The 237,448-nt window shown below is 39.6% G+C and overlaps 5 protein-coding genes across 21 annotated transcripts; 4 read left to right on the top strand and 1 right to left on the bottom strand.

Annotated features, from left to right (window-relative positions):
- Positions 1-13,378: 13,378 nt before the first annotated feature.
- On the top strand, positions 13,379-83,734 carry LOC133663517 (trichohyalin-like). 10 transcript variants are annotated; one of them, XM_062068035.1, is made up of 20 exons: positions 13,501-13,727; positions 22,612-22,723; positions 31,597-31,813; positions 31,906-32,001; positions 34,004-34,101; positions 34,232-34,314; positions 38,801-38,912; positions 46,486-46,675; positions 47,993-48,091; positions 48,217-48,296; positions 48,425-48,507; positions 48,771-48,882; positions 50,026-50,248; positions 55,344-55,430; positions 55,526-55,614; positions 55,736-61,789; positions 61,874-61,993; positions 64,625-64,754; positions 70,127-70,180; positions 70,258-71,282. In XM_062068035.1, the coding sequence occupies exons 1-19, from the start codon at positions 13,667-13,669 to the stop codon at positions 70,163-70,165; spliced, it is 8,085 nt and encodes a 2,694-aa protein (XP_061924019.1). In that variant the 5' UTR covers positions 13,501-13,666; the 3' UTR covers positions 70,166-70,180; positions 70,258-71,282. The 10 variants fall into 10 exon arrangements, with proteins under 10 accessions (XP_061924016.1, XP_061924019.1, XP_061924017.1 ...); XM_062068037.1 differs by having other exon boundaries at positions 13,502-13,727; positions 70,130-70,180; XM_062068034.1 differs by having other exon boundaries at positions 13,502-13,727; positions 70,127-70,197.
- sidt2 (SID1 transmembrane family, member 2) lies at positions 76,492-110,281 on the bottom strand. 5 transcript variants are annotated; one of them, XM_062068046.1, is made up of 27 exons: positions 109,524-110,281; positions 109,324-109,445; positions 105,980-106,144; positions 105,857-105,902; positions 105,479-105,580; positions 97,520-97,603; positions 97,277-97,442; positions 97,109-97,202; positions 94,622-94,677; positions 94,270-94,296; positions 92,509-92,547; positions 92,348-92,434; positions 92,148-92,210; positions 91,809-91,924; positions 90,001-90,074; positions 89,817-89,883; positions 89,663-89,736; positions 89,454-89,577; positions 87,773-87,890; positions 87,435-87,571; positions 87,210-87,318; positions 80,225-80,301; positions 80,110-80,156; positions 79,940-80,045; positions 79,750-79,860; positions 76,870-76,983; positions 76,492-76,807 (listed from the first exon to the last, which is right to left on the bottom strand). In XM_062068046.1, exons 1-27 carry the CDS (start codon positions 109,776-109,778, stop codon positions 76,745-76,747), a joined length of 2,643 nt encoding a protein of 880 aa, XP_061924030.1. In that variant the 5' UTR covers positions 109,779-110,281; the 3' UTR covers positions 76,492-76,744. The 5 variants fall into 5 exon arrangements, with proteins under 5 accessions (XP_061924030.1, XP_061924026.1, XP_061924027.1 ...); XM_062068042.1 differs by lacking the exon at positions 92,148-92,210 and having other exon boundaries at positions 109,524-109,796; positions 109,879-110,280; XM_062068043.1 differs by lacking the exon at positions 92,148-92,210 and having other exon boundaries at positions 92,348-92,431; positions 109,524-110,280.
- Positions 110,282-118,723: 8,442 nt separating this feature from the next.
- On the top strand, positions 118,724-185,978 carry sik3 (SIK family kinase 3). Of its 4 annotated transcripts, none has more exons than XM_062068027.1 (26): positions 118,724-119,060; positions 144,230-144,346; positions 144,544-144,607; positions 148,316-148,477; positions 148,633-148,757; positions 150,789-150,912; positions 154,621-154,739; positions 155,802-155,912; positions 156,296-156,430; positions 158,414-158,491; positions 160,242-160,351; positions 160,573-160,729; positions 160,839-160,988; positions 162,185-162,258; positions 162,899-163,033; positions 163,763-163,901; positions 167,121-167,240; positions 167,413-167,471; positions 167,604-167,713; positions 168,822-168,985; positions 169,649-169,776; positions 172,145-172,905; positions 176,082-176,236; positions 178,797-178,926; positions 179,019-179,148; positions 184,492-185,978. In XM_062068027.1, the coding sequence occupies exons 1-25, from the start codon at positions 118,770-118,772 to the stop codon at positions 179,141-179,143; spliced, it is 3,843 nt and encodes a 1,280-aa protein (XP_061924011.1). In that variant the 5' UTR covers positions 118,724-118,769; the 3' UTR covers positions 179,144-179,148; positions 184,492-185,978. The 4 variants fall into 4 exon arrangements, with proteins under 4 accessions (XP_061924011.1, XP_061924013.1, XP_061924012.1 ...); XM_062068028.1 differs by having other exon boundaries at positions 118,725-119,060; positions 179,022-179,148; XM_062068029.1 differs by lacking the exon at positions 162,899-163,033.
- Positions 185,979-189,893: 3,915 nt separating this feature from the next.
- LOC133663913 (transmembrane protein 25) lies at positions 189,894-206,534 on the top strand. The gene is made up of 10 exons (XM_062068643.1): positions 189,894-189,997; positions 190,730-190,945; positions 192,894-193,000; positions 194,295-194,642; positions 199,021-199,311; positions 199,395-199,526; positions 199,592-199,625; positions 202,205-202,305; positions 205,900-205,986; positions 206,069-206,534. Exons 3-10 carry the CDS (start codon positions 192,919-192,921, stop codon positions 206,140-206,142), a joined length of 1,149 nt encoding a protein of 382 aa, XP_061924627.1. The 5' UTR covers positions 189,894-189,997; positions 190,730-190,945; positions 192,894-192,918; the 3' UTR covers positions 206,143-206,534.
- Positions 206,535-215,316: 8,782 nt separating this feature from the next.
- LOC133663912 (T-cell surface glycoprotein CD3 delta chain-like) lies at positions 215,317-220,446 on the top strand. Its single transcript, XM_062068642.1, has 6 exons — positions 215,317-215,416; positions 215,513-215,533; positions 215,659-215,850; positions 219,929-220,072; positions 220,157-220,224; positions 220,306-220,446. The coding sequence occupies exons 1-6, from the start codon at positions 215,365-215,367 to the stop codon at positions 220,351-220,353; spliced, it is 525 nt and encodes a 174-aa protein (XP_061924626.1). The 5' UTR covers positions 215,317-215,364; the 3' UTR covers positions 220,354-220,446.
- The last annotated feature ends 17,002 nt before the right edge of the window (positions 220,447-237,448 follow it).

Raw genomic sequence — 237,448 nt, 5'->3', positions numbered from 1 at the left:
ATTGAATAATACTTCAACAAAATATGAATGTAAGTTCATAAACTGAACATCAAATCAAGTAGGCTATTCCATTCATTACCAGAAACACAGAGTTTCCCCCATGCCATGATGGTTTGACCCTCACTAAAATGTCTGTCAAAAAGAACTGTGAAAAGAAATGCAACAATGCAATATTCAGTGTTGACAGCTAGATTTTTTGTGGACATGTTCCATAAATATTGATGTTAAAGATTTCTTTTTTTGTGAAGAAATGTTTAGAATTAAGTTCATGAATCCAGATGGATCTCTATTACAATCTCCAAAGAGGGCACTTTAAGTTGATGATTACTTCTATGTGTAGAAATATTTATTTATAATTGAATCACTTGTTTATTTTTCAACAAGTTTTTAGTTATTTTTATATCTTTTTTTCCAAATAGTTCAAGAAAGACCACTACAAATGAGCAATATTTTGCACTGTTATACAATTTAATAAATCAGAAACTGATGACATAGTGCTGTATTTTACTTCTTTATCTCTTTTTTTCAACCAAAAATACTTTGCTCTGATTAGGGGGTACTTGAATTAAAAAAATGTCCGCAGGGGGTACATCACTGAAAAAAGGTTGAGAACCACTGACCTAGCTCATAACATCACAATATATATATCTGCCTTAGGCCATCTTTAAGGCCTTACTGACAACAACTCGTGATCTGATTGGCTATCGCAACTGTTTGTCAAATGTATGTGCCTGTTCACTAACAGTGCACAGACATTGTTGATTCTGAAGGCTTCGGGCAGATTTCGTACAGCATGGCAACATAAGCAAGCTGAATTCTGATTGGATAAAAACTCTAACCTAAAAACAGCAGAACTGCAAGGAGGATAATATGACATGAAGAGAATATGAATACTTTTAGATATTTAGGGAAAGTGAATAAAAAAATACTTTTATCTTTAATTATGATCATGATTTCTGGTTATTCTGGTCGCACTGATACTGGAGTTGATTTTAATCTCATTGTACCTGTGTATAATGACAATAAAAGGCTTTCTATTCTATTCTATGTTAGGCCAGCAGAAAAGGCCTTGCTGGCCCTGATGGCACACCACTGATTTATGGTGAATGCTATTGTCAGTTAAACAGTATCAACACAATATTTAAATTATAGTTCCTTATTATATTTTATTAGTACTATGAACTTCAGTAATGCGGACGCTGTATCGATCCGTTGTGGTGAAGAAGGAGCTGAGCCGGAAGGCAAAGCTCTCAATTTACCGGTCGATCTACGTTCCCATCCTCACCTATGGTCATGAGCTTTGGGTTATGACCGAAAGGACAAGATCACGGGTACAAGCGGCCGAAATGAGTTTCCTCCGCCGGGTGTCGGGGCTCTCCCTTAGAGATACGGTGAGAAGCTATGTCATCAGCTCAAAGTAAAGCCGCTGCTCCTCCACATCGAGAGGAGCCAGATGAGGTGGTTTGGGCATCTGGTCAGGATGCCACCCGAACGCCTCCCGAGAGAGGTGTTTCGGGCACGTCCGACCGGTAGGAGGCCACGGGGAACACTCAGGACACGTTGGGAAGACTATGTCTCCCGGCTGGCCTGGGAATGCCTTGGGATCCCCCGGGAGGAGCTGGACGAAGTGGCTGGGGAGAGGGAAGTCTGGGCTTCCCTGCTTAGGTTGCTGCCCCCACAACCCCGACCTCGGATAAGCGGAAGAAGATGGATGGATTGATGGATAGTACTATGAAGTCAATAGTACACAATAACTAAACAAAAGCAAAACAAATGTTCCATTATTTATTTATTTGAATTAGGACAATGCATATTCATCAACATAGAGCAACAATGTAAATATGCCAGAGTTGGCACAATAGCTAATTTTCATACATTGTCCTAAGGCAGGTTAATACAGTAAACATTTGTGGAGGGGGGCATGGCCTGCGGGCCTGCCGCGGAACAGGGTGTGTCAGGACCGGCCTCGAAGACAGCGACAGGTGCGTAGATGGCACAGGTGGGCCTTGTTAGCTAATCACCTGTCGCCTTTATTAGGAGCAGCCGTGATGAAACGAGTAGTTGTAGCTGCTGCTGAAAGACACTGTGCTGAAAAGCAAAAGACTTTGCACCATTGGATACAAATAAAACAGTGTTATATCCTCAATTCCTGGCAGTCTGTGGTGGTCTGAAGAACCCACTAGAGGGCAACCTCTACAACATTCAACAGGTCATGATACAAAAAAATACATAAATCACAAGACATTACACATTACAAGCATACCATAAGCACAAGACCATGGACAAAAAAATTAAATAAACAAAAAGCAAGTGAATAATCTGATTGTGCGTGCATGCATGTCTGATTAGTTTTCAACCACTGTTTCAGTGCGGTTTTAAATGTTAAATAGGTGTCACAGTTTCTGACATTATTTAAATGCTTTGGTTTTTGCCCTTACATTCTGTCCAGGGACTTTTACCCTGAGTTTGTAAACACTAACAAAAACAACACAAAAAGAAAGATTTTTAACAAAATACAAATATTGATGTAACGGGTGGTCTATATGGCTGAAAACTGTATTACGATATAAGTGTCAGCTATATCGGTCGATATAGGTGATTATTGATCATTTTTATGACCCGTCAAAAATAAGGACCAGGAGTAACCTTTCTCGGATTGTAATCCCCTCAGCTATCAAGGCAGAAAGGAAAGGAAATGTAACCACAATTCTAAAACCACATTGAACACTTAACAAGAACCTCTTAAAATGAAGGTGCAAAAATAAGGAACGTGTAAGAAATGCTAAATAAAGTGTAACAAAATAGTGTGAAAATGTAATGTAACATAGAGAAACCTGACAATAACTATTTTTTGCAGGTTTATTTGCAGCTGTGTAAAATTTAATTTGGTCAGTTATTCCTATTTAAGTATAGAAATACATGTATGTTATGCAGTAATTAATTTTTAAATATTATTGAACCATCCATCCATCTTCTTCCGCTTATCCGAGGGCAGGTCGCGGGGGCAGCAGCCTAAGCAGGGAATCTCAGACTCTCCTCTCCCCAGCCACTTCGTCCAGCTCTTCCCGGGGGATCCCGAGGCGTTCCCAGGCCAGCCGGGAGACATAGTCTACCCAACGAGTCCTGAGTCTTCCCCGTGGCCTCCTACCGGTCGGACGTGCCTTAAACATCTCCCTAGATAGGCGTTCGGGTGGCATCCTGACCAAATGCCCGAACCACCTCATCTGGCTCCTCTGGATGTGGAGGAGCAGCGGCTTTACTTTGAGCTCCCCCCGGATGGCAGATCTTCTCACCCTATCTCTAAGGGAGAGCCCCGCCACCCGGCGGAGGAAACTCATTTCGGCCGCTTGTACCCGTGATCTTGTCCTTTCGGTCATAACCCAAAGCTCATGACCATAGATGAGGATGGGAACGTAAATCGACCGGTAAATTGAGAGCTTTGCCTTCCGGCTCAGCTCCTTCTTCACCACAACGGATCGATACAGCGTCCGCATTACTGAAGATGCCGCACCAATCCGCCTGTCGATCTCACGATCCACTCTTCCCCCACTCCTGAACAAGACCCTGAGGTACTTGAACTCCTCCACTTGGAGCAGGGTCTCCTCCCTGACCCCGGAGATGGCACTCCACCCTTTTCCGGGCGAGAACCATGGACTCAGACTTGGAGGTGCTGATTCTCATCCCAGTCGTTTCACACTCGGCTGTGAACCGATCCAGTGAGTGCTGAAGATCCTGGCCAGATGAAGCCATCAGGACCACATCATCTGCAAAAGGCAGATTTTTTTTTTTTTTTCATAAAGAAATACAATAATGTGTGCTTACGGACTGTATCCCTGCAGACTGTATTGATCTATATTGATATATAATGTATATATTTAGTTTTTTATGTTGATTTAATAAAAAAAAATTTAAAAAACTTTTTTTTTTTTTTTGTGCGGCCCGGTACCAATCGGTCCGCGGATTGGTTGGGGACCACTGGTTTTACATAACATGTAACAGTGGTTCTTTGGTCAAAATGTTGCATAGGTTTTGTTTTACAGACCATCTCTTCAGGATGCGCCATTTTGTAGGTGGTCTTCTTTACGTGGCTCCACTTTGACAGCGTATTCTCCCCGTCATCCATGTTGTAGTTTTAGTGCTTCGATATCGAGTCTACTGACACATATACGTTAGAACTATAAGCTACTTTGTATTCCAAATGGCTTCAAGGGAAGATGCAGAGACATCATGCACTAGCAAGTCTGCCCCACAACAAGTTGATAGAGAAATTGAAAGAACTTATTTACTACGATGTCGAACTACAGTGGCGGACTCGCGCAATGCTCCTCAAGTAAACCTCTACCGTATATGGAGATATCCGCTGACGTCACATGTTATTAAAACGTCACAAGTTCCACAAATTCCAAACGGCTTATTTGGAGCAAGTATGAAGGAAGGCAAGATTGTTTTATGAATATCTCCTTAGAGGCCTACTGAAACCCACTACTACCGACCATGCAGTCTGATAGTTTATATATCAATGATGAAATCTTAACATTGCAACACGTGCCAATATGGCCGGGTTAACTTATAAAGTGCAATTTTAAATTTCCCGCTAAACTTCCGGTTGAAAACGTCTTTGTATGATGACGTATGCGAGTGACGTCACTAGTTAAACTGAAGTATTGGTACACCTTTGAATCCAATACAAAAAAAGCTCTGTTTTCATCTCAAAATTCCACAGTATTCTGGACATCTGTGTTGGTGAATCTTTTGCAATTTGTTTAATGAACAATGAAGACTGCAAAGAAGAAAGTTGTAGGTGGGATCGGTGTATTAGCGGCTGGCTGTAGCAACACAACTAGGAGGACTGAGTTGGATAGCAGCCGCGCTAGCCGACGCTAGCCGCCGACCGCACGGATAATCGGGTGAAGTCCTTCGTCCTTCCGTCGATCGCTGGAACGCAGGTGAGCACGGGTGTTGATGAGCAGATGAGGGCTGGCTGGCGTAGATGGAGCGCTAATGTTTTTATCATAGCTCTGTGAGGTCCGGTTGCTAAGTTAGCTTCAATGGCGTTGTTAGCAACAGCAATGTTAATCTTCGCCAAGCTGGAAAGCATTAACCGTGTATTTACATGTCCAGGGTTTAATAGTATTGTTGATTTTCTGTCTATCCTTCCAGTCAGGGGTTTATTTCTTTTGTTTCTATCTGCATGAGCCCGATGCTATCCCGTTAGCTCCATAGCTAAAGTGTTTCGCCGATGTATTGTCGTGGAGATAAAAGTGACTGTGAATGTCCATTTCGCGTTCTCGACTCTCATTTTCAAGAGGATGTAGTATCCGAGGTGGTTTAAAATACAAATCTGTGATCCACAACAGAAAAAGGAGAAAGTGTGGAATCCAATGAACTCTTGTACTTAAGTTACGGTCAGAGCGAAAAAAAGATACGCCCTACACTGCACTCTAGTCCTTCACTCTCACTTTCCTCATCCATGAACCTTTCATCCTCGCTCAAATTAATGGGGTAATCGTCGCTTTCTCTGTCCGAATCTCTCTCGCTGCTGGTGTAAACAATAGGGAAATGTGAGCAGCACTCCAGCTTGTGACGTCACGCTACTTCCTGTACAGGCAAGGCTTTTTTTTATCAGCGACCAAAAGTTGTGAACTTTATCGTCGTTGTTCTCTACTAAATCCTTTCAGCAAAAATATGGCAATATCGCGAAATGATCAAGTATGACACATAGAATGGATCTACTATCCCCGTTTAAATAAAAACATTTCGTTTCAGTAGGCCTTTAATGCTGCCATGGTTGGATTTCACATTTTCGGGGTATATTCAGTAATCTGACTCTCGCCAGATCCTTGTAGTTCGCTGAGCTCCACACAAGGATCTGGGCTCGAAGGCAATGCAAAGTCTTTCAAGATATCAAAAAATAATGAACCAATCAGGATCGCCGGGCGGGATTGCACAGATGTGACGTAGCGTCGAAGCGACTGTTTCATTCAAACAACAATGGCAGCACGCAGCGAGGAGTCGTGTGCTGACATTGATTCTGCTATTGCAACTGTTTTGTCGAATCTATCGAATATTAATTATTTAAAAGATGAACAGAGAACGGTTTTGAAGGCATTTATTGGTGGCAAGGATGTTTTGGCTCTTCTTCCGACCGGGTTTGGCAAGAGCTTGATTTACTAAATCGCTCCACTGGTGGTAAAGGAAATTAACCTGACTGTCGCCAGATCCTTGTAGTTCGCTGAGCTCCACACAACTTTTACTGCGTTGTTTCAGTAAAAGTTCTCTAAGTTTTCGCTCTGTCGTTATCCAATATGTCGACTGTTGTGTTTTCGATTTCCTAGCGTCGCTCTCATCAGTGTCATGGATTGATTTCGATGTGAGTGGTTGATGTAGCACGTCATTCAAGATAACAGACAAGTGGTTTATCTAATCACATACAATTTTTTTTTTTTACAAGGCCCCGCCTTCTGAAATACATCTCCTATTAGTCAGGTTAGCTAGTCAGGTTACTTTTAGACCTCCACCCCAGATCACACCTCACTCCTACCCACTTCTCCAAAGTGGACTGGTTCAGGGTGGAGGACAGAGTAAAACAACTTCCATAACGTAAATGACCGCCATAACCACAACACCAGGGGGAGCTCCACGAACCACGTTAAACCCAGATTCCGATCTAACAAAGGTCTTAACTCATTCTCCTTCTATGCCACATCAATATGGAATGCACTCCCAACAGGTGTAAAAGAAAGTGCATCTCTATCCTCTTTCAAAACCGCACTAAAAGAACACCTCCAGGCAACTTCAACCCTTGACAAACACCCTCCCCCCTCCACATCCCACCTCCCCGGATTGTAATTAATCAAATGTAAATAATCAAATGTATATACTTGTTCTTATGCTTTCTGAACTCACTACCGGTATGTTCACTGCATCACCATTTATCTGATGATGCTATTGTTGATGACTGAAGTGCTGATATCAACTAAACCTAATTAGCTGCTAGCCGTTTGTCAGCCAGACATTATTGCCGTTTGTGATCGGCATTAAAAGGCATAAATCGTCAATCATATACTTTTTTGCGAAAATCGGCCAATTGGTCGACAAAGTGGAAATCTGGCTCCTCTGCTGGTTTATCTTGATGAGATTGTAAAGTATTGCCACTCGCAAATACATCACACCCTCAAGTCAGGGCAGTATTGTGTGACACAGTGCGTGTGTGCGACTTTAAAACTAAACATGTACCACTATAATAATGATATATTAGTTCGCATGCAGAAATATTTATTTATTTTAAGTATGTGTGTATGCTAGCAATATGTGTAGTTAGCATTAAAAAAAAACAATACATACATTCAATAAACACCAAACACGTTTATTTTTTTAAATAATTTTACATGGCTTGCTTAAAGGGAAACTGCACTTTTTTTTTTTCTATTTGCCAATAATTCACAGTCTTTATGTAACACCAGAACACACGATTTTCATTTTGAATTAATTCTAACTGGTAAATAAATGTAAATAAAATCCCACTTACAACGGGAGGTCCTCTGTTCTGCCCATTCTGCCCTCTAAATAACCAAAAGCTCTATTTACATTTTGTGACAGGAACATTAACAAAGTATTAGCGATATTATTTTAAGCGCTAACGTTAAGGACCTATTTTTAGCGGTGCATTGTCACAGAGAGCTAACTTCCTTATGCTGCTATATTGACAACATCAGCTGGCAAGCTGCTTCCTCGCCTCAGAGCTAGTAAAAGTTTATTCTAGATTATAAATCATCCCTCTCACTTGGATAGTGGAAGGATGAGGAAATAATCCAAGAAATTGGTCAACTTTGACAGCCAATTTAGACCTGGAAATGGCAAAAAAGACCTAAAAAGACGCTTGGTTCTACCAGTGGGGTGCGGTGAGGTTAATGTCTGGTGAGGAACTGCATCATCACAGTTACATTTATAAACATATGAACCCTAAATAGTATCTTATTCACCATGTGATTGGCAGCAGTTAACGTGTTATGTTTAAAAGCTCATACCAGCATTCTTCCCTGCTTGGCACTCAGCATCAAGGGTTGGAATTGGGGGTTAAATCACCAAAAATTATTCCCGGGCGCGGCGCCGCTGCTGCCCACTGCTCCCCTCACCTTCCAGGGGGTGAACAAGGGGATGGGTCAAATGCAGAGGACAAATTTCACCACACCTAGTGTGTGTGTGACAATCATTGGTACTTTAACTTAACTTTAACTTTACACTTACAAACTGTAGCACACAAAAAAGCACATTTAGTAAAAAAAAAACGTTATTATGGTCTTACCTTTACTTATAAGTGCGGGAACAGTGGTGTTCGTGTTGGAAGAGTTGTGAATGAATGAAATATGAAATCCGTGCTGCAGTCTGCAGGTGTACCTAATGTTGTGTCCCTGCGGTCGTTCGCGGCTCCTCCACCGCGAGCATTGATGTTTTTGCACTTTTTGGCTTCTTGTTAAGTGACTTTTTTTGGGTGGATTCGGTCTTGCACGTGGAGGGTTTGGGTGTGGGCTTTGGTTGGTGTGGCCGCGGCGCTCCCGTCGGGCGGTGCATTCTGCGGCGGTGCATTCTGCGGCGGTGCATTCTGCGGCGGTGCATTCTGCGGCGGAGATGCTTGGCACCAGGAGGCGGGGTTATGAGACGAGCCTCACACAGTGTGTCTTCGCAGCAGATTTATGATCGCTCAGCACAAGAAATACGTTACACACATACAGTTGTTGACAAAATACACTGTACATTATATACCTCAGCTAACTAAACTATGGAAATGTATAATATAATTCATATAGCAATACAGTCTCACTGCACAGCAGCTCAGCAGTTAGCCGAGTCATTGCGCACAATCCATGTTGAGGCACAACGCAGTGACGTGCCTCAACTGGCTGCTGATCACCGCATCGTCTCTTCTCAGTATTTGAACGGCAAATGTGAAAATAAAAATAATGTAAAACTGGTGAAGTTAAATGGAAAATAACTTTAGTATAATCACTGGATACATATAACAATTTAATTATTTATTTCTTTATTTTTACTTTTTTTTTTCTTTCCATGATGGCAGGGGAGGCCATGCCTCCCCTGCCTCTAGTGACTGCACGCCACTGGGTTCTACCCACTTTTTTTGTAAGGATTATGAGTCAATGACAACACACATTGTACAGTATTGATGTTTTATTATGTTTATTGGCTCTCATGAAGTCTGCAGTGATTTTTAATCAGTGATGTTGTTGGAAGGAAAAAGCGAACGTCATGATGCGTTTGTGAAATTAATGCACCAACATATGCTTGAAATGAGCAAAATACGTAAATACTACATGTTATTATGAATGTGCCTGTTACTACATTATACAGTATACTCACAACGGGGATATAAAACCTTGATTGAAGTCTTTGGATTTTTTTTAAGCGACTCCCATAGGCTCTATTGCAAGCAGACGTTTGCTGGCATTTATTTACTAGTTAGAATGCATAAAAATAGAAAAACATGTGTTCTCGTCTTGCATAAGGATTGTGAATGATAGGCAAAATTTTCCCATCATCCACAATCCCTCCGTGAGACAAACAACACACGTATTTCCCTTGTATATGCATTCTAAATATAAACAAACTGATATTATGAGGTGGCTAACAATGCAGGCAGTTGTTTCTCACTGTTAATTGGTGTTCAGCCTGATCGTGGTCAATGAATTTCTGCAAAATGAAATATTTTCATACCTACAGCAAAAAAAAAACTGTTTATGTAATTTTCTTTTGGATATTATGAAAGCTTTGTAGACATTAAATAACACACACTCATAGTCACCTTTACATCTATTTAATCCAATATAGTAATGTTCCCTGGGGCTGTGCCAATTAAGTATTAATACTATTATCATATACTGTTATCAACTTGATTACCTGTACTTTCCAGATGACCTGGTTCTCCTGTCACACAATCACAACCAGATGTTGGACAACACAGCCAACGTAATGACGATCAACACCTGTACCTACAACACAGTCACAGTATGTGGTGAATCCACACAGGATGTCAACTCCTTCACTCGCTTAGGCAGCATCTTGGATAAGCATAGACAAGGATATTAAGGCCAGAGTAGTGTTCATAAATAAATGATAAATGGGTTATACTTATAAAGCGCTTTTCTACCTTCAAGGTACTCAAAGCGCTTTGACAGTATTTCCACATTCACCCATTCACACCCTGATGGCGGGAGCTGCCATGCAAGGCGCTAACCAGAACCCATCAGGAGCAAGGGTGAAGTGTCTTGCCCAAGGACACAACGGACGTGACTAGGATGGTAGAGGGTGGGGATTGAACCCCAGTAACCAGCAACCCTCCGATTGCTGGCACGGCCACTCTACCAACTTCGCCACGCCGTCCACCATGCTTCAGAAAATCTGGTCTTCCAAAGACATAGTCATCAAATAAACCTCTATAATAATAATAATGACAACAAAAATGCATCTTATCAATTCCAATGTAAAAACTGTCCTTCATCTATGGTTCAGAGACATGGGGAATGTCGACGAGGACATTACAGAAGCTACAGACTTTTTTAAACAGCTGTCTGAAAAGCATCATTGGGATTAGGTGGACAAAGTGAATTAAGAATGAGGAACTATGGCTGGCAGGAAGTCAGGAGCCAGTGGAGAAGTCAATGGAAACCAGATCAACAAAGTTGACAGAAAAGTCGAACAGCAATGAGTTTGATAGACGAGCAACCAGACACACTGGTAAATTAAAAGATTTTTACTTGTCCAATCAAATATATTTAACCATAGAAGTCAAGAATTCTGATTTTGAATTCAGGAAGACATATTATGAGGCCCTTTTAACTTGACGTTTATATAATTAGTTTTTTTTTATTTAAAGTCAAACTCATGATCCTTCTAAAGTCAAATAAATATTTTTTGTCACGCAAAAAGCTACTTATTATTCAACATGAAATATTTCATAATAAGGTCAATCATTTACCGCAGATCCCATCCCCACCAAAAACAATAATTATCGTGGATGTTTTGTGAGAGCCAGCAATGATTACTTTGGGCAAAATTATGATCCAGAACATTATATTGTTAATCCTGAATATAAGGAGGATGAGCTACAAGTTTTAGAAGCTCTGCTAAACAAATTCAGCTTTAGTGAAACACCATACCATCATGTAGCAGTATTGCTAAGTGCTAAACAAGAAATACAAACTACAAACATAATAAAACGATCTCTTACTGTACAATGTCTTATTTTACTTCGATGACGACTGATAGGATGTCCATATCTTCCCGTTTAGATGAACAATTATCATGATGCACATGGAGGGTTAACAAAGACGTTTCCCTGCAGACACTAATTTCGGTTGTGTTTGTCTCCATTTCCGAGTATGAATTGAATGTCACAGATGAACAACTTCTAGATTCAAGGCTAAATCCTCCTAATATCCAGATGAGTGGCATGATACATAATCTAAGATAACTTTGACGAGCCGAGACACGATGATGCGGGAGCAGCAGGACATCGCTGCCAGCTCACAGTAAAGGTAGCCGAGTGCTACTTAGTTGTCTGTATCATTGTGCCGCTAAGAAATATTTTGTTTGCGTAAGCGCTTATAGTAACAACATTGCTAATATTTTGGTTAATATTCAGGTCACGATATGTATAAAGAGTATTGTTGGCGGGTTTTGGATGGTTGTTTAGAGAGTTTTGTGGGCGAAATAGAGAGCCCCCATTGACTACATTGTTAGTGAACTTTTTATGTATTTATGACTTAAAATGCATAAAAAATAGAAAAACATGTGTTAAATGATAAATGGGTTATACTTGTATAGCGCTTTTCTACCTTCAAGGTACTCAAAGCGCTTTGACAGTATTTCCACATTCACCCATTCACACACTGATGGCAGGACCTGCCATGCAAGGCGCTAACCAGCAGCCATCAGGAGCAAGGGTGAAGTGTCTTGCCCAAGGACACAACGGACGTGACTAGGATGGTAGAAGGTGGGGATTGAACCCCAGTAACCAGCAACCCTCCGATTGCTGGCACGGCCACTCTACCAACTTCGCCACGCCGCCCAGAGTGCAGAAGCGTTCCCTTTGTGACGTCAATCTCCGGAAATAGCCGAAGGTATTCGGAGCGGAATATTCAAAATGGCTGACTGAATTTGTGGCATTTTGTGATGTTTAAACTGTCTTTTACATACGGATTGTAAATACGATTGGATGTGGTTTTATGGTTACAATGAAAGACAATTAAGCATATAAAGTCCATCCATCCATCCATTTTCTACCGCTTATGCCCTTCGGGGTCGCGGGGGGCGCTGGAGCCTATCTCAGCTACAATCGGGCGGAAGGCGGGGTACACCCTGGACAAGTCGCCACCTCATCGCAGGGCCAACACAGTCTACTTGTTTTTTTCCACTCTATTGGTACTTTAAAAGCGAGGATGGTGTAATGCACGCTTGAGCCTCAGGAGGGCAGGAGTAAGCTTTCCTCTTTGCACAGCAACCATCACAGGGTTTCATTCAAGTCTTGGGTTAGGGCAGGGGTCAGGAACCTTTTTGGCTGAGAGAGCCATGAAAGCCAAATATTTTAAAATTTATTTCCGTGAGAACCATATAATATTTTTTTAACACTGAATACAACTAAATGCGTGAATTTTTAAGTAAGACCAACATTAGAGTATAACACGTCTGTTATTCGTTTTAATAACATTTTTATTCTGAAGCTAACTAATAATGAATAAAATACTTCTTACCAATAATGCGACTTCTTGAACAGGTGCGGTAGAAAACGGATGGATGGATTAAAATGCATGAGAATGTTTTATATTTTGAACGTTATTTTTAACACTGATTACCAGTGGAATTATTCATTACTTATTGCGTTAAGCAATGTCAGCTAAGATTAATCGGAGAGCCAGATGCAGTCACCAAAAGAGCCACATCTGGCTCTAGAGCCATAGGTTCCCTACCCCTGGGTTAGGGGCTCAGGATACAGTTGTATAGATGTTGATGAACTCCACATTAAATCTTTTTTTAATTAAATGGAAATGTTTGTGAAAGTTCTAGGGTTTTGCACATTTCACAAAAGTCATTTAGTCTTATTGTCGTCATAAAATAAAAAATAATAGTCGTCATAAAATAAAAAATAATTGACTTTTGGGGGGAGGGGGGAATTATTATTTTGGAATGGTATAGGTTGTATGCACCCGACGTCACGTCCGGCTCATTGAAATACGTGAGACCGGAAGTGGTAGGCCAGAGAGCGTCTGCTGTCTTTGCGGCCAGTATTTACTCCAAAGCGTCACGACGCGGGGGACAGACGCGAAGCCTAAAATCCTTTTTAAAAGTTTCTAATTAATTTCAAATGTATCTATTCTTTTTCATGTTTGAACATAATGACGAATTTGGACAAGGTGGGCGTCTGCTTTGCGTTCCAAATGACATCACACAACTTCAAAGAGTTGAAGTTGAAAACGCAATATAGAGTCGAATCTGCTTTTGACATCAGGATGTCATTTTTCCCCCACAAACTGCTCCGACTGTGGTCGCAATGTTGTATCTGGATTCCATAGGTCGGAGTATACATTATATGTCCTTTAAAAAATCATTTCGTTATAAAATGTGAGGCTTTTTTTTCACTCACCTCGCATCAGTCATGAGTGGGCCAGAGATCCTTGCCGAACTGAACGATAAACATCTTGACTTCTCTGAAAAAGGTACACAGTTAGTGTTGTCTATGTCAATTTCCAATTATTTGAACATATTATTAACTCGAACATTAACGTGTTTTTCATAGCACCGTTGCAATATTCAGACTTGCGTTGTTTTTATCCAAGTTCCTCCATTTTGTCCAACGTGAATTATTTATTTTATTTTTCATTTTATTTTTATTTAATTTTTTTATTGAACAACAAACATACATTTACAGTTCACACAAAAGTCAAGGCACTTTCAACATCAACGAAAGAAAACAAAAGCAAATACAGAGAGTAATAATACTAAAACAAATTAAATGAAATAAATAAAAGACAAAAAGGGCTACCTAAATCACTTTAAATGTTTTTAACAAGCATATCAAATTAAGGGCTTTTGTACTCTTTATCATTCTCCAAGATTTGATTACTTTCATAAATCGACATTTATGTAGATATTTTTTTGCCTGGAGCATAATAATGTTGACAAACATTTCTATGTTACATTCGTTTACAAAAATACCAAATTTGAGCTCTTCTATATAGCAGTGTTTTTCAACCACTGTGCCGCAGCACACTAGTGTGCCGTGGGATACAGTCTGGTGTGCCGTGGGAGATTATCTAATTTCACCTATTTGAGTTAAAAATATTTTTTGCAAACCAGTAGTTATAGTCCGCAAATGATGTGTTGTTGTTGAGTGTCGGTGCTATTTAGAGCTCGGCAGAGGAACCGTGTAATACTCTTCCATATCAGTAGGTGGCAGCCGCTAGCTAACTGCTTTGTAGATGTCGGAAACAGCGGGTGGCGGTGTAAAGGTAAAAAGGTGTCTAATGCTAAAACCAAAAGTAAACAAAAGGTGAGTGCCCCTAAGAAAAGGCATTGAAGCTTAGAGGCCTACTGAAACCCACTACTACCGACCACGCAGTCTGATAGTTTATATATCAATGATGAAATCTTAACATTATAACACATGCCAATACGGCCGGGTTAACTTATAAAGTGACATTTTAAATTTGCCGCTAAACTTCCGGTTCGAAACGCCTCTGAGGATGACGTATGCGCGTGACGTAGCCCGACGAACACGGGTATGCCTTCCACATTGAAGCCGGTACGAAAAAGCTCTGTTTTCATTTCATAATTCCACAGTATTCTGGACATCTGTGTTCGTGAATCTGTTTCAATCATGTTCATTGCATTATGGAGAAGGAAGCCAAGCAAGCAAAGAAGAAAGTTGTCGGTGCGAAATGGACGTATTTTTCGAACGTAGTCAGCCACAACAGTACACAGCCGGCGCTTCTTTGTTTACATTCCCGAAAGATGCAGTCAAGATGGAAGAACTCGGATAACAGAGACTCTAACCAGGAGGACTTTTGATTTGGATACACAGACGCCTGTAGAGAACTGGGACAACACAGACTCTTACCAGGATTACTTTGATTTGGATGACAAAGACGCAGACGTGCTACTGTGAGTATGCAGCTTTGGCTTTTTTTTGCGTATGTACGTAACTTTTTTAAAATATATAAGCTTTATGAACCTTGGGTTAGGTGAACGGTCTTTTGGGCTGAGTGATTGTGTGTGTTGATCATGTGTTTGAATTGTATTGGCGTGTTCTATGGAGCTAGGAGCTAGCAGAGGAGCTAGGAGCTAGCATAACACGTACCGTACCGTAAGTGCGCGTCACGTACGTAACTTTTTAAAAATATATAAGCTTTATGAACCTTGGGTTAGGTGAACGGTCTTTTGGGCTGAGTGATTGTGTGTGTTGATCGGGTGTTTGAATTGTATTGGCGTGTTCTATGGAGCTAGGAGCTAGCAGAGGAGCTAGGAGCTAGCATAACAAACACGCAGGTGTTATTATGCAGGATTAATTTGTGGCATATTAAATATAAGCCTGGTTGTGTTGTGGCTAATAGAGTATATATATGTCTTGTGTTTATTTACTGTTGTAGTCATTCCCAGCTGAATATCAGGTACCGTGAGTATGCAGCCTTGGCTGCTAAACATTCGATAACTTGACCGTATGTGCGCGTCACGTACGTAACTTTTTAAAAATATATAAGCTTTATGAACCTTGGGTTAGGTAAACGGTCTTTTGGGCTGAGTGATTGTGTGTGTTGATCAGGTGTTTGAATTGTATTGGCGTGTTCTATGGAGCTAGGAGCTAGCAGAGGAGCTAGGAGCTAGCATAACAAACACGCAGGTGTTTTTATGCAGGATTAATTTGTGGCATATTAAATATAAGCCTGGTTGTGTTGTGGCTAATAGAGTATATATATGTCTTGTGTTTATTTACTGTTGTAGTCATTCCCAGCTGAATATCAGGTCACCCCCGGCTCTCACAGCATCTTCCCTATCTGAATAGCTTCAACTCCCCACTAGTCCTTCACTTGCACTTTACTCATCCACAAATCTTTCATCCTCGCTCAAATTAATGGGGAAATTGTCGCTTTCTCGGTCCGAATCTCTCTCACTTCATGCGGCCATCATTGTAAACAATAGGGAACTTTGCGTATATGTTCAACTGACTACGTCACGCTACTTCCGGTAGGTGCAAGCCTTTTTTTTATCAGATACCAAAAGTTGCAATCTTTATCGTCGTTGTTCTATACTAAATCCTTTCAGCAAAAATATGGCAATATCGCGAAATGATCAAGTATGACACATAGAATAGATCTGCTATCCCCGTTTAAATAAAAAAAATTCATTTCAGTAGGCCTTTAGGGAAGGCTATGCAGAACCAAACTAAAACTGAACTGGCTACAAAGTCAACAAAAACAGAATGCTGGACGACAGCAAAGACTTACTGTGGAGCAAAGACCATGTACATCCGCACATGACATGACAATCAACAATGTTCCCACAAAGAAGGATGAAAACAACTGAAATATTCTTAATTGCTAAAACAAAGTAGATGCGGGAAATATCGCTCAAAGGAAGACATGAAACTGCTACAGGAAAATACCAAAAAAAGAGAGAAAGCCACCAAAATAGGAGTGCAAGACAAAAACTAAAACACTACACACAGGAAAACAGCAAAAAACTCAAAATAAATCAGGGAGTGTGGTGACAGTACACCTACTTCTAGACAAGAGCTATATTGATGCATGCTTGGTTATGCTTTAAAGTCATATCCAACATTGCGACAGCAACTTTTTACTGTCAACTGTTTTTTGTTTTTTAATGATTTCTGCTGGTGGTTTTTCAACGCAAAAAATGTGCCTTGGCTGAAAAAAGGTTGAAAAACACTGCTATAGAGAATAGGGACATCTTCACACCCTTGTTTCTCAGCCAATCTCTGATCTCCTCCCAAAACACAACTACAGTCTCACATTCCACAAACAGATGATTAACATCCTCTACAGCTCCACAGATATAACAGCCATCAACCTCCATGTTACATTTAACGTGAATTAAACTAATTATTAGTAAACACAGTCTTGCCATCAATCTAAGATGAAATTCCTCCAAGTGTCATAAATTGTGTTTCCGGGTGCTCTTACACCCGTGAAGAGCTACTGAACATCAGATCCACCATCCCTATGGACTTGTTACCGGTCATCTTAGCGTCAGCTGCGGATTTGGTCCATTCTGTGCTCAAAAGAGGGAAACCGCACCAAAGAGGAAAGCGAGCGGGCGCACTTGTCCGTCTTCGCGGACGGGGATTACGCACGCCTCTACCAGGCATCTTCCTCTCCAACGTCCGCTCACTTGCCAACAAGATGGACGAGCTAGCGTTGCTGATGAGAAGGAACAAGGACTTCTCCTCATCATGTGTGTTGTGTTTCACGGAGACTTGGCTGAGCGCAAGTGTCCCGGACAGCGCGCTTCAACTGGAGGGCTTTCATCTCCTCCGCGCGGACCGAGACGCGGCGCTCTCTGGCAAAAAAAGAGGCGGGGGACTATGCTTCTTTATCAACAATAGCTGGTGCACAGACGTGACAGTGATTTCCAGACACTGTTCTTCTTCTCTGGAATATTATTTCATCCACTGTAAGCCCTTTTACTCACCGCGTGAGATTGTTTCATTCATTCTCGTGGCTGTTTACATCGTGCGTGACGCTCAGCGCGCGCTCGCAGGACAGATCTTACATGTGGAACGGTCTTCTCCTGACTCTCTTGTTATCGTGCTTGGTGACTTTAACAAGGGAAATTTGAGCCAGGAATTACCAAAGTATAGACAGTTTATTAAATGCCCAACCAGAGAGGAGAACACGCTGGATCACTGCTACACTACATTGAGCAAGGCTTTTCATGCAGTCCCGCGCGCTGCTCTTGGACTATCAGATCACGTGATGGTGCACTTAATCCCTTCATACAGACAGAGACTGAAACTGGCTAAACCTGTTATGAGGAACATTAAGTGTTTCACCGCCGAGTCTGTGGACGAGTTGCGTGCTTGTTGGGAAACGACAGACTGGGAGGCAATTGGAGCGGCCACGAACAATCTGGACGAGTATACGGACATTGTGACCTCATACATACAGTTCAATGAGGCGCGCATCATTCCAACGCGCACCAGGGTTTGTTATAACAACAACAAGCCCTGGTTCACACCCAAGCTCCGACAGCTGCGCAAGAAGAAGGAGGCTCCGTGGAGAAGCGGGGACCGAAGTACATACAGAGAAGCGAAGTACCACTTCACCAGGGAAGTGGAGAAAGCTAAATCTGTGTACTCTAACCGTCTACAGGAACAGTTCCGCTCCAATGATTCTGCGGCAGTTTGGAGAGGTCTAAGGGCCCTTACGAACTATAAGCCCAAAACCCCCCAGGCCCTGAATGACCGGACTCTCGCTCAGGGCCTCAACACACATTACTGTCGTCATGAACGGCCTTCAGCTCACCAAAGCCATGCTCCCCCCACCATCACCCTCCCCACCAATGCCAGCACATCATTAAAGGAGTTAAAGGACTCCAATGACATCACAGGACTCCAAAAACACAATAAGACTGTAAAGACCCTCTCCATTAAAGAAGAGGATGTACGCCGGCAGTTCTTGAAGCTGAATACGCGGAAGGCCCCCGGGCCGGATGGTGTCTCCCCCTCCACTCTCAGACACTGTGCGGACCAGCTGGCTCCTGTCTTCACTGACATTTTTAACACCTCTCTGGAGCTATGCCGCGTGCCGTCCTGCTTTAAGACCTCTACCATTGTCCCTGTCCCCAAGAAAGCACGGATCACAGGACTAAATGACTACAGGCCGGTCGCGCTGACGTCTGTGGTCATGAAGTCCTTTGAGCGCTTGGTCCTGCCCCACCTCAAGGACATCACCGCCCCCCTCCTGGACCCACTGCAGTTCGCCTACAGAGCCAACATGTCTGTGGATGATGCAGTGAACCTGGCCCTCCACTTCATCCTGGAGCATCTGGACTCCCCAGGAACCTATGCTAGGATCCTGTTTGTGGACTTCAGCTCTGCCTTCAACACCATCCTCCCTGGACTGCTACGAGACAAGTTCTACCAGACTCCCTCTGCAGTTGGATTAATGACTTCCTGACAGACCGAAGACAGCACGTAAGGCTGGGGAAGATTGTCTCGGACAGTCGAACCACAAACACTGGTACTCCTCAGGGCTGTGTACTCTCCCCCTGGCTCTTCTCCCTGTATACAAACTGCTGCACCTCCAGTCACCAATCCGTAAAACTGCTCAAGTTTGCGGATGACACCACCCTCATCGGGCTCATCTCGAATGGCGATGAGTCCGCCTACAGGGGAGAGGTAGACCGGCTGACGTCCTGGTGCAGCCTCAATAACCTGGAGCTGAACGCCCAGAAAACAGTGGAGATGATCATGGACTTCAGGAAAGTCACAGCCCCACCATCCCCCCTCACCCTGATTGACTCTCCCACCCCCGTCCCCATTGTGGACTCCTTCCGTTTCTTGGACACCACCATCACCCAGGACCTCAAGTGGGAGCTGACCATCAGCTCCCTCATCAAGAAGGCCCAGCAGAGGATGTACTTCCTGCGGCAGCTGAGGAAACTTAAGGTGCCGACCGAGATGCTGGTGCAGTTTTACTCAGCCATCATAGAGTCCATCCTGACCTCCTCCATCACAGTGTGGTTCCCCGGCGCCACAGTCCAGGATAAGAATAGACTGCAACGCATCGTACGTGCTGCGGAGAAGGTGATTGGCTGCAAGCTCCCATCCCTCCAGGACTCGTTCTCCTCCAGGACCAGGAAGCGTGTGGGTCGGATCACAGCTGACTCTTCTCACCCTGGACACACACTATTCTCCCCTCTCCCCTCAGGCAGGAGACTACGCTCCATCCAGACCCACACCTCCCGCCACCTGAACAGTTTTTTCCCCTCGGCCATCAGGCAAATGAACAAGAACTCCTAACAGCAGCTCCTTGAATTCCTTGAATCCCTTCTAAGTCTGTCTGATAGCTCAGTCACAGCTCTTTTTATTACCAAATATGTGTTATATGTGTTTTATGTTGCACGATTGCACCAAGAAAAATTCCTAGTTTGTGAACCCGTTCTCAAACAATGGCAATAAAACTATTCTGATTCTGATTCTGATTCTGATTCTGATTTGTTCTTTATTAGTACAGAAACTAATCACCTTTTTTGAGTGCACGTAGGGCTTACCTTAAAAAACACAACTTACCAAATGTCCTGCCGAATATTGTTTACGTTTATTATCATAACGCAATGAAAAATGCATAACATGTGCACCTTAATACTGTAGTATTGAGATAGGTGAGACTTTATTCCACAATGGGGAAATGCATTTTTTTCATACAGTAACAAAAGTAAAACGTAATAAAAACAATGAAAAATCAAAAGTGAGTAATAACAACACACCAGTGCACCGATGTACATATAGCACACTAAATGATTACAAACAGTATCTTGACTCTCATATTGCACACTGAGCATAAATTGTGGACATTATAGTAGTATTCAGTACTATTAATTAGAGGTGTAACACTCGATATTAAGATTTACAGTTCTTAGATCAGTGGTTTTCAAACTTTTTTTTTTTTTTTTACCAAGTACTTCCTCAGAAAACACTTGGTTCTCCAAGTACCACAGTAATGACCAACAATTAAATACAGTAGCGTAGTAGGCCTAAGTATTCATTAAAAACATGGCAGAGGTTTTATTTAGCAACTATATTTAATATTTTTGGCCACTGTAACATTACACACGGTTTGAACAGTAACATTGTGTTTGAAAATAGGAAAATAAAACTACTTTAATCAAGTGATTATTGGGCGTACCACTAGATGGAGCCTGCGCACCAGTAGTGGTACACTTACTACACTGCCTTATATTCAACTACATCGATCTGTCCTCGGCAAGTTTGCCTTCCGGAAGATGGGTATCGATCCAACGTTGTTTTAAAAATCAATCAATCAATTTTATCGATACTAAAAAAAAACGGCACACTTTTTATGAAGTTTAACATGATAAGGATGTTACGTTATTCAAGTTTGTCTGCCAGTTTGTGGCGTTAGCCATCAGTCAACAAAACAAGAATGGCGGATAGCTACGGTGGCTAAGAAAGGTCACAACAAACGCAACAAGACAATATCATAAATTACAACACAACAACTTAGAACTACAGCATTATTGCAAAAGCTACAACAAATACAAACGCCACAAGACAATAATATAATGTTGCAAAATACAACTTTACGCCACAAAGGACGCGACGGATGTGATAGCGGCATGAGTTACGACAATGGACTGACTTCCTGAACATAGTATATTAGTATTATTGAAAAAGAAAAAAAAGTTATTTATGGCTAAAAGTGGTCACACACTACTTTTGCAACTTCGTTCATTACACCGTTTTCAACTTTACGTTACAGGAAATTAGTCAGTCGCCAAAACTTGTCTGAAACTTGTCACTTCCGTCATGTCTTTATATTCTTGTGTTTATGGCTTTATGTTGTTGGGTATTTGTTGCTTTTGCTATTGGTGTAAAGCTGAAAGTTGTTGTGTTGTGGCGTTTGCATTTGTTATGACTTTTTTAAAATGAGAGAAGTAGCAGGTCAAACACTGCTCATGTAATCTGAAAAAAATTGGTTGCAGTTAATTTTCTATATTAATATATTTGGATTTTTATTGTTTCTATGTCAAAAACAGTAAAAGTAGCAACCTAAAGAGATGTTGTACTTTATTTTTGATAATTAGTATTGTATTCAATCAATCAAAATTGATTTATATAGCCCTAAATCACAAGTGTCTCAAAGGGCTGCACAAGCCACAACGACATCCCCGGTGCAATGGATGTCGAGTGTATCTAGTTAATAGTGTATAATTATAATTGTCAATAGTGTAGTATTATTTTATGTTGAAAAACAAAAACATAAGTAGCAGGTACATCTACTGTACTGTTAAAATGTTGGTTACTGTAGTTTTATTGAAATGTTCTTGAATATTGAAAATGAGAGCAGAAAGTGTTTCCTCTTGTAAATTCAACCTAAAGTATTGGTTGCATTTTATTCAAATAAGATGTGAATACAGTGGCCATTGATTGTTTAGTTGCTTGTTTGTATCCATAATTCATTTATATCTAATTCCCTTACAAGAAATAACAGTAGTATATGACACTTCACCGGTACCAGTATCCAGTGTTTATTTCACAGTCACATTGGTTGATTATTTTTGCTAAAAAGTTACTTAATCGATATCGATTTCAACTTAGTGAATCGTATTGGATCGTAATGTTCTAAAAAAAATCACATCGTCCCTGAATTGTATCGGCAACCACAAATTCTGAATCAAATCATTGTTAAAAACAATCCTTACACCCCTACTTAATAATTCAGTATCAAATGTTAATTATTTTTAATAGGTTCAATGAACTACTACTACTACTACAATTAAATTCACAATGAAGCATGGTGATATGGAACACTAGTGGTGAAACTGTTATTTTCCCCATATCAGAAATCAGGGATTATGCAGAGGACATTGGCATTAATCCAGAGACGGAGCCGCATTTCATGTGGTTAGCCAAGGAAGCCATTGTTGCCCCGCTGCCTGCAGGATGGTTGAAGCGGTAAGTCAATGGAAGTTACACAGTTTTCTTTTAGAAAATACTGGCCAATAGGTATTTTTTTACATCCGGGCTATTCAACTACATAATGAAGAGGGCCGCAGTTTCAAGAGCCAGAGGGCTCAGGGGCCGGACATCGGAATTTCACTGTTTCGTTAGAAAGTACCTCCACAGTTTATATTCCTTTGAGACTGTGTTTACTTAATTACAAAGTAAACGCATGGGCTTTCACACTGTACTTTCTACAAATGCATTATTCCTAATTTGCTAATCCTTTCCAGCGTGTGCAGCTAGAGAGATAGTTAACAGCATGAAGAAATAGAAGGTCCAGAAGTTTTGTTAATTATTCTTTTGAATTAGTTTCTTTCCCCAGTTTTACTTCTTTAAACTTCTTCTTTCATTTAGGTTTGTTAGACTGAAAATATAAACATAAAATAAACATTACAAAATACTGAAAATAAAAACATAAAACAAACATTACAAAATACTGAAAATATAAACATAAAATAAACATTACAAAAGTATAATGTATCTTCTTTATTCTACTTAATAAAGTCTGTTATGTATTTTACATAAATAAAATAGATTTTAATAGGTTTAGTGTTAATACATCAACACAATCAACTACAGATGACTATAGAAATTAAACCTTGCACACAATGACTGGCTCTACACAACCTAAGGTGTAGAGTTATCTTCCTCTACTGGTAAAATTTAGCGCTACATGTATTAATTAAACAAGCTTTGCTCAGACAAATAACAACACTACCACAAATACAAAAGACATCACAAAGTCAGCAATTTCAATTCAAACCAAACTCAATATCTTTATGCACAATATATACTTACAAATATTTGACCAAGTTTAGTGATGAAGCTTACACGTGTGGATTTCTATTGTTATTGCTGGTCTGGAACAGTGTCCACTGCTTAAAATGTCCAAAACAAAAAACAATGACTCGAGCACTGGCTTAGGGCAGAACATTCCTACTTTTTTTACAGTCGCTGTCAAAAGTCACATTTTTGCAATTTATGTAGATTTTTTTTTCCAGGGTGAATTGTAATATTTTTTTAGTAGTCTTCTTCCAGTCACCCCACTGCTGTGTCATTGTGCCACAATGTTGCCCCCTGCAGGGTGGTGTGAGTACTGCATTCATGAGCAAACTTAGTTTGAAAGGTTTCATCAAGCCTATTTGGGTGATGTTATTTGGCCCGTCGGCCGCTAGTTTTCTAAACCTGCTTTACATACTGGATATGTTGAATATTGAATGGACAGGAAAGTTCCCTTATCTATTCCTATTGTTTAAAGCAGGTTTCCTCAAACTTGTTGACATTGGGGCCACATTGGGTTAAAATAATTTGGCTGGGTGCCGGACTATCTGTGTGTGTGTGTGCGTGTATATATATATATATATATATATATATATATATATATATATATATATATATATATATATATATATATATATATATATATATATATATACACATGCATATATATATACATACATACATACATACATACATATATACATATATATATATATATATATATATATATACATACATACACACACACAAAATCAGTGAAGTTGGCACGTTGTGTAATTCGTAAATAAAAACAGAATACAATGATTTGCAAATCCTTTTCGACTTATATTCAATTGAATAGACTGCAAAGACAAGATATTTAATGTTCGAACTGAGAAACGTAATTTTTTTTTTGCAAATAATCATTAATTTAGAATTTAATGGCAGCAACACATTCCAAAAAAGTGGGCACAGGGGCATTTTTACCACCTTTCCTTTAAACAACGCTCTGTAAACGTTTGGGAACTGGGGAGACCAAATTTTGAAGCTTTTCAGGTGGAATTCTTTCCCATTCTTGCTTGATGTACAGCTTAAGTTATTCAACAGTCCGGGGTCTCCGTTGTGGTATTTTAGGCTTCATATTGTGCCACACATTTTCAATGGGAGATATGTCTGGACTACAGGCAGGCCAGTCTAATACCTACACTCTTTTACTATGAAGCCACGCTGTTGTAACACATGGCTTGGTATTGTCTTGCTGAAATAAGCAGGGGCGTCCATGATAATGTTGCTTGGATGGCAACATATGTTGCTCCAAAACCTGTATGTACCTTGCAGCATTAATGGTGCCTTCACAGATGTGTAAATTACTAATACACCCCCATACCATCACAGATGCTGGCTTTTGAACCTTGCGCCTATAACAATCTGAATGGTTCATTTCCTCTTTGGTCCGGAGGACACGACGTCCACAGTTTTGAAAAACAATTTGAATGTGGACTCGTCGGACCACAGAACACCTTTCCACTTTGCATCAGTCCATCTTAGATGAGCTCGGGCCCAGCGAAGCCAGTGGCGTTTCTGGGTGTTGTTGATAAATGGCTTTCGCTTTGCATAGTAGAGTTTTAACTTGCACTTACAGATGTAGCAACAAACCGTAGTTACTGACAGTGGTTTTTTGAAGTCTTCCTGAGCCCATGGGGTGATATCCTTTACACACTGATGTCGCTTTTTGATGCAGTACCGCCTGATGGATCGAAGGTCCGTAATATCATTGCTTACGTGCAGTGATTTCTCCAGATTCTCTGAACCTTTTGATGATATTACGGACCGTAGATGGTACAATCCCTAAATTCCTTGCAATAGCTCGTTGAGAAATGTTGTTTTTAAACTGTCGGACAATTTGCTCATGCATTTGTTCACAAAGTGATGACCCTCGCCCCATCCTTGTTTGTAAATGACTGAGCATTTCATGGAAGCTGCTTTTATACGCAATCATGGCACCCACCTGTTCTCAATTAACCTGTTCACCTGTGGGATGTTCCAAATAAGTGTTTGATGAGCATTCCTTAACTTTCTCAGTTTTTTTGGAGCTTGTGCCAGCCTTTTTGAAACTACTGCAGGCATCAAATTCCAGTTTTCCAGTTTGAACGTTAAGTATCTTGTCTTTGCAGTCTATTCAATTGAATATAGGTTGAAAAGGATTTGCAAATCATTATATTTTGTTTTTATTTACGATTTACACAACGTGCCTACTTCACTGGTTTTGGGGTTTGTATATATATACGTGTGTGTGTGTGTGTGTGTGTGTGTGTGTGTGTGTGTGTGTGTGTGTGTGTGTGTGTGTGTGTGTGTGTGTGTGTGTGTGTGTGTGTGTGTGTGTGTGTGTGTGTGTGTGTGTGTGTGTGTGTGTGTATATACATACTGTACATATATATACATAATGTGTGTGTGTGTGTGTGTGTGTGTGTATATATATATATATACGCGGTATGGCGTAGTGGGTAGAGCAACCGTGCCAGAAACCTGAGGGTTGCAGGTTCGCTCCCCGCCTCTTACCATCCAAAATCGCTGCCGTTGTGTCCTTGGGCAGGACACTTCACCCTTGCCCCCGGTGCCGCTCACACCGGAGAATGAATGATGAATGAATGAGTTGTAAAAAGGAATGATGGGTTCTCACTTCTCTGTGAAGCGCTTTGAGTGTCTAGAAAAGCGCTATATAAATCTAATCCATTATTATTATTATTATATGTGTGTGTGACTTGTGTAAATATATGTTTACATATACATATGTATTTGTTTGTGTGTATATATATATATTTATATATGTATACATATATGCATATACAGTCGTGGTCAAAAGTTTACATACACTTGTGAAGGACATAATATCATGGCTGTCTTGAGTTTCCAATCATTTCTACAACTCTTATTTTTTTGTGATAGTGATTGGAGCACATACTTGTTCGTCACAAAAAACATTTGTGAAGTTTGGTTCTTTTATGAATTTATTATGGGTCTACTGAAAATTGAACCAAATCCGCTGGGTCAAAAGTATACATACAGCAACATACGTGATCAATTTTGGTGAAAAAGTTACAATCAAATCAAATTAGCTTCATGGCATGGCCTCTTAACTTCATGTGAATGATTATGATTGACGACACCTGTTGACTTCTCTGAGACCATTTAAATAGGGCTCATGTGATGCAGTCATTAGACTCGGTAACAAACGCGACAGTGGGAAAGTCAAAGGAACTCAGCACAGATCTGAAAAAATGAATCATTGACTTGAACAAGTCAGGAAAGTCACTTGGACCCATTTCAAAGCAGCTTAAGGTCCCAAGAGCAACTGTGCAGACAATTGTTCGTAAGTATCAGAATCAGAATCAGAATCAGAATAGTTGTATTGCCATTGTTTGAGAACGGGTTCACAAACTAGGAATTTTTCTTGGTGCAAACGTGCGACATAAAACACATATAACACATATTTGGTAATAAAAAGAGCTGTGACTGAGCTATCAGATAGACTTAGAAGGAATTCAAGGAATTCAAGGAGCTGCTGTTAGGAGTTATTGTTCATTTGCCTGATGGCCGAGGGGAAAAACTGTTCAGGTGGCAGGAGGTGTGGGTCGGGATGGAGCGTAGTCTCCTGCCTGACGGGAGAGGGGAGAATAGTGTGTGTCCAGGGTGAGAAGTCAGCTGTGATCCGACCCACACGCCTCCTGGTCCTGGAGGAGAACAAGTCCTGGAGGGATGGGAGCTTGCAGCCAATCACCTTCTCAGCAGCACGTACGATGCGTTGCAGTCTATTCTTATCCTGGACTGTAGCGCCGGGGAACCACACTGTGATGGAGGAGGTCAGGATGGACTCTATGATGGCTGAGTAAAACTGCACCAGCATCTCGGTCGGCACCTTAAGTTTCCTCAGCTGCCGCAGGAAGTACATCCTCTGCTGGGCCTTCTTGATGAGGGAGCTGATGGTCAGCTCCCACTTGAGGTCCTGGGTGATGGTGGTGCCCAAGAAACGGAAGGAGTCCACAATGGGGACGGGGGTGGGAGAGTCAATCAGGGTGAGGGGGGATGGTGGGGCTGTGACTTTCCTAAAGTCCATGATAATCTCCACTGTTTTCTGGGCGTTCAGCTCCAGGTTGTTGAGGCTGCACCAGCCCTGAGGAGTACCAGTGTTTGTGGTTCGACTGTCCGAGACAATCTTCCCCAGCCGTACGTGCTGTCTTCAGTCTGTCAGGAAGTCATTAATCCAACTGCAGAGGGAGTCGGGCACGCTGAGCTGGTAGAGCTTGTCTCGTAGCAGTCCAGGGAGGATGGTGTTGAAGGCAGAGCTAAAGTCCACAAACAGGATCCTAGCGTAGGTTCCTGGGGAGTCCAGATGCTCCAGGATGAAGTGGAGGGCCAGGTTCACTGCATCATCCACAGACCTGTTGGCTCTGTAGGCGAACTGCAGTGGGTCCAGGAGGGGGCGGTGATGTCCTTGAGGTGGGGCAGGACCAAGCGCTCAAAGGACTTCATGACCACAGACGTCAGCGCGACCGGCCTGTAGTCATTTAGTCCTGTGATCCATGCTTTCTTGGGGACAGGGACAATGGTAGAGGTCTTAAAGCAGGACGGCACGCGGCATAGCTCCAGAGAGGTGTTAAAAATGTCAGTGAAGACAGGAGCCGCACAGTGTCTGAGAGTGGAGGGGGAGACACCATCCGGCCCGGGAGCCTTCCGCGTATTCAGCTTCAAGAACTGCCGGCGTACATCCTCTTCTTTGATGGAGAGGGTCTTTACAGTCTTATGATGTTTTTGGAGTCCTTTGAGTCCTTTAACTCCTTTAATGAAGTGCTGGCATTGGTGGGGAGGGTGATGGTGGGGGGAGCATGGCTTTGATGAGCTGAAGGCCGTTCATGACGACAGTAATGTGTGTTGAGGCCCTGAGCGAGAGTCCGGTCATTCAGGACCTGGGGGGTTTTGGGCTTATAGTTCGTAAGGGCCCTTAGACCTCTCCAAACTGCCGCAGAATCATTGGAGCGGAACTGTTCCTGTAGACAGTTAGAGTACACAGATTTAGCTTTCTCCACTTCCCTGGTGAAGTGGTACTTCGCTTCTCTGTATGTACTTCGGTCCCCGCTTCTCCACGCAGCCTCCTTCTTCTTGCGCAGCTGTCGGAGCTTGGGTGTGAACCAGGGCTTGTTGTTGTTATAACAAACCCTGGTGCGCGTTGGAATGATGCGCGCCTCATTGAACTGTATGTATGAGGTCACAGTGTCCGTATACTCGTCCAGATTGTTCGTGGCCGCTCCAAATGCCTCCCAGTCTGTCGTTTCCCAACAAGCACGCAACTCGTCCACAGACTCGGCGGTGAAACACTTAATGTTCCTCATAACAGGTTTAGCCAGTTTCAGTCTCTGTCTGTATGAAGGGATTAAGTGCACCATCACGTGATCTGATAGTCCAAGAGCAGCGCGCGGGACTGCATGAAAAGCCTTGCTCAATGTAGTGTAGCAGTGATCCAGTGTGTTCTCCTCTCTGGTCGGGCATTTAATAAACTGTCTATACTTTGGTAATTCCTGGCTCAAATTTCCCTTGTTAAAGTCACCAAGCACGATAACAAGAGTCAGGAAAAGACCGTTCCACATGTAAGACCTGTCCTGCGAGCGCGCGCTGAGCGTCACGCACGTCCGCGCCGGGCGGGATGTAAACAGCCACAATAATAAATGAAACAATCTCACGCGGTGAGTAAAAGGGCTTACAGTGGATGAAGAAATATTCCAGAGAAGAAGAACAGTGTCTGGAAATCACTGTCACGTCTGTACACCAGCTATTGTTGATAAAGAAGCAGAGTCCACCGCCTCTTTTTTTGCCAGAGAGCGCCGCGTCTCGGTCCGCGCGGAGAAGATGAAAGCCCTCCAGTTGAAGCGCGCTGTCCGGGACACTTGCGCTCAGCCAAGTCTCCGTGAAACACAACACACAGGATGAGGAGAAGTCCTTGTTCCTTCTCATCAGCAACGCTAGCTCGTCCATCTTGTTGGCAAGTGAGCGGACGTTGGAGAGGAAGATGCCTGGTATAGGCGTGCGTAATCCCCGTCCGCGAAGACGGACAAGTCCGCCCGCTCTCTTTCCTCTTCGATGCGGTTTCCCTCTTTTGATCACAGAATAGACCAAATCCGCAGCTGACGCTAAGATGACTGGTAACAAGTCCATAGGGATGATGGATCTGATGTTCAGTAGCTCTTCACGGGTGTAAGAGCACCCGGAAACACAATTTATGTACAAAAACAAACAAAACAGAGCGCACGAGAGCACCGAGGCAGCCTTCATCGGCGCCATGATGATTCTTATTGATGATTATTCTTAGTATAAAGTGCATGGCACAGTTTTGTAAATGCCAGGATCAGGAAGAAAACGCAAGCTATCACCTGCTGCTGAGAGAACATTGGTCAGGATGCTCAAGAGTGAACCGAGAACCACCAAAAAGCAGGTCTGCAACGAATTGGAAGCTGCTGGAACACAGGTGTCAGTGTCCACAGTCAAGCGTGTTTTGCATCGCCATGGACTAAAAGGCCACCATGTCAGAAGGAAGCCGTTGCTTCAGATGCAACACCTTAAGGCTTGTCTAAAGTTTGCTGCTGATCACATGGACAAAGGTAAGACCTTCTGGAGGAAAGTTCTGTGGTCGGATGAAACAAAAATTTTGCTGTTTGGCCGCAATACCCAGCAATATGTTTGGAGGACAAAAGGCGAGGCCTTTAATCCCAGGAACACCATGCCTACCGTCAAGCATGGTGGTGGTAGTATTATGCTCTGGGCCTGTTTTGCTGCCAATGGAACTGGTGCTTCACAGAGACTAAATGGGACAATGAAAAAGGAGGATTACCTCCAAATTCTTCAGGACAACCTAAAATCATCAGCCCGGAGGTTGGGTCTTGGGCGCAGTTGAATGTTCCAACAGGACAATGACCCCAAACACATGTCAAAAGTGGTAAAGGAATGGCTAAATCGGGCAAGAATTAAGGTTATAGAATGGCCTTCCCAAAGTCCTAACATAAACCCCATTGAGAACATGTGAACAATGCTGAAGAAACAAATCCATGTCAGAAAAGCAACAAATTTAGCTGAACTGCACCAATTTTGTCAAGAGGAATGGTCAAAAATTCAACCAGAAGCTTGCCAGAAGCTTGTGGATGGCTACCAAAAGCGCCTTATTGCAGTGAAACTTGCCAAGGGAAATGTAACCAAATATTAACATTGCTGTATGTATACTTTTGACCCAGCAGATTTGGTCACATTTTCAGTGGAGCCATAATAAATTCATAAAAGAACCAAAGTTCATGAATGTTTTTTGTGACAAACAAGTATGAGCACTCTATCACACAAAAAACAAGAGTTGTAGAAATTCTTTACAAGTGTATGTAAACTTTTGACCACGACTGTATATATACCGTACATATATGTATAGCAAACGCAACATGAGAAATATCCCACATTTCTCTTTTGAAAAAAAAACAAAAAAACATCTGTACAGCAGATATGGGCATCTACATCAACAATATGATTTGCCTGAGCAGATACACAGGACAGATTTCAAGAAAAAAAATTAGTTTGGGGCGTCCCGTGAGCCAGATTGTGGATGCTTGAGTGCTGGATCCGGCCCATGGGCCGTAGTTAGGGGACTCTTGGTTTAAAGGTTGTATGTAATAACAGTCCACAATAGATGCACTTTTTTATTTATATGAATGCTTAAAATCCGTCCAGGTTTTCAGCAATTTTGTATTTTGGTTACCTTATTTCGTTATACAGGTCAAAATATTAGTTTTCAATGCACTCTGTGATGAATACACAACCTTGAAGGTGTGGAATTGTTTTTTTGTTTAAATGTAATGTATTACACATAAAGGAGTTCAATCACTTTCAGGATTATATAATGCATTGGTTCTGATTTCTTGAAGATACTAAAGCAAGGAAGCCATTTTAAGTGAACGCGTATCAAAAATGTTCATAGACAAGTCAATGTTGTCATTTTTGTTTAACCAAAAAATGTTTCTTTGACTTGATCCCTACAGTGAAGATGAAGGCGGGAAAATTTACTATCACAACTGCCAGTTGAACACATCCATTTGGCAACATCCCAGCAAAGTGCACTACTCCAAGTTGGTGGTTCAGGAGCGTGATCGTATCCAGCCCAAGGCTATTGATGGGACCTCAATGGTGACGAACAAGCAGAAATATAAGAAACAGGAGGAAAGAAAAAGGGTGAAGGACATATTGAAAACACAAGGAGTGAGTAGTTTTCTCCTTGTGTGTTTCGTATAATTCACTTTGATCTTTACACGATCTCTGTAATTACGTGTGTGGGGTGTGGCACACTTTAGGACTCCAAAAACAGTGATCCAGATCCAGTAGAAGATTACCAAGACAATACAAAAACAAGTTTTGGAGACCATGGTTCTGAATCCTCTCAACAACAGGTACAACATGTACTGTTAACTTGGCTTTGGCTATAGTGTTTGCCTTTGTCTATTAAAAGAAGTACTCTAAATCATCATATCAAACTATTTATAAAGCGCTTTTCATACATAAAATAAATGCAATGCAAAGTGATTTACATACTTAAAAGCAATACCCCAATGACCCAGTTCCCCCATTATCGGCACGCACACAAATACCAAACACAAACACACACATACACACAATTATGAACAAATTAATGCATGGCTGAGTACAAAGGAGACATGTGAGTAAACACTATCACAAATAACATCTGCACCAGGATGTCATCAGACCATGGCCACCAGGACGCTGACACAAAGTGCCTCCACAACACGGCCAATAACCCCTGATACAGATGGCTCCTTCTGAGGAACGCTGGAAAATAATAAAACTTGTAAAATAGTAAGAAACACGAGCAAAGATAAAGGATAAAATACAAGTAAAACATATGAAGAAAAAAATTAAATAAAAATAAATATTTTAAAATATATATATATATATATATATATATATATATATATATATATATATATATACAGTACATTTATAAGATATATAAAATATTGCATAACTAATAAAATAAAAAGTAAAGTACTAATGACTTAAATAATAAATATTAGGTAAAAGCCAAATCAAAAAGGTGGTTCTTCAGCCTTCTTTTAGGCTTTAGGCTTTGAGTAGGCCCAAAACAGTGGCCAGATTTTGGTCTTTAATATTATTTATTATTTTTAGACTCCTTAAGTCCCACCTAAACCTAAAGTCACCACCCCACATACACACACTATAGTATACACACTACAGTGTGTATATTAATTAATTTATTAATATGGTTGGAACTGGCTATTGAGGATTTTGCATGCAGCTTTTAATGTCTCCAATATTTTGTATGGAAAAAAACTTTAATAAAGGTTTTAACATTTTAAGGATTCAATTTACATATCTAGATTATAAACCATTACTCTTGCATGTATCTCTTCCATTGATCGGTCATCGTATATGCCGTTTTACGCACGCGTCAGTCTTTCCAACATGATAACCCAGAAGTACAGTAGATGGCACACACTGTCTTTGTTCATCAATAATGTTTTTCCTTCATATTTGAATGTCATTAGGCCTCTTTAGAGGGGCTAAAGGGTCCCTATAATATTCTAATCCCCTTAAATAATTTGGTGTTTTATTTTTTTAAAGTTCTGTTTAGCTGGGGATTTTTTTTTTAAACAGTGCCGACAAATTTAATATAAAGTAGCCATAATATGAGTTTTAATAATCATACAACCGGTCATTATTCATTTGAATAGAATTATAAATCCATCAAGTTTCTCTTTACTTCGTAGTGTAAGGTAGAGATTAGCTGATTCACATTTGATTATCATTAGTGGATGATAAAATGAATACTTAAAATGATATATCAGCATTCTAAATATTACTTTTATTTCCTCCCCTGTCTTTAAAAATTAATGACTCCTCTGTTTTAAACTTTAATCAGGGTTCCTTGAACGCACCACACTTATTTGCTATGAGAGGCAAAATTAAACTTTTGTCAAATGCAACCACAAATATTATTTGTATTTTTTATCTTTCTGTCACTTCCTCTTAGTTCCCAAATGTTGGCGCTGTGTAAGAATGCATAAATGTGAGCTTTGATGGAGTTATGATGTTTGTGTAACAGTTATGCAAATGGGTGTGGGTAGTGTTACCTTCTTAATTTGATTCAAACATTATAATTTAGCTTTAACAACAAAAAAGATTGTATCCAAACTTTGATTACTTTTGTTTTACATACATTTAAATGAAAAAAAATATTAAAATCTTTAAAAAATCTCAGGCCATGAGCTCCCTTATTGGTAGTGGCCCTGAAAAAAGGTAAAGTGTTTATGCAACGGGCCAGCCCTGTCCTCTGTAGTTAACCGTCCTTGGATGGTGCCCCTGAGTTGAAGTGAACCTGAATATATGTATTTCTTCCTTTCATGTGGTGTAAAGCTGTCAGGAGAGTTTTTCTATTCCAGTGATGTTTTAGAGACTGTAGTTGAAGAAGAGCATGGGTATATGAAGTACAAGAAGATCAAAGCAGCTAAAAGGTTAGCGGTTCCCTTTGCTTTTAATGGAAAACAACTTACACAATCACATTTGTCGTCATTGAGAAAGTTGACTCCAGATGAAAGCTATCGTGTCTGACTCACAAAGAGCATTATATTTGTTTTTTGTCAGTTCCCTTCTGTCTACAGCAGCTAATAATAGTCCACAAATCCTTGAGGAGCACCCTGATGAAGAATTTAAGATATCCCAAGAAGGTAGTGTGTGAGTGTGTATACAAATATATACTAATAATCAGTGGCGGGCCGTGCTTTTCCCACCTAGGCCTTCAGTGATGTCCGACTTCAATAAATACCTCTCAAAATACCACAATTGATGTCACCACATGACCATTGCTTGAGAAATACTATACAGATCTTATGAGGTACTGTCAACATTTTAATTGCAAATAACATATTAAACGTGAAAAAATAAAGAAATAAAATATCTGAACTTACATTTCATCGCCGGGACAGCTGAGCCAGCTTCCAGGGTTGGCCGACATCGTCTCACAAGATGTAGTTTTTCTTTAAATATCTTTCTTGAAAATGGCTTTACAAATATATGGGTTGTCTTGTCTAATCATAAAAGATGCAGACGAGGCGTATTGGCTGAGTTCTCAAAGTTTACTCCACAGCGTGCTCATCAAAAACATCCCGCTGCATGTCTACATTCAACAACCTGAACGGGAATACTGCGCATGCTCTTCACTACTGTGGCATGCTGCGTAATGGAGTTCTTATGTTATCTAGCTCATAACATCACTATATATCAGCCTTAGGCCATCTAGAAGGCCTTACTGACAACAACTCGTGATCTGATTGGCTATCGCAACTGTCTGTCAAATGTTTGTGTCTGTTCACTTACAGCGCATAGACGCCTGCATTATTGATTCTGAAGGCTCGAGGCAGATTTCGTACAGCATGGCAACATAAGCTAGCTGAATTCTGATTGGATAAAAACTCTATAACCTAAAAACAACAGCACTGGAAGGAGCATAATATGACATGAAGAGAATATGAATATGAATTCTGATTGGATAAAAACTCTATAACCTAAAAACAACAGCACTGGAAGGAACATAATATGACATGAAGAGAATATGAATACATTTAGATATTTAGGGAAAGTAAATAAAAAAATAATTTAATCTTTAATTATGATAATGATTTCTGGTTATGTTTGGCCCGCAGAGAAGGCCTTGCTAGCCCTGACTGCACACCACTGCTAATAATATATATTCCAATATTCAATCCTCAAACTTACCAACTTTACATCAATACTACTAATTGTCTATGTCTTATACCTCCAATTATTTTTCACTCACAGTATCACAGTTAAGCAAAGTTTGTAGCCATTGTTGTGCGCGACCAGTCTTCCTCTCAGGAAATAGAACACACTGGTCAATCCCAAGTTCTTTTGGATGACATACAGTATATGTTGAGTAAGAAGGACCACTGAGACAGAATAGTACTTGGCCAATTTTTGCTAAAGCTTTAGGAGACCAGTCCTTACAATGCGACAATAGCAGCAGCAAGAAGAGGTCTAAATTCCAACAAAAAGAGTCAGCTTATGTAGAGCGAAAACAGCCCCACCCGCCCAGAAAGAAATACAACTGTTGTTCCAAACAGATAAGGCATTCTCCTCAGAAAGGGAGTATGTTATACCTCTACGAGGACAGTACGGCGCCTTCAAGGTGAAACAAAGAGTTTACTAGCGGACATAAGATAAAAAACCCAAAGTGTTCACATGGGAAAATATTAACTGCTTTAAACAAGACTATGGCTTAAGAAAGACCACTTAAAAAATATATGCATTCTCCACATTCCCCCTTCAGATCTTCCCCAGAAGATCTCTCCTAAAAGAGCAACACTTCTAAAGCCCGCCCTACATTAAAGTAGGTGCTGTTTCGGTTTTCGAGCAAGCAAGCAATAAACAAACCATAGTTACATGGAAGGTGTAGAGGGATGGATGGAGTCAACGTCAATGTTGTCATTGTCAGGGAAGGAAACTAACAGTCCTTGAATGTCACTACTGTGCTGGACCCCCTTCAGCGACACAACAAGCCCAGAAATAGGGTGGGGTTGGCCTTCAACAGCCCTAACAATGATGCGGGTGGAAAGAGTTTAGCACAAGGGGCAACAAAACATCCAGAGAAGACCATAATAGCAAGGAATACTCCAATTGAAATCAGGGTGGATTTGATGAAGTCAGACCATTTACCAAAGTCCTGTGTAACCAATCCTTAGAACACATGATTAGTACGCTCAACCTTCTTAGTGGGAGTGTCAGGGAAAATCACACCTATAAGTGGGAGGTTCTCAGCATCAAAGTACGGCACCTTCAAGGTGAAACAAAGAATCTACTAGTGTACATAAGATAGAAAACCCAAAGTGTTCACATGGGAAAATATTAGCTGCTTTAAACATGACTATAGAATAAGCTTTAAACATGACTATAGAATAAGAAATAACACTTAAAAATATATGCATTATCCACACCATCTTAATGTGTCTCAGCCAAAGGCTGGTATATTTTTAGCCACTACTTCAAGAATGATAGTTTTCAGATCTTTCCAGATGTGGTTGCACTGGAGTTTACTTTAAAGTACAGTAATACTCCCTCTGGATAAGTATCAGAGATCATGGTACAAGAGAGGAGCATGACTTTAACAATCATTGATCGGATCTTAATTTGTTAATGGCAACAAACCGAAAACAAGTAACAGATAGTGAAATGCGTGTTTTTGTATTTTTTAATACTCTTAATCAGTGATTCTCAAACTTGGGCGGGCTCTACCTAATGGTACGCTAAACTATGTATAATGTTACACTGGCTAAAATATTAAATATACTCGTTGAATAAAACCTCTCTTGTTTTTATTGAATACTTAGGCCTACTACGCTATTGTATTTCAATGTTGGTAGTTAGTAAAAAAAAAAGTTTGAGAACCACTTCTCTAAATTGTATGACTTTAGGGGTAGTTTGCCTTAGGGGACCTATTATAATTTAATATTTTCAGACTTATAAATGTTGGATACTCGTGTTAAACAATGCTAAAGCGTCAAATCATAAGGTTCCTGTATTTACACGTGAGGCTCCAAGCCGTTTTGGATGTCTCTGAATGCTGTGTTTTGCAACCGTGTTTCAACATATTGACGTCAATGGGTGCCGGACGTACTTTTATTGGTATTCTAGTACCGGAATACCTCAACTTGAGAGCTCAATTCGTTCCACAACTGTAACTCGTAACTCAAAATTCTGGTATCGCTAATCAGCTCCGCCCATTGAAATTACTCAATCAGTTTAATCCTTCTTTGGTCCCTCTCAAAACACCTCAATTTTAACATGTTACATGCCTTTTAAAACAAGAACAAACTTGGATCGTTGTTTCTGTTGCATACAGACGTCTTTGATTGTCAGACCAGAGAAGTCAGAGTTGACAGCAAGCTGTGTCTGTGTACCAGAGTCATGCTCAACTGTTTGTTGAGTCAGGGCTAGACAGAACAAACTGAAACACGGCAATGACAGCTTCTCAATATTTTCATGGATATATGTCCGTGTTTTGAACTGGTCTGGTGGCTGCATACTGCGCAGTCTGGCTGGGGCTTGTGTGTTGTGGAGTAAAAGTGTTGTTGCGAGGCTGACTCACCAGGGAGGCTGCTAACAAGTACGACAGGTTTTAATGGTTTGTTTCTCTGATTTGGTCGTCCGCTTCTTGTCCTTCTCAGTAAACGTTCTCAATTCTGGTGGTTGGGGGCAGGATTGGACAAATACTACAACTGGCGGTGAAGGGGTTCATAAGTAAAGTTATGCTCGCAACTTAAAGAATAACAAAAATCCAAGCAATAGCTCGTATCCCAAATTACTCGTGAATTGAGGTACCACCATGTTCCCGGCCAGCCCGTTCCTCCTGCTGCTTCAAACTGTGCCCAGACTGTTGTTAGAAGCCTTCCGTGTCATGTTCTCTTGTCCCATGCCTTCCCGCCTGTCCTGCTGTCTTTTGTATTAATTTGTCCACGACATGACTGGGAAATCTGGGCCAGTACAGAGTTGGATTAGTTGCTAAACTGCTGCTCAAAGACCGCACCTTTGCGATATTACTACTTGGTTGAAGAACCTCTAAAGAAAGCAGTAAATCACAATCTATCAGTGTCCTAATAGTTTTTATTTTGTGTAAGAGTGGTTGTCTGTGTAACATCAGTGTACAGACAGCGAGCTAATGTGAAGTTTTCAATCAAGCTGTGATAGGTTTACCGCAGAAATATTGTATAGATGGGAATAAAGCATTATTTTCATATAATCGTGGCATGCGCACAATGACACCGATGTGAAACATGTGGCGAGATATACAATGTTGTTTATTTTCAACCATGTCTCAAAAATAAAACCCATTAATACCCGTCTTTAAGATACTGTATACATTTCAACAATGGGTGGAGAATGTGATTTGCATCTAAAAAACCAGCCCCTTAAAACAAACCATTTTGCAGGCAAAAATGGGCTTCAAATATGACTGTGGAGCAATATTCACGCATAATTTACACCAAAGAATAACCAATAGATATCAAAATCATACGGAAGTGTGTTAAATGTAGATTATAACTGAAAAGTGCCCCTTTAAAATGATGTACTGTATTTACAATACTACCTAATTCACAATCATATTCATGCTAATTTGTATGTTTTTCTCTTCATTATCAGACATCAAGGAATATGCACAGGACATTGGTATTGATCCAGAGACGGAGCCGGAGCTTATGTGGCTTGCCAAGGAGGCAATGTTTGCCCGACTGCCTCCAGAGTGGGTTGCTTTGTAAGTGTATGAACAGCACTCTCCTGTATCTTACAGCAAATAAACATTGCCCAAAAAAAGCACTAAAAGCATACTTTCTTAAATTGTCTCAGGAAAAGCAAGATACTTACCACATTCTATCACACCATCATTCTATATGAACTACTATATACAGTAACCTTTTAGAGGTGTACTTAATTTGGCATTCTCTAAACTTTGAAATGCGCTTTTTGCTATTCTTTAACAAGGGGCTGAATGGCAAAAACCTGAATTTTTCTGTCGCCTTGCGTCTGTGTTACAACCTGACGATTACACTCTAAGCTTAACTGCTTCTTCTGGTGCCTCTGTTGTGCAAAAAGTACTCAAACATTGAACAGTTGGACATGTGCATCAGATTCCAAACCCACAGTTATCAATGAAATGATTTGCAAATGTCAAGAATATTAATTAACAAAAAATGTGTAAAATATTTTTTTTTTCCAAGATAATTGCTTAATCCGTGTGCTTCTACCTCAAGTTGAGGGTTGATGGATGAAGTCTCGCTGGGGTACGAGAAAAGCGAGAGGGATGCGTCGGCCAATAGGCCAACAACAGTTTACTGTATGGGGGCACTTCAGTGTAAGCTCATGAGTAAAATCTAAAATAAAGTGTTTTATTTAGTAGGGCTGCATTTTAGTCAAATCCAATTTGCTACATTTTGCCCCTAATCAAAGACTACGTTTACACTGCAGACTGAAGTGGCCCAAATCAGATTTTTTTTAAATCAGATTTTTTCCATCTGATTGTTGACACTGCAAGTAAAATATGATTTTTATCAGATTCCAGTGTAAACGCGCACAGGGCCCAATGTGGCCCAAATGTGGCCTCGACATCACTTACATGTGCAGTTTGCTAATGTGAAAACAACGAAGGGAGGAAGTTGCTACTACTACAAAAAAAAAAAAAAAAAGTCGCCACCACAGATAAAATTAGTGTTTTTTTATACGTGTAAATAAATTAAAGTAATATAATTTATGAATGGATCTATATAGTGTAATATATTTGGGAGGGTTGTAATCTTTTTATGGCTGTTAAGTAGAGGAAACACGGACATTATCGTGGATCTACGGGAGCTTTATTTTTCAACTCACATGTCCTTCAACAATCGCTATTCCTATAGAATCAGAATATATATTCATATATTAAATATAGCCTATTGTTCAAGCACTATTGACAAGTAATGCACCGAAAATTTGCTGGTGGGTCTGGGGCAGTTTTCCCGTCCAGTTGCGGGGAGTCTCTGGGCCCCTCTGGGCGGGGCTTTTCGCCTTTATGCCCGTGTTGGATGTGGTCTTTCGTTGGTTTGGGGGCTTGCTGTCCCCTGCTTCTCCCATGCCTTGTCCTCTGCCATGCGCGTCTGTCTATGGCCTGCTGCTGGCCCTGCTGGGCGGCTCTGGGGTTCCTGTCGCCGGCCTGGCTGTGAGGGGCCGATGGTCTCTTGTTCCTTGGGTGCCGCACATACTAGGAGACAAATATATTGTACATACAAATAAACTGTATATACTCACATACACACAATTATTCATACATGTATACATACATACATACATACTGTATGCCCACACATAGGTACCTACGATCCCACATACATACACAAATACAGTACATACCTACACACTCAAGGTACATACATCCACATGCATATTCACTGTAGAATCATACATATACACATACTGTATATATACAAGCGTATATATACATACAGTGACGCATATAATCACGTTTCTTTAAACTTATATTAACGTTGTTCCACTAGGGGAAACTGGGTAACACATGGCACACTGACAAAGCTTAATCTATTGTTACTATAACAATCTACAAGGATTAATACATTACACTCCTCTTTCTTCCCCTCCACTTATCTGCTTTCTTCTGTATTTCAAGTTATCATTACATATATGTATTGTTACATTTGAAACAATTGTATTGTTGATAATAGAAGTAATTATTATTATTCATTATTCATATTATTATATATATTGGTATTTGTACTGCTCCATTTGTAGTGTAATTTCTGTGTTAATATTTGCTTCACTAACTATCACATTTCGTATCGTATTTGCTGATGCTGTTCTGTTGTTGATGTTATTGTTATTGTTGTGTTTGTTGTTCTTGGCCCCGGAATTTCCCCCTCTCTTCCTTTTTCTCTCTTTCTATCCCCTCCTGCTCCGGTCAGCTGCGCCAAATAATAATATAAATCCATTTAATAAAGTCAAATACAAATAAGGCAACAAGAAAAGTATCCCACACACTTCTCTTTTGTAAAGTAAATCTGTACAGCTGATACATGCATCTACATCAACAATATGATGGTTTAGCAAGGTCCTTGGATCGGCCTTTCCCACTCTGGGGGAGTAACGTTCTTGTTTGTCCAATCAAGTCCAATTTTTTTTATCCACAATTAACTCCCTGAAAACGTTTTGTTTTGCTCAAACTGCTATTAAAGAGGAACTGCACTTTTTTGGAATTGTGCCTATTGTTCACAATCATTATGACAGAAAAGAAGACAAAAGTTGTTTTTTTTCTTTTGCAGTCTAACAAGTCTAAAAATAGTCTCGTTCTAGGTGGCTAGCAATGTAGCTAATGGTAGCAATCAATTCTACATCTATCTCACTTTAAAAATGCTTTCAGAGACCGTTAACAATACTTAATTTACGTTCCGTAACCTGTATGATAACCAAGCTGTAGTGACATTGATATTGTAAGAGAAAACACTGAATAACTCTTTTTGTAGAGTCGTAACACATCGGCGTGCTTTGATATTAGCCGTAAGAGCTAACTACGGCAAGAGATAAGCTAGCCTCTAAGCCAGCATGAAATGCCTTTGGGTTTGTAATGCACAAAACTGAGATAGAACACCAATCTGTATTGACTGAAAAATATGAACAATCATATTGCAGTATCTGGACAGTTTCAGTCCACATTTCATGTTTTGTTTGTACAAAGCTGAGCTAGCCAAGCGTATGTACTGTAGTTGTAATGATACGCATGACGTGCTGCGTGTATCATGATCGATGTTAAAGTATGACTCACTCGATGCACAGTTGTTCGTCTGGCCCGGGATGTTTCCTGTTGATTTTGGGTAAGCATACCATTAATGTCAAAATAGCCTGTCTCCAAATTCCACATTTGCAGCTTCGAGTCGCTTTCACCTCACTCTTATCGTTTCACCTTCTTCCTTGTGTTCGCTTCTATAAGTAGTAGTTCATCCTCAGTATATTTAGCTTAAACAATAAAAGGTTGTGAACCCTCATTTGTCCAAAAATAGTCATCTTTGTTGTCTGTTACCAAGCCTGCCATGATTACAACACACACGTGTTGGATTCCGGAAGTAGGAACAAACATTTGTTGCCAAAAGTAAGATGTGCGCTGCTATGGAAACAGAAATCAATGCGCGTAAGAAATCAGTCCCGGAAATGATTAAAATGATCAGAATACAGTAAATATTAAACATTCTATATATATATTGTTATGAATGTGTCTGTTATTACATTATATACAGCAGTGGTTCTCAAATGGGGGTACGCGTACCCCTGGGGGTACTTGAAGGTATGCCAAGGGGTACGTGAGATTTTTTTTAAATATTCTAAAAATAGCAACAATTCAAAAATCCTTTATAAATATATTTATAGAATAATACTTCAACAAAATAAATGTTTAGAATTAAGTTCATGAATCTAGATGGATCTCTATTACAATCCCCAAAGAGGGCACTTTAAGTTGATGATTACTTCTATGTGTAGATATCTTTATTTATAATTGAGTCACTTGTTTATTTTTCAACAAGTTTTTAGTTATTTTTATATCTTTTTTTCTAAATAGTTCAAGAAAGACCACTACAAATGAGCAATATTTTGCACTGTTATACAATTTAATGAATCAGAAACTGATGACATAGTGCTGTATTTTACTTTTTTTTTCTCTTTTTTTTCAACCAAAAATGCTTTGCTCTGATTAGGGGGTACTTGAATTAAAAAAATGTTCACAGGGGGTACATCACTGAAAAAAGGTTGAGAACCACTGATATACAGTATACACTTGCAGTGTTATAAAACGTTGCTGGAGGGCTTTGAAGGCTACAACGGTGACTCCCATTAGCCGCATCTTTCAAGCGTTTTTTTATCATTGTTAAAATACTTTAAAAAAAACACAAAAAAACGTGTATTCTTCTCTCTCATAATGACTGTGAATGATGGGCAACGTTCCCAAAAAAATGCAGTTTCTCTTTAAATAGTAATGAACCAGAGCTTTTGAACAATAATGCAGTCTAAATCGAATTTGTCAATATAAAAAGTATATAAATAATAATCATAGTTGCATATTACTTACATAAATGTATCCGCATTAAGGGTGTGCTTCTCTACCTTAAATGGCGATTTGATATGCATCTATCCAGATACATGGGTTACGATACAGTTCACTAATACAATACTTTTTGTACATTGGTTATAACACCACAGTAACACAAGTGCAAAATACGTAAGTGACACCACGTAAACTTTAATGTGGAACCTCAAATACTTTTCATAGTACCATTCTACTTGTTACTGTGCAGCTAAGTCTTTATCTTTAGCACAATGAACAGTGAAGTAGATGCTGCGATTGCCTCGCAGAGTTGTGGCTAAATTGAGGCTGGAAGTCTTTCAAATCAGTGTCCTTGTCTCGCCAGTTGGTAGAGCTGCTAGCATTACCATCCCTAGCTCCCTCATCGCCGGCTTGAGTGTCTTCATCCCGTCACAATAGGTGGGTGCTCAGACTAGTCGCGCAGTCGCCACTTAATCACTGTTTTCCAAACGTTACAAATGGCCATACTTTTATCCAACTGACCATTCTTCTAAAAAAAAATAAATAGAAGCGTTACCACACTGTAGATTTAATATTCGGGGGTGCATTGTTTGTACACTCTTTCGGTGCTGTTTGCCATGTTGCTTTGTTACTGTCTGTCGCAAACGAGAACGATACTCTCGTATTACGTTATCACAGAAGTCTCGCAAGATTAGAGTGACCATATTTGGTAGCAGAGCTCCAATCAACCGATTCATGACTTTCCAATCGGACATCGACCGATCCGTACTACATATAGATCGATTTAGGGGCTAGCCAAACAATGTATTTATATCTCTAAAGTTAAAATCGGTTTTCGATTTGTACCTATTAATTTTTACATACCTAATCTGAATCAATCAAATTTACTGCGTCATGAAATATACTTAATGAAATATTGTGGCCATTAAGTGTCGCCAAAAAAAAACAATTACCACTCCACTTCAACTTAAAGGGGAACCACACATTTTCTAAAATGTTGCCTATTATTCACTATCCTTGAATCCGATGGAGCCAATGGGAGTCGCTCTGTTATTATTTTTAACATGCGTCAAAACAGCAACTTGGAATTTGGGACATGCCCTGCATGAGCAGGTTAAAGTGGTGTTCTTTTGTGTTTATGTTGTGTTACGGTGCGGATGTTCTCTCAAAATGTGTTTGTCATTCTTGTTTGGTGTGGGTTTACAGTGTGGCGCATATTTGTGACCTGTGACCAGTGTGACCTGTATGACTGTTGATCAAGTATGCCTTGCATTTACTTGTGTGTGTGAAAAGCCGTAGATATTATGTGATTGGGCCGGCACGCAAAGGCAGTGCCTTTAAGGTTTATTGGCGCTCTGTACTTCTCCCTACGTCCGTGTTCCACTCCGTACAGCGGTGTTTTAAAAAGTCATACTTTTTACTTTTTGAAACCATCCATCCATCCATCCATTTTCTACCGCTTGTCCCTTTTGGGGTCGCGGGGAGTGCTGGAGCCTATCTCAGCTGCATTCGGGCGGAAGGCGGGGTAAACCCTGGACAAGTCGCCACCTCATCATAGGACCAACACTTATAGACAGACAACATTCACATTCACACACTAGGGCCAATTTTTAGTGTTGTCAATCAACCTATCCCCAGGTGCATGTCTTTGGAGGTGGGAGGAAGCCGGAGTACCCGGGGGGAACCCGCGCAGTCACAGGGAGAACATGCAAACTCCACAAAGAAAGATCCCGAGCCCGGCAGCCCGATATTATCGGACATCCTTAATCACAATACTCACTTTTCCCTTCAACAACAACTTCTACTACTACTAAGCATGCAGACTTCAGGAGAGACAACAAATATTACTTATATAAACTACAAACATAATAAAACAATCACTTAATCTGCAATGTCTGCTCTCACGGCGATCTAACCGTTCAGATGAAGAATTAATTATAATCCGCATGAAGGGTTAAAAAAAGCTGCCCCAAACGATAGTCTTCTCCTGTCCTTCTCTTGCCATCCCTGGGTTTCAGTTGGATGTCAAAGTTTACGAACTTCTCGGTTTATGGCCGCAACCTTCTACCATATAAGTGTAAGGCATGATTTGTAACCTAAAAATAACATTGACCGACTCAGAGGCGATGCAGCAGCTAACCGGCTCAGTATGTCAATATAGCAGAATAAGTTAGTTAGCGCTATCTGTAATCACGGTGCAGCTAAAAGTAGTTTGTCTGCGATAGAGCTCATAATAATACTTGGTTAATATTCAGGTCATGAGATGTAAATAGAGTATTGTTGGCGGTTTTTGGATGTGTTTTTAGAGGGCTTTACGGGCACTATAGTGTTACTCCCATTAGCTGCGTTGTTAGCCACCTCGTACTTGCCACATTTTACGACTAAGAATGCATAAAAAAAAACAACCATATGTGGTCTTGTCTTACTTAAGGATTGTGAATGACAGTCAAAGTTTTAAAAAGTGAATTTCCCCTTTAAAGACAGCATATGTCCATTCCAGACGGTTAATTATAAAAAGTTTAGTGTTTTTCATTCCTACCATAGTTTTCTTTTTGAGTAATTTCTCCAAGCCTTTTCTAACCTTCCACAGCACAAAGTATGTATGATTTGTGCCGATATTGTATTGGCTCAATATTTATCGGCCGATACTAAAAGGTTCAATATCAGTACCGTATTAAAAGGTGAAAAAGTTATGTGTTGGAAAATTTCTTATCAAGAAGTCAAACAAAATTGTCTCTCTTAGATTTATTGAAAAGCTTGAGCAGTTCAACATGGCACAGGTCAAACTCATGACAAGTATGGAAGGAGTGCGCCTGAGGAAGGAGCGCATTGCTCATTTACACTGAATACCAGATGGGTGGGGGGGAGTAGCATAGTTTGGTAGGGGGGAGAGAGCATATGACCCAACAGTAGTGGAAAGTACCGACCATTTCGATAATGGTGCACTGTTAACTGGCGAAATGAGCAACGGGAGGGGAGAAGAGATACTTTCACAGTGATTCATGTGGACAAGGTCATTTTCTGGTCAGAATGTGCTTTTCACAGTAATACTGCAGTTTATACATAGGCACATACATGTTTATCATCACAGTTGGACACCACTAGCCCTTGTATTTAGAAATAAGATCGCATAACGGTGGTAATCAAGATGTCAATTTAGTGTTGTAACAAATCTAATACAGTTCTTTCAAAAATTAGTCAAACATCACTGTTTGACTGAAACATTTTGTCTCTGACTTTCTCCCTACAGCCAAGATGAGAGTAAGAATATTTTCTATTACAACTACCAGTTATCGATATCCACATGGGAGCATCCTTGCGATGTGAAGTACCGCCAACTAGTGGCTCAAGAGCGTGAGCGCCTCAAGCGGAGTGCTCTCCTCTTGGACTCAGAAGGCAAACATGATATAGACGAAGAGGGGTCTGTTAAAACAACAAATGTAAGTCAGTACTCATTAAGTTCAAGCAACACCAAGCAGTAATTTAAGATTGTGTTTTTTAGCATATGGCAAAGTTTATACTATAAGGGTGCCGTACTGTTATCATTGCTGTCAGTCTAAGCCAGGGGTCGGCAACCTTTACCACTCGAAGAGCCATTTTGGCAAGTTTCACAAATTAAAGAAAGTAATGGGAGCCACAAAAAAAAATTTAAAATGAAAAACACTGCATACAAAGCTTAAATGCTTTGTGCTATGTTAACCAGGGGTCTCCGACACACGCACCGGCACGCACTTTAATGTGGAAATTTGATGTTAGTGCAGCCCGCGAGTTTTGAACTAATGGCGCTTGATAGCGTCATACTTGCCAACTCTCTCACTTTTCCCGGGAGACTCCCGAATATCAGAGCGTGATGACACTGCATTTGGCGCCCTCTACAGTCTGCCCTAACAGTGTACCTGCTCGACCACACGTAGAATGCAATTTCAGCTTGCTCACGTAAGTGACAGCAAGGCGTACTAACTCAGCAGCCACACATCTTACACTGACGGTACCAATACCCAGAATCCCATGCAGCCCTAACTCTTCCGCTCAACCAACGTACGGAGAGGGAGGGGGGGGGGTTGATGTGTGGGGGGGATTTGGTGGAAGCGGGGGTGTATAATGTAGACCGGAAGAGTTAGGGCTGCATGGGATTCTGGGTAATGGTTGTGTTGTGTTTATGTTGTGTTACGGTGGGATGTTCTCCAGAAATGTGTTTTTCATTCTTTTTTGGTGTGGGTTCACAGTGTGGCGCATATTTGTAACGTAACAATGTTAAAGTTGTTTGATACGGCTACCGTCAGTGTAAGCTGTGTGGCTGATGAGTAAGTATGCTTTGCTGTCTCCTGTGTGTGCAAGTAATAACAACATGCAACATGTGGCTGGACTGGCACGCTGTATGTAAATGCTATAGAGGACAATTACTGCAGTGCAATTAGGGCACGCCCTTTATTTAGTAATTAGAGTGTAAATAGGATTATTTTTTCCCTGGGAGTAATTTATGAGAGACACTGACATCCATCAATCTCCTGGGAAAATCGGGGGGGGGGGGTCGGCATGTATGTAGCTGAGCCGCATCAGAGTGGTCAAGGAGCCGCGGGTTGCCGACCCCTGGTCTAAGCGCTACCACAAACCCTTCATCTTTGATTGTTAAACCAGATGGTGATTATAATGCTTTAGTTCATTTCAAACATCTTTAACAAATTACATAAAGGAACACTATGTTAACACTTGCACGATTCAACATGCTCCAAATGTCTACAACGTGTGCAATTTAGGACTGCATAGACACTGATGCAGTGGAAAAGATGACCGAGCCAGGAGTGTACAAGAAAGCTCATTCTGAAAACCAAACTACTGAAGCATCACAGCAACAGGTACATGCATGCACTGTCTACGGGCTCTTATCTCTTATTGTTGTGTATTTTTGTCTACTGTCCTAGGCTTGTGTCATCGAGTTTAAGAAACTAATACTAAACTGTAAAGTTATTTTGTCCCGAAGCAATCAGCAGAGTGTCTGGCTTCTGACCACTCTTCTAACCATGACATCACTGAGAGGGGGGAAGAGCAGTATGTCGAGAGGTGTGTTGTTGTTCTTATTGTGTGTAATGTGATAAAAATCTTATTTGAAATCCATTTTGCTAAAGACTCAGACTAGACCCAACAAGTTTAAATATTTGTTAACGATTTGAGTATAACCCTCTTGTTAGCCACCTTGAGTCCACAGCAAGCACGAGTAGCCTACAGATCCCAGAGGAGCACCATGATGAAGAACCTACTCTTTCTGAAGAAGGTATCAATCAATCAATCAATTCCTTTATTGTCATTGTCATAATAACACTTAAGTCATACATGTCAACGAGATTTGATGGTATATAGTACAATACTTTTTTATTATTATTTATTTTACCTGCTCTGTACCATGTAAACAGCATCATGTTGGTAAGGTTATATTGTGGAACTGTGAATATGATTGTTATCAAAGGTTTGTTATTGATTCCTAGTTCGGTAGTTTAGTCGTTCTAATTAGCTTGTTTTTTTTCTCTGTGTCTTTAGAGGTTAGGGAATATGCACGGGATATAGGCATTGAACCAGATAGAGAGCAACAGCTTATGTGGCTTGCCAAGGAGGCAATTGTTGCTGGACTTCCTCCAGGATGGTTGGAGCGGTAAGTCACTGCCGTAACTTTCCTCCTACAATCAGATTAAATACAACCCTTTTTTCTCTGTAAATACAGTAATTTGCAGCATTCCAGCAATAGAGCAACAATTGAATGTATAATAATAACATTTTACTTGTATCTTACTTTTGTAAACTGCCCGTCGCTGAATGATCAAGTATTTAGATTCCGTGTTATAGTTTGTTAGCACTGCAAAATGAGTCATAACAAATAGGTCCATCTCGCCTTTAATAAACAAACAAAGAAATCCAGTCAGAAACCATATCTATAGGTTTTCTGCTTGCTGAAGGGTGTCCTAGAATAGCAGACTATTTTAATTCGGAGGAGCCTGATTTGACCATTAACCTTACAGTCCAATTGTCGGACATTGAAACCCCTTTTGTTAAAGTGCCTTTTTTTTGGCATTGCAAATTGACGCTGCTTTAAAACGTACTTGAATTGATTTAGACAAGGTTTAGCTGGCTGACTTTGGCTAAAATGATAGTTAAAGTTACAATAAATCCAGATCAGGACTGAACCATGCTAGTATAGTTTGATAGCATACAGTATTTGTTACTCCCTCCGAGGTCTTAATCAAGGCTCAAGTCGTTTGTTTTGCTCACAGACATTTATTTTAGCCACGTCTTCTTCACGTTACCAACGATGCCAAATATAATGCCGTCAGAACTAATAAAATAAGCAAACAGAACTTACAATTAGCCTGACATCCAAAAAAGAAAACACATATCAGAAATAGTCATACCTCATTGGCCTTATAAACTCCAAAGGAATAAAGTTTATTTTCATTGCATTAACGTCTTCCACATCAAACACTTGTTGTCTCATGCTGCTTCCTTAATTCCGTCACATATTAACTGTCCCCCCAACAACGTGACCAAACCGTAACAAAAAATATATTCCCCTCTCAATTTACATGGGTTTTGTAACAAAAATAAAGTTAACATAAACTTGCATGAATTAACCCAAGGAAATAATCTTTTAATCACATTATGTGTACAATATAAACTTATATTTATGCATTGTATTTATTTATCCTCGCCAACTATGAAATTATATATCAAATATACATGTTGCTTCTGTCAGCAGCTACAGTATTCATTTGAATCCTCTTCTTTGAATTAATCACTCCAGAGAAGATGAAACCGGGAATGTTTACTATCACAACTGCCACAAGGACACATCCATTTGGGAGCATCCCAGAAAGGAGTACTACTGTAAGCTGGTGCTTCAGGAGCGTGAGCGTATCCAGCGCACAGCTGTTGACGGGGCCAATGTGATGAAGACGAACAAGAAGAAATCCAAAGAGAAACTTGAGGAAAAGAAAATGACCAATGACATATTCAAAACACAGCAAGTAGGTGGTTGTTGGTACTCTAAAATGTACACTCATGGTATCTTTAGGTTTGAGCGATACAGACAAAATTTGGCCGACAATATAGATTTTATTTCTATCGCCATATCGTAATATTGCATGTTGATGACACATTCTAAAATTTGCAGACGGCAAGCTACAGTAAATGAATCTTCAATGCAAAATAGCTTCCTCTTTAGCGAGTGTGGCTAATGTCTTGCCACGTTGCAAAAAACGCTTCCAAGTCACTTCGACTTTATGGAAGCAAGTAAAATATGCTTTTGACAAACATCATCACTGGAGGACGAGAGGACAATGAATAATTGAACATGCTACATTACAGACCATAAAAGAACAGAAAAAGCCGTGCTAACTGCTAAGCTGAAGCTCTTGAATGTAAACAAGTGGGCGGTAATGATAACAAATATAGTTTCAGAATATGGTCGATACCACAGTTTTTGCTTTGTGTTGTTGTTATTGTTTACAAACTCAGGAAAATGAATCCCTGGACACAGGAAGATTTATAGGGCAAGAAAGAAAGATTTAAATTGTTTTACTTATGTTTAATTATTTTATCTAGGATGTAACTAACAAATCTCACGGTACGATATTATCACGCTATTAAGGTAAAATATTATTGTGGTATGTATTCGAAAAAAAAAGGCTTAAAAATGTTATATTGTTTAAAATGAAGTGGCATGAATGTTTAGGATGAACACACTTACTGTAATTGAACACAAACATTATGTTAAAATGTTATAATCATATTTATTACTACAAACATACATTTTTAAGTGGAAATAATTGTGCAGGGACATCCACTGTTTCAAGCAAATATTATTAAAAAAACTTACAGTTCAGTGTCTTTAAAGGGAAAAACATTGAGTGTAAAACAATGTTCACCAATGTTAATTTTGACAGGTTTAATTTATAGTCTTTTGACCAAAATGTGTTTTAGTCATGTGTTAGTCATCTTAAATTAATTTAGTTTTAGTCGACGAAATTCCTAAACAATAGTCTTGAAAGGACTTTTATTAATTATTATTGCAGAGCATCTCAAAAACTGAATTCACAACAAGACCTGCACTCCATCAACATTTCAATAAGAACATTTCACACCCACACTACTATGGGCAGCACGGTGGAACGGAGGTTAGTGGGTGCGCTTCACAATACAAAGGTCCTGAGTTCAATCCCGGGCTCGAGACCTTTCTGTGTGGAGTTTGCATGTTCTCCCCGTGACTGTGTGGGTTCCCTGCGGGTACTCCGGCTTCCTCCCACCTCCAAAGACATGCATCTGGGGATAGGCTGATTGGTAACACTAAAATTGGCCGTAGTGTGTGAATGTGAGTCTGAATGTTGTCTGTCTATCTGTGTTGGCCCTGTGATGAGGTGGCGACTTGTCCAGGGTGTACCCTGCCTACCGCCCAAATGCAGCTGAGATAGGTTCCAGCACCCCCCGCGACCCGAATGGGACAAGCAGTAGAAAATGGATAGATGGTATTACACATTAAACCTTGTTTTGTGTTATTGTTTTAGCTGAAATTTAGCATTGTTTTCAAATGTTGAATAATACATGACTATAATGGTTACATGAATAAACTTTTATTCTAGATTGGCGGGCCAGCTCACCTATGCGTACAACACAAGTAGTGGTAGAGTAAACAGTCTTGCTCCTTCTCTACTGTCTTTAATAGTAACAGTAATTCAGTACAGTGTGAGTCATTTGGAAATATTAGTTAAGGCCTACTTACCGTTGCATAGATGTTCTGATGATTAGCCTGCAGAAGACGCTTTAAGTTGGTAGTATTTTTACCAGAGAAAATAAAGCCACAGGGTTTACGTGTCTTTTTGTCTACCTTGCAAAGGTAAAATGTGTCCACATGTCTTCTCTAGCTTCCATGAGTAGAAGACATATTGTAATGATGTGTGTAATAATAAAGAATAGGGATGTAACGATATGACAATTTTATTTCACGTTTATTGTTACCAAAATTATTATCATTATCATTATCATTGTGAAATGGGCTCAAAAAGCTCATTAAACATAACTAAAATAAATAGACACACTGTTAAAAAGAGCACTGTTTTGCACTTCTTGCGTTAAGTCTTAGTGGTTAGTCTGTTTTAATAGCTAATCTTTTATTGTTGTACTGTAAATATTTGTTTGTACAGTAGCACTTTAAGATTTATTTAAAAGAAAAATGTGTAGCAAATAAATATTCTAATTATTTGTCACTTCTGGCAGGCGGTTGTGTCTGTCCTACTCTGTCCAGTGGTACTTGAACGCACCATAAAAACGGCTGGCTGTGTTCCCTTGGAAACGCTCGAGACGAAAGTATTGCTTTACAGAACGCACCTCTTACCTCTACCAAAGAAATTATGTTTTTGCCTAACAAAGAAATTATGTTTTTGCCAGGGTTCTTTTGTCTGTTTGTTAGCAACATAATTCAAATAGTTATGGTTATATTTTGATGAAATTTTTCAGGAAATGTCAAAAAATAACAATTTCCTCTCACACTTTATGTATAGCCCTTTCCAAGCTTTCCATGTTCTAAGCCAAAGGCTGTGGGCTGAGCCAGGACAGGTGGTGCACTTACATACGCACTTCAAATTACAACTTAAGTCTCTCCAAAAATAGCTTTATTTGCAAAAAAAAAAGGTTTTCTTTCCAAGGTTAACAAAAACAACTTTAACTATGTTCAAAGCTATAAACCAAACTAAGCTCAAGTGTTGCGTAAGCAGTAGTCAAAAAATGTTGTCACCACCAGTCTCTCCACCAGTCATTTGTCCCATCAGTTTCACCTGTGCACCCCTATATGCTTTCTTCACAGGTGCTGTAAATGACACACAACGTAAATGACTTTCTAATCCAAAAAATAAATAATTTAACTTAATAGATGTAGTACCAGAGAAATATAAATACTGGTAACACAAAATTGGCTACCAAAACCACAATGACCAACACCAAAGTGCAGCGGCGCAGTAGGCCCAAGTATCCATCAAACACCACCACAATAACCAACACCAAAGTGCAGTAGCGCAATAGGCCTAAGTATTCATCAAAAAACAAATAATTAATTTAACCTAATATATGCAGGACTACAGAAATATAAATAACACAAAAATGGCTACCACACATCACTTCCTGCGTAATTGCGTCCTACGCCTATACCTTGGCGCCCAGCGCTGCACAGAGGATTCTTGGAGATATAGTTTACTTTCAGACCCGGCCAACGCTAAAGTGCTGGATAAAATTACACACCAAGTTTTCAGGCGTCATTGTATTATTGAGAAGACTTTGAAAACAAAATACTGCGGTATCTACAATACCGTTACACCCTTACTATTGACTTTATTTTGCTAAAAATATTTAATGTAATAAAAGTGAATAAGGAAAGTATTTGAATATATTTTGATATTGTTACACCGGAAAAAAAGGTAATCATTCAATGATTTTGAAAATTTTAAGTATTTGTATCAGTCCTGGTATGGCCAATGCTGCCTCTGTATATGCACACATTTGTAGAAACATTTGTAGAAACGCCCAAAACTTATAGTAGTCAAACAACAGAAGAGTGAGTGATTGATTGATTGATTGAGACTTTTATTAGTAGGTTGCACAGTGAAGTACATATTCCGTACAATTGACCACTAAATGGTAACACCCGAATAAGTTTTTCAACCAGTTTAAGTCGGGGTCCACTTAAATTGATTCATGATACAGATATATACTATCATATATACTATCATCATAATACAGTCATCACACAAGATAATCACATTGAATTATTTACATTATTTACAATCAGGGGTGTGGAGGGGTGGGGGGGTGTGGGGGGGGGGTATGGACATCAAGTAGTGGACATAGAGAGAGAGAGAGAGAGAGAGAGAGAGAGAGAGAGAGAGATCAGAAGGCATAAGAAAAAGAAAAAGTATCTGCATTTGATTGTTTACATTTGATTATTAGCAATCCGGGGAGGGTGTTAGTTTAGGGTTGTAGCTGCCTGGAGGTGAACTTTTATTGCGGTTTTGAAGGAGGATAGAGATGCCCTTTCTTTTATACCTGTTGGGAGCGCATTCCACATTGATGTGGCATAGAAAGAGAATGAGTTAAGACCTTTGTTAGTTCGGAATCTGGGTTTAACGTGGTTAGTGGAGCACCCCCTGGTGTTGTGGTTATGGCGGTCATTTACGTTAAGGAAGTAGTTTGACATGTACTTCGGTATCAGGGAGGTGTAGAGGATTTTATAGACTAGGCTCAGTGCAAGTTGTTTAACATTTTAACAGAAGTGTAGATAGAACCATGTTACAGCAGAAAGTAACCAGCTATGAACAGTAATTTAGCATTTAGATTAATACTTTTTTAGAAAATGATACAACCAGAAATGACACAATATGTTACCACATACAGTACAGGCTTATTCACAACACAACTGATGGACCCAACCCCATTGATAAAGCAAGAAACTCCACTAATCAACCCTGATAAGGCACACCTGTGAAGTGAAAACTATTTCAGGTGACTACCTCTTGAAGCTCATAGAGAGAATGCTAAGAGTGTGCAAAGCAGTAATCAGAGCAAAGGGTGGCCATTTTGAAGAAACTAGAATATAAAACATGTTTTCAGTTATTTCACCTTTTTTTGTTAAGTACATAACTCCACATGTGTTCTTTCATAGTTTTGATGCCTTCACTGACAATCTACAATGTAAATAGTCATGAAAATAAAGAAAACGCATTGAATGAGAAGGTGTGTCCAAACGTTTGGCCTGTACTGTATGTCAGCAGCCAAAGTAGGAGCCTTTATAACCTGCTTTGAAATTATTATAATATCATTTATTTGCCAAATGTTATTTTGTGATATATACTGTATCTTTATTGCAAGAGGCTGCAATAAATATCGCAATAAGAGATTAGGCCAAATTGTCCAACCCTATGTATACGACATGAAATAAAACTTGTTGATTGTATTTTACCAAGACGATGGATTATTGACTGTTGGTGTTAGTTGAAAAGAAAGGCTAACAATTAATCTAATTATTACCTCGTGATTTGATGTGTGTCCATTCTTGTACTGTTCTTCATTTGCATGCAGAATCTATGCAGTATCCACGTGGATCCAGCAGAAGAGATTACAAAGGCCAATTCTAAAGTAGAAAGTACTGAATACCCACAGAAGAAGGTACATGCACCAACGTCCACGTTCATCCACTTTAAATCGGTAGTGTTCAGTGTTTCTTGAGAACAATGTTTCACTATTGTTTTGTCTCCAAAAAGATGTCAGGAAGGCTGCTGGATGCTGGTTATTTTATGGCAGCGGATATTGAAGTGAGGGAAGAAGAGTGGCGATCAGAGAATGCTATGAGGTCTGATCACAGAAAATTTATACTTTTGATTTTTGACTGCTGCTGCCAACAGCAGGCCACTCGTTTTTTATACAGTACATTTTCATAACAACTACATTAACACTGACTTCCTTTTGTCAAGGGTCCATGCAGACAAAAATCAACCTCCACCTGGTACCTTACTCTCCAAAAGTCTACCATGCCATGAGGAGCAAGATGTATGGCTGCAACAAAAAACACCTATTGATCTACAAACAATAGAAACATCTGAATGTCAACTTCATCCTAATTCCAAATCCCAAACCAAACATCCGGAACACTCTGTAGAAAATTTTAAGAGCCTAGTGGAAGAACATCAGAAGTGTGAAATCCAGCTTGAAGAGGAGAGGGGAGCGAGAGGGGAAAAGAGGTACAATTCTGAAAAAGACAAGCGCAATCTGAGACAGAGAAACGTAGAGAACGAGGAAAGAAGTGATGAAATCGATTGGAAGGGGGATCTCGCACAGTTGATGAGAGAGAAGGAGCTTAACTTGAAAGTTGGTGAAAACAAGGTAAAGAAAGAGGATAATGAGAAAGTGGGGGATTTGGATAATCAGATGGAAATGGGAACGTGTAACCACCAGGAGGACATGAGGAAAGAAGAGGAGGCCAAGTGTTTGCTGGAGAAAGAGAAGGTAAGACTTTTCCACAAGGAACAACGAGGTAGAGCGGAAGAGGAGGTCAAGAAGTTGAATAAAGAAAAGGAAATTGGAAAACACAACTTCCAGAATGAGCTGCAGAGGAAAGAAGAAGAGGAGGCAGAAACTTTAACAGTCAAGGAGCAGTCTACAAACGACAAAGATATAAGGAGGGAGGAAGAGGTAGAGGCAGAGCACTTCATGAGGGAGAAGGAAAGAAAACAATTGTATCAGATGGCGCTGAAAAGGGAAGAAGAGGATGCTGAGAGGTTGAAAAGAGAAAAAGAGGCGAGAACCTGTCTTCGACAGAAAGAGCTGAGAAATGAGGAAGAGATGGAGGCGAAGCGTTTAAAGAAGGATATGAAATTGAGACTACGTTTTTGTATGGAAGAACTGAGTAGAGATGAATTTAAATGTTTGGATCAATTCAAAAGGGAAAAGGATAAGAGAATACATTCACGCCAAAAGGAGCTGAAAAGAGAGGAGCAGGAGGAGGCAGAACAATTGAAGAAGGAGCAGCTGCTAAGGATACAGGTCTTACAGGAGGAACTAAGTAAAGAGGAGGAGGAAAAGCGTGAGCAGTTGAAAAGGGACCGGGAGATAAGAATGCGCCTCCGACTGGAGGAGCTAAAAAGAGAGGAAGAGGAGGAGGTAGAACAGTTGAAGAGGGAGAGAGCAAGGAGGAGTAGGAAGGAGGAAGAGGAGGCAGAAAGCTTTAAAGAGTCCATAATGCATCTTCGTCGGCAGAAAGAGATGATGGAAGAGCAAAAACAGGAGATTGAGTTGTTGAACAGGGAAAGAGAGAAGCAGATACATCTCAGACGGGAGGAGCTAAAAAAAGAAGAAGAAGAACATTTGAAACGGTTGAAGGCAGAGAAGGAGGCAAGAATGTGTCAGCACTGGGAACAGCTGATGAAAGAGGAAGAGGAAACGCGAAAGCAAAAGGAAGAAAGCATAAGAACAGAGACTGAAAAGAAAATGCGCCTTTACAGGGAGCAGCTGGGTAAAGAAGAGGAGGAGGAGGAAAGGCGGTTGAAACTGGAGAAAGAGAAAATAATTTGTCTTCACCAGAAGGAGCTGAGGGTACAGGAAGAAGAAGAGTTGGAACAGTTGAAAGCAGAAAAAGAGGCAAGAATGTGTCAGCGCCGGGAACAGCTGAGGAGAGTTGAAGAGGAGGAGGCTAAGGTGTTAAAGCAGGAGGAGACAAGCCTGAAAACAGAGACTGAGCAGAAAATTTTCCGCCACAAGGAGCACCTAAATAAAGAGGAAGCGGTGGAAGTAGACCGGCTGAAGATGGACAAAGAGATGAGAGTGCATTTCCGCCAGGAGGAGCTAAGGAAAGAGGAAGAGGAGGAGATCGCCAGGTTGAAACAGGAAAAGGAGACTAGAATGCAGCAGTGTTCCAATGACCTATTTCGAAAGGAAGACGAAGACATGACCCAGTGGAAGGAGGCAAGAATTCGCTGTTTCCAAGAAGAGCTGAGGCGAGAGGAAGAGGAGCAGATGGAGAGGCTGAAACAGGAGAAGCAGACTAGAATGCATCTCTACCATGAGGCCCTACTTCGAGAGGAGAACAAAGACGTGAAGCAGTGGAAGAGTGAGAAGGAAGCAAGAATTCGCTGTCACCAAGAAGATTTGAGGAAAGAGGAAGAAATGATCAATACAAAAATGGGCCTATGGAAGGAGAAGTTAATGAGAGAGCAAGAGGAGGCGGTGCAGCAGTTGAGGGCAAAGATGGAAATTAAATTGTGCCAACGTCGGGAGGATCTGAAGAAAGAAGAAGAAGTGCAGGCACAGCGCTTGAAGGCTGAGATGGAGATGAGATTTCAACTCCGCCGGGAGGAGTTAAGCAAAAAGGAAAGGAATGTGGCTGAGCAGTTACAGAGGGAGGAGGCGGCAAGTATTCATATCCACAAAGAAAAGCTTAGAAGAGAAGAAGAGGAAGAGGTGGAACAGTTGAAAACAGAAAAGAAGTTGACAATGCAACACCACAGAGATGAGCTAAAGAGAGAGGAACAGGAGGAGGTTGAGCAGCTGAAGAAGGAGAAGGAGGCAAAAATACGCTGTTGTTGGGAAGAGTTAAACAAAGCAGAAGAAAAAAAGTTGGACGAAATGAAGAGGGAGGCAACTAAATTAAAGATGGAGGCGGAAACAAGAATGCGCCTCTGCAAAGAGGCGCTGAAGAAAGAGGAGGAGAAAGCAGTGAAGGAGATGAAGACTGAAAATGAAACGAGAATACGTCAACGCCGGGAAAGGTTGAAGAGAGATGAACAGGTGGAGGTGAAGCAAATGAAGACAGATATGCAATCAAGGATACGTCTTTGCAAGGAGGAGCTGACGAGAGAGCAAGAAGAGGCGATGCAGCAGTTGAAGACTAAGAAAGAAACACATATACATCTCTGCGAGAAACTGAGGAGAGAGGAAGAAGAGGAGATACAGCAGTTGAAGATTAAGAAGGAAACAAATATAAATCTCTGCAAGGAGGAACTGAGGAGAGAAGAAGTAGAGGAGATGCAGCAGTTGAAGATAAAAAAGGAGACAAATATACATCTTTGCATGGAGGAAATGAGGAGAGAGGAAGAAGAGGACATGCAGCAGTTAAAAATTAAGAAGGAAACAAATATAAATATCTGCAAGGAGGAACTGAGGAGAGAAGAAGTAGAGGAGATGCAGCAGTTGAAGATTAAACAGGAGACAAATATACATCTCTGCAAGGAGGAACTGAGGAGAGAGGAAGAAGAGGAGATACAGCAGTTGAAGATTAAAAAGGAAACAACAATACATCTCCACCAGGAGGAGCTGAGAAAAGTGGCAGAGGAGGAGGTGTATCAGTTCAAACAGAATATAGAGATGAGAATGCGCCTCTGCCGGGAGGAGTTAAAGAGAGAGGAAGATGAGGTGGAGATGTTGAAGAGGGAGGAGAAGAAGAAAAAGAAAGAGATTGAGCTGAGAGTGCGTCTTCAGCAGCAGGAGCTAAAGAAAGAAGATGATGAGTCAGAGCGTTTAAAGACCATCAAGGAGACCAGAATGAGCCTCCTGTTGGAAAAGCTGCGCAAAGAAGAGCAGGAAGAGGCACAGCGTTTAAAAGAGGGGATTGGAAAGAGAATACACCTCCACCAGCAGCAGCTCATGATAGAGGAAGAACATGAGTTGGAGTGTTTAAAAACTGAAAAGGAGACAAAAATGAACCTCTGTCTAGAAAAGTTGCGCAGAGATGAAGAAGAGGAGGTGCAGCATAGAAAAAGTGAGCTCGAAAAGAGAATACGTCGCCACCAACAGGATATTAAGAGAGAGGAAGAAGCTGAGGTGGAACGTTTGAAGGCATCAAAGGAAACAAGATTGAGCCTCTACCAGGAGGTGGTAAATCAAGAGGAACGTAGAGAGTTGGAGCGTTTGAAGGAGGAAAAGGAGTTAAGAATGCACCACCACCAAGAAAACCTGAGGAGAGAAGAAGAAAAGGCAGCGGAGCAGCTAAAGATTGAAAAGGGGAGGAGACTGCTTCTCCAGCAGGAGCTACAAAGAGAGGAGGAAGAGAAGCAGGAGGCGGAACAGTTTAATAGGGAGCTCTATTTGAAGGCAGAAATGGAGAGAAAAATCTGTCTGCAACAGGAGGAGCTGAGAAAAGAAGAGGAGGCTCAAGTTGAGTCTTTAAAGAGGGAGACAGAGAAAAGAATACGTCTTCGAAAGGAGGAGATGAGGAGGGAGGAAGAAGACGAGGTTGAGCGGTTAAAGCGGGAAAAATTTAAGAAGATACGACTTCGGCAGGAAAAACTGAGGAAAGAAGAAAATGTAGAACGGTCGCAAAGCGAAAAAGAGACCAGACTGCGTCTCCGTCAGGGCAGGGAGAAGGAGAAAAAGAGAACACATGTCCGTCAAGAGGAAGTGACCAAAGAGGAGGAGGTCGAATCACTAACAAGGGACAAGGAGAAACAGTCACGTCTCCCAGAGGAAGATCAGACTAAAGAAGAAGAGACACAGAAACAAAAGAAAGAAAAGGAGCAAATTAATTTGTGCAAAGAAGAGCTAAGCAGAAAGGAACATAATACTGAGCAAGAAAAGAGAGACAAAGAAAGGAGAGCACATCCACGTCAGGAGAAGCCACGGAAAGAAGATATTATGGAGCGCCTTAGAGGGGTAAAAGAATGCAGAATGCGTTTTCCTCAGGAGAAGCAACAGAGAGAAGAGGCGGTGGATCAGAAGAGAATGTCTCCACATCAGGAGAAACTGATTCCAGAGAAGGTGGAGACAGATTTGTTAAACATGGAAATAGAGACCAAAACATGTGTACACCAAGACAAGCCTAACCGAGAGGAAGAGGTGTCAGAGTGTTTAAAGCCGGACAATGACAACAACAATCTTTTCCATCAGCTGAATGTGAGTATAGAGGAAAATGAGGACGCCAATGAGTCGGCAATGAGGAAGAATGAAAAAGAGAAGTGTACGTGTCTCCACCAGGAGGAATTGAGAGAAGAAGAGGTGGAGACAGATCGATTTAAGAGGGAAAAAGAACGAAGAACATATGGACGCCAAGAGGAGCTAAGTAGAGAAGATCAACGCCAAGAGGAGCTAGGTAGAGAAGAGGAGGTGGAGATTCAGCGGTTGAAAAAGGAGATGGAGACAAGAACACTTCTCCTCCAGCAGGAACTGAGGAGGGAAGAAGAGGAGAAGGCACTGTTTTTTAAAAAGGAGAAAGAGAGACGAACACTACTACGACAAGAGCAGCTGAAGAAAGAGGAAGAGGAGGAGGCGGAGTACTTGAAGAGGGAAAAGGAAAAGAGACTGCATCTTTGCCAGGTGGACCTCATGAGAAAGGAAGAGGAGAACAGGTTGAACAGGGAGAAGGACAAAAGAACACGTCTCCACCAGATAGAGCTAAGTAAAGAAGAAGAGGAGGAGCGGTTTAGGAGGGAGCAGGAGATGAGACTGCGTCTTCGCCATGAGGACCTGATCAAGGAGGAAGAGGAGGAGGCAGAAAGGTTGAAAATGGAAAAGGAGAAGAGAATGCAATTACACCTAGAAGAGCTGAGGAAGGCGGAGGAGGAGGAAGCCGAAAAGTTAAAAAGGGAAAAAGTGAAAAGAATGCAACTTTTTCAGGAAGAGTTGAGGAGAGAGGAAGAGGAGGAGCGGTTGAGAAAGCAGAAGGAAACGAGGTTACGCCTCTGCCTGGAAGAACTTAAGCGACAGGAAGAGGAGGAGATGGCGCAGCTAAAGAGGGAGAAGGAGAAGAGAATGCGCCTCTGTCAGGAAAAGTTAAGAAGAGAGGAAGAGGAAGAGGTGGAGAGGCTGAAGAGGAAGAAGGAGAGAAGAATGAATCTCCACCAGGAGGACCTCAGGAGGGAGGAAGAAGAGGAAGTGGAGCAATTGAAGAAGAAAATGTGCATCTTCCAGTTGGAATTGAGGGGCGATACTGAGGATAATTTGGAGAGATTGAAAGAAAAGCGACTGCGTCTTCAAGAAATAGATATGAGGGGAGAAGAGGAAGAGAAGAAACTGAAGACAGAGTACAGGGATAGGCTCAGGTAGTGTTGGATCATTTCTCTCTCTCTCACACTCACAATGTTGTGTAAGTGTGAATAATCAGTCTCTTATGTGTACTTTCATAGGGCGCTGCGACTGCGTCTCATGACATGGAGGAAAGAAGAGAAGGTTTTGTTGAACAATTTGTCTGACCAGAATGAAGAATTAACACAATGTGACCAAGAGATAGACGACGAGTCATTCAGGTTAGACACACAAGAAATAAGCATGAATTTCTGCAGATTTATTATCAATGAATTTCCACAGATTATTATTTTTTTTTCCAAAACATTTTTTTTGTAGAAAAACCCAACCATTTGGGATTTTTCTCTCTGAAAATAGGCAGTCTAAAAATAAACCATTCAAGCCGCTAATAATTAAAATAATTAAAAAATGTATATATTACGTGATAATAAAGTATCAACTGCACAGCATGATAATACAGCATACATGTTATACACGATATATTACCAGACCATTCGGTCCGCCCTTCACAGGACAATCCTCCCTTATGGAGCGCGGTCCAGTTATGTAGTTAAATTTGCACTGTCCAGGCTGGCGAAAAGCCCTCCCAAGAATATTACCTCAAATCGTCGCCGTGCCTCTAATTCCGCTCCTTCCCCACCTGCCTCAATGCTCACAGCGTTGTAACTTGAGCCGGGGAAAATTGTGGTTTCCACACAAAAGAAAATATATCGTAGATTTATGCCTAGAGCCAGGAGAGAAGTGGAAAGACCAAAGTTTGATGAAGCTGGGGCTTCAGTGAAATCCCCCGTTTGGATGTACTTTGGAGTTAAAACTGTCGACAGAAATGTTCGAAATATGTCCCATACTCAAAACAGGAACACAAGCAACGTGACCAAACATCTCGATGTAATGATCCCTCAACAAAGGCTGGCAGAGCAAAAGGTAACAGCTGCTAAGCAACTAATATTCACTTTTGATCAGATTTACTGTGTAACAAATCAGAAAACACTAATACTGGAATATTGGTTGCCAGATATTTGCAGTCATTTAATAAAAACTCTACACCAAGGGTGTCCAAACTTTTTTCCCCTGAGGATCGCTCATTGAAAAATAAAAGCATGCAACGGCCATTTTGATATTTTTCATTTTCAAAACCAGTACAATATATATTTTAACCCTGGGGCTTCCGTCAATTTTGGTGAACGTTAAAGGTCTTGAGGACCAAAAAGTGTCTCAGTCATTAGTGTTGAAATTTTTTTTTTTTTTTTAACTTTCAACGCTAAATATATATAGATCAATTTCAGATCTATTTGTTGACATAAAGATTTAATTATATTCATGATTAATACATTTTTGTCAAAACCCTATTTATTTACTAGGAAAAACCAAAAATACCGTATTTTTCGGACCATAGGGCACACATTATAAGGCGCACTGCAGATTAGCGGGTTTATTCAGGTCTTTTTTATACAAAAGGCGCACCGGCTTATAAGGCGCATTAAAGGGATCACATTATGATTTTTTTCTAAATGGAAAACACTTCCTTGTGGTCTACATAACATGTAATGGTGGTTCTTTGGTCAAAATGTTGCATTGATTATTTTTTACAGACCATCTTCAAGTTGCTTTCTGACCGTCGCTTTGTGGGTGGTCTTATTTACGCAGCTCAGCTTTGACAGCGACTTCTCCCCGTCATCTTTGTTGTAGCGGTGTAGCGTGCTAGGACGGGAGTCGAAGAAATGTCAAAAGATGGAGCTAACTGTTTTAATGATATTCAGACTTTACTTAAATCAACAACGGAGCAGCATCTCCTCATCCGTGGCTCACTAGTGCAACAACAACACCGGAAATGTGTCCCGTGAAAAAACGTCCCACCGGTACTCTCTAATAACTAAAGTTCCTTGGGTGAATTATGTAAACCCACTACACAAGGTAGTTTTTAGCGCTTTCATAGTGAGTCTACTGACAGATATAAGTTAGAACTTTACGCTACTTTATAAATGTAAATGGCAACAGCGGAGGATGAATGCCCATAACAAGAAGATAGAGAAAAAGAAGCTGTTGGCATGGACTACAATGGCGGACATGAGCAAATTTTCAGGACTTATACAGATCCCAAATACAGATCAGCAGGCACCAGAAGGTAAGAAAAGTTGTTTTTGCATAATATTGCAAGACAAAACGCCAGATAATATGTGCTAATGGGTGATATTTTGCGGTCCTTATACACACACCATAATAATACTTGTATGTTGAAGCACAATTCGTCTGTCTACAGTAGCCGTAATGCTCCCACAATCCATCAAGCGTTGCGGCGTCATAGCTTACCAAAGTCGTACTAAAACATTTTGACAGATTTTTGAGGGCTGTGTGTAATGTTCTATATTCTCAATGGAACATTTCAATTTTTGGTGTTTACTGGCCTCATCTTGCAGTTTACACGTATTTCTAATGTGTGACCGCCATCTACTGGTCAAACGTATCATTACACCATGTACCGAATAAAATAGCTTTTAGGTCGGTAAGCACAACCAGAATTATTCCGTACATTAGGCGCACCGGGTTATAAGGCATACTGTCGACTTTTGAGAAAATTAAAGTATTTTAATATTTGATGTGAAGTAATTGGAGCCTTGATAGAGAACTACACTTTTTTGTAATTTGGCTATTGTTCACAATCATTATGAAAGATTTAGACATCTCTATAGATGGAACACGCCTGAGATTAACTGATTCCCAAACAGATCGTGTATACCTTTTTTACAACCATACAGCAGGTACGACTGTAAGCTTGCGCTGAATGGATTGCACTTCAAGACTAGATAATGATAGGTTGATTAATCTGAAATTCCCAATTGGATGTTTTCTAGGCTCCAGACAGTGGACATATGCATTGACAGGGGAACATCAGACCAGTCTACTCAGATAAGGCAGTACTTTGAGCATCTGAGGGCGGAAGCAGAGGAGCTGCAGGAAAACCAGATGTTTTACAGTCAAGAGGTATTGATAAGAATGTTGTTCCGGTTTGTGTCAACAATTGCAATTTGAGGGGAACTGCACTTTTATTGGAATTTTGCCTATCGTTCACAATCATTATGAAAGTCATGACATGACGACGTAAGTATTTCTTATTTAATGCATGCTAACTCGTTAATAAAAGTCTGCTTACAACGGAGCCAATGAGAGGTCCTCTATTCCGGCCATAAAATACAATAAAAACCAACCAAAAAGCACCAACAATACTTTTGTGACTTGAATATTAACCAACTATTAGTGACATTGTTATTATAAACGCTAACGCAGACAAACTATTTATAGTGGCGCTGTGATCACAAGCTTGTGTTCCAATGTTGACATGATTGACTGATGAGCTGCTTCCTCGTTTCGTTGCTCGTTGAAAGTCATGAATCATGCCTCTCACCCGGATTCTAGAAGCATGAGGACGACAAGTTGGTACAATTTGAAAGCCAATTTCGACCCGGAAATGGCAAGAAAGACAGGAAAAGACGCTTGGCTCCAACCCCCTTTACTTGATGTGTCATTTTCATCTAAATGAGAAAATATAAACATCCTAGTGACAGTAGACATTGCACAGTAAGTGATGGAGTATTATGTTTGTTGGCTCTCATGAAGTCTTCAGTGAGTAGTAATCACTTGTTTAAAAAAAAGCAAACATTGTGATGCGTTTTTTAAATTAATGCACCGCGTTTGCTTAAAATGATCAAAATATGTAAATATTAAATGTTATATGTGCCTGTTACTACATTACATGTACATATACTTACATCATGTATATAAAACCTAAATTGAGGTGTTTGGATGTAAATGATCAAAATATGTAAATATCAAATGTTATATGTGCCTGTTATTACATTACATGTACATATACTTACATCATGTATATAAAACCTAAATTGAGGTGTTTGGATGTTTTTAAGGGCTTTATAGGCAGAATAAAGCCAATAGGCTCCATTGTAAGCAGACTTTTGATCGCATTTATTTAATATTGGAGTGCATTTGGCCCTTTTCTACCAAAAGTTCAGCAACTAGAGGTTCCTGTAGAAGTGTGTGGTTTGTGTTTACACAGCATTTCACAGCACAAATCAGGCTGATGACGTATGGAGGAGTGATTTACTATATTTCTATACTGATACCATGTAAATAAACAGACAATATTATGTCAGAGTTATTTTACTATAATGAAGTACAAAGAAATCATATACAAAACGATATGATTTTAAAACTAGTGTACTGAGTTGTTCATAATAAGTCAGACTTTTGTCCGCTTTGTCCAACAGTCAGAAAGTCGTCCTCTCAGTAAATGATTAATTCATTTTTGGTCCATTTCAGCTGTAAATAACAATATATGAATAATAAATGTCAGGGTTTATTTCACGGCGACAACAAAAACACATCAGCTTTAGTGTTAGCTTGTTAGCATTAGCATTCTGTTCACATGGAGTGTCACTGACTACTTTTACAAGATGTACAAAACTCAAAACCAGTGAAGTTGGCACGTTGTGTAAATCGTAAATAAAAACAGAATACAATGATTTGCAAATCCTTTTCAACTATTCATTTGAATAGACTGCAAAGACAAGATACTTAACGTTCGAACTGGAAAACTTTTGTTATTTTTTGCAAATATTAGCTCATTTGGAATTTGATGCCTGCAACATGTTTCAAAAAGCTGGCACAAGTGGCAAAACAGACTGAGAAAGTTGAGGAATGCTCATCAAACACTTGTTTGGAACATCCCACAGGTGAACAGGCTAATTGGGAACAGGTGGGTGCCATGATTGGGTATGAAAGAGCTTCCTTGTAATGCTCAGTCATTCACAAACAAGGATGGGGCTCTTATTTGGTCACAATTTAATCAAATGCATTAGCAAATTGTCAAACAGTTTAAAAACAACATTTCTCAACGAGCTATTGCAAGGAATTTTGGGATTTCACCATCTACGGTCCGTAATATCATCAAAAGGTTAAGAGAATCTGGAGAAATCACTGCACGTAAGCGGAAATGCCGGTGACCTTCGATCCCTCAGGCGGTACTGCATCAAAAACCGACATCAGTGTGTAAAGGATATCACCACATGGGTTCAGGAACACTAAAGAAAACCACTGTCAGTAACTACAGTTTGTCGCTACATCTGTAAGTGCAAGTTAAAACAAAACCGAAAGCCAGTTATCAACAACACCCAGAAACGCCGCCGGCCTCGCTGGGCCCGAGCTCATCTAAGATGGACTGATGCAAAGTGTAAAAGTGTTCAGTGGTCTGACGAGTCCACATTACAAATTGTTTTTGTAAACTGTGGACGTCATGTCCTCCGGACCAAAGAGGAAAAGAACCATCCAGATTGTTATAGGCGCAAAGTTCCAAAGCCAGAAACTGTGATGGTATGGGGGTGTAGTTGTGCCCATGGCATGGGTAACTTACACATCTGTGAAGGCACCATTAATGCTGAAAGGTACATACAGGTTTTGGAGCAACTAATATTGCCATCCAAGCAACGTTATCATAAACGCCCCTGCTTATTTCAGCAAGACAATGCCAAGCCACATTCTGCCTGTAGTCCAGACCTGTCTCCCATTGAGGAGACAGGTCTGGCGCATTATGAAGCCTAAAATACCACAATGGAGACCCCGTACTGTTGAACAACTTAAGTTGTACATCAAGCAAGAATGGGAAATAATTCCACCTGAAAAGCTTCAAAAATGTGTCTCCTCGGTTCCCAAACGTTTACTGAGTGTTGTTAAAAGGAAAGGCCATGTAACACAGTGGTAAAAATGCTTGTGCCAACTTTTTTTTGCAGTGTGTTGCTGCCATTAAATTCTAAGTTAATGATTATTTTTAAAAAAATAACGTTTCTCAGTTCAAACATTAAATATCTTGTCTTTGCAGTCTATTCAATTGAATATAAGTATTGTATTCTGTTTTTATTTATGATTTACACAACGTGCCAACTTCAGTGGTTTTGGGTTTGTAATAAAGTAAAAAGTTAACATTTGATGTTATTTACCTTCGTTCTACTCGCGTGGTGCCTCCTTTATTTCACATTAGTCCCAACAAAGTCATAGTAGTAAGCAGCTGAGGTCGCCGCTTCGAGTGCGGCTTCATTTTCCTCCATTAAATGTTCAAAAGAGTCTGTCCACTTATCGTGGCTTCGCGTATCGAAATTAAGTTTGTATAAATAATAAATTAAGTTTGTATAAATAATAAACTGCATGGATAGTTTGAAGACTACGGCTGAGATCTGCAAGATCAGCGTTCTTCAGCACAAAGGTGCCCCACAAAAGTTGCTGCAAGTCGAAAGTTTCTTTCATTCTGCTTTCTCTTCGTTGTCAAGTTTGTTGTGATAGAAATACACAAGAAATAGGAAATAAACAAGTCTCCGCACTGGCGGGCGTGTGTTTGAAAGAGAAGTTTTAGGAACTCCCCCAACTGTGTTCGACCAATCAGCGTTTGACAGCACAGATCGCCCCAGAAAAGTTTTAAGAGTAGCTTCGAAAAGTCCTACCTAGCTAGAATAAAATGTATTCAAACACAACTCTTAAACCAAACATGCAAAATGTCTAAAAAAAAATGCCTGTAATATTGAATCTATCAGTTTTACTAGAATCAGTTGTTTTTGTAAGGTTTGCAAATACAAAAATTAGGTTTTACACATACTGACAGATACTGCCACACTCAATATGACAGTTATTTAAACGTACCCTATTTTTTGGAGTATAAGTCGCACCGGCCAAAAATGCATAATAAAGAAGGAAAAAAGGTCGCACTGGATAAGTCGCATTTTTTGGGGAAATGTATTTGATAAAACCCAACACCAAGAATAGACATTTGAAAGGCAATTTAAAATAAATAAAGAATAGTGAACAACAGGCTGAATAAGTGTACGTTATATGACGCATAAATAACCAGCTGAGAATGTGCCTGCTATGTTAACGTAACATATTATGGTAAGAGTCATTCAAATAACTATAACATATAGAACATGCTATACGTTTACCAAACAATCTGTCACTCCTAATCGCTAAATCCCATGAAATCTTATACGTCTAGTCTCTTACGTGAATGAGCTAAATAATATTAATAAGCGGTAGAAAATGGATGGATGGATGGATATTTTACGGTAATGTGTTAATAATTTCACACATAAGTCGCTCCTGAGTATAAGTCGCACCCCCGGCCAAACTATGACAAAAACTGCGACTTATAGTCCGAAAAATACGGTAACTCCTAAACCACACATGAAAAATGTCTAATAATTCGTGAAGAAATGTACACTACCGTTCAAAAGTTTGGGGTCACCCAAACAATTTTGTGGAATAGCCTTCATTTCTAAGAACAAGAATAGACTGTCGAGTTTCAGATGAAAGTTCTCTTTTTCTGGCCATTATGAGCGTTTAATTGACCCCACAAATGTGATGCTCCAGAAACTCAATCTGCTCAAAGGAAGGTCAGTTTTGTAGCTTCTGTAACGAGCTAAACTGTTTTCAGATGTGTGAACATGATTGCACAAGGGTTTTCTAATCATCAATTAGCCTTCTGAGCCAATGAGCAAACACATTGTACCATTAGAACACTGGAGTGATAGTTGCTGGAAATGGGCCTCTATACACCTATGTAGATATTGCACCAAAAACCAGACATTTGCAGCTAGAATAGTCATTTACCACATTAGCAATGTATAGAGTGTATTTCTTTAAAGTTAAGACTAGTTTAAAGTTATCTTCATTGAAAAGTACAGTGCTTTTCCTTCAAAAATAAGGACATATCAATGTGACCCCAAACTTTTGAACAGTAGTGTATCTTTGAGTTTTACTACATTTTCTTTTGTAAGGTTTGCAGAGACACAAGTTAGTTTTTTTTTACTCAATATGACAGTATAACTGCCACACTCAATATGACAGTTATTTAAACAGATCTCCTAAACTACACATGAAAAATGGCTAATAATACTTGAAATAATGCATTATTCTGAGTTTTACTCGAAACATGTGATTTTTTAAGGCTTGCAAACCCAAAAAGTAGTTTTTTACTCAATATGACAGTAATGTTCTTAAAATCCTGAGATAATGCGAAAAAAGCAATAAAAAGGTTCCTGAAGAACTAAATCTACCCGGGTAGTTTTTGGTGGAAACACGGGGAACTTTATATAACCAGGAGAGTGGGAAAGTTCCTGCGGTTGAAAAGGGCCTATTAAAAAAAAAATCTGTCATTTCTTTCATAATAATTGTGAACGATAGGCAGAATTAAAAAAAAATTCAGTTCCCCTTTAAGTAGAACCCCATATTTGTATCGATTGAAGCATTCAAAATACTTCTTATGGCCGTTAAAAGGTAGCTAAAGTAAGTGACTGTCTCAGCAGCTTGGGGATGTGAAGATTTGTGATCCGATCCTTTAATCTCCTTCTGAACTGGTGACATGGTAGCACAGGTAACACATTTTTCAGAGTGAAAATGTTCTATATAATTAATATCCACCATGTTTTTATAGAAAGATGTTCCACATCTGCAAAGTCTCCGCATCAGAGCATCTTTGTGGACTAAAAAAAATCAGCGCCAAAATCAGTTGGCCAGGGGTGGAAAAAGACCACCGTTGGCACAATTATTGGAAAATAGAGAATTTTCAATGTCGCCCTCCCTTCTTAGCTTCTGGTGTAAGCACCATTCTGAGAAAGCTGACTTACCCACAATTAAGCAAGAAGAGCTGGGTAATGATCTCAGGGGAGTTGGGACCAGTTCGCCTGAAAAACACCTAAATGGTGCAGAGAAGACCCGGAAGACCAAAATGAAGCTCTTTGGCACAACACGACTTGGAGCTAATAACATCAGCTGTTCTCTGCTACAGGAAGACTTCATGGACCGGAATGGATGATGAACTGGGCCATTAGCAGATACAAAATCATTTTAAATTTCACATGGAAAGCTAATGTGCTTATATACTGTCTGTCAGATCCTATCAGGTCAGGAAGTGTAGTGTCTACTAGACTATGAAATAACATGTTTTCCATATGGTGGGAGATTGCGTTCCTATGGAGCTAGCAGACCTGACATTCTTGTAAACAGTGGTACATCATTGTGAGCAGGTAATAAAGTGTAGCCATTAAAGTCTGACATGCACATGTGTGATTACACACATTCCACAAGAGAGGACCCTTAAATCTGTCTGTGGCATAAAAGGAGGGCCTTGAGTACCTGACAGCATGCTTAAGATTACCAACTGAATAACTAAGGCGACATCATTTCGGTCCATAATAGCTGGTTGTCTGTGTGTCCAAGGAGAGAAGAGCACAGTATCTTTTGGCTGCCTCTCTTCCACCTGTTGTGATGTTCGCTGGTCAATTCCTTCAAAACTACAGTAAACCTCCACGAAAAACGGATGCGCTCAAAAAAAGTGTTGCAGTAAGTCTTTTTTTGTTTGTTTAATCTTTCAACGCTTTAAATTCTTCAACAGCTTAAAGTTTTTATATATTTGTAATGTTTTTTGTTTTTTTTTATGCCCTTTTTGTAAAAAAAATATATATATATATAGTATATATATATATATTAGGGTTGCAACAACTAATCGATTAAATCGATTAAAATCGATTATTAAAATAGTTGCCGATTAATTTAGTCATCGATTCGTTGGATCTATGCTATGCGCATGCGCAGTTTTTTTTTGTTTTTTTTTATCTTTATTTATAAACTGCAACATTTAGAAAACGGCTGAGAAATCAAAATAAGTATGGTGCCAGTATGCTGTTTTTTTTCAATAAAATACTGGATAGGATAGAAATGTAGTGTCTCTTTTATCCGATTATTAATCGATTAATCGGAGTAATAATCGACAGATTAATCGATTATCAAATTAATCGTTAGTTGCAGCCCTAATATATATATATATATATATATATATATATATATATATATATATATATATATATATATATATATAATATATTTTATGGTGGGAAAAACTCCAAATATGTATATGCATTTCCAAAAACAAGTTGCCAAGGGGAATACTTTAGATGTCAGCCTTTAGTAGGTAAATAATTCATAACACTGATTTTGATGCATTATTGTTTTTGGAACAATGACAGTTTCCCAAAAAAGACACGCTTAAAAAAATGTTATGTCATACATATACCGTTGTAGAGGTTGCTTCCTAGCAGTTCCACTGTAGACACGGCACAGGAGCCAAGCGTGCAGTTTTAACAAAGTTTTAATGTGCATAGATTTCTTTCTCCAGCAGAACGTGACTTTTCAGTCACGTCCGTATCCTCTCTCCCCCCTGCTCTCGGCTGCCTACTGTTAAAGACAACAGGTGATTAGATTAACACGTACCACCTGGGAAATCTAATCACCTGTCAGCTGTGTCTCGCCGTCAGCACATGCAGGCGGTGACCTTTGCTCCTGCAGGCGCGCTGGCCACACCTCCCTCCACAACCGTATAATTACGCTTTTTAGCAGCTTCCGACCCAAAGTTTTTATATATTTGTAATGTTTTTTTAAATATATTTTATGCTCTTTTTCTCTTTTTTTTTTAAATAAAAAAAATAATAAAAAATGTAGAATGGGAAAAACACAAAATACGCAATGTTTTCCAAAAATGAGGTGCAAAGTTGAGGTAATTGCAGCCTTTAATGGGTCAGTTCATAACACTGATTTTGATGCATTATTATTTCTGGAACAAAGTTTTTTGTTTTTTTACTTTAAACATTACAAATCGTTCAGCAGCTCCAAACCTTGTATTATTTGTTATGGCTTATGTTTAATACTCTTTTTGGAAGAAACAAAAAATATATTTTTTTTATTATGGGAAAAACCCAAAATATGCAGCATTTTCCCCAAATTTAAAGTACCAGTAGGGTGGAAAAACAAGTTGACTTTATATTAGGGATGTCCGATAATGGCTTTTTTGCCAATATCCGATATTCCGATATTGTCCAACTCTTAATTACCGATACCGATATCAGCTGATACCGATATATACAGTCGTGGAATTAACACATTATTAGGCCTAATTTGGACAACCAGGTATGGTGAAGATAAGGTCCTTTTAAAAAAAATTATAAAATAAGAAATAAATTAAAAACATTTTCTTGAATAAAAAAGAAAGTAAAACCATATAAAAACAGATACATAGAAACTAGTAATTAATGAAATTGAGTAAAATTAACTGTTAAAGGTTAGTACTATTAGTGGACCAGCAGCATGCATAATCATGTGTGCTTACGGACTGTATTCCTTGCAGACTGTATTGATCTATATTGATATATAATGTATAAACCAGAATATTAATAACAGAAAGAAACAACCCTTTTGTGTGAATAGGGTAGGGAGGTTTTTTGGGTTGGTGCACTAATTGTAAGTGTATCTTGTGTTTTTTATGTTGATTTAATTAAAAAAAAAAAAAACGATACCGATAATGAAATAACCGATACCGATAATTTCCGATATGACATTTTAAAGCATTTATCGGCTACTTTGTATGCTTAATTGTGTTTCATTGTATCCATTAAACCATATCCAATTGTATTTACAGTTTCAAGTATGTGAAAATACCGTCTAAATGTCACTATCACTAAACCAGCGGCTGCTTCTGCTTGGTCTCAAAAAGTAAAGGTTGCTAAAAGTACATTTTATATTATGATTCATGCATCTCACCTGGTAGTAGACACATGTGGCCATTGACTGGCAGGCTGGTTGACTCCGAGATGGCGAAAAGGGCATTGGTTGTGGAAACCTTTTTTAAACCTTCGTGAGAATAGTGATTGAGTCTTCATCTAAACGGGATTATGTGAGCGTCCCGTCGGTCGGCATCCCAGCGAGAGTGGAAATTGTACAGTAAGTGTTTGTTTTATTACGGTTTATTATTGTTAGTTTGTGTGTTAAGCACCTAGCAATGCTACTAATGGTGGTAGTGTTTCAACATAGCTGCATCAGTTTTATTTGTGTTCGGTCTCAAAAGTATAAGGTCCTGTATTATAATTGTTGTCTCTCACAAAGTCTGCTTGATTAGCATTGTCGTCGCTGGATCTGTGGTTCCTACTTCCACGTCACAAATCACTTGACTTGCTTGCTTCATTAACTCTCAAAATGCCTCAGGAATTTAAGATAGATATTATTTCAATATCTATTTATTCGCAAACTTTGGAATCCAATTAAAGAAACAGATTTGCATAATAGCTTCAATATAGATGCAACTTGTTTTTCCACTCTACTGGTGCTTTTTTTTTTGCCACGCCTAGAGGGACAAGCGGTAGAAATTATTTTAGATCTTTAAGATGGAAACTGTAGCTGTCATTATGATATGCAGTGATGTTTTCAAATGACCGTAAGTCTTGAACTATACAAAGTATTTCTATGGTTGGAATCTGCGCTTTTGCATGATATACTAGTTACTATGGTAATCTAATTAGTTACTATGGTAATGTAAGTCACAGAGGCACCAAGCAGTGTGGGTGGGGAGCATTTTCACAGAGTGTTCCCAGAGCAGCCAGCCTGAAAAGCGGGTGTCAGGGACAGACGCGGAAGGAGGTTTTTACAACAAAAGTTCTGAAGCTTCGTGATGTATCACATTTTAGTTGGGGGGTTTTGTTCACCCTTAGCGTTCATATTTGTCTGTTGCATTTCGCTTGATTGTAAAATATGTCGATCAAGAGGGGGTGTGACGTTCATATGTTGCCAATATTCAGTGTTTTATCGTTCTTAATATTGTAGATCCCACATTCTTTATTTTCATGTACATTCTGGGTGTCTCATTCAGTAAAAAAATTAAAAATTACATTTCGCTTTTAACGTTTTTAGCATTCAATCAGACATTTATTGTGAGGTTTTGTATTAGCGTTCCTAAAAATCCGATATACCGGCCCCCAGACACGTTTTATTTACCCTCCGAGTCAAAATGAATGCCCAGGCCTGAGATAGAAGATCGGCACTTACCTTTGCTGCAGCTGAGCACTTTTAGCGTAAACGTTGAAGACTCAATGTATTTGAAGTTACATAACCACACAATCTAGTGGTGCCGTTGCACATATACAAACTGAAAATTGTCTTCAAAACCACGTTTACACACTTCTGCAGCAATAACAACCCACCACGATCATTGGTCTAAAGTCGTTTGTTCGCAGATTTTTTTACATTTGAACAATGTAAAAACAATAATCAATATCTCGTGCAATAACTAGTGGTTGAGGAGTGTAATTACACCCAAAACAAATTTTCCTTGTAATTCGAAGGAAGATGCTGAAAGCTCTAACACAGGGGTCCCCAAACTTTTTGACTCAAGGGGCCGCATTTGGTTAAAAACAATTGGCCGGGGGCCAGTCTGTATATATAGATATATATATATAATGTATATATACATTGTCTTTATAATCTGTTTTGTCATTTAACATCAATTAACATTGATGTTCATCAACATTTAACATTGTCACGTTATCGATGGGAAAATTCATTTTTAGACAATATGATTTGCCTGAGCGGCTAAGAGACACCAAGAGTAACAAGCGGTAGAAAACGGATTAAAAAGAAAAGATTAAAAAATAGTAATAAAAATAAAATTTTACTTGGGACTTCCTGTGGGCCGGATCCGGCCCGCGGGCCGTAGTTTGGGGACCCCTGCTCTAACATGCTAATGATTTAGGTAAATGATATAGCGCTTTTTCTCAAGTGAGTCATTATCTACATCTTTAAGCCCAAGGACACAGCGGCTGTGACTAGTATAGCGGAAGCGGGAATTGAACTTGGAAACCTCGAGTTTCTGGCACTGCTGTTTTATCAACAAGCCACACCGCCCCAACATGTCAGCTTTTCACTGTTGACAAATGTGTTACAATAGGCCACCAACACCGGGCTAAGTGTATAGTAAATGAATATTGTAGCGTCCTGGAAGAGTTGTTGCTGCAGAGAATTCTGGGAATTTGTTCTGTTGTGTTGAGGTGCAAATATTCCCCCAAATTGTGTTTGTCATTGTTGTTTAGTGTGGTTTCACTATATGGCACAGATTTATGACAGTGTTGGCGTTGTTTATACGGCCACCCTTAGTGTGACAGTTGAATAACTATGCACTTCATTCACCCTTACAGTGAGTATTCAAAATGAATATGTTCATAGAAAATTGCTATGTCAATAGAGTGATAGCGCTTCTTCACATGTTCAATTAAAAACCACTATTGCTCCACTCAACGCTATTATATCACCTATTTGGAATAACCTTGGAAAAAGTTCCATAATGTCGTTTAAAAGAAGATCTTTACCAAGGCTGTGGCCAAATCGCAGCCTTCTAACCTTGATATGTAACTGACTTTTCAAAACGGGGGAGAAAATAAAGCAGAAATTTTTTAATTTTTTTTTGTCGAGGCAGAGTCAAAGGTTAAGCCAGCTTTTGTTCCGGAGTCGTCTTTGATCCGTCACACGCCCACGTCACCTTTCAGCCAAGAAGAAGGTGGCAAGACCTCGTGTTCCTTTTGCTCCAGAAGATTGTAGATGTTCCTTTAGATTGCAGGTGACTCATGTTTAAACCAATTTCAGATAGCTGCACGTCTGACAAGGGAAGCTTTATTCTGTAACTCCTGATTGCCATGTCTGATATTGACTTTTGTTAGTGCAAAATAAAAGTACGAGTCAGGCCTACAGTACATTCATTGCAATATTCTCCAGAAAACTGCGTTGGCTGGCTTCTTTGTGACTCAAATCACAACATCAATTGCTGTTTGTAAAAAGACATGTGACACCCATACAGCATATAAACATTCATTTGCAGTCAAAATAATTTTCAGTGAAGTATGTTATCTTCATAGTAGACAGTATCAAGTACAACAGCGAGATCATTACTGGCAGCATGACGACAAAATGGTTCAACACCAGGGGCCACCACCCTGCCCCTGGACATGTACAGTAATCGGCCCGGAAGGCTACCGGCTCTGCTTTTTGACATGGATGGACCGAGAAGGACGATAAGGCAAGAAGAAGAATGCACTTCTCGTGTCTTGTTAGAACACGTAGATCTTGTCTCTCTGGACGGCGTCGAGGTCGTCGTCCATGGTCAGGAGAACCTGAGTGAGGAACGGGGGAGGTTACGCTCTAGTTTGCACCAGAAGACAACGATGGGCTTTACCAGGAAGGATCCGAACATGGCGATGGACGAGAGGAAGTGCCAGATGTCGTGGTCGTCAAAGAAGGAAAGCAGGATGCAGTCTCGGTTGTGTTCACGAGACTCTGCCGGGGTTTTCTGTTGCGGGAGAAACCAACACAATGCTCACGCCATCAATGAAGCCTGAGAATGTTGAACATAAGATTCAAATGTGCCTGTTTTAAAGTCGCCATCTGAACCACATTTATCTATCCTTGGAATTTTGGCTGTCATTTTTGATAATATATGAGCTACAAAAAAAATGTTGTAAACATAAACAGGTTCTACTGTTGTAATGAGGTTTTAGGGATTCTAACAACTCCCCTCAAGACTGGCTGATGCTGACCTAAGCGGTTTTGTCAGCAGAACCAATTTTTGCAGTGTCAGCAAAACTAGTCTAAATCTAAATGTAAATCAGGGTGCAAATTTAGCCTGTCGAGTTGTTTGATTTGGCCCATCAAAGGGTGGCTTCCCAAATGTAATACCGTGTTTCCTGGACTGTAAGGCGCACTAAAAATCCTTTTTTTTTTCTCAGAACTCGACAGTGCGCCTTATGTAAGGAATAAGTTTAATTGAGCTAATCCATCTCGAAGCAATTTTATTTGGTACATGGTGTAATGATAAGTGTGACCAGTAGTCAAACATAAGAGATAAGTGTAGGCTGCACCGTTTGATGTGCTTGAACATAGATGTGTGTACAAGGTAAGACATACTATCTGGTGTTTTGTTTCGCAACTTTTCTTACCTTCTGGTACCTGCTAATCTGTATTTAGGATCTTCATAAATCCTGAAAAATTGCGCGTGTCCGCCGTAGTAGATAAGCTTCTTCTTTTTCTCTGTCGTCTTGTTATGGGACATTCATCCTCCGCTGTTGCCATTTCTAATATAAAGTAACGTAAAGTTCTTATATCTGTCAGTAAACTCGCCATGAAAGCGCTAAAACATACCGGTGCAGTGAATTTACTTTATTCACTCAAGGAACTTTAGTTATTAGAGTTCCGGTCGGACGCTTTTTCACGGGACACATTTCCGGTGTGGTTGTTTCCAGATGAGGAGATGCTGCTCCGTTGTTGATTGAAGTAAAGTCTGAATGTCATTAAAACAGTTAGCTCCATTTTTTGACACTTCTTCCACTCCCGTCCTTGCAAGCTACAACAAAGATGACGGGGAGAAGAGGCTGCCAAAAGTGAGTACTTTATACTGTATATACTAATATACCGTATTTTTCGGACTATAACTCAGTTTTTTTCATAGTTTGGCCTGGGGTGCGACTTATACTCAGGAGCGACTTATGTGTGAAATTATTAACACATAACCGTAAAATATCAAATAATATTATTTAGCTCATTCACGTAAGAGACTAGACATATAAGATTTCATGGGATTTAGCGATTAGGAGTGACAGATTGTTTGGTAAACGTATAGCATGTTCTATATGTTATAGTTATTTGAATGACTCTTACCATAATATGTTACGTTAACATACCAGGCACGTTCTCAGTTGGTTATTTATGCGTCATATAACGTACACTTATTCAGCCTATTCACCTATTCTTTATTTATTTTAAATTGCCTTTCAAATGTCTATTCTTGGTGTTGGGTTTTATCAAATAAATTTCCCCAAAAAATGCGACTTACACTCCAGTGCGACTCATATATGTTTTTTTCCTTCTTTATTATGCATTTTCGGCCGGTGCGACTTATACTCCAAAAAATATGGTATAGAATTGCAAATCGTTTTTTTCATTGAAAAAAAATTGTTCTGTGCTTGTGGTTTGTTTTTTTTGTAATCGAAGAAAATTGTTTTTATACTGGCGAATCGTTTTAATTGAAGAATTTGTGAATATTTTTTAATGAACAAAAGTGTTTTTACACTTGTGAATAGTTTTTTAACTTACAAATGGTTGGGCTTGAATAAAGTCATTTATGTGTGTTTGTTAATCGGTTTAAAAACCTAACTGGTATGAAAATGCTTCATGTAAACACGCCATTCGGAATATTCTGACCCAATTCCACATGTTCGGATCAAAATTTCATTCGATCAAGACGGGTGGTTTATGCCGATAGTCATTCAAATTGGAGCGCATGAAAACACTTATCCGAAATTTGGGTTGAAATTATCCTTACTGCGCTTGTCTTTGATGTCAGATATACTATGGTGGTGAAGGGGATTACATTTAAATTTTGGAATGAAGCGGTTGACATCACATGGACATAGATAAGACCTTCTGAAGGAAAGTTCTGTGGTCAGATGAAACAAAAATTGAGCTGTTTGACCACAATACTCAGCAATATGTTTGGAGGAGAAAAGGTGAGGCCTTTAATCCCAGGAACACCATGCCTACCATCAAGCATGGTGGTGGCGGAGGTTGGGTCTTGGGCACAGTTGGGTGTTCCAACAGGACAATGACCCCAAACACACGTCAAAAGTGATAAAGGAATGGCTAAATCAGGCTAGAATTAAGGTTTTAGAATGGCCTTCCCAAAGTCCTGACTTAAACGTGTGGACAATGCTGAAGAAACACGTCCATGTCAGAAAACCAACACATTTAGCTGAACTGCACCAATTTTGTCAACAGCAGTGGTCAAAAATTAAACCAGAAGCTTGCCAGAAGCTTGTGGATGGATACCAAAAGCGCCTTATTGCAGTGAAACTTGATAAATTCATAAAAGAACCAAACTTCATGAATGTTTTTTGTGACCAACAAGTATGTGCTCCAATCACTCTCTCACAAAAAAATAAGAGTTGTAGAAATTATTGGAAACTCAAGACAGCCATGACATTATGTTCTTTATCCTGCATTTATATATATATATATATATATATATATGTTCCCATGGAAATGTTGTGTTTGTGGGACTGACCTGCCAGGTGCTGAGACCCTGGAAGAAGAAATAGAGCGCAAAGCCCCAAACCACGGCCGTAAACAGAATACACACCAGCGCCAGACACCGGATTCTCTCGCCGCTCCGCAGCTTTAAACATAAAAGCGACAACAGGTTAAAAAAAGCAACAAAAAAAGGCACTTGAACTTTTGCTGAGGTGTTAAAGCACCTTCATGATGATGTAGAAGGCAAAATAGAGCAGAAGGTTACAGATAGCGATCGCCAGCAGATAGGAGGCAAAGTCGTTTGGCCTCTCGATGAGGCCGTAGGCAGCACTGCAGAGAACGATGGCGTTACAAACATTCTGACAGGATGACTCAAAAAACCCCGCTTACTCACAGCGACCAGTTGACGATGTTCCCCATGACCAGCAGCACCATGCGATCCTAACAACAAACACGAGAAACTGTAGCAAACACATTTTCCAATTACAATAATACAAGATATTACTTACTATGTACATTGGCCCGCTGCACTGTCTGATACTATCCGTGTAGACGATGTAGACCATTCTGCGCAGGATGCCAGAGTCTGAAACCGATCATTTATATATTCATCATGCATAAATGAAGTTCATGTCGTCCTATTGGCATATGCATGCGTGGCATAAACTGTTTTTACAGCCTATCGCGTGTGTGACTGTTTTTCGTTTATTATTTTGACAGTGTATTAACCCCCACCCCCAGGGAAAAAACAAAAAACTAATCCGAGCGTAGGTTTTGGTTTAATCCCCTGAGGACATTTTTTTTTAAGGGTGTCAAATGATCACGTTAATTGTGATTAATTATTTACAGTCATTTTTAGTGCGTTATGTTTATTATAGGACTGTCAAACGCTTAAAATATTTAATCGCGATTAATCGCAGTTTGTTTATATTTAACTTAAAATTAATCACAGATTAATTTAATTTTTCATCAATATGCTTTTTTAAACTGCTCAACCCAAAAAAGGACAAACAGGCTTTTAAAGATTTTTTTTTTAAACTGCAGTGTGTTGGCATCTTGCCAGATTTTGGATTTTGTGGAAATACAGAATTTGTATTACTGCAATTGGAGCACTTGCATTAAGAGGAGGAGCAACACTATGTTTAAATATATTTCTTACGCATTTTTTACACAAAATGTGGATTTTTATGATCATGGTTTGATTGTCAAAGATGTTTGGTAATGTAATCTGTAATATTTCTACCTGAACAAATGTTTCTGTTATTCTGTACTTTACATGTTGAACTACTGGGGTTCAATCCCCGCCTTCTGCCATCCTAGTCACGTCTGATGTGTCCTTGGGCAAGACACTTCACCCTTTGCCCCTGATGGGTGCTGGTTAGCGCCTTGCATGGCAGCTCCCGCCATCAGTGTGTGAATGTGTGTGTGAATGTTGAATGTGGAAATACTGTCAAAGCGCTTTGAGTACCTTGAAGGTAGAAAAGCGCTATACAAGTATAACCCATTTATCATTTATTTATTTATTCATATCTCTGCATGACAATGTTTCTCTATTTATTAATAAAATGTAATATTCAGCCTGTTAAACATTCTGTAATTATGGACTATCAATCAGAATAGGTTATCAAAGAATATACTGCAGCGTTGGGAATATTTTGTAGTGAAATGTAATTACCCAATGTGGGCTGCAAAGGGCAGTGGCAGGCATGCCTGCAGTATTGGACCCACACTGCAAAAACTGAAATCTAAGTAAGATTAAATATCTCAAATAAGGGTGATATTTATTTTCTGTCTGATAAGATAATTCTTCTCACTAAGCAGATTTTATGTTAGTGTTTTACTTGTTTTAGGGGTTTTGGTCCTAAATTATCTCAGTAAGATATTACAGCTTGTTGCTGAGATTGTATGACCTATATTGAGTAAAACATGCTTGAAACTAGAATATCAACTTATGCAAAGCTGTGTCATCAACACTCACAAGTATAAAACTACTTTTTTAAAGTAATAATTTCCTACTTCAAGCATGAAAAAAAAAATCATGATGCCGAGCGCATACCATTATTTCAAGATAATGGCACTAGCATTTACTTAATTTAAGAATATTTTTCAACATATTGAGCAAAAAGGTCTCTTTTTTTTCTACCAAGAAAAGTGCACTTGTTATTAGTGAGAATATACTCATTTTAAGGTATTTTTGGGTTCATTGAGGTTAGCTAATTTTACTTGTTCTGGAAAGTCTTGACAAGCCAAATTTTCTTGTTCTATTGGCAGATAATTTTGCTTAGTTCAAATAAAATACCCCAAATTTTTGTATATTTTTTTTCTTGTTTTTGAACACTGACTTTTTGCAGTCTAGTCTCAGTGGGAGCAAAGGAAGAGTGTCCAAGGAGCCGTTTGTTTGTGTGTGTGTGTGTGTGTGTGTGTGTGTGTGTGTGTGTGTGTGTGTGTGTGTGTGTGTGTGTGTGTGTGTGTGTGTGTGTGTGTGTGTGTGTGTGTGTGTGTGTGTGTGTGTGTGTGTGTGTGTGTGTGTGTGTGTGTGTGTGTGCTTCTGCCTATTTAGTTGGACAGTGCTATTTGTTAACATATAAAAGGCTAACTTGTTCAAAGACAGTCTACTTCCTTCATATCGCCACGACCTTTACAATACACTTTATTTCAATCTGCCAGATAACATTTATTTAGGTATTACTATCACAGAATAACATTTCAAAACATCTTTAACAAAGCATGATCGTAATGTGAGGCGATTTTTCGTTGTTTTGTTGGTTGGACCGGATGTGAAGCGCAACGCTGTTGTGAAGCTGAGCGTGTGTGATTGGTATAAGAAAAGATTGACATATTTTGACGAAAGTCTCCGATTAAAGTGACTATAGACGTTTTTATTGCACTCAACTGTAATGTGAACACAGACGTGAAGCTCCTCCTCACCACAAGCGGCAAAGCGTGCCAGCAGCATTAGTTTCAATAATGCGTCTCACGGCGATTGAAGATAATATTGTCTTGTCTTTAGAACGACTTATCATGGCTTTGGACCTGAGACTTCTATAATGTCCCGCTTTCTTTGTGCATTTCTGCTCGCTATTTTCTCGCTCGTGGCTCCACAGTAACTGAACACCATTACGTTTCCTCAAGCTACGGAACGGGGCGAGGGTCCAAAAGGAGTCAGGACATTATTTGCGCGATAAAAAAATGATCGCCGTTAAAGTAACTTATAGTTAACGTGTTATCGCCCTACCCTTGACAGCCCTAGTTTTTTAATCACGTTAATCTAATTTTTCATCTCCAACACTACTGTCTGTGTACACCTGCTTTTCTTGTGCTTGATTGAGCAACAATATTAGCGCCACACAGCACAAACATAAAATGTAACCAAAATAAAGGTTACGTAATTTATTACAGATCATAAATAATTGCTAATCTTTTTCTTTTTTTTTTTTTAATCGCTCAACAGTACTACTGATTTTAATTATCTTCCAAACCAAAGAGGACATAACAGTCATTTATGTTTTTAAAGGCCGTAAAAATAAATTTTTCAATAAATTTCAATGTGATATTTTAAATTTTTTTAATTTTGACCTTTTTTATCAAATAATGTCACCGGTTAATTAACCCTCAAGGCACAAAGGCTTGACTTTTTTCTCCTATCAGTAATTTGTTTGTGTTACTCCAATACACACGATTTTTATGAAGAGGTCTTTTTTTATGTTAAATTTAAAAATGTCAATGTTCAATTCCTTTAGAGGTGTACAACACACTAGCAGTTATTCCAAAATGCAGTCCTTCATTTTTCAAAGAGAATGAACTATATTGGACTCTTTCTTTATTTGTTTACTTTTTTGCTTAAATCTCTGGTTACAGGGAGACACAGGAAGTGAACTTGGCCGGTGTGTCCTACTGCTGGAGGTTACAATAGAGTACAAGTCAGCAAGTATACACCTCTAACCAACCACTCGAGTTAAACAACGTCCATTTTGCTTCACTGACTTCTCTCCACTCATCGCCGTCTTTGCCAACAAGAGTCTTCAATAAATGTTCATGTATCCAATTTCATTCATTTATATTCATATTGCATTATTTTCTGCAGGTAAAGCTATATTTTTTTTCTAGAAAAGAGTGTTTTGTTTGTCTGAAACGGATTGATTGTATTTGCACTATTATTCATAGAACAAATTGCATTGTTTTTTTGTACTATTCCGGTCTTAACTGGACCTTTTGGAACAGATTACTGTATCTTTCGGACTATAAGTCGCAGTTTTTTTTCATATTTTGGCCGGGGGTGCGACTTATACTCAGGAGCGACTTATGTGTGAAATTATTAACACATTACCGTAAAATATAAAATAATATTATTTAGCTCATTCACGTAAGAGACTAGACGTATAAGATTTCATGGGATTTAGCGATTAGGAGTGACAGATTGTTTGGTAAACGTATAGCATGTTCTATATGTTATAGTTATTTGAATGACTCTTACCATAATATGTTACGTTAACATACCATGCATGTTCTCAGTTGGTTATTTATGCGTCATATAACGTACACTTATTCAGCCTGTTGTTCACTATTCTTTATTTATTTTAAATTGTCTTTCAAATGTCTATTCTTGGGTTTTGGGTTTTATCAAATAAATTTCCCAAAAAAATGCGACTTATACTCCAGTGCGACCTATATGTTTTTTTCCTTCCTTATTATGCATTTTCGGCCGGTGCGACTTATACTCCGGTGCGACTTATACTCCGAAAAATATGGTACAAACAAAATTGAGATACCACTTTAGAATAATAATTTACAGAGGCCTCAGACAGTAAAACTATGTACACAACTGAATGAAGTGCATCCAAAGTAAAAAGTCAGGCCTGAGTTAGCCTTTCAAAGCCACAAAGTGCATATTTACATAATTTGGCCACTTGGTAGCACTGTTGAAGCTTTTGTTCTTTTTTTTTTCTTTTTATCACCAACAGAAAGGTTGTGTCATGTTTCATTACCGGTTTACTTTCACTTTGAAAACGCCTGCAGCACTTACAAATGAGAGGTGAATTTTATTGGTAATAAATCTGGTTTTACTTGACCGATTTTTACCATTTAAAGACTTGTAGGCAGTTTAAGTCTGAAATAGGGCTGCACGATTATGGCCAAAATAATAATCACGATTATTTTCATCAGTATTGAAATCACGATTATTATTCATTTATTTAATGTTAGTTAAAACATATTTTAGTGCACTTTCAATTTCAAACAAACAGTTTGTGAACTTAGCTTTCATCTCAAAATAAAAATATAAAGACTATTAATTAATAATTAAATAAAATGTACAAAAGACAAGGGGCTAACTAGAATAAATATGCCATTGCAGAGTGTGATCATAATGTGCAAACAAGTGAAAAAATATGATTATGCATGGAAATCACATACAAAGGAAGACATTCATTGTACTGCTCACAGTATTTATAAAGACATATGTATATTCTGGGCACCGCTGCTTTTGTAGCTGATCATCAGGGCTTTGCGCCGGTGGGGGGTGGCCCGCTCTGTTAGTGTGAAGTGTTGTTAATGCTTAATCTATTGCTGCAACTCCATAATTTGTTTGGATGTGCACACCAACGCAGCTTTGCCGTGCAACTCGTTGTGAGGCTTGCGGTTGGTCCACCCACGTGGGAGAATTTCCGGGTTTCGGAAAACGAGCAGGAGTGTTTAGAGAACGGCCAGACGTGCAATCGTGTTTCGGAGTTTAAATTTGTGCCTGGTGGTACCCAGTGCGTAAGTAACTCTTATGGCTATGAATCTTTGGGCACCACATGATTCGACTCAATTCTATTCAATGGGGTAACGATTCGATTCAGAATCTATTCAAAACTATTCACAATACTTTTAATAACATTGGGTGCCAGTTCGATGATTAACTACATTCCTCCATTAAATAGATAAACATCTCTGATAAATTGATATATTACTTTAAGTAACTGCTTTTGTTTAATAAAATTCTACCCAAACAGTGAATAAAGTCAATTACAAAGAAGGCAACAACAGAAGTATCCCACACTTCTCTTTTCTTAAGTAAATCTGTATAGCAGATACGGGCATCTACATCAATATGATTTGTCTGAGTGGCTGGACAAGAAAGAAAAAAATAAATATATATATATATATATATATATATATATATATATATATATATATATATATATATATATATATATATATATATATAGTTGTGTTCAAAATAATAGCAGTCCCACATCACTAGCAAGATAAATCAATGTTTTTGTTAGAATTTCAACTTCTACACTGCAAGTAAGTTTCTAGAAGGTTTAGTAAAGGTATAGAGAACCAACAGACCCAACAGGAATGATGTGCATGCTGCTGATTCTGTGAAACTGAATCATTTACTGAAAGGGGCGTGTTCAAAAAAATAGCAGTGCTGCGTTCCATAAGAGACATCATCGATTATGTGTAAAAAAAAATAGGTTAAACAAGTGGCCCTTATTTTAGGATGAAGGCAACTGACGCTGCATATGCTGGCTGTGCATTTGTCCTTCAAAAACAGTGTAAAATGGGTCGTTGAAGACACTGTTCAGAAGAAGAGCGTTCTTTGATTAAGAATTTAATAAAAGAGGGGAAAACCTATAAGGAAGTGCAGAAAATGATAGGCTGTTCAGCTAAAATGATATCAAACACTTTAAAATGGCAGCCAAAACCAAAAAGACGAGGAAGAAAAAGAAAAACGACTATTGAAATGGATAGGAGAATAACCAAAATGGCAAAGGCTCAGCCAATGATCAGCTCCAGGAGGATCAAAGAAGATCTAAGATGGCCTGTGAGTACTGTAACAATCAGACCACGTCTATGTGAAGCCAAGCTACCAGCAAGAAGCCCCCGCAAAGTCCCATTGTTTAAAAAAAAGACGTGTGCTGAAGCGGTTACAATTTGCCAAAAAACACATTGACTGGCCTAAAAAGAAATGGCGTAAAATTTGGGGAAGAATTGTTACAAATAAGACTGTTGATTAATTTGAAAATCTTTTTTTTTTTTACACACCTAGTTAACTCTGTGGTAGGGGAGGGCACCAATGTAATAATGTAGTTATTTTTCCTAATATTTCTGGGAGCAACTGGCTGATCTGCCTTTAACTCTCACATGAGTCTACTGTCGATCGGTCACTCCCTTGTGGTCGGCTGACTGTTGGTTGTGAACGTACTTAGTTTGAATGCAGCTGAGCCCTCTTTTTTAAATGTTAATACTGCCGAAAATTACCCTCATTTAGTTGTTGCTGCCAATATCGCAATCACGATTAAAATTATATTAATTGTGCAGCCCTAGTCTTTACTGTACATTTGATGCAAGTTTAAAGGTGAAGTCAAATTCTTCCAAGCGTTAAGTATTGAAGGATGAAAACTGTAATCTATCGATGAACAAGTTTTGACTTGCCATAACGCTTGAAACAAATATTATAGCGATACTTGGTTTAAATCAGTCCATATAATGTACATATCTTACCAAGCCTCCATCTTCCCATGTAGTAAAGCTGTGTGCTGAGGAGCAGTGTGGCCAAAATGTGGATCACTGAAAAAACGATCCAAAACACAGTGTTTCCTCGCCCAAACACCTACAATCACAGACACACAGATCGTCACTTTGATGTCAACATAGCAGTGTGTGTGTGTGTGTGTGTGTGTGTGTGTGTGTGTGTGTGTGTGTGTGTGTGTGTGTGTGTGTACGTACCACTCCAAGCACAGAGAAGAAGATTACCCCGGCCAAGCAGGCGTAGGCAGTGTAAGCGCTTGCGTTGATATCCGGGTGTCTCTTCTGATACAACTTCAACATACATAGGCCAGCAATCATATACATGAAGGACGTGTCTAAGAGGACGACATAAAAATCACAAAACGGTTGAAAAGTGCGTGTTAATATTAGTTTTACTACTGTGCATATTGTCTCTCAGCTGGCTCACAAACTTTGAATCACACCAGTGTTTTTTGCTTCTGGCCTTTGTGAAACAATGAATGATTCCATACAAACTCTGGGGTTTGGGTTAGAAGAAGTGAAATGTGTCCTCTTACCGAACTGGAAGTTGGTATAGTTAGGGCAAACGTGGTAGCAGGCGCTGAGTAAGCCCTCCATCATGAGAGCGGTTCCCATGGCGTAGAAGAGACCAAAGTGCTTTGGGATACCGCATTCCTGAGAGAAGAAGGGGGGGGAGAAAACAGATGAATATGTTGGAAGGAATATAATTAGTGTTATTGTTCTTCACCAGGAAGATTATGGTTAACCTCGCCATACACCAAGCCAACAGACTCACTGCTGTTGCTTTGACAAAATACAGTGGACCCTCGATTTACCAACCCCTCATTGTAACAACTTTTCAATTTACAAACCACAGACTGAATAAAAACATATTTTGGTGTATCATCTTGGTCTCAGTGTACGAATGTTTTATCTACTCGTTGTGTGCCAGCAGTGCATCCAAATTTGCCTGAGTATAAGAAGCTTTTCTATTTACAAACCCGGTTCAAGAACCCATTAGGTTCGTATATGGAGGTTGCACTGTATTAGTTCAAGAAAAAATCTTATGCAAGTAAATTATAATTTGTCTGTGTATGTTCTTGTTTTAATCTTGCTCTTAAAGGGAAACTGCACTTTTTTGGAATTTCACCTAATATTCACCCTCCTTATGTGAGACAAGAACACATATGTTTTCCTTTTTTTATGCATTTTAACTCTAATAATAACAACATGTAGTATTTAGGTATTTTGGTCATTTTAAGCATTACAGCATCGTATTAATTTCACAGACGGTCGCTATTTACTTTAACAACAACAACTACTACTACTAATCATGGCAGACTTCATCGAGCAAACGATGACAACTTTGGGATAAATGATCCAGAAATAAAAATGTTTTTGCCTGTATATAAAAAGAATGAGTTAAAAGTTTACAAAGCTGAGAGATAAGCAGATCCACAAACTAGCAAAATTGCTAAATGTTAAACAAAAAAATGCAATCTATGAACATAGTGAAACCATCACTTACAGTACAGTGTCTGCTCTCACTGGGATGCCGACTAATGAGATGTTCATATCTTCCTGTTTAGATTACGAATTAATCATAACCCCCACAAAGCTAAAAATTAATTAATAAAAAAAATTAAAAGGTGGGCGTAAAACAAGCATCTTTTCGTTTCTTTCTTGCCATCTCTGGGTCCATGTAAATGTTAATGTTGACCAACCTTTTACTATACTAGTAAGAGGCAGGATTTATAATATAGAATTAACTTTCACCAACTCAGAGACGATGCAGCAATAGTTGCAAAAGCTAGTTACCTCCCTGTGATCATCGCGCCTCAGCATTAAGTGTTTACTGTTTACAATAACAATATCGTTAATACTTAGTTAATATGCAGGTTACCAAATCTAAATGGAGTATTGTTGGCGGTTTTAGGTTGTTTTTTAGAGGGCTTCATGGGCGCAACGGAGTACCGTACGCCCATTAGCTTCATTGTCAGCAACCCCGTACTTGCTGTTAATTCCAAATGAGAATGCATAAAAAAAGGGAAACCATGTGTGTTCTTGTCTTACATCGGGATTGTGAATGATAGGCAACATTCCTCCCAAAAAGTGCAGTTCTCCTTTGACTTATCTCACGGTCAGGTATGCCTATCATCTCCCCAACAACAGTTGTTAGTTTGGAATACTGTCTTGAAAAGGAAACAGAATCCCAGAATTTTCACATCCTCGACTTACCAGGGCGTTGACATCATTGCAGGACAGAGCTCGGTTGTGGACGATGTCTCTCTTCAGGACAATAAGGAGAAAGAGGAGTCCCAGCATCACGTAGCCGAGGTTGCTGAGGATGTTGTTGAAAGCACTGTGTAGCATAGTAATAGAGAGTCCATTTACACAAGACATCAGTCATAATGGCGTTAAGAACATGCGTTTGAATTGGTGCAAACCTCAGAGCTCCAAGAGGATGAGCGCACATGAAGTTGTAGTAGCAGATATCCTGGTTTCCGGTAACGTTAACAACCTGATAAAAACAGTTTCCCACCTCTTGCTTTAGATTCAGCATTCGCAGATGATTGCTGACTTAATTTTGTACTACTGTACCGTTTGATAGGTTATGACCAGCTGGATGACAGGCAGGGCATAGAAAACAGCAATAGTGGCGATGTTCCTGATGAGAGTACATGACACGTTTTACTTAAAGTTGCACTTTTGAAAAATAGCACATATACTCCAAGATAACATGTCTGAACAAAATGAAGAATATGTGCATGTGTTAGGTTCTCACCAGAAGTAGATTTGATATTTCTTGCTGAGAACCCTCTTGTCTTTGCGAGACAGGTCTGACACACAAAGATATTTCTGTCAACGGCAGAGGACATCGTTATTAGTAGTTGTTTGATAAAAACAACATACAGATGCAAGTGGAATATTTTTAGGAACGTTTTCAGTAGGGTTTTTCCGATCAGGGAATTATGCTGCTGATTTTGATACCGATCATTCAAAAGGTGAGATTGGCCGATACCAATACTGATACCGATCACATGTATTAACCAGTGGCGGAGAGTGCGTTTCCCACCTAGGCCTTCAGTGATGTCCGACTTTAATGATTACCTCTCAAAATACCATCATTTATGTCACCATATGACCATTGCTGGTCTAACTAAACAAAATTCTGAACTAAAATATATTTCTCATTTCAATCCTTTTGCCCTTAAAGTCCTCCTGTGCCAAGGGAATTATCTCCTGAGTTTGTAAATATTAACAAAAATAAATAAATAATAATTTTGAGAATAAAGAATAAAAATATCGACCCACTTACATATTTATACTACCCTTGGTGTTGGCACAATCAATTTATGGATCAATCCGCCCTCTTACATGTTGTATACTTCTGGCTGCTATAATGCTGACATACCAACTGTTGTTGTATTATCCTTTCCTTAGACACTTATTAATTTACTTGTTAATTTCTTGTTAATATCTGCTTACTTTCTGCTGTAACATGGTTACATCTAAATTTCTTAAACTTTACTAAGCGCTTATTTCTTCTGTTATTTCTAGCTAGCTTAATGTTTATCTTAGCTATTAGCATGCATACTCCTGGCTTAAACTCAGTGTGTAACATGTTAGTTTTGTTCTAATACTTGATAATGATACATTGGGTCTGTATGAAGGTTTGCCTTATTCCTGTGAGAATCCTGCATGTGACTGAAGCATTAAGGAGTGGGGGTTGGTTAATCTATCAAAGACTACCTGCAGTGAGCTCAAAACAACCACCAGGTAGCATCTGTGAGCAGATAATACTGTATCATCTCTTTCTCTTTTGGACTTATCAGGTCTTCACGACGCCATTCTTCAATCATTTCACACAATCTTTACTCACACTATAAGTGAGGGATGAGGCAAATACTAATAAAGATTCACTGTAAGTAAGATGCAAAAATGCAATTTATTTGCCATGATGGAAGGGATTATTATTAGATTAAGATCAGATAGATAAGAAGGCGCAAGGCCATTAAGACATTTAAAAACTAATAATAGAACTTTAAAATCGACCCTAGATCAGACGCTCTCTGGTCCTCGTCAGCACGCGTGCGACTGAGTGTTGTAATGATTGTAGACTTCTGATATTATTTTTGGGAAGACCAGAGAGCACGGCATTACAATAGTCTGAACGACAGGAAATAAAAGTATGCATTAGCACCTCCGTGTTGGCCTGAGAGAGAAACAGGCAGACTCCGGTTATGTTCTTAAGATAATAAAAAAATATTTTTGTAATATTTTTAATATGTGGGATAAAAGTCAGCTCGGAGTCAAAAATCACACCCAGACTTTTTATAGACTGTGTTGGTTTAAAATCTTGTAATTTTGGAAAAAGTTTCTCCCTCTGGTCTTCAGGACCTATAACTAAAACCTCTGTTCATTCATTTTCTAATATTGATTTATTTTTTCTTTAATGTACAGTGAGTAGAACGAGTTCTGATGTTGAACACCTAGGCTTACAGTTAATAGTTGAGACTGCAATTTAGTAAGATTAATATTATAAGAAAAAAACCCTGTTGATTCCCTTGCATCCCTAATAAAGATGTTTACCTTTGTGCGGACAATGTTTTTATCTGAGTTGATATCATCCAGTGTGTCATAGTCATCCTCCTCTATGGAGCTCAAAGACTCCTGTCTGCTTCTCCCAACATTCTCCAAAGACCGCTCTGATGGAAAGGAAAATAATGTTTAGTTAACCAAGCAGATTGATTTCCCTTCTGACACTTTGAAGCACCCAGATTTATTCAAATCCAGTGATTATACGATCATTAAAACTGTGATTTTCCAGATCAATTCGAACACCGCCTCATTTTTTATGCCGCACCATATACAGTAATTGCCATTCAAGTTTGATTGTCACTCTGGGCCAATTATGTGGCAGTGCGTCACCAAAGCGGATGGCTATGTGGTGCATCTGATTGAGGATTGGTCGACGTTTGAAAGCCTCCCTTCCTGATGAACAAAGATACACAGGAATGCAGTGAGGCACCAAAATATCCAGCAAGGAGTTACGATGGTCTGTGCGGGGCGCGAGGTGGAAAATACTTCAGTATATAGAGATGGCAAACAGGCAAAAATGTAGTTAGTACCCATGTATCCGTAGTTGTCAGCTGACGTGGCGCTGTCAATTGAGGGGGCGCTCTCAGTGACCGCTTCTGAACTCACTGTGCTGTCTGCTGTACAGAAAGATAGCGAACTGATTTAAGCACGACAACGGAAACAAAGGAAGATAATATGAAGTCAAACTCACCAAGAGAGCCATATTCATTTGGGGAAGCTGGAGTCTTGCCTGTAGATGTACACACACACATGAAATTATAAATGTATAACCAAACTATTGATCGCTATACACATAAAGAAGGCAGACTAAGCCACCACTGCAGCAGAACATGCACACATTTAATTAGAAACCAATGTTATGTGGTGATGTTAACATTTTTAAATCTAAAATACTGTTGTGGCAAGTAAGTCTTTGATAGAAAAAAATTATGAGCAGGCAATTAAACAAAGAGGTGTGGCTGAACATTAGAAATAACAATGTTTAGTATTTGCTTATTGGGTGCATGTAAAAGATTGTATGGCTATTTTTGTTGATTATGCAGGTCCAACTGGTATCATTATAGACAAACAACATTTATAATAGAGATGTGCCGTTTTTTTTAAACTAGAGATGTCCCGATTGATCAAACACTGATCGGGATCCCACGATTTTCATTAAAAAGTATGTGATCGCCATTGCCGATTAATTACTTTTAATGCCCATCACAAACGCAGATACCCTCTAGCTGACACTATTTTTAGTTCCCCGGCTGACAAGCGGCCAGCAGCTAATTATGTGTCTCCATACACAGCGCGGACTGCTCCTCTAAACTATCACCTCACATAAGTGGAAAAATATAACCTTCGAATCTTCGAAATCTAACTTAAAACTTTTGCATGCACGTACCACACTTAAAATCTTTAGCATATCCATATGTGGAATTCAATTATGGAATGGATTAAGCAAAAAAAGTCAAACAATGTAAAAATATGATCCAGTTTAAGAAATTGTTCAATCTACAAGTGTTTACAAAGTACAAGGGAAAATAATTATGATAAACGTCTTGAACTCAATGAAAATAAAATATTATTCATTTCATTAAGCGAATCATGACTGACTTAACTATTTATGAAGAGCACTGTTGTATTTAGAATGAACTGATGTCAATTGTGTACAAATTGAGAACAGGAAGTGAACATGTGTGTTGGTAATTGCGTGGAAAAGGTGTAGGATTAAATAAGATGTGCTTCTTCCTACTCATTTTCGGACATGTTAAGAAAAATCTAATGTGTAAAATATGTGATTTATCATATTGAAACTGTACACATGTTCGAAATAAACTTCAACCAACCAACCACTAATGCGGCAAGAAGATTATATTTTTTTGTATTTTAAGTATCATTATCAAGTATCGTTGATCATCCCCTAAACTAGTTTGAAACAACACCAAGAAATAAGCACTTAGTAAACTAGATGGAACCACGACACAGCAGAAAGTAATCAGATAATAACAGGAAATTAACAAGTAGGCCAATAAGAGTCAGACAGGGGATAATAAACCGGTGGTGAGTCAGCACGGTTGCAGACATAGGAGGGCGGATCAATTTATAAATTGGTGTTGTCGACTGTGTCAATACCAAAGGTGGTATAAGTATATGATTGATACATGAGTAATAAGATAAATATTTTTACTCTCTTAAAATCTTCTTTTTGTGTGTTCACAAACTCAAGTAATAATGGCAATATCACGAACCATGAATAAATGGAAAAATGCAGAGTTTATACACGTGATCGGTATCTGCCAATCTCCCTTATGGCTCATCAGAATAGGCAGTATAACATGCATTTTGTTTATTCATAGCTTCAAGCAAGAACATGCTTAACTTTTTTTCTAAATTCATACAAGCAGGACATTTGCAGTTATTATATGCACAGAAACAACGGTCAAGCAAAAGACAGGAGTTGTTATACCATCGCTGGTTTTTCCAAGCAGAGAGGCTAAACCATGTTAGCAGGCATGAGAGAGAAAAGACATTGTAGAGTTATTCCAAAAAGTACTACAAGCAGATAGTGTTACTTAAAACAGTGTTTCAGATAAAGTAATTCCACACAGGAATGGAGTGCTGACAAAAGCAATATGCTGACAAGACCTTTGACCTTGGCTACTTAGCTCATCAGACCGTGTTTGCTTGAGACATGACAAACAATAGTTGCCAATGTGACTTCAGCTATCTCAACTTTCTTGTATGAGCAGAAACAACAATATGTTGAACAATTTCAAATCTAATTCAAATGAGCTGGGATCAGCTCTTTGTTGGTTTACCTGTCTCAGCAGGTGACGTGTCAGCAATATTGTGAAAGAGCGCTCTCCTCTTGGCACTGCATCAACAGAGGAAAGAGAGATGCAAATAAGCTACATTTGTATTAAGTCCATCGTGCTTACTGCAGTGTGTTCCATACATTCATTTATTTGTGGTGGCCTGCCACAAATACATTTGGCACTCTTTAAGCACTTAATAACATGGCTGTCTGTGAATGAAGCTGGTCGTTCCAACTCCATACAGTAGATGGCATTGTAACTCAGCTTCCTAACACACCTCATCCACACTTGGGGTCTGATCTACTAGGATCCCAATAATTAAAAAACTTTCAAGTCAAACAAGTGCTAAATAGTGTGTGCAAACTAAAAAAAATTAGCTTGCTGCATAGAAAATATGCCGACTATCAATATTTCTGACAGTTGTACTACGCTGACAACCGCAGAGGATTGTCTCTTGCCGGCATCCGTCATTGCACGGATCGCCGATATTTCTCACCGCAACGACCGCAGCCTGTCTGTAACTTTACCAGTTTGCATTTACCTTCCAAACGTGCTAAATATAGATGTAAAAAAAGCGTCCGCAAACACTATTAAGTTTCATAAATCCCATTGCGGGCGCAAAATGATTATAATTGCATCTCTTCCTCCCTCTGTTGTGATCATCTGCATATACTGTACATCGAAGCAAACTCGCTAAATGGATTGTGTGAGCCATTTTGCTCGTTCAAAGACGCAATCCTCGGCGCACAAGCTTAGAAGATCCGCTTTGCAAGTGCTGTCAAATTTGCAAGTGTTCTACTTAGGGCTGTCAAAAATTTAACATGTTAACTCATGCGATTAGTCACAGTACATTATCGCATTACTTATGTATGAACACAGATTAATCTTGTTATTTTATTTTGACCACACATTCGGGATGTGACGACATCAAAATCTCATGATATATTTTCACGTTATTAAACTGTCACAGTTTCATATTATTGCAGTAATGTAAAAAAATGTTGACTTGGAATTTTGAAAAATGCCATAGTGTGGAAAATTAAGTGCTACTTATGTTAAAGATAAACACACAAACACAAACCCAATGCTTAAACCTTGTAATCCTATTTATTACTACCAAGAGGTATTTTCAAAGTGCAAGGAACAGTGAAGGAACACTGTTTCAAGTAACAAGCAAATGGAAAAAACGTTCAGTTTAGTGTCTTTAAACTGAAATTATAAACATGCTGTCATGAAGAAAACTTGATTGAAATGCCCCACAAATTGATGTTTGGCCTGGGTTGCATCTTGGTGTTGCGTCAATCTTTTCCAGGTGATAATTTATCAAGTGACTTCTCATGTTGCTTGTATTTCCAGACTTGTGTGCTAACTGTATTTTGCATGTCCATCACTTTTTTTCCTTGACTGCAAAGCCAAAATGTGTCCAAACGTCCGATTTAAACTTTGCGGAAGGATCTACTAGCTTGAGCTTTCCGCTCTGATTCTCTGTGTTTCCTGCCATCTTTTACAGAGCTGTGCTGCACAGGGGATTATGGGAAATGTGGTTTGCTTCTCAGATCGGCTTATTCAATAGTGACAGAAAAAAATCCCACCCCCGGTTCTTGTTTACCATCACACGTCACGGCATTATTGTCAAAAAAATTTAATTGCAGTATTTACACAACTGTTACATCTCTACCGCACATGCTTCTTCAGCTTAACCGTGGATGGTTACCATTGCGACTGGTGTGCTCGCTGGCAAAATTCACTTCAAAATAAACCCAGACGGTACTTGAGATTAAACTGTTACCGACTTTAGGACATATAAATGACGGGCAATTAAGTAAAACATTAAAAAAGTGCTTCTGTTACGAAACTCTAGCAATAAAATGACATGTGTGTCAAAATTGGGTCTTTCTTAAGGTTAATTTAAATTATAGGCGCAAGTAATTTACTATGATTAATCAAAATGCAAAAGTGTGATTATACTGATTTTAAAAAATTAATCGTTTGACTGCACTAGTTTTAATACACACAAACCTTAGATCAGTTCCTTGGCTTTTTAATAAGAATACTTAGCAGGAGGGATCAGCGTTGAAAACTTGGCGACTTTGTCACTATATTTAGTGAGTATTCAAAATCCTCTAGATAATCATTAAAAAAAGCGACTGGCAACAAACCTAACGATTTGTTCTGGTCTTATTGGACACTATCATGAAAGCACGTATTACTCTTCTCAACGAACAGCGGGTGTTGCTATGCTCCCTGCCACTTAACTCACTCACAAGTGGCTCCATCTCGTTTGTGACCTAGATTGTGACTGAGATTACAGTTCTGTGAAAAACACTAGCTCCAACAGTCCAACAGTCTTGCCCCTCAATAAAACCCCAAGTAGTGGAGCTAAACAACAAGACAAGTCGGACAAAAGCAATAGTCTTTAACATTTAAATTGTTACTGTGCTTGCACCTTAAGAATTTATTTTTATTCAGGAGATGAAGTCAAAATCTTACCGTTTGTTCTGCAAACAGGCCACCAGCAGAGTAAGCAGATAGAAGGAGAGGAAAATACCGAGACAGAACAGCATGCCCATCACATACACCTCCGCTGTGGAAAGAAGAATACATTTGTAGACATGAAATTGTAAATGGATACATATAATTTACATCAATGTCACTTACACTCGATAGCAGGGGAAACCACAACATCTAAGATTTTGCTGCGGTTGCCAGCATCAATTAGCTCATCAGGGCGCAGGGGGTAAAAGCGCAGTGGACCGCCACAGGCCTCATCCTCAGTTTTTACCACGACCACCACGTAAAAACTGTTGCTAGGGAAATCTTTTCTCTGGAGAAGAAAATTTAAAAAATGACACTTTATGCTCTGTTCAAATTTTTGGGAAAATGTTATATTAGGAAAACTACCTGGACTGTGATGGCACCTTTTTTGGTCATAGTCTGATACATCCCAATGAAGGCCACGTTATTATCTAGGTCATAGACTGGGCACTAAAAACAGAGAGAACAGGGATGAATTAACAGGTTGATTGAAATAATGGCATAGAAAGGGGGAGCTAAAACAGGGGTTTGAGAAAACACAAATCAAAGACAAAGCAGATAAGTACAAATACATTTCTGTAACTATGTACTGTAAATAAATCCATCCATCCATTTTCTACCGCTTGTCCCTTTCGGGGTCGCGGGGGGTGCTGGAGCCTATCTCAGCTGCATTCGGGCGAAAGGCGGGGTACACCCTGGACAAGTCGCCACCTCATCGCAGGGCCAACACAGATAGACAGACAACATTAACACTCACATTCACACACTAAGGCCAATTTTTAGTGTTGTCAATCAACCTATCCCCAGGTGCATTGTCTTTGGAAGAGGGAGGAAGCCGGAGTACCCGGAGGAAACCCACGCAGTCACGGGGAGAACATGCAAACTCCACATGAATCACAATATATTCCATCCATCCATTTTCTACTGCTTGTCCCTTACTATAGGAATATATTTCAAAGGTAAATCTATTTTAGAGTGTAGAATATGCCCCACTCTTGGATAACCTAACATAAAATATACATAATTGTCGCCCTTATATCAGGGTTTCCCCTAAATGTAATTGATCATGGCGCACCACCACGGCAAAATAAAACTCGCCACCCCTTCAAAATGAAGGTATTTTACATAAATTATAAATGATAAATGGGTTATACTTGTATAGCGCTTTTCTACCTTCAAGGTACTCAAAGCGCTTTGACACTATTTCCACATTTACCCATTCACACACACATTCACACACTGATGGCGGGAGCTGCCATGCAAGGCGCTAACCAGCAGCCATCAGAGGCAAAGGGTGAAGTGTCTTGCCCAAGGACACAACGGACGTGACTAGGAAGGTAGAAGGTGGGAATTGAACCCCAGTAACCAGCAACACTCCGATTGCTGGCACAGCCACTCTACCAACTTCGCCACGCCGTCCCATGAATACTAATAAAAGTAATACACTGTATCAATGGATATACTGTATATATAGACTATTATTTATGCACTATTAAATAGTGAGTGATTATTAAGAGACTTTGATCAGAGCCTCTCCCCGTAACCCGAATAGGGTTACGTATAGGCTGGGTGGCTGAAAAGTAACTTGTAAACTTAACAGCCTGCGACTTTCACCGCAGTTTGTTCTTAAATGTATAAAATGTGTTTTGCCTTTTAAAATCAAATATATGCTTTAGTGCCAACTATGCAAGTTATTGCTTGGTTTTAAATGACGTCACGTCCAGTTTTCGTTCCGCTCATTAAATGTGCGTAAGCCAGCGTCTGTTCTCAATGGGTATGGTAATAGGCGGCATTTAGCCTTTTTCGGAATAAAATGCCCTATGCTTGCGTTGTTTTCAACTGTACAAACGATTCAAATCGCGAAAAGGATAAAAGTTTCTTTAGAGTTCCTCAAGAGGAAATCAAGAAGGGCAGAAGAGTGCAGGATTTTAGAAAACGATAACAAAAAAAGGAGCACACACTCCAGTCCAAGGGAGCAGAGTTGAAGAATACATGATTTTCAATTGATCACTTTGTGAAAGGTTTGTTTGATATACTTTTCACGTTTAGTGTTTACCATTTAAGTATTATCTTGATATTATTTGTATTTCTTAAAATGCATTTTTGTGTTTTGTAAAGCACCAACTCAGTGAGTCTAAATAAAAGAAAGCAGATGTGAGCAAAACCTAAAAGAGTTAAGCTTTTACCAAAGGCACCAATCATAAATGAAGCTTTCTGTTGTGTCACACGTTCCTGGTCCCTCCCCTGCACGCCATCTAAGGGCAAGGGCCGGGCGTCTCTCTCAGCCTGCTGCAGCCAGCACAGGTGTGGCTGGTTCCAATCAGCCCAGCTGCTCCACATCCCAGCCATCAGAGAGCAGCCTACATAAACCGCTGAGAGCCGGCGCCCGACGCTTGAACGTTGACTCCTGTGGTCAGTATAGACAGCATTTAGAATTACAGCTATCTAGTAGTATTCTGTGAGTTAGTTAAAGGAGAACTTGGTGCTCGTTTGTTCCATGCTGATTCTGCTTTCTGCTTCGTTCCAGGCTCCCTCCTCCACAAACCCAGTGTCTCCCACGCCTCGCCGCCTCCCCGGGATCCCTCCGCTCCTCCGTAAAGTTTCATTAAACTCTGTTATACTTTATTACTGCCTCCGTTGACTTTGTCCTTGAGGGTCCCTGGTACATTTGGTTCAACAGCTCTGGTCGAGCCCAACAGAACGTTCAAGCCAAAATGAACCAAACCGGGTCCTCAGGGACAGAGGGACAGAAGAACCCTGAATTACGAGAGCTTGTGTTTGGCCAGGCCACACAACTGTCCACTTTGCATGAAGAATTGAACAAAGCTTTTCCCACTGTTCAATCCCAAATTGCTGTGCTTGAGAAGACTTCACAAACTACTGTTGGTAATGTGGCTGCTCTGTCTGGCCAAGTGAATGACATTTCTGGAGTCTTGCTCGGCATACAGAAGACCCTGGAGGTCCTTACAGCACATGTTTCAGCTGAATCTAACTCTGCTTCAAGTTCTTCAAACCAGCCTGTTAACCCCGTCCTCCCCAGCACACAGCAGCCTCAGTCTGAGCCTGGCTTAGTCAGTCCTAGGCCATTTAATGGTGATTTTGGTCATTGCAGGGGCTTCCTGGCACAGTGTGAGTTACTTTTTACTCATCAGTCATCCAAATATACTTCTGATGGTTCGAAGATTGCTCTCATCATGTCCCTCCTGGTCGACGACGCTCTTAATTGGGCTATTGCAGCAGTAGAGAACAACCCTGTCTTTGCCACTAACTACTCTCAGTTTAAGAGTGAGTTTCAAGCTGTGTTTAACCACCCTACTGACGGACAAGATGCTTCCAGCCGTTTGCTAGTTATTCGCCAAGGGTCACGTTCTGTGGCTCAGTATACTTTGGAGTTCCGGATCCTTGCTGCTGAAAGCCAGTGGAACGACCACGCCCTTCTTAGTGTCTACCGCAAGGGGCTGAGTGATTCTATTAAAGATCTTTTGGTCCGTGACAGCCCACAGACTCTTAATGAGCTCATATCCCTGGCCCTTAAGATGGGAACACGACTTCAGGAGCGCCATGCGGACCGAGCCCAACGAAGCTCTCCTCCTCCTGGGTCCAGTCGCTCTGCTTCAGTGACTCGCACTTCACCATCTCCTCGCTCCACTCGACAACCTCGACAGCTTATGCTCCTCCCTGCTCCCTCTTCACCCGGGCCTGCCGAGCCCATGGAGATCGGCCGGTCCCGGCTGACACTAGCTGAGAGGGAACAAAGGCTCACCAACCAGCTGTGTCTTTACTGTGGTGAGCCAGGACATTTCATCAAGGTCTGCCCGATCCGCCCAAAAGACCCAGCTCGCCGGTAGGGGCTATACTGGTGAGCCAAACAACTCTTCCCCAGCCCAAGAATCATTCCAACCGACTTTTCCCTGCAACCTTGACCTGGAATGAAGAGACACTGTCTGTTAGTGCCCTCATTGACTCCGGTGCAGACGAGTGCCTCATGGACATCTCTTTGGCTCACCAGGCGGGCATTCCTTTAGTTCCTTTAGATCGCACACTGTCTCCCCAAGCGATCGACGGACACTCCATGGGAACTATATCCTTTTCCACAGAACCCCTCACACTCACTCTGTCTGGAAATCACTCTGAAACCATCCGCTTTTTTGTTCTACACGCCCCAACAGCGCCCCTGGTGTTGGGTAGACCTTGGTTGGAGAGGCATGAACCTCACATCTCCTGGGCCTCTGGTCGTATTTTGGGCTGGAGCACCGCATGCCATGCAACCTGTCTGCGCTCCGCCCTGTCCCCTTCAAGCAGACCCAAACCCATGTCCTCTCCCCCCGACATCACTGGTGTTCCACCTGTTTATCATGACCTTGCCTTGGTATTCAGTAAGGATAAAGCACTCTCACTTCCTCCGCACCGGCCCTATGATATTGGCATTGATCTCCTGCCTGGGGCTCCCTATCCTAAGTCGCATCTCTACAACATCTCCCTACCAGAGAAGGAGTCGATGCACAACTACATTGCGGAGTCCCTGCTCTCTGGCATCATCAGGCCGTCGTCCTCGCCTCTGGGGGCAGGCTTCTTCTTTGTAGACAAGAAGGATGGTGGTCTGAGACCTTGCATTGACTATCGTGGTCTCAATGACATCACAGTGAAGAATAAGTATCCACTTCCCCTTATTAGTTCCACTCTTGAGCCACTCACTCATGCCCGAGTGTTCACTAAGCTTGATCTCCGCAATGCCTACCACCTAGTTCGGATCAGAGACGGTGACGAGTGGAAGACGGCCTTCAACACCCACCTTGGCCATTTTGAGTACCTTGTGATGCCTTTTGGGCTTTCCAATGCCCCGGCGGTGTTTCAAGCCCTCGTGAATGATGTGCTACGAGATATGCTAAACATCTTTGTGGTGGTGTATTTGGATGACATCCTTATCTTCTCCAGGTCTGTGGAGGAACACCACCAGCATGTCCGCCTTGTTCTCCAGCGGTTGTTGGAGAACCGCCTGTTCGTCAAGGCTAAGAAGTGTGTCTTCCACTCTGACTCGGTGACATACCTTGGCAACGTTGTGGAAGCTGGACAGATGCGTGCGGATCCTGCCAAGGTCAAAGCCGTGGAGGAGTGGCCACGTCCTACTAACCGGACCCAGCTCAGACGATTCCTGGGTTTCGCCGGTTTTCTACGCCGGTTTATCAAGGGTTACAGTCAGATCACTGCCCCCCTTAATGCTCTAACCTCCGTTTCGCGTCCCTTTTCCTGGACGTCTCGAGCCGAGACAGCCTTTTTCAAGCTCAAGAGTCTGTTCTCCACAGCACCCGTGCTAATCCACCCTGACTCGACAAGACAGTTCATTGTCGAGGTGGACGCTTCTGACACAGGCATCGGAGCCGTCCTTTCCCAGAGGTCCGAAGAGGATCAGAAGATTCATCCGTGCGCCTATTTCTCCAGGAGCTACGACCCCGCAGAGAGGAACTACGACGTGGGAAACAAGGAGCTGTTGGCGGTCCACGACGCTCTGAAGGAATGGAGACACTGGTTGGAGGGAGCGAAGCTGCCGTTCATCGTGTGGTCAGACCACAAGAATCTGACCTACTTGAAGACGGCGAAGAGGCTTAACTCCAGGCAGGCCCGCTGGGCCTTATTCTTCAGCCGGTTTGATTTCACCCTCACCTACCGCCCAGGTTCCAAGAACGTCAGAGCGGACGCTCTCTCTCGTCAGTTCTCTAACGAAGATCCTGCTGTCCAGGAGGAATCGGATTCCGACACCATCCTGCCCCCTGCCCGGGTGGTAGGTGTAGTCACGTGGGCCATCGACGCTGTGGTGAGGCAGGCCTTAGAGAACCAGCCCGACCCTGGCAACGGCCCTCAGAACAGACAGTTTGTTCCTGATGCCGTCCGTACACCGGTATTGGAGTGGGGGCACTCCAGCCGTGTTGCCTGTCACCCTGGAGAGCGCAGGACAGCTTCGTTCATTGCTCAGAGGTTCTGGTGGCCAACCCTCAAGAAGGATGTCAGGGAATTTGTGGCCGCCTGCACCGTCTGCGCCCGTAGTAAGGCTTCACACAGGCCTCCTGCAGGCCTGCTACAACCCCTTCCTATTCCGAGTCGGCCTTGGTCTCACATAGGTATGGACTTCGTTACTGGGCTTCCTGTGTCCCAGGGCTGTGACACCATTCTGACGGTGGTCGACCGATTCTCTAAAGCAGTTCATTTTGTCCCTCTCCCCAAACTCCCGTCTGCTGCTGAGACGGCTGACCTCCTAACCCTCCATGTTGTCCGCCCCCACGGCATTCCTTCTGACATCGTGTCAGACCGTGGTCCCCAGTTCATCTCCAAGGTGTGGAAGGCCTTTTGCAAGGGTATTGGAGCCACGGCCAGCCTCTCCTCTGGATACCATCCACAATCCAATGGGCAGACGGAGCGCGCTAACCAGACAGTTGAGGAGACTCTTCGCTGTGTTGCCTCCAGCAACCCCTCTTCTTGGGCTAAGTACTTACCCTGGGTGGAATATTCCCTCAACACCATGGAGAGCTCTGCCACCGGCATGTCACCCTTTCAATGCTCGCTGGGTTACCAACCCCCTCTGTTTCCCGAACAGGAAGTGGAGGTAGCAGTTCCCTCCACCGAAGCCCACCTCCGCCGGTGTCGACGCATCTGGGAGGCTGCCCGCGCTGCGTTACTCCGTGCCTCTGCACGTACCCAGCGTGGTGCCAACCGCCGGAGGGTGCGTGCACCTGACTATCAGCCTGGTCAGAAGGTCTGGCTATTGGCCCGGGACCTGCCCCTGCAGACGTCCCAGACTTCAACCCGCAAGTTGAATCCTCGTTATGTCGGACCCTACACTGTGGACAGTGTTATCAACCCCGTTGCAGTTCGTCTGAATCTCCCTCCTGCTCTTAAGGTTCACCCGGTGTTCCACGTGTCCCAGATTAAGGCCGTGACCACTAGTGCCTTGTCTCCCCCTACCTCCGCCCCTCCACCCCCCCGAGTCCTGGCTGGTGGTGATCCTGTTTGGACGGTTCGGAAGCTGCTCGCCGTCCGCCGCCGTGGGAAAGGATTCCAGTACCTGGTGGACTGGGAGGGCTTCGGCCCTGAAGACCGTAGCTGGGTGCCCCGTTCCTACCTGGCTGACCCCTCCCTGCTGGACGATTTCTATCGGGACAATCCAGGTGCCCTAGGACAGTCGTCCGGTGCCTCCCCTAAGGGGGGGGGTACTGTTGTGTCACACGTTCCTGGTCCCTCCCCTGCACGCCATCTAAGGGCAAGGGCCGGGCGTCTCTCTCAGCCTGCTGCAGCCAGCACAGGTGTGGCTGGTTCCAATCAGCCCAGCTGCTCCACATCCCAGCCATCAGAGAGCAGCCTACATAAACCGCTGAGAGCCGGCGCCCGACGCTTGAACGTTGACTCCTGTGGTCAGTATAGACAGCATTTAGAATTACAGCTATCTAGTAGTATTCTGTGAGTTAGTTAAAGGAGAACTTGGTGCTCGTTTGTTCCATGCTGATTCTGCTTTCTGCTTCGTTCCAGGCTCCCTCCTCCACAAACCCAGTGTCTCCCACGCCTCGCCGCCTCCCCGGGATCCCTCCGCTCCTCCGTAAAGTTTCATTAAACTCTGTTATACTTTATTACTGCCTCCGTTGACTTTGTCCTTGAGGGTCCCTGGTACATTTGGTTCAACAGCTCTGGTCGAGCCCAACACTTTCAGCACATACACAATGTTGACATCTTTTGTTATATTTAGATAAAGATGGGGCACATACGTACTCGTATACAGCAAACAACAAACATGGAGGTGGATGTGGAGTTAAATCATGAAATGCAACATTAAACGAGCAAAAATTATGCATATTTATCCAGGCGAGTCTTGATACCAATTTCCTTGATCCAGCCACACACAAAGAAGTTGTAGACCTCCATGTTTTTCCAAGTTTTAATCTGGTTTGTCGTGTAGAACGATGTCTGAAGCACCATATAGTTTGACTTGTCTGAGAACGCAACCCCACGGATAATCTTTGATATCACTCGACAAATATTTTTTTAATCAAATATAGGGATCTATTCCATTGCATAGTTACATTTTTTGCTAGTATCTGCTTTTTGCAGGAAGATCAAGGCCTCTTGTGTACTCAGATAGTTTGCAATCTTGGCTTGGTTGACAGCTTTTCGCTTCGGGGAATAAGTCACGTCACAGAATACAAGCAATACAATGATATATTGACCACAACCCTATCGCCCCAAGTATATAAAAAATCTGGGGGAAACCCTGATAATACATGTCAAAACCACATCACGTGAGGCTACTACCTATGGACAGAAGTGGCATAGTTGGTGTACCTGGATGTCCTGGATGGACATAACCGAGCAAGGAAAGTTCATGTCTGAGCTGACCTTCACGATCACAGTGTCCACTCCTTCAGGAAATACATACTTGAAGTACTGAGAGAGAGTGTTTTAAAACATTAGTGCATATAAGTAAATGTGGGCATTAAATATAACAAAGTCAATTCGACATCAGCAACCACAAAAAAACTCTTAACATTGGGTAACATGTGCATTGTGAACGTTGCAACAAAAAGTTTAGTCACACATTTATGAAAGTAAGACTTCCTGTTGTTGTGAAAAAACAAATGTTCCCACAACCTATTGCTGTATCTGCATTTTCCCCCCATTTCCCTTTTTGTGGAATTTCTGCACCCAAATGTTTAGGTGTACCTGAGGTTGAGATGGCGACGCAGTGAAACTGAATGTCTTGTCTGTCCTGTAATCATTGTTAAAAACAACAAGTCAGGCTGGCAAATCAGTAGCAATAGTAGTATAGTATAAAGTGTCACTCACTGCAAGGTGAAGCTTTCAACCCGGCTGACCCTAAGCTGGTAGTTTGTACCCTGGCTGGAAAGTGTAGACACATCCACAAAGAAGTACTGTGTCTCTGATGCAGCCTTCGTTGGAGGCTGGCACAATGTCCGGCCTAAATGATTGTATGGATATTTCCTTTGGTACCTGGAGAGAGTTCAAAGAGATTAAGGGATTCCACAATTCCAAACCAAAATGTTATAGTTTTGCAATGGTGGTTCTAGCTTCAATGCCGCCCTGAGCGGGTCCCCTTTCGCTATCCCTTGATGCTAACATATATTTGGAAAATCCTATAGATGGGCTAACGGAATTAGCACCACTGTCATTGTGATATTTTCCAACAAGCTTTTGACAAAGGAGGTTTTACCTTACTTAAGTACTTAAAATATATAAAAAGGCATGTATTCCCTAAACTTGTTGTAAAAAAAAAAGTGAAAACTGCTGACATCTTACTATTACGCCAATATCTGGCCCTAATGCTTAGCACTTAACACTTCCTTCAGTCTTTCTCTTTCTTCTGGTATGATATTGGCCCGTTCATAGAGTGTCCTCACAACTGATCATTTGTTTGCTGGGGAATGTTTAGAGGTCCAGAGTAGGTATTGTTCGGTTTTCTGTAAACCGTACTGTTTTGACTACCTTCATCTTTGCGGTGGATTTTCTTGTACCAAAAAAAGGTATGGACCTGTTTATTTCCTCTTCATGTTTGAATTTGATATTTCCAGTCTTGTCAATGCTGTTGACAGTCGATTGCAGATGACAGTCAAAATATGTCAGGTAAAAATTCCATCCATTATATGGAGAATATTGTCTGACTAGAAGAAAATTGAAATGTATCCCTAGTATTTATAGTGTATTAAAACAAGATATGTTTGCTGGGGATTTTAAGGAGAAAGCCAATACAAATTGATGGTAGTAAAGTGTTAAGGCCAACTACACAACTAATTTGACATGTCAGTTTGAGCAACTCCAGAAAGTGCTTTATCAACACATCAACTTCTACAAATTGGAAGAGGGCGTCATACAAAATGAGAAAGAAGTTGCACGCGACACAAGTAGCTTCAATATTCTAACGCCAAATCAGTTCACACACCGTAATCTGGGATTTTAGGATGGGAAAGTCTAAAGTCCATGGTGGTGCATGACTCAAGAGGATGTGGGAGACAATGATCACGTCACTGATGGACAGTGGACTGGATTTTTAACCTCTTATGAAAGCTAACCTGATTTAGCAAAGTACAACAGCTGTCTATCCCATAGCTACTGACGCACAAACAAATAGTAGTAATAGTGTAATAATATTGCGCACATCAACAGATTTCATTGACCCTTTAAAATGTGTTTACTACAGACAATTATTGCATACATTTTTGAGCTTTTTGAGCCTAACGCTCAAAAATTGTCTATGTGTCTAAATGTGAGTGGGATAGGCTCCATGACCCTAGTTGTACAAGCCCAGGGCTCCCACTAATTCAGCATTATATAGTGAGTCGTATTTTTCATGCACTTATTTTTGCTGTATTTTTCCTGGCACAAGTGGAAAGCCAGTCCCTGAAAATAATGCCTGCATTAAAGGCCTACTGAAACCCACTACTACCGACCACGCAGTCTGATAGTTTGTATATCAATGATGAAATCTTAACATTGCAACACATGCCAATAGGGCCGGGTTAACTTAAACAGTGCAATTTTAAATTTCCCGCGAAATTTATGGCTGAAAACGTCTCGGTATGATGACGTTTGCGCGTGACGTCACGGGTTGAAGCAGACATTTTGGAATAGCACGGTGGCCAGCTTAAGTCGTCTGTTTTCACCACATAATTCCACAGTATTCTGGACATCTGTGTTGGTGAATTTTTTGCAATTTGTTTAATGGACAATGAAGACAGCAAAGAAGAAAGCTGTAGGTGGGATCGGTGTATTAGCGGCCGGCTACAGCAACACAACCAGGAGGACTTTGAGTTGGATAGCAGACGCGCTATCCGACGCTAACCGCCGACCGCACCGATGATCGGGTGGAGTCCTTCGTCGCGCCGTCGATCGCTGGAACGCAGGTGAGCACGGATGGTGATGAGCAGATGAGGGCTGGCGTAGGTGGAGAGCTAATGTTTTTAGCATAGCTCCGTCGAGGTCCCGTAGCTAAGTTAGCTTCAATGGTGTCGTTAGCAACAGCATTGCTAGGCTTCGCCAGGCTGGACAGCATTAACTGTGTGGTTACAGGTCCAGGGTTTGGTTCGGTGTCTCCTGATAGTAGAAGTAATAATAGTATTGTTGATCTTCTGTCTATCCTTCCAGTCAGGGGCTTATTTCTTCTGTTTCTATCCGCAGTTAAGCTCGATGCTATCACTTTAGCTCCGAAGCTAAAGTGCTTCACCGATGTATTGTCGTGGAGATAAAAGTCACTGTGAATGTTTCGGGATGGTTCCTGCTGGCCCCACTATGGACTGGACTTTCGCTGATGTGTTGGACTTTCACAATATTATGTCAGACCCACTCGACATCCATTGCTTTCGGTCTCCCCTAGAGGGTGGGGGTTACCCACATATGCGGTCCTCTCCAAGGTTTCTCATAGTCATTCACATTGACGTCCCACTGGGGTGAGTTTTCCTTGCCCGTATGTGGGCTCTGTACCGAGGATGTCGTTGTGGCTTGTACAGCCCTTTGAGACACTTGTGATTTAGGGCTATATAAATAAACATTGATTGATTGATTGATTGAATGTCCATTTTGCGTTCTCGACTCTCATTTTCAAGAGGATATAGTATTCGAGGTGGTTTGAAATACAAATCCATGATCCACAATAGAAAAAGGAGAAAGTGTGGAATCCAATGAGCCCTTGTACCTAAGTTACGGTCAGAGCGAAAAAAGATACACCTTGGCGTCCTGCACGGCACTCTAATCCTTCACTCTCACTTTCCTCATCCACGAATCTTTCATCCTCGCTCAAATTAATGGGGTAATCGTCGCTTTCTCGGTCCTAATCGCTCTCGCTGCTGGTGTAAACAATGTGCAGGTGTGAGGCGCTCTTCAACCTGTGACGTCACGCTACTTCCGGTACAGGCAAGGCTTTTTTTTTTATCAGCGACCAAAAGTTGCGAACTTTTTCGTCGATGTTCTCTACTAAGTCCTTTCAGCAAAAATATGGCAATATCGCGAAATGATCAAGTATGACACATAGAATGGATCTGCTATCCCCGTTTAAATAAGAAAATCTAATTTCAGTAGGCCTTTAAATCGGTCCGCGGTGCAAATAAGGTTGAGGACCCTTGTTCTACGGCACTGATTCCCAACCAGTGCACCCCATAGATCGGAGCAACAACACTCACAGGCCTCTAAGAATGAGAGGTACTTGAAATGAGAGCACCGCTTGCTTCTGTCGCACCACAAACAGGATGGGACTCTTCAGGTTTTGAGACAGCACGTCCACGGACACTCGCACTCCCTCCGTCTAGAGACCAAACACCCAAAACAACAATGACTTGACACATTGGTGGCACACATTGTTCTGGCTGACAGTGGTGTATACCTTGTTCCTTGAGACGGTGTGATTGAACGCGTAGATGGTCTGGTTTTCGCTGGTAACCGTGTCGTTGTAGGTCATGTCAAACTCGCCGTCTCTCTGGATGACGATATGTTTACTCTCCTCAAATGTCCCGTTGCCACAAGTCAACTGGGTCACGCATGACCAGCACAACAGGACGACCAGCCCTGGTCGCCACCAGCAGTCAGCAGCTCCAAAATGGGTTTTATAGCGAGATTTCCAAAGACTACTAAACAGCATTTTGTCTTCTAGAAGTCCCTTCAGTTGTATAAAAGCATTGAAATGACTCCACAGTAGCAGTAAACGGGTCAAACCGTGTCAGGTCCAGTCATGACAATACCTGCCAGCAATATGGCTCCACAGTTGTCCCAAACACGCTCCAGTCGGTCCACTTTAAAGTCACAAGTTCCGACACAACAACGTGTTATCAAAACCGCGTTTCCTTTCCTGTGAAAGTAAGCCAGCCTGACGAGGGACCACCATGTTGTTGTTGTGCTACGGCTAGCATTGTTAGCCAGCTAGCAGGTCCATGTTTTGAGGTGGAAGTCCGACGACGTCTGTGGAGGAAAAGCAGCGCAGCTGTTAGGACCACGTGATGTGTCCGGGTGTCACAATCTGGCGTGGCGTCGCGACGGTGCGTGTGATAGTTGAAATAGTGCGTGATCTTCAAGCCATTCTCTGCTTTCCATCTGGGAGAAATACATGTGTCAACAGCGCCCTCTGGTGTGGCAAGGTTGATAATACTCGGTCCATTTCCGTCTAGTTTTTTCCACATACACACACGCGCACACATGCACATATCCATCCACCCATCCATCCATAATCTACCGCTTGTCCCTTTTGGGGTAACGGGGGGTGCTGAAGCCTATCTCAGCTGCATTCATCCATCCACCCATTTCTACAGCTTGTCCCTCTCGGTGTTGCGGGGGTGCTGGAGCACACACACACACACACACACACACACACACACACACACACATATATATATATATATATATATATATATATATATATATATATATATATATATATATATATATATATATATATATATATATATATATATATATATATATATATATATACGTTATATCAGGAAAAAACACAGAGGGGAAAAAAAATCCCTTGAAGAGCAGGGAAACCTGCGAAACAGGCTTGTAGGGATGAATTAGCCTCTGTGTTTTTTCCTGATCTAACGTGTATTCCGCTCTACCCCGGTATTGAGCACTAACACAAAAACCTCGACTATATATATATACACTACCGTTCAAAAGTTTGGGGTCACGTTGAAATGTCCTTATTTTTGAAGGAAAAGCACTGTACTTTTCAATGAAGATAACTTTAAACTAGTCTTAACTTTAAAGAAATACACTCTATACATTGCTAATGTGGTAGATGACTATTCTAGCTGCAAATGTCTGGTTTTTGGTGCAATATCTACATAGGTGTATAGAGGCCCATTTCCAGCAACTATCACTCCAGTGTTCTAATGGTACAATGTGTTTGCTCATTTGCTCAGAAGGCTAATTGATGATTAGAAAACCCTTGTGCAATCATGTTCACACATCTGAAAACAGTTTAGCTAATTACAGAAGCTACAAAACTAACCTTCCTTTGAGCAGATTGAGTTTCTGGAGCATCACATTTGTGGGGTCAATTAAACGCTCAAAATGGCCAGAAAAAGAGAACTTTCATCTGAAACTCGACAGTCTATTCTTGTTCTTAGAAATGAAGGCTATTCCACAAAATTGTTTGGGTGACCCCAAACTTTTGAACAGTAATATATATATATATATATATATATATATATATATATATATATATATATATATATATATATATATATATATATATATATATATATATATGTATATATATATATATATATATATATATATATATATATATATGTGTATATATATATATATATATATATGTATATGTATGTGTGGGAAAAATCACAAGACAATTTCATCTCTACGGGCCTGTTTCATGAGGGGTTTCCCTCAATCATCAGGAGATTGAGGGAAACAGGCCCGTAGAGATGAAATTGTCTTGTGATTTTTCCCACACATACATATTACGCTCTACCACGGTATCGAGCACTATTTTTTTGGATAATCTAATTAAGACATATATATATATATATATATATATATATATATATATATATATATATATATATATATATATATATATATATATATATATACATATATATATACGTTTGTTGTTAAATGTATGTTTGCATAAATGGCATTAGTTTATATATATATATATATATATATATATATATATATATATATATATATATATATATATATATATATATATATATATATATATATATATATATTTATATGTATATATACATTTATAAAAATGTGTGTGTGTGTGTGTGTGTGTATACATACTACTTCATGGTTCCCATGTAAATGTTATATATATATATACAGTATATATATACAGTATATATATATACACGTTTGTTGTTAAATGTATGCTTGCATAAATCGCATTAGTTTTCATTGTACACTGTTTTTTTCTCTATTTTTAATTTAAATTTTTTTGTATTTCATTCTTCTTTGTGTTGTACTGTAAAAAAAAAAAAAAATGGGTTGCTGCAGCAAATGAAAACATTTAATTGTATAAATAAAAAATGTTTTGCCCTTAGATATTTGTCCTATGATTTATTCCGAATCTAATCATGCTAAAAAAAATTAAGGCAGAATCTCAAAACCATTCAATACTCTTTATTGTGTTTCGAAAAATCCTTTTAACAAATTTTCTTTTTTTACTTTACGTTTTTTGTATTTTATGATTATTTGTGAACATGGAGTTGTTGTAGCTAAGGATCATTGCATTTGAATATTGTGTATTTATATTGAGAACAATCATTTTGGCCTAAAATATATTTTTGTTTTTTATTCTTCTTTGTAAAAATGGAACTGCAGTAGCAAATAGTCATTTACATTGAAATATTCCATCCATCCATCCATCCATCCATTTTCTACCGCTTGTCCCTCTCGGGGATGTTTATTAATAATAGCAACATTTTTGCCCTGAATTATTAGTACTGTGTTTTATTTTGAATCCAATCATGCTCAACAAATTAAGACATAATTTCAAAATCATTCAATAATATTTTTATTATTAAGAAAAATCATGGCAACAAATCAAATATAGTTTATAATATTGTTTGGATTGGCAAACCGGGGTGGTGGTTCCTCTCTTCAAAAAGGGGAACCGGAGGGTGTGTTCTAACTATCGGGGGATCACACTCCTCAGCCTTCCCGGTAAGGTCTATTCAGGTGTACTGGAGAGGAGGCTACGCCGGATAGTCGAACCTCGGATTCAGGAGGAACAGTGTGGTTTTCGTCCTGGTCGTGGAACTGTGGACCAGCTCTATACTCTCGGCAGGGTCCTTGAGGGTACATGGGAGTTTGCCCAACCAGTCTACATGTGCTTTGTGGACTTGGAGAAGGCATTCGACCGTGTCCCTCGGGAAGTCCTGTGGGGAGTGCTCAGAGAGTATGGGGTATCGGACTGTCTGATTGTGGCGGTCCGCTCCCTGTAAGATCAGTGTCAGAGCTTGGTCCGCATTGCCGGCAGTAAGTCGGACACGTTTCCAGTGAGGGTTGGACTCCCTTTGTCACTGATTCTGTTCATAACTTTTATGGACAGAATTTATAGGCGCAGTGAAGGCGTTGAGGGGATCCGGTTTGGTGGCTGCAGGCTCTGAGCTTTTTGCAGATGATGTGGTCCTGATGGCTTCATCTGGCCAGGATCTTCAGCGCTCACTGGATCGGTTCGCAGCTGAGTGTGAAGCGACTGGGATGAGAATCAGCACCTCCAAGTCCGAGTCCATGGTTCTCGACCCCCGGAAAAGGGTGGAGTGCCATCTCCGGGTTGGAGAGGAGATCTTGCCCCAAATGGAGGAGTTCAAGTACCTCGGAGTCTTGTTCACGAGTGAGGGAAGAGTGGATCGTGAGATCGACAGGCGGATTGGTGCGGCGTCTTCAGTAATGCGGACGCTGTATCGATCCGTTGTGGTGAAGAAGGAGCTGAGCCGTATAAGGCAAAGCTCTCAATTTACCGGTCGATCTACGTTCCCATCCTCACCTATGGTCATGAGCTTTGGGTCATGACCGAAAGGACAAGATCATGGGTACAAGCGGCCGAAATGAGTTTCCTCCGCCGGGTGGCGGGGCTCTCCCTTAGAGATAGGGTGAGAAGCTCTGTCATCCGGGGGGAGCTCAAAGTAAAGCCGCTGCTCCTCCACATCGAGAGGAGCCAGATGAGGTGGTTCGGGCATCTGGTCAGGATGCCACCCGAACGCCTCCCTAGGGAGGTGTTTAGGGCACGTCCGACCGGTAGGAGGCCACGGGGAAGACCCGGGACACGTTGGGAAGACTATGTCCCCCGGCTGGCCTGGGAACGCCTCGGGATCCCCCGGGAAGAGCTGGACGAAGTGGCTGGGGAGAGGGAAGTCTGGGCTTCCCTGCTTAGGCTGCTGCCCCCGCGACCCGACCTCGGATAAGCGGAGGAAGATGGATGGATGGATGGATTGTTTTTTAGTATATATATACTGTATAAATAGATTTGATTGACACTGTCAGGCATTTAATCATATATTTTTAGTTTAGTTTGTATAATGTTTTTCATAAATGTAGCTTGGAAAAACTTAAAAGTGGTCCAAAAGCCAAAACAAACATTACCAAATGCACACATACAATATTTATACAAAACATTATTTACCAACAAAACAACCTAAAAATGCTAAAAGCAAACTAATGACCCATAAATACTCATGAATAAGATGAAATATGATAAAAACATCATATATTTTATATAGTTTGTCATAGTGACAACAATGACATGGACTACAGGGAGGAGGTGAAACATCTGGTTGACTGGTGCAGAACCAACAACCTGGTCCTGAATGTCAACAAGACCAAGGAGATCATCGTTGACGTCAGGAAGCACCAGTCCAGCCACGCTCCACTCTACATCAACGGCACAGCGGTGGAGATAGTAAGCAGCACCAAGTTCCTGGGGGTGCAGATAACTGACAATATAACCTGGTCCCTACACACCGGAGCTTTTGTAAAAAGAGCTCAGCAGTGCATGCACTTTTTGCGTCGGATGAAAAGAGCACAGCTCCCTCCCCCCATTCTCACCACATTCTACAGAGGCACTATAGAGAGCCTGCTGACCAACAGCATCTCTGTCTGGACTGGAGCCTGCAATGCCTCAGACTGAAAGTCTCTCCAGAGAGTGGTGAGGACGGTGGAAAAGATCATCAGGACTCCTCTTTCTCCTATCCAGGAGATCGCAAAAAGCCGCTGCCTGACCAGGGCTCAGAAAATCTGCAAAGACTCCTCCCACCCCCACCAAGGACTGTTTTCACTGCTGGACTCTAGAAAGAGGTTCCGCAGCCTCCGAAGCAGAATCTCCAGGTTCTGTAACAGCTTCTTCCCTCAAGCCGTAAGACTCTTGAACGCATCATAATTAAATTATCCCCTCAACTCCCCCCAAAATTGATTAACTCGCTGGAATAAAAAAGACAATATAACATACATCCATAAACGTGGACGCATGTGGAAAAGTGCAATATATTTATCTGTACAGTAATCTATTTATTTATTTATTTATATATATTTATATATATTTATTTAGTTTATATATATATATATATTTATATATTATTTATATATATTTATATATTATTTATATATATTTATTTATTTATACATGCACCCTATTGCTTTTTTATCCTGCACTACCATGAGTTTATGTAAGGAAATTTCGTTCTTATCTGTGCTGTAAAGTTCAAATTTGAATGACAATAAAAAGGAAGTCTAGTCTAGTCTAGTATTTACTGCTTATGTACAGACTCAAACTATTCCTATTTTTTTTCTTAATAAATGTTTAATGTATATTTTAAATGTCATTTTTAGTTATTAAATTCCTTATTAGCATGCCTTCTATCTTTGTGTATCTGTTGTTACTCCTTTATTATTTACTCTTCCTATGAGAATATGTTTTAATTGCCAAGATGCAATACCTTCTTTTACCACATAGTAGTGCTGTTCACAACATTATTGTCGAGGCGCAATACATTATACCAGTGGTGTCCAATTTTTTTCTGCAAAGGGCTACACACTGAAAAATCAAAAATCATGTTCAAAACCAATACTATATATAGATTTGTTTAACCTTCAGGGCTACCCTAATGTGTGGTCCCAAAATTATAAAAAATAACTTATATGTATATATATTTTTAAATTCAACGTTTAATAATCTATATTAACTTTAGCTCTATCTGTCGATATAAAGTATTTTTTTAATATTTCATACATTTTTGTCAAAAACTTGCTTTTCATGGTAAAAACACAAAGTATTCAATATTTCTTCGCCCAAAAAATGTTCAAGTGGAATATTTGATGTGATGTAATTGTAGCCTTTAATAGGTCAATAATTGTGTGAATGCTTCACAGAGTTCATAGTTATGCAATTCTACACCAAAATGCATCTATTTATTATTATTGTGTGAATGCCTTTGTTCTATACCAACAACACATACATTCATTGTGTGGACATAAGATTCTACACCATTTTTCATCTATTCTTTATTATTGTATGAATGCCATGTCACATTTTCCAACCAATTCCAACCATTCCACCATCAAAACATTTCAGTAATCAGGACAACAATCTTACCTATTTTATTTTTCCTAAAAACTTGAACTTTTTGTCAAAAACCCACAGAATATCTTCCCCAAAAAATATTTCAAAGTGGAATTTTTGATGTGACTCAATTAGAGCCTTGAATAGGTCAATAATTCATAACAATGTTCGATTCATTATTAGGTTATGAGCGATGACAGCAAAAAACAAAAACAAAGCATTTGTTATTAGAGTCAATATTGACATTTGTTGTCGTTACATTTGCTCTTTTATTCCACTTTTTAATGTTTTTTTTAGTGTAATTTTTATAATGTTCCAAGGGCCGTTAATAAAATAGCTGCGGGCGGAGTCATGACACACCCGACTCATCGTGTAAATAAAAACTTCTCCCAATCGGCGTATTACGGATACGGCAACAGCAGAAGTCAGACTGATTTGCAGGTGTGTAATTTGTTGTCAGTTTATGCACTGTGTTGGTTTTGTTCTTTGAACAAGGTGATGTTCATGCACGGTTCATTTTGTGCACCAGTAATAAAACATGGTAACACTTTAGTTAATTAGTTGCTTATTAACATGCAAATTAGTAACATATTGGCTCTTATCTAGTCATTATTAAAGGCCTACTGAAATGCAATTTTCTTATTTAAACGGCGATAGCAGGTCCATTCTATGTGTCATACTTGATCATTTCACGATATTGCCATATTTTTGCTGAAAGGATTTAGTAGAGAACATCGACGATAAAGTCCGCAACTTTTGGTCGCTGATAAAAAAGCCTTGCCTGTACCGGAAGTAGCAGACGATATGCGCGTGACGTCACAGGTTGTGGAGCTCCTCACATCTGCACATTGTTTACAATCATGGCCACCAGCAGCGAGAGCGATTCGGACCGAGAAAGCGGCGATTTCCCCATTAATTTGAGCGAGGATGAAAGATTTGTGGATGAGGAAAGTGAGAGTGAAGGACTAGAGGGCAGTGGAAGCGATTCAGATAGGGAAGATGCTGTGAGAGGCGGGTGGGACCTGATATTCAGCTGGGAATTACTAAAACAGTAAATAAACACAAGACATATATATACTCTATTAGCCACAACACAACCAGGCTTATATTTAATATGCCACAAATTAATCCTGCATAACAAACACCTCCCCCCTCCCGTCCATATAACCCGCCAATACAACTCAAACACCCGCACAACACACTCAATCCCACAGCCCAAAGTACCGTTCACCTCCCCAAAGTTCATACAGCACATATATTTCCCCAAAGTCCTCAAAGTTACGTACGTGACATGCACATAGCGGCATGCACGTACGGGCAAGCAATCAAATGTTTGGAAGCCGCAGCTCATGCGTACTCACGGTACCACGTCTGCGTATCCAACTCAAAGTCCTCCTGGTAAGAGTCTCTGTTGTCCCAGTTCTCCACAGGCCAATGGTAAAGCTTGACTGTCATCTTTCGGGAATGTAAACAATGAAACACCGGCTACGTGTTTGTGTTGCTGCAGCCGTCCGCTAATACACCGCTTCCCACCTACAGCTTTCTTCTTTGCTGTCTCCATGGTTCATTAAACAAATTGCAAAAGATTCACCAACACAGATGTCCAGAATACTGTGGAATTTTGCGATGAAAACAGACGACTTAATAGCTGGCCACAATGCTGTCCCAAAATGAACGCTACAATCTGTGACGTCACGTGTAAACGTCATCATACCGAGACGTTTTCAGCAGGATATTACGTGCGAAATTTAAAATTGCACTTTAGTAATCTAACCCGGCCGTATTGGCATGTGTTGCAATGTTAAGATTTCATCATTGATATATAAACTATCAGACTGCGTGGTCGGTAGTAGTGGGTTTCAGTAGGCCTTTAAGTACAGCCTTATTATAACCCCAACCCTCTAAGCCTGGCCCTAACCTTCTAACCTTAACCGTAACCCTAACCAAATAACTCTAAATTAAGTATTTGTTACTCAGAATATGCTCCCCTAGTGTCCAAAAAACTCTAAATTAAGTCTTTGTTACTTAGAATATGTTCCCCATACTAAAGTGTTACCAAAAACATATAACTTTGTCTTGAATTTGAAAAAAAAAAAAAAACATTTTATTTTTCACTAAAGAAGGGTTCTGTGAATGCGCATATGAAACTGGTGGGGTTCGGTACCTCCAACACTGGTGTAAATGTATAATTTAATAATTGAGGTATAATTGTCTATCGATCAAAGATGCACATAAAAGAAAAAGAAAAATCTGGTCATTTTGCGACGTGTCGTTTAAATGTTACAAGTGCAAGACTCGTCTTATCTGCAAAGGGGCACTGGGTGATGTCAGCCAGAGCGATATTGCGCACTTCTCGTGTCGCCCTGGCGACCACAACACGTTCTTGCAGATGAGGTCATGTGTTACGCTCATCGTTTCCATAGTAACAACCTAGAGAGGGCGCTGCGAAGTAGCGCCGCACGTAAAAATGACGCAGGGCGGGGGTGTGCGCGCGCGCGCCCTGCGCAAGGCTGCTTGTTGTTCCCGCAGAGAGGCGAGAAGATGGCGGCCGTGTCAAGCGGAGGTGCTGCTGGGACTCCTGCGGCCGGGATAACGCACTCTGCCCGACCGACCCACGCCGGCATGGGCCCTCAGAACCGAGTCCAACCATCCTCCGGGCTGAGCCACCCCAGTCGTGCAAGCGCGGCCGCCGGGTGCATCGCCAATCCGGTCCAGACTTCGACCACCAGGCCCCCTCCTGCCCGAGTGGGCCACTACGAGATCGAACGGACCATCGGCAAGGGGAATTTTGCGGTCGTTAAACTGGCCACACACATCATTACTAAAGCAAAGGTAAGGCGAATACTAGTCAACGTAAACAGCAGTTAGTTGTCATTGTGTATTTGTCAGAGGTTTTTTTTGTTTTTTAAAACACACGGAGGACCAGGCTGGGGCCTTCAAGACACAACGGCCAGCTCGCTTTGGTGACACCGCTGCTGCTCGGGCTGCATTCAGTACCGGGCGTCCCGGGACACTGTTGACACATAAACGCACATAGCGACGACAACGCGGCCGTGTTTTTACACACACTAGGAACATAACATTGCCACAACGCAGTTCGAGTCGTGACTGGAATGTGGCGAGGCAGCTGAGGACGTAGAGAAGGTGCTGGCGGAGATCTAAGAGGAGAGCCCTCCCGCTGTAGCAATTAGCTTAGCATTAGCCGCGAATTAGCTGTTTGTTTGGACTAAAACATAGACGGGTGACAAATTGCACGCTATCGAAACTTTGTCTTCAACGAGCTTTTGACGTCTTCTATTTTACTTGAAATGTCTTGCCACTGGGGTGTTATTTTTTCTTTAAAAAAACAACATTGTCTTCTTAGTTTCATAAATAGTCATGCGAGGACACTGCAATCCAATCCAACTTCTCGAAGTTTCATCCAAATGTATTTTCTATAGCTTTTTGAAAAAACAGCTACTATGCGCTTTTTTGGAATTGTATTCATCATTCACAGTCCTTACGTCAGAGAAGTGCACATGTTGATTTTTTTTAATGCATTCCAACTAGGGCTGGGCGATATGGCCTATTTTTAATATCGCAATATTTTAACACCATATCGCGAAACACGATATATATCTCGATATTTTGCCTTAGCCTTGAATGAACACTTGATGCATATAATCACAGCAGTATGATGATTCTATGTGTCTACATTAAAACATTCTTCTTCATACTGCATTAATATATGCTACTTTAAAACTTTCATGCAGAGAAGGAAATCACAACTAAAAAAATCACTATTTTTTTCATACGGTGTTGATGTGGAAATGTTTGCCTCTGCATTTTGATGGTGTGGGCGTGTGGCACCATACGTAGATGTTGACATGCGGAGTAAGCACTCTTCATTCTCTAGCGGGTGACTTTTCAAATTATGCTACATATTACAAAGCTCTCAATTTACCGGTCGATCTACGTTCCCATCCTCACCTATGGTCATGAGCTTTGGGTTATGACCGAAAGGACAAGATCACGGGTACAAGCGGCCGAAATGAGTTTCCTCCGCCGGGTGGCGGGGCTCTCCCTTAGAGATAGGGTGAGAAGCTCTGCCATCCGGGAGGAGCTCAAAGTAAAGCCGGTGCTCCTCCACATGGAGAGGAGCCAGATGAGGTGGTTCGGGCATCTGGTCAGGATGCCACCCGAACGCCTCCCTATGGAGGTGTTTAGGGCAGGTGTTTAGGGCAGGTCCGACCAGTAGGAGGCCACGGGGAAGACCCAGGACACGTTGGGAAGACTATGTCTCCCGGCTGGCCTGGGAACGCCTCGGGATCCCCCGGGAAGAGCTGGACGAAGTGGCTGGGGATAGGGAAGTCTAGGCTTCCCTGCTTAGGCTGCTGCCCCCGCGACCCGACCTCGGATAAGCGGAAGAAAGTGGATGTATGGATGGCTACATATTAGTAGTAATGCTACTTTTTGTAGCAACGCTTTTGCTCCACAATTGACAAATTACGGTTGTCTGTTCGACATATTCCCACTTGAAGCCAAACCACCGCCAGACGATGGACCCCCTGCTGTTTTTTGGGGAAATTAATTATTCCTTAATTTGTTACCAGATTCGCACCTTCTCTCTCTTGTATTACCACTCGCACGGCTGCGATAGCATCACAGCTAACGTTACCCATGCTGCTACCTCTTTGCTGCGCGAGGGCGTATACGTATGTGACGTATGTCGTGACAGTATGTGACGTGTGTAAGAAGGTGCGCTTGTCTGTCTGTGAGAAGGAGACACAGGAAAGAGCGAGGAGAGCCTGTAGTGTAATGCCAGCAGCTAAAAGCAACTGCGTGAGAACGTATACTCGAATATCACGATATAGTCATTTTCTATATCGCACAGAGACAAACCCGCGATATATCGCCCAGCCCTAATTCCAACTCATAAAAATCTTTAGCAAAAGTCAGCTAACAATGGAGCCAATAGAAGTTGCTTGATTCCACCTATACAGCGCTCTAAGGCCCTGTTTACACTAACGTTATCCAGGGTAAATCCCACCTAACCTTATCCGTATACACACACAGCAATACCACCGCTTAAGACCCCCTCCGTCCGCCGGCGCAACGCAACCTAATACGCATGTGCGGAAAATGCGCACGTCATAGTCACCGCCAGTGTTGCTTTGTGTGCAAGTTCTTAAATTAAATGTAACTTATCTGAACAATATCCAGTGTTGAGGTATTTCAATTAACTAAAATCCAGTGCTGTGGGGCCCTATTGTAGTGAATCATACCTGATCATAAATTAATCAGATCTTTAATAAACACGCAAAAGTACACAATGTGACACAGAACATTTTATACAACAATCAATCTCAGGATCTAGATATCTGTTTAGGACACTCCTCACTCTTTTGCCTTCACCTTCATTGTCCATTCGTTTCTGGTGACTTTATATACTCTGGACCTAGACGTTGAGTCTGCGACATACATTGTGGACAATAACTTATAGTCTGCTTTGCCAGACCAAAAGCATTCACCGTTTTCCATAGTCTTCCCTCGACGACCAGGTAATACAAACCACACGCTACCTTTTTTATCACATCACGGGAGCCCGCATTCTCGTTGTCTCTCCTTCGACAAATGGACAAAGTTTTTCGGTAAGTAGAATCACAACTGACGTGGACATTCGAAAGTTCTCTTGCCGTCTAAGAAGTGTTGTATCCAAAATAGCTGCAAACGCTTTCTCTTAAAGTATTCATGTGTGATTTCCACAAGCGTCTACAAACGGAAGGAGAAACATGTGCATGTCTGGATGACTCGCCTTAATATTTCTGGAGATTCAAGAAATACATGGCGCACTTACCCGTGTAAAAAATTATCCAAGGAGGGGGACCTTAAATGATAGTTTAGTGTGGCTGAAACGGGGCTTAGGTTAAATAATTATTCGTTTAAGGGGTTATCCGGCTTAGTATAGACCAGGGGTCGGCAACCTTTACCACTCAAAGAGCCATTTTGGCAAGTTTCACAAATTAAAGAAAGTAATGGGAGCCACAAAAAAATTTTTACAATTTAAAATGAAAAACACCGCATAAAAAGCTTAAATGCTTTGTGCTATGTTAACCAGGGGTCTCCGACACACGCACCGGCACGCACTTTAATGTGGAAATTTGATGTTAGTGCAGCCCGCGAGTTTTGAATGAATGGCAAAATGGCGCTTGATAGCGTCATACTTGCCAACCTTCTCATTTTTCCCGGGAGACTCCCGAATATCAGAGCGTGATGACACTGCATTTGGCGCCCTCTACAGTCTGCCCTAACAGTGTACCTGCTCTACCACACGTAGAATGCAGTTTCAGCTTGCTCACGTAAGTGACAGCAAGGCGTACTAACTCAGCAGCCACACATCTTACACTGACGGTACCAATACCCAGAATCCCATGCAGCCCTAACTCTTCCGCTCAACCAACGCACGGAGAGGGGGGGGGGGGGTTGATGTGTGGGGGGATTTGGTGGTAGCGGGGGTGTATAATGTAGACCGGAAGAGTTAGGGCTGCATGGGATTCTGGGTAATGGTTGTGTTGTGTTTATGTTGTGTTACGGTGGGATGTTCTCCAGAAATGTGTTTTTCATTCTTTTTTGGTGTGGGTTCACAGTGTGGCGCATATTTGTAACGTAACAATGTTAAAGTTGTTTGATACGGCTACCGTCAGTGTAAGCTGTGTGGCTGATGAGTAAGTATGCTTTGCTGTCTCCTGTGTGTGCAAGTAATAACAACATGCAACATGTGGCTGGACTGGCAGGCTGTATGTAAATGCCATAGAGGACATTTACTGCAGTGCAATTAGGGCATGCCCTTTATTCAGTAACTCGAGTGTAAATAGGATTATTTATTCCCTGGGAGTAATCTATGAGAGGCACTGAGATCCATAAATCTCCTGGGAAAATCGGGGGGGTCGGCATGTATGTAGCTGAGCCGCATCAGAGTGGTCAAGGAGCCGCATGCGGCTCTGGAGCCGCGGGTTGCCGACCCCTGGTATAGACATAGCCTAAAAAACCTCAATCTCCAAGTATATACTGTATGTGATGTAGTAACAGGTATATTAAGAATAACATGTAATATTTAAATATTTTGATCATTTTAAAGTACAAGTATAATGGAATCTATATCTATTATCATACATATTTAGGCCAGGGCCGGTATTCGATAATTTTAATTTATCAACAAGTCGGTAAGTTTTCCAGCATCGATAAATCGCGATGTGCATGCTTCAAGACGACTCACGCTTTTCATCGCTTTCAGCAGCTGCACGCGTTTGTGCCATAGGGGAATGAAAAACGAATGAATCCTTGTGTCTTTCCATTAAGTGTCTTTGACACTTTGTGCGGCGAGGCGGGACTACCGGTACTTGGCCGATGGCCTCACACAGTGCAACAAGTTAGCTCGTGACCAACACATGTCGTAATAGTATTTGCAAATATGGACAAAATGATCACAAAACCAAATGTCCACGTGGAAATATTTCAGTTTAAACTTTTGGAACAAGATGTGCCAATCAACACAGAGGAGCCAGTTTGTGGAATGTGCTATTTTAAACACGACCACCTGACAGTTCACACTCACTTGCGTTTGGTGAACAAGGTGAGTGCAAACAAAACTGCGCATAATGGTGAGCGTCCCACATATAGTGCGGTTAAATACATCGCAAAAAACCTACTGCCATTTAATACTTTTGAAATACACGTTCATTGCATTCGAAAGGATATGCATTTTTATTATGTATTATCATTACATCATTGTTAATTTGGTCTCCAAAAATAATGGCAATAATATTATTTATTGGCAATAATTTGTAGGTCAATACAGGGTTTCCCCCTTTTGTAATTGAATGTGGCGGGTTTTGTTGATGGAATAGAGGAGCCACCATTGATTCAATTGCTAGCTGACTTTTTATTTATTTAACATTTTAAATTCATAAACAAGAAAAACATGTGTTTTGTCTTAAATAGTGATTATGAATGATATACAGCACGTTGCATTCCAATTTTTGCGTATTTCCAGTATGACTGATCTGATGATATGGTCAGAGTGCAAAAGCGTTCCCCATCGTGATGTCAACCGACCCCGAATCTACAAAAATTGACATTCGGAGCGGAATATTTAAAATGGCTGTCTGAAATTGTGGCATTTTGACGGAATTTTCACATACTTTGCGAATTGGAAATACAATTGGATATGATTTAATAGATACAGTGAACAGTCAACTTGTTTTCCCATTATAATGGTACTTTAAGCATCAAAGCATTTTAATTTCACAGACCCATCACAACCCTCGCTTTTCCCTTCAACAACAACAAAACTACTACTCATCATGACAGACTTCATGAGAGGCATCAAAGACTGCTTTGGGACAAATGATGACCCTGAACCTTATATTTTTAAACATGAATATAAGGCGAATGAGCTACAAATTTTAGAAGCTGTGTGCTAAACAGATTAAGCTTTAGAGAAACGCGAAGCATCATGCCGCAGTATTGCTAAGTGCTAAGCATGAAATACAAACTACGAACACAATAAAACAATCACTGACTGTACAGTGTCTTCTCTCACTGGAATGCTGACTCGTGGTATGTTTATATATTATATGAAGAATTAATAATCCACCCGAAGGTAAAAAAAAAAAGGCAACAAGTGCTTTTTCGTGTCTTTATCGCCATCTCTGGGTCCAAGTTGAATGTCGAAGCTGACCAACTTCTTGATTTATTGCTACAACCTTCTACTATCCAGGTGAGAGGCGTAATTGAATAATCTTGAATTAACTTTCACCAACGCACGATGCAGCAGCTCATTGGCTTAGTATCTGTGATCACAGCGCCACTAAAAGTAGTTTCTGTGTTATAGCGCTTGTAATAACAATATTGCTAATACTTGTTTAATATTTAGGTCACAAGATGTAAAATTGAGCATTGTTGGTGTTTTTTGGATGTTTCTTTGGAGGGCTTTATGGCGCTGCATTGTTAGCCACCTCATACTTGCCGTATATTACAAATTAGACTGCATTAAAAGAAAAAAACAGATGTGTCCTTGTCTTACACAAGTAATAGGCAGAATTCCCCAATAATAAACAGTGATGTGAAGACACAGCAATCCAAGTGATACACAACTGCTCAAAGTTATATTCAAATAATTTAGTCAATTTAGAGACCTTTTCTATAGCTTGTTGAAAAAATGGTTACTCGTTAAGGAAACTTGTAAATACATTTACTGTAACATTGGTGTTATATATTATAACAATATAATAAGGGAGCCTTTTAATGGAAAAATTAGTAGCTTGCAGCGAGATGGGCGAATCTGTGGGTACCTCACGATTCAGAAACTATGATTTGATTATAAATTTAACATTTGCATATCATCCATCCTTCCATTTTCTACCGCTTGTCCCTGTTTATTATTTAGGGCTGCAACGATTAATTAGTTTGATTAGAAAAAGCTTTTAAATTAGTGTAATAGCTTGCCCTCTCCTCCTCTCTCTGTCTGTATCACTTCATTGAACATTCATAAATAATTAATATTTGGATATTTATCCATTTATTTAGAATCCTCCTCGCTCCAAACATGATGCATCGAAGAAACGATAATTTTCGCACCTCTTTTTGCAACTTCTCACTTGAGCATTAATGAGCAACGTTTGACACAATCTCATCAAACATGTTCTTTAAACGATCAAACTGAAAGCATTGCAAATTGTTAGTTGCACCTTTGAGACTGCTTTTGTGTATGTACTCGGGCTGCACAATTTTGGCCAAAAATAAAATCCCTATTTATTTTCTCTGAAAACAAACATTTTCAATTATGATTTAGATGTTTTTGGTATACATTAACAATACAATACAGCAGTTGCTGACATCATATTGTTGTTTGTAATGAAATAGGCTAATTAAAAGGATAAAGAAATGTTGTATGTAAGGACACATTTTTGTGACATTATGCATTATATGGATCAATATTTTCATCTTTTTGTCATTAAATTATTTTGTTATTAACCATAACAATGACAATAAAATTAGTATATTGTATTTTCTTACATTATGGCTCTTTTATCTGTTTTTCAATTGTTTATTTATATTATTTCTACAATGTTCTACGGATCCAAAAAAAACCTGTGTTCCACAAATGGCCCCTTGGCCTCTCTTGGAACATCACAGGTTTACATATTTCACCAGGAAGGTGAAAGTGTTTGCAAAACAAGGGAAATGTTTGTCTAAGCTGTGTCTTAAAGTTCTTAGCACTTATGGAAGTGATCAAGGTTGGATTTGCTTCTGGAGGTTTTCTTTGTGTTGGTATGTGTAGAGCAGGGGTCGGCAACCCGCGGCTCCGGAGCCGCATGCGGCTCTTTGACCACTCTGATGCGGCTCAGCTACATACTTGCCGACCCCCCGATTTTCCCAGGAGACTTATGGATCTCAGTGTCTCTCATAAATAACTCCCAGGGAAAAAATAATCCTATTTAGACTATAAATACTAGATAAAGGGCGTGCCCTGATTGCACTGCAGTAATTGTCCTCTATAGCATTTACATACAGCGTGCCAGTCCAGCCGCATGTTGCATGTTGTTATTAATCGCACACACAGGAGACAGCAAAGCATACTTACTCATCAGCCACACAGCTTACACTGACGGTAGCCGTATCAAACAACTTTAACATTGTTACGTTACAAATATGCGCCACACTGTGAACCCACACCAAAAAAGAATGAAAAACACATTTCTGGAGAACATCTGCACTGTAACACAACATAAACACAACACAACCATTACCCAGAATCCCATGCAGTCCTAACTCTTCCGGTCTAGATTATACACCCCGCTACCACAACCCCCCCACACATCAACCCCCCCCCCTCTCCTTGCGTTGGTTGAGCGGAAGAGTTAGTGCTGCATGGGATTCTGGGTATTGGTACCGTCAGTGTAAGATGTGTATTGGTACCGTCAGTGTAAGATGTGTGGTTGCTGAACTAGTACGGAAGAGTTAGTGCTGCATGGGATTCTGGGTATTGGCACCGTCAGTGTAAGATGTGTGGTTGCTGAGGTAGTACGCCTTGCTGTCACTTACGTGTGGTCAAGCAGGTACACTGTTAGGGCAGACTGTAGAGGGCGGTGTCATCACGCTCTGATATTCGGGAGTCTCCCGGGGAAAAATGAGAGGATTGGCAAGTATGACGCTATCAAGCGCCATTCATTCAAAACTCGCGGGCTGCACTAACATCAAATGTCCACATTAAAGTGCGTGCCGGTGCGTGTGTCGGAGACCCCTGGTTAATATAGCACAAAGCATTTAAGCTCTGTATGCAGTGTTTTTCATTTTAAATTGTAAATTTTTTTTGTGGCTCCCATCACTTTCTTTAATTTGTGAAACTTGCCAAAATGGCTCTTTGAGTGGTAAAGGTTGCCGACCCCTGGTGTAGAGTAACTACGTTACACAAAAGTCTTAGTGGTGGATTGGAACTAGAAGTATAGGCAATAGTAGTAGCGGAGATACGACAAGTAAGTACGAGTATCCTGCAGATTTGTAAATAAAGAGTTCCTGTGTTTTTGAAACAAGCGACAAATGTAACATTGAGTGAATGACAGCCCGAAGGCCAGATTATTTCCGTTTGCCGACAAGCAATTTTTATTCAATATAGTCAGTAATTGTGGTAAAATATAAACACATAAAATATATGTTATGTTAAACCACATTAGCTTGCCGTTGGTGTTCTTGTTAAAGTTTTTGGTTTGAAAATATAATTTTAAGCAAGTTGTAAACAGCCACTTAATAAATGTGGGTTTTTTTGTTGATCAACTTGATCTGGATTGTCACTAGGCCCATAAAGGACAACCGATTACAAATACACCAGCCTTATTGAAGTTAAATAACTTTCTTAAGGTGTGTTCACACTTCACGGTCAGTTGTTCTGATATACACAGTCCACTGAACCCAGCACTGGACCAAAACGGTGGACCGAGACCACCTTAGAGAGGGGGATCTGTCCTCCTGCAAGCGGGTTTCAGTGTTGAGTGAGACGAGTGAGAAGGCCGACTACATCACAAACACCAGAAATTATGTTGAGAGTAAAAGAAGTCTAGAAGCGTAAATACAGGAGTTAAACATAAAAAAAAAAGTGAACAAAGTTGTCAGAATTTAACGCCACCTACCTGAAGCACAGCTCAGCTAGTAATGGGTGATAGAAACAATGTATAATTGACAGTGACTTTAATTCTATTGCTTTGTTTGGAATAAGCGGTAGAAAATAGATGGATGGATGGATGATAATGCATGTTGATCACTCAGTCTGTAACTAGTAAACAGAGGAGCTGGTGAAAAAGACTGGTACCTCATCCATCATTTGAACTTGGTTAAAATTTAAGCCGTCTGACCATCAGCAGAAAACTACACACTTCACAGTGGGTGTATCAATAATTCCAACACAGATTGGTAATATGACCAATTTGTTTTACCATCTTAAAACAAAACACGTGGTTGAATATGAGCAATTTTGTGTCATTTAACTGAATATAATAAAGTGTATGGAAATAGACCTTTAAACTCTAAATACTGTATTTTATTAGAAGTAAGTGTGCCTTATGCTGGAAATATTTCTCTATTGGAAATAAACTTTCAAACTCTAAATACTGTATTTCATTAGAAGTAAGTGTGCCTTATGCTGGAAGTATTTATTTAATTTAAATTATTAATTACTTTAATTGGAAAAACATGCATAGCACTAATTGTTGTTTTTTGTGCTATTTTTTATTTTAAGTACCGGTATCTTGAATAATTGTCTTTATTAAAGTAGCCACTAAATACTTAGTAATTACCTAATTCACAGTCACAATTCCTTTTTTTTTAACAACAAACCAGTTTTTCCTTTTTTCTGTTTTTTGGGTGTCATTCCAGAATCATGGACTAAAGCTAGCTGGAAGCTAGTACAAGTGGTACCTTGGCTTACAAGTGCCAGTTTAGGAGTTTTCCAGGATACCAGCTGTCTTTCTGCAAATTGCAATGCTCTAGGGTGCGAGCAAAAATTTGTGTTACGAACCTTCCCACTGCTAGTTTACGTAACAGATGCCACAGTAAATCCCTTAGCTGTGTAGTATCCTTTTTGACACATGGAAGCCAGAGAAAACATTTTAGTTGGTGCACACAAAGTTTAAAAACAAAGGTTGCAGTGATGCATTACACTGAAATTCACGCAAATGAGACGACGGAATGGCTGCCAGTTTATTTGGATGAATGTCTGCTTCTGCCAGGCTTAGTTTTTTAAACAGGGACACACTTTGACCTATTGTGTGAAACATCTGCTGTTGCTGGCGAAAGAGGAGATTGATTAAAGGCGAGTGGCATCGTTGTGTTTTATTTATGTCCTTTAAAGAAGCATTTATGTGTCTTGCTTTATGAAATGTGCTGTAATTGGTCTTTAAAAAAAATCTGGGATTTATTCGGTCAATTTTTCACCCAAAAACTGCTGCTTGTCCAGTGTAGTTTATAGCGTTTACCCTATCATAATGTTGTCATATTTAGGGATGCACAATATATATTTTTTGAAGTTGATACTAATACAGATAACTACCTGCTTCTCAAGACCAACACAGATATTGATGACTGGTGATTAATTGATTTATTTTACTGTAAAAATACAATTTAAAGGCCTACTGAAATGAAATTTTCTTATTTAAACGGGGATAGCAGGTCCATTCTATGTGTCATACTTGATCATTTCGCGATATTGCCATATTTTTGCTGAAAGGATTTAGTAGAGAACATCGCAGATAAAGTTTGCAACTTTTGGTCGCTGATAAAAAAGCCTTGCCTGTACCGGAAGTAGCATGACGTCACAGGTTGTGGAGCGCCTCACATCTGCACATTGTTTACAATCATGGCCAGCAGCAGCGAGAGCGATTCGGACAGAGAAAGCGATGATTACCCCATTAATTTGAGCGAGGATGAAACATTTGTGGATGAGGAAAGTGAGAGTGAAGGATTAGAGGGCAGTGGAAGCGATTCAGATAGGGAAGATGCTGTGAGAGGCGGGTGGGACCTGATATTCAGCTGGGAATGACTAAAACAGTAAATAAACACAAGACATATACCGTAATTTCCGGACTATAAGCCGCACCTGACTATAAGCCGCACCAGCTAAATTTAGGGGAAAATACAGATTGCTCCATATATAAGCCGCACCCGACTATAAGCCGCAGGGTTTTGATGTGTAATTACCGTAGTATATAGAGTTCCTGCTACCACGGAGGGGATTGTCGGGACAGAGATGACTGTTTGGGAACGCAAAGCGTCCCATTTATTAACAATAAATCTTTCAATCATTCAATCAAACTTTCACATCTTTGACATGGCGAACAGCATTCGTGCAGAGTACAAATAATACAACGGTGCAAAGTAATACAAAGTGCTCGCTTGTACGTTATCAAAATAACCAGCCTACCGGTATATGAAAAGTCAGTCTTTAATCATTGTGTCATCGTCTTCCTCCTGCGTACTAAAACCACCAAAATCCTCTTCGTCGGTGTCGGAGAAGAACAGGCCGTAAATAAGCCGCACCCTTGTATAAGCCGCAGGGACCAGAACGAGGGGAAAAAGTAGCGGCTTATAGTCCGGAAATTACGGTATATACTCCATTAGCCACAACACAACCAGGCTTATATATAATATGCCATAAATGAATCCGCATAACAAACACCGCCCCGCCCCGTCCATATAACCTACCAATACAAATCAAACACCCGCACAACACACTCAATCCCACAGTCCAAAGAACCGTTCACCTCCGTAAAGTTCATACAGCACATATATTTCCCCAAAGTTACGTACGTGACATGCACATAGCGGCACGCACGTACGGGCAAGCGATCAAATGTTTGGAAGCCAAATCTGTACTCACGGTAGCGCGTCTGCTATCCAACTCAAAGTCCTCCTGGTTGTGTTGCTGTAGCCAGCCGGTAATACACCGATCCCACCTACAGCTTTCTTCTTTGCTGTCTTCATTGTTCATTAAACAAATTGCAAAATATTCACCAACACAGATGTCCAGAATACTGTGGAATTTTGCGATGAAAACAGACGACTTAATAGCCGGCCACAATGGTGTCCCAATATGTCCGCACAATCCGTGACGTCACGCGCAAACGTCTTAATACGAGACGTTTTCAGCAGAATATTTCGCGGGAAATTAAAAATTGCACTTTACTAATCTAACCCGGCCGTATTGGTATGTGTTGCAATGTTAAGATTTCATCATTGATATATAAACTATCAGACTGCGTGGTCGGTAGTAGTGGGTTTCAGTAGACCTTTAACTAGTTTGAACACCCTTCATTGCAGCTTGCTGTGGGGCAGCTTCTTTAGCAACGCAGTCGTCTTTGCAGGCTATCAAATCATAACATAAAAGAATTGCAACACAAAGTGCTTTACAGACTTAAAAACATTGCCCGGATGACCCTCCCCAACCGGCCCCCTCATCTTCAGTCACATATACAAACACACACACACGCACAGACTAATGCCTAGCTGAGTACAGAGGAGCCAGGTGACTAATCACTATCACTCTCATAGCGATGCTGGCGTTTCAGGTGGCTGATTAGGGTTGATGTTTTCCTTCCTCGTGGAATGTTTGCAGAACATTTTGTGCTAACAGCATGTGGAATGTATTCCTCTTAAACAGTGCACTATTGATGCCATGTTGTTTACAGTAAGCTAAGGGGAAGTTAAAGGAAAGTAGCGCTTGATTTGTGCACCCTTATCCCACCTACAGCACTGTACAGGTAATCTCGCCTCCTTGAACCGTTTTTTTTTTCATCTGAACTAGGGCTGGACAATTAATCAAATTTCAATTTCGATTATGGCTTCTCACGATTATGAAAATATGATAATGAAAAAAAACTAAACTATTAATGGGCCGCGCAACGTGCATGCAAATTCCGGAGCTTGTGACGATGAAACGGATGAGGAGCGAATGAGTGAAAAAAACAGCCCGTCTACTAGAAGTCTGGAATGTCAACATGGTTCTTACTTTTTATTTGACAGAGCGCTAGTATACCTATGCCGAGGGCCGGCAACATGCGGCTTTGGAGCCTTTAGCGCCGCCCTCGTAGCTCCGTGGAGCTTTTTAAAAAATAGATTAAAATGGAAAAAGTTGCGGGGAAAATATATATTTTTTAATATGGTTTCTGTAGGAGGAAAAATATGACACAAACCTTCCTATTTGTTAGAAATCCTGCTGTTTATATTAAACATGCTTCACTGATGAGAGTATTTGGCGAGTGCCTTTTTTCCTACCAATTCCGGCAGTCCTTGAACTCACCGTAGTTGTGTGGACTGTGACGTAACAGTTTGTTTACATGTATAACTTTCTTCTGATTCTGCCACAGAAAGACTTGTTTTATGCCACTTCGTTTGTTTCATTTTGTCCACCAAACGTTTTATGGTGTGTGTTAGCTTTGTTGATATTGACTTGTGTGGAGTGCTGATCAGGTATATTTGATGACTGCAAGCTAAGCAATGCTAACATGCTATTTAGGCTAGCTGTATGTACATATTGCATCATTATGCCTCATTTGTAGGCATATTTGAGCTCATTTACTTTCCTTTAGTTATGTCCTCTGTGTATTTAATGTAGATTTGCAAGTCTCATGACACAATTTAAAGGCCTACTGAAATGAAATGTTCTTATTTAAAAGGGGATAGCGGGTCCATTCTATGTGTCATACTTGATCATTTCGCGATATTGACATATTTTTGATGAAAGGATTTAGTAGAGAACATCGAGGGTAAAGTTCGCAACTTTTGGTCGCTGATAAAAAAGCATTGCCCGTACCGGAAGTAGCGTGACGTCACAGGTTGAGGAGCGCCTCACATCTGCACATTGTTTACAATCATTCCCGTCTGCAACGAGAGCGTTTCGGACCGAGAAAGCGACGATTACCCCATTAATTTGAGCGAGGATGAAAGATTTGTGGATGAGGAAAGTGAGAGTGGTGAAGGATTAGAGTGCAGTGCAGGACGCCAGGATGTATCTTTTTTCGCTCTGACCGTAACTTAGGTACAAGGGCTCATTGGATTCCACACTTTCTCCTTTTTCAATTGTGGATCACGGATTTGTATTTTAAACCACCTCGGATACCATATCCTCTTGAAAATGAGAGTCGAGAACGCGAAATGGACATTCACAGTGACTTTTATCTCCACGACAATACATCAGCGAAACACTTTAGCTACGAAGCTAATGTGATAGCATCGTGCTTAACTGCAGATAGAAACAGAAGAAAGGAAGGATAGACCGAAGATCAACAATACTACTATTACTTCTACTATCAGGAGACACCGAACTAAACCCTGGACCTGTAACCACACAGTTAATGCTGTCCCGCCTGGCGAAGCCTAGCTATGCTGTTGCTAATGATGCCATTGAAGCTAACTTAGCTACGGGACCTCGACAGAGCTATGCTAAAAACATTAGCTCTCCACCAATGCCAGCCCTCATCTGCTCATCAACACCCGTGCTCACCTGCGTTCCAGCGATCGACGGCGCGACGAAGGACTTCATCATCGGTGCGGTCGGCGGCTAGCGTCGGATAGCACGTCTGCTATCCAACTCAAAGTCCTCCTGGTTGTTGTTGGTTGTGTTGCTGTAGCCAGCCGCTAATACACCGATCCCACCTACAGCTTTCTTCTTTGCTGTCTCCATTGTTCATTAAACAAATTGCAAAAGATTCACCAACACAGATGTCCAGAATACTGTGGAATTTTGCGATGAAAACAGACGCTGTTTGTATTGGGACACAATGGTGTCCCAATACTTCCGCACAATCCGTGACGTCACGCGCAAACGTCATCATACCGAGACGTTTTCAGCCGGATATTTCCCGGGAAATTTAAAATTACACTTTATAAGTTAACCCGGCCGTATTGGCATGTGTTGCAATGTTAAGATTTCATCATTGATATATAAACTATCAGACTGTGTGGTCGGTAGTAGTGGGTTTCAGTAGGCCTTTAAGAGCTTCCATTAGGAAGCAATACTTCTGCTTTAATAGAATACTTTCCAACATTGTGATCAATAAAGTTCAAAGTTCAAACTTCTGTTTGAATAACATCCAGATGTGTGGATGGATGTTTGAATAACATACTCCTGTAAATAAAAATGTCATATATTATACTTCTGTGAATACAAATGTCATACTAACCATTGTATCCAAATAAATAAAGAAGTAAAACTTTTAGAGGACTATAGTTTGTTTCAGTAAACGGTAGGGATGATGTTTGATAAGAAATTATCGAGTTCGAGTCTATTATCGAATCCTCTTATCGAACCGATTCTCTTATCGAGTCCAGATAGGTTGTTGTATATGGAAAAAAAACACACAATATTTGGTTTAACAAAAGCTCACTTTTATTATATAAGAAAACAATTTAATCTAATAAATAAATAAATATTGACTGTTACCCCCCTAAAAAAATATAATAAAATAAATAAACATTGACTGTTGTTACCCAAAGTATATTAAGTGGGATTTTTCAGAAAAACAAATATATACAGTAACACAAAAACAACCTGTCTCTGTGATCACTATAGGTGTATAAATAATAATATAGTGTTAAATAAAATCAGTCCCTTGGGCACAAAACTGGAAATAATACAGCTCTCCAAAAAGTGCAATTCTGCTGCTATTTGACATAACTGTTTATGATGCTTTGACATTTTTGCACTTTAAAGAAGGAAAGAAAATTCTATGAAGAGAAAAGTTGTTTGCAAATGTGGTTACAATGCTAAAAAATGAAAAGTTAAAGCTAAAAAAAGAAATACACTTTATTGAGTTAACATTATTTCTTTATAGGGGGAAAGATGTTATGAGCTAGGGAATATAACAACCACACTACCCATCATGCAACGGGAGTGACGAGCATGCGCGGTAGCCCCGAAAAGTGTTGTTGCATGTCGTCACCCGTGAAAGTAAACGTCAAGAACTCAGCCAACACGCCTCGTCTGCATTATTTATAATTAGACAGACAACACATATACAGTGTGAAAAACAAAAGTTAAAAAAGGGAGATGTGTTGTATATATATGTATGTGCTGAGGTTGCTTTAAGAACGTTGCGCCAGCTGCCGTAAAGGAGGTGCGTTGCTAGCCTGGTTGCTATGTTTCCGGTGGGTCGTAAAAGTGTTCTTCATGAGTTTGTACCCTGCTCAAATCTCTCAGTAAAGTTATTCATTGGATTATACCTTTTGTTTTGAACTTTATTACACCTTGGAGCGCTTTTTCCCGTCCATTGTTTTCCTGCTTTCGCTATCTGCGCCTAATGACTGAGCTACGTGACTGATTTATTGTGATGTCACACGGAGCATTTCTGGTCGGGACGGGATTCGTTCCGAGGGATTCAAATAAAGAACCAACTCTTTTCTTTACTATAGTGGTCTCGATAACGGGTACCGGTTCTCAAAAAGGGATTCGAGTCCGAGGACTCGGTTATTTTCTTATCGAACAACCGAGAAAACCGGTTTCGAGTATCATCCCTAGTAAACGGGTAAAGTAAACGCAGCCTTTTTCAGGCACACATCTTGGCTGTGTGCAAAGTGACTGCTTTAGTGACCGCTCTACGCATTCTGCTTCATTCTCATCATACAGGACAGGAATTTTGCCTCTTGTCACAAGTTTACTTGGTGAACAAATATATTTGCTTTGCCTTTCGTTACTAGGAGTCAGGGCTAGTGATCATGCCAAGAAGAGAGCTCCTGAAGCCACTCTTCATTTGTTAAGTCTCCTGTTTGGGAACACTTGGTCTTCCCGTTTAAATATGTAAACGGACAAAAATACAGTTTTTCTTGTTAGATTATTGGTTCTGGAAGGGTGGTGTGGAATAGGTTGGTGTCAAAGGAGCCAAGACAGTTATGTGTAGAGGTGGATGAACTGGTCTGTGAAATGGAAGGGGCTCAGTTTTGGGGAATTTTGTAGATGGGATAAGATAAGATCAGAATTTTTTAAAAGTAATTTTGTATTGGCTTTGTAGAGTTAGGGCATTTTTATACATTGTTAAAAACTATACTGATACTTCATCATGTACGGTATGTCATAGCACTGCTGAAGATGGCGTCTCATGTGAAGCGTTGCTATCATCAAGTACAGATATTGCTATAGAGTATCTTTGTATAATTTATCATCATCATCATTAGGCTTGTGTCTGTCGTGCATACTTGAAATTAAGGACGAAACGATTAACGGTATTAATGATCAACAACAGTACATTTCTCGACAATTAGTATTAAAGTTTTAAATTAAAGTTATTGTGAAGCCATGCTGATAACTGCACTTCAATAAACTTATAGAACGGTGATAATGCTAATTTACTCGAGAAGCAGGCCAGCACGCTAATGGCTAGCTAGCTTACTTGCTAACATGAATACAAGAGACATTAACGTCAATCCTCATTATAAACATAGTTGTGTTATTTGAGTTTGTAATCAATAACGTCTCTAGATCAGGTATTTCAAACATGCGGCCTTTGGGCCGGAACAGGCTCGCGAACACGTTCAATGCGGTCCCCGAGTAAAAGTTAACTGCATTTTAAAATGAAAGAAACTGATGTTCTAAATTTTTTCACTGGATGTCGCAATAGTAATTCTGTTAGGCAACCAAATAGTTCATACCGGGCGAGCAAGTATACCAAGCAAGAAGTACACGGTAAAGCGGGGACTGCAAATCCTCCCCCTCGACCCAACGTAAAACAGAAATTGGTAACCCCACTTAAAATGCTGAATGAGACACTGCACATTGATATAGTTCTGTGAAACTTAATGTATTTTTGCAAATTTAAAGAGAGTGAACAGTGTATGATTTACTGCAATACTGTCAGTTTTTGAAGTTTTTATTTTTGGTTTGTGGAAATTGTTCACACATGGCAAAGCGTTTTTTTTTCTTTTAATCTCAGTGCATTCAATCGATTGCAACTGGACTGTTTGGTTTGTCTTAGACAACATTTTGCCTCTCATCCGAGTAAGCTTCATCTGTTTATGCTTATAGTTTTAGATTGGTCAGATCTTGTCTAGTGGCTGGTGCCAAAACTCCAAAGATTTATACTCCAAAAACTAAGAGGTTGTGTCTGGGAAATGATGGTTTTGCCTTATTGTATTGAGAAAAACAACTGTTTTGATGCAAACGAGCAATCCTACTGTCAAAGCCAACGACGGTCGTTGAAGTGTAACTTGCCCTCGTTGCATGAGGTATTGCGTGGCAGAACTATCGCTGTGGATGGACTACTACCAATCCAAAATAGTCAGAATACCCCACGTTGGCATTCCATTCAGTTGTAACCAAAAGGCATAATTGGCATTCTAGTCCCAATTCTGAGACTAGAATGTTTCTAACTCCTGTTTTTCGTTGGAGGCTTAATTGCAGAGTCTTAAAGGTATGGTTGAAAGGAAAGTGTTGAAAAAATGTTTGCCGATCACCTCCTCTGTTCAGGGATGGTTTTTCTATCAATACACAGTGATGCCTAGAACACAGAGAGTAACTCAACCCTCTTGAATAGTTTCTACCTCAGTTTGTAAGGTTTGTTGAGTTAGCACATTATTAATATGTGGAAATAAGAAATTAGGTAGTTTATACATAGAAGAGTTTACTTATGCTTTATTTTGTTTTTTGTTCAATCCTAGATGGGCTGTGCCTTAAAGTTTAATGGCTTTGTAGATACACTGAGATTACTCTCAATTCATTGTGTTCTTCATGGTGTTTTTGAAACTGCATACATTTTTTCCTCAGAATTTTCAACTAATTTCAAATGTTTTGTCAAGAGGATAATTTGTGATATGTACATTTTCAGAATGTGCTTGTTCTATTTTGGGCCAAAGTAAAACAAAGAAAACTATCTGTAGTTGTCGTAGATGTATTTTTTTATTATTAAGCCATGATTTTACCTGTCTGGCCCATGTGGGAATAGATTTTTCTCTAAGCGGCCCCTGAGCTAAAATGAGCTTGACACCCGTGCTCTAGACAAAGAAGGCTTTGAGGGCAAATCCTAAGTGATTTAAATGGGACCCAATAGTAGGTTTGATTAGTTATTGTACATTATTAGCCACTTAATTTTGTTAAAAAAATGTATGTAGCAATTCAATACCAAACATTTAATGCATCATCTAATTTACAAAAATACTAGAAAATTATATATAGCATTACAGCATTCACATACCGTATTTTCCGCACTGTAAGGCGCACCTTCAATGAATGGCATATTTCAAAATTTAGTTCATATATAAGGTGCACCGGATTATAATGCGCACCTACACTACCGTTCAAAAGTTTGGGGTCACCCAAACAATTTTGTGGAATAGCCTTTATTTCTAAGAACAAGAATAGACTGTCGAGTTTCAAATGAAAGTTCTCTTTTTCTGGCCATTTTGAGCGTTTAATTGACCCCATAAATGTGATGCTCCAGAAACTCCATCTGCTCAAAGGAAGGTCAGTTTTGTAGCTTCTGTAACGAGCTAAACTGTTTTCAGATGTGTGAACATGATTGCACAAGGGTTTTCTAATCATCAATTAGCCTTCTGAGCCAATGAGCAAACACATTGTACCATTAGAACACTGGAGTGATAGTTGCTGGAAATGGGCCACCTATGTAGATATTGCACCAAAAACCAGACATTTGCAGCTAAAATAGTCATTTACCACATTAGCAATGTATAGAGTGTATTTCTTTAAAGTTAAGACTAGTTTAAAGTTAACTTCATTGAAAAGTACAGTGCTTTTCCTTCAAAAATAAGGACATTCAAACTTTATTAATAGATTACAAACCAGCGTTCTGACAACGTTGTTCACTCCCAAAATGAATAAACAGCTGATTTACTCGTGTTACGTAAATCAAATGTTAGTGCTATCACTATATAGTAACACTCCAAATAGTGCAGAGCAATAACAATATATCAATAACTCAACGTTGCTCAAACGTTAATGTCACACAACACAACACACAAAATAAACATGTAAAGCTCACTTTATGAAGTTATTCCTCATTCACGAATCGCTCGAATTCTTCTTCTTCAGTGTCCGAATTAAACAGTTGGGCGAATACGGTATCCAAAATGGCCGGCTCCGTCTCGTCGAAGTCGCCATTAATTGAGTCAGTGTCGCTTAGTTCAGTGACAATTCCTGCCTTCCTGAAAGCTCGGACCACAGTTGAGACTGAATCAGCCCAGGCATTTACGATCCACTGGCAGATAGTGGCGTATGTCGTCCGGCGCTGTCTCTGTCTTGGTGAAGGTGTGTTCGCCTTCTGTCATTCACTGTTCCCACGCAGTTAGCAATCTAGCTTCAAATGCCCTGTTGACACCAATATCTAGCGGCTGGAGTTCTTTTGTCAATCCACCCGGAATGACGGCGAATATTGAATTAAGCGCGTAAGCGTGTCTCTTAATGTGATGTTATGAGCTAGGCTAGGGAATATAACAACTACACTACCCAGCATGCAACGGGAGTGACGAGCAACGAAGCGTTGTTGTATGTCGTCATGCCGGCAGTTAGAATGTGGTTATGAGCACGCTGTGAGTAAACGTTGAGAACTCAGCCAACACGCCTCGTCTGCATTATTTATATTTAGACAGACAACACACTTAATAGGAGCCATTTTGGGGTCTTTACATGAACACACAAATGGAAATGAAACGTCATACACTACCGTTCAAAAGTTTGGGGTCACATTGAAATGTCCTTATTTTTGAAGGAAAAGCACTGTACTTTTCAATGAAGATAACTTTAAACTAGTCTTAACTTTAAAGAAATACACTCTATACATTGCTAATGTGGTAAATGACTATTCTAGCTGCAAATGTCTGGTTTTTGGTGCAATATCTACATAGGTGTATAGAGTCCCATTTCCAGCAACTATCACTCCAGTGTTCTAATGGTACAATGTGTTTGCTCAGAAGGCTACGTGATGATTAGAAAACCCTTGTGCAATCATGTTCACACATCTGAAAACAGTTTAGCTCGTTACAGAAGCTACAAAACTGAACTTCCTTTGAGCAGATTGAGTTTCTGGAGCATCACATTTGTGGGGTCAATTAAAAGCTCAAAATGGCCAGAAAAAGAGAACTTTCATCTGAAACTCGACAGTCTATTCTTGTTCTTAGAAATGAAGGCTATTCCACAAAATTGTTTGGGTGACCCCAAACTTTTGAACGGTAGTGTATATCCCAGCATGCACCGCACGCTTCTTCTACGGGGGCGGCTGCTTACCATAGAAGAAGAACTTCTTCTTCTTCTACGGGGGAAAAAGATGGCGGCCGCACCGGATTATAAGGCGCACTGTCAGCTTTTGACAAAATTTGAGGTTTTTAGGTGCGCCTTATAGTGCGGAAAATACGGTAATTATAATTTTAATAAAATACACTTAATAAAAATGTGTTATTGTGTTTACTTCAGTCACTTGCCATGAAACATTTTCACTTCTATAATCTATTGTCAAAGTATCAAATCCAATCGGAGGCCAAAAATATTGAATGGGAACATATTTAAACAATCAAATTAAAATAATATGGCTCTTAAGAAATAAGATGTTTAATGTTTCTTCTGCCAAGAAAAGTATATTGTGTCTATTTTTCTTTTTAAATACAAAACCCAAATCCAGTGAATTTGGCACGTTGTGTAATCGTAAATAAAAACAGAATTCAATGATTTGCAAATCCTTGTCAACTTATATTTAATTGAATGCACTGCAAAGACAAGATATGTAATGTTTTAACTGAGAAACACATTGTTTTTGCAAATAATCATTAACTATAACTATATCCTTTACACACTGATGTCGCTTTTTGATGCAGTACCGCCTGAGGAATCAAAGGTCACAGGCATTCAATGCACGTGCACTGATTTCTCCAGATTCTCTGAACCTTATGATGATATAACGGACCGTAGATGGTGAAATCCCTAAATTCCTTACAATAGCTCGTTGAGAAATGTTGTTCTTAAACTGTTTGACAATTTGCTCACACATTTGTTCACAAAGTGGTGACCCTTGCCCCATCATTGTTTGTGAATGACTGAGCATTTCATGGAAGCTGCTTTTATTGCCAATCATGGCACCCACCTGTTCCCAATTAGCCTGTTCACTTGTGGGATGCTCCAAATAAGTGTTTGATGAGCATTTCTCAACTTTCTCAGTCTTTTTTGCCACTTGTGCCAGCGTTTTTGAAACATGTTGCAGGCATGAAATTCCAAATGAGCTAATATTTGCAAAAAATAACACATTTTACTAGTTCGAACGTTAAGTATCTTGTCTTTGCAGTCTATTCAATTGAATATAGGTTGAAAGGATTTGCAAATCATTGTATTCTGTTTTTATTTACGATTTACGTGCCAACTTCACTGGTTTTGGGTTTTGTAAAACACGTACGGCTGGGTGATTAAATGATCATGATTAATTTGAGTTCGAACATATATTACTTTGATCAAACATGGCGGAAATGTCTTTTAGAAGATACCACAGTAATAAATAATAGGGTAGCAACGATGCTTGGTATATTGGTGCACGGAGAAATCCGCCTTTATTGACCGTGATCCTGTGTGTGTCTGTAAATGTTTGTGTACGTGTGCGTGCGAATGTGTATGTGTGTCCGTGTGTGCGCGCTTTCCCCTTACACAGCTGAAAGTCTGGACCAGAAGAATAAAATAAAAAAATGTGTCAAACACTGGCATATAAATTAAAAAACAACGTTGAAAAAGACCGCAACTTTATAGTGACACACTTAGTCTCACTGCAGCTCACCAGTAATCCTGCCCTGGATGCGGACTCGCAGGCGGGCAAAGAATGTGTTTGTGACTGAACTACTGTATTGTTCCCCACATACTAATTTATCAGAAATTATTTATATCTAAATATTTTTTAATCAGACTTTGTTTGTTTGCGCTCTGATTTAACTTTTCAGATGTAACATGTTTTAAAAAAAACCCTCTGCAGAAACGTTTGTTGAAATCATTTTTGAGTTTGCGAATTAAAAACAAATGTTTTATATGTTTGTACTAGGGCTGTCAAACGATTAAAATATTTAATCGCGATTAATCTCATTGTTCATAGTTAACTTAAAATTAATCCTAGACAGATCATTGTATTCCTAAAACTGATGTACTAGCATTTCTTTGGTTGCAAATATCACAGAATAACTTTGCAAAACATTTCAGACAAAGCATGATTGTAATGTAAAACATTTTTATTTTGTTAATGTCAGAGTTTCCCCTAAATTGCCAAAATACCTGTGGCGGTGGGGGCCTGGTTAGGGGTGTGGTCGTTATGACATAATCACATGATTTGCTATGATGCATATATTCTTTAAAAAGGCAAAAAAATGTGAATATACATTTAAAACAAATCTGTTATTATTAAGTATAGTATTAACATATATATTTTTCCGACATAATATCGTTTTGTTCTATTTTTAAATTGTTGTTCGCATTTTTGCTTGCTTGTGGCTCATCAGTAGCAAGTGAACTGCAGCTAAGTTCCCCGCTACGACATGGCCTGGCCCCAGGGTAAAAAAGGAAGCGTGTGCGTTAATCTGCCGCTAAAAAAATTTGTGTCGTTATTGAAATTTATAGTAAACGCTAGTGTTGTAACGATACCAATATTTTGGTACCGGTACTACAATTATTTCGGTACTTTTCTAAATAAAGGGGACCACAACATTTTTTAAATATAATTTTGAAGTTTAAAAGGCAGAATAGATATGCACTATTTTTAGCAATTGAAGTAAGAAAACCCACTGTCCTACAAACACCTATGCGATCCTTGTACATCAATCACTCATTTTATTTCAAATGTTCTGAATTGTACACGGGACGGCGTGGCGAAGTTGATAGAGTGGCTGTGCCAGCAATCGGAGTGTTGCTGGTTACTGGGGTTCAATTCCCACCTTCTACCTTCCTAGTCACGTCCGTTGTGTCCTTGGGCAAGACACTTCACCCTTTGCCTCTGATGGCTGCTGGTTAGCGCCTTGCATGGCAGCTCCCGCCATCAGTGTGTGAATGTGTGTGTGAATGGGTAAATGTGGAAATACTGTCAAAGCGCTTTGAGTACCTTGAAGGTAGAAAAGCGCTATACAAGTACAACCCATTTATCATTTATCATTTATTACACTGAAAAAACATGAACTAAAAATGTCAAACTTGGTCAGTAATGCAAGTAACACAAGACAACTTGCGTGATTATGATTTAGAATACAGCATTACACATTGTTTCATGTTGCTGTATGGGGTCTCAGGAGCCCCCTTTTCACTGTCCCTCACTTCCCCTTCCTGTCTGCAGACAGGAAGTCTGTCTTGTCAGGCCGGCGTTGTTCCTTGGTTCTCCGGAAAAGGTCTTGGGGTGGCACATAACAGAATTTGACAGAGGATGCCCATAGTGTGTGTATTTGCGTGTGTGCGTTTGTTCATGTTGAACGCGCATGGTATTTTCTCACACACACACTTGAACAGGCGCTTATTTTTGGCAGTAGGTACATTTTTGGACAGTCCCTTTTGATCCACTTGAGTAAATCATGAAAGGAATCCGGTTATTCCTAAGTGGCAGAGCAAAACTCTGTCACACGCCATCATCTTCCACACGGCTGGTCCAATTGTTGACGGCTCTGCAGTTATGCAATAGTCTTAATCACTGTCAAAGGTCATAGTTGGGGCCACGTTAGCCAGACAGTTTCTGAGAAAACACTCGGAAATGTTTTCTTTTCTAGTTTCAATATTAACTAATTATTTGTTTGTAGTATTTATTTTGGCAGCAAAGTCAAAAGCATTGCTTAAAAAATGTTTGTGTGTCTCGTCTCTTAATGTTTGATAACAAATGTTTTTACATTTATCTGATTAATTAATTTGGATATCTTGACATAAGTCGAAAAGCAGAGCAGCATCACCTTCTAGACTGATCTACTACCGTTTGAGCCACGTCTGCTTTGCTACTTATCTTTCTCTAATCCCTCTCTTGTCTATTTGCTTCAAGGTGGCTATAAAAATTGTGGATAAGACCCAGCTGGACGATGAAAACTTGAAAAAAATCTTTAGGGAGGTGCAAATAATGAAGTTGCTGAAGCACCCCCACATCATCCGTCTATACCAGGTGCGTACACATCCACATTGACATCCAACCATATAATTTTCTATTTAGAATTACTCCTATTCTTATGCAGGCATGATAGTGCCCCTTAAGTCATTTACCATTAAAAAAAAAATCTCAAATGATTGGCTTGATTGTTCTCCCCTTACAATATTATGGACTGTAAAATGCTTGTAATAAATAATTGTTTTTGGTTTTAGGTGATGGAGACAGAAAGGATGATCTATTTGGTAACGGAATATGCCAGCGGTGGAGAGATTTTTGGTAAGACTTAACTTTTTAGACTACCTTTGCCTATTTGTCTACTTTTGAATACATGTAGACAATCAATCAATCAATCAATGTTTATTTATATAGCCCTAAATCACAAAAGTCTCAAAGGGCTGCACAAACCACGACATCCTCGGTTACAGAGCCAACATAAGGGACGTCGATGTGAATGACTATGAGAATGATTATCGATTTTAATGAAAAAGTATGTGATTGCCATTGCCACTTAATGCCTTTTTTATTTTTAGACCCGGTTGACTAGCTAATAGCTAATTGCAGGGTTTCCCCTAGATTGCCAACATACCTGTGGCAGTGGGGATGTATTCACCATGACCCCATCATAAAATTTTGCATAATTTGCTATGATGACATGATTTTTTTAAAAAAGGCTACAAAATGTATACATACACAAGGTTTCCCCGAGACAGCCAAGATACCTGTAGCGGTGGGGGCGTGATTATGGGCGTGGTCACATGACACCATTGAGTAATTTCCAAAATTTGCTACGATATTGCTTTAAAAGGCTCAAAAAATGTATGCATACATTTAAAAACAAATCTGTTTTTAATTATATTAACATATTTTTTTTATCGTTTTGCCATATTTTCAATTGTCGCTGCTTATTAAGGACTGTTTTCACTGCTGGACTCTAGAAAGAGGTTCCGCAGCCTCCGTAGCAGAACCTCCAGGTTCTGTAACAGCTTCTTCGCTCAGGCCGTAAGACTCTTGAACGCATTAAAATAATCCCCTCAATTCCCCCCAAAAATGGATTAACTCGCTGGAATATAAAGACAATATAACATATCCATAAACGTGGATGCATATGCAAAAGTGCAATATATTTATCTGTACAGTAATCTATTTATTTATATCTGCACCTTATTGCTCTTTTATCCTGCACGACCATAAGCTAATGCAACGAAATTTCGTTCTCATCTGTACTGCAAAGTTCAAATTTGAATGAAAATAAAAGTAAGTCAAAGTTATTGTACAATGTACTTTGTTGAGATTTTTTCATGTGTTTACAGACTTTTAATTTGTTTTTTACTAAAAACAACTAGTAAAAAAATCTAGCATTTTGTGGTGTTGTTATAAAATGTACTCGTGTTTAGAGACTCTACTTCTGTCCCTCGAGTTCCCTGATGAAAGGCAAGCTGCAGCGAGCATGACGTCACACTTCCTTGGCGCTGTTGCTCTAGTTGGACTTTCCCTTCTTAAGAGTCCTCTTAAAATTTGCACATTTTGTAGATGGATGTCCGCGGGTATATCTGGAATATATTAAAATTTTGTCAACATTGCAGACATGCTGACAACGCTCCAAACAATGGCATGCGTTTTGTTTACATCTGGTTTCGGCAGCGTGGTTTTCGGTGCTCAAAGTCTTTTTCCGGTGGTCGAGTTTTCGGTACATAATTTGTCAATAGTGCGCAAATAGGCTATATATATATCAATTCATACTTTAACGACCAGATGGTGTTAATGTTTTATGTTCGCGTGGCTTGTAATTGTTACAAGCAACAAGTCTAGCATTTTTTTTCTGGTCTTATTGAAAGCATGTATACTTATTTTCAGCGACAAAAAAATTAAAATAAGCCACAGATTAACTTTAATTTGTATTTCTTGTAAAGGTGCAGGATATCGGACAGATACTTATTGGGCTGAAATTAGGAATTATGAAATCATACCAATAAATCAGATAGCATTGAAAAATAGCAGCAATTAAAAAAAAACACAACACTTCAATGAGACAAGATTATCCCTACTGTGCTGTAGGTGGGTTAGGGTGACTAAATCAAGCACTTCAGTGCTTCTAGCATGTGGAAAGTCTTAATCTTTCCCTTAGTTCACTGTAAACAAACATGAAGAACGTATGGGACTTTTTCATTGTTTCAGAGGAAGACATTTTGCACCAAATGGAATACCCAAATTCCACAGAGAGGGATAAAAACATTTAGTTTCAAAACATCGAACTTTTTCAGCCACCTTAAACACGATGGTGTTTTGAAAGCCTACAAATATGCCTGCGCTGCTAAAGAAGCTGCCTCAAAGCAAGCTGCAAAGAAATGTGTGCACAAACTACAGTTAAATTAAAATATACAATATAGTAGAAATAAAAAAACTTCTCAGTATTGGTCTTGAAAAAAAGGAAGTCATCTCTATGTGTATTGGCTTTATAAAAAAATACTGCATCTCCAACTTCAAAACATATGTTTTGCTTTTCATGATTATTTTCTCTTGTTTTTTGTCTCGCACAACGTTATTTCTCTCTCCTACATCGTCCTTTACATAACATTCATTGTGGCCAATTATGCAAATTGTATTGTCATCTAGCATCCTGCCCCCAAACCCACCACCACAATTAGATAACAGTTCTGTGGAAAACTCTGGTGTGCCCATGGCATTGTATTAATTTTCATTTACTAAAACATTGCCAGCAATTGGGAAACTTAATAATTATTTGCTGACCACCTATTCATGTATTAAGTTTATTTGCATATGCACGGAGGAACCCCAAAAAGTGGATACCAGCATTGCCGATTAGAACAATGCTGGTATGGGAATTGATAAGATTTTTCCGGTTCCGATTCCACTTTCGATTCTGTTTAACTATTGGGTTCCTTATCAGTTTTCTTATCAATTCTTATTTGGGGGAAAAAAGAGAACAAAAAGTTGGATTTGCATAAGTTGTGTTTAGTTTAGAGGCAACATGACCTTGCAAAGCCTACAGTGAGGTCTCAAGAGGCACATACTTAGCATAGAAAAAACTTTAAAAAAAATGAAAAAATATATATAAGAAATGCTCTTCTCTAGAATTTTAACAAAATAAAACGTGGAAATTACACAAGAATATAACATTTTAAAACTTTTGAGAATATTTTTACTCTCCCAAGATAATACACTAGTGAAACTCAGAAAATATAATATTGTGCAATGTTTTTTTTAAATTTACAAGGTGAAACTAATATATATAAATATGACAGGGTCATTAATAACATGCTACTCAAAATATCTTTTGATATAATTTTGATGATTATAGCTTACAGTTTATGAAAACCTTGAATTCTAAATCTCAGAAAATGTGGGGTTTAAAAAACTGTAAGCCATGATTATCACAATTATAATAAAGGCTGGACATATCTCACTTTGCATGGAATGAGTTCATATCACATATTAGTTTCACATTTGAAGTTGGATTGCTGACATGAACAAACTTTTATACCATATTCAAATTTGTTTGTGTTTCACCTACATAATGGAAATTACTGTGTGAAAATCTGGTGGGAAGAAAACATGCACATTTTCTCTGACTACAATTGAACTTTCAACTGCTGAAAATCTGGAGTACTGTGGCAAATGGGTGCAAGTTTTTGGCCACAAACGTAGTCACTGCTCGGTGACTTTCGTCTAGTGGCAGATGTAAACTGGAGCGAGTACTGCCCGCCTTAAAGCCAGTCTGAATCTGTCTATCGTCATGCTCCTCTAAACGAGAAGGCATTAATTTCAATTGTGCAGGTGTTAGCACTAACTTGATAGGCAGTGTTAGTAAGTACCTGTACCTAGTACATGACTTGCTATTGTTACTGCTGCTGGGATGAGATTGGAGCAAGCAATTTCAAGGAATTATTACACTGGGAACTGGTTCTGAACAAGATTCAGTTTTTGATTCCTATCCCTACTAATAACTTTGCTTTGCATGTCCAGACCACCTGGTTGCCCATGGACGTATGGCAGAAAAGGATGCCAGAAAGAAGTTCAAGCAGATTGTGGCAGCGGTTCATTTTTGTCACTGCCGTAACATTGTCCACAGAGACCTGAAGGCCGAGAATCTTCTTCTAGACCACAATCTGAACATCAAAATAGCAGGTGTGTGAGTTGGCACGACAGAATATGACTTGTTTTATTAATTATAGACTTTCTTAATACAAGTGTTGGCAAGCGACAGCATGTGTGATATGAGCATCTTTCTATGACCAGGGAAGAGATGGGATTGAATTAACTGCTACTGTATTTCTTGTCAGACTTTGGTTTCAGTAACCTGTTTTCTCGAGGCCAGCTGTTAAAAACCTGGTGTGGTAGCCCTCCATATGCCGCACCAGAGTTATTTGAAGGCAAGGAGTATGATGGACCCAAAGTAGATATATGGGTGAGTTGAAGAAATGTTCACCAAGTTGTCTGTTATGTTTATTTTTTTTATTTACGTCGGTTGATCAGATTTAATGAAATTACACTTTTAAATACCACCTAGAAGTGGGTTTATAAGAACATCAATTCAGATATGTTAAACCAGGGGTGTCCAAACCATGGCCCGTGGGCAAAATGCAGCCCATCGGTATCTTCAGTTAGCCCGCGAGACGACGGCTCAAGTTCAATTTCAATAAGCAATCTGGCCGTGAAGGGTGATTTCATGTTAAATTTAAATAACCAGGAGCCTATTTGTCGCCATCTTGTGAACAATATAAGAAACTCAGATCAGTGACCATGATGTGTATTTTTTTTCCACATTTCAACCACTGCATGTGCCTATATGACCCAATCCAAACAACTTTTCCTAGTCATGGTGCATAAAAAAAATTCAACCAGCACAAAAAGTCAACACAAATGGTCACATGTAACACAACGTAGCTCACTGAACTTTGTGCATACTATTAAAAACGTCCCATCACCATAAGAAATTTTAAATTAACATTTAAATCCATTGCAAGGCATGATGGGAAATCATTTAAACACTCTCCACACTAATCCATGTTTGACTTTTAGCTGCTTGATATTTCTGATTGATTACAAAGCTTTAAAGAGGTCACTACAGAAGTAAACAATGTAGGAGTTGAACTTTTCACATACTCTTAATATTCAATTGTAATTTCCTGTATATAATTATCATATTATAATTGTAATATTGTATTATGTAATTATATATTCATACAATTATGGTTATTTTGCATGCAGTCAGCTTTTGTCCTCCTCCGGACAGATTTATTTAGCCTAATGCTGGCCCCCAGTCAAAAAGTTTGTACACCCCTGTGTTGGGCCATTGATCAGACTTGAAGTTTAACAAAATGCAAATACAGTAGTGGTCAAAAGTTTACATACACTTGTAAAGAACATAATGTCATGGCTGTCTTGAGTTTCCAATAATTTCTACAACTCTTATTTTTTTGTGATAGTGATTGGAGCACATACTTGTTGGTCACAAAAAACATTCATGAAATTTTTGTTTCATCTGACATCACATGGACAAAGATAAGACCTCCTGGAGGAAAGTTCTGTGGTCAGATGAAACAAAAATTTAGCTTGTTTGGCCACAATACCCAGCAATATCAGGAACACCGATCCTACCGTCAAGCATGGTGGTGGTAGTATTAGGCTCTGGGCCTGTTTTGCTGCCAATGGAACTGGTGCTTTACACAGAGTAAATGGGACAATGAAACAGGAGGATTACCTCCAAATTCTTCAGGACAACCTAAAATAATCAGCCCGGAGGTTGGGTCTTGGGCGCAGTTGGGTGTTCCAACAGGACAATGACCCCAAACACAGGTCAAAAGTGGTAAAGGAATGGCTAAATCAGGCTAGAAATAAGGTTTTAAAATGGCCTTCCTAAAGTCCTGACTTACACGTGTGGACAATGCTGAACAAACAAGTCCATGTCAGAAAACCAACAAATTTAGCTGAACTGCACTAATTTTGTCAAGAGTGGTCAAAAATTCAACCAGAAGCTTGTGGATGGCTACCAAAAGCACCTTATTGCAGTGAAACTTGCCAAGGGACATGTAACCAAATACTAACACTGCTGTATGTATACTTTTGACCCAGCAGATTTTGTCACATTTTCAGTAGACTCATAATAAATTAATAAAATAACCAAACTTTATGAATGCAAGTATGTGCTCCAATCACTCTATCACAAAAAAATAAGGGTTGTAGAAATTATTGGAAACTCAAGACAGCCATGACAGCTTTCTTCTGGACACGGGTCTTATCTAAATTCATGAGTCTACATTTTATCTTTGACATTAGTTTTCGGAATTCCCACAAACAGTGTTTTGGAATGGAAAAAGTGCAAATCTACAAATATTTTGACAACTTTTGTGTGACAGATTTGTTTGAGCCAATATTCATTTATTCATTTTCATCCCATATGATTTATTTAATATTATGTTCTCTCCTATCTGTTCAGAGCTTAGGTGTGGTGTTATATGTGTTGGTGTGTGGCGCCCTTCCTTTTGACGGCAGTACTCTACAGAATTTGCGAGCACGTGTCCTAAGTGGAAAGTTCCGTATCCCCTTCTTTATGTCAACAGGTAGGAGCTCTTCTTCCCTAACCAGTTGTAGAATAATGCCACTAATGTATTTCTGTGTCATTAAGCTGAGCAAGTAATATTAATATATAACACATCTCGGATATTGATGGCATTGCACTGTAGAAGAGAGTTAAGATTTGTCATTAATAAATGATAAATGGGTTATACTTGTATAGCGTTTTTCTACCTTCAAGGTACTCAAAGCGCTTTGACAGTATTTCCACATTTACCCATTTACACACACATTAACACACTGATGGCGGGCTGCCATGCAAGGCGCTAACCAGCAGCCATCAGAGGCAAAGGGTGAAGTGTCTTGCCCAAGGACACAACGGACGTGACTAGGAAGGTAAAAGGTGGGGATTGAACACCAGTAACCAGCAACTCTCCGATTGCTGGCACGGCCACTCTACCAACTTCGCCACGCCGTCCCTACCTTATTGATGGGAAAAAAAGACAATTTGTCTTTTTCAAAACCTGTTTTTGGAAACATATTTTTTAAGACATTATCATTATCATTTTTCAGAGTAATTTTTTTTTACAATCGCAGTCATGTCATTTTTAATTCCCATATTTTATTGATTATACTTCTTAGCTGCTTAGCAGTTGTTTGATGACTCCGCTTCAGGGCTAACTGTAATCTTAAACTTAGCATCACAGCTCCTCCTTTGTTTTTGCTAAGAGTAACTGTTAAACGTTTAGCTAGTGCAGTTCATTCCAGTTCCAAGTGTGAACGCAACCCTGTTGCACACCAAACAAGCAGGCCCGGGTGCCATTTGCGGCACGCAGTTAGTATTTTGTAGTCCGATACAAGTTTATATTACAACATTATACAAATAATTTAAAAAAAAATAGAATTGCCATAAACACCGCCCTTCCCCCCAAAAAAAGTAATTAGGACCTGAAAACCAAAATGGTCTTTCATACTGTACATGGTGTTTGATAGTTCCCATGCGTCCTTGTTACGATGAATGTGTTCCTGCAATACAGGTATATGGTTTGTTTTCAACTGTGGTAAGAGTCCTTAAAAATAATGTAGTTGGTGGAAAAATATTGGTAAAGAGTAATACAGAGAATACATGTGTTTTTGTGGTTGTCATCACAAATATTCTGCAGTAAACAAAGCATCATTGATGTTGTGAATACCATAAGACTTTTATTTCAAGTTAACATTTACTAAACAACACTTTCAAATGGTATATTAGTATTTTTCTCCTTTAATTACTTGTGTACATCAGCGATTCTTACCAGTGCTTTGGCATACGGCAGGCGGTGACCCACATTGTGGAGTTTTTAAAACTCAAATTCTGTATCTTCTATTGAATGAAAAAACATTAAAGTGCAGTTTGAATTTGAGGTACTGTAAAATAATGTGTACCAACACATAAAACAAGTTTTCTACCGATTATCCCTTTCGAATGATATGAAAAAAATAATTGTGACCATTTTATTTGGCCATATCGCCCAGCCGTAGTTGAATGTGTTTAAAAATTACTCATACACACACACAATGCCATCCTTAGATTTTTTTAAAAATAACTAGACACAATGTTAGAAACCCATTATTTTGCATGTTTTGTATTTCTTATGCTTCACTGATAGTGTTTTAGTCTGAGTATTTATTTCTGCTAGACTGTCTACTCTTTGGTTGTCCTACTCTTTTCAACAGTCCTTGGACGCACAGTAAACACCTCCGTCTCGTATTTCTCAGATCTATTATTTTGATGACAGCACAACTTAATAAGCCCAATGTGCACAGTTGAATATCTTTGTTGTTCAAACAGTAATTTGTTCATGCAAGTTTAGATTAAGGTATGTTTTTCATAATGGGGAAAAATGTTAATGTCTCTTGTTTTCATGTTACCATTTAAACTAGCGCAAGTCAGTCCATGAGTTTAACAAAGTGCAGTTATCAAGCACGGTTTTTCAATCGTTTTAATTTAAAACGCTAATACTAATTGTCGGGAGTTTCACTGCGGTTATTATCGTTTATTGCTAGATCCCTAGTTAGAGCCAGCTCAGTTTGCATCTGGACGTGACGTCACGCACAACCCAACATGGCACCGTTGGATTTTACGTGAATCGATGCTCTGTAGCACCGGCAAGATTTAATCGGTGCCAAAAAAGGACAGAATTCTGTGGCCATCCCTAGTTACTTTAGTTTACAGTGATGCCTTTTCACTATTCCTGGTTTTGTTTGCTTGTTTTTAAAGAGTGGTGTTTAAACTTGTTTGACAAACTTCCCCTGAATGTGTTGTGTTTATTCTCTAATGCCAGACTAAAAGGCTTGTTACCAGCTAATTAGCCAACAAACCAATTAAAAACCCCACTTAAGAATTTTCAGTTTTGGTTGATTTTGGCGGCGCCAGTGGACCAAAGCGGCAGTGTTTTGCCAGAAGGAAGACCACATTTTCCTTGATGACGAGCGCAAATAGCTTCAAACTGACATGATGTCTGCTGTAATATTGGCACGGACTACAAATATCACGTCTCTAATGACTATGCTGATGTTAAATAGCAGACAGCATCAAGAAATTATCTTGGATTGCGCTACAAACAAGATGTTACTATCAAGAACGTATCGGGGCAGATGCAGGTCGGAAACAAAGAAAGATCGGCGGGAGATTTTTTTGAAGGAAGTAGTGTGGAACTGCGAACTATCAAGCTGGTGACTATTTATTGCTACCACACACATTTACAATAGCTAAAATTGGAATTATCATTTTGATTTGAGCATCAAGAGTCACCTACTAGTCTAGCAGGAACAGAGCCAAAGCATAATCGGCCGGAAAAAAATCCCTCCTCATTTTTGAGCTCACTGCAGTGAGAGAAAGCCGGGCCAATGTTGATCATTGACTGTCCTTTTATCCGGGTAGCCTTCCTTTTTTTTCTCTCCCTCTCCTCCGACAAAACGTTTTATTTCTTTGGTTGTTTTGCAGCTTTTGCCATAATAGCACTAATTGCACGTAGGCGTCCTTCTTCTTTTTTTTGTTTTCTGGCGGAACATAGGCGTTCGCATCAACTTCTGTCTTTTTAACGAATAGGGAAAGGGAGTGACGTATGCGTTAAAGCAAGTCAGCATATTTGTAGTTTTTGTCTGGCAGGGTTCCTGCCACCCTCCTCAAAGTTGCTCAGTGCCTGTAAAAGTGATGCAGGCCCCCTCAGGCCATGACAGGTGTGTCTTCAACTAGTTCTAAGTCAAGCTATCATCTCAAAAGTTATGATAAATATTTTAAGACGGTTAAAAGGTTACTTACTGCTGCTTTAAGGTAGTAGTATGTTTTCTCCTTACTACATACAGTTAGTTGGCTGTTGGAAATACCATCATCAGTAACAAAATGCTTCAGAAGTTGTCACATTGCTCTGCTTTCCATTTCTCGGTGTGTGACATAATGGCCTGTTTGCATAAACGTTTAGACTCCTCGTATAAGACATGTTTTTTTGTACACTATTTGGATTCAAGTCAGGACAGCAGTAAAGAAAACTACTCTGCAGTCGTTTGTATGAATGCAGATGAGAAACACCTCAGTGTTTCGTGTATAAAGTTTTTTTCTGCAAAATAGTTGGACAAAACCCAAACTTTGCATGTTTTTTCACAACTTATCTGAATCGATTTAAGTTTTAATTTTGTGCCTTGGAATCTTTTGTAAGCAGCAACATTCATACACCCCATATAATAATTCACAATATAATTGTGTGTTTTTACAGATTGTGAGTACTTGATCAGACACATGTTGGTGTTGGAGCCCAGCAGGCGGCTGAGCATGGAACAGATATGTAAGAACAAGTGGATGAGACAAGGAGACCCAGACCCTGATTTTGATAGGGTGAGCGTTCAGATTAGTAACGTACACATCAGAATTCCAATAAGAATATTGTTATGAGCATTATCTTGAATATATTTCATGAGTTATATTTAGAGATGGGTACCTTTCACATTCAAACCGATAGGGTGCCAATTCCCTGTACCTGGTACCCCGGTACTCAACAGTTCCAATTTTTGGTACTTTATTGTGTTCATGTGGTCATATGTTAATTTATTTAATGATAAAATATTTGTTTTCTATTTATTTAATATTTTACACAGTGCTGATAATGACAACTCTGCTCTCAAGTTGTTATATCTTGTTTTCTTGCACTTCTGACTTGTTTGCTAGAATGCAATTATTTTAGTTTGTCTTAGGTGTGTTGCCGTAGTCACGAAGTAGTCTTTGCCCCAAATTGAATTTGCCAGTTGTGTCTTTTGTTGAGCCCCAAAAAGTGTTGTTTCTATAAGTATTGTGCCTATTACAAACCAACTGTTTGATTGTATCTAACGTGCATCTTAGTAGTAGTTTTGATTATCAAATTTGAAGGTGTTCAAATCGCCATGAAAAATCACTAATGCAGCGGGTTATATGGCATATCCAATTAAGCTAGCCGGTTATGAAAAGGGGAGCCCTATTATTGAGCGCTTTATATCAAGCAATTTTGCGTGTCGGCATGGAAAATTGTAACATTACCTTAGAGGCAGTCCGCTATGAATACGTTTGTTTGCCTGCCAAGTGCTTGAGCCGGTGTAGGACGCGACGTCACGTGCAACAAAGGTATCAAAATATAGTATTGTTTGAATTTACGTAAATCGGTACCATCTAATTTGTTTGGTACGTATAAATATATTGAATTTTGTATCCATCCCTAGTTATTTTTAATATGACTGTCTTATTTATGTTTGTGATGTCACAAAGTTTAAATAGCTAGGCAAAAAATGCTGCATCTTTCACCATTTACCTGTTTTTGAAGAATTTGCATCACAATGACTTTGGCGATTTGACATCCAACATGTGTTTTATACTGTACTGTTATTTGTTTTATCATGGATTGAACTTTCATTACTTGTTCCCAACCAGTTGATAGCAGAGTGTGAGCAGGTTAAGACTGACAGGGAAACCGAACTCATCAATGAGCAGGTGCTGATAGCCATGATCGAGATGGGCCTGGACCGAGAACGCACCATACAGGTCAGGCTAAAATCCTGGCATTCACTGACTGCAACATCATGAGCCCTTGCAACATCTAAAATATAAAAAATCTAAAAAAGATAAAAGTACTCTTTGATGTAGTCAGGTAGGTATTGTACGTGACTCATTTGGCTATATGAGAGAGTAAATATTAGACACAGCTCTGTGCTGCAATGCAGTTTTACACCTGTGCAAAATATATCTTTGACTATCAATCAAAGCTTTAGAATTATCCATCCATCCATTTATGCCACTTGTCTTTAATGTCAGGCGTGAGGATGGATCTCATAAAATTGTGCAAGTGGTCATAATGTGCATGTATACATTCGGGCGAAAGAGGGGTTGACTTTTAAAAATGCCTCTTTCTTTTTCTTCTTTTTCAGTCCCTACAAACAGATGCATATGATCACTACAGTGCCATCTACAGTTTGCTATCCGACCGTCTCAAGAAACACAAGACTCTGCGTGTCGCTCCACCCACACCACGCCCCATTAGTTATCCCCTTAACACTCTACAGGTAAATTATTTTCAATGTCTGTACAGTGGAACCTCCGAAGTTGAGCACAATTTAGATTTCACTGTCAGTGCTGCTGTACCATAGGAATCTCAGAAAACCAAGCCCTGTTGAATGCTCAACAATTTATATTTATTTTTTACCTACTTTATTACATGTGGCTTTTAGCCATGGTAAGTGGGCATTTTATTCAAGAAGAGCGTAAACGCAGCAAGAAACCGCTGTCAGAAGATTCTGGCTCATTATATTGGAGCATCCAGAACTACGGCACAGCAAACAGGAAGGCTAATGTTAGTGTGTGTGTCTTATTTTTGTCATTTCTACCAGTTTATCTGTCATCAAAACTTAGGACATTGTAGTATTTGGTTTTGCCTTTTTAATTTGTATGAGGCCAAAGCCTTTATTCTATCAATGTAGTTTAACGTACCAGTAGTGTGGAAAAACAAGTTGACTTTGCCTGCATTATTGTGTTTCATTGTATCCATTAAACCATATCCAATTGTATTTACAATCCGCAAAGCATGTGAAAATACTGTCTAAATATCACAAAATGCCACAAATTCAGTCAGCCATTTTGAATAGTCCTCTCCAAATTACCTTCGGCTATTTCCAGGGATTGACGGCACTGGAGGAACGCTTTTGCACTCTGACCATATTATAAGGTCAGTCATATTGGAAATACGCAAAAATTAGAAAGAGATGTGCTGTCTATCATTCACAATCCCTATATAAGACATGAACACACATTTTTATTTTTTTATGCATTCTATAAATAAATAAAAAGTCCACTAACAATTGGGTCAATGGGAACTCTCTATTTTGCCCACAAAAACTCTTTAAATAAACATCCAAAACCCGCAAACAATACCCTATTTACATCTCGTGACCTGAATATTAACCAAATATTAGTAATGTTGTTTTCGTAAGCGCTAACGCAGACAAAGTATTTCAGCATAGGTAACTGAGAGCTAACTGTAGTTTATGCTGCACTGGACTCAAAGAGCGACTTTAATGTAATTACAAAATTAAACTAAAGATGGCAATAATGCAACATATATCGATGCAAAGTTGCAAACTGCCATAAAACTGTAAAAAAGAAAAATAAGCTCACTCAGCACGTAAGCATTGAACGAGTGATGTCTTGTTTGCTGCCGGTTCTACAACTGCTGCATTGCGTCTAGATTAGAAAGCATGCCTCTCATCTGAGTAATAGGATGATTTAGCCATTAATCTAGGAGTTCTTCATCTGTGACATTCAGTTTATACCCAGAGATGGAGACAAACACACTACAAAAGAAGACCGTGTCAGCAGCAACTTTTTTAACCCTTTTGAATGGATTAAAAGTAATTATTCATCTAAAAAGAGTCATCATCACATTGAGAGCAGACATCGTACAGTAAGCAATCGCTTAAGTTTATGTCTGTAGTTTGTATTTGTTGTTTAGCACTTAGCAATACTGCTACATGATGCTTTGTTTCACTAAAGCTGGAACTGTTTAGCAGAGCTTCTAAAACTTGTAGCTCACCCTCCTTATATTCAGGATCAACAATATAAGTTTCTGGACCATCATTTGTCCAAAAGTAGTCGTTATTGGCTCTCACAAAGTCTGCATGATTTGCATTGTTGTTGGTGTGGAAAGGATTTGCAGTTCCTACCTCTACATCACACAGTCACGTGACTGGCTCGCTCATTATCTCTCAAAATGGTTTGGGAATGTCCGTGAGATTGATACTATTTTGATCATATCTATTTCCTCGCAAACTTTGCAAGTCTTTCGGTGTCATAAATCAGATATATGTTAATAGCTTCAGTATAGAACCAATTTGTTTTTCCACTCTACAGGTACTCTAAAGTGTGAATGCCATTCTGCTAAAATGGAGTCACTTAACGCTACGTGCCAATCTCACTACTGTAAGAGGATTGTTTCAAATATGAGTGCAATCCTGACCTGACCTTTTTGTGTCTGCCTGTGTTTGCTTTCCTAGTTGGATCCACAGGGTAATCCAGTTAGCATAACTGTTCCTCATGTTCAGCTCATCAACCCAGAGAACCAGATTGTTGAGGTAAGTTGAATAGAATAGAATAAAACTATGTCATTGCACTTAAAAAGTAAAATGAAATGTGTTTTCAGTACAACTGGTCCAAGATTATATATACAAGGGTAGACAGAACAGGAAGACTGATGGATTGCCACTTAGCGGGGTGGGGGCACAATTTGAGACAAGGAAAAAAACCTGAAGCAATATGAGCACATATTATTACTACATGCAAAACTTGAGACTTGAAACGGGGCAGGAGCCATCCGGCCTGAAGCTGCAGCTACCATGGGTGCCACTTGTTGTCATTCCGACTGTGGAAGCGGCGAAGGCGTGGGATGGAGGTTGGGGCGTATTAGTCCATGGTTGCCTGTGTGTCCATAGCCTGGTAGTCGCTCCGTTCAGCGTCACAGCCTTTTGCCTCCTTCTGCAGAGGGACATTGCTTTAACACAGCTGCTTGCTATGAAGGCTTTCGAGGTCTGCCCAATATAGTAAAAAAACACCCTAGGTATCTTTGAAGGAAGAAAGGAAGGGATTTCAAAGAGTCTTTCGCTGCAATGGTCTCACTTTGTGTGCTTATATAATAACCCTGCCAAAGCCTGTTCAGACCGAGCTGAGTTGTAGATAGGGATTGTTTTAGTTAGGACAAGCAGGCGCATTCCATTAGGTATGTCTGTTCTAGTTGTTCGGTCTGTCTCTGAAATTGATCATAATTTCGCCTCGCATAGCAGAAAGCTTCTCCAAGATGTTATCCAGTTAGCGATTCTGTTCAGAAATCGCCAAAGTCTGAGTGCCCATGGCCCTGCCCATCCCATCATTCTTGACAGGCAGCCTTTGGGATTTGTCGATGACCAGAGCAATGCTCAATCCAATCAGCATATGACCTGGTACCATGGTTTCAAATAGATAGGCGTCTTCAATGTCTTTGAAGGAAAGCATCACCAGGCACACAACCCTCCACTTCTCCCACAAGTCTATCATGTATTTGGCAGCAAACGTTCTATCAGGACAGGCGATGAGCTTCTCATCGAGAATATCTTGTCTACTGCATTGAGAGACCAGTTGATCAATTCCATGTTTTATATTTCAGAACAAAAGAGAGACTCTTAGAAAGTTAAGACGAGACAAAGAATCAAAAGCAGGAGAGGGAAGGGAGGCGTCCGCCTTCGTTGAGAGCCAGAGAGAAGATCACACATTTGCATCATATAATTGTTCAGTTAATTAATAACTAACAATGAATGAAAGAAAGTGGCTAGGAGAAATGATCAATTCTTAGATGCATCACAATTGGGACATGGAGTATTCTGAGTCGATAGACAAACGTCCAAATATGTATTGTTTAAATATATTTTAAAAAGTCATGTAGATGGTTCTAAAATTAGTGTGAGGGCTCAGAGATCCACACACAAGTTTGGTACACTTTATTTCATTCAGTTCAATGATAACTGACACATTTCCTAAAACAATTATAAAACTCAATAATCTGAAAGTCAAAATATTTGTGTCCATAATAAAGACGTCTCATTTCATTAATGCCATCGCAAATAATTGACAGCTTTGACTTTGCACCAAGGAAATAATCTAAATAACCTAAAATAATCCCAATAAATAAAGAACATTTCTGTAACGCAGCAATGATGTTACACAAAAATGGGCCAAGGCACGTATGCGCAACGAGGGCTGAGAAAAGGAAGGGGGAATCACACCCAAGTTAGGCACGGTACAAATCGTTTCTTGCGACAGTACCCTTAACCACCAAACTGTGTTTTTGCTTAGCCTGAGGGCACCATGGCACTGGACAGTGATGAAGGTGAAGAGCCATCTCCTGAAGCTATGGCTCGTTACCTCTCAATGAGGCGGCACACTGTGGGGGTACCAGACCAAAGGTAACTCAAATACTGATATCTCTTCAGACTTCAGTTATTGACAAGGACTTTCTAACTTTGCAATATTACCTGTCTTGTTCTGTGTGGCAGTTAAGATTATTTTTAACAAGTGTCTTTTTTTGGGCCACCATGACTGTTTCAGAGCAAACAGCTTGGCACGATGCTAAGAAACTGCTATTAAAAACCTGCTCACTAATATTTTTTTAACCTTTTTTTCGTAGGACAGCGATGCAGGAGGACCTTCAGAAATTGCCATCGGGTTTTCCCCGTGGAGCAATGCCTCAGCCCCCTTTTCCTCCACTCTCGCCAGCAATGGGACAAATGCACACTCTCATGCCAACCCAAAGCCTACAGCCCACACAACAGTTGGAATACAAGGTATGGTCATCTGGGTCTAGTCCTCTTTAACTGATTATGAACCCTCAATATTACAGTTTATGTGCCAGGACTAAATATCAATTGATTAATATTCTTGCTTGTATTTCAGGAGCAGTCTTTGCTGCAACCACCCACTCTGCAGTTACTCAATGGCATGGGACCACTGGGTCGACGAGCTTCAGATGGTGGTGCCAATATCCAACTACATGCTCAACTCTTGAAGAGGCCCCGGGGCCCATCACCGCTTGTTACCAGTCCAGTGAGTATATATATACTGTGTGTGTGTATATATATATATATATATATATATATATATATATATATATATATATATATATATATATATATATATATATATATATATATATATATATATATATAGATGTATAGATATTATTGTATACCACCAGGAATCCCATTCAGATTTTGTTCATAGCAGTTCAAGTAAATCAGAACTGTATTATGATATATTTATAAAGGCAGAGTTTCTGACTAATTTCAGTTAGTGTATATGTAAAAAGAAAGTAATATGTTAAGGTACATATACAGTACCGCCAACTACCAACTTGGGCTGATAAATTAATCAAACAATAAATGAAAATTAATCCGATAATTTTCCCGGCATTGATAAATTGCCTCTTCTGTTTGTTTTCTTGCTCTCTGGCTTTCAAACAAGCTGCAAAAGGGTTCACACTGCATCGCTTTCAATAGAAATGAATGGGTGGAATGACCCCTCTTGTCAGTCATCCATAATATTTGTCTTTGAGGGTGGATGCAGGACCACTAGCTTACACACACACCCGATGCATGGACAGAGCCATGCTCGTAGGTGTTACTTTGTTCGTTATTTGTGTTATAAGTGTTTCATAAAAAGCACTGCAAGGTAACAAAAGTTAGGAGGAAAGACAATGATTACAAAGCCAAATATTTCGTCTTTAAAACGAATTAAAATGGAGACATTTTGCCGAATTTGTGTGATAACAACAAAAAAGACAACAAAACAAACCACTCAACAGTGTTTCCAACTAGAGAAAAAAATGCACTTCAAGATTTTCAATATTTTTTGGAGTGCAATTTTTGACAGAGTTTGAGAGTCAAATTGTATTTTTGTTGGTTTACTTATTTAAGATAATTAAAAGTTTTGACTTTCCAATTACAATGGTAAAAAATACTAAGGAGAAATAAAAGTATATTGTGTTTTAAAGGGTTAGTATTAAATATTATGTTTATGTTAGTGCTTAATTTGGTCTCAAAATAATGATTAAAGTAATATCGTTTATCAGAAATGATAGATCGTCCAACAACATTTGGCTTATCATCAATTGCGGAGTGCCTGGAGAGGATATGAAAGTGTTGTTTATGATACATGCATTTCAAATTGTCTCAGCAATTTCAGTCTTCTGCCTTTATTGTTGATAGTCATGAATTTTATGGATAATTTTCTTCTTCTTTTAGCACCCTATACCTGCCGTCGCTCCGGTGGATGAAGAGGGATCAGATGGTGAACCAGATCAAGAAGCAGTACAGAGGTAATCAACTGTGACCGTTTTTGGTGGTGGGATATTTTATACAGAGGTGCTGTCCAAAACAAGATGGTGTGGCACCTGTTACCTGTGACAAGGTGACTGTTACGCGTTTTGAATGTTAGTGTTGGAATATTGGTCAAAAAGAAACTCAACAAGCCGTCTAAAGACAGCACCTACTGTATATTCTTCTGGTGTCCTGGGTTGCTGGGAGGGTGCGCCTTTAGGTTGCTGTGCTCTTTCCCACGGGTGCGGGCCTCTCTGCTTTGGTGTACATCACCATCTCTCCTCCTTTTATCGTTGTGCCTTCCTCTCTGGCTCTCAACTCAGCCAACAAAAATTGAGTTGTCCGCCTCTTCCTTTGATTTCTCTTCCTCACTCAGCTTTGCTCACTTTAACGCTTGCAAAGCCAGTAGGTGAAAAATCCTTAATTTGAATGTTGGGGGGATGTGGTATAAAAATAAGCTCTAAAACAAATCTTTAGTTTATTTTTTATACAATTGGATGTAGTGACGCCCCCCTTTTGGCAGTGGTGGAAATGGGTGGGCTTTCCCCCTGTCTGGAGTAGCAAATAAGGGCAGTGAGCTGACCAGCACTGCTTCCTGTCTCCCACCCTCACCCCGTCCTCCCCCTCCCTGCGGCCCAGGTACTTGGCGAACCGCTGCAAGCGGCACACGACGCACGCACTCATGAGCACATCGCATGGCGATCCCTCTGCAGAGCCCCAGCGGTCACAAGGCCCCCGCCAGAGGGTGGGCTGGGCCCCTGACACACACACCCGGTGAGGGGACACACCCACTCCGAGCTGTATTATGCACAGACACAATGAAACCCATAGATTAAAATAAAGGAAACATTAACTTTTAGACTTAATAAAAAAATGTTCAAGATAATTGCACCTTTTAAAGAAAGGAGGTTTTTTTTCCAATGGTGGTGGAGGAAATGCGGTGAGTGGTAGGCATAGTACCGCCACAACAGCATTTAACCAGCTGAAACCCTTGATTGAAGGTATGTGACAGACATTTCCCTAGCTTTTAGACTGTGTAGGCAGACCCTTTAGCGGAGTTGTCCATTTTCACGTTATTTTTGTGTGGGTGTGTCTTGTTTTGATGCAGTTATGGGCACAACTTGCTGCAGTTGAGTCATCCTGTATATAAAGTTGAATACTAAGTTTGATAATTTGATATCCAACTGACTCCAAGAAACTTGCTTGATGTGAATTTTGTCAACCAAACTGTGATATACCTGCATCACATGGTGTAAATTTGTATTACTTATTAACCATTGTTGACTACTTTAAGATGACATAAACTCACCTAAATATGTATGTTCTGTAACCAGGTTTGATGTTGTGAGTTGTACCTAATCTTTGTCATTTGTCTGTTTGTCTTCTTTGTGTGACTGAATGTGTCATCGTCTCTCTTGGTTTGTTTGTGTCTCATGTCTATTTCCATGTGCGACATTGTCTTGTTTTGTTTTGTATGTTTGTTCCCTGTGTTTCTCTCTTCAGATCCAGTTATAAAGATTGCAACACCCTTCATCTTCCCATGGAACGCTTCTCACCTGTCAGACGCTTCTCTGATGGTGCCGCTACCATTCAGGCTTTCAAAATGCATCTAGAGAATGGCTTCCTTAAGCAACTTAAGCAGGTACTCTACCTTTGGACACCCTGTGACAATGAATGTTTTAGAAAAGATAGAATAGATATATTTTTGGGGACAAAATACATTGATACATACTAGGATTGCGCCGATCAATCTGCGTTATCGTCCCATTTCCGGGATTGCCTGATTAATGCCTTTCAATACAGATGACAAAAAACGATCACTTCTGGCTAGTACTTTATTTATTTTTGTCCACAGCCTGACAGAGGTGCAGCTGCTAACTGTGTACTTTCATACACAGCGTAGCTGCACCCCGAAGGTAATAATCATCACATCCATTGCAGAGAATAAACTGTATTTTCTTACTACTGGTAGTACACTTATCACTGTAGGGCAGGGCTATACATGTTACCCACAGAGTAAGCAAAAGTAAACAAGAATGCATCATAATCGCTAAACTGGCCGTTAACATATCTTAAAACGAACACAACTATTAAGTGTTTAGTAAACTTTAAGAAGTCTAGATGGAGCTACATTACAGCTGTAATTAAGCTACTATTAACAGGAAACTAGCAAATAGATAATTATGAGTCTAGCAAAGGCTAATATAACAATAGTCTGTTGCTGTGGAGCGGCCAGGCGTACACGTGAGTGGAGGGCGGCAAAAGACACAAAGGAAATGCAGTAGCGCACCTAATAGGGATGTGAATCTTGCAACGATTCAATTCCGATTTTTGTGGTAATGATTTGACTCAATTGATTCTCGCAATATATTATGTGATGTTAAAATGATAATAAAACCTTTTTAAAACAGGTTACTGTTTATGTATGACATTATACATGCAGTGAACTACGGCTGTCCGCAATGATTTTTTCTTTATTTCTTACATAGAACAAAGACAGCACTGTCTACAAAGTCAAATTCCTTTTGTGTTAAAAACATACTTGACCATACTTGACCAATAAAGTTGATTCGGAGTAAATGCTGAAAGGACCTAAACGCATTTCATCCCCTAAAAAGTTGTAAAAATTTGTAATTGATTTTTGTAAATTATCAATTGATCTGGGATCGGAATATATAAGCATGGTGATTTGAATGTGAATCGATTATTGTTATTTTTTTTTATATAGCCCCCAGTACCTCAATGTAAGCGCTTAATTGGTGCAATGACTGTTGTCTTTACTCAAAACACTCTTATCTCAAATCCGTTTCGCCCATTGGAATTAATTAAAATCAATTGGTGCTGGGCCCCACCAAACAGGGATGTCTCTCCCTATGCGCAGATCATACACTGTGTGTAGGGCGACAGAATCCGTTTTGCAAGAAGAACCACATGTAAAATGTCAATTAATGAATGACAAGGTGCTTTATATGAAATTTTACTGCAAGTGTATTCCTATCCCCTTAATGCTTTGTCCTTGGTAAGAATATGACACATTTCCACAGTGCTGGTCTTGAAAAACATTCTTAATGGGTTTGATACTGGATGATTCATTCTGGCAATAGCTACCGTATACTCATTAGCGGTGGGGAGGCTCGTAACTTAAATCATGCTGGCAACCTAAAGCATAACAAATATCTGAGAGACAGCTCGGATTTTAAAATACTCATATGTTTTGGTACTCATAAGTTGAGGTACCACTGTGTTGAAAATGTTGTACTGTTGTCTTACATTTTTTACCTGATTATAATTGTGATTAAGATTTACAGTTAATACATGTGATTGGTTTCAGCCAATCTCACACACTTATGATCGGAATCGGCAGCATAAATCGAAACGGCCCTATTCATGACACGTTTCTGTATGCCTTTGAGACATTGTGTATATGTATACTGTATATATTCATTTGTTTCTTCTTCAGTTGCTTACTTGTTTCTCAATTTTTATGAAATACAAAAGTAGTAGGCCACACTATTTGTTTTGAAAAAAGTGGCTGATTATAGTCTGTGTAAATTTTTTATACGTGATTAAATTGTTGTTCTGTATCTTGATTTTTGTTGCACGTGAAAGACAAGACACTAACACAATTGCTGCTTTTTTGGACATTAGTGGTGGTGTTATGTTCCAATCACACTATTCATTCACTGGTTTAACACATTTCTGTGCATCACTGGTGATGAGTCCCATTCCTCACCTCTTCATGTCTGTGTTTAAGTCAGCATTATGAGCACATTTTCAAAAAGTTTACCTTCGATTCTACTTCAAGTAGCACATGTGTGGAAATGTGGTAAATGGCAATTTTGTTCTTTCTTAAAAGGAACAGTGTTTTCTGTTTGCTGTGGTAGATGGCCAAATAAGAATATGTCCGTGTGTTTTCTGTTCTGTAAAAGTGGACAGGCGAAGAATTTGTAATTAAATTATTTAGAGTGCTGTTTGCAAATTGCTCACAGTTACATTGATTACAAGAACACCACTGGCTAGCCTATGATATACTTACTGGTTTAAAAGAACACAGTTGTTTTAAAGCTGTCAATATTTTTCACCATTGCTAATTTTTTACAGCAAAAACTTTTGCGGCCCGAAAAAGTGATTGGTGTTTATGGCGGTCACTCACCCTGTCACGTCAACGCGTATACGCAGGGAGCGTGTTCACACGTACAGAAACAGTCCAAGAGAAGAAAGGAACCATTTTCTGTGATGTTATGATAAAATATATATTGAATGACTGCTTACACAAGCTATCCAAATCACTATTATTAGCTAAGAACACCCAAAGCTAATGCGCGTGCATGAGTCACGTGAGTGCACAGTGTACGTCATTAAGTGCTAGTAGCTGTAAGAGGGCGGATATGTTGCGTAAAATTTATTGGAACGTTAGCGCCCTCTAGGCATCTGTGTAAATGTTTCAAACAGCCTCTTTGTAATTCTGTGGTGAGGCCTGAAAATTAAATCAACGGGAAACAAGCTTCTTATACCAACAATACAATGTATTCTTTCTAAATCTGTCACATCACATTGGAAGTAGCTTTATTTATTTTAAATATATCATATCATATAATATAGACCTTTTACTTTATTTTGCTAATGATAGTCTGTGAGGCGGAAAAATAGATCAAAGAGGTTTTCTTACCTTAACATGTTATGCTAACTGGGTAATTGGCATACAGTAAGATACCAAAAAACATCCATTCTAATATTCCTCCTTTCTAGAAATACTTATTAATACAGTAACATATTTTGAAGTTCCAGCATGCCTTTATTTTACTCGAATAAGATGGCTTGAATGTACATAGGGGAGAATTACAGTATGAATCTTTTACAGGAGTGTGAACAGCTTCAGAAAATATATGCGATTCAGCAAGATAACCGGCTCCTAGAGCACACCCAGCAACAGCATGTGCTTTACCAGCAAGAGCAACAAATCCTCCACCAGCAAATCCAGGTATAAGCATGTTGTGATTATTACATTACCTTTGCATTGCTATATTATGTGTGGGTTATTCAAAACATGTAAAAGCGTTGCAAGTTATTTAGATGGGAGCATCTCTCCTTGTGTTGATGTATTTTTAGTCAAAAACCAAACTCATTTATTAATATAAAGTTATTCTCTACAGGGTCTGTCTTTAGGCCATGGAGAGAGCCAGCCCAGTCACCTAACCCACCAGCTCCAAAGGTAAGATTTACAGAAAAGTGCACATTCTGTGGTTCTACAATAACGGTATGTTGACGTAGTGCCCTTGAGTACGAGTGTTATATTGTTGCCATATCTCTCTTTTCTCCTACTGGCTCTGCCGCCCTCTCTCAGGTTGCATATCCAACCATCCAGTCCTCCGCCAACACATCCCAACAACCACCTCTTCAGACAGCCAAACCAGAGTTCTCCGCCTGGCTCAGTGGGCATGGTGCAAGGGCACGGTAAGTACTCCTACTCTAATTACATTTGTAGAATGGCCATACGATGGTGAAGTGTTGTTACCAGAGAAAATACATTAATCTTGTCCAAACTATATATAAAATGTGTTTTTTTGGTCACATTTGCAGATGGCTGCAAGGGAAATCTAATGCAAATAGTGTTGATTCCCCTGCTTTAAAAAACATTTAGATGTTAACTGGCAGTTGAACTGTATACCGTATTTTTCGGAGTATAAGTCGCTCCGGAGTATAAGACGCACCGGCCGAAAATGCATAATAAAGAGGGAAAAAACATATATAAGTCGCACTGGAGTATAAGTCACATTTTTTGGGGAGATTTATTTGATAAAACCCAACACTAAGAATAGACATTTGAAAGGCAATTTCAAATAAATAAAGAATAGTGAACAACAGGCTGAATAAGTGTAAGTTATATGACGCATAAATAACCAACTGAGAACGTGCCTGGTATGTTAATGTAACATTATGGTAAGAGTCATTCAAATAACTATAATATATAGAACATGCTATACGTTTACCAAACAATCTGTCACTCCTAATCGCTAAATCCGATGAAATCTTATACGTCTAGTCTCTTACGTAAATGAGCTAAATAATATTATTTGATATTTTACGGTAATGTGTTGATAATTTCACACATAAGTCGCTCCTGAGTATAAGTCGCACCCCCGGCCAAACTATGAAAAAAACTGCGACTTGTAGTCCGAAAAATACGGTACATGTTAATGCGCTGCAGGACTGTTTGCATCAGAGATTTTTTAGATGCAATCTTATATAATCCTTGTATTGCTGATATTGGTTCTGAACACCCCTAATATGCATATACACTATAATAAACAATTGGAGAATGTGTTGTGGGAACAGTGGTTGTCTACAAGCAGTCATTTCTACTTACATTACTGTATGTAATTGCTCTATTAGCTGTGGTGCCATTTGGGTTAGTTAAAAAAAGACTTCAGAGATCTGAAAGCTTTTTTCCTTTTGATCTCTGTGATAACTTGAGCTACTGTGTGGAACAATTTCCCTTGTGGATCAATAAAGTTTGTCTAAGTAAGTTTTGAATCATGTTGTTTGGTTCCTCTTCTCTTAGGTCCATCTTCAGTACCCTATCAACATGGTTCTCCTTCACTGTACCAGGGCCAAAGTGGTAGCCCACCCCCCACAGGTCTTCAAAGAGTATCGCTACCAACCAATCAGCAGTCAGCATCTGTCCACCCTTCTGTCCCAATGGCTCAGGGTGTCCCGCAGCAGCAAGTAATAATCCTAATGCCTTCGTCTTACTTTTTTTCTGGTTTGAATCTCTTTGTGATAATGGTTATGGTGTTGGTTTATTTAGAAGATGCATATAATTACAACATGATACATTACATATTTCCAGTTTCTCATAACAGCATGTCTGAAAAGTAGTAGAAAGAAGCAGAGCTTATTTAATCCTGCCGCTTTTTGTATCACAGCAGTTTTGAACACATTTGTACTCAATTTGTAACACAACAGTAAATAAATAGACAATTGAGCAAGTAAGTAATAATTAAATACATAAACAACAAATAAAGTTATCTTAAATGGTTAAGTAACATATGATTCACCATAATAGATGAAAATAATTCAAATTTTTTAATAAGGTTCAAGATCCATCCATCCATCCATTTTCTAGATGTTTATCAAATTTATTTTCTCTACTTCGTAAACTAGGGCTGCACGATTTTTAGATACCTTTTTTTTTTTTTACAATTTTTCCCCTCAAACTGCGATTGCGATTCGTTTTGTGATTTTTATATTTTATACATTAAAATGCATAAAACTGCAAAGGTAACAAGGGATGGAAGACATGTTACTTTTAGACTGTCAATCAACATATTCTAATCTCAAGGTGCCACACATTTAAATAGTGTGCAATAATTTGTCTGTTTTATTCAGGTGACCATTCAGCTACAGGAAGTGGATTTAGAAGGCGGAGCACAAAGGCAAAGCAGCTTTTTGTCAACACCATGTGGACACAGAGTTCTTGGGAAGCAGTTGAGTGCGGACAACGCAGAGTCGCACAGGTGACATGAATCATCCTGTCCATTCATCACTGCCAAATGTCCGCAATGCCAACAGACATTTTAATTTGATGTTGACTTCAGAACAACAGTGGTTCTGGGTTAGTTTTTGCCGCATCCCTCACTCAAAAGTATGAGTGAAGAATGCGTGAAGAATGTACTACCCATCCATCCATCCAGCCATTCATTTTCTACCGCTTGTTCCTTTCGGGGTAGCGGGGGGTGCTGGCTACGGACTTGATAAATACAAAAGATAAAGAGATGATAGTCTTATGCTGCCTGGTGGTTGATTGAGCACACTGCATCTAGTCCTGGATTGTCACACTTTTTAATGCTTCAGTCAGCCATGCAGAACTCTCACAGTAATTAGGGAAAAATACAACCTTATCTACTGTACTGTATGTAGTTAGAACAAATAGTTAGAACAGATTTCAGAGGAACTTTGTTGGTATTTTCCATTTCATTTCTACATTTGAGCATTTAATAACATTGTCACTTTCGGTAGAACTTTTAGATATGAGTGAACATAGGAATTTCAGTAACTTTCACAAAACTGTGTGTGGAAATGCCTCATGGACATTAAGCAGATGACAACAACTGCGCTTGTATTTGGTGAGTGCATGTACAGCATGTGCTATGGGAGCACACATAGAGGTTACTGTAGTTTGAATAGGAAGTATTGTGTCCCTGACATTCACATCTGTGTACTGCCTTCACTGAGAGAATGTGCTGCCATCTTTACATGAATACTCAGAGAATGTCTCATTTAGAAAAGGCCCATACATCTCTCAGTGAAGACTAAAGCCTGGTCAAGAATCCGTTTTGATACTTTTTTCCTGTGTGGAGTGTAAGGGTGTAACGGTACACAAAAATTTTGGTTCGGTACGTACCTCGGTTTAGAGGTCACGGTTCAGTTGATTTTCGGTACAGTAAGAAAACAACAAAATATAAATTTTTTGGTTATTTATTTACCAAATTTGTAAACAATGCTTTTATCCTTTTAACGCTGGGAACACTAAAATAATTCTGCCCAAAAATAGAAATAGTTCTGTGTTCCAATTCAATTATTTAGTGTCTCTGCATCTTGTTTAAATCTCAGCTCAGATAATACAGTTCTTGGAGAACGGTTTTGGAGAGTAAAGCAGTACAGTCCATGTGCTGCGGTTAAGGGTGAAAATGTGTAGAGGGTATGGCTGGAATCTCCCAAGAACGATCCTTGGACTAGATGCTTTTTTTCCTTAGCTCGCCATCATAAAGAGAAGCCTGGCCTGTGTAAGAACCAGGACCATCCTTATAAATCAATGTGTACACAAATCATATATATCCATTAAATAACACTAATTGCATTATAAAGTATTCAGAACAGGTTCTAGTTTTTTCCTCTATATTGTACAATATAAATCAACATACATGTCAGAATCACAATATGCAATAAAGTGCTAAAATAACCATTAGCAGCATAAATATGACCTATACAATTCGGTCAGTGCTTTAAACGTGCTTATCATCAAACACATTCAAAAGTACATTCAATACACAATAGTTATCATTGGTTCAAGTCATAAACCTTGTATATGGACGATTGAGAAATATGCCACAAAGACTGTTGTAATGAAACAATGGAAGAAAGACTAATATATCTTTATAAACATGGACTCACCAACTCCCCTTCTACTGTCACACACAGCTTAATGGCACTGGTCGTCAGCTCTATAAAGTTAACAAATAGGCATTTAGTTTAGAATCCCGTCAGCACAATATTTCGGGTGAAAACGAGAATAAAAACCTACCTCGAGCAGAAATACAACCTGTCTCCCCTAACGTCCTGTCTACTGGCCACTTCCTGCTACCGGCTTATAAGCACAGCTGATTGGACCGCGGCGGTCACGTGACTAGGGAGAGCTGCGCGCTCTCCCTAGTCACGTAACAAAGAGTAATATAGAGCAAGAGCCGAATAGTCTCCGCAAAAGTATGTATTTGACACCTGCGTTACACCAGCATGCCGTGTGTTGTGCCTCGGTGTGCATTGTACACAACGTGCGGTATGCTACTTATGTCCGTCCGTGCAGTGCGCTACTTAATATGTTTGTGTGGAAACTCGTTCGGTACGCCTCCGAACCGAACCCCCCGTACTGAAACGGTTCAATACAAATACACGTACCGTTACACCCTTAGTGGAGTGGTGTAGTGATCTGTTTCACATTACCGTATTTTTCGGACTTTAAGTCACAGTTTTTTTCATAGTTTGGCCGGGGGTGCGACTTATACTCCGGAGCGACTTAAAGTCCGAAAAATACGATATATAACACAAGTGGATTCAAATAATATCAGCTGTCGCTAATGAGCTTGTTTTTTTTTAATGTCCTTTCAGTCGAAGCCTTGGACGCTTCACGTCAGCCTATGACCAGGCCCAGTTTAATCCCCACCTTTTTTCTGGTGATTCAACCACCCGGGGTTCCCCTGGATTGGTGAACTCTTATAACGCTTATATGCAGGGAGCCTCTCTCAATGTACCTGGCCTGGAAGGTTTCCAGGGTGGGACAGTGGGACCCAGCGGTTATGGCACCCCATCAGCACTACAGCAAGCATTACTCTCTCCGACGCCATTGGACTACCGCCCCCCACAACAGCATGTAACGCCCACTCTGCAGGGGCTACTGTCTCCCCGCCATTCTTTAACAGGCCACGCAGATCCCAGGCTACCACCCCATGAACTGGCTGCAATTTTGAAGAGGCCGATGCCTCGCTCTTGCGCAGCACCCTCAACACAGCCCACTAATGCAGCGCCAGAATACGAAGAGATGCTGCTTCTGCGCCAGCTTAGCCAGGGTGAGACTTTGGATCCCCAAGCGCCCCAAGGCTCTCCAGGAGGCAAACACTACCATCACCTTCTCCAGATACTACCACCAGAAATCCAGCCGCAGCAACACTCTGCCCAGGTCCCTGGCCGTAACTTGCCCCACTCGGAGAGCATGGAGGAAGATGAGGCACCATCTGGCTACCATCACACACACGAGGGCCTTCTGGCCAAAGCAGAAGGTCATGAGCTCCTGGGTCCTCCGAGAGGCAGCACCTCTACCTACAGCTCCCCGACACACAGACATGGATACAGCAGTCCTCCAGTAACTCGAGGTTAGTTTACAAAGCACTAATTTAAATACATTCTGTGATTTTCTCAAGAATTAAGATTATAATTTATTCCAGGGCTGTTTTAAAAATAACGAGTTGACTGATGTGATTAATCAAAAACATTATTGCATTAATCATGTATTAATCACGCAATTTATTTTGACTGTATACGCTTTTACGATAACCATGGATGATTACTTAAAAGGTGGTGCAGGTTGTTGTTCAGTGAGTGATCAGGTCAATGCGTACAGCAGCGCCAAAAAAGTGAGGAAACTCCAACTGGTATGTTCGCTGGCAAATTTAACTTCAAAATAAACCCAGACGATACGTTAGATCAGGGGTTTCTTAACAATAGGTTGTTGTCCGTATGAGCCGCAGCGGTACTCAGTTGTAATTAGGGATGATGTTCGAAACCGGTTCTCCCGATTGTTCGATAAGAAAAGAACAGATTCCATGGATTCGAATCCCTTTTTGAGAACCGTTTCCCGTTATCGAAGCCACTATAGCGTATTTCCACGACCATAGGGCGCACCTTATTAAAAGGCGCCGTGTCAGTTACGAGTGCTATTTCTGTATTTAACGCATAAATAAGGCGCAGAGTATTTTTGGGCGCAGGCATGGTTAAACATACGCTAGCTTAAAACATACACTAGCATGCATGGACGCTGTTTTAAAAAGGCAGCAGGAGCAAAGCTGAGTTTGGTTGTACTTTATTGAAGTATTTATCAATGTACCGTATTTTTCGGACTATAAATTGCAGTTTTTTTCATAGTTTGGCCGGGGGTGCGACTTATACTCAGGGGGTGCGACTTATGCTCAGGAGCAACTTATGTGTGAAATTATTAACACATTACCGTAAAATATCAAATAATAGTATTTAGCTCATTCACGTAAGAGACTAGACTTATAAGATTTCATGGGATTTAGCGATTAAGAGTGACGGATTGTTTGGTAAACGTATAGCATGTTCTATATGTTATAGTTATTTGAATGACTCTTACCGTAATATGTTAGGTTAACATACCAGGCACGTTCTCAGTTGGTTATTTATACGTCATATAACGTACACTTATTCAGCATGTTGTTCACTATTCTTATTTATTTTAAATTACCTTTCAGATGTCTATTCTTGGTGTTGGGTTTTATCAAATAAATTTCCCCTAAAAATGTGACTTATACTCTAGTGCGACTTATATATGTTTTTTTCCTTCTTTATTATGCATTTTCGGCCGGAGCGACTTATACTCCGAAAAATACGGTACTCACATTATTTTTTGATCAATCCTCATCCACAAGTCCATCAAAGTCCTCATCTTCTGTGTCCCAAATGAACAGCTGGACAAGTTCTCCATCAAACACGCCAGATTCCGTCTCCTCATTTTCAAAGTCAGCCTCGTTATCCATTAGCATAGCAAGCTAGCACAACAGTAAAAGCCGACTTCTCTTGCCCCGTTGTGCGTATCGATTCGCTACCGTGCTGGTCCCTTTCTTCTCCACAGTGTGCTTCACCGGGATGTCGAAAGTGAGCGGCTCCTCGTCCATGTTGGTGATGTGTTTGTCGACATTTTTTTATTTACAACGCACATAGCAGCACTATATGCTCACTGGGGGCGTACCTTTAGCGTCCTCTCTCACCTGAAACCTTCACCCTATAACGGCCGCATGCTGTCCTCAGTCACGTCCCCTTTTCCTCCATATAAACAGCGTGCCGGCCCAGTCATATAACATCTATGGGTTTTGGAACTCAGTGCACACACAACAACCTATCTGCATTCGATAAGAGATTTGATAAGGAATCGGTTCGATAAGAGGATGCGATAATGGGCTCGAACGCGATCAATTCTTAACGAACATCATCCCTAGTTGTAATACACTTTTACACCACTTTTGGCAGATAAAGTCTGGAGCTAAAGTCAGAAGTTTTTTCAGTGGAAAAATATTACTTAAAGGGGTCAGATTATGTTTTTTTCTACATGTAGAACACTTCCTTGTGGTCTACATAACATGTAATGGTGTTCTTTGGTCAAAATGTTGCATAGATTATGTTTTACAGACCGTTTTCAAGCCGCTTTTTGACTGTCTTTCCAAGTTGCGTCATTTTGTGGCTTACTTATGGGGCTCCACTTCGACAGCGTCTTCTCCTCGACGTCTTTTCTTGTAGTTTTTAGCGCTTCCATAGCGGGCCTACAGACAGACTAAGTTTGAACTATACACTACTTTGTATCATAAATGGCAACAGCGGGGGATGCACGTGCGAGCCAGTCCACCCCACAACGAGCGGATTGCAAAAAAGGATCTTATTGACTACAGCGTCGGATTACCATGGCGGACCCCCACAAAGCCCTTTGAGTACATTTATACTATATATGTGTAACCCGCTGGCATCATCTGTGTGAAAAACGTCACAGGTTTTGCAAATTCCAAATGGCTCGTTTGGCAGAAGTATGAAAGAAGGCTAGATTATTTTATAACTCTATCCGCAATGCCTCCACTATTTGATCCCAAATTTGTGGGACTCATGCGATACCAAATCCACAACAGCAGGTACCAATAGGTAAGAAAAGTTGGTTTTGCATAATTAATCAAGCTTTATTTTCATTTGCACTTATATTTTATTGCGTTTATTTAAGAAACATAATTATTTTTAATTTAGTTAGAATATTTTCATTTTAGCACCGCTTAATTTTATGTACATTTATTTTTCATCAGTTTGTATGAGTCCCTTCCTTTGCAATATATTTGATTATAATTTATTTTAAGAATCTTTGTGATTAACTCATGCTTCCTTATGATTTGATGAAGTTTATCCTGTTAAATTTAATACAATTAAAATAAAAAGTAAGAATACTAATTCAGTGTATTTGTAGTGGAAAAATTGGGCCCCACAATCAAAAATGTTTAGGAACCCCCTGTTTTAAGATATAACTGTTCCCAATGTTGGAGCAAATGATTGAATTAAAAATGTTTAAAAAATGTTCCTCTATGACATTCCCACAATAATACTGCATGCCTAAAACTGGGCTCTTTTTTTAGGTTATCTTAAACTATACAAATGAGTAATAACCTGTGGTTAATCATGATTAATCTAAATTAAAAAATGTGATTATTCTGATTTTTAATAAATAATCATTGACAGCACTAGTCCAATACATCAACCTTTTTTTTTTTTTTTGTATCAGACCCTGTACATGTAGAGTGCAGACCGGCAGGGCAAGCCATGGAGGTGCCTGATCATAACGGTTTGAGCTTTTCACGAGGTCAGCAAGGAGATGTGTACAGGTCCCGAGGACAACTTCAGCGCCACCACACCATCCAGACATGTGATGACGCATATGTGAGTGACTCAACACACGATACACAGAAAACTGAAAAGAACCATCATGTTTAAATGTACAAGTGGTCCTGGCTTTACAATGTTCCGGAGTCGTGGTGTTTCGTGGGTTACGGACGCACTCCCATAGATAAGATACATTTTGCTCTGTTAATACAAGAGATTGGCTCAAGGACTATAATCACAGCACGCACGGTGGAAGGATACAGAAGCCAGCCTGTGTGAGGCAGCCAGCTGCTGCTTACTGTGTGGTGTCTGCTTTGAGTGAGACAGCTATACTGGAGAAAACACAGTAGATGCTTTTTAGTTCACTTTTTACAGTACACTATGTCTCCTGAGCAGCAGTGTGCCAAAGAAAAAGATAGTCATAACCATGAAAGTGAAAATGACAATTGTAAAAAGCTCCGCCCACCAATATTCAAGGCTTGACTGTTGCGACTCTTATTCGTGCTTAATAATAATAATTCTCATGAGTGTTAGAAGGGTTATTTATTTTGTGCTTTTACAATGAGATCTGGGAGAAAAAGAGGCGGTTAATCCCCCTTGACTAGCCAAAGCAATATTTTAGAATGGTAGAAATGCCTGCAAGACAACCACAGGGGTAAATCGAACTGAGGGTCTTAGCCAGTGTGTAGTGGACAGTGCTTTTCAGGGCTGTACGCTAGGCTTATTCACTCGTGGCATCAGTGCTACTAAATAAAAAGAATGTTGTAGCACAGAAAAAAATTAGGGCCAATATGAAAGGTCTTAAAATGTTTTAAATATTGCAAGGTCATTATTAACACTCAAACAATGTACACATGTGCACTCATACATATAAACACTACTACTGCAACGCTCAATTAATAGCCGAGAACATACCTAAACTGTGCTAACACTTTCGCTAACACGAGTGTAGGGCTGGGCGATAGGGATCAAAACTGGTCCATATACCAACCCATAAATTGAAAAATCTGTGGACATAACTAAATATCTCCACCATGCCTTGATTTAACATTTTTGGGACTGATGGGGATCCCAAATACACAAAAACAGGTACTAACAAGAAAAGTAGGTTTTGCATAATAGGATCCCAACTTAAAAGGTTAGGTTAGAAAAAAGAAAAAGCCCTAAAATGAATATAAGAAAGTCAAACAATCTCCAATCTTCTTTAAAAAAAAGAGAGAGAAATAAAGTGCCCTGGTTTAAGAAGACATGATTAAACATCGGCAGCAACATGAAAATAATTGACCTTTAACAATAGTGTTTTTATAGGTAAACATTATTATAGGACATGCACACAAAGATTTTAGCCAGGAACACCAACCTGCCAACTGCTTCATAATGCTGTGTGACAGGCTGTGTTCTGAAAATTACTTTAAAAAAGTAATTAATTATAGTTACTCGTTACTTTACCAAAAAAGTAATTTAATTACTAACTAAATTACTCTTTAATTTAGGTAAACTAATTAGTTACTTAAACTTGAAATATCTGACATAATGCAGTTAAGATAAGTTACAGTGTGTGCATGTGCCTTTTAAAAGGTGATGCCTCTTGCCTAGTGATTTGTGCCGTCAGCGAATACGTGCTTAGCATTTAGCTTGAGCTGTTTTGTTAGCTTGGCAGGCTAGCAGGGGTAGTTTGTTGGTCCTGACGGCAGCTCTTTTGATTCTTTCACTGGTTTGTTTTACCTCTGCTTAATAAATAGATTGAATGTGCTTCCATGGATGTATGTTCTTGTCAACAAACGTGGTATTGTTTGGATGGCAAGTTTGTCACTTGTCATTGATTTGTTGTTCAATATTACGTCGGACCCTAGGGCTGCACAATTAATCAAATTTGAACCGGGCTCATGATTTTGGCAGCTACGATTAAACGAGGGTGATCGTCTGTGATATTAACATTTAAAAAACAAGCTCCGCTGCATTTCAAACCAAAGACGTTCACCAGGGGGCAACCAATGGACAGTGAACTCATGTGAGAGCGAGGAAGAGTGAGTGACAACAGAGGTTGAAGATAGATCAACCACAGCCGGCTCCTAAAAATATATGGAAAAATAAATGCTTTATTGGGTAAAATCTGTATTTGCACACGTGCTACTTTTTTCCCCAATACTCGCATAACCTATTTTGGGTCACAAATGGGACTGAAACGCTCGCACTGTACAGCCCTGCTTTTAGTGTGAAGGCCAGAAGTGGGCTGTTGGTTTTAGGGGTGCTTGACGAAAGCAATGTGTGACGTTGAGATGAAACTTGATGCAAATAAAAGTCTCTAAAAAGTAGTTTTCATTAGAAGTTGTTCTTTTTATTATTATTATTGTTTCATTCAATTGTTGTAATTCATATTTTTAATAAATATTTTTTTGTATGACGTTTATGGGTTATGTCTACAATGTGAGCGACACTGTTTTGGAACAGAACTTGATTGTAACCAGAGGACTACTTGTAAAGCTGAACTTGGTTGGAATATGAGATGCCTCTGCAGAATTCCAAACCAGCCTTTTGCTCATTCCAGATTTCATAAAATGCACAATAATTATAAATGAGCGTGCCTGTGTCTGAGAAAATGTTCATCTCTTGCCAGGACCAGACTGAGCCCATGTCTGGGATGAGCCTGTTGGCTGGGAAGGCCCTAAGTTCAGCTCGCATGTCAGACATTCTCAGCCAGACGTCACTGTCAGGAAGCCAGCAGCTGCGCCAGCGGGAAGAGTCAGGTCAGCAACAAAAATGCAATTAGCTAAAACGGTACAGGTTTTTTTCCCCCCACCCGAAATAATCAGATCAGCAATGAAATGTCTTTTTAAAGCAGTGTGTGACGTTGAAGGGGAGCTCCATGCGGCGTCCTGTTATCCTTCTTCCTGCACCACAGATATGCTCCTCAGCTACAAGCCCCCTGACCTGCAGTACAGCATGGAGCAGGCTGGAGTCTAGCAATGGTACGTAATCCTATCTTTGGGCTAGTGGTTCAAAATAGTCGTCTTTGCCTTTTAATTGATGAGTCCATACAGAGATACAGTAGATATGCTTTACCAAGCATGTGAGGTAAATTAATACACAGTTGAAAGTATCATTTTGAAGTCGCACCATTTGTATCAAAAGCAAGCTAAAACACCTTAATAAATTGGGCGGGAGACATGCAAGTTGTAATGTATGTGTCATCTAGTGTTGTAATGATAAACCGCGGTAAAACGGTTAATATTACCGTTTTCAATTAAAATGATCGTTAAAAAGTGATCAATAACACTTTGATGAACTCACATAAGAATGACACGGCTCATTTACTACAGAAGCAAGCTTGAGCTTGCTAGCTTAATTGCTAACATGAATACAAAATACTTACCTTTCTCCATTAAAAAGGGACATAGTCCAATCTAAACTTGTATGAACGCATTACTGTCTGAGCAACTAAGATATTCACTTGTGCACATTAAACCTATGAGCTGTGTTCTCTTAAAGAGATTGACCGATTCTAAGCAAAATGACAACAAAAAGTGACTTTGAGTGACGTCACATACCGTATTTCCTTGAATTGGCGCAGGGAATATAGTATTCGCACGTCTAGAATTACTGCCGGGTCAAACTCGTTTCTCAAAATAATTAACGCATGCTTGGCCTTATCGCCGGTTCAGGATTAACGCCGGATCAAATTCGTTTCGCAAAATATTAATTTTATTATCGCATGTCTATAATTTTCGCCGGGCCAAACTCGTTTCGCAAAATATTTAGCATATGTCTAGAACTTCCGCCGGGTCAAATTCGTTTTGCAAAATATTAATTTTATTATCGCATGTCTATAATTTTCGCCGGGCCAAACTCGTTTCGCAAAATATTTAGCATATGTCTAGAACTTCCGCCGGGTCAAATTCGTTACGTCACGAGTGACGATTTACCTGTCCTCATTTTCAAAATGGAGGAAGCTGCTTTCAGTAGTTTGCAATCGCACAAAGGAAAAAAGATAAAGAGCTATTCAGTAGGATTTAAGGTCCAAGCTATTGAATACCGGTACGGTATGCTAAAAAGAACAGTAAGCAGCTATGTTTTATTAATATACCGTAGCTGCGTGTGTCAAATACTGTATGAGTCATTAAATGACCCCCGCCTCCTGGTGGTAGAGGGCGCTAGTGATCCTTCTTGCGACTTCCGATACTGCAGAAGAAGTGACAAAACGCAGCAACAGATTTATTTATTTTTTCCTCTCGCCTGAACTTTTAACATGGAGGATTACATACCGGTATCTAAAATAAAACAGTTTTCTAAACTGGACTTTCAATTGAAGCAGGAGGTAATAATTAAAGGATTATCTCCATCGAGAGAGAGAGACTTTTAAAACTGAAGAAAAAGAAAATAAGGAAGACTTCTATAAACAAGTTATCGATGCTTTTGGTCAGAAGGAGCTGCAAATGGACTCCATTTATAAGTACAGGTAAGACCATAATAAAGTTTTTTTTATTAAATGTGCTTTTCATGATGGTATGCTTACATCACACTCAAAGCGCACGCCTAAATTTACCGCATTCCTTTTGGTAAACGCCGGAGTGAGAAGAGGTTTTAAAATAATTACCGCATGCACGGCCATCCCGCAGGCTTCCGGTAAACGCCGGAGTGACAGGAGGTTTTAAATTAATTAGCGCCCCTGCGGCTATTCAAGGAAATACGGTAAACCGGATGTGATGCACCCAACTCACGTTTATTCTTTATCATTAAAAACACTAAAACGTTTAAGTTAAAACAAAAGAAGATCGTAAACATATTTAAACACTCAAATAAACATAATATGGCTTTTTAGTAGCCAGAACAATATTATTATACAACATAAAAGTATATTTGTGTGGCTATTTATTTATTGTAATTCATTTTCAAAATAAAACTTTTATTAGTGTGTGAGTACTTTTTGAGCACATTCAACAATACCGTGAAAAATATAACTGATAATTTTGGTGACGATAACCGAGATATGACATTTTCATATCGTTACATCCTTAGGTTAAAATGAGACGATAACTAATCAAATACACGTTGACTAAGACCAACGTTCCCTCTAAGGTGCGCGCCTGCGCAATTGCGCACCGCTCACGCGTCCTCTGCGCACTGCAAATTAATGCCGCGCAGAAAATCAAAAATCCCATCTGAACTTTAAACAAAATAAACACATTACAATTTATTCTGTATGATTTTGCAATGCAACTCTGTGAGTGACAGGTGACAACAAGAGCAGCCACAATGAATAAAAAAATCTTTGTCAACACTGTTCAATTATCGTCTGTCGAGACACTTTACGGACAGGAATTCCATCAATTACTTTATTGAGCAAAACTGTTTGTAACCACACCAAAAGCATGAGTAAAAAAAACTTATCTATAAAAACTGGTAATTTTCTGCCATACAAACCAGGCTTAAACCAATGTTCTCATCCGTCGTTTCAACAGAAGCCGCTCGCTCTGTCTCACCTGCACCAACACACGCACTCATGGGACTTAGCCAGTGCTGCGTTTATGGCCACACAAAAAATCGGACAACCCCAACACCACACAATGTGTAAATGCCAGGTTGTAACACTCTGACTGCTCAATCAGATGTGTGCTTATTTTACTGCCTTTATTAAGAATGTTAATCTAAGGATATTATTCATGAAATATTGTCACTAGAGTTCATAAATGCTAATAAAAAGATGTATTTTACAGACAGAAAGTTACAGGAACTAAATGTGATCTCTGAAAGGGGTAACGTTTCTTTTAAAGGCAGGACCCGCAGCCAGACATACAATACTAGCACATAGGTCATGAAAAACATGTTTTTTTTGTTATTGTCATTGTAAGAGGGCAAAATCACTTATATCAGAAAATTATTTTAATAAAACATTTAAATTGTTATGATATCAGGTTTGGGACAGGTGTGACGCTGGTGTGGCCACAGTGTGCACGTCTGATGTTGCTCACATGTGCTCCACTGAATGCTCAGTTTGTGCGTTTGCTCACACACATGAAAAATTAGAGGGAACATTGACTAAGACGATGATGCAATTTACAGAAATTTTAGTCAACCAGGTGAAAATGTTGACAGAAACAAAATGCAATCATATTAAATTTTGTCTTGTCGATGGATGGGACACGTTTGGAATGTATCCAATCACAGAGAGGAGTTACGGAGAGCCAATCAGATGCTTTTCTTTGTGAGATAAGGAAGTTGGATTTCTCACCGCTAGGGATGTAACGATAAACGGTATTAATGATAACCACGGTAAAACTCCCGACGGTTGGCATTACCGTTTTATACCAAAATTATTGGAAAATCGTGATAGAAAACTATACTTTGATAAACTCATGACCCGAGTAGCGCCAGCTCGCTAGCTTAAATGCTAACATGAAAAACAAGAAACTTTGTCTTTCCCTACTAAGAAACAACATTCCTAAATCCAAACTTATATAAAAACATTACAAAGTACAAAGAAGAATTATGATTAACATCTTGAACCTTCTAAAAAAATAAAAATAAAACAAAAATGAGATACTCATTAATCTCAGGTGAAGCATAAACTACTTAACTATTTATAAGAACTTTAATTATTGTGAATGTTTATACGTCTAATATTCATTATGTATTTAATGTGTTTACTTACTTGTGGTATATTAATGTATTTATTTATTCACTCTTCTGTTACAAACAGAACAAAAAACTGCTACGATCTGAAAAGGGGTAGGATTAAATAAGCTCTGCTTTTTCCTACTCCTTTTCAAACGTGCTGTAATGAAACAACTGGAAATATGTGCTACAATACATTGTAATTGTATTGTATTCATGTTTGAAATAAACTGAAACTGTCTGAGCAACTAAGATATTCAATTGTGCACATTCAACCTACAAGCTCTGCTCTCTTAGAACAGAGTGATCGTTCTACACTCAGAGGAATACAAGACAGGTGTTTTTAAGCTGCATTCTAGGACCGCTGAACACAGTAGGACACCTCAACAGCCGCTAGAAATAATCATTAATAATATTACGCACTTTTCATTGAATTAAATCTTAAAGTGCTACAGTATAAACCAATATTTAAAATAATGAAAGCTTCACTATTGAAACCGATAAAAACATTATCAGTGAAGCATCAGAAACACAAAACAGGCAAAATAGTGTGCTTTTAAACAGTGCCTATTTTAGTTATAAAAAAATGACTGACTTAAGCTAGAAAGCATTTTTATTCAAGGATAATGATTAAAACTAAAATAAAAACTAACAATGGTGTCAAAAACTGAGCATTATCTTTGTAAATGCACACTTTTTACCAATGTTAATTTTTTGATGGTGCAGAAAGTTGTTACTATTAAACAGAGCTGTCCCATAATATCGCACTGCCGATATTATGGGCCGATAAATGCTTTAAAATGTAATATCGGAAATTATTGGTATCGGTTTCAAAAAGTAAAATGTATGACTTTTTAAAACGCCACTGTACGGAGAGGTACACAGACGTAGGGAGAAGTACAGAGCGCCAATAAACCTTAAAGGCACTGCCTTTGCGTGCCGGCTCAATCACATAATATCTACGGCTTTTCACACACAGAAGTGAATGGAAGGCATACTTGGTCAACAGCCATACAGGTCACACTGAGGGTGACCGTATAAACAACTTTAACACTGTTACAAATATGCGCCACACTGTGAACCCACACCAAACAAGAATGACAAACACATTTCAGGAAAACATCCGCACCGTAACACAACATAAACACAACAGAACAAATACCCAGAACCCCTTGCAGCACTAACTCTTCCTGGACACTACAATATACACCCCCCGCTACCCTCAACCCCGCCCCTCCCCCAAACCCCGCCCACCTCAACCTCCTCATGCTGTCTCAGGGAGAGCATGTCCCAAATTCCAAGTTGCTGTTTTGAGGCATGTTAAAAAAAATAATGCACTTTGTGACTTCAATAATGGCAGTGCCATGTTGGCATTTTTTTCCATAACTTGAGTAGATTTATTTTGGAAAACCTTGTTACATTGTTTAATGCATCCAGCGGGGCATCACAACAAAATTAGGCATAATGTGTTAAATTCCACGACTGTATATATCGGTATCGGTTGATATCGGAATCGGTAATTAAGAGTTGGACAATATCGGAATATCGGATAAAAAGCCATTATCGGGCATCTCTACTTTTTACCAATGTACATTTTTTGATGGTGCAGAAAGTTGTTAATATTAAAGCATTATTGTGTGTTTGTCATGCAGCTTACCTGTACATGAATATTGTGTTGTTGTGCTTGCCTCCCCCTCCAGGGTGCAGTGTATCCCATGTACAGTACAGAGGTCCATGTCAAGCATCCTGACCTGTCCACTTGAGTCTAGCAGCATCATGCCAAACCACCGTCATTTGTCTCTCTGCTTTAGAAAGCTTTGTGTGGATGTTGACATCCAAAGGGGGGAGGGCGGGGTGTTCAGGGTTCAAAAGGTCAAAAGTGCCAGCATCTCCTGCACAATCATTTCTTTCCAGTGGATTTTTTTTTTTTTTAAATACCTCTCTTCATTCAGTGTCTCCCATCCTGGGCTGATGAATACGTGACCAATCCGGTCGTGTATTCCCACCTCCTCCTGCGCACACACTGCTGCACATCATTCCCGGCTGGGCACTTTTTTGGAGTCGTTCTCACACAGTACAAAACCAGCTCGTTTTTTTTTTTTCTTACGTTCGCCTCCCTTTTTTTTTGTTATTTAAAATGTTATTGTCAAATAGTAATGACCATGTTAAGACATAATGCTCAATATTGTTACTCTTGTTCCTGTAAAAGAAGGTTTATTGAAATGACTTATTATAGAAAATAGTTCTTTGTTGCAAAGAGGACAAACAAAAGGAACTTTGCTCTGCACTTTGGACTCACACCACCTTTTTCCTCCATTATGTCTTTTTGGACCCTCACCTTGTATTAATGACCCCCTCTTTCCGACCTCCACTCACATCTGTGACAGTTTCTTGAATTGTGGGTAGTTTTGCCAGACTTTTGCTCCCTTTTCCTTGTACAGCGATGCCATGTATAGAACGCTATTTCAATTTGTCTTTTTTTTTTTTTATTGTCACTTTTTATGTTTCGCTTTGTGAGTTTCCTGCCAAAAAAGGACAGAGAAAAGAGACAGGGCTCTTTCTATGTCTTAAAAAAGATTGTACTTATTTGTTTTAATATTATTATATTAAGACACTTGAGTAATTATTTTGTTGCTTTTTAAAGTATTTCCTTTGATATTGTTCTTATTGCTGTTCCGCCTGTTTATGTTTGGATAGTTGTGGCAGGCTAAACAGGGTCAGGTTTCGGGCTTTGTCTGGGTCGCTTTAGGTGCTACAGACTTGGGGCGGGTGAACCACACAAAGGGAATAATAACTCGTCCCCAAAAAAGTTGACATATCCTCCAAAACATCAAGAATGGAGACTGACAAAAACCCTGTTCCGTGGATTTCTGCACTTAATTTGTTATGATCCTTCCATCTTGCTCCTGGATTGATGGTCATTTTTAAACACTCTGGACTGAAACTGGAGTGAATCCAGCAGATGAATACCTTGGACATGATTGAAAATGGACGTCATTGAAACGATTATCCAGCCCCTTACCCTGTTATTTTTTTTCCAGTTCGAAGGCCGTATTTGCCCCCCACCCCCCACCTCATGACAAAAACTGTGGTGCAGTCAAGACCCCTCGGATGGACGTGTAAATGTTTGTTTGACCCAATTGCACAATCCCAGACTGCACGGTTGACTTACTGTATGCTTTACAAACTAACTATTGTTGCTGTCGTGCTGCATTGGCGCTCGCCATTTGCATCCGATCACTTCCTGTTTCCTAAAAAGACTGAAAAAAACATATATATATATATATATATATATATATATATATATATATATATATATATATATATATATATATATATATATATATATATATATATATATATATATATATATATATATATATATATATATATATATATATATATATATATATATATATATATATATACATATATACATAATTAGATTATACTGCTTTGTAATGTTTGCGTCAAGCCAAAGTCAGATCCGTAAGGTAGAGTTTGGCTGAGGGGAAACAGGAAGTGACTGGCCAATGAGAAGCGCCGCACATGAGTCGGACAGAGTGAGGAGGAGAGAGCTGCTTCCCAAACCAGACTGATCCTACTCTTCTCCTTGGCTCTTCTTGAATGCGTGTGTGCTTCATCTCAGCTTCTTCTTCTACGCAAGCCAGCTCTCTGCTCCACTCTTTAGTTATGTTGTCGTTTTTGTTTTTAGTTTTCATTTCTGTTGACTACGAAAATACTAAAAGTACAACAACAAAATAATATCAACCAAACAAAGATGAATAAATATATATATATATATATATAAATATATATATAAATAAAGAAATAATTTAAAATGGTTGTTTGTGTGTCATTCAGCTATCTCCCGCAACACACACTTGGGCTTGGAAATGTCCTCCAGAGTACAGTGAAACGGTATCTCCAGTTCTATGTGTTGCATGTATGGAAAAATTGACAAAAGAATCCTTTAAATGATAAATGGGTTATACTTGTATTGCACTCAAAGCGCTTTGACACTTAATTTCACATTCACACCCTGATGGCGGAAGCTGCCATGCAAGGCGCTAACCACGACTCATCAGGAGCAAGGGTGAAGTGTCTCGCTCAAGGACACAACGGACGTGAATAGGGTGGTAGAAGCCGGGGATCGAACCAGGAAACCTCAGGTTGCTGGCACGGCCACTCCCAACCGAGCCAGGCCGTCCCCATAAAGTATACATCCGCAGCCAAGAGGCATTTCAGTAACCTATTTAAAAATGGTTTATATATGTTATATAATTAAATCTACATATATTTTGCATTGGCATAACCTTTCAAATATCCCACAATATATTTGTTAAAAAAAATTGTTATAGTATATAATTTTATCATATAAATATTTAATACAAATAAAAAAAGTATTTAAGGATACATACAAAAACCTGGGGATAGGTTGATTAGCAACACCAAATTGCCCCTAGTGTGTGACTGAGTGTGAATGTTGTCTATCTGTGTTGGCCCTGTGATGAGGTGGCGACTTGTCCAGGATGTACCCCGCCTTCCGCCCGAATGCAGCTGGGACAGGCTCCAGAAAATTTGGATGGATGGATATTTTAAAAAAGGCTACATATTTGTGTAGGGGTCTCTGCGTTGTGTTTTGATCTTCCTATACTGCCACCGCTCCGAGCGGGTCGCAAACTCGTCGCCCGATTGAGAGGTAAGTGTGCCAGCCACAAATTAATGTAAAATTACAGTACCTTTATATAAACCGCTTTTAGCGTTATCATTTCACCGTAAAATACTGTTTTTAAACTTACTGTAATGTCACAATATGTTGTAACATTGGATGGGACCAAAATGGTCATTAGTTGAAGATGTCAAAATTAGTTGTCATTGTGCATGATCATGACAGATTTTAATGGTCATGTTAATTTCTGGACGGCATCAGAACAAGTGAATGAAGGGCATACTTATTCAACAGCCATACATGTCACACTAAAGGTGGCCGTATGAACAACGCCAACACTGTCATAACCAGTGTTGGGACTAACGCGTTACTGTAACGCCGTTAGTTTCGGCGGTAACTAGTAATCTAACGCGTTATTTTTTTATATACAGTAACTCAGTTACCGTTACTGCATGATGCGTTACTGCGTTATTTTACGTTATTTTTATGTAGTATCGGCTAGAAACTGAAGATCTGAGTGTGTTTTATTGGAGCGCTCCGGTGGAAAAGAAGAGGCGTGCTTTCTGTGGGTGGGGGAGACGTTCCTCCAGAGCCGTACTTCGGGTCTAACAACCTTCACTTTACCTGGAAGAGGGTCTTTACAGCTGAGGGTGAATGACGAGCCCGGCGGTTTGTTGCAACTTTGTGACTTTATTGCACGCAGCCATCCACCAAGTTAGAGCACCTACACGCACTCACTGTCGCCGCTCCCTCACCTCTCTCGCCCACTCACTCACTGACGTCACTCACCTCTCATGCTGTCATATCTTAAAGGGCCACACACACACACACACATACGCTACTCTCATAACAACTAACAAGACATCATGGCGAAGCCAGAAGTCGAGTTTTTTAACATGGAGACATTCTCAATATTTTTCTTTTGTCGAGCACAAAGAAAATAACATTTTAGTTAAATGTAAGTTGTGTCTTGGATCAAAGATCCTATCTACTTAGGGTTAAAGTTAAAGTGCCATTATGTTGCAGCTATTTAAAATAGTTTTGTCAATTTTTCCTGGCCTGAAATAAATTGGCCCTTTGAAACATATCTTTGTCTTTGTGTGTTGTATGTAGACCACATTGCTTTCTGAGTTCAGTGATGCAAATGCATGTCAAGTTGATCAACAGATTGTATTATTCTCCAGTGCAATAACAGTACTGAAATGAAGGCTAAAAGGGCATTAATGGGAGCCTTAAAAAAAGGGGGGGGGGGAAAGAAGTAACTAAATAGTTACTTTTCACAGTAACGCATTACTTTTTGGTGTAAGTAACTGAGTTAGTAACTGAGTTACTTTTGAAATAAAGTAACTGGTAATTGTAACTAGTTACTGGTTTTCAGTAACTAACCCAACACTGGTCATAACCTGTGCCATATAGTGAAATCACACGAAACAACAACGACAAACACATTTCGGGATAATATTTGCACAACATAAACACAACAGAACATATTCCCTAAATTCCCTGCAGCACCAACTCTTCCGGGACGCTACAATATTACTGTACAATTACAGTAACCTTATATTTCACAGCGTTTAACAGGTCTGTAAGTTTTTAATAGTGGCCAGTAATTTACCGTAAATTCCCATTTTAAATGTTGACACTGTAGTTATAATGCAAATCTTCCAACAAATGTATCAAAAATAGCAAAATGTGTCCAACAAAAATGACAGTGTGGAAGTCGCTTCCTAGCGGTCCCACTGACAGACACTTCACAGGATCCAAGCTTGCAGGTTTTAACAAAGTTTTAATGCTCATATGTTTCATCAACTGTTTCCTTCTCCCAGAACGTGACTTTTCAGCCACGTCCGTACCTCTCTACCCCTCTGCTCCCGGCCGCTTACTGTTAAAGACAACAGATGATTAGATTAACATGTACCACCTGTGAAATCTAATCACCTGCCAGCTGTGTCTCGCCATCAGCACATGCCCCGCCCCTGCCCGATGGTGCTCATCCTCAGTACCATGGACAGCGGCGGTGACTTTTCCTCCTGCAAGCAGCGCTGACTACACCTCCCCCCACATACAGCTTGTTTTTTTGTTTTTTTTTATCATTTTCCACGTTTTGAAAGACAAATGTTGACACGTGTGACCTTAAGTCGGGGGTTGGCAACCCGTGGCTCTAGAGCCGCATGCGGCTCCTTAGCGCCTCCCTAGTGGCTCTCTGGAGCTTTTTCAAAAATGTATGAAAAATGGAATAAGATGAGGGGAAAAAAATAAATTTTTTGTTTTAATATAGTTTCTGTAGGAGGACAAACATGACACAAAACTCCCTAATTGTTATAAAGTACACTGTTTATATTAAACATGCTTCCCTGATTCAAGTATTTGGGGGGGGGGGGGGGCGTTTTGTCCTACTAATTTTGGCGGTCCTTGAACTCACCGTAGTTTGTTTACATGTATAACTTTCTCCGACTTTCTAAGACGTGTTTTATGCCACTTCTTTTTCTGTCTCATTTTGTCCACCAAACTTTGTTGTGCATGAATGCACAAAGGTGAGTTTTGTTGATGTTATTGACTTGTGGGGAGTGCTAATCAAACACATTTGGTCACTTTCAGCTGATCGATGCTAACATGCTATTTAGGCTAGCTATGTGTACATATTGCATCATTATGCCTCATTTGTAGGTATATTTGAGGTAATTTAGTTTCCTTTAAGTTAATTAAATGTATATCTCATGACACACTATCTGTATGTAATATGCCTTTTAATTTTTTGCGGCTCCAGACAGATTTGTTTTTGTATTTTTGGTCCAATATGGCTCTTTCAACATTTTGGGTTGCCGACCCCTGCCTTAAGTGGTCACTGCTGAAGTCTTTCAATCCTGCACAATTGCCTCCATCGGTTGGGTTGTTTTTGTTGCACATCATTACATCCGTTGGGTGTATTTTGTACTGTAGTTTTAAAAAAGTATGTCATGATTTTTTTTTAACATCCCTGAAAATGCCATCTTCTCTTAATTATTATTTTTTTAATCCTCTTAAAGAAACATTGCACTTTTTTTTTTTACCACAAGCATTTGGGGCTGCAGTGCTCTGTGCGCGACTGCTTCTGTCTGAAATAATGGAGCTCTGATTAAAACGTGTCTTTAATATTCAGTTTGCTACACCGCCATTTGAATTAATCTTCCCTTTTTCTTGTCTCTGCATTCTCTCTAATTTATCTCCGTCTTCCCTTCATCCTCTCATCCTGCTCTCTTTCTCCCTCCCTCCCACTCTCCTCTCAGTGACTTCCTGAGTCAGCTGACTTCAGCAGAGGGTGAACGCTGCTACTGGAGGTGCCGTATCCTGCAGAAACCTTGTGTGTGTGTGTGTGTGAGAGTGGACACAGATGGGAAAGCGACTGAGTCAGAAAGGCTGCCTCCCATCGCCGTCCTCCGCTCCTCTGCTGCTATGGAGATCAAGCAGGCTGAATCACAGCAGCGTCCGCACAAAGAGCTGAGGTAACACATGTGAGATGATGAAATGCATTCAAGCACAAGCATCTGTACTGTACTGTACTGTACTGTACTAGCATAGCAGATGTGCGTGGACCTCTCGTGCGTCTCGATTGCTCGAGTAAAGCAAGCGTTGCCCGCCTGAGGCCTAGTTAGTGAAGACAATTTCCTTGCTCATCATCGTAGGCATACGATGTGTCCTTGGTCAGAGGCGGTTCTAGCTTCAATGGCATCCTGGGCAAGACCCCCCCCCACCCCTCTATTTTCCCCCCTTCATCCTCGTGGCGCCCTGAGAGAACGCTGCGCATGTGTTGGGTATTTAAAACCGTCACCGCCCTCGGTGTTTGTGTCTGCTCCAATAGCAATCAAAGACAACAGAAATACCATAAATTCCGGACTACGGCCGCTACTTTTTTCCTACACTTTGAACCCTGCGGCTAATCTATGGTTTTTTCTTCGCTGACAGCCATAATACAAATAGTTTTCATAAGCAACGGCACTGAAAAGGTGTGTTGTTGTTTGTGCTATGGCGCCATCTTTGGATGAGTTGGCTCACTGCAAGTGCTGCTGGGTGACCACTACGGTATTTCCTTCTGTTTAGTACTTTAAAACAGGGGTCTTTGAAATTTTTGACTCGGGGGCTGCATTGGGTTAAAACAATTTGGCCGGGGGCCGGGCGTATATACTCTGTATATATATATATATATATGTATATATATATATATATATATATATATATATATATATATATATATATATATATATATATATATATATATATATATATATATATATATATATATATATATATATATATAAATCAATCAATCAATCAATGTTTATTTATATAGCCCTAAATCACAAGTGTCTCAAAGGGCTGCACAAGCCACAACGAAGTCCTCGGTACAGAGCCCTATTCCTCACGCACTAATTGACTGAAAGAGCGTGCACTTGCTGCACGCTCGCCCGACACTGCGGCGCGAGCGCGATGATGTCCCGTTATCGATGGAAAAATGCATTTTTAAACAATATGATTTGCTTAAGCAGGTTCAAAAACCAAACTATCTATTAAACGAGATAAGAAGCAAGGAATCAAGCAGAGACAGAGTTGAATTTTGCTCATGAGGAGAGACGTATTGGGCTGTACACTCAGTTACAGTTTCACCCTATGCTCTAATGCAGTGTTTTTCAACCTTTTTTGAGCCAAAGCACATTTTTTACGTTGAAAAAATCCGGAGGCACACCACCATCAGAAATCATTAAAAAAACGAAACTCTGTTGACAGTAAAAAGTCGTTGTCGCAATTGTTGGATATGAATTCAAACCATAACCAACCATGCATCAATATAGCTCTTGTCTCAAAGTAGGTGTATTGTCACGACCTGCCACATCACACTGTGACTTATTTAGAGTTTTTTGGCTGTTTTCCTGTGTGTAGTGTTTTAGTTCTTGTCTTGCGCTCCTATTTTGGTGGCTTTTTCTCTTTTTTTGGTATTTTCCTGTAGCAGTTTCATGTCTTCCTTTGATATTTCCTGCATCTACTTTGTTTTTATCCTTCTTCGTGGGGACATTGTCGATTGTCATGTCATGTTCGGATGGACATTGTGAACGCCGTCTTTGCTCCACAGTAAGTCTTTGCTGTCGTCCAGCATTCTGTTTTTGTTTACTTTGTAGCCAGTTCAGTTTTAGTTTCGTTCTGCATAGCCTTCCCTAAGCTTCAATGCCTTTTTCTTAAAGGCACTCACCTTTTGTTTATTTTTGGTTTAAGCATTAGATACACTTTTACCTGCACACTGCCTCCCGCTGTTTCCGACATCTGCAAAGCAATTAGCTACTTGCTGCCACCTACTGATATGGAAGAGTATTACACGGTTACGCTGCCGAGCTCTAGACAGCACAGACACTCAACAACAACACATCATTTGCAGTAACGAGTGGTGGTCTCTCCCTGCAGGTAGAAGTGTGTATGCTGAGCTAGCATGGACAATGCATGCAAGAGATGGTGGTCATCTGGCTGTCGGGCTGTTGTGTTTCTCCACACGCTGGCCTTCTCCTACACAGGTAAAGATTGCTCTCACTCAATAAACCAAATCATGTGACTGCATGGGGTTTTAGTCCTTGACTAAGCACAAACCGAGAAGGACGACACAAGAAACTAACCACTAAAGCTTCAATGTAAAGTAGGGGTGATCAATCCAGATGTCGATCCTATTGATTACCAAGTGTAGTATTAGTATACAAACACAACTGAAGTGATTTGATTGATATTATTTTGTTTTTATAGCTACACAATACTTTTTTATATTGTTTACAAACTCAGGGAGTGAGTCTCTGGTTGCAGGAACGCTTTGAAGGCAAATTCTAATTATTTAAATGGGAGCCAATAGTAGTTTTTGTTTAGTTATTGTGCACTAGCCACTTTATTTTTATTAAAAAATATTGTTATGTAGCACTCAATACCACACATTTAATGCAACATACAACGATGCTAGCAAATTCTACATTTACTAATATAACTTACTTACTTACTTAGGCCTTAGTATTCCCTGAGGAACATAGGCCGTCAACGAAAGCCTTCCATACATCCATTCCGGTCTTGTGCCCTTCGGTCGAGGTGCTGCCATGACAGCCCCTCAGCCCTCATCTCCTGTTCCGTGCTTCTTCTCCAGGTTGTTCTTGGTCTCCCTCTGTTTCTTTTTCCCTGTGGGTTCCATGTTAGTGCCTGTTTGGTGATTGATTTATTGGGTTTTCTGAGTGTGTGGCCTATCCAGCTCCACTTCCTTCTCCTGATTTGCAATTCCACTGGTTCTTGTTTGGCGAGTTCCCACAGGTTGGCATTGGTGATGGTGTCTGGTTAGTAGACTCTTAGGACCGACGCAGGCAACGGTTTATGAATGTCTGTAGTTTAGTGAGTATGCTATTGGTGGTTTTCCATGTTTCTGATCCGTACAGCAGGATGGATTTGACATTTGAGTTAAAGACTTTCAGTTTGGTTTTCAGAGAAATCTTTTTTTGCTCTCCATATTTTGTTTAGTATGTTGAATGATGTTCTTGCTTTCCCTATTCTGGATTTGACATCTTCATCTGCCCCCCCATCTACACTGATTATGCTCCCCAAGTATGTAAAACTGACTTATTTTTTCTAATATAAGCTTAATAAAAATGTTTATTGTGATTACTTTAGTCACCTGTTATAAAACATGTTCAGTTCTATAATCCATTGTCAAAGTACAGATTGGTACTTGGGATCGGATTGGATCTGAGGCCAAAAATCTTCTAAAATGCTTCAACAATCCCTTTATTTTACTCATACTTGAGTACAATTACTGTACTTTCCTACTTCCTGTTCCCACAGGTGCCGTTGAACCCGCCCCCAAAATTGACGGACATCATCGGGCGGCGGTAACACTAAGAGAAAACATGACGCACAGGTTCCGCTGTCAATCAGACGGATGGGATCGCGAAGCCCAGCCCTTGCTGACCTGGTACCTAAACGGGGAGCCGCAGAAGGTGGTCTCTCCAAAAGGCGGTCAGGTGATGACCACGCCTCATAAAAGGTCTGAGGTCAGGAGATTAGGAGCCAATCACAGCAACAGCTCCTTCGCCCTCCGGGCCAGGAAGTGGGACAGAGAGCTGGTGTGTGTGGCGTTGGACCCCAAGTCTGGCACCAGCTACAACGCCACGGTCACTCTCAATGTCCAGTGTGAGTGCCATTGAAACAACTTTCTTTTGGTCACATTGATAAACTACTACCAATCTATGTATTTTACAGTTTGTAACGCATTTTATCATCGCCATCTGCAGAATTGGAAAGGAATACTATAAAGACCAGTGTTTCTTAACCATAGGGCCTGGGCCCATTGTTGGGCCGCGAGCGTCCCCTAGGCGGCTGACAAAAAATATTTGTTTCTACGGTACTCAGTTGTAATACACTTTTCCACCACTTGTGGCAGTAATGACAATATCAAACAAACATGAAGTCTGGAGCTAAAATCATACAAAAGTGCAAAAACGATGACTTAAGTGGTGAAGCATTTGCACTTTAATTTTATTGACAGTTTATTTAATAAACATATATAATATAAATTATTTATTATTACATTTAGATTTTTTTATTTAATTTATTTATATTTATTTTAGCACTGTAATTATTTGATAGGATTAAAATCAAGAGTAAGATGAGTAATTCAGTGTTAATATTTACTCCTCTGTAGTGAAAAAGTTGGGCCCTGAGGTCTTGGAATAGGGGGTTGAATCACCAAAAATGATTCCCGAGCGCGGCCACCGCTGCTGCTCACTGCTCCCCTCACCTCCCAGGGGATGGAACAAGGAGATGGGTCAAATGCAGAGGGTAATTTCACCACGCCTAGTGTGTGTGTGACTATCAGTGGTACTTTAACTTTAACAAGGTTAATAAACACTGATATCGACTGCTGTTGACAAGAAGCTAAAAATTTGCTTGTTAGTGATCAGAACTTTGTGAAAATTGGCAACCCCACCGAGTTCAAATTTCACCAAACCAGTCCCATTTGTCTAACTATTATAGCTTTTAAGTTATTCACAAACTTTCTCAAAATCCCAAACCAGTCCCAATTGTTTTTGCTACAATTGTGCTGCAAACATTTTCATTTGTGCCACTATGTTTTTTAACAGGGGAATTTAGGGCCTTAAAATGTCTAAAATTCTCCTAAAATCTCATAAAAGGGACGGAAAGAGCAGTGACTGAATTCATGTACTCACAATTCATCCTGGCCCTCTGATTTGTCTTTGTATTGTTTTGTCTGTATGAATAAGAAATGGTCTTAAATGATACTCATTATGTTCTTAAAACAGTCTTGACTTGTTGAAACCTTTAGACACCCTGTTTTAAGTTATTGATGTTTTATATATTTTTATGGTATTAACGTGTTACTAGTCATAACCAGCCCTCCAACCAGGTCAAAATCTCCCCAAATTTGTCCCAATCATTTGTGCGGCAAATATTTTAGGTCTAACTATTATAGTTTTTAAGTTATAAACTAATTATGATTAATAACTACCTCCATAAAATGTTAATAACCTAAAACATATAATAGTTAGACCAAAAAATGTTTGCAGCACAAACCAACACAAGCGCAGCATAAATGATCGGGACTGTTTTGGGGAGATTTTGAGAAGATGTGGGTTAGTTATGAATCATAATTCATTATATATATAATAATTACACAAAAAATGTTTGCATCACAAACACAGCGCAAACACAAAGGACAGGTTTGGGGAGATTTTCACATAGCTGGAGTCTTGTTGAGTAATAACTCATTAGTTACATGCTAATAACATACAACATTAATAACTTAAAGACAATAATAGTTAGACAAACATTTTTTGCAGCACAAACGATTGAAGCATGTTTGGGGTGATTAAGACAAAAAATAATTTTTTAATAACTTAAAAACTGTAACGGCAAAAACTACTAATTTTGCAGCACAAACTTTCAGAAATGATTGGGAGAAGTTTAGAGCAATTTTGACAGGTTGTGATCAGAGGTGGGCGATACAACAAATCTTGAGTAGTATCACCGATGCTAATACTGGCCCCGATATCGATATTTCCTACTTGGATATTATTCAAGATGATTTAATGATATTGACATTTTTGCCTATGTCGACCTGGAAAAAACAACACAGGACAGAACTAAAAATATATACACTAAAATATTTATGAACTATTTAATAATTTATACTACGGGTGTCCCGATCTGATATTGATACTGTTGACCTATCCTTGCAACAACTAGATCTATACCAAATATAGGTCCGATATCAGCAAAAAAAAAAAAAAGAATTGGATGATATCAGCTTGCATCTAAGCTCCGATACAAGCAGTCCTGATTTACTTGTGCAACGCTGGACAGCCAGTTAACATCTAAATGTCCTCAAATAAGCACACCAGGTTGGTCTTTTTCTTGTACTTTTGTCAAGTCATTTATAAAAAGTAAATATGGTAGACTACTAAAAGCTAGCAGCTACACAACCGCTAAGCCCACATTGGTGCACAAGCTAGACAGGTGTAACATATGTCTTTCATTGAACAATATTACAGTCTGAAACAGCACATTTGTCAGTAAACATGTATCAAATAATCATAGTTGCATATTACTTACTTATTTAATGAATTTTTGTGGCTAGCAGATGTAGATATACCTAAAATATGTGCTATATCCTGTTAGCAAAAATTAAGAAATATCTTTTCTTTTACAAAAATGATCTGTCTTGGTCATATACAATAAAAAAGTTGTATTTTTTGTTTGGTATTTCATCACTGTAAATATACTTAATTTGTGAGCTATATTTAGAACACTAAGCAAAATAACCTGCTAACAAATACTGACATTTTTTATTATTCTTTTTTCAAGAAGTATATCTCAGATTTTAGTGCATAATATTTCTGATAAGAAAATTGGTCTCAAAGAAAGTGAGTGCATGGTTAGAAAAAAATATACTTATATATAACGGTACAAGCGGTAGAAAATGGATGGATGGATGTATGTATATATATATATATATATATATATATATATATATATATATATATATATATATATATATATATATATATATATATATATATACTTTGACTTTATATGTTAAATATAAAATTAAAATAAATAAGAGATATTATTTTCAGATGCCACTGTGTGAGATTTTTGAGATTTGAGATAAGATTTTATTCCATATAAGTCCGCACGTCACTCAGTTGTGCCTCAACATGGATTGCGGACTCGGCTAACTCCTGGCCTGCTGTGAAGTGAGCCCGTATTGCTATATGAACTATTTTATACATTTCCATAGTTTAGTTAGCTGAGGTATATAATGTACAGTGTATTTTGTCAACAACTGTATGTGTGTAAAGTATTTCTTGTGCTGAGCAATCATAAAACTGCTGCGAAGACGCACTGGCTGAGGCTTGCAGTAATCCCGCCTCCTCCCCCCCCGTAGAATGTACCCCCTGACGGGAGTGTTATATCAACTAAAGCCCACACTTAAACTTTCCACGTGCAAGATTGAATCTATTTAAAAAAGTTATTTAATAAGAAGCCAAAAAGTGCAAAAACAATAATGTTCGTGTTGGAGGACTTGTGAATGACTGCAGGGCCACAACATTAGGTACACCTGCAGACTGCAGCACGGATTTCATATTTCATTCATTCACAACTCCTCCAACACGAACATTATTGTTTTTGCACTTTTTGGCTTCCTATTAAATAACTTTTTTAAATAGATTCAATCTTGCACGTGGAAAGTTTAAGTGTGGGCTTTAGTTATAACACTCCCGTCAGGGGGTGCATTCTACGGCGGGGGTGCATTAATCCAGCACAACAGCGGCGCATGAACTTCATTTATAAGTAAAGGTAAGACCATAATAACGTTTTTTTTTATTAAATGTGCTTTTTTGTGTGCTACAGTTTGTATGTGTAAAGTTAAAGTTAAGTTAAAGTACCAATGATTGTCACACACACTAGGTGTGGTGAAGTTTGTCCTCTGCATTTGACCCATCCCTTGATCACCCCCTGGGAGGTGAGGGGAGCAGTGGGCAGCAGCGGCGCCGTGCCCGGAAATAATTTTTGGTGATTTAACCCCCAATTCCAACCCTTGATGCTGAGTGCCAAGCAGGGAAGAATGCTGGTATGAGCTTTTAAACATAACCCGTTAACTGCTGCCAATCAAATGGTGAATAAGATACTCTTTAGGGTTCATATGTTTGTAAATCTGACTGTGATGAAGTCAGTGCCTCACCAGCCATGAACCTCACCGCACGTCACTGGTTGTTCTGGAACCTGATACTCAGTTTCCAATCTTAGGGTAAATCAACTCAAACTTCAGGTTTAAACTCAGAGATTTTTGAGCCTCTTACCTGGAATACCCCCTGAACAAAAAACACACATCACGCTTGTATACCTGTATATGGATCGGATACTGTTATCGATATAATCGATATTTGGATCAACGCGCCCACTGATACTATTGCTTGGTCTTGGCGGAGGTCTGCAATGTTTCTACCAGTAATCAAAGTGCTGAGTCATCCTTTGCTATGCCTTCTAGTTCAGCCAAAGATCCTGCGGGTCAGCGCACACTACAGTGAAACCTCAGACCCGGGCCTCATCTTAGTCCTCTTTGCTCTGGTTCAGTCCAACCCGCCTGCCACCTTCGCCTTCGTGGACCAGGCCGGCCAGCTGGTGGCGAACACTTCGGACGTCCTCCTCCTGGACTCGCACAACTACCCCTGGCTGACCAATCACACGCTGAAAGTGACGCTCAGCAGCCTATCGAGGAATATCTCGCTGAATGCCAGCAACAGCGTGGGCACGGCGCAAAGCAACCTCACACTGGCAGGTCACTGGCGTGGCAAACCAGGGCTGTATTTGAAAAACTGGTGTTTACCTTCGGTACCGCCTTACTTGCTGTCTCTCCTCCAGAGTTCCTGCAGTCTCGTGTGGAAGTGCCGATGCTGGGAATCGTAACTGGCGGGGCGATGGCCTTCATGGCTCTTCTCATCCTCAGCCTGATTGTCCTCTGCCTCATGCAAAAAACAAAGAGCAAGTCCCTCGGTAAGACATGTATCCCCTTATGTGTGTGAGCACTGTATAATTAGACTCACTGTATTTTGTTACAGATGATTCAGTGGAGATTGTGATGACCAAGAAAAGGTAAAAACTGTTGACTTGGGGGGGAATACTTGACAGGGCTTATTATGTTTAACACAAGACGTTATCAATTGCCTGCAAATATTCAAAGTTTAATCACAGAAAGAGATGTGAGGTAGTACCATAGAGGAATGGCAACATATAAACATGCATAAAGGAGCCATATGTAATAATCTGGCCAGAAATGGTACTGCAATCATGGTCAAAATTCTGTAGTCTCCTCCCCCTCTCCCTGACTGAGGTTGCCAGATACGCAGCCGAATCCATCTCGATCGACTGGGCTACTCCAAGGAACTTCAAACTTCCACTGCCTCTTACTAGGGGTTGAGGTGCTGGGACCATAATAGCTGAATAGACAAGCCTTTTGTCAATAACAAATCTATAACTCACACATTTTACACAGAAATTAGACTATTTTCAGGAAGAAGTACATCATGCCTGTGTACAATATCACAACAAATGGCAATCATATGGTTATTGTCAGTACTATCAGAAAACAAAGACTTAAAGGCCTACTTAAACCCACTACTACCGACCACGCAGTCTGATAGTTTATATATCAATGATGAAATCTTAACATTGCAACACATGCCAATACGGCCGGGTTAACTTATAAAGTGCAATTTTAAATTTCCCGCTAAACTTCCGGTTGAAAACGTCTATGTATGATGACGTATGCACGTGACGTCAATCGTTGAAACGGAAGTATTCGGACGCCATTGAATCCAATACAAAAAGCTCTGTTTTCATCTCAAAATTCCACAGTATTCTGGACATCTGTGTTGGTGAATCTTTTGCAATTTGTTTAATGAACAATGAAGACCGCAAAGAAGAAAGTTGTAGGTGGGATTAGCGGCTGGCTCCAGCAACACAAGCAGGAGGACTTTGACTTGGATAGCAGACGCGCTATCCGACGCTAGCCGCCGACCGCACGGATGATCGGGTGAAGTCCTTTGTTGCTCCGTCGATCGCTGGAACGCAGGTGAGCAAGGGTGTTGATGAGCAGATGAGGGCTGGCTGGCGTAGGTGGATAGCTAATGTTTTTAGCATAGCTCTGTGAGGTCCCGTTGCTAAGTTAGCTTCAATGGCGTCGTTTGCAACAGCATTGTTAAGCTTTGCCAGGCTGGAAAGCATTAACCGTGTATTTACAGGTCCATGGTTTAATGGTATTGTTGATTTTCTGTCTATCCTTCCAGTCGGGCTTATTTCTTTTGTTTCTATATGCAGTTAAGCCCGATGCTATCACGTTAGCGCCATAGCTAAAGTGTTTCGCCGATGTATTGTCATGGAGATAAAAGTCACTGTGAATGTCCATTTCGTGTTCTCGACTCTCATTTTCAAGAGGATATAGTATCCGAGGTGGTTTGAAATACAAATCCGTGATCCACAATTGAAAAAGGAGAGAGTGTGGAATCCAATGAGCCAGCTTGTACCTAAGTTACGGTCAGAGCGAAAAAAGATGCGTCCTGCACTGCACTCTAGTTCTTCACTCTCATGTTCCTCATCCACGAATATTTCATCCTGGCTCAAATTAATGGGGTAATTGTCGCTTTCTCGGTCCGAATCGCTCTCGCTGCTGGTGTAAACAATGGGGAAATGTGAGGAGCCTTTCAACCTGTGACGTCACGCTACTTCCGGTACAGGCAAAGCTTTTTTATCAGCGATCAAAAGTTGCGAACTTTATCGTCGATGTTCTCTACTAAATCCTTTCGGCAAAAATATGGCAATATCGCGAAACGATCAAGTATGACACATAGAATGGACCTGCTATCCCCATTTAAATAAAAAAAATTCATTTCAGTAGGCCTTTAAACAAACTACAACCAACGCTAGCAATGGTTAAACTGGTGAAAATAAGTAGAGCATGCTTAGCAGCTTAATGTACGCCCAAAAGAAAAGAGGAGACATTTTACCAAGGTATGCCTATAGGCTACTGTTTCAAATGTTTCAGATTGCCATATAACTTGGTACATGTAGTCCACAATATGCAAACACGAATGAGGAATTCTTTTATCATGTGATTTGGCTGTCTTCATACACAATCCTTAACAGTGAGATGCTAGCTGGTAGCTACTGAACAACACAGCTAGAATTTCGACTATCATGGTCTTAGAACCCCACAAAAATATTAAGCACAATTTGGGAATGACCATAAATACTTCAAATGTGTCTCATACGTCAAAATACTCACATTGTCAGGTATTAGTGCACGTATTGGAAGCAGCAACGAGAAAACAAGTTACTGTAAGTAACACAAGTAAAGAAGGAAGCGGAAGTGACACAGTCCAACAAAATGCTCCAAAAAAAAAGTATCTGCAAAATGTACAAAACAATTTGAGATTTCTTAACAGTGACACTTAAAATATAATGTTTATAGTGATGAGTTAGTTAAACATTGGTGCTCGATGCATTACAATAGTACACACACGTCCATACTGCAGCCCAACCACAGTTATTGAACTGTGGTTGGGCTGCACTTGGGCTGCACTTTTCCACAAACATTTTTTTAATGTATTGTTTGTACACTAAACAAGCTAATGAGACGTAAACACATTTTGGCATGTCTTTATTTATTTTCACAGTGAGTCGACCAACCTTAAAGCAGTGAGGGCTTACATCCCAAGAGAGAACATGTCGCTGCCTTCCAACATGCAGCTCCATGACCTCAGCACGTTGAAAAAAGGTGAGTCTTGAACTTAAACCAAGAGCCTAATATTCATATTTTGCATTGGACTTCAGATGATACAGTTGTCACATACAGTAGACTGATCACATAATTCCTAGCGGTTATGTTGTTATCCCTGCCCACCTACGATATATCACAAAAGTAAGGCTGCAGCTAACGATTATTTTTCTATCGATTAATCTATAGATTATTTTTTTCGATTAATCGGTTAATCTATAGATTATTTTTTTCGATTAATCTATGGATTATTTTTCCTTTTACCGATTATTTTTTTATTCAAAATGAAGATGAAAAAATAAATGTAGGCCCGTTTTTTCAAAAGGCATGGCTTTTATTTACAAAAAAAAAGAAGTATGGCCACTCAGTCAACATTGACAACAACATGACTAAATATTCTGTAACAATGTAAACATTTAAAACTTTTAACATTTAACAAAATTAAAAGTAGCTTATTTGCTTTTTAATGTGCAAATATAAAAGTCAACATCCAGTGCAAATCTTAATATTCTGCAATAGTATAAGCATTTCAAAAGTAAAAGTATTGCTTATTTTGCTTTAAAATGTGCAAAAATAAAGATAAACATCCAATACAAAAAAGTGCAAAACGAAATATTCTGTAACAACAGTGTAAACATTTCAACAAAAGTGAAAGTATTGCTTATTTGCTAAAATGTGCAAAAATAAAGATAAACATCCAATACAAAAAAGTGCCAATCTAAATATTCTGGAGCACTGTAAACATTAAGTATTGCTTTTAAAATGTGCAAAATAAACATCCAGTCCAACACAGTACACAATAACCAATTCTACTCATTCCAGTGAGTGACTAACAGTTGTAATGAAGAAATGTTAGCATATGTACATGCTCTGGTTCCTTTCTTGTTTACAATATTCCCAGCAGCTGAAAATAGGCGCTCAGAAGGGGTCGATGTGGCTGGAACTGAGAGGTAATTAGCCTTCACCTCAAGCCAGGACTGCGAGTGAGCTGAGCTGCAGTTTATATTTTTAGAAGGTCAACGGGCTCATAGTGATGTTACTAGTAGTTGACTGGGAGGTGTTTATTATCATTTGGGGAGAGTCCGCTGCCTGATGCTCACCTGCTAAACACCTATCTGCTCCACGCTGAAGCGCTGACTACATGCGCTCTGAATACGCACTGCTGATTGGCTGGTAACGCTCTGAATACACGCTGCTGATTGGCTGATAATGCTTCGTGTGTACCAATCAGATGGTTGTGTGGGTGGGACAATGCTGCGTGTACCAATCAGATGGTTGTGTGGGTGGGACAATGCTGCGTGTGTACCAATCAGATGGTTGTGTGGGTGGGACAATGCTGCGTGCTGAGACAGAGGCAGAGGAGCGAAGCAGCTTGTTAAGACTTTAGCAGCTAAAGTTAGCTTTAGCGTAGAAACTCGTTCGGTACACCCCCGTACCGAACCGAAAGCCCCGTACCGAAACGGTTCAATACAAAACACGTACCGTTACACCCCTAGCAGATACAAATGACACATTCATGTTTTTGTGTAATGATAACGTATGCTCGCGCGGACGATTGACTAGTTGATGGTTTTCTTTTCAAATGTTCGTTCATAGCCGTTGTGCTGCTATGATAGGCTATTTCCGCTCGACACAGTGTGCATACAACAACATTATTAGGCCGTTTATTGAAATACTCCCACACTTTTGACCACTTTTGGCATGCTTTTCCCCCCTCGCTCGCACCGCTCGCATCGTCTGCTTTGATCGTCTGCTTTGCGGTCCGCCATGACGGTAGTGTGACGTAAATATGTGACGCGTCGACGCACAAAAACGGCGTCGACGTATTTACGTAACCGATGACGTCGACTATGTCGACGCGTCGTTTCAGCCTTACACAAAAGTGATAGTGGTAGCCTCTTTTTTATGTGATTATAAAAAATGTGACAAAATTAACTTGATTGGTCTGAGTTAGTTTTTATGTTGTACAAATAATGTATCTTCGTTAATCGATTCAGGCCTGTATTGGCCGATGCCCATATTCATCCGAAATGATACCAACATGAACTACGAATGTAGTGTGAAAAATTAGTAAAGGCTTGATCAGTTCTCAAACAAAGAACAATGCTAGGTATTAAACATTAACCGGTTTATTATTATGCTGTCTTTAAGTTGAAGTGGAGTGGTAATTGGGTTTTTTTTTGGCGACATTTAGTGGCCACAATAATTCATTTAACTAAGATCAATAAGTTGAATGATGCGGACACGTTTGTTACTGGATACTTTCTAACACGCTTCCCGCCTTGAAGACGTAGTAAGTAATAAGCAACTATAATTATTCGATACTTGTTTATATTGACAGATGTCCTGTTTAAACTGCAATATTTAGACTTAGACTTAGACAAACTTTATTGATCCCCAAGGGAAATTGTTCCACACAGTAGCTCAGTTACAAGGATGGAAAGGGTAAAGTTGGAAAGGATAATGCAGGTATAACGTAGACAATTTTTTTTTACCATAGTAGCAATATAGAATATAACGTATATGTAATATTTACATATTATATATAATGTGTATATAATATATACTGATATATTATATTATTATATTATATTATATTTTTATATAATATATACAATATGTAACACATTCCAATTAATAGGGGCGGTATAGCTCGGTTGGTAGAGTGGCCGTGCCAGCAACTTGAGGGTTCCAGGTTCGATCCCCGCTTCCGCCATCCTAGTCACTGCCGTTGTGTCCTTGGGCAAGACACTTTACCCACCTGCTCCCAGTGCCACCCACACTGGCTTAAATGTAACTTAGATATTGGGTTTCACTATGTAAAAGCGCTTTGAGTCACTAGAGAAAAGCGCTATATAAATGGAATTCACTTCACACACACTTCACTTCACAATTACCATGTACAATAATATTACAGTATATGTAACAGCTGCATCAAAACACAAACAAACAAAAAAAAGGTACTTATTTACTTATGTATGTCTAGCTCATGTGCTATTGTGTGCTTAGCTGTTGTGTAGCTGCTAGCTCCCAGTAGGCAAAAAATGCAAATGTATTGGTGGACATGTAGATGTTACCTGGCTGTTCAGCTTTGCACAAGTACACACACTGCAGGACTGCTTGTATCGGAGATTTCAAATACAAGCCGATACACGCCTGATATCAAGCCGATATCCAATATCAATATCAGATTGAAACACCTCTAATATTGGCTGAAAAAGTGCTCAGAAGTACCCCAGCAGGCACAAGACATTAAAACAACTTCGAGAACTTGTTGAACGCGGTCCTGACGTTGGAACAACATTCTTTTTGACGACGTTTAATCAACGTTGGGTTCTGATGTTGATTTGACCATTGAATTTTGGTCATTTCCCAGCCAACAAAGTGGATCTGACGTTAGACATCAACGTATTTACAAATACAACTATTTTGCAACGTTGTTACAAAGTCAGTTTTATGTCTAATCAACGTTGTATCAACGTCTTGTGCCTCATTCGAGATTTATTATTGTACAACTTCAAAGTTAGTGTATCTTGCTTACACTTTTTGAAACCGTCCTCCATTGCGCTAATAATCCTTCATTACTACCTGAAGCACGGGAGACTGCACAGCAAAACGGTGGCGGACAGAAGAAGAAAGAAGAGGAGGATGAAGACCTGTCTTTAGCGTACGCTGCCAGAGGTCAGGTCTCGCTGTTGCATTCTTTATTCAAAGTCCAAATAGCGTTGGTATTTGATTTTCTACATCGTGTGTTCTCTCCCAGGGTTTGCCAGATATCCCATGGTGGGATACATCTACAAAGTGAACAGCACAAGCAGTGAGGAGATCTGGCTGTGACGGACCTCCAAAGCAATACACATATTATTTGTGCATGTATGACTATAGTTTCTGGAGGTTAATTTGTGTCTTTATTACCAAAGCTTTCTTTTGGACACTGAATTTATGTAGCAGAATTTATTTTGCATTTGAATGTTGTGAACTTAATTTTTTTTTTTACATCAAATTATGCTGACAATCTCATTGAATAAACATTTGTGAGAAAAATTTGTGTTTAAAAATTCAGTTTGTAAAAATACAGTAGATTGTATAAAAATTCAATGTATACAAATACAGTGTTTTAGAATTCAGTGTAAAAAAAAAATCTGTGTATTAAAATTCTGTGTATAGGTTTTTTTAAAAAAATCAGTGTATTAAAAGTCAGTCTATAAAAATGTAATATAAAAAAATATAAAAATGCAGTGCAAAAATAAGTGTATTAAAATGCAGTGTATAAAAATTCAGTGTAAAATAATTCAGTGCAGAAATATTTCTTCAAATTTAAGACTCACTCCAGGTAAATTAAGACTGGTTCTAAGACAGGACCGATGGCTTTAACTTACTGTAAGTGGGTATTGAGTTTTGAAGCAATGAATATGTTTGCACTGAATTTTTTTAATACACTGAATTTTTACACATTGCATTTCAATACACTATATTTGAACAAACTCAATTTTTAAACACAGATTTTGCTCACACATTTTTATTCAATTAATATTGAATAAAAAAATGTGGTTCACAAAATTCAAACGCAAACAATTTGTTATGATCCGTTGCCAGTTGTTCTGTTAGTTTGACTACCTCAGTTCTGTTTCCAGCACCCCTGGGTTTGTGTTTTGGTTACCATTGGTGCTGATTAGTTTCACCTGCCTCTGATTAGTGTTTGGGATGCTCACCTGCTCCTGGGCACTAATCAGAGAGCTACTTATTCCTGTATTTCGCCACACACGGTCTGACTGTTTTATTTGTTTCCATGCAACACGTTGAGCCGTTACCTTTTCGATTCCAGGTACACTTGGCCCGGCGACCCACCGCCAAGTCCTCCCTCCGCCCTCTCATGACTTTTGAACTTTCTCTTAGTTTTTTTTCAGGGGACATCTGGACATCTGGCCTTAAAGGGGGGGTACTGTTATGATCCGTTGCCCGGATCATGTTTTGTTCCGTTAGTTTGACTACCTCAGTTCTGTTTTCAGCACCCCTGGGTTTGTGTTTTGGTTTCCATGGGTGCTGATTAGTTTCACCTGCCTCTGATTAGTGTTCAGGACGCTCACCTGCTCCTGGGCACTATTAAAAGAGCTACTTATTCCTGTCTTTCACCACACATGGTCTGGCTGTTTTATTTGCTTCCATGCAACACGTTACGCCGTTACCTTTTCGATTCCGGGTACACTTGGCCCGGCGACCCACCACCAAGTCCTCCCTCCGCCCTCCCATGACTTTTGAACTTTCTCTTAGTTTTTTTCAGGGGACATCTGGACATCCGGCCTTAAAAGGGGGTACTGTTATGATCTGTTTCCCGGATCATATTTTGTTCCGTTAGTTTGACTACCTCAGTTCAGTTTTCAGCAACCCTGGGTTGGTGTTTTGGTTTCCATGGGTGCTGATTAGTTTAACCTGCGTCTGATTAGTGTTCAGGACGCTCACCTGCTCCTGGGCACTAATCAGAGAGCTACTTATTCCAGTCTTTCGCCACACACGGTCTGGCTGTTTTATTGCTTCCATGCAACACATTACGCCGTTAAATTTTTGATTCCTATGCTTGTTTTCCTTTTGCTAAGCTTTAGCTTTGCTCCTCGTGCATTCGGCACGCGTTGCTTTTGTTTGTATCCTGCATGTTTCATAGACAATAAATCCTTATCTCACCTGCACATTTCCTCCGGAATTCCTGCTGCAGCTTGGGAGAACGACCCGCACAGTAAAATGCAACCAAAAGAGTGACACAATTCAAGTTACATAAATTCAGTGTAAAAAAAAAAGACACAAATTAACCTCCGTACTAAATCAACAAAAAAAAAAAAGACTGCCGCCCTTCATTTTGTTGATTGCACAAAAAGAAAAGCCACAACAATGTTGTCTTATTGCGACATCAAAACTTAGGTGTTCCGAAATGTCTCAACTAAGCGTGTGAACACCTGAACCGTTATTTATTATATTTTACAGTTCTGCAATACCATCTGTAACCACACTGATGTCACCCATGCTGTGAATTGTTTCTGGAATGTTTTCGTCGTGCTATGCGTATGAGATTATACCAATGGATTTGATGTATGTATTTAAATATGCACATGCAACATGTCAGGTAATGTCAATTTGTTTGCAAATGAACTTAATCGTATTTAATAAAGATGATATACTAAATTGGCCCTAGTGTGTGAACGTGAGTGGGAATGTTGTCTGTCTATCTGTGTTGGCCCTGTGATGAGGTGGCGACTTGTCCAGGGTGTACCCCGCCTTCCGCCCGAATGCAGCTGAGATAGGCTCCAGCACCCCCCCGCGACCCCAAAAGGGACAAGCGGTAGTAAATGGATGGATGGATAACAGTACATGTTGTCTCTACTGGCTTCCACTAGGGAGTGCTGCAAGGTGCAGTATAAGGAAGTTCAAAGTGCGTGCGTGCGTGCGTGCGTGCGTGCGTGCGTGCGTGCATGGGCAACCAGGTGCTGACGCTAAGTTTTTGGATGCTATAGTTCAAACAGGAAGTGGTATTGTGCTGTGGGGGGAACGTCTTTCGTGCATTTTCTCACACAGTTGTATTTTTTTTTTTTTTACAGACACCATAGTATTGCATTAGAAATGTGAATGAGGAAAATGATTCCACCCATCCATTTTCTATACAGCTTATCCCGGGCGAGCTGGAGCCCCCACAATTTGGGTGCCGGGGAGCCCCGTTTTGCATGAAGAAGCACATGTGAAATGTCAATTAACGACAAGCTGCTTCATGTGATATTTTATAGCAAACTTATTCCTAGCCCCTTCCTGCTGTGTCACTGATAAGAGTACAATTGCAAATGTCCCCTAAAATTATATCGGCTTCGAGCCAAGGTCGACGTAGTCTCAGGAAGGATTGCAAATGAACTGTTTTGGCTTTGTCTAAAATTTCCAAGTATTTGGTGTTGTTTAGTCAATGCTCCTTCCTTCCTGTTTTTCCATATCCTGTGAGATTCCTCTGCCTCGTCACAGTCAGTGTGGCGTGCCGGTTGACGCACCTGCCTCCGTTTGGTGATTAGGACACTGACCTGTTGACAATCACCACCTGAGCGCTTTATATGCTCGTGCATTGCTGAGTGCACACCTCAGTTAAGTAGTTCTTCCACTAACAGTTGTTCTTCGGCATTTTCACATGTGGTTGACCGCTCTTCCCATGTCAGTGCTCTTTCTTTTGTTCTTTTGCTTTATTTCCCGGGGCATTCTGCTCACACACCGCCTGTCTTCTCTGCATCCTGGGTTCATGCCGACAATGCCATGAAGCCACCATAACAGTTTTAATAATGTTGAATTTGTTATTATGCACTATCCATCCATTCATCCATTTTCTACAGCTTGTCCCTCTCTGGAAAAAACTTCAATAACTGAAGAATGTCTCTCCACTAATTAGTTCAAAACATGCATCAAATTAAATTTAAGTTTGATTGAAAATGTATTAAAAAATAAATTCACATAAATAATGTGTAAACCTTTTAGTAATACACTGCAAAAACTGAAATCTAAGTAAGATTCAATATCTCAAATAAGGGTGATATTTGCTTATTTTCTGTCCGATAAGATAATTCTTCTCACTAAGCAGATTTTATGTTATAGTGTTTTACTTGTTTTAAGAGTTTTGGTCCTAAATGATCTCAGTAAGATATTACAGCTTGTAGCTGAGATTTTATGACCTATATTGAGTAAAACATGCTTGAAACTAGAATATCAACTGTTGCAAAGCCGTGTCATCAACACTCACAAGTATAAAACTACTTTTTTAAAGTAATAATTTCTTATTTCAAGCATGAACAAAAAAATCATGACTTTGACACAATTGTGTCTCATAATTAAAACAGATGACAGCCAAATGGACTTTGCGGTTTTATTTTCAATGAAACAATAGAAAATACGTATTCATAAAGTAGTACAGTTGGCACTGTACAGTAAACGGACAGTTAATATTTGAAAATTTCACATGTGACATTTCAAACTATTTTGAACAGAAATAGTTCATGCACATTCAGATAAATTATTCAAAATTACAATAAAAATTTTTTTGACTGGGGGCCTGGCTGTATGTATATATATATATATATATATATATATATATATATATATATATATATATATATATATATATATATATATATATATATATATATATATATATATATATATATATATATATATATATATATATATATATATATATATATATATATATATATATGTATATATATATATGTGTATATATATATGTGTATATATATATATGTATATATATATATGTGTATATATATATGTGTATATATATATATGTATATATATATATGTGTATATATATATATGTATATATATATATGTGTATATATATATATATATATATATATATATATATATATATATATATATATATATATATATATATATATATATATATATATATATATATATATATATATATATATATATATATATATATGTATTTTGGGGTTCATTGAGGTTAGCTAATTTGACATGTTTTGGAAAGTCTTGACAAGCCAAATTTTCTTGTTCTATTGGCAGATATTTTTTCTTAGTTCAAGTAAAATACACCAAATTATTTATTTTTTAAAAATTGTTTTTGAACACTGACTTTTTGCAGTGTAAGGATGGGGGCCTCCAAAATAAATTGTAATTAGGGGTCCAATTTAGCTTCAGACAAATGATAAACAAATGTTTCACATTTGCATGCTTTTATAAAATATTTTTATATTTTAAATTTTTCTAAATGCAGAAAAAAGTAATGACTCTGAAATTTGATGAGCAAAAGAGCCAGTCACGCTCACTACCTGTGCAATTGACCGCACAGCTCAACACAGTAGACAAACAAAGTGGAAACTGCATATTTTACTGTCAGTAATTATTAACATCAACAAATATACACACTGTAAAAATTAACAGTATTTTTTCCACAGTAATCAAAATGTAATACCATAAGGCGCACTAGGTTATATAGGCGCACTGTCGATGAACGGGTCTATTTTCATGATGATAAAGGCGCATTAAAGGGGTCACACTGTGAATTTTTTTGTACAATTTAAACATTTCCTTATGGTCTAAAACAATATGTAATGGTGGTTCTTTGGTCAAAATGTTGCATAGATGATGATTTACAGACTACAGCTTCTTTCTGACAGTTTCCTCAGGATGCGCCGTTTTGTGGGGGGTCTTATTTATGTGGCTCCACTTCGACAGCGTCTTCTCCCTGTCATCTTTGTTGTAGTTTTTAGCGCTTCCATAGCGAATCTACTGACAGCTATACATTTGAACTGTACGCTACTTTGTAGTAAAAATGGCAACAGCGGCGAATGCATGACCATGCCCCACAACAAGAGGATAGAGAAAAATTATTTTTTTTATAAATCTCTCCGCAATGGCTCCACAGTTTGATTTCAAATTTTCCGGACTTATGCAGATCCAAAATACCCAATGACAGGTACCAATAGGTAAGAAAAGTTGGTTTTTCATAATATTGCAAAACAAAACGGCAGCTAATATGCCTCCATAGGTGCCATTTTGGGGTCCTTATACACCAGGGCTATTAAACTACGTACTGTAGAGCAGTGGTTCTCAACCTTTTTTCAGTGATGTACCCCCTGTGAATTTTTTTTTAATTCAAGTACCCCCTAATCAGAGCAAAGCATTTTTGGTTAAACAAAAGAGATAAAGAAGTAAAATACAGCACTATGTCATCAGTTTCTGATTTATTAAATTGTATAACAGTCCAAAATATTGCTCATTTGTAGTTGTCTTTCTTGAACTATTTGGAAAAAAAGATAGGTTTTTATTTATATTTATAAAGGATTTTTGAATTGTTGCTATTTTTAGAATATTAAAAAAAAATCTCACGTACCCCTTGGCATACCTTCAAGTACCCCCAGGGGTACGCGTACCCCCATTTGAGAACCACTGCTGTAGAGGGCCGCAGTTTACTTAATTACAAAGTAAAACACATCGGCTAACACACTGCACTGTCAATAAATTAATTAGTCTGCTCTTGCTACTTGTTCCAGTGTGTGCAGAGAAAAGCATGAAGGAACAGAAGCACCAGACGTTTTGTTGAGGATTGATGTTCCTTCTTTGGAATTATTTTCCTTCCTCAGTTTTATTTCTTTACACTTCTTCCTGCATTTAGGTTTGTAAGTCTGAAAATATAAACATAAAATAAACAATACAAAAGTATAACGTCCATAGGGTATTTTACATAAATAGTGTCCATTGTACAATTTAAATACACAAAATAGAATGTTTAGCATTATTACATTCACACAAAAAACTACAGATGTTTAAACATATAGAAGTTACACAACATTCACACACTAAATATCGCACACAATGTATGTGACTTATCACAATTAATACCTAAGGTGTAGCGTTATCGCCCTCTACTGGTCAAATTTAGCGTTACATGTTTTAAACGAGATTTGATCAGCAAAGTTACTCTCAGACAAAATACAATGCGACCACAAATACAAAAGACATCACAAAGTCAGCAATTTCAATACAAAACAAACTAAATAACTTTATGCACAATATCTACTTACAAAGATTTGACCAAGTTTTGTGATGAAGCTTACTGTTGTTGCTTCTTGTCTGGATCAATGTGTCCATTGCTTGAAAGGTCCGCCAGGAAACAATGACTGGAGCACTTTGTTCATACTTATGTTGTCCAGTCGTTGTTAAAAGTCAGATTTTTGCAATTTATTTTGATTTTTTTTTTTTTAGGGTAGAATGAGTCTTCTTCCATTCACTCCACTGCGGCTTTATTGTCACACATATGCGTCGCTGTTGCCACTTGCGGGTTGGCGGAAGTACTGCATATATGAACAACCCTACTTTTATTTGTTTCATTAAGCCTATTTGGGTGATGTCCTGCAGGCCAAATGAAAAACTTTGATGGGCTGTATGTGGCCAGTTGAATCGGTCTGTTGTACACACCATAATAGTACCCGTATGTTGAAGCACAGTACATCTGACTATGGTAGCCGTAATGCGATGCGGCTTTGTAGCTTACCAAAGTTGTACTAAAACATTTTGACAGATTTTTGAACTCCGAGTGTAATGTTTTATATTCCTAAAGTTTTGGTGTTACTTGCTTAATGGCTAGCGTTTTTTTTTTTTTAAACAACAGGCGTCAACCTGCAGTCCACATGTAACTCTTATGTGTGACTGCCATCTAGTTGTCACACATATCATTACCACATAAAATTGGTTCGAGGTCAGTAAGCACAACCAGAATTAATACACACATAAGGCGCACCGGGCTATAAGCCGCACTGTCGATTTTTGAGGAAATGAAAGGATTTTAAGTGCGCCTTGTAGTCCGACAAGTTAAAAAAGTTAAAGTCCCAACGATAGTCACAAACACACTAGGTGTGGTGTAATTATCGTCTGCATTCGACACATCCCCATGTTCACCCCCTGGGAGGTGAGGGGAGCAGTGAGCAGCAGCGGTGGCCGCGTTCGGGAATAATTTGGTGATTTAACCCCCAATTCCAACCCTTGATGCCGAGTACCAAGCAGGGAGGCATTGGGTCCCATTCTTACAAGGCCACTGAGCAGGTTTTGTAACATTACAACAAATGACTGTAAAAATGACAATATCCTTATATACAGTAAGATACTGTACTGTAAGCACAGTCCTCTGTGATATCACAACAAGTTCCTGGGAAATTCAACTTGATTTGTTTCTCAAGTCGTTCCATAGACTACGTTGCACACTCTTGTACAGTCGGTGGTAGTGTTGTCCCAATACCAATATTTTACCGGTATGTACCAAAATAATTTTGATACTTTTCGGTACTTTTCTAAATAAAGGGCACCACAAAAAATTGCATTTTTGGCTTTATTTTAACCGGTACTTTTCAGAGGCGGTATAGTGCCGATTATAATTAATTGGTATCGCGGTACTATACTAATACCGGTATACCGTACAACCCTAGTAGGTGGTGGTATGATGTTAAATTGATTGATTATTTACCCCAAAAAATTTCAATTGTGAAGTTACATTATTTAGCTATAATGTTGTTGTAATGAACAACAAGAACAGTGTTTTTCAACCTTTTTTGAGCCAAGGCACATTTTTTTTCATATAAAAAAATACAGAGGCACACCACCAGCAGAAAAGGTTAAAAAATTAAACTCCACCAGGTTGTCGGGCCTTATTTTGAGTTTGTTGTTGTTTCCTGTGTGACGTGCTTTAGTTCCTGTCTTGCGCTGTTATTTTGGTGACTCTTCCTGTTTTGTTGGTGTTCTCCTGTAGCAGCCTTTGAGTGCTATTGCCCACACCTGCTTTGTTTTCGCAATCAAGACTATTTGAGTTGTGCGTACGCTATCCTTCTTGTCATGTCATGTACGGATGTACTTTGCTCCACACGCTGTAAGTTTTTGCTGTCGTCCAGCATTCTGTTTTTGTTGACTTTGTAGCCAGTTCAGTTTTACTTTTGTTTTACATAGCCATCCCTATGCTTCAGTGCCTTTTCCGAGCGGGACTTGCCTTTTGTTAATATTTGGTTTAAGCGTTACATACCTTTTTACCTGCACGCTGTCTCCCACTGTGCTCTGCATATTGGGATCACGACAAACCATCCTCGACGCACTCTGACTTCTACAAAGCAATGAACTGTCTGCTGCCACCTACTGATATGGAGTATTACATGGTTACTCTGCCAAGCTCTACACAGCACAGGCACTAGACAACGGCACATTATTATGATTATTGATTTGCAAAAATTTTTTTGGGGACCAATTAGGTGAAGTTGCATAATTTCACAGTAAATTACTGTAAATGTCACTGTGAAAGCAATGCAAATATTCGCCAGTATTTTGCTGTGAATTTACAATGATTTTTTTTTTTACAGCGCACTATTGTTGATCTGGCTTTGTACTGCTAAGCTTGGTGAAAACGCAAAGTTTGGAGTGGAACCAAACCGAGTAAACACATGACACGTTTCCTGTCGTCTACTTGCTGGCAGCACTGCCAGCATCTCACGCTGTCAGCAGCACAACACACTCACAATGAAATGCAACACTCTTTTGTCTTCTCTGGTGCTGCTTTGGGCGCTGACTGGTAAGTCTGTCGTGACACTTTTGCATTCAATGTTTTTTTTTTTTTTTTTATAGTAATGTTTTTATAATAAATATGTCTTTTCAAATTCTCCCACAGAGATTGTCTGGTGCAAAGAAGGTACATCCGAATTTGTCCATTTCTGACGTGATGAAAAATATTCGGTTTTTTGATTGATTGATTGAAACTTTTATTAGTAGATTGCACAGTGTTTGATTTCACTTTATGATTTTATCTGGAAACAGACATTAAAGTGGAAGTTGGCTCGGGCAAGTTCACCATTACTTGTAACGGGAAGAAGGAAGTTGTATCGCCGACTGGAAAGTCTGTGGACTACTCTTTAAACATCAAAGATGAGAACTCCGGGGAGTACAAATGTGCACAAGGAAAGGACGGCCTGAACCCGAATGGCACAAGTATCTTTGTGAAGTTTAGATGTAAGTTCCGCACACAGCAGACCTCATTCACCACACTCCTTCAAATAATAAGTCCATGCTTGCGATTTAAAAGAAGTTAAATATTTGGACAAACTGACTTTATAGGGGGAATTGTTTAGATTATTAGTTTTTAAGATTGGGAAAGCTTGATGGGGAAAAGAGCAAGTAGCACAATACAAAATTCTGCCTAGACCAGGGGTCGGCAACCCAAAATGTTGATAGAGCCCAATATACCAAATGTACAAAAAAAAAAAACATCTGTCTGGAGCCGCAAACAATTAAAAGCCTTATATAAGTGTTATAATGAAGGCAACACATGATGTAAGTGTCCATATTAGCTATTAGGGCTGCAAATCTTTGGGTGTCCCACGATTCGATTCGATATCGATTCTTGGGGTCACGATTCGATTATAAATCGATTTTTTTCGATTCAACGCGATTCTCGATTCAAAAACGATATTTTTCCGATTCAAAACAATTCTCTATTCATTCAATACATAGGATTTCAGCAGGATCTACCCCAGTCTGCTGACATGCAAGCAGAGTAGTAGATAATTGTAAAACGCTTTTATAATTGTAAAGGACAATGTTTTATCAACTGATTGCAATTATGTACATTTGTTTTAACTATTAAATATACTAAAAATATGACTTATTTTATCTTTGTGAAAATATTGGACACAGTGTGTTGTCAAACTTATGAGATGCGATGCAAGTGTAAGTCACTGTGACACTATTGTTCTGTTTTTTATATAACTGTTTAATGATAATGTCAATGAGGGATTTTTAATCACTGCTATGTTGAAATTGTAACTAATATTGATACTGTTGTTGATAATATTCATTTTTGTTTCACTACTTTTGGATTGTTCTGTGTCGTGTTTGTGTGTCCTCTCAATTGCTCTGTTTATTGCAGTTCTGAGTGTTGCTGGGTCGGGTTTGGTTTTGGAATTGGATTGCATTGTTATGGTATTGCTTTGTATTATTTTGTTGGATTGATTAATAGAAAAAAATAAATAAATAAATAAATAAAAAAAATAAAAATAAAAATCGATTTTTGAAAAATGAGAATCGATACTGAATCGTACAGCGTGAGAATCGCGATTTGAATTCGAATCGATTTTTCCCCACACCCCTATTAGCTATATTAGCCTACTATCAAAGGCTGACACAAATCTTTGTTGACAGAAATGTTGTATTTTAATTTTTATTCTACGCATTTTTGGAACATTGGAAATCATTAGCAAAATGGAGGCTTCTCACAGGGTGAGATAACTCCTGGAAATGACTGGCTCAGAATGGCCAAAGGTATAGATGTGTGTGTCCAAGTTTAAGGAAACGGCAGGTTGGCTTCTTCTAATGGATTTCTTACAATCTTGACCTCTGTATGTGTGATGTGATTATCTCAGATCTACAGGATGCAACCTTTTAATCAAATTTGAATAATAGAATATTGAGACTGATTTGGTGGATTTAAAGATTCCTTTATTATCTTTAAATGAAATTGTAAATGGGTATTTGGTGTGTAGATTTTGAAATGTATCGTATTGTATTTTGTTTGACCTGTGGGTCCCTGTCCATAAGCTGTGTGCTTCTAGGGATGACCTTTTTGCAGAACGGACTCTGATATCAACAAAAGAAACAATAATTAAATACAAAACTACGTCTGTCTGTAAATTAAATAAAAAGCTGGGTAACGTTTGCTGTGGTCTGGAACAACATGGCACACAAACAACTATCAGAAATGCAGCCAATATTACATACAGATAAAGTGTCACGAGACATGCAATTATAAATTAAATACACAGAGGACATAAGTAAAGGAAATTAAATGAGCTCAAATATACCTACAAACGAGGCATAATGATGCAATATGTACATACAGCTAGCCTATTTAGCATGTTAGCACCGATTAGCTTGCTGTCATGCATTGACCAAATATGTCTGATTAGCACTGCAACAAGTCAATAACATCAACAAAGCTCACCTTTGTGCATTCACGCACAGCACAAAATGTTTGGTGGACAAAATGAGACAAAGAAGAAGTGGCATAAAACACGTCTTTCTGTGGCAGCATCGGAGAAAGTAGTACAGGTAAACATAATACAAACAGCGGGATTTCTAACAATTAAGAAGGTTTGTGTCATGTTTGTTCTCCTACAGAAACCATAGTAAAACAAAAAATATATATTTTTTCCATCTTTTTCCATTTTCACACATCTTTGAAAAAGCTCCAGGGAGCCATGAGGGCGGCGCTAACGAGAGAGCCGCGGGTTGCTGACCCACGGCCTACACTGAACTCTTGTTTCCTGTATAGAGGTGTCCAGATCCCATACTGATATCAGATATCGGTCTGATATCAGCAAAAAAACAAATAGGTTTACTCTAAAATCTCTGATTTAAGCGCTTTAATACAAGCAGTCTTGCCAATTAACATCTAGATGTCCTCCAATAAGCACATTAGATTGGTCTTTTATTTTATTTTAGTCAATTCATTTACAAAAGGTAAACATGGTAGGCTAGAGGCGACTAGGAGCTAGCAGCTGCACACCCGCTAAGCACACAATAGCATAGGAGCTGGAATATACAATAGTAACTCAGCAGGCACAAGACATTGATACAATGTTGATTATACATACATGTCCTTTAAAACTGACTTTGAAACAACGTTGCAAAATAGTTGTATTTGTAAATTGAGACAACGTTGATGTCTAACGTTGGATCCACGTTGTTGTTTGGGAAATTACCAAATTTCACCAAATCAACGTCACAACCTGACATTGAATAAACGTTGTCAAAAATGTTGTAACGTTGTATTTGTGTTGTCAAATATTGGTTGTAAAATGACTAAAATTCAATGGTCAAATCAACGTCAGAACCCAACATTTATTAAACGTTGTCAAAAAGTATGTTGCTCAACGTCAGGACCTAATTCAACAAATTCTCAACATTGTTTTAATGTCTTGTGCCTGCTGGGAAAGTAAACAATGTTGCAGCTTAAACCGTTTTAAATAATGGTAATTGACTTGTCCAGGGTGTACCCCGCCTTCCGCCCGATTGTAGCTGAGATAGGCTCCAGCGCCCCCCGCGACCCCGAAGGGAATAAGCGGTAGAAAATGGATGGATGGATGGAAATATTACTTACACATACAAAGTGTCCAAGGCAGAAGTGTGTTAATAGTATCCAGTAACAAACGTGTCTGCATCATTCAACGGATCTAAAGTTGGTATGTACTTGTACTTTTGTTAAGTGTCGCAAAAAAACTATTACCACTCAACTTCATCTTAAAGAAAGCATAAGTCCATTCCAGACAGTTGATAATAAATAGGTTAATGTTTTTAACAGCTCCTGTCAGTTTCGAACACTGATGACATCTATTAAACAGACAAATAAGCAAGGAATCAAACAGAGACAGAATTAAATTTAGCTCAATTGAGGAGAAACATCTGGGTTGTACTCTTGTACAGTTTCCCACCACGCTCTGGCGAAAGATTGTACGCCTCCTCTTTCATTTGGACTTTCCCCGATTACATGGCAACAGCTGTTTCTAAAGGAAAGGGGTCGTAAACAGCCGCTGCCTTCGGTCACAAAACAGTTCAAAGAAAAGGCGCCTGGAGGGGATTCAGGTCCTGCTTCCTCTCCGCTTTGTAGATCTCGGGTCAAGACAAAATCTTCCTGTGGATTACAATACATCAAAGAAACCGACACCTTCATGTCGCTTCCCATCCTACACAGTGGCGTTTTACAAGCCTTTTGATTGGTAAGATCAAAGACAGCTTTTGTCCTCTCGCCGGGAACTCATTGAAACACAAAGTATTGTGATAACTTCGATACAATTATTTCGACAGCTCTCATCATTCTGTTTGAGTTATTTGGCAAGCCTTTTCTAACATTCTGCTTCTTAAGTGGCGCACGTTGAATCCGAACTTGTTTGTTTTTTGTGTAAAGTTGAGGTACCACCGTACAAATACAAGAATTCAAAAAAAAGATTTAGTGAGTGAGGCCCAGTGTTATAACGTACCACTGCACGTATTTAGAGCACATTGTCACGATATTTGTCTTTGTGTTTGTCCCCAGCCTGTGACAACTGCGTGGAGCTTGACATGATCTCCATAGCAGGTCTCGTTGTTGGAGATTTGATGGCTACCATCGTGCTCGGCGTGGCCGTGTACCATGTTGCATCCCAGACTCACACCGGCCTCATTTCCACTCAACACAAAAGTAAATACATAAGACCTTTTTATTCCAAATATATTTACATTCCTGGACTCCTCAGGTGTATGTGATTATTACTTCTCCCTGCAGGGTCTGATAGAAAATACCTCCTTCCAATGGAGGGAAGGACCAGAGTCCAAAATGATGATTACCAGGAGGTAAACAGGCACTAACATTTCAAAACAAAGGTCTCATTTTGAAAAGGAATAACTAATGGTGCTTTTCTGTTCCTCCCACAGCTTCAAGGTGGCAATAAAGAAATATACAACACACTCGCTGGCAAATGATTGCCCCATTAAAAAATATATATGAAGTTGGCATAAACCAGTGGTCAGCAATTAAAATGAAAGGAAATTGAAATAATACATCTCTATCACAAGAACTGTATATATATATATATATATATATATATATATATATATATATATATATATATATATATATATATATATATATATATATATATATATATATATATATATATACCGTATTTTCCGGACCATAGGGCGCACCGTATTATAGGGCGCATTAAGGGAGTCATATTATTATAAAAAATTTTTTAATCGAAAACACTTTTTCAGGATTTATGCAGATCCCAAATACAGATCAGCAGGTACTAGAACAGGGGTGTCCAAACTTTTTCCACTGAGGGCCGCACACGGAAAAATTAAAGCATGTGGGGGCCATTTTGATATTTTTCATTTTCAAACCATAACAAAATATATGCATTTTTTATTTATTTTACCTTTAGGGGTCCAGGGGACCATAAAGGGTCTCAGTCATTAAAATGTTAAAAATAAGTCTGATTATTATTTATTTTTAATTATTTAACGCTTACAGTAAATCTCTATATCAACTTCAAGTTTATATAAAGTAATACAAATTTAAAAAAAATGTTTGATGGCTTTTCTGTCAAAAACAACTTAGTTTTTTTATAGTAAAACTGAAATATGCAGTATTTAGTAATTAGAGCCCTAAAAGATCAATAATGCAGGACACCATTGTTTTTAATTCTTTCATATTTTTGAGTAATCACAGTGAAAAGATAAATAAAAAATCACTAAATATATTTGGGATCCAAAAGGTGCCCCACTCATAAAGTGATACATTTTTATTAGGTTTTTCTTTTACTTTCAACACTTAAAGGCCTACTGAAACCCACTACTACCGACCACGCAGTCTGATAGTTTATATATCAATGATGAAATCTTAACATTATAACACATGCCAATACGGCCGGGTTAACTTATAAAGTGACATTTTAAATTTGCCGCTAAACTTCCGGTTCGAAACGCCTCTGAGGATGCCGTATGCGCGTGACGTAGACCGGCGAACACGGGTATGCCTTCCACATTGAAGCCAATACGAAAAAGCTCTGTTTTCATTTCATAATTCCACAGTATTCTGGACATCTGTGTTCGTGAATCTGTTTCAATCATGTTCATTGCATTATGGAGAAGGAAGCTGAGCAAGCAAAGAAGAAAGTTGTCGGTGCGAAATGGACGTATTTTTCGAACGTAGTCAGCAACAACAGTACACAGCCGGCGCTTCTTTGTTTACATTCCCGGAAGATGCAGTCAAGATGGAAGAACTGGGATAACAGAGACTCTAACCAGGAGGACTTTTGACTTCGATACACAGACGCCTGTAGAGAACTGGGACAACACAGACTCTTACCAGGATTACTTTGATTTGGATGACAAAGACGCAGACGTGCTACTGTGAGTATGCAGCTTTGGCTTCTAAACATTTGATCGCTTGACCGTATGTGCACAACTTTTTTTTGCGTATGTACGTAACTTTTTTTAAATATATAAGCTTTATGAACCTTGGGTTAGGTGAACGGTCTTTTGGGCTGAGTGATTGTGTGTGTTGATCAGGTGTTTGAATTGTATTGGCGTGTTCTATGGAGCTAGGAGCTAGCATAGGAGCTAGGAGCTAGCATAACAAACACGCAGGTGTTTTTATGCAGGATTAATTTGTGGCATATTAAATATAAGCCTGGTTGTGTTGTGGCTAATAGAGTATATATATGTCTTGTGTTTATTTACTGTTGTAGTCATTCCCAGCTGAATATCAGATACCGTGAGTATGCAGCCTTGGCTGCTAAACATTTGATAGCTTGACCGTATGTGCGCGTCACGTACGTAACTTTTTAAAAATATATAAGCTTTATGAACTTTGGGTTAGGTGAACGGTCTTTTGGGCTGAGTGATTGTGTGTGTTGATCAGGTGTTTGAATTGTATTGGCGTGTTCTATGGAGCTAGGAGCTAGCAGAGGAGCTAGGAGCTAGCGTAACAAACACGCAGGTGTTTTTATGCAGGATTAATTTGTGGCATATTAAATATAAGCCTGGTTGTGTTCTGGCTAATAGAGTATATATATGTCTTGTGTTTATTTACTGTTGTAGTCATTCCCAGCTGAATATCAGGTCACCCCCGGCTCTCACAGCATCTTCCCTATCTGAATAGCTTCAACTCCCCACTAGTCCTTCACTTGCACTTTACTCATCCACAAATCTTTCATCCTCGCTCAAATTAATGGGGAAATTGTCGCTTTCTCGGTCCGAATCTCTCTCACTTCATGCGGCCATCATTGTAAACAATAGGGAACTTTGCGTATATGTTCAACTGACTACGTCACGCTACTTCCGGCAGGGGCAAGCCTTTTTTTTATCAGATACCAAAAGTTGCAATCTTTATCGTCGTTGTTCTATACTAAATCCTTTCAGCAAAAATATGGCAATATCGCGAAATGATCAAGTATGACACATAGAATAGATCTGCTATCCCCGTTTAAATAAAAAAAAATTCATTTCAGTAGGCCTTTAAGGGAGTCATATTATTATAATTTTTTTTAAAATCGAAAACACTTTTTCAGGATTTATGCAGATCCCAAATACAGATCAGCAGGTACTAGAACAGGGGTGTCCAAACTTTTTCCACTGAGGGCCGCACACGGAAAAATTAAAGCATGTGGGGGCCATTTTGATATTTTTCATTTTCAAACCATAACAAAATATATGAATTTTTTATTTATTTTACCTTTAGGGGTCCAGGGGACCATAAAGGGTCTCAGTCATTAAAATGTTAAAAATAAGTCTGATTATTATTTATTTTTAATTGTTTAACGCTTACAGTAAATCTCTATATCAACTTCAAGTTTATATAAAGTAATACAAATTTTAAAAAAAAGTTTTATGGCTTTTCTGTCAAAAACAACTTGTTTTTTTTATAGTAAAACTGAAATATGCAGTATTTAGTAATTAGAGCCCTAAAAGATCAATAATGCAGGACACCATTGTTTTTAATTCTTTCATATTTTTGAGTAATCACAGTGAAAAGATAAATAAAAAATCACTAAATATATTTGGGATCCAAAAGGTGCCCCACTCATAAAGTGATACATTTTTATTAGGTTTTTCTTTTACTTTCAACACTTAAGTTACGAGATCAACTTCAGATATATCTGTCGATTTTATGCTGGATCTATTATTTTGTTTGTTTTATGCGCTTTTGTCAAAGAAAACTTTGATGTTTTTATATGGCTTCTACACAATATATGCAATATTTACCACAGAAAACATTTTAAAGTGAAATATTTAAAGTAATTGGAGCCTTGAAAATAATTCATTATAACATGGATTTTTTGTCATCATTTTTTTTTTTGAGCAATGGCAAAAAAAGAAAAATGAAGAAAGACAAAAAAAAACCAAAACAGCCTGCATGGCAGCTTTTGTGTCAACATTGCAACATTTTCTCGTTAGATTTCACCTCATTCCACTTTTTTTAATGTTCTTTTTTATTTTTACAATAGTATTTCCAGAATGTGTGGCGGGCCGGTAAACAATTAGCTGCGGGCCGCAAATGGCCCCCGGGCCGCACTTTGGACACCCCTGTACTAGAAGGTAAGAAAAGTTGCTTGTCCATAATATTGTGAAACAAAACGCCAGACAATGTCTTACCTTATACACACACCATAATAATACTTGTATGTTAAAGCACATCAAACGGTGCAGCCTACACTTATCTCTTATGTTTGACTGCCCTCTACTGGTCACACTTATCATTTCATCATGTACCAAATAAAATTGCTTCGAGGTGGGTAAGCTCGACAAAATGTATTCCTTACATCAGGCGCACCGGGTTATAGGGCGCACTGTCGAGTTTTGAGGACAAAAAAAGGATTTTAAGTGCGCCTTATAGTCCGGAAAATACGGTAGATATATATACATACATTTTAGGGTAGCCCATCCCTACCTCCAAAATGTTATGTTTTACAGACTTTTAACAATGATGTCATCATGTGCAAAACGTATATAAGGCCATGCCAGATTTAGGCACCCATATTGACCGTGCCATGTGGACGAATAAAATGTACAATTATGCTTATGTCATCATAAATGTGCAGCATCATCTCATGTATTTGCTATGTATGTAAACCTTATCTGCTTTTGTTACTTTTCAGGCTTCTGTTTGACCAAAATGTGCAGGAAATCTGGTGATGTGACCCTTCTTGATGGGTCATATTTTTTTCTGTACCAAAATGTGTAATTTGTTTACATATTTTGCGTGAATTTTTAATCAACAAAATATTTGCCATGTATTATATCACAGGAACAGTTTTTACTTGGAAGGAATTGTTGATTCTTCCTCTTATACTATAGTAGCCGTTGTTTTCATAATAATGCCAAAGAAAATCCCGCCACAGATAGATTTGGTGCTACCGTATTTTATGCACTATAAGGCGCACCTAAAAACCTTCAATTTTCTCAAAAGCTGACAGTGCGCCTTATAATTCGGTGCGCTTTATATATGGACCAATATTGAGCCACAACAGGTCTTGCAACCCCAGCCTCTACTGTAGCGTCTATTCTATGCGCCTTATAATGCGGTGCACCTTATAATGCGGTGCGCCTTATATATGAACAAAGTTTTAAAATAGGCCATTAATTGAAGGTGCGCCTTATAATCCGGTGCGCCTTATAGTGCGGAAAATACGGTACTTGTTCGCCCTCGCTTTCAAACACATAAGGCAGGACTTTTTTGTTATATTCAGCGAGTGTTCACACCTGTTCATGCAAAGCAAAAGCCATTTATCAACAACACCCAGAAACGCTTCGCTGGGCCTGAGCTCATCTAAGATGGACTGATGCAAAGTGTAAAAGTGCTCTGTGGTCTGACGAGTCCACATTTCAAATTATTTTTGGAAGCTGTGGACGTCGTGTTCTCCGAACCAAAGAGGAAAAGAACCATCCGAAATGTTATAGGCGCAAAGTTGAAAAGCCAGCATCTGTGATGGTATGGGGGTGTATTAGTGCCCAAGGCATGGGTAACTTACACATCTGTGAAGGCACCATTAATGCTGAAAGGTACATACAGGTTTTGGAGCAACATGTGTTGCCATCCAGGCAACGTCTTTTTCATGGACGCCCCTGCTTATTTCAGCAAGACATTGCCAAGCCACATTCTGCACGTGTTAAAAAAGCGTGGCTTCGTAGTAAAAGAGTGTGGGTACTAGACTGGCCTGCCTGTAGTCCAGACCATTGAAAATGTGTGGCCCATTATTAAGCACAAAATACGACAACGGAGACCCCGGACTGTTGAACAACTTAAGCTGTACATCTAGCAAGAATGGGAAATAATTCCACCTGAAAAGCCTCAGAAATTGGTCTCCTCAGTTCCCAAAAATTTACTGAGTGTTGTTAAAATGAAAACACAGTGGTAAAAAAAGGCCATCTGCAAACTCTTTTTGCAATGTGTTGCTGCCATTAAATTCAAAGTTATTGATTATTTGCAAAAAAAAAACATGTTTCTCAGTTCGAACATTAAATATCTTGTCTTTGCAGTGTATCTAATTTGATATAAGTTGAAAAGGATTTGCAAATCATTGTATTCTGTTTTCATTTATGACTTACACAACATGCCAACTTCACTGGTTTTGGGTTTTGTATATATTGTAGTAATAGTCCATATGAGTTTCGTCCCAATCACTCAACAACAACAGGAATAATTGATTTGGTAGAAGAAATTTCAACTGCAATAGATAGAAAACATTTTTTAGTAAGTATATTCGTAGATCTGCAAAAAGCGTTTGATACGCTCGATCATAAGTTATTATTGGACAAACTGTACAACTATGGAATAAGAGGAGTGGCTCATGAGTGGGTCAAAAGTTACCTGAAGGACAGAAAACTGTTTTTGGAAGCTAACAGTTGGATGTCTGACTTACATAATAATAGTTGTGGAGTACCACAAGGATCAGCCCTTGGACCAATACTGTTCGTCATGTACGTCAATGATATTACCATGGTTTCCAAACTGTTTAAATGTATTTTATTTGTGGATGACACTTATTTTATTGAGGACAACATATTACTGATGTGTTAGAGGTGGTTGAAAAGGATTTCATCAAGATTAAAAGATGGTTTGAAGTAAATAGATTGTCCTTGAATACTAGTAAAACCAAATTTATGATTTTTTTGCAATAGTAGGTAAAGTTTGGATGGCTCATTATGTATCGAAGAAGTTGAGATTCAAAGAACACAAAATATCAAGTTTTTGGGTGTTATGATTGAACATTTGTCATGGAAATCACATATAAATGATACCAAGGTTAAAGAATCAAAAAAGATTGCTGTTTTACACAAAGTGTAGGAATTAGTAAATCAAAAAACCATTGTATATTTTGTATATCTCACTGATTGTTCCATATCTAACATACTGTATTGACGTGTGGGGTAGTGCCTGTAAACATATTTAAATCCAATCTTCCTTCTGCAGAAAAGAGCTGTAAAAATCATTACTGGAAATGCATACAGGGAACCCACGAACCCAATATTCAAACTGTTAAACTTATTTTAAAAAAACTGGCAGAGTATAATATCCTAAAAATTACGTACAATGCACATACGACAATTCTACCAAACAATATTCAAAACAAATTTGTAAAAAGAGAAAGTAATTATAATCCAAAAGGAACTGAGATCTTTAATAAATCTACACTTGGAACAGTGATAATGGAAATAAGTATTTCTATCAGAGGTGTTAGTTTATGGAACAATCTTGATAGTGGAATAAAACAATGTATATCTCTTTCTGTATTAAAAAAAAAAAGCAAAAATCGTGATGATGAAAAGATATGACTGAGTAGAATTATTTCTCCATTATTGTTGTAAAATGAAAATATGGCTTTGTCGTCGCCCACATTGAAAGTCAGTTGTTGTAGTTGTGAAAATAGAGGGCAGATATACAATTTTAACTTCTTTCTGCTCCTTTTCATTCATATTTTACTTCAATGTGTAATGGCCGCAGGGATCCATCCATACTGTATGTATAAATCTTGCCAGTCACAATTAGCTGATGCTCAGCTGGGGATAAAAGTATATATATTTATGTCATGCATTTATGAAGTATGATGAGCTGTTACAGGCATATTCAATACTCATGGTAATATAACAAATGTAACTTAATAGAATGTGGGGATATAAAAGGCATCGGGTGCTATCGGATGCCAGGTGGAAGCGGAAACTGACGTCAGACACCACCTAGAGCAGTGGTCCCCAACCACCGGGCCGCGGACCGATTGGCAAAGGGCCGCGCAAGAAATAAAAATAAAAAAATACAAAAATTTAATCAACATAAAAAACACAATATATACATTATATATCAATATAGCTCAATACAGTCTGCAGGGATACAGTCCGTAAGCACACATGATTGTATTTCTTTATGAAAAAAAAAAATAAATAAAAATAATAATAATAATAATAATAATTCCACCCCCCCTCCCCGCTCAAGCGTTGACCGGTCCCCAGCTACAAAAAGGTTGGGGACCACTGACCTAGAGCACCTGTCAGCCAAATCGTTTTGCTACGGAGCCACTTCATGGAACAAATCCTCATTTTTCACCGTTTTGTGGATTTATCATTGGCCTGTGGAGAATTGGGACGAACAGAGACACTTACCAGCAGGACTTGAGTTGGATGCGCGGTACCGTGACTAGGCTGCGGCTTCCAACATTTTATCATGGCGTAGTGCGTGGAGCGGCCGTGCCAGAAACCTGAGGGTTGCAGGTTCGCTCCCCGCCTCTTACCATCCAAATCACTGCCGTTGTGTCCTTGGGCAGGACACTTCACCTTTGCCCCCAGTGCCGCTCACACTGGTGAATGATTGATGAATTATGGGTGGTGGTCGGAGGGGCCGTAGGCGCAAACTGGCAACCACGCTTCCTTCCGTCAGTCTACCACAGGACAGTTGTGGCTACAAATGTAGCTTACCACCATGTGGAGTTGAAACTCAGTGTGAATGAAGTGTCCCTGCCCTGGAAGTAAGGAGCTGTCTCCTCCTTAATCTTACTCCTTGGTGAAGTACCAGAAAGAACTACATTTCCCAGAACACCAAGGTCAAGATGGCCACCAATTGGCTGATTCAAGGCAGCTGTTAAGGAATGGTGGTGCTGTCTCATTTCATGCAAGCAAGCAGAGCGGCAAGACGCAAAAATCTACAAGATCCATCTTTAAAAGACTTCCAACACACCAATGGTCGGTGAATATACCCACTTTGCAATATGCTGAAATGCTTATTTGTTAAAACTCACCTTGACATGTTGGTTTACTTACCTGTCTTAAATTGTTTTTAGTTTGAACCACAGCAAATTTACTCCAACCTTGAGCATTGATTGCATCTGGGTATTTTCTTACTGTTTGATAATTAAAAAGCTTGAGTTAATTGAATTGTTAAATAAGCTCAATTTAAAGGGATAAAAAGTCAAAGATTATGGTTCAAAGTTAAAAGTAATAAAGATAAAAGCAAAGTTGAAGGATAAAAATGTTAAAACTTTTGCTTAAAGTTAAGCTAATTATACTTACCTTTATACTTACCTTACTAATTAAGCTACCTTATTAATTAAGCTAATTATACTTACCTTTTACTTACCTTTACTCCGTTTGGTGGATTTACTCAGTTCCATCATGGTAATGAATTTACATGATTGATTACTTAATTGCATGATTAGTTAAATGATTAATTGAGTGAACGATTAAGTAATTAAACGATTGAGTGATTAAATTAAATGATCAATTAATTTTGACTTCTTTAAAGTGACTAAAACTACTTTTCTGATTTACTTGTTTCATTTTACTGAAACTGGTTAATTTGACAGTGCATTCACATGCATTTAATCTAAGTGTCTAGAGTCCTTTTGAAAAGTAATGTTAGATAATTTAAAAGTTTAAACAATGGTATTTAAAAGTTTGCAAATTTAACTTTAAAAATAATACCTGTTTGAGTCAGTTGAATTTGAACCTTTTTGTAAATACCTGTACATATATTGTTTTTCCATTGTTAACACTTGTGTTCGAAGGTTAACAACCTGATTGAATAAAGATCAACAGAAAAGAAACCAACAAAGCCAAAAAGTTGGATAAATAAAGTTGATCAATTGGAAATCCGAGTTGTCCTGGTGTCCTTTACGGAGTCAATAAGTGGAACTTGACACACCATCAGGTGTGAATGAATGATGGGTTCTCACTTCTCTGTGAAGCGCTTTGAGTGTCAAGAAAAACACTATATAAATCTAATCCATTATGTTTGTTATGCGGGATTCATTTGTGGGAAATTAAAAATAAGCCTGATGGTGTTGCGGCTTATGGTCATATACAGTATGTCTTGTGTTTATTTATTGTTTAACTCGTTCCCAGCTGAAGATCAGGTCCCACCCGTGACTCCTTAATTTGCCTAGTGGCAGTGACACCCGGAGAACGCGGGTGATACAAATGTTTTGTTGATTCATTGATTTTTATTGTATTCCTTTGTTTGATTTTTTTATGAATGAAATAAATAAATGAACTGAACTGAACTGGACATTCCTCTGGACCAGAGGCGATTGCTCTAAGACGGCAAGGGAAGCTCAGCTTCCCCTAAAATGTCAAAAAATAAGTGATATAGTGTTGTGTGTACATGTTATTGACTAAATATGCGCTACAATGCGCTCTTTTGTTCAGAATCAGCTTCTTATCACTGGTAACGATGCGGGTTTCCTCTCTCTCATTCCCGCAGCTTCACAGTGTTTTAAACAGGGTAGACGCTGGCCGTCCACAGAGTTCATACACTGCAGCGAAACGAAACGAGACGAGTCATTGGATAAATGCTGGGCTTTGTACCACCCATCGGACGCTCAGCGTCTCTGGGGGTCTATGGGGCAGTGGGCCGGCCTCGGCTGGCCCGGACGCTCAACTTCTGCATGATGATTGGATGATCTGTCTAAGGCAGATTCCCTTTTTGATTGACAGCGAAATTAGCAAATTTAGCGATCTTGTGTTGTAAACTTCTGTGGGAGCATTTTTCAATATTCATTCTGTTGTTCTGAGTTGAACCGGAGAATTTTCTGATCCTCTTAGCGACATTTTCTTTGTTTAAAAACGACTAGCGACAAATAGAGCTTCTATTTCTTTTTGTGTTTGGAGACTGACTTCTTTCACTCTGCAGTTTCTGTCCCTACCGAGCAGCGGGTGCTGCTGAGCCGCTCCACCGTCTCAAAGCACTCACAGGCGGACACACATCGCACTAGCCTCGCGCCAGTCCCAGCTAATATAATGGTAATGATAATTTGAATTTTTTGTTTTTTTTTAGCGATTGGAGCTACATATGCAGGTGTAGAGAGGAGCTTCTCCTGTTTAAAGAGGCTCAAGTCTTACACCCGCAACACCACGGGCCAAGGCCGTTTAAAGGCCTACTGAAACCCACTACTACCGACCACGCAGTCTGATAGTTTATATATCAATGATGAAATCTTAACATTGCAACACATGCCAATACAGCCGGGTTAGATTACTAAAGTGCAATTTTAAATTTCGCGCGAAATATCCTGCTGAAAACGTCTCTGTATGATGACGCCTGCCTGTGAAGTCACGGATTGTAGAGGACATTTTGGGACAGCATTGTGGCCAGCTATTAAGTCGTCTGTTTTCATCGCAAAATTCCATAGTATTCTGGACATCTGTGTTGGTGAATCTTTTGCAATTTGTTCAATGAACAATGGAGACAGCAAAGAAGAAAGCTGTAGGTGGGAAGCGGTGTATTTCGGCCGGCTGCAGCAACACAAACACAGCCGATATTTCATTGTTTACATTCCCGAAAGATGACAGTCAAGCTTTACCATTGGCCTGTGGAGAACTGGGACAACAGAGACTCTTACCAGGAGGACTTTGAGTTGGATACACAGACGCGGTACCGTGAGTATGCAGCTGCGGCTTCCAAACATTTGATCGCTTGCCCGTACGTGCGTGCCGCTATGTGCATGTCACGTACGTAACTTTGGGGACTTTGGGGAAATATATGTGCTGTATGAACTTTGGGGAGGTGAACGGTACTTTGGGCTGTGGGATTGAGTGTGTTGTGCGGGTGTTTGAGTTGTATTGGCGGGTTATATGGACGGGAGGGGGGAGGTCTTTGTTATGCGGGATTAATTTGTGGCATATTAAATATGAGCCTGGTTGTGTTGTGGCTAATAGAGTATATATATGTCTTGTGTTTATTTACTGTTTTAGTCATTCCCAGCTGAATATCAGGTCCCACCCGCCTCTCACAGCATCTTCCCTATCTGAATCGCTTCCACTGCCCTCTAGTCCTTCACTCTCACTTTCCTCATCCACAAATCTTTCATCCTCGCTCAAATTAACGGGATAATCGTCGCTTTCTCGGTCCGAATCGCCCTCGCTGCTGGTGGCCATGATTGTAAACAATGTGCAGATGTGAGGAGCTCCACAACCGGTGACGTCACGCTAATTCCGGTACAGGCAAGGCTTTTTTATCAGCGACCAAAAGTTGCAAACTTTATCGTCGATGTTCTCTACTAAATCCTTTCAGCAAAAATATGGCAATATCGCGAAATGATCAAGTATGACACATAGAATGGACCTGCTATTCCCGTTTAAATAATTTTTATTTTTTTTAATTAAATTTTTTTTTTTTTAAATTTAAAAATGTTTTAAAAAATTTCAGTAGGCCTTCAAAGGCCTACTGAAAAGATACAAGCTGGCTCATTGGATTCCACACTCTCTCCTTTTTCTATTGTAGATCACAGATTTGTATTTTAAACCACCTCAGATACTATATCTTCTTCAAAATGAGAGTCGAGAACGCGAAATGGACATTCACAGTGACTGAACATCTAAATACATGATTAATAATATAAAGCTTTGCGAAGCTAAAAAAATAGAAGCTAACCTAGCAACGTAGCCAACGTGATAGCATAGCAGTCTCAAATGCAGATAGAAACTAAATTAAAAAAAAACCCTGACTGGATGGATAGACAGAAGATCAAAAATACTATTAAACCATGAACATGTAAATACACGATTAATAATATTCAGCTTTTCGAAGCTAAAAAAATAGAAGCTAACCTAGCTACGTAGCCAACGTGATAGCATAGCAGTCTCAAATGCAGATAGAAACTAAATTTAAAAAAAACCTGACTAGATGGATAGACAGAAGATCAAAAATACCATTAAACCATGAACATGTAAATACACGATTAATAATATTCAGCTTGGCGAAGCTAAAAAAACAGAAGCTAACTTAGATGCGGCGGCGGGCTTACTCACTGTAGTGCGTCTGCTATCCTGCTCAAAACACAACACAACCTCCTGGTGTTGGTGTTGCTGTAGTCCGCCGCTCCACCGATCGCACCTACAACTTTCTTATTTGCAGTCTCCATTGTCCATTAAACAAATTGCAAAAGATTCACCAACACAGATGTCCAGAATACTGTGGAATTTTGTCGAAGAAAACAGAGGTATTTGAATTGGGTCCAAACACTTCCCTTGCCCTCGTGACGTCACGCGCATACGTCATCATACCGCGACGTTTTCAAGCGGAAGTTTCCTGGGAAGTTTAAAATTGCACTTTATAAGTTAACCCGGCCGTATTGGCATGTGTTGCAATGTTAAGATTTCATCATTAATATATAAAAAATCAGACTGCGTGGTCGGTAGTAGTGGGTTTCAGTAGGCCTTTAAGCAGGCAATTGAGAGGACACTTGTCAAATCCCTGGAAAAGACGCCTTCTTGGTACGACAGGGTCACAGATCACTTTCTTAAAAAGGAACAGAGGGTAGAATTTACGTATAAATAAACCAACACATTTAATGATGTAGGCCGAAATTGAGCTTCCCCTCCTTGAGAGACCAGCATCCGCCACTGCTCTGGAGATACTACGGGGTCACAAGCGGAAGCGATATGCAACAAGCAGAGGAGAACCTTTACCTGCCATCATTCTGTCAAATGTCCGATCGCTACCCAATAAGACCAACAAACTTTGCACCATGATCGAGTCCGATCTGGATTATCAATGAGCCAGTATCTTTTGCTTTACAGAGACATGGCTCTCTGAAAATGTGCACTTTCAGCTGAAGGATTTGACATCCTCCACTTTGACAGAGACACAGTCCAGTAATGCAAACACTATGGAATGTTAACTGTGTCATTTTGATCATTTTACTTACCCAGAGAACTGTTACAGATCACTGTCATTTTAGTGTATGTCCCAGGACCCAATGTTGCCCTGGCAGCGCTGAAAATTACAACAGAGCAGTCACGAAAACTGGAGAACAGCCTGGATTCCTACTTGGTGATTTCAACAGGTGTGATATAGCCACACATCTTCCCAGCCTGGAGGAATATATCACAACTCCAACGAGGAAACATTTTGACTTGAGCTATGGAAATTTACCCAGAGCATATGTTTCTAAACCACGGCCACCTCTGGGTATGTCTGACCACAATATCATCCTGCTGCTACCAAAATGTAGGTCACAATTAAAAACCGGGGTAACGATCACAAAAAACATCCACATCGAGAATGAAGATGCAACTGAGACATTAACGGATCCACGTTGTTGGTTGGTTGGGAAATGACAACATTTCAATGGTCAAATCAAATCGATCTTATCTCGCCTCTGATTGGCCAGTCTATAATGTTTCACCCTAACCTTAGCCAATTGTGACTCATCATGCGAACACCAACCAATTATCATGGATTTTTTCCGTACGTAAGAATGTTCTCATTGTATTTTCTCCATCGTTTTTTTTGGCCTTGATTTGCAGTCCATTTTCTCTCTTTGTAGCTTGTAGCTTTGATGTTTTTTTTCTTCCCTTAGGTGGACGCTTCGCCAGGGCAGTTGCTGGATGTCCCTTCTCTATCGTTGAGGTCCCTGCAGGGGTGGTCCTGTGGCCTCGTGCTAGGCGGTCCTGCTGGGCCGACTTGAGTGGGGCAGCCCTGGGTTGTTCCTGCCGGGCTTTTTAGGGTGGAGGTTTTACTCGTGGGGACCTGGATTCTTGTAGGGCGGGGTGGTCTTCTCGTTCAACTGCGGGGAGTCTCTGGTCCCCTCGGGTAGGGGCGTCCTATCTCTCTGCCCGCGTAGGGTGTGGTCTCTTGCTCGCTTGGGGGCTGGTTGTTTCCTGCTTCTCCCTTGCCTTGTCCTCGGCCGGGCGTGTCTGTCTATGGCCTGCCGCCAGCACATTGGGCCTGGTCCTTGGGGCCCTGTCGCTGGACGGCCTGTCTACGTGGGGCCGGTGGTCCCTTGTTTCCTGGGCAGCGCGCCTGCTATTTGGGTTTGGCTTTCTGGGTAGCTGGGGCTGTACTTTGGCTCCCACACATACTGGGAGACAAATATATTGTACATACAAACATACATACATACACACACACGTATATTCATATATACATACTCACATACATAGGTACATACGCACGCACATACATACACAAATACAGTACATACATACATACATACATCCACATGGACATTCACTGTACAAGCATACATACATACTGTTCATACGCATTCACATTTCCATACATACACTCACGCATATAATTAGGTTTCATCAATCATATATTAATGTTGTTAATATATGATTGGGGGTGTATATTGTAGCGTCCCGGAAGAGTTAGTGCTGCAAGGGGTTCTGGGTATTTGTTCTGTTGTGTTTATGTTGTGTTACGGTGTGTCATTCTTGTTTGGTGTGGGTTCACAGTGTGGCGCATATTTGTAACAGTGTTAAAGTTGTTTATACGGCAACCCTCAGTGTGACCTGTATGGCTGTTGACCAAGTATGCCTTGCATTCACTCGTGTGTGTGAAAAGCCGTAGGTATTATTATGTGATTGGGCCAGCACGCAAAGGCATGTGCCTTTAAGGTTTATTGGCGCTCTGTACTACTCCCTACGTCCGTGTACCACTCCGTACAGCGGCGTTTTAAAAAGTCATACATTTTACTTTTTGAAACCTATACCGATAATTTCCGATATTACATTTTAAAGCATTTATCGGACATCTATAGTCATATATAATAATTTTTTAAAATTTTTTTTACTTCCAACGCTTAAATCAACTTCAGATCTATCCGTCAATATAAAGGTTTTTGTTGTCTTTTAGGTCTTATTCCCTTTTTTGTCAAATTTAAACGTCGTCTAGCCTTCCTTCGCCAATCCACTGCCACAACTAGATTGCAGTCCTGTGAGAAACACTGCCATTTGTACATTCTCTAACACTCGTCCTTGTTAGGGTCACAGGCACATATCTGCAAACAACCATTACCAACATCTATCTAATAAACAGTGTAAGTGCTATAGTGTACATCTAAAAAAAGTACACATTATTTTAACAATAGAGGCATCATTGTGGCTTTGGGCAAATATTCAAATGCCTAACTCTCTTTCTCAATCATTATGCATGACTTTTCTGCTGCCATGGTGCAAAAATGAATGGAGAATAATAATGCACTTTTGGAGAGGAAGAGAGCTGCGAAAAGGACTGTTGATTTTCCTCGTTTTGCACCTCACACAAGCAAGTGATACGAGTCGTGCTCATGTGGGAGTGAGACGGATATGAGTTGTGGCTTTGAGGCCCCGTTATGAGTCACGTGTTGAGCTTGCACTCATCTGTAGAAACATCACGCTCGTCGTCCCGACCGCAAACATGAAAAGGAACATTTACTGCATTTATTGAACATCCCTTCATAATAATACAAATTAAAGCGATGTAATACAATATGTGTTGTGTGCGTGAAATTGATGTTTGGATGTTTTAACCAGGAATACACCAGCACTTTCAAATCATTTGGGTAGCATTTACTGTTAAATCTAGACAATGATTGTCAAAAAATGTACAAAACCCAAAACCAGTGAAGTTGGCACGTTGTGTAAATGGTAAATAAAAACAGAATACAATGATTTGAAAATCCTTTTTAACCTATATTCAATTGAATAGACTGCAAAGACAAGATACTTAATGTTCGAACTGCGAAACTTATTTTTTTTTTGCAAATAATCATTAACTTAAAATTTAATGGCAGCAACACATTGCAAAAGAGTTGGCACTGGGGCATTTTTACCACTGTGTTACATGGCCTTTCCTTTTAACTACACTCAACGGGAGACAGGTCTGGACTACAGGCAGGCCAGTCTAATACCCGCACTCTTTTACTATGAAGCCACGCTGTTGTAACACATGGCTTGGCATTGTCTTGCTGAAATAAGCAGGGGCGTCCATGAAAAAGACGTTGCTCCAAAACCTGTATGTACCTTTCAGCATTAATGGTGCCTTCACAGATGTGTAAGTTACCCATGCCTTGGGCACTAATACCCCCCCATACCATCACAGATGCTGGCTTTTGAACTTTGCGGCTATGACAATCCGGATGGTTCTTTTCCTGTTTGGTCCGGAGGACACAACGTCCACAGTTTCCAAAAACAATTTGAAATGTGGACTCGTCAGACCACAGAACAATTTTCCACTTTGCCTCAGTCCATCTTAGACGAGCTCGGGCCCAGCGAAGGCGGCGGCGTTTCTGGGTGTTGTTGATAAATGGCTTTCGCTTTGCATAGTAGAGTTTTAACTTGCACTTACAGATGTAGCGACGAACTGTAGTTACAGACAGTGGTTTTCTGAAGTGTCCCTGAGCCCATGTGGTGATATCCTTTACACACTGATGTCGCTTTTTGATGCAGTACTGCCGGAGGGATGGAACTGCCACTTATGTGCAGTGATTTCTCCAGATTCTCTTGTGTCCTGTCTGTTTCCCCACTCCCTCGCTCTTGCGTTCTCTGTCTCTGCCCCTCCCTCACGAATGCTGCTGCATGCGCGCGCCTCCACAATTTGTTTTGTTTTCAACCCCTTCTCAACCCTGAACGTACATTAAAAATACACGAAACTGTAACTCAAAATGCCGGACATTTGAGGCATTTAAGAAACCCCGCCCGGACAGACCGGACAGCCCCGCAAAAGAGGACATGTCCGGGGAAAAGAGGACGTATGGTCAGTCTACTTAATATAAGTAAAATGTTAGCTTACTATTAGTAAAATGTTAGCTTACTATTA

Source organism: Entelurus aequoreus, linkage group LG13, assembly GCF_033978785.1.
Source record: "Entelurus aequoreus isolate RoL-2023_Sb linkage group LG13, RoL_Eaeq_v1.1, whole genome shotgun sequence".
Taxonomy (NCBI): Eukaryota; Metazoa; Chordata; class Actinopteri; order Syngnathiformes; family Syngnathidae; genus Entelurus; species Entelurus aequoreus.
The sequence above is the reverse complement of the archived record's forward strand: the minus strand, read 5'-3'. Positions and strand labels throughout refer to the sequence as shown.

Bases quoted from the DNA above. Each gene is read 5' to 3' on its own strand.
- sidt2 (XM_062068046.1), bottom strand. From the start codon at position 109,778: ATGCTGTTTAGTAGTCTTTGGAAATCTCGCTATAAAACCCATTTTGGA. The intron at 106,145-109,323 runs GTGAGTGTTGTT...AACTCTCTCCAG, and splicing joins CCTCTCATTCTTAGAGGCCT to GTACCAAAGGAAATATCCAT. The intron at 89,884-90,000 runs GTGAGAACCTAA...TACTCTCATCAG, and splicing joins AAATATCAAATCTACTTCTG to GAACATCGCCACTATTGCTG.
- sik3 (XM_062068027.1), top strand. From the start codon at position 118,770: ATGGCGGCCGTGTCAAGCGGAGGTGCTGCTGGGACTCCTGCGGCCGGG. The intron at 150,913-154,620 runs GTAGGAGCTCTT...GTGTTTTTACAG, and splicing joins CCCCTTCTTTATGTCAACAG to ATTGTGAGTACTTGATCAGA. The intron at 163,902-167,120 runs GTACTCTACCTT...AATCTTTTACAG, and splicing joins TCCTTAAGCAACTTAAGCAG to GAGTGTGAACAGCTTCAGAA.
- LOC133663913 (XM_062068643.1), top strand. From the start codon at position 192,919: ATGGACAATGCATGCAAGAGATGGTGGTCATCTGGCTGTCGGGCTGTT. The intron at 193,001-194,294 runs GTAAAGATTGCT...CTGTTCCCACAG, and splicing joins GCTGGCCTTCTCCTACACAG to GTGCCGTTGAACCCGCCCCC. The intron at 194,643-199,020 runs GTGAGTGCCATT...TATGCCTTCTAG, and splicing joins GGTCACTCTCAATGTCCAGT to TTCAGCCAAAGATCCTGCGG.
- LOC133663517 (XM_062068031.1), top strand. From the start codon at position 13,667: ATGAGTGGGCCAGAGATCCTTGCCGAACTGAACGATAAACATCTTGAC. The intron at 38,913-46,485 runs GTAAGTGTATGA...TTCTCCCTACAG, and splicing joins CCTCCAGAGTGGGTTGCTTT to CCAAGATGAGAGTAAGAATA. The intron at 46,676-47,992 runs GTAAGTCAGTAC...TGTGCAATTTAG, and splicing joins GGTCTGTTAAAACAACAAAT to GACTGCATAGACACTGATGC.
- LOC133663912 (XM_062068642.1), top strand. From the start codon at position 215,365: ATGAAATGCAACACTCTTTTGTCTTCTCTGGTGCTGCTTTGGGCGCTG. The intron at 215,534-215,658 runs GTACATCCGAAT...ATCTGGAAACAG, and splicing joins GATTGTCTGGTGCAAAGAAG to ACATTAAAGTGGAAGTTGGC. The intron at 215,851-219,928 runs GTAAGTTCCGCA...GTTTGTCCCCAG, and splicing joins TATCTTTGTGAAGTTTAGAT to CCTGTGACAACTGCGTGGAG.